At 37.3% G+C, this 239,105-nt stretch overlaps 1 protein-coding gene and 1 pseudogene across 2 annotated transcripts; one reads left to right on the top strand and one right to left on the bottom strand.

The window, feature by feature from the left end:
- Positions 1-22,264: 22,264 nt before the first annotated feature.
- On the top strand, positions 22,265-22,362 carry LOC118893690 (annotated as a pseudogene).
- A 9,357-nt stretch (positions 22,363-31,719) lies between these two features.
- Positions 31,720-141,396, bottom strand: SLC12A2 (solute carrier family 12 member 2). 2 transcript variants are annotated; one of them, XM_036847195.1, is made up of 27 exons: positions 140,168-141,396; positions 112,944-113,063; positions 111,625-111,700; positions 111,220-111,315; positions 96,966-97,105; positions 95,123-95,233; positions 94,441-94,549; positions 83,560-83,687; positions 83,379-83,463; positions 80,734-80,885; positions 75,488-75,595; positions 74,279-74,402; positions 73,137-73,238; positions 71,157-71,312; positions 70,462-70,561; positions 66,018-66,129; positions 64,385-64,525; positions 53,873-53,979; positions 50,580-50,659; positions 48,148-48,273; positions 45,292-45,339; positions 43,709-43,831; positions 42,106-42,217; positions 40,231-40,317; positions 38,819-38,954; positions 35,888-35,955; positions 31,720-34,624 (listed from the first exon to the last, which is right to left on the bottom strand). In XM_036847195.1, the coding sequence occupies exons 1-27, from the start codon at positions 140,903-140,905 to the stop codon at positions 34,489-34,491; spliced, it is 3,621 nt and encodes a 1,206-aa protein (XP_036703090.1). In that variant the 5' UTR covers positions 140,906-141,396; the 3' UTR covers positions 31,720-34,488. The 2 variants fall into 2 exon arrangements, with proteins under 2 accessions (XP_036703090.1, XP_036703091.1); XM_036847196.1 differs by lacking the exon at positions 45,292-45,339.
- Between the last annotated feature and the right edge of the window lie 97,709 nt (positions 141,397-239,105).

Raw genomic sequence — 239,105 nt, 5'->3', positions numbered from 1 at the left:
TTTTTTTCTACACCTCCATCATCAGATAGCTGCCAAACAGCACTTAATCCCTGTCAACCCAGAAATGTCAGCTCTTTTTTACTAGTCACACCAGCCCCTCCCTCCCTAAACCTTCTAGAAAAAGTAAAGTTCTCAGGAACACACCCAGAATATACCTTCATCAAAGGAAAGCAAAATGTAAGTCTTGGGAACCTGTGGGCTTTACCCTGATTCAGGATTGGTGTGGGCTTTCTTCTCCAAAAGTTCATTTTGGGTAACTTTTCAGAATTGTGAGTTATTTTTCTCCCTGTCACTCTTAATACAGTGGGGGGGAAAAGTCACATGCAATAAAAAGCCCAAGTACAATACCTGAGCAACATAATCAGCTTAGAAAGTGAGGTGTCACTGAATGAAGCCAGTCATATTAACATATGAGCTGGAGTCAGAAAACACTCTTGGTTAAAAAAAAAAAGAAAAAAAAAAGAGTGGGGGAGACCTTGGCTAAGGGAGGTTAACTTTTAAAAGCACATTTTATAAAGACATCATGGTTGACTCATTAATACTGAGAACCATGATGATGTTTCTTGTGGGGCATAGAAGTGCTTGCTATGGGACTCCAGCAATTAACGGTGCGACAATGTGAGGTTCAAATAGTTACAATTTCCTAGCGTTTCCTGCATTATCTAACAGTGCCCACAAGTTGGCCCTTGCCATGACATGCTTGCATCCCCATCTGTATATCACATTCTTTGTGGTACGAGGGATGCCGCCCTCAGTGCAAACCAGGGAGGCCACCATACAAGATTCAGAACACCCATTTTTGGTAGCATTAGTCACCCTTCAGCTTTTACCAGGATGTGTTTCCAAGTAAGCGTGCCCAGAGGAAGCCAAGGATGTTCAGGAAATTTTAAGGACTACTCTTTGCTCCTGGGAAAGTTTAATTTGTTGAGTAGTGGGATTGGAACAACGCCACCTACAACAGATGCTTTAGCAAAGAGGGAGAGTAAAACAAATGAGTGCTCTAATGTGTAGCATCTGCAGAGAATCTAGGTGAGAATTACTGGTGTTTAATGACCTAATCCCAGCAAGGTCGGCCAATAGTAGAGTTTAGAAAGAATCAAATCTCAATTCCTTGGCACAAAAGAAGCACAATTAAGATGCAGTGTGGTAACCGGTTTGCAGGGCAGAAATAGAGACGCAGATGTAGAGAACAAACGTATGGACACCAAGCGGGGAAAGTGGTGGGGGGGGGGGGGGGATGAATTGGGAGATTGGGATTGACATGTATACACTGATGTATATAAAATGGATAACTAATAAGAACCTGCTGTATAAAAAAGTAAATAAAATAAAATTCAAAAAAATAGATGCAGTGTGGTGAGGTCCTGCACGTGTTAATTGTACCTGGTTTGGCATTAATATCTCCAATAAATGTTCATAGGAGATTTTTTTTAATTATCTTTTTAAATAGTATAGGTGATTGGTGTTTAATAAGCTAATTTCACATCTTTCTTTATGGTGTCTATGGAGGACAAGGAGACCCTAAAAATGGTGCCAAATGAGATCCGTTGCTGCAATGAATTTGGTAGGGCCAGAGCAGGTCAGATGGTCAACAGGGCTTCAGAAAGGTACAGTCCTACTCAGAGCAGGAATTTGCATTGCTGCCCACCCTCAAGACCATGTAACACATAGCCCCAGAATGGGGACAAGCCTGGGTCTCTCCTAACAGTCAAGGGGCCATAAATGTATGAAGAGTCAGTGACTTCTTCCTGGGGAAGTAAACCATTCCCTAAGCTAGCCAGCAGCTTGTGAACTCAGTGAGTCAGCCTCACCAAAGGAGCCAAAAGAGCAGGTGCAGCTATATTTGTCCATCACCAGAGCCAGGATAGGGGTATGTGTATGTTATGAGATCAGAGAACCCACCAATGGCCAAGTGTGTCATTGCTAAGGATTAATATAGTTCAGCATAGAAGTATGTGTGTGGGTATGCTGTGGGCCCATGGGTACTGATCTCTACCTCTCTCCCCCTTTCTCTCATACACATACACACACACACACATACACAGAGGTTAGTATGGACCCTTTGCTAAAACAGCCTGGTGAAGAAGAAACTATGCTGAATTGTCAATCACTAAGCATGGATTCTTGTTCTGATTTTCCTACTACTTTGGCTGCTGTGTGACCCAGGCTAGAAACTTTTCGTTGTTGTTTTCCTTACTCATACAGTGATAGTGTTGTATGCAGATCATTCTTGTGGTCCCTCCCAACTTGACCTGAGTTTATGAGTCTATTTCTTGTCCCAGCTCATTTTTTGCCTTCTATTCCTTAACTCAAAAGCTTACAACTTCTTGGAGCTTCCTTCACCAAACCAGGTCTTACTATGATATTCAGAGTGAATAAGGGAGAAAGTTTAAAGAAATACATACAATACATATGGTGCTGTGACTCTTCAAGGGGCCACAGTTCTTTCTCAAGGAACCCCTGCTGGTCAGAGATGGAAATTGTAGAGAAGGCACAAGTATGATCCAGGCCAGAGTTCTCTTCCTATCACAGCTCCCTAGAATGAATACTTCACTCCCTCTTCTCCATGGCAATGGGCCACATGCCCCTAGGCCACTGGGCATACATTTAGGCCCATCTGTCCCTTTTAGCACAATTCCTCTCCCAGAAAAGCAGTGTCCTCCCTACTTCCAGGAACCCGGGCTCTGAATGGCTAAGGCATCGGAAACTCCACCCTTTGAAAACCTTCTCCCTTCCCCACCGCAACCCCCATTCTCCAAATCTACCTCTTTCTTCCCAACTGCCACTACCACCAGGTCAAAGTAGGATGCTAGAAAGTCTCTATGTTTCCTTCACTTTCTTCTAAGGGCACTTAATAATTAAGAGTTGCACCATATCCAGCTGGCTACAGGAGAGAGGGAAGCAGTCTTTTTTTTTTCCATTGCTGAGCACTCATCTATTTCTCTGTGACCCTCCTACCACTTCCCCTGATTCCACCCATTTGTATATAGCACTGTCTTCTTTCAGCTAAAAATTCAGCAAGTTTATCTACTTTTTGGGGGGTGGGAGGGTGGGTAGACCAAATCACATTATTTGAAGGAAGGGTACAAAAGAAAGCATCTAAGTAGATGTTTTGATACATCTTATACACAAGATAAAGTTAACCCCGACATGCATGCTCTGGTGACCAGGGAAATCACCCCCATAGCTATGGAAGCCAGCCTAAGACTTAGCTCTGGTTATCGCCATCTCCCTGGTGTGTTTGTCAAAGAGATACTCTGCCATGCCAGAATCGGGGGCCACCACCTTGCACGAGATGGTTATGAGGTCACCCAATTCTTTGATGGGTTGCACCTGCTCATTCAGGTAATGAGTCTTGATGAAGTCAAACAAATGGGGGGATGTTGAATTTTCAGAGCCATTCCATCAACAGAATTTATACTCTTATGCACTGAGCCCTTTAAGGCTGCTGGGAATCTCAGTAATTTGGGAGATCTGACAAAGCTGTGTGTCATAGAGCAATTATGGGTCTGGGCCCACAGGAAAAGACATGCTGACAATGGATGGCAAGTAACTCGCAGACCTATTGCTGCTTCTGCTAATGGCTTTCTTTACTCACCTTGCCAGGAAACCCCAGGGCTTCCAAAAGCCTCAAATGTGCCCATGACACATTATCTGGAAAGGCCATGGAGATGCCAAATTGAATAAAAACGTACGGGTTTTTACAATAAGTGGAACTGAAATATTGTAAGGATGCCAGTCAGCCTCTCAAGGGAGCCCACAGGCATTCTGTGGTTGGACCTTGGTCCCACCATGAGGGCTGGTGACTGATGCTGTCACTTGACTACATGACATTGCCCTCCCTCTGAGACTCATCTGGCCCCTTCTGGTGGCACAAACTTGATTCCCAGTCCAGCCTTCCCACGCAGGCTGAATCTGTTGTACAAATCAACAGGATGCAAGTGACTTGGCAGTTTCCCCCTCCTCTCAGTTTCCTTCTTGGAAGAACAGGAGAGGTCTCTATCTGCTGCAAAACTAAGCATTTTTAATGGAAGTGCAGCTAAAAGATGCATTAAGGGGAAACACAGTATTGGAACTTTATAACACTAACATTCTTTTTGTTCTCCCCTTCATAAAATTACTTCAAAGCCACATTATGTCATAGTGTGGATGAAAAGGGGCTGGGTTAAGAAAAGGGAATTTCATTATTAACATCACCATGGTTAACCCCACTGCCAAGATTAACAAACCAGCCTAACCCTCTGGCAATTCATTGTCATTTAATATATACTTAGAGCCCACCCTGTGTGAAGAAATGGGGAGAACACACACATGGCCCTTCCCAATCAGACTTTACAGCCCAAAAAGGCAAGGCTCACATCTGGCATATCCTTTCCATAAAAATATTAAAATGCCACACAGGCATGAACCAATCATTTTTAAATGGGCCTATAAACCTTAATGTTTGATAGGTGTTAAGTTCTCTGTGTCTTTCTATTCCACACTGAAACATTTTATGGTGACTTGGAAAGAAATACCAGTATTCTTCTTTCCCTTTCTCTGACTTCAGTGTTCTGCTACTCCCCCAAAGCCTGTTACACAACAGGCACTCTGCAAGGCTCAGGAGCTCAGAGCTGAGAAATGTATGGAACATGCTCTCAGAATTCTCAGACTGGAAGGGAGAGAGGGTGATAAGAGCAGGTGAGGTCAGATAAGGATATAATGGGGGTGCTCATGACCCAGATCATGAAAGGAGCAGCTCAGGAGTTTGGATATAGTAGATAAAGAGGGTACTATTTATGGAGGGTGGGAGGGGAGAGGGAAGATTTGGGCAGTGAACTTTGTGAGCCAAGGAGAAAATGGTCAAGTTTGTCCTTCAGAAAGATAAGCCTGATGGCTGGGTGGGGAACAGATCAGAAGGGAGACGGGGGATTAAAGCTGCTGAAATGGCCAAGGCGGAGGGAAGGCTGAACTCAAAGGCAGCAGGTATCCAAGTGTAAGTGCTACCTAGGCAGAGCTTTCATCTTCATATGCTTTCTTTCTTCAAACTGGTCGTCCTGAGAACATGCCTGCAGTGGCTGGACCGGTTCTCCTTCCACAACTCATCCTTTTCCCACATAATGAAAGAAAGGCACCTCTCACCACCAAGAATCTTACTATGGTGTAATGTACCAGAGTAAAAAGACTTGGGGTGGGGACAGAGAAGTTGAAAACAAGGGGACAATTTAAAATATAAACATCCGTCTTATTAACAGATACATTTTCCCCCAAATTTTACTTTTTACATAAATGTCTTTTTATATAAATTTATATTCATTAATTACCAAAATTTAAAATATATTTCTGCTGTTTTGGTCCATTTTGAACTACTATAAATGATGGAAATAACTCTACCCAGCATTTTTAAATTGCATATAGACTTATGATCAAAAGGAATTTTTTTAATTTTGAATTTATATATACTTTGTGAAAGAGAAGTATATTGGGGTTATCAATAATAGACTTTCAAGTATAAAAATATATTACATTAGGAGAAAATTCTTGGAGGGGTAAAACGGAAATGCAAATTTAAAAAGAAAAAGGAATGGTGTAAAAATCTACAATTATTAAGGAAGATGTAGTTCATATATATGTATATATAAATTTTAAAAATTTACATACAGTAGAAGTCCCTCTTTGGAGTTACTGTTGTATGGATTTTTGGCAAATGTATTCACCATCACAATCAAGATGCAGAACAGGGACTTCCCTGGCAGTCCAGTGGTTGGGACTTCACCTTCCAATGTAGGGGGTGCAGGTTCAATCCCTGGTCGAGGAGCTGGGATCCCACATGCCTCGTGGCCAAGGGACCAGGACATAGAACAGAAGCAATGTTGTGACAAATTCAATAAAGACTTCGGGAATGGTCCGCATCAAAAACAATTAAAAAAAAAAAAAGATTCAGAACAGCTGCCTCACCCCCCAAAATTCTCGCATGCTGCCCCTTTGGAGTCTATCCTTCCCTCAGTTTCAACCATCGGTACCCACTGTATCAATATTTGATACAGTATTGTAGTGTCATCTTTTCCAAAATTTCTTATAAATGGAATCATGCAACCTTTGGGGGTCTGACTTCAACCATTTTACTGTGCTTACCAATAGTTCATTCCTTTTCGTTGCTCAGTAGTATTCCATTGTGTGGCTAGATCACAGTTTATCCATTACCAGTTGAAGGACATTTGAGTTTTTTTCCAGTTTCTGGCCATTAGAATAAAGGTTCTATAAACATTTGCATACAGGTCTTTGTGTGAGCATAGGTTTTCATCTCATGTGGGTAAATACCTATAAGTGGGTTATTGAGTCATGCAGCAAGTGCATGTTTAACTTCAAAGAAACTGCCAAACTGTTGGCTGTACCATTTTCCATTCCCACCAACAATGCATAAGAATTCCACTTGCTTCACATCCTCACCAGCACTTGGTATTGTTTTCTGTGTTTTGTTTTTTAGTTTCAGCCATCCTAATAGGTATTTAGTGGCATCACATTATAGTTTTAATTTGCATTTTCTTAAAGACATAGAGCATCTTTTCATGTGCTTATTTGCCATCCCTATATCTTTTTTAATGGTGTCCAAATAGTTTTGTCACATTTATTGGGTTGGTTTATTATTATTATTATTAGGTTTTGAGAGATACAAGTCCTTTGCCAGACATATGATTTGCAAATATTTTTTCCCAGTCAGTGGCTTGTCTTTTCATCCTCTTTGGAGTGCCTTTCACATAGCAAAATGTTTTAATTTGGTAAGTTCTACTTTATCAATTTTTTTCTTTTATGGATTACGTTTTTGGTGTTACATCTGAAATCACTTTAGTAACCCAGGTTTACAATGTTAGAATGTTCCTATGTTTTCTGCTAGAAGTTCTGTGGTTTTAGGTTTTAAATTCAGGTCTATGATAATTTTGAGTTAATTCTTGTGTAAAATATGAGGGGGTATGGGTTGAGCTTCAGATTTTTTACCATGGACATTCAACTGTACCAGCACCATTTGTTGAAACACGTATTATTTAACATGAATGATGGTGAGTATCAATCATTAGTATTTAGACTTTACTGGATACCTTTAAAGAGTAATAATGAGGAATGAAATGTTTTTCTTTTCATGTGTCAGTATTCATAATATGCTGGGTTAGATTCTTTGCAAATATTTGAAATTATAGAAAACATTTTATTTTTTAAGTTATTTTTTATTGAAGTATAGTTGAATTACAGTGTTGTGTTAATTACTGCTCTGCAGTAAAGTGATTCAGTTATTTATATATATATAAATACATATATTTATATATATATATACACACATTCTTTTCCATTATGGTTTATCGCAGGATATTGAATATAGTTCCCTCTGTTGTACAGTAGGACCTTGTTGTTTACCCATTCCATATATACCAATTTGCATCTGCTAATCCCAAACTCCCACTCCTACCCTCTACCACCTTCCTCCCCCTTGGCAACCAACAGTCTATTCTCTATATCCTGATTTTGTTTCTGTTTCATAGATAGGTTCACTTGTGTCATATTTTAGATTCCACAAAAAAGCAATATCATAAGGTATTTGTCGTTGTCTTTCTGACTTTCTTCACTTAGTATGATAATCTCTAGTTGCATCCATGTTGCTGTAAATGGCATTATTTTGTTCTTTTTTATGGATGAGTAGTATTCCATTGTATATATGTACCACATCTTTATCCATTCATCTGTCGATGGACATTTAGGTTGTTTCCATGCCTTGGCTATTGTGAATAGTGCTGCTATGAATATAGGAGGGCATGTATCTTTCTGAATTATAGTTTTGTCTGGGTATATTCCCAGGAGTGGGATTGCTGGATCATATGGTAATTCTATGTTTAGTTTTCTGAGGAACCTCCATACTGTTTTCCACAGTGGCTACACCAACTTACATTCCCACCAACAGTGTAGGAGCGGGTTCCCTTTTCTCCACATCCGTTCCAGCATTTGTTATTTGTAGACTTTTTAACGATGGCCATTCTGACTGGTGTGAGGTGATACCGCATTGTAGTTTTGATTTGCATTTCTCTAATAATTAGTGATGTTGAGCATCTCTTCACGTGCCTATTGGCCTGTATCTCTTCTTTGGAGAAATGTCTCTTTCGGTCTTCTGCCCATTTTTTGATTGGGTTGTTTGTTTTTTTTGTTGTTGAGTTGTACGAACTATTTGTATATTTTGGAAATTAAGCCCTTGTCGGTCGCATAATTTGCAAATATTTTCTCCCATTCCGTAAGTTGTCTTTCGTTTTGTTTATGGTCTCGTTTGCTGTGCAGAAGCTTGTAAGTTTGATTAGGTCCCATTTGTTTATTTTCATTGCCTTGGGAGACTGACCTAAGAAAACATTGGTACAATTTATGACAGAGAATGTTTTGCCTGTGTTCTCTTCTAGGAGTTTTATGGTGTCGTGTCTTATGTATAACAAACATTTTAGAGGGAAGCTTGATAATATATGGGGGCTACATAGTTTTCCAAAATTATTTTGGGGAATAGTCAAGCAAAAAAAGAATAGTTCTGAAGACCTCTCTTAAGTATCGGCAGAAGAAATAGAGAAAAAGGGTTTTACTGAAGAGTATTCCAACTCTGAAGGCTAGTAATTTGACACTAGCAGAGAGGAAAGTTAGAAAGAAAGAAGTAAAAAAAAGAAAAAATGACAACCTGGTTCTAACCTGAGGGGGATGTTGTGTGGTTGATGGTATTGCCACCAACCAAGCTCAGAAATACAGGAGATAGAGCAGACAGGGGTGGGAGAGAGGACAAGAGCTCAATGTGGATTATGCCTTTGGATAAAAGCATGGAAAGAAGCAGTTATTATTTTATGGGGTTAGAGTTTGTTTTGTTTTGGTTTGGATTGGGTGGAGATTTTTCTTTCTATTCACTCTTTTCATTTTATGTGTGTGTGTGTGTGTGCACACAGGTACACTGAAAGGTTACTTTATGTTGGATTGTTTCTTCATATACAAATTGATGTTTGACTCAGGCTAGTAGTAGAGAAGTTTGTGTGGTGTGATGGAAAAGCAAAGACGGGAAACATGCAGGTATGAAGTATGAATCCCACCTTTGCTACCACTAGCTGAGTGGCCTTGGGCAAGGTACCTTACTTCTCTGAACCTCACTTTCTTTGTGTGTAATATGGTAGTAATAACACCTACTTGAAACAGGATATTAAATGGGATATTTTTCTCATGGAACTGCAACCAAGGACAAAGGGCAACAAGTACCCCCCCGCACACACATTCTAATAAGAGAGGCTAGATAGATCCAGATAAGTTTGCTTATTTGTTTATGCCAAGTGAGTTATTAAGTCTAGGAGAAGGACTCTAGGATACTAAAGTATAATTTTCAAAACAAAGTACAAGATTACACACATATAAATAGAAGATTACCCATACAAACTCATTGCTAAAACCCTGGCACTGAGAGAGGGAAGAGCTGGGGAGTGTACCTAAGGCCATGGCAGGCAGAGAGGAAAACAGTCCACCTGACTGACTGTCCCACTGATACCTACATTCCTCCTGTCATTGCCCTTGACGGCCGCCAGCCCTCCACACAGCCCCGTGGGAATCTCCAGGGACCTCTGGCCTCCATCTGTCAGATCTATGCAGGTTACTCTGTGCCTGCCTTACGTGTCAGCCATGGCCCCCAAGGGCTGCAGGCTCTCTTTCTGCTCTCTTCCATCACCCAGTCAGAAAGCCACTGAAACTTTTGGGTGCTGTCTCACAGTACTTTGAGGGATGACACTGGGCCTGCTGGAGGCTCCATGAACTTCCCCTGGCCTACTGGCCTCAAAGAGCACAGACTGGACATGGAGTTTCTTCCCAAGGCCGAACTCTGGGAATCAACTCACAGGGTCACTTTGCTCTGGGACCACCAAACCTACTGGGGATATTGGTGTCTCCTCTCCAGGTCTGGCCCAGGAAATACAAGGATAGGCTTGGGTTCAGAGTCCTCCCTCGCCTCAACAACCATCACGTGCACAGTCAATTCAAACTCATTTCCTTTCTCTCATTAACAACTCCTTCCCCCAGCCTAGGGCACCTCTGTCTAGTGGGGGTGGGAGATGAGGTGGTATTAGTTGTGGCTGATTTTCTCAAGCTCCTAAAATACCTGAACCCAAGGCTTTTGAAATTAAGAGCTGAGACCTTGCTGCCTTTGTTCTCCAGCTCGTTCCTGACACTCCTCCCCAGTCTGGGGGACAATGCCAGGCTCTGGTCTCAGGCCAACTGGCAAGAGCATTGTGGTGGAAAGAGGTGGACAACCCCAGTTAATACTTCACGTCCTCTTACCACATTCATTTTATATGACATACACCTTAGGTGTGATCTGCGATATTCCAGTTTTCATTAAGACCTGGCTGGCCCAGAGTCTGATTGCATCTGGCCCTGAGTCATCTTCTAGCCGTGGGTCTGCGGTGAAGCTCATCTGAACACATTAAGGCTAGCTCGGGAGGCCATGGGCACAGACCACAAACCCCTGGCCTGAGACAAGCTGCTTGGCTCCCACTGGGAGTCTCAGAAACCCAAGCCTACTGCACAGCAGGGGAGCAGGAAGGGAGAGTGAGAGCGAGGGGAGGCTGGTCTCCTGTGCTCTGTCCACATCAGGGCAGAAACCCTGCCAGGATCAACAGCCTGGCTCCTGGCAAAGCCTCTGCCAGGCTCCCTCAACACTGTGGTCACCAAAGGCCTGTGTTTTTTCTGAGATGTGGATTTTGAAAATGACCTCCTGAGGTCTGGCAAACAACTGAGTTCTTAGAGGAAAGAGGACAGGGAGGTGATGCCTCGCTCCAAGGGGTTATGAAAGCAGAGCAGGCTGTTACTGCGTGGGAATGGTGCTACAACAGCATCAGTGAACGCTCAGTGTTCACCTCCATAAGACAAAACTGCAGCCCAGGACGTGGAATCAAGTCACGGAAATGTACACCCCCAAAAGAGACCACTGGAGATGAGTTCTAAAATGCTGTTTCCGCAGTTCAGGGGTCAATACTGTTCCTCAAACCACTTCACCTGGCTCATCTCTGAACTCCTCTGCTTGAGCATGCAAAGTCATTAGCTTACCCTGCCTCCTGCCTCTGCTGAGAGATGTTCTCTTGACTCTTCTTCCTGCCATTTTTCCTACTCTTGGTCTTCTGTCTCCTCTTGCGATCTCCTTTCCTACAGAGAAAGCTGACCTTCACATATACTTTTGACCAATTATGGAGTATCTTACACTCGGTGCATTTAGATCCATGCAAGAGAGCCCCAGCCAGGCCCTGTGCTTTGTGTGCGCTGCCCTGACCGTCCTCTGCTGTGCTCCTCTCCATGCGGTGGAAAGTCTGCAGGGTCAAGGGAGCATGATGACCCAGAGCCCTCAAGCCACCCACAACTCAAACATGGTCCCCAAATTTCCCACCCCATTGGCCCCTGCCAGCTTCTAGAACCCACATCAGCTTCTTCCCTGGGTCCTTCCTCCAATGTTCATAAGGCCCTAGGGGTGGAGGGCAAGGGGAAGGTGTTTGTGAGAAGAACGGATAGAGTATGGACACGTGGAATGAGGTGTGCACACCCATGCACATAAGGTCTCTTAAGCAGCCCAGGAGTTGGCTCTCCCTGTGTGTTCTAGGGCAGGACCTTGAGGGCAATGAGAATCCAGACTCCTTCCATGACATTAGGAAGGTATACTTGTCAACTTTGGATGATAGAACATATTTTATTCAACAGCTTTTAGCTTGATTTATAACGTTAAAATGAGATAATACGGTACAGGGCTTCAATTTGTACTCTTGCCCCCAACCTTGTAAACATGAGGGGTGGGCCGGTATTCTTGTATCAGGTGTGGGGTTTGTATCCATCCAGATTTGTCTCCTTTCCTATAAAGACTCATAAACTGTCTTGAAGTAAATTAAAGAATATGTGGAGTGGTTTGGTTGGCCTTGACTGCATGAGCAAACCCCAACTAGGGAATTAGATTGACACATTTTTTCTGCCTCTCCAATCTTTCCAAAGTCAAGATATTCCAAAGGCAACTTTTAAAGGGCTTTTTTTTATACTTTGTTCATTGTGCTTATCTGAATGGTAACTAACTTCACAAGTATGTACTCAAGGAATTTTGTACTATCATGTTGACATTTAAGAAGGATTTGATTAGTTCTAATCCTTCTGATTAGTTCTAACTTCACAAAGGAGGTACATGTATTCTGTACTGTGGAGACTCTGAATGAGCTTCCCTGTACTGGTTGTGAGCTTATCCATTGTTACCTTTAACCCCACAGTGGAAGGTTATTGCTTAGTGTCACTGTGGGAAAAGTGTTTCCTTGACGTGAATTTACACTTGAGTAGAATGATTAAGAAACATTTTTACTGATTTATGAGATGGGCGGTTTGTGAAAACTTATTTTTGCACCACATAGCTCTTTTGAATTGGCAACAATATCATTAAAAAATAAGCAGGCAGACTCTTCAGTCCACAGTGCTATATATGTATGTACTCACTCACACCTACACCCACACACAAACTTGATCTGATTGTTTTGGGTAGGATACACGAAGTTCTAACAATTAAGAAAAAAGTATTTCCTCTAACCCCACAAGCTTCTTTATTCCCCATTCTTGAGATTTACATATTTATATATCTCATATATAAATTTTGAAGGTTCATTCTGAAAGCAGCAAACTTGTCTTTATCTTGACTGGCTTTAGAAAAAGTGAGATAAATTCTTTTCATAGTCCAGGGAAGTTAGTAAAAAGTCAGACAAGCTTATAATTGAATCCTGACCAATCCAGTGACTAACTGCAAAACCTCGGGAAAAAATCCTTAAACTTTCTGAAAGCCTCCTCTGTAAAATGGGAGTAATGATACCTACCTTATAGAGTTTTCTGAGAATTACATAATGGCAGATGTAAAATACTTGACACTCTGCCTGGCTCATAGCAAAAACTCAATAAATGGTGGATCTATTTGTAATTACCATTTCTTTTTTTATTTGTTCCTGAAATTTACTATCATAGAAGTGTATCAACTCTACAATTTGTCTACCATTTCTTCCAAACAAATATCTGGAGTACTTTTTTCAAAACTGGTAATTTGATAGATTTTCATCATCTCCTGACTTCTTCCTTTGATGAGCATCTTGGAGGTCAGAGCAAATGGCCCGGGGTTAGGGTAAATTCCTTCCTTACACCTACTACTCTGGCCACAGCTTGGGATATAAAAGCACAACCTCAAAACAACAGAAAGATATAAAAAGCTAATAAAAGTTGAGGGAAACTCTCTAGCTTCTAGTGGGTACAATGTGTGCATTTCTAACACAACTGAAACGACACTTTAAACCTAGATTTTAAATGTGTTTGCCTCAGTTCACCAGCTTCTAACAAGCAGCTATTTCCCCCCAAATTAAGGGCAACGTCGCCATCTACTGTTTCCATTTCATAATCACTGAAAAGAAACTGCTTGGTCTTAATGTAAAGCTCGGAAAAGTTTTTTTCCTTATATAACTAATAATGCAGTCTCTATTTCAGCTTCCAGAATAAACTCCGTTTTACAGAGTTTCACTGTTGAAAATCTCTTGTTGGGGCCTGAAGGTGGCTCGATGTTGAGAATGGGTCTTGGATAAATTTAGTTAAATTTCTTTTCCCAAATTTTGTACCATGTGTATCTGTCCTCAAGCCTACACCCTCAATTTAGTTATACTTAAAACTGACGAATGGGTGGCAAATTGTGTGTGGTTTGGTATCTCTGCCTTGAAAATTGTACAGGCAGGGAGCACTGGGAGGTGGGAGAAACCTGAGAAATACTGAGAAGCCAATCGGTGGTTACTGCTCAAAAAGTAGTTACCCTTGCTTGACAGATCCGCGTAAGACCCGGGAAGAGTGGAGTCAGATATCTAGATCAGCTCTGTGGTGCCCTAGCACCAGATCTTCAACCTGCCCCGCCCCACAGACAGTTGACAGCCATGTCATCTCCTGGGTGTAACTTTTTCCTCTGCCTCTACCATGATTTATTACTGCATACCAACAAACGGCTAATACAGAGCTTTTTGTTAACTGTAAAGTGGTTTTGGAGACAGTTTGTATGAAAGGCACTTTGCAAAATCAAGTCCTAAGTACTTCATGAAGCTGGAGAAAAGGTACCCTTTCCACATTTATGTACATACTTGTCTGGCGTTTTGTTTTTCCATCACCTCACTTGGCCCCGGGAAACACCTTTCATCTTCAAATGGCTCTCTTCCACGCTTCGGTGTTAATTCAGTCTCTGGTGAACTGTTTCTGCCCCTGGGTGTGTTCCTCAGACACCAAGACTGTAAGATTCCTGTGTAATACTCTGGAAGGTAACAGTTCATTTTCCACAAACAATAAAATAATATAAAGTGTCTTTACCTCCTACCGGGATAAACTGCACACCCCTCACAGAGAACAAGGACCCCTGTTCACATCCTGGACGGGAAGCAAAATGATTTAGAACAAGTGGAGTTTTGCACGTTTTTGGAAGTGTGTTCGTCTCCACCACCAGACTGGATTCTAGCCCTTAGATTCCAGCTCTTTTTGGGGTCATTTCCCTCCTGAAATTGGGATCAAAGTGGACAAAGCCCATGGCCTGGCCAGGGTATACACCCCGGAAGAGGAGGCTTGGTTTACTTTAGTGCAGACAAGGGGCTTTCCAAAACTAAAGTTATTGGGAAAAGCAGAGGGAGAAGGGTTGGAAACCCACCCACACACACCCCCGGCCCCACCCCTGCTGTTCATAATCACTCACAGACTGGAGATGTTTAGGAACAGATTAGGTAACCTCAGCTTCTATAGTCCCTCAAGACACGAAGCCACAGAAACCTCACCTCAGATCCTCTGATTCTGGTTTAACTGTAATTATATATACTAATTAGTTTTGGGTTTTTTCCTTACCTTTTGACTCCCTTCACCCATTTCTCCCACCCCTCACCCCACCCCACACTAATAAACGATCTATTCTCTGTTTCTATGAGCCTGTTGTTTTGTTTTGTTTTGGTTTGGTTTGATTTTTTTAGACTCTACATATTGCTATCCCGAGACAATTATAAATTAGGCTCGTAGAGTTTTTTAGAACACATTGCAATTTGCGTTGCAAATCCTGGTTATAGGTTGTTTTCTGCTTGTTTGTTTTCCTTTACTCTACTGAAGCGATTGTCATTATACCCCCCAGAGAAGGGGTCCCCAACCCCCGGGCTGCTGACCAGTACCGGTCCATGGCCTGTTAGGAACCGGGCCGCACAGCAGGAAGTGAGAGGTGGGCGAGCGAGCGAAGCTTCATCTGCCACTCCCCATCGCTCACATTACCCCCTGAACCCGCACCCACCACCCACCGGTCCGTGGAAAAATTGTCTTCCACGAAACCGGTCCCTGGTGCCAAAAAGGTTGGGGACCGCTGCCCTAAAGTCAGGAGTTTGGACACATCAATTTCCAGATGAAATTTACTTGATAGTGTGAAGCTCTCTGAGGTTCTCAGCATTTTCTGAGATCTTCTGCTAGACTCCCACCCTGAGTGGGCCATGACCTTTGTCTGCTGTCCCATGTGCCTCTTGAGGTCCTAGAACTGAAACTCATGTTGAGCAGATAGGGAAAATGCCTTCTGGGCACTGTGGTTTCAACTTTTTTGGTTCCCACCTTCACTTAGATATTGGCCCAATAATTCCTTACTATTCAGCATTCTGCTGCTTTTAAAAAATACTTTTTAATATTTTATCATGGAATTTTGCTTTTTTTTTCACTGGGAAGGCAGATCCAAATACCTAGTCCACCTTATTAGTTGAAATAGGGACCATTTCAGTTTGAATCAATAGTTGTCATAGTAAACATGAATTTTATAGTGTAACTTTCTTTGCCTAGAAGATAGATATAAACGTTTGACTTGTTTTCACTAGCAGGAAAATAAATTATTAATGCAGTGTATTCAAAGCCACTCCCTTTCCTCCACTGGTTAAGAATTCCTTCTTTGCCAATTCAGTTCCAGGACCTTTAATTTGCAGAATTGAGACAATGAATGAGAAGGAAGAATGAAAAGGCTTTGGAACATGCTTGAGTGGTTTATATTGGAAAGGGCTTAGAGTTACTGGCAATAGAAAAAGAAAATTAAGAATGTGAGAAAGAAGGGATGAAAAGATAGTCTGTGGGACTGGTCTTGGGGTCAAGTTAAACATGTGGAGGAAGGGGGAATAGAGGCTTCCCAGGTAGCTAACCATCCTCTGCGACAGTAAGAATAAGATATAAAGAAAGATAATCTTAAGAGCTTTTACTGTGCTTTAAGAATGAAGGAGTTCTTGGGACTTCCCTGGTGGTCCAGTGGTTAAAAATCCACCTTCCAGTGCAGGGGACTCAGGCTCAATCCCTGGTCAGGGAACTAAGATTTCACATGCGACAGTGCAACTAAGCCCGCGTGCCGCAACTACAGAGCCCACACGTTCTGTAGCCTGTGCACCACAACTGTAGAGCCCTCATGCCACAACTAGAGAGAAGCCTGCGTGCCGCAACTAAGACCCGATGCAGCCAAATATAAATAAAGATATTAGAAAACTTTTTAAAAAAAAAAAGAATGAAGGACCTCTTAATAACGTTTTGAGAGCTCTCAGAAGAAAATTAGATTGATTCTCTAATAATTTGTTAGATTTCAGAGTGATATTTCTTTGAATGACTCTCTCCATGGAATCTATGTTTACAGAACTGCCTAGCTTTATTCTGATTACATCATGTGCCTTACAAATGTTCATTTTTAACAACCAAATAATGTGGTATAAAATTTAAATGGCATGATTTATCTAATAATTCCAAAATTTATTGAACATTTAGAATGTTTCTAATTGTTGTTAAAATATTGGAATGAATATCTTTTTTATTAAAAAATACTTCTAGCATGAATGTTCTTTTGTCAAATCTTAACATTATTTTGACATATTGTTTTAGATCTTTTGTTTTTAAGAAAAAGAAAATTTAATGATATGGTAGAAGGCCCATTCTTGATAAAATACTCCCAGTTCCCTCCAAGAGGTAATCAGTCATGTGAATTTGGTATTATTCCTGGGTTGAATTTATACTTTTAAAAACAGATGTGTGTGTGAAAAAACAATATGCAATATTAGTTAGCATTTAAAATTTTTCATAAATGTCATCCTATTGTATGTAAAACTTTGTTAATATTACATTTTTGAAATTTAGTCATGTTGACACATGTAACTCTAATCCATTTAGATTTTCAGGTAACCAATGTAAATGGCACCTCAAATTTGCTTTAATTTGTATTTCTTTGAATTTGCACTGGAGAGACCATTTTTCCTGGATAAATATTTGCATTTCCTTTCTTGTTATAAACGGGCATTTAAAAATTTTTGAGAGATCTTTATATTGGCTTAGACTTTTGTGATCTTTCAGGAAAATGGCCACTGCTACTTGAACTGAACATTTTTCAATGGCCAAACAGACACTTAATCCACACTCAAGGCCTCAGCTAGAGCAGGCAAGAAACAACTTCTTCTGGATCTTCAAAAGCAGAAACAGAGAGGTGGACACTCCAGTAGAAAAAACTACCACAAAACCACCCTGCACTGTCACTACCGTTGAGGTAAACAGAGCCACAATTTCAGTAAAATGGAATGCAGATTCAATTCATTTTAACAAAATCCACTGAGAATCCATTTTGGGCAGGAACTGTCTGTCCTAAGGCAAGGGGGAAGTAGGAGCTTACACTCTTTGGTGTATGGCAGGAGAAAGAGGAGGATGACCTAGGGAAAATAGAGACAGATGCTTTTTTCTGGTTCCTTTCCCAGCCCCATAAGATAGAAGCGTGATGGAAAGGGAAAGGGAGGAGACCAACTAGGGGCTGGCTACCTCCCCTAGCACTAGTGAAGAAGGGAGTTCCCCAGTGGTGGTAACTGGGGTCTGAGCTGTTCTGACCCACACCCAGCAGTAGCGCTGTCCTCCACAGAACTCTCAGATGACAGCAAGCTGGGAAAGCATTCCAGTTTGGGGGCCTTCCTGGAAGCTTTTTACCCACTTCGTTGAGTGTCACTGTGACATGGGATAGTGATGGTAAGGAGTATACACTGTATCTGCCATCCTGTGGACTGAGCATGGGCTATTTTTCCTACTTCACCTTTCTCCTTTGAATGCTGGACCTCTTCACTTAGTAGATCGTCCCTCTGAATGCCAGCTTGGCCTTCAACTTGGGTTTAACATTTTTATCTCTGCCTTCTCTGCCATCATCCTAAATGGTTCATAGATGAACATGTATCTACACATATTTCTAAATAATACAAAAAGCTTTCTTCTTTGTAATCTTCATATGCAATAATCCGTACTCATAAACAGGATTTTTAGTTCTCAAATAGAGATGGAGTCATTAGAAAATATTTTTAGTTGTAATAGGGGAGGACTTTAATGAATGAGGAATTTCCTACCCCTCCCTACTACAAATTATTATAAAACAGATTACAGCCCTCCACCTCCATCACTACCACTCCTTTGGGTGAGCCACAAGTAGACCGCATGCCAGTTGTGAACCATGCCCTTAACAGGAGATTTGACGACCAAAACAGTACTGTTGGCACTGCCTACTCACTTTCCATCACTATCCAACATGCACACCTGAATGCACAGATGAATAAGGATGAAAAGAAAATGCATTTATCTTTTAAGTGGAGCTATTTGATTTTGACTCAGTTTAGAGTAAGATGGAGAATTTTGAAATAATTCTTCCCTTTTAAGTTGACACTATTAATGCATATAAGTATGTTTGTCGGCACCCTACTGACGTGTGAAAACGTGGTTGAAACAGTTTTTAAGTAAAAAAATAATGACCTACAGCGGAGAGCAATTACAAAGAAATTTTTCAACACTCAAGCCAAGTAATGGACCTTCCTCACTGGCCCTAACTTGGTGTTTAGATACATGCCAAGTACAGCACACACTCTACTTAATTTCCTTTGCTTCAACTTTCATTATAATTGTGTTTCTTTTACAAATGCAATGCCAAATTGGCCTCCTTAGATGTTGGCCTTGCAGTTTAAAGAGTTTGTATAGTTCCTAAGATAGTAAATTATCTACCACAAATATTCCAAACCATTTGGGGGGGGTGAGATTTTATTTTCCATACTTTTTAGAATTATGACTTTAAAAAAAAGTTTCTGTGGTTGACAAGTAATCATTTTTCCTTAGGGTGGGCACTAGAATTTAATCGTCTCCTGGTTCCAGATATGCCCCTTTACTAAGGTGAAGTCTGGATTAGTCATTTAGCCTTTCAAGCCTCAGTTTCCTTACCTTTAAAATGCAGATGAAAATATCCACTTTGCACACCTCCCAAGGTGAGCAGGGATCAAATAAGGTCATGTAAAAGCTTAAATATATTTCTACATCCCAACCTTTGGGGAAGCCAGTTATGGCGTAATCTAGAGAAAAATATTGGTTAGCGTTCTTTCAGTTCCAAGTACTAAAAGTACAATTTAAGCAGGATTAAGGTTAACAAAAATATATTGGTTCAATATGCAAAAATGAACTGAATTTCAAATACTGGCATACCTTGTCTTATCATGCTTCACCTTATTGCACTTTGCAGATACTGCACTTTTTACAAATTGAAGGTTTGTGGCAACACTGAGTTAAACAAGGCTATTGGTGCTATTTTTCCAACAGCATTTGCTCACTTTGTGTCTCTGTGTCGTATTTCAGTAACTTGCAATATTTCAAACTTTTTCAGTATTATTATATCTGATAAGGGATTTGTATCTAAGATACATAAACACTCTTACAACTCAATAATAAAAAGGCAAATACTTCAATTTAAAAATGGGCAAAGGATCCAAGTAGATATTTCTCCTAGAAAGATATATAGTGGCCAATAAACACAAGGAAAGATGCCTGACATCATTATTCACCAGAGAAATGCAAATCAAAACCACAATGAGATATTACTTCACACACCCACTCGTATGGCTAGAATTTAAAAGTCAGATGATAATAAGTGTTGGCAAAGAAATGAGAACACTCACTGCTGATGAGAATGTAAAACAGTGTAGCCACTCTGGAAAACAGTTTGGCAGTTCCTCAAACAATTAAACAGTGTTATCATATAACCCAGCTGTTCCACTCCTAGGTATATATATTCAAAATAAATGAAAACATAAGTCTACCCCAAAACTTGCACATGAATGTTTACAGAAGCATAATTTATAATAAGCAAAATCTGATAACTCAAATATCCATCAACTGATGAGTGGGTTAACAAAATGTGGTATATGTGTACAACGGAATATTATTTCACCATGGAAAGAAATTATACATGCCATAACATGAATTAACCTTGGAAACATTATGCTAAGTGAGAAGACACAAAATACCATATATTATATGATTCCATTTATATGAAATAATCATAATGGGCAATTCTATAGAGACAGAAAGGATTCATGGTTTCTTAGGACTGGGGAGAAGGGGCATGATAACTAAAGGGGATGGGGTTTCTTTTTGAAGTGATGAAAATATTCTAAAATTGACTCTGGTGATGGTTGCACATATCTCTCAGTGTACTAAAATCCACTGAATTACACGCTCTAAATGGGTGAATTGTATGGTATCTGAATTATGCCTCAATACAGCTGTTTAAACAAAGATAGTGGCTCACATACTGAACAGTCTAGGGTCCAGACCCACTCTCTCTCCCGTTCACAGCTCTTCCTTCCTCTGTTGGCCTTCACTTGGCGGCAGAGATGATGACCAGTGGCTCCCAGCTGGTCTTTCACCACTATGTTACCCAGTTCAGGCTGCCATAACAAAACACCATAGGCCGGCTGGCTTAAACAACAGAGATTTATTTCTCATGGTTCTGGAGGTTGGGAAGTCAAAGAGAAACGCTTCAGTTCAGGTAAGGACTCTCTCCCTGGCTTACAGATGGTCACTTCCTCTCTGTGTCCTCCCATGGCCTTTCCTCAGTATGTGCATGTGTTGGGGGCTGGGGGGAATGACACATTTTGGTGTCTCTTCTTCTCACAAGGACCCTAATCCTATAGGATTTGATGTCCACCTTTATGACCTCGTTTAAACTTAGTTACTTCCCTAAAGGCCCACTCTCCAAATACACTGGAAGCTAGGGCTCCATCATATGAATTTTGGGGGAGGCACAGGCATTCAGTCCACAAAAACCCCTTTTGCAAGCCCAGGTGAAAGACACACTTTTCACCCAAAGGTGCTAGTGAAACCTACAGCTGCCTGCTATTCGCCCAATTTGGACCATAAGCTTGTTTTTCTAACAATCACTTTGACTAGCCAGGCCAGAGTCAGGTGTCTACCCCAAAAGCCAGGATGGGGTCAGCCCCTCTAAAACAAGACAAGAAAAGAAGGAAATTAGAAGCGCTCATCAAAGAAAAGGGGCAAACTGAGGCCAAATAAATGCTAATGCCTACCCCACAGTGCAAGGCTACAAGTCAGAGAGTCTGCATGCCAGGCTTGGGTGGGGCAGAGGCCGTCTGTGTGACCAAGGGCAAGTCATTAAACCTCTCTATGGCCTTAGCATCCCCAGACCAGAGCACTGAAGATAAGGGGAGACAAGACGTGAAAGTCCTCAAGAATCAGAAAATCAGAACTCCCAGAACTGGAGGGTTAGGAGGAAACGTAGTGATGCTCTCACTTGACAAATTTTTAAAAATCTACTCTATAAAAGCAGATGTAAGACAGCCTGATATGAGAATCAAAATGTCTTTCACATAACTAGACTTAAGAAATCCATTTTCTAGTTGTAATTTTAAGCATGTCACTTCATCTCCCTTGGCCTCACTTTATGAATTAACTCATAATAATAATAATAATAATGGATGTATTAATTAACTACTTGGGGAGAATCCCTTCACAATGTTTATCAAATCATCACTGCGTACGTTTGAGATATCTTGCAATTTCAGTTGTCAATAATACATCAGTAAAACTGAAATAAAAAAAAATTCATAAAAACTATTCTTGAGATGAAATCTGCAAACGCAACACACTTTACAAATGCAGAGGCAGAAGTGACACACTCACACATAACTCACAGATGAGCCATACAGATATAAGGATATTGGAGTTGCAACATAAGGAAATTTCTCTGGAATGTGACATCTCTAAGGAGAAGAAATTGAGCAGGAAATGCTGCCTTGTTGTAAGTGGTGTCGTTAGTGCAAAGCTCTGGACTTAGGTCACAGTTTGGACCCTCGCTACATCATTTTGAGACCTTGTGCCTCTGAGAATCTTTTTCCTTGTCTATAAAATGGGGATGGCAGTGTTCACCTTGGCAGCACATATACTGAAATTGCACGAATACAGAGAAGATTAGCATGGCCCCTGTGCAAGGATGTCAGGAAAACGCCACATTTTTTTATGTATAAACAACAAGCATATATTATACAGCACAGGGAATTATAGACATTATCTTGTAATAACTTTTAATGGTGTATAATCTGTAAAAATACCAAATCACAATGCTGTACACCTGAAACTAAAATTGTAAATCAACTAAACTTCAATTTAAAAAATGGGGATGACAATTCCTACTTAAGATATTCTAAGATTAAATAATGACGTAAAATGCCTGGCATCTAGTGGGTATTCAGTTAATCGAGGTCTTAACCTCCCCTTTCCCTCATCCGCGTGACAACAGCAGCCTTGGGGTTTCCTGCGGTAATTCTACCCCAAATGCTTTCCCAGGCAGGAGTTCAGTTACTCAAAACTGGATGTTACTGAATTCCTCTGCCAGAGTCTACATTAGTCTGAGAAAACCTGGAAACTTTTTCTACTTTGAGAGAGACAGAAATGTGCTAAGAAGAAAACAAGAGTATCTCCTCTGCTCCGGAGGGCAAGACTCTGAACATCCTCCATCCTCAAAAGAGAATGCAAGTATAAACATTGAGGTCACAGACTTTACCGTCCACAGGAGCCACACGGGGGAGCCCCTGTCAGGGCAAACACGGATTCCGCGGCCCCAAGCCCTCCTCTGCGGTCGAGGCGCGCGCTGCTCAGTGAGGTGCGGGCTCCACGCGAGGACGAGGCGAGCGCTGCCGTGTGGGGCGGGGCCTCAACATGAGGGTAAGGCGCACGCTGCCACGTGGGGCGGGGTCTCCCCGTGAGCGCGAGGCGCGCGCTGCTCAGTGAGGTGCGGTCTCCACGTGAGGGCGAGGCGCGCGCTGCCTTGTGGGGCGGGGCCTCCACGTGACGGTAAGGCGCACGCTGCCCCGTGGGCGGGGTCTCCCCGTGAGCGCGAGGCGTGCGCTGCTCAGTGAGGTGGGGTCTCCACGTGAGGGCGAGGCGAGCGCTGCCTTGTGGGGCGGGGTTTCCACGTGAGGGCGAGGCCCGCGCTGCCTCGTGGGGCGGGGTCTTCACGTGCGGTCGAGGTCTGTCTTGCCTCGCCTCTAAGCCGCAGAGACCTGACGAGGGTGCTCCCAGCCTGTCTTCACTCCGCTGTGAGTGGCATTTGATAAAACTGAAGTCAAAATAAGGAAGTAAGATGTTTTTAAAACTATAAAAGGTGTTAAAGTTGCGTTATTTTCAAGACCCTCCCCCTCCAAATAAGTAAATGGTGAAATTTGAGAACTGTCAAAAAGAAGACCGAAGGGTACGACCTAAGTCATAATTACACTTGTACTAACTGTGAGAAGAGGGCGCAGACAAGGAGAGAGAGAGAAAGGAACGAGGAGAGGAGGGTGGGCGGGCGGAATTATCAGGGTTTCTTCAGTTGGTCTGCACCAGAGTTGGGCGTGACCCGGGTTAAGCAGGAAAATCCCCCGCTCCATTTAGGACCTCTAAATGGAGGATTATGTCAACCCTCAGTCTTCTGTCTCAGAAAAAGGACCTCTCAAAAGACTGAAGGTTTAACAACAAATGAGGATTTGCTTCAATTTGTGTATTTTTCGATACAAAGTTTTCTCAAAACAGCGGGCACCTGTGGGACCGAATTGTTCAATAATCCTCAAAGAACAAAAGCTACCGACAAAAGCGTTTAAAGGGCAGTTGAGATAACAGCCGGTGCCAGGACTTGGCCAAGCGGGTGACTAATTTCTTAAACCAAGTACTTTGACACCTAACTAAACACTGGCTCCTTTTCCTCCTCGACTTGAGCATTTCACCCCCAGCTCTATCGCCCTCTGTCAGGGTGGGCTGGAGCCCCAGGGCCGCTCCTGACACGCTTTCCCCCAACTTGCTCTTCGTGCCGAGTTTGGGGGGGGGTCAAATCGCCTGGAATCGACCTTTTAAAAATGCCTTAAAGGAGGGCGCCTTCGCCCAGCTGCCCAGCCCCCGGTGTCCTCGGGTGTCCTCCCGCGTTCTTCTCCACTCCCTCCCCTTACACGATTCTACTCCTTCATATTTACTGAGGACCTATTATGTGCCAGGCACTGTGCTAAGTATTAGGGATACAGCCACCAATAACCACTTATTAAATGACCCCTTCTGCAAATAATGATAGCCTAGTAATTAGCATGAAGGAAACGAAATAAATTCTTGAATTGAAATAGTAGTTGTTGCAGGTTAGGTCTCAAGAATTCAAGCATGCATCATGCATATCATTACTGTGTAGTTGTTACCACTAGAGCACTAAATCAAATCACCCATTTCAGAAAGCTCCAGTCCTAATAAGGCTCCCGTGCCTGTAATTTCATTCATCCATTATCCTGTTGTCATCAGCTTTCCTCTCTATATAATTAATTTTTTCACTAATTAATTAATTCCAAAATCCTATATTGAAACCTCCTAGCTGTTCACAACTGAGATAAGCCACTGGAGATACGAAAATGAGTATGTCAGTTAAACTAATAGGGAAATCAAATATATAACAATGCCAGTAGCCCAAGAAAAAAGATGAGAGGGCTGCAGAAGGAGTTTGGCAACGGGTGTCAGAGAAGTTTCACAGAGAAGTTGACTTTTGAGCTGTGTCATAGAGAAAGCAGGATTTTGCCAGTTGGGAAAAGTCATGAGTAATATTTACATAACATTTTCTCATTCATAAAGTATGTATAAGAGCATGGGTTTGGGAGGCAGTTGGTCCTCAGACACTTGACAAGACAAGGCATTGATGGCAGATGCTTTTTCACAATGATAAAACAAATTCATTCAGTTTTTAAATATTTCACCACTCTCACTTAGTTCCAAAAATGTACTGATACTACAGTATCAGTAAAGAAGTTGGAATGGAGTGGAAAAGAGAAAGGATGTGAAAATCCAGGGGTAGCCCTAATAATTTAAATATGCGCCATATACTCCTAATAGTATTAATACTTCACCTATCAGTCAAGGTTAGATGGAAAACAAAATAAATTACATAGTCCATAGGGTTCATAAGATAAAAAAACCAGTTCTTTTTTTCATCACGCATTTCATTTATTCAGACATTCAGCAACATTAAGTGCCCACTATGTTGTAAGCCCTGCTTAAAGTCACTGCTCCCAAAATGGTGTAAAACACAGAACAAAGCAAGTAACTCCAGTGTAGGTGGTGAGGCTATGGCAGGGGCAAGTGGGTGAGCACAGAGGGGCACAGCAGAGAGGAGGGACCCTTAATGCAGCCTGGTGGCACCAGAGAAAACTTCCCAGAGCAGTTGATTCTGAGCTTCCTCTTGAAGAGGAAGGTCAAGGACAGACCAGCCCGTGAAACTGAGATGTTCAACTGCTTGGAAGCAAAAGCTTTGTGCAGATGGTTAATCTGGCTGGAGTAGAGAGTTAAAGACACAGGACAGTGGGAGCTGAAAATGAACCTAAAGAGGTTCATTTTCAGAATGATGTAATTAATATGAGAGGCAAAGAGACAAATGAGAAACCTGTTGTAGTAACGTGAACTATATGATCATTTTGGCCAATCCACAAAGTCCGGGTCTGAGTTAGAGGACTAGAAGAGAATAAAGATTTGGACTTAGTTTTAAGTGGCCTTCGTTTGGGTGTGCTGAAGAACTAGCAAAGAAACAGTGCAAAGGATACAAGTCAGTGGATGTAGCTCTGAGGTGGCCCTCTAGTTCCTCAGGAATGCACCCACCACGTTCAGGGGATATGGAGGGAGAGAGCCTTCGGGAGACAGGAGCCCAAAAGCGTGGCCCACATCAGTACCCAAGGAAGGGTCCACCTCCTCCAGGTGCGGGAATCATTCCTCTGCCCTGACTTTATAATCCAGAACTCTTTCTTACCATCACATTAGGATTAGAGCAGGCCTGACGTGAACAGTCTCACAGTGTTGGAAATAGGAACTGATGTCATAGCTAATCTGTTGGTTGGAGAGAGGTAGAAATTTGAGTTGCTTAGGAGGAAAACATGAATAAGATTGGGTGATGGATTATCCTGAGGGGTGAGCAAGAAGATGGAGTCACTCACGGTGCCCTGAGTGGTTGAGTATTGTCTTCTTATTTCTAATTCGGAAGAGATGGGGGAGAAGGAGCTCACATCAACTGAACACTGTCCATATGTCACCTGTTTACATATTTTAACTTATTTAAATCTCACAACCCCTCTCTGAAGTGAATAGTATTATCCTCATAGTAGAGTCGAGGAGCAAGGCTTAGAGGGGCTGTGATCACAGTAAATAGCAGAGTCAGGACGGGAACCCGGGTCAGTCTCTCTGGAAAGCCATGTCTACACTTCTATTTCCTCTCACAAGAGGACCTTCCAGTATATTTATACTCAACTTCCCTGAAAAAATATGGTCTCCTGCAGTGAGCAGAAAATAATATTCCTTTCACTGTACTATACTGGTGACTTTCTTCTTCATCATTTTTTTAAGTTCAGGAGATAGCTCTTGTTTATCAGCTATTCCAGTACAACAAGTTCATCCAACAGAACATGTCAGCTCTCTGTGCAACCTGAGCTCATGTGCAGCTTTCTGCCAAGGAGCTAATGTTGTGCCATGGTTTTAGAAATAGAAGAGTATCTTTGATGTTTTGGAATACTTAAGCCTGTTGGAGATAGGAGCATGACTTTTCCTTTATCTACATCCTCCTATTTGCAAGATAGTGATACCTTTTGGAAACTAACGATTATTTCCATAGATTTGTATCTTAGTGTGTGCTTTTCTGGGATTAAGAGGAAAAAAACTCATATTCCTTGTGGTTTAGGAAGGGGAGAATTAAATGTAGAGCATTGCTTCTCTATTTTTGTTTCTTTAGCCATGACACCTGAGAAAATTAATGGAAGTGATAAATCCAAAAGTGTGTCTCTTCTAAGGATCAGAAACAAATCCAATTGAGAAAGGAGAAAAAAAATGTAAAAAAGAAAATGAATATATCAAGTGTATAAAGTTTGAGATTATCAAATCATGCTCGAATTGCTAGAAATTTCAATACATAGGAATAAACAGTTAATGAAGGATTATTAAAACTGACACAGCAAGAAATAGAAAACCTAAGTAAACAGTAACTGTGGAATGAAATCAGCATAATTTAAGTATTGCTTCTAAAGAAGGCTCTAGTCCCAATTGTATTGGTAAATTATTTCAGTGTTCAATAGCTAATTGTCGTGTTGGGTTCCAGACCCTGAATCTTATCTTAAACTCATGTTCTAAACAGCTCCTTTATCTTCCTCCCACATGCACACCTTTCCCCAGACTTGCTCGGCTTCCTGTTTCAATTTCACCATCCGCCCGTGGCCCAAGCCAGAAACCTCGATGTCATCCTCACCTCATCCCCTAGTCTCTCCTCCTAACCACACTACATCCTATTGCCTTTAAAAACTCTTTCTCAATATGTTTTCTGAATCTAAACTCTTTCAATTCTTCCTGCTACTCACTTGGTTCAATACCCTCCACTCCCCTGACGTCTCTCTCTCGAACTATTGTAATGACCTTCCATCTGATACCGATGCCACCGGTGCCCACTGGCTCCCTCTACTGTAGGCTGGGGGTAATGTATGTCTTCTGCAGAGAAGTTAATCCTGCACTACACTTGTTAAATCTTTTTGGGGCTTACCATTGCCTGGGCATGGTTCAAGGGTAACAGGGTGAGCTGCTGAGAATTTAGTGCAACATAGTAGGAAAAATCAAACTGCTTTCAATTTCTTTAGAAAAAGTACAGTACTCTGCCTATTTTGGTGAGGGAAGACTCTATTACCATTCTAAATGCATTTCTAAATGGCTATTGCATTTCTAGATACTGTAGGAAAAGCAGAATCTTCTGTGAACTGGAGCTTACTAACTGAGCTTTTCTAAATTTTCCCATGAGGACCATTGTCAGGGAAAGGGGAAGGGAAAGGCTGGTTCTTGTTCTGGGGTTGGGGGAGGCTGACCCCCCCAGTGTGGGCAGGGACTGGGGTGGGAGGGGGTTCTGGAGAGATACTTCCCTAAGGAGAAAGGACAAGATGGGTGTGCAAATGGGGTTGCTGCAGACTAGGGAATCAGGAATCCACTGCCAAATACCCTGTGAACAGAAACTTTGAGTCAGGGATGGCTGGGTTGGAAGACAGGGAGGGGAGTGGATATGAAGCATTTGGCTGCAGAGCTTGGAAACCTAGTAAAGCTGTCAGTGGCTTGGGTTTGGCCTGAGAGCTGTTCACCTTTGAATCAACCTCTGGAACCTGGGCAAGCCAGCACCTGGAGAAGGAACCAGCCACTGGTGTAGACCAAAGAGCTGAGGCCCTTCCCTGATTTCCTTGGCTACATAAACCCCAGACTCCAGGGCAAACCCAAAGAAGAGGGCATGGCTCCTGAAAACTAATGAGGTTATTGTAGCCATCAACATACCACCTTTTTACTACAGTTGTTGAACTACTGGGATTGAGTTGTTTTTTTCAGAAGCCATAGAGCACACTATGCAGTGACAGTCTTACCTGAAGAATCAAGTCAAGCCAAGAGAGGCAAAGGAGAGAGAAGGAAAGGTAGAGACAGAACCTTAGAGTCTCTGCTTTTACACAAACTTGAGTCCCTGAACTGAGCTGTCTTCCTGGACTTCTTTTTCTGTTAGTGTGCTTTAGGTTCTATTCCTACCACTGAAGAAGATCTAACATAAAAGGAAAACACTGAGGAATGTGGAAGGGAGGTCATTATCTGAATTCACAGCTGAGGACATGGAAATAAGTGTATCCTGTGGAAGAAACTTAATAGATAAGGCATGAGTAAAGGACAAAGGCCACCATAAAGAAAGGAGGGTTATACTGAGAAGCTGCATTTGTGAAGGGGAGGAATTTCACTCAGAACAGAGATTGGCAGGAGCAATTAGGTTTTAACAAACTCTCCAGGTGATTCTGATGCACACTAAAGTTTGAGAACCACTCTTCTAGTGAGTGTTTCAATACATAATACATCTGTGCTTCCCTATCTTCAATTTTCTGAAAAACACCAACTGTGAAATTTATGTCAAGAATGCTAAACTCACAGGTGCATTGATAGTAAACAAAGGATTATCTTTACTGATGGAACAGCCATAGAGAAAGACTACCTGAAAGAGTTAGGTCATACCTCTGAGATTAGTACCACGTAGCTAATAGGAGATGCTGATTAAAATCAACAGATTTTAAAATTCAGGAAAAAAAAACAAAAAAAAAGAAACAACAAAAACACTTAACTTCCATTCTTCACAATTCACTGTTTCCCAGAAGGAAGAATGAATGCAAGACTTTTAGCCATAAAAGCGATCTTTCACAATCCATGAACCTTTCTTGGAGTGTAACTTTCCATCCTACTACCCCCACCCCAATTCCCAAATAGTCCTTGTCATCTTTTAAATGTCTTGACTAGTAACACTTCTAGGAAACTCGAAGGAGTTTTCATGGCTTAAGCAAAAATGTTGTGTGCTTGAAATAAAAATAACCTGTGTTATATTGTTCATACAGATAAACTCTTAAAGCTCATTCCTTTTCAAATTGTGATGACCTTTTAAAAATGGGTTACTTGGGACTTGATTTTAAAAGAGCAAATGCAATCATATCTTACAGTAGTAGTTGTTATATGCCTTATGTGTACTATATGTAAATCAAAAACACACTGCCTCCTTACTTTTAAAAGTTTTTGCTCTCTTATTAGAGATATGAGCTGGATATGAATTTATCCTGTAAACTACTTCCCTTTTTCAGACTAAGTTAATACTTCCAGAATAAAATCTCCACAATTCTCTACCCCCAAAGCTTAATTAGCAGTATTCTAATGAAATTCTGACAAGTACTGAGTCTGGGACGTCTGTTTTTGCATTCAGTATCCATGGATCACTGATCCTATTCTGTGGATCAAACAAGTAAATTTCATTTGTAGCTGTGGGCAGAGTATCTTGCTAATTGGCATTCATATCCCAGAAAAGTGGAACAAAGGATATGTGTTAAAAAGACACCATCATTTTTGGGAATGAGTTCCTGATCTGTAAAGACAGCAGCCACAAGTAAGGCTGCAGGAGGAGACATATTCAGAAGTCTTCACATTTTCCTCTAAAACAGTAGTTTCTAACTCTTAACCTTGTCTAACACAAAATTCAGTTGTAGATTCAAGGGGAAAATGGGCTGAAGTTCTTAATGCTACCATTTAATAGCCTACCTGAAACTCCTATGCCACACGTAAAACAGGTCTATAACCATTGCCTCCAGACTCTATAAGGAGACTGAGTTCTTCAGGTATTTTAGTAGTCTACAAAAAAATGTATGTCTAACTGATTAACCCACCAATACCTTTTATGTATCTACTGTCTGAACTAGCTAAAAAGTACTTTCTGATGAGTGCATCCTAGGACTTGTGCTGTCTTTACTCAAATAGTTAAACTACCATCTATTTCCTCTGATCCTACAGACATCCTGTTGATACATAAACAAAGACAGAAGTGTATCAAAGCATTTTATTCCCAGTGAAAGAACAAAAAAACCCTGCTGGCTCAAATATGTAATTACACTCCTGTTTTGAAAACCACTGGATGCTCTGATGGTAAATGCCACGTTCATAGCTGCCTTTGAATTCTCTCTTAAACACCCCACACACATACACAAAGAAGTGAGCAAACTGGCCTGAACAGCAGCTTATTAGAGAATAAGCAAAAAGCAAAGATCATACAATGGACACTTATATTTGTTTCAGATCTATTAGATAGCCTGTGGCCAATCTATACTTGTAACTGTAATTTGTATTACCTGAGCACACACTTGCTGGGCAGATAAGTATGAGTAGTTTGGAGATGACCAATCTATCCCAGCCATTAAGTTATGGATCAGGCAGCAGTGAATGTATAACGGTGACATCCCTGAAGATGAAAGATCTGTGCTCTAGGCCAACATCCTTCGTTGACATGACCTTGGGAAACTCGCTACAATGCTCCAAGCTAAATAGTAGAAGAGAGAGAAATAGCCATCCTGAACATATAACACACCTACTGTAATGTTCAAATGATAAAGTGAAAATGCTTTGTAAAACTGTAAATTAGCTTTGCCAAAAATCTTAGGAAGAATCAGATTATACTCAGGGGCTATGAATCCATTTTAATCTTCTAGTTTCCTCATTCATAACCATGTGATTTAACCAAAAGACAAATAAAGCAGAATTAGAAAAGTTAAATCACTTCCAAAATATCAAAATGAGCTGCATCTGATATGGCTCAATCTCACTGTCAATATAACTAGTGATTATTCCAAAGGCTTAAGGATAGTGAAAAATTTCAAACAACTTTTCCAAGGCATGAATATTAAAGTAAAAGCCATTTAAAAAGCTCAGACATCCATGAAGTAAATTGTATAAATGTGGTTAAATCACAAAGTTGACATAGATTTATAAAACAGATAAAATATAAGAGTAGACATTAAATTGTTTTAATGAATCCACTTCCTTTATTGCAGTAACCTCTGTACAAAGCAGCAACTGCAATACTCAACAGTAAAACATTAGAAAACCATTTGTGTGACAGTTATAGTACAGTATTATCAAAATATTACATTTTCAAACTTAGTAGATAAACATCCACCAGAGCTCAAATCTTTAAATTATTTTTCCATAGTCTTTAAAAATATGTAATGTCAGAAAGCATAAAAAAAGAATGTAAAAGGAAACCTAAAATACAAATGAAATAATGTAACAAATAAATATTTGATTTAATTAACTGTTAATAATCACCTTAACACCACCATTCTCTAAACCCACTGAATTTTTACCTATAGAAATAATGACCTGTCATATGCCATTACATAATTATGTATTTCCAAGTTATCACCAGTGATTAGAACTTAAAAAATTTTGGCATTAAAATAATCAAATTCAGCATAAATAAAATAGAGTAGAATAGCTTCAACACTAGCTAGCATCTCTAAGAATTAATTGCTGAAATTTATTAGAGCACTACAACAACCTTGAAAATTTTGACCTGGTATCTAGTGTTAAGTGAAAGTAATGCATTTTTTTTTAAAGTGAAAAGCTTCTTAACATTATTTCACAGACAATATTACCCTCCCCCATTATGCATATTTAGATATATTTTATGTACTTTATACACATATGTATGATGCATGACATTTGGTTCCTGCAGTATAGATCACAACGATGTTTTCCTGAATGAGAAAAAAAAGAAAAAAAAGTATGTGTACCTGTGCACATTTCAAGATAGCAGCACTCAGTTATGCCCTATTAACCATTTTAAAAGTTCAAACATGATATTGTTTACTGAATAATATGACATTTCTACTGTCTTTCCCTCCAAACACTACAAAACCTCCAATAAATGGTACAATGCTATGAGTTATAACATTGGAAAAAACTGTTAGAAAAACAATTACCTCATTCTCTTAACATTCTGAATTTAAAATTATTATCAGATCTCCTTTATGGTGTTAACTTAGTTCATACTCATGCAGCAAAAATATTGCACTACTGAACAACAGTAGTAATTTTATAGATTTCTATCAAGATTCATGAAAACCTACATAAACTCTTCACCAGTGAAACTTATACCAATGAACACACTGAACAGTACTTTAGATGAAATGTTCTCCATTTTCTAACTGAATGATAACTGTGTGAAGTTATATGCCCTTCAAATGATCACCTTTGTTCTCCATGAAACCTGTCTTTCAATCTGTGAACTCATGTTTACTGAAACAAAAAAATGTAATCTGATGAATCTTGATCACTTTAAAATGCAAAAAACCAGCAACGTCATTATAAATACACATATGCATCTGTGTATGCATATACATATACACACACACATACAGATATGTAGATATATTATCCCTTGAAATGTTTCTAGGAAATCCTTCCTTGAATAAAAAATGAAAAACTTCACATTAATAATTGCATATAAAGCTTTTAGTAACAGTACATAATGCACTGTCAAAACGGTACTAGTAGACTATGATGTCAAAACAGACATTTCAAAAGCACAAACTGGCAGTTTTTCTTAACACAAAAGTTTTAAAGTATTAAGAATGGATTAAATTTAAATGTTCAGAATAATCTGTTCCAACCTGAGTATATTAATTAAGACTATGAACTTGACAATTGAATGAATTAAGCCTAAAAACATTTCACTAAGAAACCAGTGGTCCATTTAACCATTCAATGAAACACTAAATATTTTAATTATTTATAAAAAGGATGATACAGTGATATTCCATGTGTTTACTGAAATATTCTATTAAACAACAATGCTTTGTCTAATTTTCCTCCAGGAAAGTCTTCTAGCATTTCATAAAAGTCCCTCAGATTTGAGGAAAACTCTAAATTAGGACAGATCTTTCTTCTAATAAATACAAATGATCTTAAAGATTTCTGTCTAAAGAATGACAATATGTGATTTTTCAGCATGATATATAGAAGTACTGGATAAATCTTCAACCTTCCCTAAGGTTTCAAGAAATAATAATCAAATAAGATATAAATAACAGCCAATTAGAGGTTTAAAAAAAAAAAGTCTATTTGGCCTTTTTTCTCCTAGATCTACATTTATACATATTCATGCAAACCTAAACTTGGGGTCACTTTTTGGTTCCCATTTTTTTTCTTGCATTTTCATTAACTCACCCTAATTCTCCCCTTTAATATCTGACAGACACCTTTACAAAAGTAATAGAAAACATACAGTACTCAACACTAATTGGTCAACGGAAAAAGAAAAGCAGTGTCCATTTTATTTTAAGGTGAAAGAGACTAGAAATAAAAATAGCTGAAGGCAAAGTTTGACATTCTACAAATTTATAAAAGAGGATATAGTGATGAAATTTGGTTAATTTCAGAAGGCACCTCAAGGCTAAAGGCTTTTTGTACTCCTTTCATCAATCAAAAAATAACACACTTTTATTGCTATTCAAGTAGCAAAGGAAAACTTAACTCTCACAAGCTTCAGTCCAACAACAAGGAGTCATCATTCACTAAGATAGAGATACGGAATTGACTAAAACTGAAGTCTCCATACACATAGCAATGGAGCAACTTCTCTGTGTGCTTTCAAATTAATGAAATAGTGAAAATAAGTCAGTTTGCCATTGTGATGTTAACGTGTCATTGAAGATTTCAGTGATAGCAGTTACTTCACTAGGCACTGAAGTACCGTCTGGAGGGCTGTCCACTGTGCAGACAGAACATTTAAGAATAGAAGGTAAGGACACTCTGATGATTCCCACGGACTAGGAGAATTGGTGGTAGGTCCTTGGATAGAGCTTCTAACCATGCCATGTAGAGAGCACTAGACACAGCACCTTTTCGTGCAACTGGGAGACTCCTGGTATCAAAAAAAGAAAGGAAATTAGACAATGCATTTAAGTTGAGAAGAATAAAATGTAGTAAGAATTATAAATTAAGTCACAGTAATAGTAACTAAAAATTACTATAGTTACAGAATATTTTTGAGTGCAGGGAAATTCTGCATATAGTATAGTAACTACTATACTCATATATAATTATTCCCATTTTTTTCAAGTTTGAACAAAATATTTCTCAGAAATTTCTTAAGAATAGCAAATAAATATTTCTATAAACCCTAACGCATTTGGTATCTAACATTAAACCTCAAATTTCCCCTTAGAATTCTTTTAGGAGAAAGGGACGTTTCTATCTTAATTTTGATAGTGGTAACTATACATGGACAAATGAAATTCAAACATAATTAATTCTACATATTAATATTCAATTTCTTTTATTTCTCTCTGGACTCTCATTTCCATTTGTAGATAGTGATAGTATGTCCAGTTGCTCCACAGAGTGTCTCTCTAGATTTCTATGTTTTAGTGACTTCCATTACAGATACTTAATTATCATCAGCAAAATCTGAAATTTTCTGGTGTATTAAATATTTGTTGTTAATCAAAATAACAATATTTTGGCATTACTTTATTTCATCATTTGGCATGTTTCAGAGATCTGAGCCTTCTTTACCTATATAAGGGCCCAGGCTCCAGGACTGAGAAAATTTGGGTTCAAGAAAGATCTAGCTAACCTGGTTTAGTGGAGGAAAAGCCAGAGTAAGCATAAGCATCGATATTCAATGTGAAGACAATGCGTCTAGATGTAAATTTTGTGTGTGGGAACTTGGTGGGAATTGAGATAGGAACTACTTTTTTAAATTTAATCCTCCACGTAACTTGATGGAGTTATTCCTATGAAGAAGCAGCCTGGGATCGACGTTTTAACTTGCAGCCCTCATACCCCACAAATGTTGATGGCTATGCTGCGGTGTTTCCAAAGCTAAGGGATTTTTTAAAAGTGGGAAAAAGGATAAAGGAAAAAAATCACAGAATAAACTATTATGATAAAGAAGTACTTAGATTCATGCAAGCTTAAGGTTAATATTTTTGTTTTTCTTTCCTCCTATCTTAAATGATTTCTTCATATGCTTAAAGCAAAGTGTATTTAATAAGTTTTTTTCCTCATAACCACAAAGTCATTATGGATGATATATAGATATATACTTGGTAATAGAAATGAATCCTAATTGAATTATCATAAAATGAATACCCAAGAAAATCTTAGTATAGGCATTACTTACATGACAATGATATTAGCTGTGTTTGAATGTTCCTTTAATAATTCATTTAACCTGATCTGCCGGTATGTCTGAAATGAAACAGAACAAAGTCATTACTAGACCTTTTGAAAACTGGAATTTACCCTGGTTCATAAAGCTATTAAGTAGACAAAAAGAAACCAAAATCAATTTTGGTATAATAAAAATATCTTTTCCCAAATTTTAAAAAAAATTAATGCTTTGCACTATCCAAATATAATTACAACTTAAAGTAGATTTAGTTTACACCACTGGTTCCTCCTCTCATAACCAAACGCAGTTCTTTTTTATTTTTAACATCTTTATTGGAGTATAATTGCTTTACAATGGTGTGTTAGTTTCTGCTTTATAACAAAGTGAATCAGTTATACATATACATATGTTCCCATATCTCTTCCCTCTTGCGTCTCCCTCCCTCCCACCCTCCCTATCCCACCCTGCTAGGTGGTCACAAAGCACCGAGCTGATCTCCCTGTGCTATGCGGCTGCTTCCCACTAGCTATCTATTTTACGTTTGGTAGTGTATATATGTCCATGCCACTCTCTCACTTTGTCACAGCTTACCCTTACCCCCTCCCCATATCCTCAAGTCTATTCTCTAGTAGGTCTGTGTCTTTATTCCCGTCTTGCCCCTAGGTTCTTCATGAACTTTTTTTTTTCTTAGATTCCATATATATGTGTTAGCATACGGTATTTGTTTTTCTCTTTCTGAGTTACTTCACTCTGTATGACAGACTCTAGGTCCATCCACCTCACTACAAATAACTCAATTTCGTTTCTTTTTATGGCTGAGTAATATTCCATTGTATATATGTGCCACATCTTCTTTATCCATTCATCTGTCGATGGACACTTAGGTTGCTTCCACGTCCTGGCTATTGTAAATAGAGCTGCAATGAACACTGTGGTACTTGACTCTTTCTGAACTTTGGTTTTCTCAGGGTATATGCCCAGTAGTGGGATTGCTGGGACATGTGGTAGTTCTATTTTTAGTTTTTTAAGGAACCTCCATACTGTTCTGCATAGTGGCTGTATCAATTTACATTCCCACCAACAGTGCAGGAGGATTCCCTTTTCTCCACACCCTCTCCAGTATTTATTGTTTGTAGATTTTTTTGATGATGGCCATTCTGACCGGTGTGAGATGATATCTCATTGTAGTTTTGATGTGCATTTCTCTAATGATTAATGATGTTGAGCATCCTTTCACGTGTTTGTTGGCAATCTGTATATCTTCTTTGGAGGAATGTCTATTTAGGTCTTCTGCCCATTTTTGGATTGGGTTGTTCGTTTTTTTGATATGGAGCTGCATGAGCTGCTTGTAAATTTTGGAGATTAATCCTTTGTCAGTTGCTTCATTTGCAAATATTTTCTCCCATTCTGAGGGTTGTCTTTTCGTCTTCTTTATGGTTTCCTTTGCTGTGCAAAAGCTTTTAAGTTTCATTAGGTCCCATTTGTTTATTTTTGTTTTTATTTCTATTTCTCTAGGAGGTGGGTCAAAAGGATCTTGCTGTGATTTATGTCAAAGAGTGTTCTGCCTGTGTTTTCCTCTAAGAGTTTGATAGTGTCTGGCCTTACATTTAGGTCTTTAGTCCATTTTGAGTTTATTTTTGTGTATGGTGTTAGGGAGTGTTCTAATTTCATACTTTTACATGTAGCTGTCCAGTTTTCCCAGCACCACTTATTGAAGAGGCTGTCTTTTCTCCATTGTATATTCTTGCCTCCTTTATCAAAGGTAAGGTGACCATATGTGTGTGGGTTTATCTCGGGGCTTTCTATCCTGTTCCATTGATCTATATTTCTGTTTTCGTGCCAGTACCATACTGCCTTGATTACTGTAGCTTTGTAGTATAGTCTGAAGTCAGGGAGCCTGATTCCTCCAGCTCCGTTTTTCTTTCTCAAGATTGCTTTGGCTATTCGGGGTCTTTTGTGTTTCCATACAAATTGTGAAATTTTTTGTTCTAGTTCTGTGAAAAATGCCAGTGGTAGTTTGATAGGGATTGCCTTGAATCTGTAGATTGCTTTGGGTAGTAGAGTCATTTTCACAATGTTGATTCTTCCAATCCAAGAACATGGTATATCTCTCCATCTATTTGTATCATCTTTAATTTCTTTCATCAGGGTCTTATAATTTTCTGCATACAAGTCTTTTGTCTCCTTAGGTAGGTTTATTCCTAGGTATTTTACTCTTTTTGTTGCAATGGTAAATGGGAGTGTTTCCTTAATTTTACTTTCAGATTTTTCATCATTAGTGTATAGGAATGCTAGAGATTTCTGTGCATTAATTTTGTATTCTGCTACTTTACCAAATTCATTGATTAGCTCTTGTAGTTTTCTGGTAGCATCTTTAGGATTCTCTATGTATAGTATCATGTCATCTGCAAACAGTGACAGCTTTACTTCTTCTTTTCCAATTTGGATTCCTATTATTCCTTTTTCTTCTCTGATTGCTATGGCTAAAACTTCCAAAACTATGTTGAATAATAGTGGTCAGAGTGGGCAACCTTGTCTTTTTCCTGATCTTAGTGGAAATGGTTTCAATTTTTCACCATTGAGGACGATGTTGGCTGTGGGTTTGTCATATATGGCCTTTATTATGTTGAGGAAAGTTCCCTCTATGCCTACTTTCTGGAGGGTTTTTATCATAAATGGTGTTGAATTTTGTCAAAAACTTTTTCTGCATCTGTTGAGATGATCATATGGTTTTTCTCCTTCAATTTGTTAATATGGTGTATCACATTGATTGATTTGTGTATACTGAAGAATCCTTGCATTCCTGGCATAAACCCCACTTGATCATGGTGTATGATCCTTTTAATGTCCAACTGCAGTTCTTGATACATATGTCTTAAGTATTTTTTAAAAAAAATCACATGGAAGATTAATGAAAAGGAAGCAGGAGAGAAAGAATACCTTGGTCTTATAAAGTTCAAGCTCATTATCTGTTATTCGCCATGGTTCATCTTCTTTCATTTTATCTGCAATATCTTGTTCTTTATCATCTTCATGAAGTCTGTATGGCTCAATCATTTCATCAAAAGCTACAATACTTAGAAAAACAGAATACAGATAATTAACCTTATGCTGAATTACTTAACAGTAAGATCTTAAACACTAAATTATAACTTGAAAAGTTAGTATAATTATAACTTCAGAAGTTAGTGTTTTCCAACTATTGTGCTCCCTTCCATACTCTGACTATAACAATCACTCTGGCAATTTTTTTTGAAAATAGCAATAATAGTTTCTCTAACTGATTAGAAATTTAGAACCATATTCATAATAAAAGAACTGCAATTTTAACTGCTAATGCAGGTTTCCTTGTATCTGCCCCTGCTCCTATACCCCAGCCCGCCAACCGAAATAAATTTCATCACTTAAGCCAAAATGATCCTGTTAAATAATAAGTCTAATTGTGTTACTCCTTTACTCAAAACACTCAATTGCTTTCCCAGTTCAAGTACCACTGAAGAGAAGTAGTGTAAGAAAAGGTACTAGAACATTTTGAAGGGAGGAAAGGGCAGATATTAAACATTTAAGATGCAGAATTAAGCTGTAGGTCCAAAGATACTAAATAGGACAAAAGATAGTAGAAGAACATGAACAGCATTCTAATCCTCTATGAATGTGAAAAACTTATTTTTCAGAATCAGTCTCATACAAATCTCCTAGTACATATTGTTCTATAAGAGAAAAAAAATGTCTCCCTGACCACAACCTTACAGGGTATACCTTACTGTTTTCTACTTAAAATGAATTCTTTATACCAGCTTCATCATATATTCAACATATATCTGAGAGTAATTAAAATTATGTACAGTAATATAAATATGTATAATTATAACAACTTCCATATACCATTTCCAGGTAGAATAGTCCACGAGTCTACTTTTCTTTGACTCTTGAGAATTCTGAATGCAATTACTATAGGCAAATTCTTAGATTTTTTTTATCCCCTATTTTAGTAAAAAAACAAAATAGTGGAAAGTATTACCCATGTGGAGTAAGGACTGAGTGGTCATAATGAACAATGGAAATTTAAAGAACCATGTGGAATTTCTGTGGCACTAATGATTTTCAAAAACTACTTGTAAATCAGTAATTGAATTCTTCTCTAAATATTAAAAACCCTTTAGACTTACTTCAATATCTGCAATAGGCATGCCAACTATCTGCTAGATTAAAAACAAGTTGACTTCACATGTAACTAACAGCAGGCAAAATCCCCAGGTAATTAGTTTAAGTTAAATGATCTGTTAGGGTGTCTGAGTATGTCATCCATAAGAATCAGAAATTTATACAAAGCAATTAATCCAATAACTTACTTTTCTTTCTTTGGTTTAGTATTAATATCTCCTAAGACCATGATATCAGAGAAGTCTATCCGGAACTTGCTAAGCAAAGTAGCCATCCTAGAACAAAAGCAAGCATTGAGACACGTGAAGGATGTATATAGAAGTATTCTTATTCTATTTAGGGCTGAATCTATATGATTTATAGGAAAAGTCTACCAGGTACTAAACAGAGTCCATCTGAATTAACTTACAAAGTAGACATCTAAATGAGTTACTGTTCATTCACAAAGTAGACATCTAAATTCTGAGTAGAAACTTGTGTTGTATTCTTTTACTTTCTCTGAATCTCTCCTTAGTATCCAATAATGAATGGACAGAGCAAGACATTAATAACGAAATTTGAATGGCAACTAGTTTTTTTAAAGTTAATTTTAGTCAAATTATATTGGTAAGTATATGTATTTCAGTAAAAACTAGTACACAGTTATTTAAAAATTATTTTTGGATTATTCTTCTATCCACGAAGAATGCATATTTCAAGGTCCAACTCTGACTTTTCGGGCAAAACTGAAGCTATAACTGATGGCAGATTAAGTTCACAGCTTTTTTTTTTTTCTTAAAACTGGGACAAACATGAAAAGGAGCTCCAGTAAGCCTCTAATTTTTCAGTAAATAAATACCTTTTTGGAGGCAGAGTTGGCAATTAAACTTTGGTGGTAACAACAAAAAAGTTGAAACACACATACAGGAAAAGCAATTAACAAAACAGGATTTTATTTTTAATAAAATGAGTTTTCTAAATTGAGATAACAGAAAACAAACAAGCTATAGGTTTAACTTTTAAATTACTAGTATTTCTTGCATAATTCATGATTTGAAATGTATAAACACTTAGCTCAACTCCAGTGTAAATCTACTAAGTGCCTAATATGTGTTGTAGGACCCACAAAACTCAAATCTAAGATAAGAAAATAAATATAATTCAAGCCTCAGAATGTAATGATTGGTATCAAGTATATCATGTTTCAGGAAGGGAATGTAACAACTAGAAAGAAACAGGGAAGGCGTTATGAGGAAGGTGACAATAAGTACTGGGGTTTTAAAGAATGGAGTTATTTTAACAGAGAAGGGAGGCAAGTGAAGAACTATTTGTAGTAGACAGATGAGAGCAGGCAAAGAAGTAAAAGTCTGAAATCATATGTTTGTTTAGAGCAGATGCAGAAATGTAAACTGAAGTATAAGGCGTATTTGGGGGAACAGGAGATATAGACAGAAAGGAAACAGGAGGACAGATTATAAAGGGCCCTGTCGCCTAGACTCTCTATGGTGTGTAACAGAGAAGAAGTTAAAAATATTTGGGGCAGAGGCATCACATGATCAAAGCTTTGCTTTCTAAACGTGAAATTGGGAGCAATATGCACGATATATTACAAAATGTTCAGAGATGAGACACGGTGTACTTAGAGAAGCAATGAAACCAGAACTAGAATTGTGACAGGACAGACAGAAATAAGAAAATGGACAATGCCATCCTGCATTTCTGTTGTCTAGAAGTCTACAAAATATAACACATATACGAATATCACTTATGTATATTTTTTACCCTGATTTTTTTTTTTAAAAGGCTGCTTAACACTTTGATGCTGGAAGTATTTAATAAAGATTTTCTAAAATGTCAATATATTAAAAAATATTACATATAAGTAAAACCAAAAATCTAAACTTAAACGTTAAGACAAAATTAAAGAGAATGAGGTTTTACTTGTTTAACTAGACTTTTCAGCTTCACTACAGAACAGAGCAACATGACATTTTCTGTGTTGTCTAATTGTTATCCCTATCAAATCTATATTGAAATAATGAAATACTACTAGATAAATGCCCATCAATTTAAAACAGACTTACGCTCTCCGGTCATGGTCTATTCTGTTTATTTTTCCACCAATGAATACTCTGATCTTACAATCTTTCCACTTTTTCTTGGTAGTCAGAAGATACGGTATCAATAAGGTCAAACCTGAATCATAAAAATATAACAAATCCCTTATTAAAACACTAATTTCTCAATTAAGAACTTTTAATTCAAGTTAGTTGCTAAAAACACCTTTATTATAACTCAATATGAAACAAAATTGTTCTTTCAGTCCTTCCTTAATAATTCAGTCAAAAAGCCACTTGGCAGGCCTGAATAAGGAGGGAGGCCCAGTGGAGTCAGGGCCCATGTGAGGAAGGCAAAGAAATGGGATAGTGGCCTGGCAGGGTAGGGAGACTGGTTATATCAGGACTGAGGAAAAGAGAGTATTCACTGAAGCTAATGGGAGCCATGTTTCTCAATGGAATGAGAAACATAAAAAGGGAGAAGCTGGAGTGAACCCTGCAGTGTTGCAATGGAAATGGTTTCAATCTATACCTGTATATACAAATAAGTGTGTGTGTGTGTGTGTGTGTGTGTGTGTGTTTCCTACATCTGTCCACTAACAGGGCCTGGGAGCAGTGACACCCTAGTAGAAATGGGCATATCTAATGCCCTGACCTTTGTTTCTAAATACCATTCTCCACTAAAAGGAATCAAGCCTCTTTGGATAAAGGGTGATTCAAGTGTTGGTGTAGGTAAAGTACAAAACTGAGCCTGGAACGTCTTATTTTATCAGAAAATAAAGAATGATTGGACCATGACAAATGGACACAGAAGTTATCCTAAAGAGGATACTGCTGGCCAAATCTGGGACAACATCAAAACAAACTATGAGAATGAAAAAATCATAATCCACTGAATAAAATAGGAATCCATAAGTCCACGTAGAAGTAAAGAGAAAGCTCCTCTTTATATTTAAACACCAACTAATAAATGAAGAAATGACGGGATTGGAAAAATCATCATTTGGAAACCACAAACACACCACAACAATAGTAACAGCAAGAATAAATTCAGGCAGAAATATCAATGGATGCTAAAGATGGTGCCAAAAATAGCAGTAACGATGGTATATGTGCAGAGTCTCAAAGTAACTCCCCATGCCCCAAATATAATCATAAAAGGGGGTAACGATAACTTTTCGGTATATAAACCTGGGGAAAACCACCTTACTCAATGGTCAAAGCTACATTCACCAGTGATGAGACAAATCAACACTATGTGCCACGTGATAAGACACAGACAGAAGGGCACAGCATCACTTCTGTGATATTTCTACCCACAGAAACTAATTATGATGAATCATTAGACAGCGCTCCAAATCAAGTGACATTCTACAAAATGGTCTGTAATATCTAAAAAATAATGTTAAAGTCATGAAGCTCAAGGAAGGACTGAGCAACTTTCAAATTGAAGGATATTGAAGGGACAGGACAATGAAGTGTGATGCCTGATTCTGGAACTAATCCTGTTGCTTTGGGGGACCTGGCTTAACGGGAATGGGGTCAATGAAGAGTATACACCATTTCCTAGTACTACCCCCACAACTTCAGAAAATTTAAACTTCTTAAAAACATGTGTTAGCAACCTTACCTCCATCATCAAAAAGCCACCAGACATCAATAGTGTTCTTTCCCTGTTTTTTCTGAAACTGTGTACTGGCTTCAAGAAGCTTTTGGTCAGCTACATTTAAAGGGACAGCAGGGCCTTTGGATTCTGAAGGATCAAGCAGAAAAATAAGATATTAGGGAGGAGGTAAATATTAAAGCATATTTTGCTAAATTCCCATAGTTCCCTAACTTTTGTATATTCAAATGTTTATAATGTAGATAGTTGTATATATGACATCAATCATAAGGTTATAGTTGTTTACAATTTAAATATACTTTTAAAATGGTTACAGATAAATAATATCTGTACAATACCTAAACTCATCCAAATTATCTTGCCTAATTTCTAATATTTTGAAGCATTCTGAATGAAAGAGAATCATAAAAACTACTAAAGAAAATTATGATCGCTAGATTTTGATTTTTGAAAAGCTGTTTCAGGCTAACTGGGCAAATTAAGCTTATGCCCGTTCCATGAACATAATTTCTTTTGTAATCTGGTTTCTCAATAATTTAAAGCTCAAAAAAAATTTTAAATGTAACGTTGTTATCTGTAATATAAAAGACAGAAAGAAATGGGAGACATAACAATACAATCATGCAGTTATCACAATGAAACCTCTCAGTCTAAGGAAAAACTCCCTCATCTTTACCTAACTTTTGTCCCCTCAATATGTGAGGCCCAATTCTAAAGCCATATAACCACCACATCTTTCTTTGAACCACAGAAAGACTGTGGGAACTCCTAGGAAGGGCACCCATCTACTGTAGGTCTAAAGAACAATTTATCAAGGGAGTTCCCATTATGTATCCCCAGGAATTACAAAGGAAGAAAAAAAAATCAGCACTGACTCTGTGAGCAAGCAAATGACTACAATGAAATCCCTACACCAAATTTTAAAAGCATAAATCCACAGAAGGAAGTCTGATCACTTTTGTAGAATGTTTATCATTCACTTTTCATGCTGCCATGATGTACGCAAAACATGACGAATGATTTTGCATGATGAAATAATATGGCTACCAAACCACACTGCTCCATAACTCTCACCTCTATCTCCTTCTCATAAAATTCATGTACGTTGACATGACTGTATCTCCCAAACGCAGCAGGACTGTGAGAAATATTGTAGTTTTTGAAATGAGAAATATATTAGTATCAAAATTAAGGACTTGGCTGGGTACAACTGATGGTAAAGAATGCAAGTGACACTGTAAATAAACCTATCTCAGTGTCTCTACTTATCATCTAAACCATGCAGTTTAAATTTAAAAATTAAAATACTGACTTTCAGGATTTGAATATTTCTGAAATACTACCATGATTTAAAAGAATTTGTCTTTGATTTAAAAGAATTTGTCTTTGATATATCACCTTTTCCTGGGATAATTTAATGCTTTAGTTGGCCTAATGATAATTTTTCTAATCTGCATTTAATAAAAAACTGTAACATCACCTCACCATGGAAATAAAAACCAAGGTAAAGAAAGAAAATAATAAGACTGGAGTTAAAGAATTAACAGTATGAGAAAAAGGATTAAAATAAAATGATGAAAAATGCCTGCCTTTTTTCAACAGTGGTTGAGTTGGAGTCTTGCCATCCTCTTCCTCATCTAGATTATGTTTAAAAAACACAAAATATAAGTTAATTGCCTTCTTAATAATAAAATAATGAAAATGTAACTAGAACACATTTATAAATAAAACACAGTATGAAAAAACAGTGTGAAAAATAATTAAGACTGAAGATATTTTCTACACTGAGTGTTCAGGATTTGAAAAAGCAAACATATTTTAGACTCCTCCAGCAGGGCTACTGAGTAACAGCCACCCCTAAATTTCATTCCTGTAAAACTGACAAAAACTTTAGAATTTTTAAACTTTTAAACTTTCATACTTGAAATCAGTTTCTCTGGCTTATAGAGTAGAAATATGATATTATAAAACTGATGTTGCAAGTAATACATAAATTTCAAACATGCCATTGCATCACTGTGTAAATGACTGACAAGTAGTTTTAGAAACACTTAATAGATATTTGGTATTTGTAAAAATTAATCACCACTTGAAATATTTAGGAGTTTGATCAGAGACAAGAGTCTTTTGGTTTATATAAAATGCCAGGTTATACAGGAGTGATTTTTCAAATACATAAATTTATATATATACATATATGTATATGTATATATATACACATATATACACATGTGTGTGTATATGCATGTATATAGCATATGTCGGTCCATTTATATTTACATATCTATAAATATTTCCTAGGGTTAATAGTTTTCCTAATCTGAAATTTTTTTCGTATTCTAAGCTGTACTATTTGTTTAAGGCACATAAAACTCCCAACTTGGACAGGAAAGAGTACACTGCAGTGGGCTCTGAGTCAGACTTCCAGCATTCCAAGATTACTTCTAACCCTTCTTCTAGCTGTGTGACCTTAAGCTAGTTACTTAACTCCTCACTTTCCTCTTTTGTTAAAAGGGTGAACAATACCTACCTCTTAAGGTTGTTATATTGCAAGCATTAATGCACACAGCTCAGTGCCTAGCACAAAACACATATTCAAAGGGTACTCTTTCTGTCCCTCTGCATACTGCATGCCTCAATAAGACAGACGTACCGAATATAATGATACCAGAATGTTTATAATTCTGAAGACGTTTAAAATTATATAAACTTTCCTATATTTTCTATACTAATTTTGAAAATAATTGGCTAAATAGAAAATAAACACAAAATAAAATAAATGCTATTTTTGAATGCTACTTTTTATGCCTGTTATGGAACAAGAAACATTTCAATTATTACATTTAATTTAATAGTATTAAATATTATTGTTCATATAAAGTAGATATTTGATATTATCTATCTTTAATGATAATAAAAAACATTTATAAATATAACTATGGACATTCTGTATTCATTTCAAAGAGCTTAGAAATGTCAAGGAAATCTTGACACTGAAAAATGATTTAAACTAAGTTAAAGGCATTTACACTTTTATAATAAAAAGATGAGTAGAAATGTACTGACCCAGTTCCCTACTCTATAAAAATAGACTTCATAAGATTGTGACATACATTAATGAGCTAATGAATGGATAACATCTACTACAATGTAAGAGGAACAGTAGATGCCTGATAAATATATTACTTCTTCTCCTCCTATCACAGTTTTACCTATTAATTCCTAACAGATTCCGTAAAGAAAGGATCTGTTTTAGGCAAGAGAAAAGGACAACAACAACAAATAAGAGGAAATGAAAGAATGTATACCACAAACTAAAAATAAATGCAGGAACATAAGAAGAGTTATCAGAACCAGTTTATAGAATTTTGAGGTGAAATAGAAAAAAAAAGATTACAATCAAGCCAGCAAAGAACTGATATGGAAAGTGGGTCTCAACTAAACTCTCAACTACCACTACTCTAAGCAAACAAGGTAAATAAGGAGGAAAGAAAAAGCAACATTAATGCTTCTAAATAATCTAGAAGAGATTTCAGAGATAGGAGTTATCCAAGGTTATCAATTTCAGAAAAAGAATGGTAATTATTTTACAGGAAGCAAAAGTATGATACAGTTTGATGATTTACAGTGCAGATTTTTCTTGTTGCATGTCAGCTGGGAGTAGGACAGATGGAGATACTAGACTGAACAGAGGTAGGAGAGTGAGGGTAGGAGAGTGAGATTTGGAAGTCATTCCTCTTTCCTTCTCATAAACATGACATAGAGATTTGTGGATGAAATTATCCCAAAGTCTCAGGAGATTTGGAAATCTTTTTGTGGTTTAAACCACATTAGCCACCAGGAGTATTTATGTCTGTAATTATGGCCCAACAGTTCAGCAGCCAAACGTAAATTGCTCATTTCTTGGGAGGAGACTAAATTGAGGAATAAAGTTGCACTTGATTTTTTACTACATTGTTTTACCTGAACAATACCAGGTACAGTAGATGTAAAAATATTCTGAGTATCTCAGCACATAAACAAAACCCCTGGTATTGAAGTATCTTGATTTACCAAAAAAAATATGTAAACTAATTTTATAAACCTCATTCCTTTCAGTGTTATCATATGCTATACACACATTACTCCAAAACTACCATGTTTCTTTCCAAGTTCAGATTAATCAATGCTTCAAATTAAAATTAAGTATAAATAAAAACATACAAGAGCATATTAGTATTTAATTAACTGGCATGGTTTCTGTTCTGTGATCTACTTAATACCTTAAAAATAATTAATCATTTGTAGCCATTTTTGAAAGGCATAAATTTTACCTGAGCAACTAGAAATGAACAATACACGTTTGAGAACTGGTTACTTTGTAAGACATGCCATATAATAAAAACTATTTCTTCCAAAATTAAAACATTACCATTAATAAAATTTCTTGTTTGAATAAAAATTACCTTTATGTGTAATGGATTTTTCACTAGATGGTTTAGAAGTATCTAAATCTGGTTTTTTACTATACTCCACACTTAGTACCACATCCTTGACACCAGGAGATTTCTCTTGTGATGACAGTAATTCTTCTGTAGACATAAAATATTCAAAATGTTATCTGAATCTTTTAACCAAAGAGGGCATCATGGTATAATATCAATTAAATGACAATTTTAAGCAAAGTTTATAATGATAATGGTAAGTTTATAACAAATAATTTCTTATTATAAACAAATGTGACAATCAATTTTGAAATGACTATTCAGCTAAATATCTTTAGCCACAACTAACTGTCAGACATTTGAATTAGGTGATGGGGAATCAGTAATGAGTAAGATGTACAGAACATAAGAATCTGGTAGACAAAAGAATGATGTATAAAATGTGAATCAACTCTACTCTAAAAGTCATTTACACATGTAAAAAATGTAGAATGTGACAAATGTTCATTACATATAAGATGACAGACAACAGTGAAAAATTATACCCATGACTATAGAGCCAAAACTAGGGGATAGAGTTCTTTCCTAAGCTCATGGTGAAAGTGCCATCTCCATTTTTAAATCACTTTCTTCATTTTCTGTTTTTTGGGAAGGAGTTAGTAAACATTTAGCTTCCACAATAAAAAAGATTTATCATAAAGACAAACATAATATGAAATTGATCTTCTATCCATAATCCTCATCACTAATATGTGTATATTAAGAGAAATAACAATAGAAAGTATGTAAGCCTCGGTGCCAGCACTATGCTAAGAGCTTCACAGGCAGTATCTTCACAATAGCCCTATGAATAAAGATGAGGAAACTGAGGCTTGGAAGTCAACAAATTTGCCCCAGCTACAAAACTACTAAGAGAAAAAGCTGGAATTTTTAAAGCATATCTGACTCTGCAGCCTATGCTCTTAAGCCCTGTGCTAAAGCAAATTCCTGTCTCCAAATCTTAATGATGAATAAGGAGGCTTTCAAAACAATTCTTATGATTATAAACACTTGAAAATATTTTCTTGAACTTCCAATCACATTTAAATCTCAGCAAATTACAGAGTATATCATTTATTAGCCAAACTGTGATGTTTTTGAGAGTGAAAGGGAACACTACCAATAATTATGCAGAGTTAACAGGTATCCTAAACCAAAATTACTGTTAGAGCATAACAAGCATAATAAATAGTATTTTGCAAGGCCTACTCCAGAGTAAGAAAATGCATTTTCAGCAGGCCATACTTTCGTGTTACATGGATAAAGACCTCAAAGCATTCCTTTCAGAAATGTACAATACCCTTAAAGTGGTGGAGGGAGTGGGAGGATTAGAACAGTTTAAACACATGACCAGATGACGAAAGTTCATTATATGCCTCTCAGCTATTTAGCCTTAGCTAATTTTGATGACCTGGTTAATTAACTGATAAGGATAAAATATTAGGTATGCAAATTTTCTTAAACTTACAGTATTTTTTAAGCTACCAGGAAATCATTAGAGGGTATGGAATTTTCCATAGTTTTTATAAAGTTGGCAAAAGCGCTAAGTATACTTTAATAGGTTTTAAGCTTAATGAAAAAAAATTTTTTAAAAGCTTAAAAAATTATATAGTTTGAGAGATTAGTGGGTGTCAGGGGTTAGAGAACAGGGAAAGAGTATGAATGGAAGCTATAATGCAGTAGCACAAGGGAGATCTTTGTGGTGATGGAACAGCTCTGTATCTTACATGAAACAACATATGTGACAAGTGAAACAGAACCACACACGTGCTTGTGTGCACATTTGTACACACAAGTGTATGTAAAACTGGTGAAATCTGAATAAGGTATGTAAATTGTCCCAATGTCAATTTCCTGGTTTTGATACAGAACTATAGATATGATGTTACCAGTGGGGGAAACTGGAGGAAGGGTACACAAATTTTTGTGAATCTATAATTATTTCAAAATGATAAAGTTAAAAAATATACTTATAGAGTCTTTTCTGAAGAAAGAGTAAATGATATAACAAAGTTTAGTTTTTCATTATTAATATGCCTCTATGTACAAAGTATATCTTCCATAAACATGAAAATGTCTAAAATGTTTTCCTCTGATTATTGTATTTATCATGTATTTTTATAACTTTGGCCAAACTACAATCATAACTAATGTTTGTTTCACTTAAACTTAGGATTTGAATTGAATTTTATTCTATTAATAATTACTAGCCACCGTTCAGGTTGGTACAAAGAGAAAATACAAACTTTGGTAGAGCCAACCAGATCTGATCTTTAAATGCCATACAATAAGTATATGACACATATTAGATGGTAAATATTAAAATTATTAAAGAATTTGTAGAATTATATATAATTTTCTAACAAAGTAATTTATATTTTTAAGATAAAAAATGTATTTCAAACAAGATTTACCTTGTCCTTGAAGATGAGATATATCCAGACCCTCTTTTAGGCGGATAACTACTACTCCGTATTGTATATCAAAGGCGTCACTGTAACAAGAAAAAAATAATAAAAAAATTTTTAAATCACAAAAATTTGTCTCCTTCTCTATAAAATGAAGGCAATAGTAGATGATCTCTAAATTAACTTTCAGCTTTAAGTATCTGATTCTTATAATATGCTTTAAAAATTACAGTGACATCCATATGTTAGTTTCAAATCCTACACCATTCCTTTTCCTTTTCTGTAATACTGCTAAAATCTACTTAAGTGTAGATCTTTATAGTAGTGATATTCTACCTACAGCAGCTGTTTAAAGCAGTAACTGTAGTTTTATCTATCAGAAACAGACCAAAATTGTGGAAAAACAACTTTCAATAATCCCATCATAGTTAATTTAGGCTTATACCTTTAAAGCCAAGAGAAATACATGAAGACAAAGAAGACAGGTTCTGAGAATGAGAGCAGGTTGTAGAATATGAAGGGATCACTTATTATTTATGAAAGAAGGGTGCTTTTCAAGTAATTCAAAAATTTTTACAAAACAGGTTTAAAAAGTAGTCCTAAGGTTATATATGCATTTGCAGACATGTATTCACATGCCCTTTTAATTTTTTAAAACACAAACAGGAACATCTTATACACAGGTAAAATACATTAAAACCTTGAAGACAACTCTCAAACCAGACTTAAATTCCAGAAACTTTAGTTAAGATCATAAATCATGTAGACCTAAGTTTTTAAATCTACTGAAAGAATTTCCAATTGTAAAACTTCAGGTTGGGGGCTTCCCTGGTGGCGCAGTGGTTGAGAATCTGCCTGCCAATGCAGGGGACACGGGTTCGAGCCCTGGTCTGGGAAGATTCCCACATGCCGCGGAGCGACAAGGCCCGTGAGCCACAATTGCTGAGCCTGCGCGTCTGAAGCCCGTGCTCCGCAACAAGAGAGGCCGCGATAGTGAGAGGCCCGCGCACCGCGATGAAGAGTGGCCCCCACTTGCCGCAACTAGAGAAAGCCCTCGCACAGAAACGAAGACCCAACACAACCATAAAATAAATAAATAAATAAATAAATTTTTTAAAAAAACAAAAAAAACAAAAAACTTCAGGTTGTTCCCTGGAGTGGCAACAGGCTTAGATTTTATCCTTTATTATTATTTTTAATTATACAAGTAATCAATATTCATTATATGCATATAAAAATGATACATTAACCTATAGCTAGGCATATAAAAAGAAAAAGCTAAAAACTAATAAAATGATCAAGTTTTTGCTCCTATTGATAAGTAGAAGAATGTGTTCATGGTATAATATGTCATTGTAAAAGGTCTTTTGTCATTGTTGTTTTAAATCACAGGGAGACAATTTTGGCCTGATTCTTCTGTTGAATTTTAACCAAGGTCAAGAGAGATTCACTGGAGAAAAAATTAATAGACATGTTAACCTTCCTCTGCTGTACTGTGAAAGATCTAATTAACTATTAGAGAAGAAATAACTACAAGTATTTTAAAAAATAGTTAATAAAGTAATTGAATCAAAATCAATTTCCTTAAAGAAAATCCAGTGAATATAGCTCTTAGTCTACTTCAGACTAAAAGAGCGAAATGTTTTTGCTATAAGGTATGGAAATTTCTATAATCTATATAATTTCTTTAAGCTATAGAAGTTGATTTACAGTTTCAGACCCTCCATACTGTTAATACATACATAGTAAATAAAGTATACCTCAGCTGTTCAAGGTATTTAAAATCACAACCAGAACATAAGTGTCACAAGATAAAACAGTAAGCAGTATCACTGCTTTAAAATAGCCATCAACGTCTATGGTTCCAGAAACCAGAGAGCAATATTTTACCTATCTTTAAACTGCTGCTTGACATATAATACTTGGATTAATACTGGACTCTCAGAGCAAACATTTACTTCAGTTCCTAAAAGATCAGTGTCAGAAAAGACTCCTTTCTTTCAGTGCTCCCATTATGACAAACTACAACTAATAATGAATGAATTATTTGCAAAAATGTCACTTTTTCTATTTTCTAGGATAATTACTCCATCTCACTGGCCTTAATCTTCAAAGAGAAAAAGCATACTCTTTGGCTCAAGGCCCACATGATGTAGTCTTTCTTTCACAGTCTCCTTCTTTCCCTAATCCCCATGCATACAAAGTACAGACTACAGAATTAGAAAGGGAGAATGAAGTGCTGTTTACGAAAAAGTTAACAAACCCAAAGCCAAAGACCAGTCACAACCTCTGACAAACCAGCAGAGCTTGAATTTTACTAAAAACCATTTAACAATTACTTGGGAAATCTTAACTATCGTATATTTTACTAATGAATACAAAGAGATTTATGAAAGTAAAGTATGAGCTCTGGTTACTTCCACAAAGATGTATCAAGGTAGCTACGAAAACAAAAGCATTATATGTGATACAGGTAAATAATTATATGGTTCTACCAACAGATACAATAGGAGCTCCAGGAAGGGAAATAACTCCAGTGAGTTAAGGATAAACAGATAAAAATTCACAGAGAAATAGGATTTGAATCTGGTACTAGAGTTATTTTGACAAATATAAATTTTTTTTAAAAAATGACAGTTTTTATAAAGAAATACTTTATAAGGAGTGAACAGTTCTATTTCATCAGCATGTATGACAAGAAAAAGACTACTCTTCAATCAAGTATGATGTACTAAGAGGGAATCCTTATCCTCTATAAAACAGTGTGAATGAGATAAAGAGATCTGCTAAATAAATACTAGGAATACTAGAAAAAGTACTTTTCAAGATTAAAAACAAAATATGACAAAAATAGAAAGAAATTTTATTCTTTTTATTAAATAACTCAGTTCCAAAACACCTTTGTAATAGATTAAACAGATACGTATCCAAAACTTAATAACATGGATAGATTAAAATCAGAAAGACAAAGTTAACAAAAGGGTAAGAACTCATTAGACAACCTGTAAGAAGGAAATTAAAGTGATGTAAATCAAAACTAAGCTGTCTTATAAACATCATTGGAAATACCACTGAAAAGTGAATAGTAAACTCAGAACTTAGTACTTCAAGGGGGTGGAAAAGCAAACATATAAGTGCATTTTAAAAAAAGAAATGTAAATAAATTCCAAATGATTATTTTCATTCTTATGCTTCTACTAGAAGAGACTATATGAGAAACAGACTTCAAAAACCAGTGCAAGCTTTCAAAATTAATATTTTCTGAATCAACTAAGTTACTGAATTAAAAGGATACTTACTGAAATAAGTTTATATACATATCCACATCCCTCATATCTGCTTGCAACCAATCTTTCTTAAATCCAAGGACAAGTGTGTTTGGTTTCATACGCCCAAGACCAGCAGCCTAAAACACAGAAAAAATACAACTTTAAAGATATGCCATTCACAAAATGCTTTTTAAATGACAATATCCTAATGGACAGCCTCTAAACATTTTTATTTTTAATGTGTTTTTATAAATTTATTTATTTTATTTATTTATTTTTGGCTGTGTTGAGTCTTCGTTCCTACGCACGGGCTTCCTCTAGTTGCAGCGAGCGGGGGCTACTCTTCGTTGGGGTGCGGGGGCTTCTCACTGCGGTGGATTCTCTTGTTGTGGAGCACGGGCTCTAGGCGCGTGGGTTTTAGTAGTTGTGGCTCACGGGCTCTAGAGCACAGGCTCAGTAGTTGTGGCGCATGGTCTTAGTTGCTCCACAGCATGTGGGATCTCCCCAGACCAGGGATCAAACCCGTGTCCCCTGCATTAGCAGGTGTATTCTTAACCACTGTGCCACCAGGGAAGTCCCTAAACATTATAAAATTGTGTACCCTTATCAGCAAAAATAGTTGAGCATCCAATGCATGCATATTTATAAATTATATATACATTAATCATATTACTTATGGTTAAACATACACAAAAACAGAAGATAAAATTAAACACTTGAAAAGTTCTAAATGTATATTTTGTACTTTTATGATTTATCAGAATTTTCATTTTTAGTAAGGGAAAGATGATGGAATATACTTAACCTTTCATAAAAATCATAACAATACAGTGGTATTCCCAGTTACATATTTTGCCATTAAAACCTAGAAGCAGAAGTCCAAATTGAATACATGCGTTGTTGGCTACAGTTCAGAATTCCATCAATTTTTTCTTGCAACTTCATGTAGAGTTGCAATTCAATATGCTTATACAAATATGCTCCCAGATCCAATTAATTTCTTCTTTTGTAATTTTTTAAAAATTAATTAATTTTTGGCTGCATTGGATCTTTGTTGCTGTGCACGGGCTTTCTTTAGTTGCAGCGAGTGGGGACTACTCTTCATTGTGGTGCGCAGGCTTCTCACTGCAGTGGCTTCTCTTGTTGCAGGGTGTGGGCTCTAGGCGCACGGGCTTCAGTAGTTGTGGCACACGGGCTCAGTAGTTGTGGCTCGCGGGCTCTAGAGCGCAGGCTCAGTAGTTGTGGCACATGGGCTTAGTTGCTCTGCAGCATGTGTGATCTTCCCGGACCAGGGCCTGAACCTACGTCCCCTGCACTGGCAGGCAGATTCTTAACCACTGCGCCACCAGGGAAGTCCTCTTTCGTAATATTTTAAAACACACTAAAAATTCTATTCCCAAGGTTGGGTACAGACATAAGATTTTTTTTATTATGGTAAAAGATAAATAAAACAGTTTGCCATTTTAGCCATTTTAAGATGTACAATTCAATGGCATTAATTACATTCACAGTGTTGTACAACCAACCCCACTATCTATTTCCAAAAGTTTCTCATCACCCTAAACAGATATTCTGTAAACACTAAGTAATAACTACCCATTCTTTCCTCCCTCCAGGCCCTGATAACACCTAATCTACTTTTGTCTCTATGAGTTTGCTTATCCTACATATTTCCTATAAATGGAATCACACAATATTTGTCCCTTGTGTCTGGCTTATTTCATTTAGCATAATGTCTTCCACGTTCATCCATGTTACAGCATCTATTAGAACTGCTTTCCTTTCTATGGCTGAATAATATTCCATTCTATGTGTATACCACATTTTGTCTATCCATTCATCTGTTGATACATGCTTAGGTTGTTTCTATCTTTTGGCTACTGTGAATAATGCTGCAACAAACACTGGCCTACAAATATCTGTGTGACTCCCAGCTTTTAATTTCGTTGGGTATATGCCTAGGAGTAGACTTGCTGGATATACAGTAATTCCTTGTTTAGACTTTTGAGGAACCACTAAGCTGTCTCCCACAGCAGCTGCATCATTTCACACTCCCACCAGCAAGGCAAAGGTTCCAATTTCTCCACATCCTCAGCAACACTTGTTAGTTCCTGTTTGTTTGTTTACTTAATTACACACATGCTAGTAGTGTAAAATGGTATCTCACTGTAGCTTTGATTTGCATTGCTCTAATGACTAACGATACTGAGCATTTTTTCATGTGCTTATTAGTTATCTTTATTTCTTCTTTGGAGAAATGTTTATTCAAGTTATTAGCCCATTTTTTAATTGGGTTGTCTGTCTTTTTGTTGCTGCTTTAGGAATTCTACGTATGTTTTGAATATTAAACCTTATCAGATATATGATGTAAAAAGATTTTCTTCCATTCTGTAGATTGTCTTTTCACTTTCTTGATAATGTCCTTAGATGCACAAAAGTTTTTAAATGTGATGAAGTCGAATTTGTTTACTTTTTTGTTTTGTTGTTGTGCTTTTGGTGCCATATCTAAGAATCCATTGCCAAATTCAAGGTCATGAAGATTTACCTCTATGTTTTCTTTGAAGAGCTTTATGGTTTTAGCCCTTATATTTAGATCTTAGATCCATTTTGAATTAATATTTTATGTCATGAGGTCATACTTAAGTTTTTATAGGTGATATACTTAAATCATTTTTTGTGAAAGATTAAATTAATTCAAATACTTACCAAGTGCTGACCATGTGCCAGACACTGTCATAAAGACTCTGGACAATTAGGGAACACAAGAAATAAGCCTAACCATGTAAAGTTTACATTCATTTTCAAAATGTTCTATCCATGCACAAGTTTCTTTCAAAAAATAAGATTATTTTTTCCACTCTACTATAAATAACGCTTTGCCCTCAGAAGACAGATAAAGAATATTTATTTTTATTTTAAAAACCGTTACATAGCAAGGTAGCCACTAACCACACAACATAATTTTGATTTTTTTGTGTTTTTTGGTAAAAGAAAACCAAGAAATATCTTCAAGTTTTATTGTTTTTTAATGAAGTAAGCTACAAGATGACCAGCAACTTCTTGATGGTACAAAACACTGTCAGAGTTACACCCTTTCTCATCACAAACTTTGGTCACAATCTTATTATAATTAAAAGGTTTTATTTTTGTAAAATTAACAGTAACATTCTGAGGTACTCTGTGCACTTCTGTTTTCAACTTCATTATTGTAATAACTTTCCCTTGAATGACTGAGTAAAGAAATTTCACATCTATCAGTCATCCTAAATCCTTTGTAAATTCTAATCAAAGTACCTATTCAGTTAGAAGTAATGTTTTCAGTTTCCATAAAACATCATGTGTTTTAAAGAAATAACATTACTGAAAATATGTCTTCTCTGGAACATATTCCTTTTGGCTCATAGAAAATCAGTTCTTCGTGGACTTCCATAATTGAAACTGATATAGCAAAATGCAGTCATCTGAAGCTTATTACAAATAGCTTCAGTTTCAATCAAAACATTCTCACCGTGTTGTTTTTTTGAATCGTGAGCAATGTTTTCTGTGAATCTTCCACCAGAACTTGCTGACAAGAAAGGCATTTAGTTTGTTATAATATTTTTCTGTGTATCATCATAACCATTTTTACTGTAGCAGAAAGAACAACTCTTTCCCCAATAGTATGTGGCTTTTTATTTCTGTCATGACTATTACATAAAAACATTTCCAAACATCATGGTTACCTAATTTAGTTAAGTACTGCCATGAGATTCATATTTAAGAAACACTAACAAGAAATGAAGGAAACAACAGCAAAGATCAATAAAACTAAAAGCTGGTTCTTTGAGAAGATAAACAAAATTGATAAACCATTAGCCAGACTCATCAAGAAAAACAGGGAGAAGACTCAAATCAATAGAACTAGAAATGAAAAAGGAAAATTAGCAACTGACACTGCAAAAATACAAAGGATCATGAGAGATTACTACAAGCAACTATATGCCAATAAAATGGACAACCTCGAAGAAATGGACAAATTCTTAGAAAAGCAGAACCTTCTAAGACTGAACCAGGAAGAAATAGAAAATATAAACAGACCACTAACAAGCACTGAAATTGAGACTGTGATTAAAAATCTTCCAACAAGCAAAAGCCCAGGACCAGATAGCTTCACAGGCGAATTCTATCAAATATTTAGAGAAAGCTAAAACCTCTCCTTCTCAAACTCTTCCAAAATGTAAGCAGAGGGAGGAACACTCCCAAACTCATTCTACGAGGCCACCATCACCCTGATACCAAAACCAGACAAAGATGTCACAAAGAAAGAAAACTACAGGCCAATATCACTGATGAAAAAGGTTGCAAAAATCCTCAACAAAATACTAGCAAACAGAATCCAACAGCACAATAAAGGATCATGCACCATGATCAAGTGGGATTTATCCCAGGAATGCAAGGATTCTTCAATATACGCAAATCAATCAATGTGATAAACCATATTAACGAACTGAAGGATAAAAACCCTATGATCATCTCAATAGATGCAAAAAGAGCTTTCAACAAAATTCAACACCTATTTATGATAAAAACCCTCCAGAAAGTAGGCATAGAGGGAACTTTCCTCAACATAATAAAAGCCATATATGACAAACCCCCAGCCAACATCGTTCTCAATGGCGAAAAACTGAAAGCATTTCCTCTAAGATCAGGAACAAGACAAGGTTGTCCACTCTTACCATTATTATTCAACACAGCTTTGGAAGTTTTAGCCACAGCAATCAGAGAAGAAAAAGAAATAAAAGGAATCCAAGTCAAAAAAGAAGAAGCAAAACTGTCACTGTTTGCAGAGGACATGATACTATATATAGAGAATCCTAAAGATGCTACCAGAAAACTACTAGAACTAATCAATGAATTTGGTAAAGTAGCAGAATACAAAATTAATGCACAGAAATCTCTAGCATTCCTATACACTAATGATGAAAAATCTGAAAGAGAAATTCAGGAAACACTCCCATTTACCACTGCAACAAAAAGAATAAAATACCTAGGAATAAACTTACCTAAGAAGACAAAAGACCTGTATGCAGAAAACTATAAGACACTGATGAAAGAAATTAAAGACAAGACAAACAGATGGAGAGATATACCATGTTCTTGGATTGGAAGAATCAACATTGTGAAAATGACTCTACTGCCCAAAGCAATCTACAGATTCAATGCAATCCCTATCAAACTACCAATGGCATTTTTCACAGAACTAGAACAAGAAATTCCACAATTTGTATGGAAACGTAAAACATCCCGAATAGCCAAAGCAATCTTGAGAAAGAAAAACGGAGCTGGAGGAATCAGGCTCCCTGACTTCAGACTATACTACAAAGCTACAGTAATCAGGACAGTATGGTACTGGCACAAAAACAGAAATATAGATCAATGGAACAGGATAGAAAGCCCCGAGATAAACCCACGCACATATGGTCACCTTATCTTTGATAAAAGAGGCAAGAATATACAATAGAGAAAAGACAGCCTCTTCAATAAATGGTGCTGGGAAAACTGGACAGCTACATGTAAAAGAATGAATACAGAACACTCCCTAACACCATACACAAAAATAAGCTCAAAATGGACTAAAGATCTAAATGTAAGGCCAGACACTATAAAACTCTTAGAGGGAAACACAGACAGAACACTCTGACATAAATCACAACAAGATCCTTTTTGACCCACCTCCTAGAGGAATGGAAATAAAAACAAAAATAAACAAATGGGATCTAATGAAACTTAAAAGCTTTTGCACAGCAAAGAAAACCATAAACAAGACGAAAAGACCACCCTCAGAATGGGAGAAAATATTTGCAAACGAAACAACTGACAAAGGATTAATTTCCAAAATTTATAAGCAGCTCATGCAGCTCCATATCAAAAAAACAAACAACCCAATCCAAAAATGGGCAGAAGACCTAAATAGACATTTCTCCAAAGAAGATATACAGATTGCCAACAAACACATGAAAGAATGCTCAACATCACTAATAATTAGAGAAATGCAAATCAAAACTACAATCAGGTATCACCTCACACCGATCAGAATGGCCATCATTAAAAAATCTACAAACATTAAATGCTGGAGAGGGTGTGGAGAAAAGGGAACCCTCTTGCACTGTTGGTGGGAATGTAAATTGATACAGCCACTATGCAGAACAGTATGGAGGTTCCTTAAAAAACTAAAAATAGAACTACCATACGTCCCAGCAATCCCACTACTGGGCATATACCCTAAGAAAACCATAATTCAGACAGAGTCAAGTACCACAATGTTCACTGCAGCTCTATTTACAATAGCCAGGACGTGGAAGCAACCTAAGTGTCCATCGACAGATGAATGGATAAAGAAGATGTGGCATATATATATATACAATGGAATATTACTCAGCCATAAAAAGAAACGAAATTGAGTTATTTGTAGTGAGGTGGATGGACCTAGAGTCTGTCATACAGAGTGAAGTAAGTCAGAAAGAGAAAAACAAATACCGTATGCTAACACATATATATGGAATCAAAAAAAAAAATGGTTCTGAAGAACCTAGGGGCAGGACAGGAATAAAGACACAGATGTAGAGAATGGACCTGATGACACAGGGAGGGGGAAGGGTAAGCTGGGACGAAGTGAGAGAGTGGCATGGACATATATACACTACCAAAGGTAAAACAGATAGCTAGTGGGAAGCAGCCGCATAGCACAGGGAGATCAGCTCGGTGCTTTGTGACCACCTACAGGGGTGTGATAGGGAGGGTGGGAGGGAGACGCAAGAGGGAGGAGATATGGGGATATATGTGTACGTATAGCTGATTCACTTTGTTATAAAGCAGAAACTAACACACCATTGTAAAGCAATTATACTCCAATAAAGATGTTAAAAAAAATTGCTTTAGCATATTATGCTAAATCCATTAAAAATAGTCATTAAACGTTACATTAATTAAAGAATGTTGATGACAATGGAAATGTTTATAATAAAATATTGGTTGAAAAAAAAAAGAATCACTGACGAAAGTGCCGAGTTTTGGCTTCATGTTCTAGATGGTTAGTTTTTAAAGTTGAGCTAATATTGATGGCTTTAAATTATCATTAGTTAATTTAATATCATGGCATTATACATATGTGTGTATATATATTTGGAAAGGGGCTACAGGACTTGGGTATAATTTATATTTTAAATATTCTTATTGGCAATGTTATTTCGGTCTACTTTTTGTTTAGAAAATTTTAAAAAAAATTGCTGTTTACCTCAAAATGTGGCTAATGAAGAAGAGGAAAGGCTTCAGAAATACTCAGCATATATTACAGGATAATTCTAGACTAGCTTTGCTCAGGAAAAAAGGTAGTTATAGCTACACTAAGACTAAATGAGATCTACTTGATTTAAAGGGCATCATGATGTAATCTGAATTTTTTGTAAAAACAATAGTTTTTTGCTAATTTAAAATGAATGTTTAAAATTGGATTGACAATCAAGTGGCTCCTGCCTTTAAAAGAAAAGAAAAGAAAAGAAAAATCCATTTAAACAAAGAAGTTAGCAGTGTTAATGTATTACTGCCAAAGGGCTCCATAAGCAAGTTATTGACAAGACTACCTCTCCTTAAAACAGTGAATCTCTAAATAAATGCTTATGATTATAACTAATAACTAGACAAATGAAGGGACAAAGAAATGAAAAGTCAGAATGTAAAGTATAGTAAAACAAACCCATCTAAAACAGCACCTCTAGAACTATAAAATAAGTCACTGTATAAAGAAATCAATGTCCAAAAAACTATTTTGACAAAGATTATAAACCTCTAACAGATATAAAGGCATTTGCCACTTTATGTAACAGGTTTCGAGAAGGTTTGAAGGAAAGAGAAGTACACTCAGTGGCAACTTACACTAAAATTTCAGTGATTAGTTCTAAAGAGGCAATTCACCTATCTGTAAGGATATTTTAAACAGTTCCTCAGACAGCTCTGCCACTGGAATAAACCATCTCCTGGGCATCTTTGTAAAGGGAATAGCACTTGCCAGGTTTACAGGGCAGTCTCAAAATGACACTGTTCTATGCATGCACCCTTTGCCCCACACTGGTGAAACTGTCATGACCCTCGGGGCTGAGTATGTTAGGCAGAGGAGAATGAATAAGGAGGATGGTTCCTAACGCTCGGCCAATTTACGATATCATCATTTATACCGCAGAAAACCTCGAGGGCAGTGGTTCTCAAAGTGTAGTGCCTGGACTGGACCAGCAGCAGCAGCGTGATCACCGGGAAACCTGTTAGAAATGTGAATTCTTGGGCCTCACCCTAGACCTACTGAATCACTGTAAAGATGGGGCCCAGCAGTCTGTGTTTTAGCAAGTCCACCACGTGATTCTGATGCAGGCTGAAGTTAAGAACCATTGCTGTAAGTAAATATTTTCATTTCCTTCATAACATTTATTAAATACATAGAGTAGTTATCAAAGTATTCCTATAAACTGCACAAAAGCAAGCAAGATTTACCCACTAGAAACAACCTTATGACCAGGGGTAGCATTCCGTTTGAAATATTTATATATTTCACATACAAAAGCGAATAAAGTAATAAATAATCATGTATCCACCACTCAGCTTAAGAAAATAAACTTCACAAATACACATCAAGCACCCAATGTGTCCTTTTCAAGATCTCCTTGTATTTTTACTATATATTCCATTATCTAGGCATATATATGTATGAATTTTTAAGTTACATATTTTAAAAAATTTACAATATCTTCATATTACTCATGTTCTTATTTTAACTTGCTATTTTCCTTAACATTTCTGTCTGAGGTTTATCCTCATTGATATGTATAGTACCTTTTCACCACTATATGGAATTCCACTGCATGATTATGCCACAATTTTCAATAATGTGATTAATGGCTGTTGAAGTTACTTTAATTTCCTTTTCACTGTAAGAAATGATAGTGCTATGAAACTTCACATAGCCTTCCTCACATGTGTAAAATTTCTCTGTGGTATACACTTAAGAATGGAATGTCTCAGGATATCCACACTTTTCAAAGATGCAGAATACTGCCAGGTTGCTGTCCCAAGCGATTGTCCAGTCTACATTTACTACAGCAGTGCAAAGATTTCCAAGTGCTCTACACCATTTCTAACACTTGGTATTGGCAGACCTGATTCTGATCAATCTGACGGGTATGGAATAAAGCTGTACTGTGGTTTTAATTTTTACTTCTGTCATTTAGATTTCCTCTTCTTTGCATGTCTTTTGCTCTTCTTTTTTCCTCTTATAGATTTAGTATTTCTTTATATATTGTGGACCATATTCTTTTGCTGGTAACATTACCTTCTTTAGGTCTGTGGCTTCATTTTTTGTTTTCATGCTTTCTTTAGAAGCCCAGCTTTATAAATGTTAACTAAAAAATAATTGGTTTCTTCTTCATAATTCAACTTTTTGTGTCTCATTTAAAAACTTCTTCCCTAGTCCAAGATCATAAAATTATTCTCTATTTTCTTCTAAAAGCTTACAAATTTTGCCTTTCATGTTTAGGTCTTTAATCTATCTGGAAATGTTTTTTTGTTTGGTCTTTATAAGGATGTGTTATATATTTTTTTCACATAAATAATCAATTATCCCAGCTCATCTTTTCAATGTCACCTCTGTCATGTATTAAATTTCCTATATGAGTGGCTCTATTTCTACTTAGTTGAATTGTCTGTCTCTACTTCAATACCACAATGTCTTAATCACTATAGTTTTATGCTAATAAGGCTTTATATCTGGCAAAGCAATCTCACTCCCACCCCTTATTATTCCTGAGGAATAGCCTAGGCTATTCTTAACCACGTGCTTGTCAAGTTTTAAAAAACACAAAACAGAAAGGGCCCAGTGACAGCACTGAGTCCCCCACCTCTATTTTAACAAAGCAGCTCAACAATCGACACAGTCAATGGGCTTTTGCTTAAGCTTTCTTTTGAAGAAAGAGGTTCCTATAAAAATAAGTTGGCAAACACTGTCTCCCTACAACCTTTAACGGTTGAAGAAACTGAGTTTCTGAGAAGTTAAATAACTTGATTGGTCCGAAATCCATAATAAGGAAGTAGCAGTGCTAGCATTTAAACCTAGGACTGATTCCAAATCCCACATTCTGGTTACTAGGACACACACAAAACCAAAAGAGAAGTCTAAGTTTAGCACCAGTAAAATAATAGAAATATAGTAGGGAATTAGAATTTTTAAAAAATTAAATAAGGACTGCCATTACTTAACACAACAGGGAGTGAATGGGAACTATCTTAGGAAAAGGACAGAAATAGGCTAAGATAATTCACAAAGAGGTTCTTCACTGTCAGCCAACACAACAGTATTTCTGTAACTCTCAAATTATACAAATTGTAGTATTTTACTTCAGTAAAGATAGTTTAAAGATTTATGATTTTTATTAATGTGAATAATGAAACCTGGAATAAAAAAGTTTTTGAAAGCTTACACAAAACTAAAATACTGTCATTTGAAAGATGTAACAAATTTACCTGCATCAAATATTGTGCACCCTCTCTCAAATCATCTGCATGTACTGGAGCATAAAAAGCCTTCATTTTGTTTTTAATAAGCCATCGCTGATATTTAGCTTGATCAATGGACATCTCTTTCATAGCTTGTCTTCGAGGGCCCTTTAAGGTAAAAAATATTAATAATGTCTTTAACTGAAAGGTAATCTATTCCCCTTTTATAAAAATCCTCCTGTTATCTTGGTTTAAACAAGGTGTCTAAACATGGCAGTGGGGTGAGAAGGGAAGTATAATGATAGCGTTTCATTTTCATGTCAGTGAATTCTTTCCAATAAAGATTATGAAAAGACAGTGTTGATGGAACAAAGACACAGAGGGTGCCAGTAGAAGGAAGAAGAGGAGAGGAAGAAACACAGACTTTGAAAAATAAATGTTTTGATACTAGTAAATGAGAGAAATTATAAATTATTGAAAATGGAGAAGAGATTACACAGAGAAAAATAAGAGCCTTCTGTTTTTCTATGGAAAGTTTCCCATCTTGTTTTTTGTTTGTCTCAAATGTCTGAGTTGTTAATTCTCAGAAACCTAGAAGTATCATTACAAGTCAAAGTGAGCTATATAAATACACTTTTTCTTTGTACTTCTGTTAAATGATGAAATGACACAAGAAAGGAAATGAGCTTTTTCAACTTGCCATTCTATTTTGAGCCTTGTAAGCAACACATAAAATGTGTTACATGTTTTACTTAAAATGTATTAAAAAAAATGTAATAATAAGATTAAAAGTACACCCTAATTATACATGAATAAGACAAGAAAAAGTACAATTTATCTTTCCTAGTAGAAAAATTTCCCCTTTGTAATTTCTTATGCTCAAGACCCCAACCTGAATTGATCTACGTGGAGATAAACTGTGAAACTCCACAGGTCCTGAGTGGAGTCAGTGTCTCACTGTGTTCTTCCACTACCCTACATACACACACACACGCGCGCACACATGCACACTCACACGCACGTGCACGAACACTACTCACTTTGCTACTATACAAGTAGAAGATCAACTCTAGCAGGGGCTGAGATGTAGGGCATATAACACGCATTTCTAGCACCAAAATAAAATGAACAGTAGAGCCTGAGAGATAAGTTAATCTGGCAAATACTCCAATTTCTTATGCAGAAAAGGTGATCCATCATCTAGTAATTGTTTTCAATAGCCAAGATGCCAAAAACAAAAAACTACTTTTGGATGACTGTTTATCCCTATTTTTAATAATTTCCTTACTCATGAATAAAACTAAAATGAATGAGCAATTAAAGGGTTTGAATTTGGAAACTCAGCATTCACTCTACTCTTCTTACATATCAGATACTAGATATCTACCATGATTTGTCCACCTCCTCCAGCCTCTTTTTTTTTCTGATAAGTATATGTTCCCAGTATTCTCAGGACTTTATGAGATTTATCAGCAAGAAAAAACACATACTGAATTCCATTTAGGTTCCTTAGTTATCGGGAAGTAATTTTTCTTAGCCAAAGCAATATAGTTTGCTAAAACCTACTCAAATTATTTCAAATCCAGAAAGCTCCACAAATTACAAATGATATACACAGAGTGAAAAATGTTTTAATATAGAAAACAAAACTAGTACTTACCACATGTATGTGACCACAGATCATCAAACCAACATTTTTTGTGAAATCATGAACAAGATGAAGTAAAGCTGGGCGTGAGTTTGGAGCACCTGTCATAACAAGACACTGTGGCCTAATTTAAGATTAAAAAGAAAGAGAAGTTTAGGGTTTTGATAACATGGACATGATTTTAAGTCGCTTCTCTAAGAATATATTATTACACTAGACACTCCTTTATGCAACTGTCCTCAAGACAGGCCACAAGATTCTCACAGAAGATGACATAACTAGGGTTCCTTGGTACGTGAGAAATGCAGAAAAACAAAACCTTCTTTGAACAACCGTCATACCAAATGTCCTAAATTAATAGGTAATATTATACATCAAGATTCTGGGAGGCACTACAGAAAGAAATGACCATGCTGGTTAAAAACATGTAACAACTTTTCATCTTATAAAGGAAATAAATATTCCAGTTCTTCCACAGAGTCCACAAAACTTCCTTAGAGCATGGCCTTGCCTTCATGTAAAAAAACAGGTCACTTTCCTTCTTAGCTTGATCACATCATACTTACTTCTACTTTGTAATATCAGCCCTCCCTAAGCTAGCTTAATTTTAATGACGTCATATGAGTAAAACCACCTGTGGTGAAGAAAAGGTTTCTATTTGAACTAAAAGTTTTAATTCTAATTAATTATGATGAAAGCCAAAATTGAATTCAATTGCCTTTGCAAACACAAGACAGTGGCAAGACTTTCATGTATTTTTAACTCTTGATTTTTGTTGACGAGAAATAAAAATCAACCTTGTTTGAGGAAAAAAAATTCAGGTATCCATTTTATAAATTCAAACAGATTCAGAAAAAAATTTTTTTTTTTTAAATTTTGATTATTTTTTAAAATTAAGTTTTATTGGAGTATAGTTGCTTTACAATGCTATGTTAGCTTCTACTGCACAGCAAAATGAATCACAACAATGTGTATAATTAAAACAAACTTTAACAAAGAGCAAATAGACTAAAAATTCTGACTCACCTACTAAATTGTTAGGGTAGTTCCTAACTATACTTATAAAATAAGCAGGAAAACCTGAATAAAGACCTAAAAATGGTACTAACTCATTCAGAATTTTCGCAAGCTATCTGAAAAGCCAGTTCTGCTTGGGGGAATTGCTTTGGGGCAATCGAATACGAAGTCCTCCTCTAAGGCCCAGACTGCTGGTAGTGCAGTCTCTCCACCTGAGCTTTAGCAGGAGACATGGCTCCCCAGCTAAACACTGCATTTCCTAGCCTTCCTAGCAGCTACAAGTGGCCCTGTGACTGATTTCCAGCCCGTACGATGTCCCTAATTCCTTGTCCTGTCCTTGAAAAAGGAAGCTGGCCACCCTCCATACTTTTTTCCCCTTTCCTGTAAGCTAGGCCGTGGCGGTGGGGGGGGGGGTCATGTCTTTGACCACATGGACAGAAAAACACATCCTAGGGAATGGCAGACTGACAGATAAAGGAACGTGTAACTTGAATGACCAAGTGAAGCCAATCTACTTATCAGCCATGAATATCCATCTACCTCTGGACTCTCACATAACACTGATATCTATCTTGTTTAGCCACTTAATTTTTTCAGCTTTTTGTTATGGTAGTTTAACCTATTACTAAAATAACCTATTACTGAGGGAAATGAACTTGTAATCCCTATCTTTACTATCAATAAATAGTAAACACACCACAAAGGCATAATTTGGGTGTAATGTTATCATTCCAAAGAAAGGTATAGAACAAAATATATTAGGGATTACTTCTAGTAACAATGACAGAGTATGAACATCTGCCTTCATCTTTACTCCCTCCTTAAAAATCTCCATAGTATGATGGGATTTTTGAAGTCACCAAAAATATGGAGAACAGGATAGGACTGTAATTTAATAGCACTGAAATTTTGAAAGCCAGAAAGCAGATGGAAGAAAAATAAAGGATTTGACAAATCAGGAAAAGGCTAAATTACAAATGAGCATAAGAGAAAACTGTGAAGCCACCTGTTTTTATACCTAAGAATCAAAATGCCTAGGACTTAGAGACAATAGATGTCTCTGGAAATGGCAGGGGTAATATGTTAAAGAAACTAAAATAAGAAGGACTGATTTAAAGTTCGCATAAGAAGCACCTAGATGAACCCAAATCATTTCCATCACTATGATGGGCAGCTGTCCCTGTCCCTCTCCAATCCTGTTAGGCTAGGGCTTATTTGCTAGAGAGACCTCTGGTCTAAGGGCATAAGCAGCTACTTTAAGTAGGGGAGTTAGGGGAACATTTACTATACGCTGAACCCTGAGATCTCTGAGCTGCCTTCCCACTTGGCTCTCAGAACTCTGGTAGCCAGAACTTTATCAACAAGCAGAAGATTAAAAGATTCTTATCTGAGAAATCTAATCAGATCAAAATAGAAAACCTTTAAGATGACTTAAATTTCTTAAAGAACCAGCAAAGCCACATTAATCTACATTAAGGGCTTCACTGACAAGCCCCACCCACCAATGCAGAACTTCCCTGGCCCAGGATCACAGATACTTCAGACAACGCTAAATCTAAGAACCCAAATTAAAGAGGCAGGAAATAGTGAGAAAGACACTTCAAGGAAATAGAAACTATGAAGTGAAGAAAACAAAATCTTTTGGCAAATTTGGTGAACGCTGAGATAGTGATAAATAGAAATTTAAACAGGAAAAAAAATTTATTGCCTACATAGAAAACAAAAAGCCTGTACAGGAAAAAAAAGCAATCATAATTTACTACATGGCTGAGCTCTTGAATCATGCTTAAAATGTCATAATATAAATATCAAGTCTAATATAATCAAAATAATGACACAAAAAATACCCAGGGACGGTGGAGTAAAGGGAAGGGTGCACATGTGTGGTGGGCATACATGAATGAAAGAAATCAGCAGATAACGCCTGAAGTTAAAACTCAAACAATACAACAAGACAAACACTCTTTTTGGGAATATGAAGTAAACATTACACGATTCAGTTAAAAGTGGTTGCCTATGGCATGAGAGAAACAGGGATTTGAGAAGTGGGGCAATTGCTAATTTTCATGACAAACCTAAGTTTTTCCTCTTTAAACTATGCTCATGTATAATTCTGATAAAAATTTTAAAACACTTATTAGAATAACATTTTAAAAAAATTTCCCCATTACTATAATAAGCCAAAGCAATAGTTTTTTATTAATGACAAATTAACTCTGACTCTTGGTCATACTCTCAGCTCTGGAATACAACTTTTTACATAAAGGAATGATTTCTATTTTCTGCCATAGTTGGCATCAACTAGTCAAAATGTTCAAAACGTGCTGCATTTAAAGTTTTCCTCCCAGGGCTCTCATTTCTTTTTCTTCTTCCAGTTTCTCTCTACTCCAAAGCTGAAGATCTGTGGTCTCTGGAAAACTTTCATTCTAGAAGAAAGTTGGCGGCAGAGCGGGGAGGGGAGAACCCAAAGAGTTAACAAAAAGATATACAAAGATGTTTCTTCCAGGGAGAAATTTGGTAGAGCACTTCTTTTCTGGCACGTATCCACTCTGGAAGTTTTCTTTAAAAAAGATTTTGCCTTTTGGTTTACTGAAACAAGAAATTTATTTCTGTGATTACTGTGCAGAAGCCAGTGAGAAGTGATTACTCATGACCGCGGAAAGTCACCTGTTCAGAACCAGGCTTACGTGAACAGTATGAGAATGGCTGTCTAATTATCTACTGTCTAAAAATGACAAGCCTACTTTTAGCTTGGTATAAGTAATAATATACAATTTCTAAGAATCTATATAAATAAACAATACTCCTGGATTTACAACAGTGCTTTAGTAACTGAATCTCATCAATTATTAGAAGCATGTTAAATTAAGGAATAGTTTTTAAAATGATAACTGATAAACTATTACAAGATAAAATATAAAGTAATTTATTGAAGAAAGTAAGAAATACTCTTCACTCTAAGGCATTGGTTCTTTATCACTAAAACTGGTTTCCAGTACCACAATGAGAATGAAGCCACTAACATGAAAATATTTACTGCCTTAGTAAAATTGCAAAAAGGGGATTTTTATGAATTTCATCCTCAGTAGTTATATAACTACTGAGGCCACAGAGGGGAAAAAAAATGGCCACAGAGGGGGAAAAAAACTTTACTTTATGATACCTACTATTTAAAAGTTTTCAAATGAGAGACCGCCAAAACTTTCACAACATTTTTGCAGGGTAGATGATAATTTATCTCTTTGTAAAATGTTGATAACAAGAAACCTCAACCTTGTTTTTGAATAAACTGCTCAAATCAAACCAAAACAAGAAACAATACCCTATTCTTTTAGAGAAATTTTCATGAAATATCAGCATATGAAAATGTTACTGAACAATAAAGGAAGAACTGATTGCCACCTAAGACAAAATGTTTCTATGTTACCTTATGACTTACCTGAAGTTTTTCACATGGTCTTCCACTCCAGAAAGACGAATCGAATGCTGCAGTGCATTCAGGTAAGTCAGGGCTTGTGTGGAGGATCCCCAGTTCACATCTGTGGGAAGACAGTATTCAGGCAGCAGCTTAATACCGGTTGTAACAAGTCATCAATAACAAGTACTTTCGCATTTAAAAAGTCAATTGCTAAAATAAACTACTGTACTCAGGACTTTCAATAGTTCAAGTTCATGGCATGAAATTAAGACAATGCTAATCTGAACTACAATTACATTTAAAAAAAAAAGTACAACTTAGAAAAGACTGGGATGATAGGGCTGCAGACACGCTGTGCGTGCAACTCAAAATGAGCCTTTTACAAATAAAGAAAACATTTAAAAATTACTGCTTATATAGCCAAAGGTCTAAAAGGAAAGAGGCAGATCTATGATTGTTATAAAGTACTATTTATAGTACTGAACAGTTTAAGTTATTTGAACAGGCAAATTTTACCTCTTACTGAATAAAAAAACAGTCTGGACACAAATGATGATTTTAGACATTTGTTACTTTAGAGACTTAATAAGCATATTAGAGAAATAATTGTTTCTGAGATGGTTAAAACAGTATCTTCTTTGTCCATTTCATTTCTAAAGCCACCATTCTAATCCAAAACTTCATTCTCTCATACTTGGATTACAAAACGTAATTACCTGGTTTTTTGTAGGTAACGTAAATGTAAAGTCCAAGAACTATCACATACGTTAGCAATGCAGCCCACCAGTTAATGACAAACATCACTATGCAACAAAGAATTGCTCCAAGTAGTGATATCCACATGTTGTAGTATTTGAAGGCAGGGCGCCATCCTAACAATAACAAACAAAATAGATAAATAAAAGTCACTTGGATACCTCATCTGCTTTAGACAGTGGTACATACGTATGCACAAAATAAATTTCTCTGCGGCTGCTACACTAAAAGGTCTTTAAATGTGAACTATAAGGCTAATTATAACAGTGAAGTCATAGACCATTACTGATCACAACATCATGATTCTTGACCGCCATGAAGTGGGCACATCTATTTATGTCCACATTACCCTATCTTACTAGTTCTGTATTCAAAAAATTCCTTACCAAAAAAGTATAAATCAACTTACCCCAGTGAATGCTAAAAACTAGAGAAGATTAAAAAATTAGGTTTCAAATTGAGTACTTAATAGTGTGGTTTTATTTTCTGTGTTTTAGCAGGAGACACATCTATATCCTAATGAATGTATAAAACAATTCAAACAAACTGTTCTTCAGAATCATTAAAAAATTCATCTACTTGCTAGAAAAACTGTGAGTTGACTATAGAAACATACCTTCCCATTTGGGGAAGTATTTATGAATTAATAAGCTCACTCGAAAAACTGTTGAAGACCGTGTTTTAAATTTTCATTCATAGGTAATTCCAGAGCCCAAAATACTATTTTTAAATCATTTCAATAAAACTTATATTCTTTTCTAAAATTAAACTTTTAATTTTGAGATAACTGCAGATTCACACAAAGTTGTAAGAAATAATACACAGAGATTCCGGGGACCCTTTACCTAGTTTCTCCCAATGATAACATCTTGCAAAATGCTATCACGATATCACAACTAAAATATTAATACAGTCAAGATAAGGAAAAGTCCAACACAAGGATCCCTTGTGCTGCCCTTTTATAGCCACACCCATACCCACCTCTAAAATTTATATTCTTAAAGTAAAAACTGAAGCTAAGATGTTTGTGTCCTAAGTTCCCATACTTTATCTTTCCTTTTCTGAGAAACTTTTAGACCCTTAGAAGGAACAGTGCTTTTGTTCCTTATTTCCTTCTCTGATGTCCAATTGCTATCATGGTTTATAACAAAACCCATAAAAAATGTATATGGAGTAATTTTTCAGTTGATAAAGACCCCTTATATTAGAACTCCACAGAACTCATTGTGTTAAAAATATTCCTGGATAGGTTTATATCATAATAATGTTCTTAGAACTGAAATAGCAATCAGCTAAATAAATAATAAAAACAGAAAAAAGCAAAGTAATTCTTTCACAGTGTCAGAATTTAAAATTAATGCTATTTTAAATTCTTTGAAGACAAGAAACAGGCATGATTTAGCAATAAACTTCATGATAAAGAGATCTTTGAAGACTCAATTTGACTCAACTATAAAGGCAGAGTGAAGCACTAGTGAGCTAATTCTCCACATGCCATCTTTGAAAATGTGTTAAAGTTTTGTTTTCTTGGGATTCCCTAGTGGCGCAGTGGTTAAGAATCCGCCTGCCAATGCAGGGGACACAAGTTCGAGCCCTGGTCCAGGAAGATCTCACATGCCGCGGAGCAACTAAGCCTGTGCGCCACCACTACTGAGCCTGCGCTCTAGAGCAAGCGAGCTACAACTACTGAGCCCACGTGCTACAACTACTGAAGCCCACGTGCCTAGAGCCCGTGCTCCGGAACAAGAGAAGCCACTGCAATGAGAAGCTCATGCACTGCAACGAAGAGTAGGCCCTGCTCGCTGCAACTAGAGAAAGCAACAAAGACCCAACACAGCCAAAAATAAATAAATAAAATAAATAAATTTATATATAAAGTTTCATTTTATCTAAAAGCAGACATTACCACATTTACAGAACTTTTAAAAAAAGTAAGTCACCTGGAGATTTTGCAAGTGATGCATGAAATACTGAAAAATTGATCAACGCATACGATGCAAGGAAGAAGTTAGAGATAATTGGAGCAATGACATTCAGTTCAGCTGCAAAAGAAACATGAAGCATATTTAACTGACATATTAGACCTTTTTTTAACTCTTCAAAACTACGAATTATTTCAAACCTTTAGATAACAGCATAGTGAATACTCCTACATCCACAAACCAGATTTAATGAATTTTGCCATATATACTTTATATAGTTTAATTTTCAGAAATCATACCTAATGTACACAGTAGAAGCCCCCTTTATACCTCAACTCATCAAAGTTGGAATATTCTTTCCAGTGACATTATTTCGTTTTACTACACACATATATGGTCCATAAGCATTGTGTAGCACTGTTCTGGGTGTTTTAAAAGTTACGTAAATTATATCATACTATATTATCATTCTGCAATTTGTTATTTTCACACATATTATATTTGAGATTCAGCCATATTAATATATGAAAACCAAGTTTATTCACTTTTTTACTACGGAATATTATTCTGCAGCTTCACTCTTCTGTTGATAGGTACTCAGGTTGCTTCCATTTATCACTATTATAATTAATGACACTAAGAATATTCTTATATATGTGAGTTTCTATAGGGTAAAAACCCCTAAAAAGAACTGTTGGATCATAGGAAACTTAACCAAATACATTCTTAAATATCACATGAGAGTTAGTTTCCGGTAGTATAATCAGACTTTTAATAAAAGTCCAAGGTCTTCTTTAGCAGTGAAAGACCCATTAGCTTCCTTACAATCAGAGGCAACAGTACCAAAAAGTAGATCGGCGGAGGTTCTACCTTCATGAAAGACACTGGAATCCTTTTCCTTATGCTATTATCATATTTGTTTTAGGGACAAGAACCTAAGAGTTCCCTCTAGCCCTAATGGAGAATTAGTGATGGTAAGAATTTTAGCAAATATTTAACAAGTGCTATTATTTGCATTATTTTCTAAACACTCTTTCCTTTGATCAAAAAGAAACTAACTTAGTATTGCAGGCAAAGTAACATTTTGTTTATAATTCAGTGTTGACAGCTGATACTATAAATGCACCAAAATCTACATTAGCGTACGTTTATAGACTAACCAATTAAGATGAATCCAAGTGCAATTAAGAATGTTAAGATGTAGCCACGAAGAGGTTCATTATTTTTCCCATAACCTTTAGCAAACATCTGGAAAGCTGGGTAGATGTTGTCCTTACATAAGGCCTAATGAAGAAATGTAAACATTAAAATGAAATATATCGAAATAAGACATACAGATCTCCTTACAGTTACAATAGGTTAATCAGGAATGGAACCCAAGTTTCTAATTCTTGGTCCTCTTTCTTTCCCCTCACGCTGCTTCACCTACAAACTGTAAAGAGATTCAATCATTTCTAGCATCAGAAAGACAGGAGGTTTAGAATACACTGAAGTTTTTATACATTTTATTCCACCCCAGGCTGAAATTCTTATATGAATAAAGAGTCAAAGGAGCAGGCATACACATAGAAGAAATGTGGAACCTTGAGAAGTATGACAGACGTGTGACCTATTTGAAGAAAACCAAGTCCAAATCCTAGACTCAAAACAAATGAAAATCCTAATTATAAAACATAATCACCTTTCTTAAAACAATACTGAAAATAATTTTAGTAAATATTCTACACCTCTACTGTACGAACTAGCTACAACAAAAAATTAAGAACAAACAAAAAGAACAAAGGAAATTAAGAACAAAGCTGCAGAATCAATATCTCATTTGTTTTAGTAATAAAAAGTATTTTCTATCCAGTATCAGCCGTTTATTTAATGCTCATTAAAGGGAGACAATGTCTATCATTTATTATTATATCCTGAGTACCTAACATAATGTATAGCACGTATTAGACATTCAAATATTCATAAAATAAAACATTAATGTTGGCATTATGCTAATAGGAATAAGATACTTTAATTCTTTTGATTTATGGTCTTGGACTATACTTTTTATCCTTGTTAAGACATTATGAAAATTTATGCTAACAGTATGTCCATAAAGCAAAAATTCATCACCACTTCCAGAAAGACAACTCAAAAATTACACCCTGAGAGTAGATATAGGCCAAGTGTTTATATATACACATCCACATTCATATGCATAAAATTAAATATGCCACTCTTGATATATGTGTTTGTATATATGTCATATAAATATCAATACATGGGCTTGATAGAAGTAAACAAATAAGTTAAAAATATTAAAAATCCCATATTGAAATGTATTACCTTAACTGCCCCTTTAATAAAATTTGTAACGTGAAAATACTTACCTGAAATATTTTGGGCGCACTCACAAGGGATGCTAATGCAGAAGAAAGAGTGGCTGAAAAGATACCTGCAGAAATTAGTGGTGCAAAGCCTGACACCATGCTCATTACCTTAAAAAAGTGACAAAAATGGTAAAATAAGTCTTACATAAAATTCAAAAAAGAACACAACACTTCATCTTTCTTATTCCTATGAAGAACACTAATAGTAATTCTCGGAGAAATCTGATAAAAATAACAGTAGTAAACAGTAATAATGGTTACGTGCGTTACAAACTTCTGAAACTGATTTACCACCAGCCCTAAATGTAAAAAAAACTTTTTATTTTGTAAAATGTCAAAGGCACACACAATGGCAGAGAGAAGAGCACACTGAACTACAAAGTATCCATCGCTCAGTTTCAACAGGGCCAATATTTTCATTATTGCGAATTAAACCCCAGATCTCATTTCATGCATAAATGTTTGTGTGTACCTCTAATGCGTAAAAACCTTTAAAAACTGTAACTACAAAGTCACTGTCACAGCTTAAAAACTGGGTAATTCCTTAACAGCATCAAATACCCAATCACATTCAAAATCCCCAAATTATTCCTCCTTTCTTGCTTTTTAAAAGTTTGTTCAAATCAGGATCCACAAAAGGATTACATTTACATTTGGTTGATACGTCTCTTAAGTCTTTTTCAACCTACAGGCTCACCCTTTCCTTTACATTTTATGATTTTTATGTCATTTCTCCTAGAGAAACCCCACGCTCTGGATTTTGCCGATAATCTCCACTGCCTTGTTTAACTTGTTCCTCTCACCTCTATTTCTAGTCAACTGGTAGGTAGGTAGATCTAGACAAGTTGATCAGACTGAGGTACAAGTTTTCTGGCAAGAGTATTCCAAGGTGGTTTGATATACTTCTGTCAGGAAGGTTGTTTCCTTTTTTTAATGTTAAGATAGTAGATTGGTATTGTGGTTATGTTTTTTGTTTGTCTTTAAAGAGTACTTATTTATTAAAGCTAAAAGTAGAAATATCCAGCTGAAAGGATCTAACTCCAGGATTTGCCTCTAAATAATCTAGGAAGTGGGGAATCATAAATAAAACAAAATTAGCCATGCGCTGATAACTGATGAACTTGGAAAATGTGTATGTTAGGTACATTATATTGCTTTCTCTATCTTTGTACATGTTCAAACATTTCCCTATGATGAAGTTTAAAAAAAAATGGATCACTAACTTAGACGATGAGAAGGCAATCAAATAAATCCAAACAGAGGAGCACTATACAAAATAAATTGCCTGGACTCTTCAAAATGTCAACATCCTGAAAGGTTAAAACAGGCAGGCTGGGAACTCCTCTAGATTAAAGAATTTAAAAATAACTAAAGGCCATGTGTGACACCAGATTGAATCCTGGATCTGAGAAAAATTGATCTGGGACATTACTGGAAGAAGTGAGGAAGTATGAATATGGAATATATATTTAGAGAACAGTATTTCATCAACACTGAATTACTTGGGTGGGAAAATTTACCGTGCTTGTACAGAATGTTTTAAATACTTCAATCTGATTGTCATGTTGTGATGTCTATAATTTATTCTCATATGTTTGAGGAGAAAAATACTACACATATATATATAAAGATAAGGAAAATGGGGCAAAATATAAACTACTAGTAAATACGAATGAAGGGCAGGTACACAGGTTTTCACTGCACTGTTCCTTGTGAACCTTTGAAATCTGTCAAAATATTAAATTGATTTGGAAGAGTTGTTTAATGGATTCAGGTACTGTCAACTTGATCTATGCATTATAAATTTTACCAGTACTGAATGATGATCACCACCTAGATTCATTACTTCATTAGTGGAGATTTACCTTTCATTTATATTGACCAAGAACATGCCAACTGAGACCAAGGAGATAAGGAAATCAGGTTTTAGGCTGTTTATTATACACTTGCCTATAATTTAATATTAAGCCTGACGTAAAACTAGCTCTGGGCACAATCCCTGGCCATAATACCTAAGTCTGGTTTCATGTATACATAAACCACCTTGTTTCACTTAAATGTCTCTCCCTGCATCTTTCAGAAGATTTAGGTTTAAACCTGAAGAACATATTTAAGAGTTTTAAGAAACATTAGCATTGACTTCTCTGAGAATCTCCGGGAGAAAAAACTCATTGAAAAGATGATTTTCTATTCAGCCTTTTAATTTAGTAGTTACATACACATGATACATTTTTCATAATCACTATTTTTACACAGTTATTATTTAATGCTAGATTATCTAGCATTGCCAAATCTGTCCTTAGGGAAGGATATTATAAAGGATAGATAAAGTGGACCAAGATAAAAATAAGCAGACTTGACTTCTGTTATATATACTTATCAGATAATACAAAATTCCATGTCTGTCTGTAATGCCTTCAAAGTTAAGTAAGTACAAAGGCAGGAGGTAAATGAAGAAAAAAGGGGAGAAAAAAGAATATGATACATTGATAGATTAAGCCAAAACTGACACCAGCAACATTACATATAACCGCAACATTTCACCTTTCATGTTTTGAGGAAAAGATTCATTTTCTTTTCTTCCATCACCTCTGAATTAAGATAAATAATGCTCCATGCTTAGCATCTAGAAACTATGCTTCTATGATTTGCCAAGTTTCCTGTTTTCTAGTTATACATTTATCTAATAACCTTTGTGTTTCCCACCATTTTATGGTAAAATATGAGTAGCAAGTAAATGAAAATGCATTCAAATAATAGTAACATCAGTGTTGTCCAAAATATATAGTGGAAACAAAGATGAAAAACAAAAGATGGTCTGGTCTTTAATAAGGGGGGGATAAAAGACAAAAGTCTAATAAAAGGTAAAAAAAAAAGTGGCAAGTAAAACAAATGGTGAGATTTTGTGTGGGGAATGTGTGTGTGTTGACGATTTAGGGTTCAAAAAAATCTTCATGGAATTGGGTTTGAAGAGCAGACAGATTTGGACATATAAAAAGAAAAAGCCAGTGCATTCCAAGCAGAGTGAAGCACCAAATAAAGCAAAAGAGTAGGGTAAGCGTGTGCATGTATACATATACAAACACGTAATGACTGGAGTTCAGTCTGGATAGAAGCAGTGGGACTTAAGTTTGGGTATGAAAGGCTTTGACAGAGTAAAGAAGCTCACATTTTGTTTATTAAGCAGTGGGGAGTCAAAGGTTTCAGAGGACATTAAAATGTAGAAATAAGAAACATAAAACTAAAGAAAATTAAACATTTAAGAAAAATAAAGTGACCCTATTATATATGCATATATTTATCAACTATATGCAAAACAGCATTATATAGCGTGCCTTTGTATAGATTTCGTGATGGAGTCTCCACTTACATGCTCCTCAGTTATGTTCTATTCACCATTCTTCATTCTCCAAGTGACAAGCAATTGATAATTTTACAGGATTTTCTTTCCATTCTGTATCGCTTTACAAAGTATTTTTTTTTAATTTACTTAAATTGGAAAAGCAGCTTTACGTACACCAAACTCTCACACTTTGCTTGGATGAGTCCATACTTAGACTTGATAAAGACAACACACTTTTGTATTTCAAGGCAACAACACAAAAATCTGATTGGCATTTTCAGTCACTGGGCAGAGACCAACATCTGTGCCTTTCATACACAGTATCAATGTCCGAATTGGCCTGAATAATTAGCTGGACATGAATACTTTCTTTCATTCCTATGATTTTGCCTAGTCTTATGACTAGAAAAAACAAACTCCTATTACATAATTTAGTTCAATATTTTTAACCACTGAAAGTGCAGTAAATTGCTTGAAACTATACAAAAGAAAATACAAATTATGGCATTAAAAATTTAAGTTATAAAATTTTAATGTAAAATACATAGATTCTACATAAAATGTCTATATAATGTTCTGCAATACATTAAATCCTCAACTATTCTGTTTATTATGTTTACACATTATTGGGGAAACACTAGGAAGCAAAATTTTTATTTTCCACTTTGAATTAGCAGTACCATCTATTCTATGAATTTACCACAGAATATCTTGTTTTAATCTCCTGAATTTATACCTTTGTGTTCTTTTATTTCTAGCATCCTGAGGCTTATCAAGCAACTCTCAAAATATCCTCCAAATTTTAGTGATTCCTTTTCCTCTTCTATCTAAAACCCATAAATTTTATAAAAATTTCATTTCGCTTTCAGTACCTTATAGAGGTAATATAAAACTGATATTCTCCAAATACTTGAGCAGTAATACTAATCTTTACACAGTTCATACGTTTAATAGTTCACAAACTTTCAAGCATCCATTAATAATTTTATTCTGTTGTTCAAGAGTGGTTTAACACAGCATCACTATAAGATAGCCAGATCTAATTAAATAAGACTACTGATACTAATCAATACTTTTTTAAAAGGGCATTCATATATAAAGCAATTATGGAGAAACCTCAAATTAGAAAACTGAACTCATTTCAATTAGTATGGATTTAAACTGCTCAAAATAAAAATGAAATACTTAGATGTAAGTCTAACAAAATATGTACAGGATTGATATTCTGAAAACTACATAATACTTATGAAAGAAGTTAAAGAAGATCTAAATAAATGGAGAAACGTAAGTGTTCATGGGTTGGAACACTCAACATAGTAAATTTATCAATCCTCCCCAAATTCATGTACAAGTTTAATACAGTTCCTATCAAAATTCCAACAAGACTTTTTTGTAGATAAACATAGATTATTCTAAAATTTATTTGGAAAAGCAAAGGAACTAAAATAGCTAAAACAATTTTGAAAAAGAATAAAATAGGAGGAATCAAGCTACCTGATTTCAAGACTTACAACCAACTATAGTAATCAAGAAAGTATGGCATTGGTGGAGGGATAGACACAAAGATCAATGGAACACAACAGAGAATCCAAAAATAGACCCAGCACATATGACCATGTGTGAGATGCTTTCTTGCTTTCTGAAACAGTATACTGTATATTATACCCTATGATAAAAGTGTTGCCCTCTGGGGCCCTTTTGCCCCTGAACAGGCTCAGATTTCATTCTTTCATATTCTTCTGTTTGCCCAATTAGTTGCGTACAGTCTTTATTGATATCTGGGTATAAAGTAACAACAATCCTCCCTTCTAAGTTTTTGCTATACTCTGAATGGTCAGAGTTGATAGCAGTCTGACCTCTAGATGAACACAGAATGTCTGTATAATATAAATTTGACGCTCACCTGGAAGTTGTTCATTAGGCCATAGGAACAAGGATTGCTTTCGCAAGATGAAAAGTCAAAGTTTAATTTGCAGGCTGCAGAAGTACAGTTTGTTAGCTCTGTTACAATAGTGTCATTAACGTTCCCCGTAGCATCCCGAACAACACAAGAACCTGAAGCACAAGTGACAATGAGGACAAAAAATTCAAACTAATGCTTACATGCATTTCAAAATTATATACACCCATAAAGAAATTACAGTGCTGACTGTATATACTTGCTTATTATAGCATACATTGTATTTATAATTAAGAAAGGTTTACCTGGAACAGAATTTGGAAAGCATCATGGTCCCCAGTATTAAGAATTATTTGGAATAACATATGATGTACAACTAACAGTAATGACCATTCCTTAGAGTTCATATATTCTTACTTTTGAAGCACTTTAACATTGCTTTCTCATCATATATGGGGTAAAAATCACAGGCATTACAACAAAAACTAAACAATAAAACAAAAATTAAGTTTTGAAAGGAAGAGTTTTTTTAATGACTAGACAGTCTGTATACAGTTCTTCATTCTTAAATTTCTTCTTCGAAGTTTCAGAGCAGTGTTTGCAAAACCATCTCCTTAAAGGTACTCCTGAAACCACTGGACGTTGAGGGCAGAACAGAGAGAGCCCTATCTAACCCTAAAGCAGCTATGCCTTTATATTTCATATTTTGATGTTCTCCATCAGAACTGTCTGGGGAAAAAAGGTTCCACTGCTTGAGCTAGTTACACAATTACTAGTGTAGAGGTGATCTTTACTGACTCCGCTACTGAATAACAGGGAGAAAGGGCTACTCCTGTTGCCCTAGTGTAGACAGAATGAAATGAGTACTAGGGCAAGCATTATTGGAGCGTCAGATAAAAACAGAAATGTTTTCCTGCAATAACAAATTATTTCCCATGAAACATAATCAGTTATATCATTTTTTAAACTAAAAGTAAATTTTCCATAGCTAGCTTATGTATAATGTATATAAACAGCGGTCCCCAATTTTTTTGGCACCAGGGACTGGGTTTGTGTAAGATAATTTTTCCATGGACGGGGTGGGGATGGTTAGGGGTGGGGTGGGGTGGTGGTGGATGGTTCAGGCAGTAACGCGGGCAATGGGGAGCGGCAGATGAAGCTTCGCTCATTCACATGCCGCTCCCCTCCTGCTGTGCGGCCTGGTTCCTAACGGGCCGCGGACCAGTACCGGTCTGCAACCCGGGGGTTGGGGACCCCTGTATACAAGCATGCTAGAAACTTTTAGGGGAATACAAAAATATTTTGCTAATAAGCTTATAAACCTAATTCATTTTCTTTTTTCAAAATGAATTTCAGGGATTTATGTATGCATTGCAATGATAAATGTAATCGAGTTACTTTTTCAAATGTTAACATAGCCCACCATGATAATATTATTAGCATTTCTAACTCTTGTTTAGTAAAATTTCAAAATTACATTTATGCAAATTAGCACCTCAGTTTGTAAAAACAGTTCCATCATTACTTCCCAACACATGATTGAATATATGGCAAAAATAAAAATTTTCTTACTCAAATATATGGAAAATTTATATTCTGTAGTTGATGAATTTGGAGTTTGTGACTCTTCTGATTAGTACTAGACTAAGATTTATTCCTGTAGTATGCTTAAAAATTTTAACTGTAAAACCTGAATTTTAGAATTTAGATATTAAAGACAATGCTTACATTTTAAGAACTTATGTTTTCTGGGTAAACGATGTACTTTCATGAATGTGTACTAAATTCAAGACAAGACAGTATCTACAGTCAATGTATGCAAATTATATGTAAACTCAGTAGTTATTAAATTTTTTTCTGTACTATGTTTCAGTTAAGAACCTCCTATTATAAATAGCCTTTTAAAATTATTTATTTATTTGCTTATAAATAAATAAACACGAAAACCCTCTTTGCCATGAAAACAATTTTTCTAAGGAAGTGCCATTATCATATGGTTGGTAACAAAATCTCTGACCTTTTACTTCCTCATCTATAAAAGATTTAGAGACTGGCTGACCACTTAAGTCCTTTCTTCAAGTTCTAAAATGTTATGATTCCATGAATGTATTAAAGTGGCTTAAAACCATTTTCATTAATTTAATAACACTTTTCATTCAATGTAGTATCTCCTGTGCATTGAAATTAGGTTTTATGGTAAAAAATGCCAGGTATTTCTTAATAGCCTTGAAACAATCTTCATACAACAAGATTATGTAAAAATATAAAATAACAGTCATAAACAAAAATATTCCAAAATTTGTAAAGCTCAGAAAGTAAAATGCATTTACTTCTACATACGAATTACATTTTCTGTAAATATATCTCAGTGAAATTTAAGAATCTGCAGATAAGATTTTACATAACTTTCTAACTTACTAATTAGTAGAAATCCTAGAGGAAAAACCTTAGAGCATTTGGTGACTTAGATAATGTCTACAGAATCACCACTAGTTTACTTAAGTATTTTTGAAAATACAAAACTTCGCATCTTTTTATTGAAATATTTCTTAATTTAAAAGTTAGAAATATAATGTCATGAAAATGAATGTTTATAGTATGTACATCATTAAATTTCTGAAACACATAACAAATGTAAGGTTATTTACCTACAGATACTGCAATTCCTATGTAAACCACCGTAGTAATTAAAATGGCTAAGAGTGTTCCTTTGGGTATGGCTGACTGAGGATCCTAGAAGACAAGAACATTTTTTAAGTCTACCTTTAAAAATAAATATATGTATATCACTTTTTGTATAAAATCGATACAGCACTTTATAATACTTACCGCAAGATCACCTGAGATATTTGCTCCAGCCAGAATACCAGTTGCGGCAGGAAAAAAGATGGCAAACACAGAAAAAAAGGTCTCTTCCTCTCGAAAATCTGGCCCAAAGTTCTCATTAAATATTTCAGCTGTAGAAAACAAAATATTTTTGGCAATTAATGGATAGCAGATTAGACCATGATAATTTAGGTTAAGAATAAGTGTTTATCTAAGACCCCTGACTTTTCTTCAGTTCAAGTAACTGGTAAATTCTTGAATATTTCCTAATTCAAGTATGTATTGGTGTTTCTCTTTTCTTATATGAGGGAAACGGTTTACATTCAAAATGATTTGACCTGGTTCATGCCCCACTATTTTTTATACCTTACTAATTATGTTTCAAGCACCTCTAACTTGATTGTTATTATCTCTCCAAGAGGTCAAAGAAGCAAGAAAGCAGGCAGAAGAACAAAAGGGACATAAAACTAACCTGGAACCACTTTTTTCCTTACATCCAGCTTATATTCTATCTATCTGTACAGCTTTCTCTATTTCCTAGTGGTGACTTGTTTGACTTTTGAGGCTATTCATCAGGCATCCAGATAATTTGCAGCTAAGACAAACCAGGTAAAGGTCCTTTCCATTTCAACAATAATGAAAGCTTCAACTAGTCCTGCTGTTTCCATCTATTCTGATAGGCCCTGACACTGAAACAACCAATTAACGGTCATCCATCCATCCATCCATCCATCCATCCAATATTTGCGTATACACCATGTGCCAGGTCCTGTACTGGAGCCATCCAGTATCTCAAAATACTGAGAGATCCAACAGCAACAAGCTACCTTCATGGAACTTAAGAGTATCAATGAGGAGCTACAAAATAAGTTAAGAAAAAGGTCACTGCAAATAGCAGTAAATGTACTGATGGAAACAGGGTGTTGTGATAAATAATGAAAGAGAGACAATCTAATTCAATGTGGTTACAGAAGGCTAAAGAGATACAACTAAGGAGCTAACACTTAAGCTGAGACTTTATTGAGCAGGAATCAGCCATGTGATGTTCCAGGAGAAAGAGTACACCAGGAATAACCAACAACATGTAGAAAGGCCCTGAGGCAGGAAAAAAGTTTAGCTCTTTTGAAGAACTAAAAGAATGCAGAGCTCTCACAGAACTAAAAGAATGCAAAGCCCTCACAATAAGGGGGAGATGAAATGAGATGGAAGGGATCAGCAGGGGTGAGATTATGCAAAATTTTAATTTTATAGGAGTTTAGATTTTGTCCTACGCCAAGGTGGGCGTAGAACCACACAACTGACATGATGCTTATGTGGATGCTGCATGGACAATGGACTGAAAGCATCAGCATCTGAAGCAGGGAGACCAATTAGGAGGTACTGCAGTGGTTCAATCTAGTGATGGGAGAATAATGTACTGATTAGAGAAGGATTAGTAAGTAAGAGGGCAAGTGGAAAACACTGAGATCCTGGTTTCTTTCACTTACTAGGATGAAGAGGTCTGAGAACGGTTAGGTAGGAGGGACATCAAATAAACAATTGAATGTATACCTATATCTGGAGTTTAAAGGAGAGATGCAGGAATAGAAACATGTGAATCTCTTGAGAGCATTTTGAGCCATGAGAAAAGATATTGCCAAAGGAAAGAATACAGTTAGAAGACACAGGACAACACTCTGTGCAACTCTGACATTTAGAGGATGGAAAGAAGAGAAGGGGTAACAGGAGTAATAGATATAGTGACCAGTGAATTAGGTAGAAAAGAACTCACTAGAACACAGTGTCTGACATCAAATAAAACAAGAAAAGTATTTCAAGGAGAATGGGACAACTAAATATAATGTTGCTGAGAGTCAGAAGACTAAAAAACTGCACGCTGTATCTAGCAACATGTTATCATGACCATGACAGACAGAAGCCAGTTAATAGGGGTTGAGAATGAATGAAATAAGACCATATGGTGAAAGTAACATGGGGAATAAGTTACACACAGTCTCAAAGTATCTCTCCACAAACTACTTATTAATTACAAAGAAGAAAGTGGCAACCTAACAATAGATAAAACTCTCAGGTAGCACTTTCACCAAGTCATGAAATTTAACACCATCAGTGATGGGGAAAACTGACATCATGTGAGTCTCCTGATGTGAGGCTCTGAAGACACACTCTTCATGTAGTGTTCTTGGCAAAAGTGAACAAGTGAATCTATGGAAATCAAACAAAACCAACTGGAGGGACTTTCTAAAAAAACAAATGGCCTGTACTCTTGAAGAGTGTCAATGTAGGGAAAGAAAAATAAAAGGCTGTGGGGTGGAGTCAAGATGGCAGACCAAGAGGATGCGTAAATCATGTATCCGCACAACTAGGGAACCTACCAGGCACCAGTGGGGGACCATGGACACCTAAGGGGACGGGAGGAAGCCCCAGTGACCGGCTTGCGGGATCTTGGTTCCCAGGTCGGAGGTCAGGCCTGAGCTCCTGTGGTGGGAGCTCTGAGTCCAAACCACTGGACTAACAGAGAACCTATGATCCCAGGCAATATTAATTAGAGCGAGGCCTCCCAGAGGTCCTAATCTCAGCACCAAGACCCAGCTCTATCCAACTGCCTGCAAACTCCAGTGCTGGATGCCTCAGGCCAAACAACCAGTAAGGCAGGAATACAGCTCCAACCATCAAAAAAAAAAAAAAAAAAAAAAAAAACGACAAAAAAATATGTTACAGATGAAGGAGCAAGGTAAAAACCTACAAGACCAAATAAATGAAGATGAAATAGGCAACCTACCTGAAAAAAGAATTCAGAGTAATGATAGTAAAGATGACCCAAAATCTCAGAAACAGAATGGAGAAAATACAAGAAACATTTAACAAGGATCTAGAAGAACTAAAGAGCAAACAAACAGTGATGAACAACACAATAACTGAAATTAAAAATACTCTAGAAGGAATCAATAGAATAACTGAGGCAGAAGAACAGATAAGTGAGCTAGAAGATAAAATGGTGGAAATAACTGCCAGGGAGCAGAAAAAAGAAAAAAGAAAGAAAAGAATTGAGGACAGTCTCAGAGGCCGCTGGGAAAACATTAAACACAGCAACATTCAAATTATAGGGGTCCCAGAAAAAGAAGAGAAAAAGAAAGGGTCTGAGAAAATATTTGAAGAGATTATAGTCGAAAACTTCCCTAACATGGGAAAGGAAATAGTCAATCAAGTCCAGGAAGCACAGAGAGCCCCATACAGGATAAACCCAAAGAGAAACATGCCAAGACACATATTAATCAAACTATCAAAAATTAACTACAAAGAAAATATATTAAAAGCAGCAAGGGAAAAGCAACAAATAACATACAAGGGAATCCACATAAGGTTAACTGCTGATCTTTCAGCAGAAACTCTGCAAGCCAGAAAGGAGTGGCAGGACATATTTAAAGTGATGAAAGGCAAAAACCTACAAACAAGAATACTCTACCCAGTAAGGATCTCATTCAGATGTGATGGAGAAATTAAAACCTTTACAGACAAGCAAAAGTTAACAGAATTCAGCACCACCAAACCAGATTTACAACAAATGCTAAAGGAACTTTTCTAGGCAGGAAACACAAGAGAAGGAAAAGACCTACAAAAACAAAACCAAAACAATTAAGAAATGGTAATAGGAACCTACATATCAATAATTACCTTAAATGTAAAAGGATTCAACGTTCCAACCAAAAGACACAGACTAGCTGAATGGATACAAAAACAAGACCTGTATATATGCTGTCTACAAGAGACCCACTTCAGACCTGGGGACACATACAGACTGAAAGTGAGGGGATAGAAAAATATATTCCATGCAAATGGAAATCAAAAGAAAGCTGGAGTAGCAATTCTCATATCAGACAAAATAGACTTTAAAATAAAGCCTATTACAAGAGACAAAGAAGGACACTACATAATGATCAAGGGATCAATTCAAGAAGATATAAAAATTGTAAATATTTATGCACCCAACATAGGAGCACCTCAGTACATAAGGCAAATACCAACAGCCATAAAAGGGGAAATAGACAGTAACACAATCCTAGTAGGGGACTTTAACACCCCACTTTCACCAGTGGACTGCTCATCCAAAATGAAAATAAATAAGCAAACACAAGTTTTAAATGACACATTAAAAAAGATGGACTTAATTGATATTTATAGGACATTCCATCCAAAAACAACGGAATACACTTTCTTGTCAAGAGCTCATGAAACATTCTCCAGGATAGACCATATCTTGGTTCACAAATCAAGCCTTGGTAAATTTAAGAAAACTGAAATCATATCAAGTATCTTTTCTGACCACAATGCTATAAGACTAGATATCAACTGCAGGAAAAAAACTGTTAAAAATACAAACACATGGAGGCTAAACAATACAATACCAAGAGATTACTGAAGAAATCAAAGAGGAAATCAAAAAACTACCTAGAAACAAATGACAATGAAAACACGACAATGCAAAACGTATGGGATGCAGCAAAAGCAGTTCTAAGAGGGAAGTTTATAGCAATACAATCTTACCTCAAGAAATAAGAAACATCTCAAATAAACAACCTAACCTCACACTTAAAGCAGTTAGAGAAAGAAGAACAAAAAAACCCCAAAGGTAGCAGAAGGAAAGAGATCATAAAGATCAGATCAGAAATAAATGAAAGATAAATGAAGGAAACAATAGCAAAGATCAATAAAACTAAAAGCCGGTTCTTTGAGAAGATAAACAAAATTGATAAACCATTAGCCAGACTCATCAGGAAAAAAAGGGAGAAGACTCAAATCAACAGAATTAGAAATGATAAAGGAAAAGTAACAAATGACACTGCAGAAATACAAAGGATCATGAGAGATTACTACAAGCAACTATATGCCAATAAAATGGACAACCTGAAAGAAATGGATAAATTCTTAAAAATGCACAACCTTCTGAGACTGAACCTAGAAGAAATAGAAAATATGAACAGACGAATCACAAGCACTGAAATTGAGACTCTGATTAAAAATCTTCCAACAAACAAAAGCCCAGGACCAGATGGCTTCACAGGCGAATTCTATCAAACGTTTAGAGAAGAGTTAACACCTATCCTTCTCAAACTCTTCCAAAATACAGCAGAGGGAGGAACACTCCCAAACTCATTCTACAAGGCCACCATCACCCTGATACCAAAACCAGACAAAGATGTCACAAAGAAAAAGATCTACAGGCCAATATCACTGATGAACATAGATGTAAAAATCCTCAACAAAATACTAGCAAACAGAATCCAACAGCACATTAAAAGGATCATACACCATGATCAAGTGGGGTTTCTCCCAGGAATGCAAGGATTCTTCAATATATGCAAATCAATCAATGTGTTATACCATATTAACAAATTGAAGGATAAGAACCATATGATCATCTAAATAGATGCAGAAAAAGCTTTTGACAAATTCAACACCTATTTATGATAAAAACTCTCCAAAAAGTAAGCACAGAGGGAACTTATCTCAACATAATAAAGGCTACACATGACAAACCCACAGCCAACATCGTTCTCAATGGTGAAAAACTGAAACCATTTCCTCTAAGATCAGGAACAAGACAAGGTTGCCCACTCTCACCACTATTATTCAACATAGATTTGGAAATTTTAGCCACAGCAATCAGAGACAAAAAAGAAATAAATGGAATCCAAATTGGAAAAGAAGAAGTAAAACTGTCACTGTTTACAGATGACATGATAATATACCTAGAGAATCGTAAAGATGCTACCAGAAAACCACTAGAGCTAATCAATGAATGTGGTACAGTAGCAGGATACAAAATTAATGTACAGAAATCTCTTGCATTCCTATACACTAATGATGAAGAATCTGAAAGAGAAATTAAGGAAACACTCCCAGCTACCATTGCAACCAAAAGAATAAAATACCTAGGAATAAATCTACCTAGGGAGAAAAAAAACCTGTATGCAGAAAACTGTAAGGCACTGATGAAAGAAATTAAAGATGATACAAACAGATGGAGAGATATACCATGTTCTTGGATTGGAAGAATCAACATTGTGAAAATGACTATACTACCCAAAGCAATCTACAGATTCAATGCAATCCCTATCAAACTAACAATGGCATTTTTCACAGTACTAGAACAAAAATTTTCACAATTTGTACAGAAACACAGAAGACCCTGAACAGCCAAAGCAGTCTTGAGAAAGAAAAACGGAGCTGGAGGAATCAGACTCCCTGACTTCAGAATATACTACTAAACTACAGTAATCAAGACAGTATGGTACTGGCATAAAAAGAGAAATATAGATCAATGGAACAGGATAGAAAGCCCAGAGATAAACCCACACACATATGTTCACCTTATTTTTGAAAAAGGAGGCAAGAATATTCAATGGAGAAAAGACAGCCTCTTCAATAAGTGGTGCTGGGAAAACTGGACAGCTATATGTAAAAAAATGAAATTAGAACACTCCCTAACACCATACATAAAAATAAACTCAAAATGGATTAAAGACCTAAATGTAATAAGGCCAGACACTATAAAACTCCTGGAGGAAAACATAGGCAGAACACTCTATGACATAAATCACAAGATCCGTTTTGACCTATCTCCTAGAGAAATGGAAATAAAAACAAAAATAAACAAATGGGACCTAATGAAACTTAAAAGCTTTTGCACAGCAAAGCAAACCATAAACAAACCGGAAAGACAACCCTCAGAATGGGAGAAAATATTTGCAAACGAAGCAACTGACAAAGGATTAATCTCCAAAATTTACAAGCAGCTCATGTGGCTCCATATCAAAAAAACAAACAACCCAATCCAAAAATGGGCAGAAAACCTAAATAGACATTTCTCCAAAGAAGATATACAGATTACCAACAAACACATGAAAGGATACTCAACATCACTAATCATTAGAGAAATGCAGATCAAAACTACCATGAGGTATCACTTCACACCAGTCAGAACGGCCATCATGAAAAAATCTACAAACATTAAATGCTGGAGAGGGTGTGGAGAAAAGGGAACCCTCTTGCACTGTTGGTGGGAATATAAATTGATACAGCCACTATGCAGAACAGTATGGAGGTTCCTTAAAAAACTAAAAATAGAACTACCATATGACCCAGCAATCCCACTACTGGGCATATACCCTGAGAAAACCATAATTCAAAAAGAGTCATGTACCACAATGTTCATTGCAGCACTATTTACAATAGCCAGGACATGGAAGCAACCTAAGTGTCCATTGATAGATGAATGGATAAAGAAGATGTGGCACATATATACAATGGAATATTATTCAGCCATAAAAAGAAATGAAATTGAGTTATTTGTAGTGAGGTGGATGGACCTAGAGTCTGTCATACAGAGTGAAGTAAGTCAGAAAGAGAAAAACAAATACCGTATGCTAACACATATATATGGAATCTAAAAAAAAAAAAAGGTTCTGATTAACCTAGGGGCAGGGCAGGAATAAAGATGCAGACGTAGAGAATGGACTTGAGGACACGGGGAGGGGGATGGGTAAGCTGGGACGAAGTGAGAGAGTAGCATGGACATATACACACTACCAAATGTAAAATAGATAGCTAGTGTGAAGCAGCTGTATAGCACAGAGAGATCAGCTTGGTGCTTTGTGACCACCTAGAAGGGTGGAATTAGGAGGTGGGGAGGGAGGCGCAAGAGGGAGGGGATATCGGGATATATGTATGCATATAGCTGATTCACTTTGTTATACAGCAGAAACTAACACAACATTGTAAAGCAATTATACTCCAATAAAGCTGTTAAAAAAATAAATAAAAAATAAAAGGCTAAGGCACTGTTTCAGATTAAAGGCGATTGAAGATTATGTGAAGAACTAGTTTTAAAAAAAGGAGATTGAAGAGACATGACAAGTGAATGCAATACAGGATCATGGACTGGATCCTGGAACAGGAAAAAAAAAGTCTCCACATAACCTTTATAGAAACAGTTGACTTCCCTGGTGGTGCAGTGGTTAAGACTCTGTGCTTCCAATGCAGGGGGCCCGGTTTCGATCCCTGGTCAGGGAGGTAGATCCCACATGCATGCCGCAACTAAGAGTTCACATGCCACAACTAAGGAGCCTGCCTGCTGCAACTAAGACCCGGCACAACCAAATTAAAAAAAGGAAAGAAAGAAAGAAAGAAAGAGCTGGAAAAATTTGTACATGAAAAATATGTTACATATAACATTATGCCAAAGTTAAACTTCCTGAACTGTCCTTTTCCTTAGTAGATACACACTTTAAGTATTTATAGGTAAGAAGTCATGATTTCTGCAACTTCTCTCAAAAGGTTTAGCAATCATAGTGATAATAATTAGATATATGAGTGATAAAAAAATGTTTCCAAAGGAACATAAAGTGTGATTTTTTTTTTGTGAATGTAGGTAAAGGGTTGCAAGGAATTCATTTATTTTTTATAAATTTATTTATTTTTATTTATTTGTTTTTTGGCTGCGTTGGGTCTTCGTTGCTGCACGTGGGCTCTCTCTAGTTGTGGCAAGAGGGACTACTCTTTATTGCAGTGCGCGGGCTTCTCATTGTGGTGGCTTCTCTTTGTTGTGGAGCACAGGCTCTAGGCACACGGGCTTCAGTAGTTGTGGTTCGCAGGCTCTAGAGCGCAGGCTCAGTAGTTGTGGCGCACGGGTTTAGTTGCTTCTCGGCATGTGGGATCTTCCTGGACCAGGGATCGAACCCTTGTGCCCCGCGTTGGCAGGCAGACTCTTAACCACTGCACCACCAGGGAAGCCTCCAAGGAATTTATTGTATTAATTTTTCAAGTTGTCTGTAAGTTTGAATTTTTTTTGAAATAACAAGCAATAAATGGGAGGTAAGGATTTGAGAAATTTGTCTGTGAAACGGGCCTGGAAAGTAAGGTGGTAACTGGAGGAGAATAAAAGACCAGAGATAGTATTTTCAAGGATGGGAATTACTAGAGCAAGTATGTAAGCTTATACAGAGCTGACAGTTTTGATGCAGGGAAGCAAGTAAATTACCAAAGGATAAATGCTTTTGAGAAAGTAAAGGAAATGGGATATAGATCACAGCAGAGGCACCGGTCTTTGGCAAAAGGGAGATATTTCTCATATCAAAAAGGAAAAAGGAGAAGATGAATATCCCTATTAGGTAGTCATTTGAACTGACAAGTTTATTAACATAACCTGTTCACTGCAGACACTACCTTAATAATAGGAGGCCAAGCAGTGTCAACTGCTAAAAGGAAAAGTCATATTCCAAAGTATATTTAAACTTATTTACCTCAGATTGAGATAAGCCCAGATGTGCTATTTGAATACAATATAAATTATTACTATACTAGATAAGGATGGATCTGAAAAAAAGGAAATGAAAAATATGGCCTAGCAGATATTTACAGATATTTTTAAATCAATTAAAGCCATAAACAGAAAATACATATTAGGAATATTTTTAGAAGTAACCATCTACTATAATTTTAGAAAATAAAGGTTGCAAAAAGAAATGTTCAAAAATCTATAATGTAAAAAAATTTAAGTAAAAAAAAATTCATAATTAGAAGAAATGTCACAAATACAATTTATGAGGAGAAAGAAATACAGAAAATTATCTAACTAATAATTACTAACCTTCACTTCTGGCATGCCTAAAAGACACCTCTTCCCCTAATTCAGGAAATCATGATTAGACCATTTAGTGCCTGGTTTCAGAAGTAGGCATAAGCGCTAGTAACCAGAACAGACATCACACTATCAACCCAGGGTGAGTAAGTAAAATTATTGCAGGCAGGTGTTCTTGCTTAAGGTAAGAACCTGGAAGGAAACAACTCTATATGAAAACTGCCCAGCCAAGTCAGTGTCAGACATAGGCCAAACCAGTGCTACTCATATATGTTCCAAGGACAGTGTGGTGTTACTAGTCGGCAATTAGATTAAGGAGCTTACACCACAAGGTAAATCAACTAGGTCTCTAGGATCCAAAATTTAGTCAACTAATTTTTTTCCAGTAAGACTTTCTGAAGGAAGAAGTGCATTGATTTATTGTACATTCTGCATCTTTTCACAAATCTGTATGCGTAGCTCTGGGCTAAACAACTCAGGAGGACTGAAGCTAGTCTTTTCCTTCTAGGGCTTCAAAACAAGGAGTTTTTGTCAATTTAAGACAGACACACCTATTACCCTAAGTGATAAGCACCTCTGATGCTACTGCAACTATTCTTTCTGGCTTCCATTCTACCTTGCAGAGATAGGTTCAGAACGGCTGCTCAACGGAGGGAGTGGGGAGAAGAGGAGATGCAGAAAGACACTTTAGGAAACAATAACTGACAAGTAAATTTCACCTGTAGTGAAAATTAGATGCAGAATGAAAGAGGTTATGGAAGCTAAAAACTGGAAAATTCTCACACAATTAAGAATGTAAACTGTAGAAAAACTTATGTTGCAATTGTACCAAGAAACTAATATTTCTAGTTGCTTTCACAGTCTTAGGCACTTTTAGATTGTTGTGTTTAAATACAACTAAAAGAATGAAAAAGTGATGTTAGAACAAAACTTACAATTTCAGTAACAAATTCTCCAAATGAGAAGAGAACAAAAGCACTTTTCCTCAGTAGCACTGATTTCTCTACATTCTATCACCTTTTGTTGCTAGTAATCAGAAATGAAAGATGTAAATAAAAGTGATTTTTTTTACTCCAATTACACAACAAACATAGAGGAACCAAACTAAACTGGACTGTCAATTACTGTTAGTCACTACACCAAACTCAATTACATTACAAACTATGTAAAATGTACTAAATTTATTTAACACTGGAATGCTATAATATGCACCTTTAAAAAAACATTCTATCTTTCTTACTTACACTTATAACCAAAGAAACCTTTGGGTTTCTTGCTCTCCAATGGGATAAATGTTCCTATGACGAAATCAGCAATAGCAAGTAGTAGAATCACCAAAAGAACAATCTGAGCCTGAAATTTTAAACGTTAAAAATCAAAATCAAATATATCATGTCTATACATTAATTCAGTTCCACTAGAATATAACTTCCATGAGGGAAAGCTTCTGTCTTGTTTCCCTGGTGCCTCACACAATGCCAAGCACAAAGCAGGCGCTTAATAAATTTTTGTTAAATGAACAATCTTTAAAGAACTATCCAAAATGAATAGCAAAAGTAGGATCAGGCCATATATTTCTGAAATGAATTAAAGATGTGCATGTTCTGCTAACAAATAACACAAACTTTAAAAATATAGAAAAAAAATCACAGTACTTATATTACCTTTACTAAATCCCTCTGACATACCCTATAATTCTTTTTTTCCCCACATACTCTGATTACCTCTTAAAATGACTGTTATCTCCAAATCCTCCCTATGTCGCCAAATAGAAAATGACCTTATACGTGAACTTCTTTGAAAATGGCCACTCAGGAACCTTCAAAATCTGAAAATATTACTACACCTTAGAATATTCCTAAAACACAAGGTCTAAAAGTTTGTACATTCAACATTTACAGCTGTTCCAATGATATCACTACTTACTTTTGCCTCCCACTCCATTCCAGCTACTGAGATACCTAAAAGGATCACCACTGTAATGGCTCCAATAATTCGGATATCATTGATTTCATCTATCATAAGTATGGAATGTTCCTACAAAAAGAAAATAATAGGATGAGCAGTATTAGTTACTTCAGATAAATTCTTCAATTATTTTTTGAAAGTTTTAGAACTATCACAGTGCCTCATATGTAGAAGTTGAATAAATGCCTACTTAAGGAATGAATAGAGAGACCTAGGGAAAAGGAATGAATTACTGTTTACTATTAAGGTATCATTCAAGCAACTGAAGACATCAAAAATATGATCAAATTATTAACACTGCTGTATTTTATACAGACTCAAATATAAGAAAGAATTGCTAACAAGCAAGGAAAAAAATCATAATATGTCTAAGTAGTACTAATAGGATTTTTTAAAGTTACAAAGCTGAAATATATTTTGCATTCATTGTGGTTAGTGAGCTCATTCTTTTTTTTTTTTTTGAGCTCATTCTTTTAATGGTCTCTTATGTTGCATAAGGAAAAGAGATGAACACACTATCATGCAGCTGTCCAAATCACACCACTCCATTCTAAGAGCAAAATTATTTGTGGCTAAATATCAATGACATCAAAAACATATACTAAATTAAACAATGAATGAATATGAATTCTTAATGATTACATTGCTTTCTTACTTCCTTTGCTCTGTCTCTTTGGCCTACACAGCTAAGGTCAATGCCAATGCAAGAGTCAGTCCTTTCAGATGTCACACTCCTAACATACCACGTACTACATTAGATGAACAGTTACAACCTAACATGAACAACTACAGGTGTCACTCAAGGTTCCTCTCATTTAATAATATTGAATCCTATTTCACTTGTACTGCTTTAACTACACACATACTAATTACTCTTTTCAAACAAGTTCTCTTCTCAACTCCAGAGCAATATTATCAACCACTTTCTGGCCAGCTCTACTTAGATATACTACTTAGATATACCAAATTAGACATCCAAAACGAAAATGTTCTGCATTCTCTCTCACAGTAAATGGCATTACCATCCATCTAAATCTTCCTTTCTCTTTCTCTAATTTCTCACATCTCATTCATCAAGTCCACTTACTCAACTTTTTAAAAATCTCTCAAATACACCCACATCTCTCCAGCCTCACTGGTCACTGGTTTACACCATCTCCTCTCTCAGGACAGCTACAACAACCTTTTAAATGGTCTCCATCTCCCCAGTTGTGATCCCTCAAATACATTCTCTATACTGTGGTCAGATATTTCTTTAGGCCCCAAGTCTGATTATCATGGATCCCCAACTCCAGTCAAGATAAGATCCAAATTTAACAGCAAATAAAACCCTTCCTGGCATGATCCTTTTTTCTCCCTCTCATCTTACATCTCTTGCCACTTAGTGCTCCAGCCATACTGAAATATTCCGTTTTTCTTTTTTTCTTTTTTAACATACCATACTCTACTCCTTCTAGGTCTGTTTCCTTTTCTTCCCTATTCCCCTCATACCATACTTTACCCCCTCCTATCTGCCTGCTAATGGCTAGACTCCCTTCCTTGGAAAACCCTGCCTTGACACTCCTCTGACACCCCACTCCTGGATGGTATACTAAGTCATCCCCCTCGTGTTCCCACGGCCCCCTACAGTTAGCCATTTCTGACACTCTATAATAAATTTTTTTGTCTATCTCCCATAACTAAATGTCTTGAAAGGCGAGTTTCATGTTCCTTGCTGCTTTCCTAGCATCTTATATGGTAAGTGGCACATAAACCCTCAATAAAGATTTGGGAAACAAATGACTGGAAAAAGGTGAATTACCTTAAGCAACTCCACCACAGTTTCGGCAAATCCAACCACATACATAGCAACTGCAACAGCATTGGCAAAAGCGAAGATCAGGCCAATCGCACCGCCAAATTCTGGCCCTAGACTTCTAGATATTAAATAATATGCTCCTCCTAAAGAAAAGGAAAAAAAACACACCAAAAGTACTAATGTGAGAATTTAAAATGTCAATCCTTTTAATTACACAAGAGTTCACAAAGCACATGCCACCAGTGAACACAGCAGTTAAACTCACAGGCAAGTGGGTGAGCATATTTTTAGGAAGAAACACCCAGAAAGAATTCTTTACAACCCACTTCATTCATAACAGTTCTGAACATCCAGAGAATTCTCCTCATGTTAAATATAAAATCATCCTGCTATTTAAATCTCTTTCTCTTCTAAAACTTAGATTAAAATGTGTAACAGCCTCTTCCTCATATTCAGAGACACCAAGATCATTTCCCAATGATTTTCTAAGTAATATTTTTAATCTTAATGTAACATTTAAATTCACAATCGACATGATTCCAGTTACTTAAATTAGTGTGGTAATTTGCTGGTAACGTGAATACTAAGGCAAAAAAGAAAGTATCACAAGGAACTTAAAGAATAGCACATACTGGCACCCTTAACAGATATATTAATAGTTTGTATTCTAATAAATCCTGCCTAAATGGCAGAGTAGACAAAGACATTAAATAAGCTATATGAAGCAAGTAATTTTCTAACTTAAAAAACAAATCAGTATGATGATTTTGAGTCAGTCTAATGCTTAGTTGAAGTCACTAAGAGCTCTCCTAAAATTCTAATTTACTTCTGGCCTCTAGGTCATAATCAAAACTTAGTTTTAATAATAATGAAGTTACAATAAGTTATATACATTTTCTAGACACTGATGAAGTATTTATTCTTAAGACCATATAATGAAATGCCATTAAACAGCTTAATATTTATTTCTACTGCTTTCCCAGTATAATGAAGACAAACGCAACAACAGATTCTACAATTTAATGAAGTACTAAATGTGCAAACTTTATTTTGGAAATATCTGTAATAGGTTTTGTAGTTAATTTTTATCAAGTTTCTCAAAATATTATGTACTTTAAACCTATCCACCAAAACTTCCGTAGTAATTCACTTTACTAATTAATAATTTTTATCATCTTGAAAATTCTGAAGAAAAAGAATTGCAACCTGACCATTTAGTATTAGTCTCATTTTTTTTATGAGATGAAATGACTTAAAAATTTCCCCCAAATCTCTCTGAACACTAAAAATTCTAATGGACTTATATAATGACAATTTTAATTAATCACAAGGAAAATCCCTGGAATATAATTAATCACAGCCTACATTTAACAAACATGTTTTCAAAATTCATGTAAATTATTTCATTTAATCCCAATACCAATAATGAATTAAGAAAAGTATTATCTATCCCGATTTTATGAATAAGAAAATTAAGTCACAATAAAAGGTTAATTGACATCAGTCAACCATTCACATGTTTCAATAGCTGACAATACAAACTTTAGAATGAGAAATATCACCAAGAGAGCCTATAAAAGCACGGAATTCATTTGTTATGTGTTTAAAGTTTTGATTTTATGAAATTTCAAATCTTTCTATTACTAAAAAAATATATCTTCTTTTTTAAATTTATTTATTTAATTTTATTTTATTTTGGCTGCATTGGGCCTTTGTTGCCGTGCACAGGCTTTTGTCTAGTTGCCGCGAGCGGGGGCTACTCTTCGTTGTGGTACGGGGGCTTCTCATCGCGGTGACTTCTCTTGTTGCGGAGCACAGGCTCTAGGCGCGTGGGCTTCAGTAGTTGTGGCACGTGGGCTCAGTAGTTGTGGCTCGTGGACTCTAGAGTGCGGGCTCAGTAGTTGTGGTGCACGGGCTTAGCTGCTCTGCGGCATGTGGGATCTTCCCGGACCAGGGCTCAAACCCGTGTCCCCTGCATTGGCAGGCGGATTCTTAACCACTGCACCACCAGGGAATCCCCCCAAAAATATCTATCTTAAGGGGCATTTAACATGGGTAAAGATAAATGGGAAGGGAAATATGAATATTCTTTATATGAATAAAGATAATGGGAAGGGAAATGAATAAAAGTAACAAATTCTGACATTTCAGAACTATTTAAAAATCTTCTACCAATTGGGATACCTAAACTTAAAATCTAGGACCCAGTTTCATTACTTTTTAAAAGATTTTTATTTTTTTTAAGAATAAAAAGTTACACATGAAGAATATAAAAGCATCTGCTTATCGTCCTATACTTTAAATTCCTGATGAAAAGCAAAGTACTCTGCCCTATTTATTCTCACTTCCATTCCTGCATCCTAGAGGTAACCAGTTTTAAGAGCAGCTTTCTCCCCCTTTTTTTCCTTAGTAACAAAATAGATAGTATAAAAGATCTACTACTCTGAAAGACTGGTCTATTTACTAGCATAGAGTGGTATCTTAAATTAAAATTTTTATTAAATTTAAATTTTATTAAATTTTTAACTTAATTCTAGCAAGTACAATTGACTCTTGAACGACACAGGTTTGTACTGTGCAGGTCCACTTATACGTGGATGTTTTTCAACAAATATATTGAAAAACTTTTTGGAGATTTGCGACAATTTGAAAAAACTCACAGACGAATCACACAGCATAGAAATATTGAAAAGATTAAGACAAGGTTACATATGTCATGAAGGCATAAAATATATGTGGATACCAGTCTATCCTTACATAGGTATGAGTTGAGTGATATTTAATATAAAATTAATGTGTTAATTTTCTTAGTGTTTTATGTAACTTTGCTCTCAGAGAATTAATTACCGTTCAGTATGTGCCACATTTCCCCCCACCCCTCCTAATTAGAGAAACTGACTATCATCGCAGATAAGTGTTTTTTTTAAAATGTTACAATATTTACAATACTGTATTATGAATATGACTGTACTGTTATATGGCATAAAAATTGTACAATGATTCACTCAGTGTATAGGCTAGGCTATCCTGACACAATCGTATCATTATACTGGGTTACAATAAAGCAATCATATTGCTGCCTCTTTGTTATCAATGTATGAATTGTTATACCTGTAAATAAATACAAATTTCTTTCTTCACATTAGCCTCTCTTTTTTTAATGTTTTTTTAATTTCTCATATTTAAAAAAAATTTTTTGTTGGAGGATAGTTGATTTACAATCTTGTGTTAGTTTCAGGTGTACAGCAAAGTGAATCTTTTCATATTTATCTCTAGTGTTAGTAATATGTGTAACATACACTACACACTGTTTTGTATTGTATAAGACAATATTGATGTAGGTAGTGACAGATGATACATCTTGCAAACAGATGATGTAAAACTTATGGGATCAGTACAGTACTGTAAATGTACCTTTTCCTCCCTAGGATTTTCTTAATAACATTTTATTTTCTCTAGCTTACTTTATTGTAAGAATACAGTATATAATACATATATACAAAATATGTGTTAATTGACGGTTTATGTTATCTGCAAGACTTCTGGTCAACAGTCTATTAGTTAAGTTTTGAGGGACTTCAAAGTTATACATGGATTTTCGACTGCACAGGGGTCATCAGCACCTCTAACCTATGTGTTCTTCAAGGGACAACTGTACTATTATCATTCCCATTTACATATATGAAAATTAAAGCTTAGAGAAGTTAAATAACTTGACCAAGGTCATGCAAATAGTAAGGGAAGAAGTAGGCTTAAACTCAGGTCTCTCTGACTTGTGTGCTTACTCGGTACAGTAGGTATAATTAAATTAGCCTTTTTATTATCATTGAATAAGCTGAAGAGTATGAAAAAAATTATGATGAATTAAGAGGCAACAACAGAAAAAATACCTATTGTATTTACAAAAAAATCTACTGCTCAAGCAAACACGGGAAGTCAATATGGAAAAAATATCCTCATGGACTCTCATAATTTGGCCATAAAATGCCCTGTCTCCCGAGTGTAGAAGACATCAATGAGTCAGGTACGAGAGATACTTAAGTAGTGACAATACTATATACACTGGGTTCCATTATTACTACACATTGATTTGGGGACACATGCCCCTGAAGCTCTCACTAGATTTCAAATCAACAACCAAAACACTGACTAGGTTAATCAAGAGCCATATGATTACTGGCCATAAAATAAGTACTATAAATTTCAAAGAATTGAAATGAGACAGTATTACTGACCACAACAGTGTTAAGTTAAATGTATGGACTTCCCCTAAATATTTCTAAATTATGCAACACACTTTTAAGTAACCCACTAGTAAAAGAATAAACCACAGGGAAATTAAAAAGCGTTTTGAATTGAATGATAATGAAAAGAAAACATATCAAAATTAGTGGGATATATCTAAAGCAGGAGAATTACAGGAAATTTATAGTTTTAAATTCTTATATTAAAAAAATGATACTTCAATTAAAAAAAATAAATAAATAAGGTGAAATCATGATCTAAGCTTCTACGTTAAGAAAAGCAGAAAAAAGTAAGTAAATCTAAAGTATAAAAAAATAATAAAGAGTTAAAACCACTGATGCAGAAAACAATAAAGAAAAATCAATAAGGCCAAAACACACAAACTCCCTGAAAAATCTGTCAAAACTATAACAAGAACAGTAAACTGAAATAATCCTATAGCTATCAAAGAAATTAAATTTGTAATACACACACACACACACACACACACACACACACAACCATAGGCACAGGTAGCTCCACTGTTGAGGAAGAAATAAGATCAATTTTACAAAAACTGTTTCAGAAAACTGAGGATGAAGGAATACTAGCCAACACCCCTTAGGAGTTGAGCATAATCCTAACACCAAAACCTGACAAAGTTTATTACAAAAAAAAGAAAATTTTAGACAAATATTCCTCATGATCATAGATTCAAAAATCTTTAACAAAATGTTAGCAAGTAAAAAGTAGCAGAAAGCATAATATCTTTGACCAAATATATCTTCAATCTTTGTGGGGTTTATGCCACAAATGCTAGGTTATTAAGATTCAAAATATCATATCATTTGTGATAATAACAGAATAAGAGAAGAAACCCATATAACCATTTCAACAGATGTAGAAAAATCATGACAAAATTCAACATCCATTCATAATAAACACTGTCAGCAATTTAGAAATAGAACTGTCTCAATCTGACAAATGACATCTTCCAAAACTCCATAGTTAACATCTTAATAGTGATATATTGAACTCAATCCCTCTAAAACTGGGAACAGGCAAGGATGTTTATTCTCACCACTTCTATTCACCATGGTATTGGAGGTCCTACCTAATTGAACAGTGTGAAAAAAGAGAGGGAGAGAAAGAGGGAGAGAGGAAAATACTAAAGATTGGAAAGAAAGAGTATAAACCATCTCTGTTCACAGATGACATGACTGTTTATGTTTAGCAAAGTCACAGAATAGAGAACCAAGATATGCAAGTCTATTGCATTTCTATACACAATCATAAAAAAAAATGGAAAATGAAATTTACAAATACCATTTACCAGATGAAAAACATGACTGATGGGTAAATTTAACAAAACATGCAAGACCTGTATACTGAAAATATACATTACTGAGAGAACCAAAGACCTAAATAAATGGAGAGATATAGCATGTTTAGAGATTGGAAGATTCAATATTGTTAACATGACCATTCTTCCCAAAAAGATTTTTAAGAGTGAATTCCAAAGCCCAAGCCAGGCTTTTTGTTTTTGTAGAAATTGATATTGCTAATTCAAAAATTTATATGGAAATACGAAGAACCTAGAAGAGCCCAAAACAATTTTGAAAAGAACAGAGTTGAAAGACTTAGGACTTATAAAGCTAAGCAATCAAAACAGGGTAGTCTTAGAATAACTGGCATAAGAGAATAAACAAACAAATCAGTGGAACAGGATACAATACAGACAATACACAGAAAGCTGATTTTTCAACAACAGTACCAAAACTAATTCAACATGGAATAGATAGTTGGTTGACAAATGGTGCTGGAAGAAGTGGCTATCTATATGGGGGGGATAAGAGTAGGGGAGAGAAGCACAATCTCTGTCTCACATAATGTGAGGCTATTCATAGTTAAAAATCTAAAAACAAACTATAAAGATTCTAAGGGAAAACATAGGGAAATATCATCACGACCTTGGGATAAGCAAAGATTTCAAGACAGAACAATAAAAGCACTGGTCAATAAATAATATAAATAGATAGATAAATAAATCTGAGAATCTGGGCTTCCTCAAAATGGTAAACGTTTCCTCTTCAAAAGACATGATTTAGAAAACGATAAAAAAAGATGATGCAAGTCACACACTAGGAAAAATATACACAATACATGTTAGACATAAGACTTGTATCCAGAATATATTTTTTAAAACTCCTCCAAATCAGAAACAAAAAGATAACCCACTTTAAAAACTGGCCAAAGATATGAATATATTATAAGATAAGATATACAAGTGGTCACAAGCACATGAAAAGATGCTTATCATCATCATCATTAATCATCAGGGAAATGCAGTGGCGGTAAGACACTATTAAACCTCCGTAAACACAGCTATAATTAGAAAGCTGTAACAAGTGTTGGCAAGAATGTGGAAAAACTGGTAGTCTCATATATTGCTGATGGGAGTATAAAATGGTATGGCCACTGTGGAAAATCACTTGGCAGTTTCTTATAAATGAAAAGTATACCATGAATCAAGAAGTCATTCCTAGGTAGTGTCCCAAAATGAACAAAAACATACAAAATCACAAAGACTTGTACAAGAATGTTCATGTCAGCTTATTCATAATAACCTCATACTAAAAAATAGCCCAAATGTCCATCAATAGGCACTAAATAAACACATTTTTTACTATTACAAATATTATAGTGTTAAAATGGAATACTACACAGTAACAAAAATGAACAAACTACTAAAATGGATGTATTCCAAAAACATTATGTTAGCTGAAAGAGATGAGACATAAAAAGAGTACCTTCTATATAATCCAGCCTGGGCTACCAGTGAGGAACTGATTCCCAAGAAACTTTCCAGTGTGATGGAAATATTCCGTATTTTGATTGAGCTAGATGTTACGCAGGTTTACATGCTTATGAAAACTCACAGAACTGTAAACTTAAAATCTGTGCATTTCACTACATGGGAATTTTACTTCAGTAATGCTTATTTAATAAGCTATAAATCAACTGTCAACAACTAACATTTTTTAAATTGTACCATAGTCAAAATGAGATAGCAAGAAGTAATCATATGTTAGACTTCAAAAGAAGATTTGTGGAAAGGGGCATTATCAGATACAGCTTTCATGAATACTCACAACAACTGACTTCAACTTAAACTACATAGAACCTTTAAAGTAACATGCACAAAGATAAAAAACCCAAACAACTATACACAGGAAGGTAGGAGCAGTATTTACTAAATTTTGACCAGGGACTCTGGATGTTTGTCTAATAACTATGCCACAAAACAGACATTTCTTAAACCACATGTGGCTCTTAAAAGTTCTCATCACGAAGAAAAAAAATTTTTCCCTTTGGTATCTATAACAGATGATGGATGTTCACTAAACAATGTGGTAATTATTAAAATATATATAAGTCAAGTAATTTTATGCCCTATAAACTTGTACAGTGCTGTATGTCAATTATATCTCAATAAAAATAAAAATAAATCACACATGGCTCAATTTAGCACCACATGGCTCTATGTGCTAAGATAGACTAAATGTTTCATATTAATATGAAAAATATTTGAATTTTTAGAAACACTAACAAACCTGTTTAACTCCAAGTTAATTTCTTTTGGACTATTTCATCTTCATTTATTGTAACTAATGCTCACTCTTAGGCAAAAGTTGGACAACAAATCTTACTGTCCATTGTGATGCTGAAAAATCACAGCAAGCACGTGGTCTAGGACATCCTCAGTGACTCAAGGTTGTGGGTAACAATCTCTGAACAAAACCAAACTTTGACACACATTTTCTATCAAAATGAATTTCTTTCAAAGAGTAGCTTGAAGGCAATTCAATTTAAAATACAAACTACAACTACGAGGTAGAAAAATGAACACATTTAAAATTTAATAAAGTCTGAAAGGTAATAAACTCCAGTTTTAAACAGTTTTGCGAAGTGGCAATGTGATGGTTAATTTTATGTGTCAATCTGGCTGGGCCCTGGAGCCCAGATATGTGGTCAAACATTATTCTAGATGTTTCTGTGAGGGTGTTGGGCTGAGATTTACATATAAATAATTCTTTCTACCTATGTACACTTCCTATTGGTTCTGTTTCTCTGGAGAACCCAGACTAATACATACACGATACAAGGTAAAATGCAAATCATATACCAACAAAGGTCTTGTATACAAAATATATAAAGAACTCAAAACTCAATAGTAAGAAACCACAATAAAATAAACTCAATAAATATCCTCCAAAACACTGGGCAAAAGATTTGAGTATAGAAAGAAAACTATTCAGCAATTACTGTTCAGAGTTCATCTGGTAAGATTAGCAAACACTCCAGAATCCTTTATTTGTCAGAGCGGTAAGCTACCTACTTCTGTACACTCACTTAACAGTTTATTCAAAGACACCTTGTATAAAATTCTGAGGAACAACTTTAGGAATGCTATGGGGTGACAATGGATCCAAATGGATTCAACATCCATTTTAGTCATTGTTCTAGGAAATATATCCTAATACCCTGGTTAACAAATACACAATAAGGAATCTGCCTGTTAACATTCAGTAAATTTCCTCTATTCTGTTGCCATTATGAAGCCAAACAGGAAAAGGCGAAGTGACAAACATGTAATCTTCAGACCATAATTTGGTACTATGTTATCATTGTGACTGATCACTTGAATACGTTAAACTTTTAAATCAAAGACATGTAGCTCTAATTCTGCAGCAGACAATTCGGGAACCAAGTTAAAGTATTTTTAATCATTAAAGACTGGCAAAATTGAAAGGTCACCAAATGAGTCAAAGAGAAAACCCAAGCCAAATTATTTACAATTACTTGCCAGATTCACGTTTGAGTTACTTGTGGTGCATAAGTAGTGCTTTACTGAACTGAAAACACAATGTTATGTTTAAGTCTAATAACTCATAATACAACAGTTATAGAACTGCTTTTATTCTTTTTTTTTTTTTTTTTTGGCCACACGGCATGTGGGATCTTAGTTCCCCAACCAGGAATTGAACCAGTGGAAGTAAGGAGTCCTAACCAGTGGACCGCCAGGGAAGACCCAACTGTTATAGAACTGCTTTTTACAGCTTCTTCAAACATTTCACTGATCTGAAAAACTACAATTTGAAATAAATTAGCAATAAAAGGAAAGAACTACAGAGCTGAAATCTAATTTACAACTCCTTGGTTGGTAATGATAGGAACTGATAAAGTTATACAATGGGCTAAACAAAAAAATCTGACAATCAATGATAATCTGATTTTTTACCAATACAGAGAGTACTTTCTGTCACTTACAAGATGTAAAAAATGTTAGTTTTTCCTCACTTCCAATGGTTTGGCTTTACCTATATACAAAAGTGAGGAGGTCAATTATTTCAGAGAAAAGAAAAAGATACCAGTATGTGAAGGTAATTCTGACATATTGCAGACATTTTTAAAAGATTTACCAGTAGAATTTGCATAAAATTTAATTTTGTTTAAAAAAAAGTATGTTTCATTTTTGCATAATGCAACATCAATGTTGTATGACATCAGACAATGTATGTCAAAGACCATGGTACCATGCCTAGCAGTTAGATCTAAAAAAATAACTGTCCCTATTATCTGAACATAAGCCCCAAGAAAATAGGGTCTTGTCTGGCTTGCATTGTTACAAAACCAGTGCCTGACACAAAGTGCTCAACAATTATCTGTTGATTGACTGAAATACAAGGAATATAAAAATTTGATCTTAGTCACTTATGCAGATTTCTATTGACTTTAGATTCTCAGAACTGCCCATCACAAATTTGATGTAGCCTGGGCTTTTATGTGAAAGTGTACTGACCTCTGTTTTTAATACTCCAAACCAGAAAGTGGTTGAAGAACTGTTCCCTTCTATTGCTCAGTTCATATAATACACTATAATCCAAAAGCAGAATTTACATTTCCATCTTATGAAAGGTTGTCTGTGGTTGTCCTCTATTTCATAGATGAGTTGATATTCAGAGGTTAATTATCTGAGAACAGAAGAGACTCTGGTCTGTGAAATCTAGGAAATGCAGACCTGAGTGACAGTGGCTGCTGGCCAGCGTCATCTAAGTTGCAGAACCTGTTGCACACGGTCCAAGGAAATTCTGTAAAATCCAAGATCTCAAGGACACTGGGAGGATTTGCAGAACAGGAAAGAGCTCTGGGCTCCAAGGTGCAATAATCTGTAGAGCCTGAATGTGTCTGCTAGGGCAGGGAGTATGCCAGTGACTCCATCAGCTGGTTGCTGGTGCTCGTTTTATTCTGTAGAGGCAGAGGACCGAGGGGATGGTTCTCTAACCTGCCACCAGTAGCTTTAAATAGTAACCCCCCGTATTACTATAGTCTAATCAAGATTGAGACTCACAATCTTGTATTTTCTAAGTTTAGACTTTTTTTTCCAGAAACCCTGAATGTTTCCATATTATTTTTATCCTAGACTTCATAATTGGACACTATGACATTTGTTCACAAGTTGACAGTTAATTTATATTTTTTAAAAAACTACACTTTTCTAGATTGGTACCTGTTTAATCTCTAAAATGTACTGTTAAAGCCAACGTTAAGGCTATTTAGTAACATTAAATAGCTGTGGCATAAATCACCCAACACTAGGAAAAGTACACATTTCACACACTTACATGGGGTTGGAAGTACATACCTCACAAAACAAGAATAAATTATTATTCAGTGTTAATAAAAATACATGTCATAATTCAGTTAAGAGTCAAGATAAATAAAACAAATTAAAATGTCAAGCAGTACCTCAAAATAGTTCTCTATATTAATAACTACGCACTCAAGTTTAAAAAAGGGCTCTTCAGACAGAAATTAGTAAAGAGAGCAGCCACAACCTCTCAGCAACATTTTGGGTAAAATACTTCTTTGTTAATGCCCTTAAGAGTCAACTTTCAGTCCACAGAAAATTAAGATGGGTCTTCAGACATCTCTGTTCCCGTAGTATTCCTCCATTTCTCCTATCTCTAAGTCTTTGCACCCTGACCCTCCAGATAGCTCTAGCTCTACTGCTCTCCTCTTACGCAGCCCTTTCAAGGAAGGAAGTCAAATTAAGTCCTCAGTGGTTGGGCTAGAGGGCATCCAATGCAGGCACCCTTGGTCCCATACTACTAAAAGATAAAAAGCTTATTGTGAAGAACAGCAAATAAACTGCATCTATACATTAAGTCTCTTAAAGTTTGTTTTAAACTGTAATTCCCTCTCTTTATTTTTTGCTCCTTGGAAAATTTTACTGAACAAGGATTCCTTGTTCCAGAGAGATTCCTAGTCTGGCATTTGCTGTCGTCATCCTATAGTGTCATTTAGTAAGTTCCTCTCTCCCCTGAATACTCTATGCTTCCTGAAGCTATAGGCATGATGTGATTCATATTCGATATTTCACAGGTAGTCTTATTAAGTAAAGCATTTACAAAGTTGGAATAGTCCCTTTTCTTCTTCACTTATTTTGTAGAATAATTACACAAAGGATAAATCTCTCATCAATTTTTTGCTTACAATGAGTTCAGGTAAGGAGTTTTCACTCAGAAAACTTGATTTACACTAGATTCTTTATCAATGTTCAAAATAAGTTAGTTCTCTAGCATTCTTCAAAGGTGAAAATGAGATTTTTGTGTGTGTGTGATGTCTGTGAACCTAGGGATTTTATGTTTTCATTTAAATCAGTTATTATTAGTAGTAGTATTGCTGTTCTATCCAAATTTAAGTCTGTGCTAGTTTCTTCAAGTTGGCTCCATGGTCCTTTTGACATGAAACAAGTAGGCTTTGTTACCTTCTTTACTTTTTGATGTGAAAAGATGTCTAGACTTCTCTAGTACATTTCCTATCCAGATCTGGAATCAATGCTTTCTCCAAGGTTCCCTGGTTCCTTTGAATGGAAATACACAATGTGGGCACTAAGGGTGTTCACTGATACTGGGTTGGTCATTTGTTACACGTGATTTTTGTGGACAGAGCTAAGAAATATATACTTTTGGGATAAAATGTGTGAGTCATACTGATACTTTCAATTTAGAACCATGCATACAGAAAACAATGTAATCTCACCAGTTTTATACCTATATCTACTTTCTCCTTTGTGGAAATACTGTTTTTCCAAGAAACCAAAATAAATCCTGTTAGGGGTCTCCAAGTCTATGAAGCAGATGGAGAGGAGACACAGGGGTTTACATTTATTGCAAGAATCTCCAGGAACTTTCACTGCAGATGATGCAGCTCATTTATTATTCTATAAAGGATCAGCCAGCTTTCTAACATCACTAACTGATCTAAGTGAAAAATGAATGCCTTCTAGCAAAGCTTCAAAGCATTTGGTCATTTCTTTAAATTAATAGCTTTCTCTTTTTCTATAGGTTTCATTATTTCAGCAAGTGTATTTACTTTGTCATTTATGAACAAATGATAACAGAAGAATTCCAAATTGTATAATCCAATTTTTTTTTCTCTATAGTTAGTTACTTTGCGAACTATCATTTTGAGGGAACTCAGGCAAAACTGCAACATGTGGTACTTTGCTGGGACACATCTTCATGTACTCCATATTCTCATACTTCCTTGGTGTCCAGGACAGAAGACTAGATACAAGTCTCTGAGGTATTCATAAAAATATATGAAAACTACTGGTAGTATTGAAACATGAAATGGCTTTTTAGTCACAATGCAGGAAAATCTATACTTTCCTTAAGTTTGCACTCACACAGAGAACAGAATGGGGTTTGTGCTGACAGTGGGTCCATGCCCCACTCCCCTTGAGGCTTACAACCTAGATTTGAAGGGCTGAAGACAAGGAGAAATTTTATGATGATTTGCTGATCCTCTCAAATGCCTAACACACCATCCCATTTCTCCTCCGATGTCCATTCCCCCATAGCAGCAGAATGAAATGAAGCACGGGGCATCCAGTTACACAAGAAACCAAGAATCTCTCAGCACTGTCTGATTAATTGTTGGACATAACCACATCTTGGACCCCAATTTGCTCAACCTGGATTCAGGTACATATAAAACTTCAGCCAGCAGTGATGCATGCTCAGCACAGTCGTAACTATAGATGTGAGCTGCCAGCTTCCCTGAGGGCCGTAGTGATCTGAATCCTCTGGTATATAAAAAAATATGAAGACGACTGGGGAAAAATGAAAACCTCAATCTGGTTCTCTCTTTCTCCAAGTACTAATGCAGAAAAAGCAGAAATTGCATGTATATAATGTCAAGTACAGATCTGCAAGATAGTTGAGGCAGATGGAACAGGTAGATTCTTTTCTCAGTTGATCTGCTATGATAAATTTACAGGAGCTGGTATACATTTTCTCTTCTTTCTCTTAGGATCTTCTCCTCACTCCAGCTGAATGATGAGCTTTTGTTTGGAAAATGGATTTCTTTTCTTCTTGTTCTCCGGGGTCCCAAGGCCATTATCCTGGTGTCCTGGGTGTTCTCCCTGGGAAGAGTAAAACCTCACAAGGCAGGTCTTGTGGGCTCCAATAAAATAGGCCTCAGGGTACCCAGAGAAGAGAGCTAGAGTTGAGGGCATGGATTCAGAGTCCCAGGTGTAACTCACACAAGCTATTAGACCATGAGGAAAGAAATCTGCCCAAGTTTCCTTCAATGGGGAGGAATGAGGTTACACCTGTACAGTACTGACCAAATGCAGGATGCACACCACTGATCCAAGGGCTGAAGCCTGGGAGAAGGCAACAAGGGGTGCCTTGGTGGAGAAGAAACCTAGTTAGAAGCTCCATTCTTGCTACCAAACACACTGAACACCCTGAACAATCTGAAGCATACATGTTTGTGTATGGATCAATTTAAAATTTTATATTCAAAATATTAGTTAAAAGTACTTGATAGAAACTTTCTTGCCTATATAGAACCTGATATGTTGCTTCTTTAAGGTAAAAAATAATTAGAGATATTTTTAAATCTCAATTTATTTAGTGTCAGTAATCCAATGCTGATGATGTAAAAAGACTGAATTTACCTCCTCGTACAAATCCATTAGTAGCTATTGCCGAAGTAGACAATCCTGTGATAGTTGTCACAACAGTGGCCATTATTATTACAAGGACTGACAGACCTTTAGCGAAAAAGAAAAGAGACTTGAGAATACTTACACTCTCATTTAAACCTGCCACATCTAGAACTGGTTAGTCTAAGTATACTGAATTTACATTATAACCTATAAATTATCTTACTTTTATCTCATATTAGATCAAATCAGAATTACGAAAAAAGTGACATTAAGACAACAGTCTGATACAAAGGAGAACATAATGTAGAATGATTCCAACTGCTTGAATTTTATGAGGTTCAGAGACTACACATGCACACAGCCACTTTCCCTATTCATTCTCAAATGAATCAAGCAGTATGTCACTTCACTTACCTATTCCAGCTTGACCCACAATCCATGACAATCTAATAAAGAGCATTACTCCCCAAATGTTTAACATACATCGTACCTAGAAAAAGAGGCCAAGTCACAGATGAAAAGTAATTAAATACACAGTAAATGCTAAACTAGCCAATAGTAGGATAACATACATTTTAAACTATAGAAGGTCCTTGCAAATCTCTTATCCCACCCTTTAACAGTTGTTTTTAAAGAGCTTTATTGAGAGCTTAAATGTGAGCTAATTAAAGTATAAGTATAAGGTAATATATGAGTATATGTGTGTGTATGTACTTTATACACACACATTTATCTGAAGCAGCAGAAGCAAAAGAACAAGAAAGGCACAAGGAATATTTTAAGACTTCAGCCCTAAAAAAAGGAGTTTATGTTCCCCCTTATCAATGCAAGTCAGTTTTTTACTTATTCTTTTATAACGTCTTCACTTCATGATTTCTACAGTGGATTTAAGTATTATGTAATATCTTGTCAACACAAAATGCCAACTGTTCACACATCTTTCGAAAACCTACTCTTTGTAAGACAGCATCCTCAATTTATTTTTACTTTTATTTACTATGCTCGTACATAGAATATAGTCTTCCAAAATAGTAAAATCTAAGAATAGGCAAACAATACAACTCAGAGCTTAAAATACACTCTACTGATTAGACAATAAAATCACTACTAGAACTGGGATGTTTCCCTCTACTTCTCCCCTAAATGTCAATACAACTCTAAATTAGTGCTTCCAAAGTCCCAGTGAGACTCTCTACTCCGGTCAGATCCTTAGTGCCTATTCAAACACAGAAAAAGACACAGTAAACACAGTAAATCTGAACCTTAATCACCTAAACCTGTCTACTGAAGTGATCTCAACACTTATTTCTCCTTTATTCTGTTGCTTGTTAACATCTATACATTTCTCTTCAAAAGACAATACGGTAGCAGGAAAGGAAGCAGGCATATTTCAGCTGTATTACCTGCCCAGCTTTCTTGATTGTGTTGCTCTCATCAATTTAATAGCTTCATACTTAATTTTTGAAAAGTGACAATATGTGAGATTCAGAAGAGGTTATAAAATATAACTTAGAAGTAATCAAATATAATTTGATTAAATTAATAAATATATTCACTTTACTGAATTTAATACCCACAAGGAAAGGAGGTACAAGTTATTAATTTGGTCCTCCATAACAATCAGATAAAACAGTTTAAAAAAGAGAAAGCATTATCTCGAGAATGATGATATTAGGAAGATTGTATAATAAACAGAAATGTATAACTCTAAAATTAAGTCTATAGGTACATACTAGCACACCCTTGATCCAGCCAAACTTCACAACTCCTTTACTTTCCGCGGTATACGTGACCACAGCCTCTCGGGTTGGTGTACTTTCTTCCCCGTTTGCAAAGCCATCCTCAAAAGGTTCCTGGTTATAAGAGGAAATGTGAATTATGCTTAAGAATTATTTAAAATTTAAAAATCACCTGATAAAAACAAACGCCACTAAATACACTTAGTGTATTTACAAGACTCAAGGGTTTCTGAATATTTTACCTGAGGATTGAGAGTTTTAAAAATTTAATTATCATGAAACCCATTTTAATAATTTAAAATTTTAATTACATTTTGGTGGTATCTGGAGAACACAAAGAATACTATTTGCTAAGTATAGGCTAACCAGGTCAGTCAATTCAGACCTTGTCTCTCCAGCCACAACTTTATATTGCCTGGATGCCACCCTTGCCCTATCTGGACTTGCAATGTTCACAATATAAAACTCCTCTTCGTCACCAGTGAACAGTTTTCCCTTTATAGTCCCTGACAGCAGGACTCCGTGGATCCCAAGATTCACCCCTAACTCCTGCCTTTACTCACTCCTGAGTTCAGTCACTCAGCACTCTTCATTCTTTCCTTTCTAATTCTTCTCAGATTCAGACGTGAACTGGTTGACACAATGCATTTTCACAACTAGTGTTTCCTTCTAAGGCTTTTATGTTTCATGTCTGATTCTCTAATTCTTAGTTTTTTCTTCTTTACATTCTCTCTCTCCTTCTCTCCATGGCTCTCAACTTTTGTTCAGTCCCAACACACCCAAGGCACATGACAAACTTCCAAACCAGTGGCAGTGCCTTAAACAGATCATGAAGGGTGGAAGGGTGTTGGGAAATAGAAAATGTTCTAGATCTAGAATCCTGTCCCTAACACTAGCCCCATAGTTCTTCCTCTACCCATATCTCAACAGCAGGGAACAAAGTACAGCTATATTTCAAACATTCATTCTTTAAATGAAAAAGAGCCAACTAAATTAATTATCATTTAATCCTGAACACTGTGATCTAGACATCCTACAATACTTTTTTAAGAAATCATTTTCAGTGGTTATACCCTCTACTGAATTCTGAATATATTTTATTTCATAGAAATGAGCTGCAGCAAGTTCTGTGTTACAACAGAGAAAAAACTATGTAATAATCCAAACTTCCTTTTTTTCTTTGACTTCTGTTAGCCAAGTAGACTCATTTAATTCTCTTAATGCATTATTGCTATATGGCTTTTCAAAGTGCTATCAACCTAGATCAGCTCTTATATTCCATATTTTTATAATGTACCTACTGCAAATTCTTAGATTTTTAAGCAATAGAAGAAACAGTATAATAAGTTAGATGCAGTAAATTCTTTAAGTATATTTTTTGAAATTATTTTGCCTAGGCTCTTTTAAATAATCAAATTTTAAACTAATCTCCACATTTACACTAAAAGACATAGCTATAACATCAACTACATGAAATACATGGAAAATAACTCATTTTAAGATTACCAAGAACTTAAAAATGAACTTTAATGTTGACTAATTCTGATAGTTCACAAACTTTAAAAAACAGATCCTAAGAGAAATAAATCATAATAATTTCCCTTACAGCACAGTTTCATAACTACTGTCTACTGTATCAAATGATTACTGTACTTTAAAAAGGATGCCCTAGGCTTATGGCATATAAAACACTTCATAAAAATTCTGTAATCACCCCAATCTTCTATACTTTTTAAAACAGCCTTATTGAGCTCTTATTCACATACTCACCCATTTAAAGTGCGTATTTCAATGATTTTTAGTATATTCACAAAGTTGTACAATTATCACCACAGTCAATTTTAGAACATTTCCATCATCCCAAAAGAAGCTCCACGCCCATGAGCAGTCACTCCCCATTTCCGCTTTTCTGAAGCTCCTGGCAATTACTTACTTTCTATCTCTATGGATTTGCTCTTCTGATATTTCATATAAATGGAATAATGCAATCATACAACATGTGGCCTTTGTGTGTGGCTTCTTTTCCTTAGCATAACATTTTCAAGGTTCATCCATGTTATAGTACATATCACTCTTTTTTATTGCCAAATAATATTCTGTTGTATGGATATACCCCATTTTAAAATCTGTTCATCAGCTGATGAACATTTGGGCCTATTCTACATTTTAGCTATTATGAATAATGCTGCTGTGAATATCTGTGCACAAGTTTTTGTGTAGACATGTGTTTTTCATTTATCTTGGGTATATACCTAGAAGAATTGCTGGGCCATGAAATACTTTTTGCAATGACTATTTCTGGTCGTCTTTCCCACCTCTTCTTTTGTATCCGTCTGCAGACTGTCACTCCTCATTTTAGTCCATGTGTCTATTTTTATCCCTCTTTCGTGCTTAGAATTTGGTATAAACATGGAAACCAGTAATAGTTAAATGTGTTAGAAATACGTACAAATAGGAAAAAATGTAACCAGGGGCCTGTGTAGCTCAGCAACCCGCTTTGGCTTTACGTCCACTGTTGTTTATGTTCTATACAGTAGGACATCACTGATGAATTCCCCCAACGCTGCCCCAAAAAAAGAAAAAAAAGAGAATTGATGGCTCAACTGTTCAATTATTCAAATAAAGCCAGAACAAAAATGTTTGCCTATTAACTCAATCAACTTTAAAGTAGACAGAAGTTCCTTAGATTTCACTCTAGGATATTTGGTGCTCTTCAGTTATAAAATAACATAAAATATTATATAACCTGCAAGTATTACAAGAAAATATAATGCCTATAATAATACACAAAAAAATACAATGCCTATAATTATACACAGAGAGATATTTCTATTCCCATCTCTATTAAAAGAAAACTGAAGATGTGTGTACTTAATAGGCTACTTTCTCCAAGGCTAAATTCTGATGTGCGTGTCTTTTTAATAATTCAGAAGCAGGCAGGCGTCTTAAAATTTTTGCTGTATTTATTAGAATTCCACCTGAAAGTTGAAGATCTAGCAATAATTATACCAGTTTCCACTATACTATGAACAACTATATTCAAAAAACACAGTAAGATTTTTCTGCGTGTATAACATATTTTAAAACAAAGATGAATCCAAATAAAATTTAAGTTTAACTTCCTTACCATGTTCCAACAGCCCTATTTTAAAAAGTGTTATTTATCTTTAAAATACAATTCAAAAATTAAAATCAATTGAATATGTTATTTTTTATATTTCAATCAATAGATTTAAGTAAAATAAAATTGGGTTTATAATTATATTTATTTCCTGAAATAACAGGAAACCAAGGTAGAATACATTTTGTTTCTATAAATACATTAGTTTCAGAGAAATAAGGAAATTGTTGAGTATGGCATTTTGTCTACACACACAAACACACACACACAAAATATTATATACAAATCTTATTACCAGGAAAATTTCACATATACAATTATGAACTATAAATTATACTGATAGAAAAGTACAAAAATAAAATCTTCAATCTACCTACCATTTTCAGAGAAATAATGGGTTTGTGTTTTTTACTGTTTTTCACATAATGAATACAATGTCAAAAATAACAACATGAGTTTTTGGATAACACCATATTAAATGAGGTGGAACAAACTAATTTAAATTTATTTGGGGAAATAATCTTTCAAAAAGTAGCACTGTGAATCTGAGTGTACAAAGCAAGGATTAAGACTGGGCATGAGGGACTTCGCTGGTGGCGCAGTAGTTAAGAATCCGCCTGCCAATGCAGGGCACACGGGTTCGAGCCCTGGTACGGGAAGATCCCACATGCCGCGGAACAACTAAGCCCGTGTGCCACAACTACTTAGCCTGCGCTCTAGAGGCTCGCGAGCCACAACTACTAAAGCCCACGCGCGTAGAGCCCATGCTCCACAACAAGAGAAGCTACCGCAATGAGAAGCCCGTGCACCGCAACGAAGAGTAGCCCCTGCTTGCCACCACTAGAGAAAGCCCGCGCGCAGCAAGAAAGACCCAATGCAGCCAAAAATAAACTAAAAAAAAAAAAGACTGGGCATGAGAACAAGAGTGGGGAAGAGAGGAAGAGACAGAGGAATCAATGGAAAACACAGAGAGGTAGACCCTCAGTAACTGGAAGGATTTCTTAATGAAACAAATAGAGATACTAATAAATTATATCAGTCTAAAAAGAAAATGATTAATTCAGTTGGACATACTGAATTTGAAGAGCCATGAAACAATTAGAGTTCCACCAGGCTGTTAAAAAATTCATGACTGGAAATTAGGAGAGGGGCCAGGGATAAAGAGCTAGTGGGTGAAGCTATGGAAAAAGAATGAAAAGAGAAACTTAGGGAAAGAAAACCTGAGTAGCTGAGCATTTTTCTGAGAATACAGAAAATAAAAGAATGAAAGGGAACTCTGGTTTCCATGGTCATTTATTTCTTTGCAGGGAGTAGAGAAAAGGAGAATTTCTGCACTGTGGATACTCTCCCTTGTATATTCAAATTTCTACCTCAACTTGATCATTCTTTGTCCTCTAACCATAGTTATCTTTTTGCTGCACACCACACACCCCACCTCCAAATGTCCAGCCAAACGTGCTGAAATACTACCCCACGTTCAACAAGGCACACCAACCTGGCTTCACCATGCCGCAACACTGGAATAGTTTTAAGACATCCAAGGACTTCTCTGCTACCAAATCTAATAAATCTAATGTACAGTTTTTAGTCCCTGTCTCAAAGGACTTTTGAAACAGCTCATGATACTGTTGACAACTCCCTCTTTCTTCAAACTTTTTTTGAAATACCACTCTTTTAGCCTCTTCCAGCCAGCAGTTAAATGGTAAGAGTCCATTCAATACTTGGTCTTAGACCCATCTCTTTTTTTCACTCTCTCTGTTTCTCCTATGGTCATCTCACCAAACCTGTAGCTTTAAACACCATCTGTATGTGATAAGTAATAAGTGACAGCTCCCATACTTTTCCAGATCAGACCTCCCCTCTCAATATCAGCCCTGTGTGTAAAATACTGATGTTGCCACTTTTATAGTTCATTACTTTTACTACTCCAATTCTTACCAAATAAGAAAAAAGAAATTGTCAGTGTACTACAAACAACTTTCCTCTAAATGAAAAGGAGAGGGAAACAGTTTCTCTTTTTTGGATTAGTTTTTAATTCTTAAAGGTTTCAGTGGACACTTAAATATCAAAAAAGGTATCTGATCAGAAAGATGGTACATTCTAGACTCACAGACTTAGAGAACGAACTTATGGTTACCGGTGGGGGCGGGGGGAAGGGGAGAGGGGAGGGATGGATTGGAAGTGTGGGAGTGACTTGTACACCCTGCTATATTTAAAACAGATAACCAACAAGGACCTACTGTATAGCACAAGGAACACTGATCAATATTCTGTAGTAACATAAATGGGAAATGAATTTGAAAAGAACAGATACATGTGTAACTGGATCACTGTGCTATATGCCTGAAACTAACACAACATTGTTAATCAACTATGCTCCAATATAAAAATTTCTTAAATAAAATTAAAAAAAAAACTTTCCATCAAAAAAATAAAGTTCTTAATAATTAAAATCCTTTATAATGTAAATTGATTTTAGATTTATTCTGTAATACACGTCTTAAAATTTTAGTTTTTCAGTTTCCAATATCCAAAAATTAACTTGTTTTGAATTCACTGATTTAAATTACCCTTTACATATCAAAGGTCATAACTCATACTCTGCTTGACCTAAAAAAAAAATACAACTGAAACACAAAGGCTAGGCTTATTGATGATTTCTCAGTAAAAAAATTCTTAAAAAATCAAGCTATTGTTTCTTCCCTAACACCAGAATTTTCTTCAGTATTTTAGAGACAACCTAGGATGAAGACATTTCTTTTTAAAGTGATGAACAACAATAAAGCTTTAGGAAAAAATACTTACCCAAGCTTTTAAAAAATTACAATTAGAAACCTTAACACTGCTTTCACTGGCTCTGTAACCTAGAGTACAGTATTGTCTTCTGTGTACATCCTCATCATGGGCACACCAACACACTTTTCATTGATAAATGCTTTAGGTACACATTACACTAAAATGGCAGTTATTTTCTTTCTTCAGACATCCCAGTTACTAAGTCCACAAGACTATCATCTCAAGTATACAAAGTAGTGTAGATGGCCTTTGCGACATCACTGGACAAGGATGTTAATACCCATGAAAGATGATTGTGCAGTGCTCAGAATGATTTATGATCATGTTTTTTCCAAAGTTGAATAAAGGTGGTTATCATTGTACAAAGAAAAATCAAGACTGTCTAGACAGTGCAACTTTTGAATACAGTTAGAATATAATAAAACACATTTCTGGCAAAGCCTATTACCAAATATATTCATTTTTATACAAATTTATTCTTTTTACAGTTAAACTAGTAAAGACTTGGCAAAAGTATCTTAGCTCAGCAATTTCAGGCCATAGTAGGCAAAAGACAGTAACCTACATAATTTTTTAAAATTTGGGAGGAGGGGAAAATGTTTGGGCTTTTATTTTGGTTTACTGGTGCTTTAAAGAACAACTGAGCAAAGCTGTACCAAACTATCTCTTTAGGTCTATGGCTGCTATAATATTGTTTCCAGGTAGACTTAAGGATGCTCAAATATGGACACTTTTTTAAGAGGGAAATGTTCCAGTCCCTTAAAATAACTTCTGATATTTTTCTGTTACTTGAAGATTCTACAGTTGCAAAAAGCAGTTTCTGAGCATAAACCACAACCACATCCTTCCACTCATTCATTAAACAAATATTTATTAATCAGTTTTATCAAGAACCATGCTAGGGACTTTTCAGCCCTCCCAGAGTTGGTATTTTTATAGTAGAGGCTAGAGATGACAGGTAGGTTTTCTATCTTCTATCTAGGGCATTTTCTACTATACCAAGAAGCCTCTATTAGTTGTTTAATCCAGTCAAAAAAAAAAACGGTTGATACCTCTTTTCAAGTCACAGCCTCTCTGTGACAGTTTCCTAATCTGTAAAATGGAGATAATAATCCCTGCCCACCTGTACCATTTCCTTGGAGTCTCAAGACTGTAAATAAAGATCAATGTGTTACAGCCACACAGAGCAGCTGAGGTTTCTCGGGCTTGACTATCAAGCCAACTGATACAGCTTGATTATAATACAACAATTTAAGTTTCAGTGCCATGTTAGAAATGTAAGAGGGTGACTCACAGTTACACATTTCAAAAGGATTAGTAGGAAAATTATTCCTAGATGGCCTGGCTTTTCAATGCCCAGCCACTTCTCAACAAGAACAAGATTACATACTCAGTTGACCCTATCAGAGCAAAGGCAGCATTTTCCCTGAGGCTGTACCTGCTCTCAGTACCCAGTCAATGCTGCTCCTGTGGCACCTTCTGGGAAGCTCAAACCCAAATATATTCATTTTTTATGAATGTTATAAAAAGGTCCTCCATGTTATACGGAGGACCAAAACCCATGCCAGTGAGCATCCCTTATCTCCTCTTGCAACTAAGGGTACTCCTCCTTTTGTCCCCACACTGCATCTCTGAAACATATCTTGCATTAAATCTTGGTCATGTTTTATGGATCCATTATGAATCGATGCTTCTGTGTTAAGGTTCATTTATTTAGAGAAACAAAATTTTTTTTTTCTTTTTTTTCTTTTTGGCTGTGTTGAGTCTTTGTTGCTGCATGCAAGCTTTCTCTAGTTGTGGCGAGCAGGGGCTACTCTTCGTTGTGGTGCACTGGCTTCTCATTGTGGTGACTTCTCTTGTTGCAGAGCACAGGCTCTAGGCACGCGGGCTCAGCAGTTGTGGCTCGCGGGCTCTAGAGTGCAGGCTCAGTAGTTGTGGCACAAGGGCTCAGCTGCTCCATGGCATGTGGGATCTTCCTGGACCAGGGCTTGAACCTGTGTCCCCTGCATTGGCAAGCAGATTCTTAACCACTGCACCACCAGGGAAGTCCATAGGGAAACAAAATCTTCTATTAGCATTATCTCTGCAAGTAGAAAGTGGTTATTAAACTAATACATTAACTTACATAGTTAATGTGAGGATTGTATAAGATAAGGTATTCGTTTACATAAAAAAACAAAGCTAAAATTATTGAAGATGAAGAAAGCTGCAAAGGAATAAAGATAGGATATAATATGAGATGGCTTTATTTTTTCAATATGACAAAATTATATGCACTGGCTAATTATTTTCTGGCTGCCACAAAATATGCGTCAAACAATCATTTACCCTGCCAAATGAAGACTAGGGAACTACACTGCATCCTAGCATTTTGATCTATGAAATAAAATTTGGATCCCAATCACAACTGATGTTACTTTTTACACAGTAAATCAACCTTACCAAATAATTTTAAGCAATAGAAAAAAAAAAAAACTACCTGAACTGGAAAACAATGTCGGGGGGGTAGATAATAGCTTATAAAATTTTGCATGCATTTAACAACTACTTATTTAGAAGATGCTATGTACAGGGTAGTAGCTATGGTAGAAAACAGAGAAATTTTTAAATATACAGAACTGTCTACCCTCATTCAAGTTATCTGATTTCAAATTATTCTGGCAGACCATGTCATCTAAATGCTAAAAATTTCTGTTAATTACAACTACCAAAAAGGTCACAAGTTCAACATGAAGGGTGATCACACATAAATAGAACTGAAACAATAATTCATTCCAGAAGTTTTCAATTCTCCCCAATTAATATTTGTACTAAATGAAAAACAAGATGGAAAAGCCTATTTAGCAGTGCAACAATCTGCCTTAGTAGTTAAATACACTTTACTTCCATCTTTTTCTGAGCAATTCTCTTACTATTTCCTATAACTACAAACACACTTGGAAAATATAACAGGGAAAAGGATGATTTTTTTCTCCATGACTTTTAAAGAGTTTGACTCTGGATAAGAATTGATTTATAGGTTAGGCAATAATTTGGTTTTGCATGTTTGGGGTAAGGTGAACCCTGGCATAGAATCCAACCCAATTCAAGTTTATTGTGATATACACAAGATTTTTTGTGCTAAGTAATATTGCAAGATACATCAAAATAGTAGTTTTTCTACTGTCAAGAAACAAAAGTTTCATACAAAATACAGTTGTACATAATCTAGGTTTGGCTATCCATTACTCATGGGGTAAAATAAGAATTCGTAGTATAGGAGACCCTCATAATCTCTCTGGCTTCCTTTAATTACAGCCAACATTTACTGAAAGCCTACTGTGTTCCAGACACTTCCCTAAATGCTTTCACACCCTGTTTCCCTGAACTGGCACATCTTTGAGAGGTAGATCTAATCTCCACTTAACAAATGTGCGAACAGTCTTTTGACAGGTTAACTTACCCCTAACCATGTAGCTATTAATGCGGCAATGCAGAGAATCTTCTAAATGGTAGAATTCCACATATTACAGTGAGCCAAGGTGAATTATTTTAAGTTACCTATTTTGGGCAAGGAGACATTAGACAAATCACCCAACTTAAGAAACTGTCCTGCTCAAACTTCCCAATTCCTCAGCTGTTTTCACTCTTTACCTTGCTTCATTCTTCCCTCCTTCCTCTGCTTCCAAATCTACAGAAGCTAAGGGTTTCTGACACAGTCCTCATAAAAATGACAGCAGAAGTTCTGCGCGGTGTATGACACCAGAGGGTATTTTTTAAAATCTCTTTGCTCTTTGTAGAAATTCCCCCAGGGTCTACAGTGTGTGTGAAACTCTTTGCCCTACAGGACTGTTACAGACAGCTGGATCAGACCTCCTACGGAGGAGAAACAATTGCTAGTGTACAGATATAACCCACCTGGAATATAAACATATTAAAATGTTTAATATGAAATTGTGTCCTAAATAGAGTTATACGAGTTATTTAACTTTAGGAGCTTATTTGGAGGCTATGGTGGTAGACAGGGTAGTTAAAACAGACCAATAAATCGTTCAGTTTCTATGTTACCTAGAATTTTCTTTTTCCAATTAAAAACGGACATTAGCAGTGCAAGCTAGCCACTCCTTTTGATCAAATGCTCTGGGTCATACTAGATTCCTTCTTCCCGTACATGCTTTACCATTGCAACCTCTTCACCCCTTGGTCCACTTACACATCCATGCCCTTTCAGGAAGGCTTGAAAAAGAAAATTATCCACACAGAATTCTTGAGATTTGTCATCAATGTTTTATTACCACACATAGTAAGATTTGACATGATTAAAGAAAAAGTAAATATTAGTCTGTTTTAGAAGTCTCTGTATTTTTCCAATCATACACCACTTTATTATTTCTAATTTTCCTTGAAGTTTTTATACACCTTCAAAATCCTATCCTTTAAGTTAGAAAATTACTGAAAGAGTTCTATCAAATATTTAATTTGATATAATACTGCTTTATTGCTGAAATGTTGATTTTAAAGTATTTTCTCCTGGGGGACTTTTTGCTTGCCATTCCCTGTCTTTAACACACTTTGAAGATGGCTGGCTCCTCAAACTGTAGGTCTTAGCTCAAGTGTAGCCTCCTTCGCAGACCACCCAACATATAGTTTCTTCTCAGCAGTGCCCCTTTTTTCTTCTTCATAGCATATATCACACCCAGTATTTTTTTTTTTATTCAGCACTTGTAATCTATGTACCTACCTCCACTCCTTCAATATGTATTAAAATGGAAGGTTCACAAGGGTACAGACCTCTCCCTGTCATTTTTAATCAAAGACATAGCGAATGAATATTGAGTCTTTATGGGCAATCCCTGTTTTCCAAATAATGTCCTGAAATAGTAACAAGTAAAATGTTAAGTGTCTGCTCCTGAGTCAGATCCAAGTTCAAAATCTAGCTCTGCTATCACTAGCTATGTGAACTCTGGCAAGTTAACACCTCTGGCCCTCAGTTTCCACATCTGTAAAATGGAGATAATATTACCTATCCCATAGTGTTTGAGAAGATAAAGTGAGAAAATATCATGATTGTATAGAACACAAAAACTCTCATACACTGCTGGTTGGAATATAAATTGGTACACAACTTTGGGAAAGAAGTTTGGGCATTATCTTCTTAAGCTGAAAAAAATGCATACCTTTTAACCCAGCAATTCTAGTCCTAGATATATCCCTATAGATAAACAACACTTAAATGAAGTAGGACACTTATATTAAAATGTTCATATCAGCGTTGCTAAAAATTGCCAAGGACCAGAAACAGTCTCAAACATCCACAACTACAGAATTGCAGCATTTCATATAATGGAAGATAATTCGCAATACAAATGAATGAATTATAAATATACACAAACATAACAGTGAGCAAAAGATGACAGATAAAAAAAGCACTGTATGATTCCATATAAAGTTTTAAAGCAGGCAAAACTAGACTAATGGTCTTCCAGAATACATAAAGGTGACAAAAACAAACAAACAAACAAAATACCAAGACCCAGACCCAAATAAATGATCACCATTAAGTCAGGACAGTGGCTACTTTTGGCACAGGGAGATCAGAATGGGGTGCACAGAGGGTTTCTGGAGTGCCAGCAATGTTCTATTCCTTGATCTGGGTGGTGATCACTTGATTAAGTTATGCATTTAGGCTTTACATTTTTTTTCTCTGCTATATACCACAATTCTAAAAAGACCTTTAGGGCTTCCCTGGTGGCGCAGTGGTTACGCATATGCCTGCCACTGCAGGGGACACGGGTTCGAGCCCTGGTCCGGGAAGATCCCACATGCCGTGGAGCAACTAAGCCCCATGTGCCACAACTACTGAGCCTGTGCTCTGGAGTCCACGAGCCACAACTACTGAAGCCTGTGTGCCTAGAGCCCGAGCTCCGCAACAAGAGAGGCCACTGCAATGAGAAGCCTGCGCACCGCAACAAAGAGTAGCCCCCGCTTGCTGCAACTAGAGAAAGCCTACGCAGTAACAAAGACCCAACACAGCCAAAAATAAAATAAAAATTTAAAAATAAATAAATAAATAAATAAAACCATAGGGAAAATGTCTAAAAAAACAAAATAAAAAGACTTTAAAAGATTAAAAAAGAAAATGTATTAACTGCTTGGTACATTGTCTGACATTAACAGGGTAAGTGGTTGATAAATTTTGGCTATTATTATAAACAACAAAAAAGTGATTATTTCAACTGCCCATGGGGTGAGTTTAAATAACTGGATGTTGAACAAATACACAAAAATAAGTACTGCAAAACATTATTAATCTAGACTCTACTACACTGCTTCCTATAATACCGGCAGTTTAAGATTACCTCTGGAAGAATAAACAAAAACACTGACCTATACATAGAAATATGGCATCTCCATTCTGAATGGTGGTAAAAGATTTATTACCTACACCATCAACAAGTCAATAGGATATAGTGTGAAGAACCTGGCTTTGAGGACCAATGATCACACTACTAGAAATCTTTTGTAGCTTCACTAGTGCTAAAAATGTGTTTAATAAATGAGAGCTTCCTCCCTGTGCTGTTTGCTTTGGTGGCAACTGATAAGCACATCATAGCAACACAAGCTAGGGTTAATATTAGATTGCACAGTAGGAGAACAGAAGCAAAACTTCTGGGCCTAGCTTTATTTAAGCAAATTAAATCACTGTTACTGACAGCCAGAGGAGTGGGGAATCTTCATTTCAGGGCACAGTTAGTATAAAAGAATTCACTGCTTTCTTTACAAGCAGCTTATTATTGATTTAAAAAAAACCCAAAATTACACTTCAAAAAAGTGAAAGTTCACCAAAAAATGGTATTTAAATCCTAAAAACAAACTTCTGAACTAAAGTATCCATCAGGATACTTTAGATAAAAATTTCTCATACAGTTTAATAGCATCTTCTTAATACCAAAGTAAGCTAAAGTGTTAAATTAATATTATGAAACAAAGCCAAATCAGTAACTAAAAATGGATGCATACATATGCAAATTTAGATGCCAAAGTGGCTGGGCTAATTCTAACCATTTTTTCATTAAGTACTAGCCAATTATATCACCCCAAAGCTACCAACATTTCCTATCCGTGCTGTCGGTGATTGGTGTATTCAGTGTAATGCTCCCCATACAGACTATGCTCTCAAAACAAAGTATTGTTTTACAGGAATCCAATCTGCTCTGGTTAACAATGGTCTATTAATATCCAGTGGCATTAATGCAAAGCTCAAAACTCAAGTGCCACAGATAAAAGTGGATGCTGTGACCATGTGACTTTACAATGAACCAAGTCAGAACTGCTGATTGCAGTCAAAGAATTCAGTCCTCTACCTAGCCTATCATGTTCAAGACTGAGTTACAACAAAATGCATTATGCATAGCATAATTTATACATTATTTCAAATCCCACACAACTTGCTAATGTCAACAAATAGCTTAAAAACATTTTAATTCAAGTTACCAGAAAACTTATATTATTAAGTGATACTGGAAGGTATAACTGTGTCATTTACATTTCAAATTGTTTTATTTTTAAAATAAGGAGAACCAAAAGTTGTCAAAGATATAAATATATGACTTACAATATCCTAAATGGGTAAAGTATTAGAAAAGCAATATACATGGAGAAACACACGATAACAAAAACTACATTTAGCACATGGTATGCACTTGGTAGTTCATGTATTTCTCACATGAATATGTGCTATTTCTCACTATGAATTATCATCTTTCCCATTTTCTGTAGAAGGAAACTGAGAATCTGAAGTGGCAAGTTCTTTTTCTGAAGGTCACACAAGCATTAAGCGGAAAGGCCAAGATTTAAACCCCTGACTGACAGCTAAACTATCTATGTATGGAATAAAAACTAGGACAGATTGAAAAAAAGCAAAGACCAGAAAGGAAATACTCTTAGATAGATACAGCTGCACTGAGTTTGCTTTCTTTTTCAACTGAGAGCACTTCCCCAAGTGTGTGTAACTTGGATGGCTTAAAGTGAAGCCTTCCTAGCTTGAAATATTAGAAAAGAGAGCCCAAGAGCCAAAAGAGGAACTAGAAATTAAGTGGGAATCTCTAGATAAAAAAACAGAATGATAGCGAGGGTAAGCCCCAAATCTCAGGTGACCACTAAATCACACAGGTACAGGGGAGGATCTGCACCACACACATACACACACACACACCCCCCCAAAGAGACAGGCTAAAAAAGCAGCAGCTGAAAACACAGGACACAACAGAGATATCAGGTACTGCATAGTGGGGAAAGAGAACTCAGTGTGCAGTTTGAATCTAGGCAACTTAAGTACCTGTTAGAACAAAAAACAATAATCCTTATGAGAATACTGAAAAAAACAACTACCCAAAGTTGCTACAATGTGTTATCTATGTACAAGTCTAGTCTTTAACCCAAAATATTACTGAACAGGAAAATATAACCCATAATCAAGAAAAAAAGTCATTAGACATTAACTCCAAGTGGGCCCAGATGTTAGATATGGGAGACAAAGACTTCAAAATATATATAATGAATATATTAAAAGACTAAAGGTAAGTACGGTATCAGTGAGTAACAGAGGGAATCTCAACAGAGCAATGGAAGCTATATTTTAAAAATTAGAGATTCTTAATCTGAAAATCAAAATTAAAAATTCATTAGATGGATTCAACAGCAGAGTGGAAATGGCTGGAGGAAGCAGTGAAACCCATTAACTTACAGATACAAGAAATTTAAACCCAAAAAGGATCCACACAAAGAGAAAAGCCCCTATGTACAAATTCCTGAAAGCCAAAGGTAAAGAATATATCTTGAAAGCAACCACAGAAAACCAATGTATCATATACAGATGAGCAATGGTATGATTAATGGCTGTCTTATCAGAAACAATGGTGGGCAGAAGACACTGGAAGTGCATACTCAAACCACTGAAAGAAGAAAACCCTGGCAACCAGGAAACTGACATCCAGCAAAACTATCCTTCAAAAGTGAAGTAAAGACATCTTCAGATAATAAAAACAAAGAATTTTGTTGCCAGTTGACCTCCCTTACAACAACTACTCAAGGAAGGGAAATAGTATCAGATGGCAACACAGATCTACAAGAAGAAATGGAAGAAAAAAAAAAAAAGGAAATAAAACACCATATAAGCATTCTTTCCTCTTTTTTTAAAAGTCGTAGGACTTTTGTTGAAAACAAAAAGTACAACACTGTATTGCTGGGTTTGTAATTTACATGATTACCAAAGTACTAAGAAAAGTATTCTGTTTTAAGGTTCCTATATTTTAGCTGGAAAAATTCAATATTCTCTGTAAGTGGAACAACCACTGAAATAATAATGCAAAGAGATATATAACAAGAAAGTAAATAGAATTAAAATGGATATTAAAAAAGATCTGATTAGCATAGAAGATGGCAGGAAAAGAGGATGAGAGGAACAAAAACGGGTACGAAAACCAACAAATAGCAAAATACCATGCCTAATAACAGCCAAATCACAATAAATGTAAATGAACTAAAGAGTCTGCAGAGAAAATGCAAGTTATGGTACACATATCATATGGTACATGTATGAGAGTATCATAAAAACATTCACTTAAATAGAAGATTACTATGGGTGACATAGGAAACTAATTACTTATGATTAGTTATTTAATGCTAGGTGGGAAGAGTAGGATATAAAATCATAATTTTTACATGTATATAAAAATGCAAAAGTGTTAAGGATTTGAGGTCTTTAACTTTCTCTGTTTTTCAAACATCCTATATTATCTTCTCTTCATAATGATATGGTAATAAACATTTTAAATAAACAAAGTACAATGAAACCTTTGGAGTAAATTTTTAAAGTGTTGGTTCTGAAAAGGACTAATACTTAGCCTCTTAAAATGCGATACTCTAGGATGACATGAGACTGAAATTTTCCAAAAATGTGTAGTTGGCTGACTCTTTTTGTATTGAGATTTAAAACACCATGGTTACTTTGTGCCAGCACTATGCTAGATGGAGATACTGTGACAACCAAAACTCAGGTCCTGTCTCTGCGTCTACTCAAGAGCTATTCTAGACTGCTATTTTCTGCTTTTTATGATTTTCTTATTTTCTATCTGTATAACATGCTGGTCATCTTTGAATCCACCTCTGCCAGTGTTCATTTTCCCTTCTAATCTGCCCTCGTTCTGAAAAACCAGAAGGCCATATTTGTTATAACTGTGTATAAAGTTTAACTATGTAGTCCCCAAGTGCAGGTGTGCTGAACCCTTTTAAATGAGGCCTTTTTGTTGTTATTGTTGCTGCTTTGCGTAATTACTGAATCAGCTTTGTTTCTAATCAGCAAATCTGCCAAATAATTGGGACTGAAATAGGTGAAACGATAATTTTTCAAGTCCTACAAGCCAAATCTATTATTTCTGGAAATTTACAGGTAAGCCAGTACTAAGAATAATTTATCATAAAGCTTAACTTCTAAAATAGTATAGCCTGATTATTTATGTCTGAAACCATTAGGTTCTATAAAAGAGAGGTAATATCTCACTCCAGCTATTCCATGTGAACTCATCAGGATTCAGACTTACCAGTTAGTACTTGTGTGTCTGACTTCCCTACAGGATTTGTCCTAGCACCTCACATGTGAGCTTTCATTAACATGTCTATGTTTAAATCCAGCATCTACCACTCACTGGCTGTGAGACTTAGGCAAGTTGCTATTAGCCTCTGAGTTTGTCTATCTGTAAACTAACTGGTTTGGAAGATTACTGTGCACAGACTACAGACTGCTCCTGAAACATGACAGATGTTGAATAACTGGTAACATTATACAATTCATTATACAGTTATCTAAGGGTTAAATCCAGATCTTTGATAGGTTCCTATAGTAGGATGTTTCAAAACTGACAATCAGCATATCAAAACAAACAAACAAAGCAACAAAAAACCCCACACTACTGTCATTAATGATAACCAAAGTCTGTCTAGGACATTGGTTCTGAAACCTGGCTCTCTGGGAATCACCAGGAAAGCTTTTTTAAAATGGCATGTATATTCTTTGGGAGTGAGGAATCTGTAATTTTTCTCCAGGTAATTCTTTTAGAAATTTGGGAATCACTGGTCCAAAAGAAAATGGAGACAAAGAGCTAGTCTCAAAGAGATGCAGCCTTACCAAGTATTAGTTAAGTGCTTAGGCAAACCACAACCTTGCAAAATATGACTGCTACTCTAAGACCTTCTGAAAACCCATCTTCTCCAAAGATAGATTTGAAGACCAAATACAGATACATGAGTTAAGAGTGCTTTGGAAACTTAACACTTTATACAATATTAAGAAATTCTTCACAGCCTTTCCAATATTAAAGACCCTTTCCAATATTAAAGATCTCCATTCTCAGAAAGAGATAAATTCCAGTGATTCAAAACAAATGTTTCATTGAGGGCCTAATATGTTTAGACAACTTTATTTAAGGAAGGATCTCATGCAAAATTAGAGAAAATTTGACTGTTCAATAATTTTAAACTAGTGGTGACTATTTAACATGGAAGAAAAGGAAGGGAGAAATCCAAGAAAGGAGGAATGAGGGAAGGGAAAAGTTCCTTTAAATATCACTTCCCCTGACAGCACTGGCTAACTGATTTCTCTGTGATGAGGGAAATGTTCTGTATCTTCACTGTCCAGTATGGTAGCCACTAGCCAACATGTGGGTATTGAGCACTTAAAATTTGGCTCAAGTAAATGCATTTTTAACTTTAATTTATACTTAGTTTAGGGACTTCCCTGGCGGCCCAGTGGTTAAGAATCTGCCTTCCAATGCAGGGGACATGGGTTCAATCCCTGGTCAGGGAACTAAGATCCCACATGCCGCAGGGCAACTAAGCCCACACACCACAACTAAAGAGCCCACATGCCTCAACTACAGAGCCCACGCGCTCTGGAACCCACGCGCCACAACTACAGAGCCCACATGCTCTGGAGCCCATGCGCCACAACTACAGAGCCCACACACTCCGGAGCCCATGCACCGCAACTACTGAGCCGGTGCTCTGGAGCCCACGCACCACAACTAAAGAGAAGTCTGCACGCTGCAATGAAAGATCCCATGTGCTGCAACTAAGACCCAATGCAGCCAAAAATAATAAATAAATAAATAAATAAATATTAAAAAAATAAGAAATAAAAAAATTTAGTTTAACAGCCAAATGTGACTAGTGGTTATAGTACTGAAAAGTGCAACCCTAGAACATTTAAACATTTACATTACACTTTTGGGAGATACAGACAAGAAAAGCAGAAGAAATTAAAAAAAAAAAACGTACTTTGATTCCATTTATAAGAAACCTTGTTATACTTAAATTTTTTAAAAAATATTTTTCTGTTGGGAAAAGATCTATCCATACAGTGAAACTGAGGGGTCCAAATATTTTCTACTTTATCTTCAATGAACTAAAACACAACTGCCATGGGAATTAAAACCAAAATAGCAAGAACTTACATAGTATTAAACTGTAGGACATTGGAATTAACATCAACTGGGAGTCAAAATGGTTGCTGCAAGTTCCAACCGTGGCTCTGCCAGTTACGGGTCTTATGATTTTGGACAGGTTACTTAGTTCTTTTGTGTCTTAAATTCCAAATGTGCAAACTGGGGCCATCTGCCTGTCAAATGTCCTTTAGAGATTCTAGATGACAATATAAGGTACATAAAAGAGTTTAAGATTATTCTGTACTACAATAATTTATAAAGAATAGTTCTATTATTCAACGTGTATTGATTGAGGGTCTACTATGTAGTAGGGACATAATGATAAACAGTCACAGACATAGTCTGCTTCTCATGGAGCTTGAAGTCGACTGAAGTTTACTCAAACAACCACCTTAACAAACATACTCCCACTAACTGAAATAAGGGCTAGAAGAGAAAAGAGGTTTGTCCTAGACTGGAGGATAAAGGTTTCCTCTCTCAGGAAATAAAGATTGAAGTGAAATATTAAGACTGAAAAGTTATCAGTGTGGTATGGGGGAGAAGGGAGGAAGAATTCATGGATAGTATTACATACAAAGGCACTATGGCCAGAGGAAGTACTGTGCCATTGAGAAACCGAAACACTAAAGAAGAGGCAGGCCAGAGCTAGACAATGCAGGGCTAATTTTAAGCCAAGGAATAACATGATCAATTTTGTTTTAAAAAGATCACTCCAGGCACAATAGTAATAGGAGGGCATAGTGAATAGGGGAAAGCAGAGAAGGCTACTGGAGAGATATGCTACAGACTGCTCTAGGATGGTAGCAGTGAGGATGAAAATAATATTTAGGAAATAAAAGTGATACAAAGAACTTGGTGATGAACTGGATGTAGAGAGGTGAGAAAAAGTGTCAAGGATGACTCAGTTTTCTCACTTGTGCAATATGATGAATGGTGGTACCATTCACAGAGACACAGGGCACACTGGAAGAGGACCTGGTGGTTTTGTTTTCAGAGGCAGAGGAAGAAAAATCTTAAGTTTGTGAGTGTGGGGTGTCTTTTGGAAAGGAAGCAAAAACGTCCAGCAGGCTCTGGATGCCCAGAACTCACAAACGGGGTATTAGTGGGAGACAAAATTTGGGGAGCAATTAGCCTACAGGTGATATAGACAGGGGATATACAGAGAGAGAAGACAGCAGAGGAAGAAGGAAAGCCAGAATCAAGCCTAGAGGATGGCCAGTTTAGAGACGAAGGAAAATGCAGAAGACACTGGGCTGAAAGAGCCAGAGAGAAAGAAGGAAAACTAAAGGAGAGAGTGGTGTTACAGAAGCCAAGGAAGTATCAGGAAGACTTCAAAAGAATATCAAATGCTGCTGGAAGGTTGAATGCTGCTGAGAAAAAAGGTTTGCTGGAATTGGTGATAAGGATGGAGGAGGTCACTGGTGACTTTAATAAGAACTATTTAGGTGAGGGGCTTCCCTGGTGGTGCAGTGGTTAAGAATCTGCCTGCCAATGCAGGGAACACGGGTTCAAGCCCTGGTCTGGGAAGATCCCACATGCCACGGAGCAACTAAGCCCGTGTGCCACAACTACTGAGCCTGCGCTCTGGAGCCCGTGAGCCACAACTACTGAGCCCATGTGCCACAACTACTGAGCCTGCGTTCTAGAGCCCGTGCTCCGCAACAAGAGAAGCCACCGCAATGAGAAGCCCGCACACCACAAAGAAGAGTAGTCCCCGGTCTCCGCAACTAGAGAAAGCCCGCGCACAGCAACGAAGACCCAATGCAGTCAAAAATAAATAAATAAATAAAATAAATAAATAAAAAACTATTTAGGTGAAACGATGGGGTAAAAGTCATGCTACAGCAGATGATCAGGGTCCTCATAGGTCCTTTAAGTCTTCCTCCACTGGAGTACAATAAAGCCTGCTCTACCAAGCTACCTACCCGCAAAAAAGCTCCAAAGTGACTCGCACACTAAACTCTGTTAGAAGCTACATCATTGAAGGAACCAATTCATACCAGCCCAACAAAGAACCATCCAGAGGTTTCTAGTATTCTTACCCTAGATGAATAGCTAATTTGTCAGTGTTCAGGAACAGCATAGTGAAAACTTAAGGCAGAGAAATTTCTGAGCCCAAGGGTACTATGACTACACCAGCCACAATCAGCTTCTGCAGAGAGACAAGATTCCACTAAGCTATGTTTGCCTTTCAGACTTCCCCCTTCTTCTAATCAGAAATCCCCAAGTCCTCCATGGGCTCCAAGTTTTTCATAATAGCTTTAAGAAAGCACTATTACAGGTTCTAGTGAAAAATGGAAGAATCATAAATCCAATGGCAGATGATAAATTTCATATTTAATGAGAAACCATTGATATAGTTTTAACTTCAGTATTTAAGTAGTTTTCCTTGTCCATTCCTCACTCTCTCACTTTGTGGAGTCAACCCACTAGTTCCCCACCCCTTTATACTCTATTTGAAAAACTACCGGTTCTCATGGTTTTACCTGAAATTTGTAGCATAAAAGCACATTTTTATACTACAAATTAAAACCCATTTTCTTAGGTTCTATTATTTCACAAACCAGTAGCTGCAATTTTATAAGTGTTTGCCCCATTGTAGAACTAATTTGTAGAATGAAACCCAACTCGAGTCCACCTCCCAAACCTGCTCTTCCCAGTCTCCCACCTCTTCATAAATATCGACTCCATTCTCAACAGGGGAAAACCCCCCACCCAAACAGTCACCAAATCCCAACAATTCCACCTTTTAAACATATCCAGCATCTAAACACCTGTCATTGTATCAAACACTATCACCTTCATAAAAGTCATCATCATCTTAACTAAAACACTGCAATAGGCTTCTAACTTGTTTCCCAGCTTCCACTCTTACCCCCTTACAGGATACTCTCCACATAGCATGAGAGTGATGTTTTAAAAATGTAAGTCAGGTCATGTCAAGTCTGTGCTCAAAGCTCTCCATGATTCCCTACATCACTCAGGGTAAAACCCCAAGTCTTCATCACGATCTACCAAGTTCTGCACTGTTTGTTTTTCACTATTGCTCTAACCTCCTCGCCTATCACTCTCCTGCTAGCCACTCCAGTCTTGCTGGCCCTCTTGTTTCTCAGTCATGCCAAGCATACCGCAGGCACACTGCCATCTCAAGGTCTTGGTGTTTGCAGTCCTCTGCCTAGTGTTCTTCCCCTCAGGTGTTTTCATGGGCTGATCTTTCAGTCCCGTCTAGTGTCTGCTCATGTACCAGAGTGGGCTTCTCCCACTCCCCCAGAATAACACCACCCCAGCTATCAGCATCTATCCACCTTTCGGTTTCCTCACGGCAGTTACATCTGACCTATCTGTTTACTCTCTCTTACTGCTAGAATGAAAGCTCCACAATTCTGTTGTGCTCACTGCTGTAACCCCAGCACTCAGAACAGGGCTATTATTGATGCTCAATCAAGATTTGTTGAATAACTAAATTCATATTCATTTCACTTCAGCATGGAGCCAATTCGATTAGTGCTACAGACGTTACAAACACGTATGAAACATGTAATCAAAAATTAGTGAAAACAAACACACTCAGTACATAAGAACCTAGAAACGCTCTTTTGGTCCTTCAAATTCTGGCCTAACAAGATTGGGAATGTGACTATGAACACAAACACACATAGAGAAGACACTGATTACGATAGCAGCGTACAGATTTTTTGCCAGATTTTAAATCCCCAAATTTATCTTTCCTTCTCCCCAGGCAGTTAGTTGGTATATACTTGGAGAATGTGTACAGTCTTACAGGTAAATCAGACTTCAGCTCTGGTGTCATGGGTTTAGAGGGTGGGGCCCCTGGCAAAATTGTGAAACAGTGCAAGTTTGTGCCCTGAACAAATATTTCTGATCAAGGTCCCACCTTTACTCATTCCTGGACCTACTCTATTCCTTATCCCCAGGGATGTGACCCATTCTGGTTCCCCCAGGGCGACCTTCAAAGACTCAACCTCTGTACTGACATGATTAGTAGTGTGTGGAATTTCTTGTCCAAGACTCAGCACAGCCCATTTAGAGCAGCAGCTACACTTGTTTAGTGTTTTAAAGTCCCTGTTAAGTGGGAGGAACTGCCCACCCTGATACACTCGATAAACGAATCTTTATTAACTACCTATTCTCTGTCTGGAGATGAATGAGACACCAGCTCAGATCCTAGTGAAAGAGACAGTCATATTAGTCAGTAATTACATTATCACAAGAATTCCTCCTCTTTTCTCTCAGTTATGTAACCATTCTACTCTCAGGAGGTCAAGATAGAAGAGTGATGTCGGCAACCCCCAACATGTCCCCCTCAACATCCCTGCCATCTCAGAGCAGGTCCAGGGGATAGGGAGAAAGAAGAAATAACAAGAAAGAGGAGCTACTATGTCCTGGCATTAATAAGTAAAACCTGGGTGTGAATGCCAGCTGTACCACTTCCTGTTGAGAGTGGCATTAAGCAATTTCTTCACTTTTTATGACCCCATTTTATCATGAGTAAAATGTGTATAAGACTTATTTCTTAGGAATTAAATGAAAAAACCAACAAGTTCAGTGAAACATAAGACACTTGATATAGCTGTTCCCTTGACCTTTCCCTTTTTATTACTGAGAGAGGCTAAAAGAGAGAGGCCACATACAAAGATTTGACATACCACCAGCAAAAGGCTCCAAACCTTGGCCTACGGACAGCTCTGCAGTGGTAATGCAATCTTTTCAAACTACTTTAAAACTGCTTCTAATCCAGTAGGAGCTATTATGGATTCTCCACCACATACTTTTCCACATTTGATAATCATGCTTTCCATCATACATGTTGAAGTTGTCTATCAAACACTTATTTGTTTACCCCCCACTTTTTACTTTCTTCTTGTAGGGGCAGGAATCACTACTTCGGTTATATTCTTTGAAATACTTTAAAAAAAAAAAATCAATTACTGGCATATCTCTGAAGACTTTGTGCCTTCTTTAAAACACTTTTCTCTCAGCTTCCCTGACACTGCTCTCCTGGCTATTTCTCACCAGCCTAACAGCTCCTTCTTAACTTCCTTTGCTAGTGTTGCCACAATCTCTCGTAGACCTTTAGACATTCCCCAGGCCCAATCCCAGACCCTGTTTCTGTTCTCTTATTTACCCACTCTCCCCAAGTAATTTCATGCATGACTTTAGATGATAAACACATAAATATATATACACGTACATATGTATGTAAATATATATGTATATACACATACACACATATATTTCATATACATATAAAATATATTCTGCCCCTTCTCCCTCAAAATGACACTTGGACTAAGATATCTTGCAGGCTACTCAAAAGCATTCTTTCTTTCCTCCCCGATCTATAGTCCTTCTCCAGCTTTTCCCGTCTTAGGCAAAGTACCAACCATCTATTCAGCTGCTCAAGTCCAAAAGCTGGGAATCAGCTTCTCGTTCACTCCCACATCCAATCCACCTACATCCCACTCATTCTGCCCCCAATCCTTATTATCTGTAAGGAGACCACAGTAAAAGCTGCTTCCATTCTCACCCTTCTCCATCCAGCAATCAAAAGGTGTCAAAACAAAACAGACCATGTTGCTACCTCACACAAAACTCAATAACTTCCCACTACCTTTATAATAAAATCTCATACTGGCCTCCTTATAGTTCTTTGGACATACCACTCTCTCACCTCACTATCTTCACAGATTTTGGTCCTTTGGCCTGGAATACTGTTCTGCCCTATCATCAACTTAGCCTTCAGGTTTCAGCTTCAATGTCATACTTTGTATACCCATCACACAGACGACTGTTTAAAAATGGATAAGTTTATGCTGTATTTTCTTGCTTTTGCACCTTTAAAATAATAAGGTGCTTTCATTTTGCACTCTAAGTTAAGAGTTGTTTATTACTTTATTTGGTAATATCTAATTACAGTTAAAAAAAAAAAAAAAAAGGCCTCCCCAACCCACCCCACTTAAAATTAGGTCCTATTATATCCTCACCAGCATTCTAACCCTTCTCTTTCATAGCACTGGAAAAAAAAAAAGTTTGTAACTAGGTTATTTGTGCAACCATTTGGTTAATGTATGCCTAGAGTATGACAGAGTCAGTATCTGTTTTGCTAATCACCGCATCATCCCGCAGTGCCACAGCCAGGTGGCCCACACCTAACAAACTCTTCTCCCCAATAAATATTCGATAAATGGAGAACTCATGGGTCCTAGCCCTAGAATGGCTGCATAATATAGCAAGACGCACCATGGTTGTTTAACTATTCCCCTTCAGTTGGATTCTAGGCAAAATACTTTAAAAAGTCACAGTGCTGGGCAAAGAAAGGAATTCACGTAGAAGACACTATAGTCCTTTCCCCCAACAAGTTTCTGGAGTGCTTTTCTTCTACTTCTTTTGTTCTTCCATAGTTCCTAGCACAAAGTTAGATCCATGGTAGATATTCAAGCATTCAGTGGCCCAAGCAGACTACATGACAGTCAATCAAGAGCTAAGATTAAATGTTATAGAATTCTAAATATTATGATTTCACCTAGAGCTACAAGCATTAGAAAAGGTTTTAAGGAGTAAGAGTCAATCTAAAAAGTGAAGAACAACTTTTGGGAATCTAGCCAACCTATACTATCAGCCCTCCCCTGCCCTCCTTCAACATTGGTTTATCTATAGCCAGATTTGTGCTCCTTAACATGACACATCTCTTTAATCCATTCGCTCAATTCTAAACAAAATTATCTTCAAGAGGAGGTTCTATGCTTATTTAACCTAATAAACCTTTTACGCTGCCCATAAAGGGCCCAAATGGTAAAAGGTAAAAAACTACAAAGAATTCATTACACTACATGCTGCACAAATGAAAATCTGAACATAACATTTTAGATACTACATTCACTGAAAAAATGCAGAAATTAAGAGAATCTAAAACTGAAGTCCTAAAGTTTAACGATGTTATTTTCTTAAGGGCCAATATATGATTGAAATGGTAACTATACTAGCTATTATTTTGCAAGCGCTGAACGTGGGCCTTTGCATACATTTTTTCCCCCTAATCTTCAAAATAACTCTGAAAGGTGAGGAAGCTGAGGCTGAGAAGCTAGGTGACTTCTTCAACTACTATACATCTAAACAATACAGGTGTTCTTTTTTATATACTGCGAACTGACCAAAAACACCAAACAAAAACCTGAAAATTTGGAGAACTGGAAGGGCTTTGTTATTGAGAGAATTTAATTTAAAATAACAAAAACTTTCCTAGGAAGCATACAAGATCAAGGTATATAATATCCTTCAATAAAAAAAGCTTTTAAGACTTACGGGTAAATACAGACTGTTTTACTACTAAACTACAGGGCTTTGGTGAAATAAATCTGAAAATATCTATATAATATTTTCAATAATAAAAATGCTCTAAAAAGGAAATTACCAGCTATATAATCTGCTTTATGAGAATTTTGAGTTTTGAAAGGAAAATATAATAGATTTGAAAGAAACTACAGGAATATGAATAAAATAAGTGTTTTAAAAATCGTTTTTCTTCTGATATGACAAAATACCATAACAGAATGAAAGGAGTAGTACTACCCAAAGCTAAATGATGTCAGGCTTTTAAACAATCAATAAGCTGTAAGGGTTGGGACCTCGGCAATTATTTCAATGAATGTTATGAATGTTACATTTTCAAACACTGGGACAAGTACAGTCTTGTATGAAATGACTGTATGAAGTCAAATAATCATATCCAAAAGAAATTACATACTTTCTGTATTTAAACTTTCCAACACTTCGATCGTGTCAACCTATATGGTGCTAACTCTGCATTCACAAAATTCCATCAATGTATTCATTATACACTTGTAAAGGCAGACTTCAAGTAATCCCAAATCATAAAAAATTATTAATCAAATCTCAAAAGCATCAATGTCATCTCAAAAGAATGATTTTGTACCCTGAAAAAATACAAGTTGTATGCGGCCATAAAAGACAGAATTACAGAAATCAATAGAGTTTATAGGGATGGTTTTCTGTTCACCAAGTATAACTACTTACACAAAACCCCAGAAGGTCTTTCTGGACATCCTCCACAGAAAAAACAATTCTATTTCTCTCTCCCTCTCTCTTAGACTCTGCCCCCCGCCTTTTTGATGTAACCCTCTTCCAAAAGGTTTACATTATAAAAAGTGGATTTATGCCATTATCAGGAAGAGCTTGTCCCAAGACTTAAGATTTCTATATCTTTGCACATTCAAGATTGCAGGAATTGAGCTTTAATAATTCATACACCACAAACACACCCTGCTAAGATTTTCCCTTCAAATACTAATGTTCCCACTCTTGGGACCCCTAACGGGTGTACATAACCCACACAACAACAACCTCTAAAAAAAGACACGGATGGTAGGTGCTCTCCACTCCCTCCTGAGAAACGTCCTCACCACCTAAACCTCCTGCACATTCCCTTCTCGGGGCCTAAAAGTACAACTGTCATTCAGAGGGATGGTAATTGTTAAGCGTGGGTGAGGGAAAAAAAAGCATACACAAGATATATAACTGGATGGGGGAGATTGTTAAATGCAGCCTCTCCGGTATCACGTAACTAGCCTAACCCGCTGCCAACTTTTAAGAGATTAAGTTACATTCCTCTGCAATTCCACCCTTGACAGCTGAATCCAGAGATGCCAGCGAGTCGTGCACGTCCATTCACGCCGCCTCACCAGAGGAGAGCCGGCAGCTACATCCCGCGGTCAGCGCGGACCAGCGGCTGGGAAGGAGTGGGGGCTGGCGAGAGGGCTGCAGAGAGGGCCGGGAGAGCTCACCTTTTCTAGCTCATCGTGGAGCTCCGCCAGGCTGGGCCGGAGGAGCTTCTCGCCCAGCTGCGCTGCCGTGTGCCGGTAGTAGTCGATCCTGGGCACGGCGTCCATAGTGTTGTGGCCAAAGGTGCGCAAGTAGTAGGTGTTGGTGTGGGTGTCATAGTAGTAGTGCTGGTGGTGCCCACTGCCGCCGCCGCCGCCCGAGTGCAGGCTGCTCCCCTCGCTCAGCACTGTGTCCCCGCCGTTCTGGAAGTTCACGTTGGGCCCGTCGCCTCCGATCCCCACTGCATCCGACATGCTCTCGTCTGCCGAAGAAGAGGCAGCCGGGTCCACGAAGTTCACGCGGAAGCGGCCCTTGGCTTCCTCGCTGCCCTTGGCTAGCCCGCTTTCGCCGGTGGCTTTCCCGTCCGCGGGGGTCTCCTTGGCCCCCGCCCCAGCGTTAACCGCCGCCGCCGCCGCCGCAGCCGCCCGCCCGGCATTCTCGGAAACCAGATCCACCTGGAAGCGGCTCTGGCTCGGGGTGGGCCCCAGGGGTCTGCCCAGCCCGTCACCGGCCGCCGCGGCGCCCTCCCCGCGGACCCCGCCGCCGCCCCGGCTCGCAGTCGCAGCATCCTCCGGCACCAAGGGCACGGCCGTGCCGGGCAGGTCCATCCCAGCGGCGGCCAGCGCGGCGGCTGGAGGCATCTCCCCGACCCCCGCCAGCCTCGCGGCGCCGGAGGAGGGCGCCGTGGGCCCCGGCTCCATCGCCGCCCGACGCTCGGCGGACCCGGAGAGCCTGGCGGACCTGGCGGGCTGCACACCCTCCGCGCCCCCGGCCGGCGGTGGTTGCTGCCGCAACGCCAGGTGAGGGAGTCGCTCTCCAAGCCGCGCACGCGCCGCCGCTAGCCCGGGCCGGCACGAACGCCTCCGGCAGCCGAGTCTGCGCGCGAGTGCGGCGGGCGCGGGGCGGGCCCCGCTGTTTAAAGCCTCGGCGGGGCCGCGGCGGTGGTGGCTCCCGCTGCAGCACGCGGGAGGCGGGGCCCGCGGCTCCTCCGCCCCTCAGCCCGCCCACCCGCGGTCCCGCAGTGGCGCGCGGCGGAGGCTCCCTCGGCTCTCGGCCAATCCCGGCTCCTGCGCTACCCCACTCAGGGATCGCGTCCGGCCAGTCCACGCCGGGCCTCGGGCAGCATGAGCAACGCGATCCGGGAGCGGCCAAGCGCCGCCTCGCCGCCGTCGCCGGGAAGATCTCTGCGCCGCTACCTCCTCTTCCGTCGCCCTCCTCCCACCCCCTCACCTCCTTCCCCCGCCCGGCTCTGCGGCGAAGAGGAGCGGGGGCCCCCCGGCCTCCTCCCTCTCTCCCCGCCCCTGGGGCAGCGCGTCAGTGGGCCGACAGCACAGGCCACTGCAGACCAGGCTGCGGACGGTGCCCGGCCCACCCGGCCAGAGAAGGGGCGTGCGGGCCCCGCCTCGGCTCACGCCGATTGCTGATGCTCCGGCGGCGGCTCCGGAGGCAGTCGCCCGCTCGCTTTTTTTTTCCTTTTTTTTTTTTTTTTTTTAAGTTCTAAGCTCTCTATACGGGGCCGAGCCGGCGAGATCTCGCGAGATGCTGCAGGGCTACCGGGCCGCTTCCCCTGCGGCACGTGGTACCCGAGGCGATGCAGGAGCGGCGGGCCGCACTGAGCTCCTGCGGGTGATGCCGGGGGTTTCCCGTCCGGACCGCAGGTGCTTCCGGAGTTGCGGGCAAGGTGCGCCCCCCGGGGAGGCGCGGCCCCGGCGAGGCCTGCTCGGAGCTCCGGGCCGCCGCGACTCCCCTCACTCACTCCAGGCCTGAGCCTAGAGGGAGGCAAGATTTCTTCTGTGCTGCCTTTGAGGTGTTTACCTGCCTGGCAGCGTTAGATTTGCATAACCAGATATTAATTCCAGTCGTGATGCATTGGGTGTGTCCACATTTCCTATGACACCTTCATTTTAAAAGCTGTGATGTTTGAAGGTGAGAAGGGAGCCTAGTTGTGATACCATATTGTTTCAAGACAATTTTTAACTGGAGGCATTTGCAAAAAACATAGAAATGAATACACTGAGAGCAATAACTAACTGTGGAGCACTAACCGGGAAGTTTCGACATGGTTTAAGTTGTGAAGACTTCCGCTATTTCAAGTAAAACAGAAAGGTACTTCTCCTGTGCAGGCCTATTTTCTCTTCTGTAAAAAATAGGGGAATATAATTACTTTGCAATTTTCTTAGCGGTAGAATCCCATTTTTAACCTAAATTCTACCCACAGCCCTACATAAACAGATAACCATGAATGGCTTCTTCCATCAGTTGTCTTTTAGTTTTGTATTGATGTTTACGTAATTTTTAATTTTATTTATGGGGATAAACACATCCTTTGCTGAATCCTGAAAGCATGATCAAAGAGAGGCAGAGTTTGCGGAACTGTTTGGAAATACCGTCAAGAAAGCTGCAGCCAGGCAATTTTCAAAAAATTGTACTATCCGTGATTTTATTTGACATTCACAACTTTTCGTCTCAGTTTATTATCTCTGTTGTAAAGATAGAGGAAGGAACCGCTCTTGGATCATGGAACCACAGTTTTTAAAGTCCCTCATGAGCTGTAGTAATATTAGCAGAAAACTAGAAGCCAGAACAAGCAGGTGGTCCTTTAGGCAGTACAGTTTCTACTACAAGATTGCTGCCTTAGTAGCTGATGCGTGTGGTACCTTTTAGCTCCAGAGCTAATTTGGTGGCTGTGGGTATTCAACATTCATTGATCTAAACAAATAGTAAGCACCTACTATGAGGTGCTCTGTGTTACGGGGATATAGCAATGAGCAAAACAGACAATCCCTTCTCTCATGGAGCTCATAGTCTAGCGAGAGAGGCAATAAACAAGATAAATAGGTAAAATATGTAGCATGCTAGTAGTGAGTGCTAAGGAAAGGGGAATGGGATATGTGTGTAAGATGGAGGTGGTAAAATTTTTCATAGGATGACCCCCGTGAGAAGGTGACATTTGAGTGCGGAAATGAGTGATGCAAATACTTGGGAAAAGAGTGTTCCAAGCAGAGGAAAAGCAAAGGCCTGAAGGTGAGAGCATGCCCGAAATGTTGATGGAATTGCATGTAGGCCAATGTGGCTGAAGCTGCTTAAGGGAAGGGGAGAATCAAAGGTCAGAGAGTTTAGGGGTTGGGGACATGACAGTCCAGAATGTATAGCACCTCTTTGGCTTTTACTCTGAGTGGGATGGTATATTAGCTTGGGCTGCCTTCTCACTGTGTCCTCACATGGTAGAAAGGGAACTGTGATGTCTCTTCTTCTATAGGGCATCATTTCTATCTGATCAGGGCTCCACCCTTATGACTTCATTTAACGTTAATCACCTCATTAAAGGCAATATCTTCAATACAGTCACATGGGTTAGCGCTTCAACATAAGGATTTTGGGGAGACACAGTACAGTCCCTAGCAATGGCAAGTTATTGGAGGGTCTGAGTAGAGGAATGACATGATTTGATGATATATAAAGGATCAGTCTAGCTGCCTTGTTGTAAATACACAAGTGGGTAAGCAGTGGTGACAGAAAAAAGCAAGGGGATGTGTTAAGAGGTATTGCTGCAATCCGGGAAGTAAAGGTGTGGCTTTGACCACTGTGTGTAGCAGTGGAAATGGGAGGAAAGTGGTCAAGCTCTGGAGTGGCGGCAATAGAATTTGCTGATGGATGTGGAGTATTGAAGAGAATCCAAGAGTTTGGGCCTGAGCAACTGGAAGAATGGTATTGCTATTTTCTGAGATGGAGAAGATGGTGAATGGAGCAGGCTTGTGTTGGAGGAATATCATGAGCTCAAGCGGATATGTCTGTTGGAGGAAACAAAGAAATGTATAGTAATAACAAATAGTAGTCACTCATAAACATGTGATTGCAAACCGAGAAGTTCTGGGACAGAGAGGAATATGGTACAATGAGAATGCAAAAGAGAGGGACCAAACTTAGTCAGGGAGGAAGTGACTTTTCAGTGAGGTCTGAAGGATGACTAGGATTAAACTATAACTTTCATAGGGGTTTGAGAAAAGGGAAATATGGCGAGCAACAGGCCTCTTGGAATGAACATGGCCAGTTTGGTTAAAGAATAGGGATTAAGGGACAAGAGTAATAAAAGATGAGTCTATTCTAAAAGCCCTATAAAACCTATAAAATGGGTTTCCGGGAAGATTTGGGGTGGGGAGCACAAATGATCGGATTTACATTTACTAAAAGTCTCTCTAGTTATTATATTGCGGGCAGAAGATTGGAGAGGAACAAGAATAAGTATGGAAAGACGGGATACAATTTCAGTAATCTAGGCATGAGATGATAGTAATAATCGTAGCTAACATTTATAGGGAATTTATGTCCTGTATACTGTGCTAAACTCTACGTTCATAGTCTTATTTAATTCTTACAGCAACACTATGAAGAACATCATAGTATTATTCCTATTTTTACAGATGAAAATCTTGGTTAAGGAAAAGAGTTTAAGAAACTTGTCTGAGGTCACTCAGCCAAAACCAAAATTTAAATCCAGGGAGATTTCTCCACTAATCAAGCTATAGGAGTTTGGATTATGGGGGATGCAGGGAAATGAGGAAGGGGAAAAATTTGAGCGATATGGTACTTAAGACGTAACTCAGAGAACTTGGAAACGGATTGAAGGAATGAGGGAAAATGAAGGATAACTTGAGTTTTCAAACGTGTTCACCTGGAGTTAGATGGCAGTGACATTAGTGAGGAAGAACATTCTAAAGCTAGGTTTGAAGATGAATATGAGAAATCTGGTCTGGGGCATTTTGGGCTTTGAGACATCCAAGTGGAAAATTAAGAAAACATTTGGCTACATGGGTCTTGTGCTCAAAAAAGAAGTTTGTATGAGAGTTCAAATGTGAGGGTTTTCTGCAAATAGATGATAGTACCTGACACCGTGGGCACGAATACGGTCACTCAGTAAGATGGAATAGAGCAACACTGTGCAATAGAATGTTGGAAGTATTCTGTATCAGTGTGGCCCAATACAATAGCCATGAACCACTTGTGGGTTTTGAGCCCTTGAAATGCCTAGGGCAATTGAACTGAATTTTTAAATTCTATTAAGTTTATTAAACAGCCCCATGGGCTAGTGGCTTCCATATAAAATAGCATAGATATAGAGTTCAAAAGAAGGCCTAGGGCCCAGACTTGTGTGATTCCAAACTTTGATGACTAGATTAAAGAAGTGGCCTGAGATATGAGAAGAAAACCAGATGAAGGCATTTGCGAAGTAGGATCAGCTGTGTTAAATTGGGCCAAGAGGTGGAAAAAGATGAGAGGTGAATATATATTGAATTTAGTAACATGTATTAGCCAACATAATGAGAGGGTAATGAGAGAGGGACCAAGGGCTCCAGGAGATAGAATCAAAGTACGCATGTGAAACTTGTAGAAACACTGTCAGGAGAAGTCTCGTGTAGTTCACTGCTAGCAAACATTTATCAGATTTACCGGTTGTCAAGTTACAGACTCACTTTGAGGAGAACAGACTTGTTGTAAGGGCCGTGATGGAGGAGTAACCCAGGCATTTTGCTCATCTTCCCCTTTTGCCAGGAAGTCGGTCTGGCCATGTATGTACCAATGTCCTTACTATGTATTGAATGTACTCAGAATTTTAGGACTAGAAGGGACTTAGGATGTTGTTCCAAGCTTCTCATTTCACAAATGCTAAAATGTCCTAAAAGGAGATAAAAATTAGGTTAGACCTGCAACTCTTCACATCTTGCATCATTAGAGCATGTGAGGTACAAAACCTTGTGGAGCTTTTTTTTTTTATTCATTTATTTATTTATTTTTTGGCTGTGTTGGGTCTTCGTTTCTGTGCGAGGGCTTTCTCTAGTTGCGGCAAGCGGGGGCCCCTCTTCATCGCGGTCCGCAGGCCTCTCACTATCGTGGCCTCTCTTGTTGCGGAGCACAGGCTCCAGATGCGCAGGCTCAGTGGTTGTGGCTCACGGGCTCAGTTGCTCCGCGGCACGTGGGATCTTCCCAGACCAGGGCTCGAACCTGTGTCCCCTGCATTGGTAGGCAGATTCTCAACCACTGCGCCACCAGGGAAGCCCCCTTGTGGAGCTTTAAAGTCACAGTTTTTATTTATCTTTTTTTTACACTGAGTTTTAGTTAGACGTGCTTACTCTGCTCACATTCTACCTGGTTATGGTTTCCCATTTTTACTAGCTAGCAATCAGCATACAGGTTAGGTCAATGGTATTTCCCTTGAGAAATAAAGTGATTATCATGGAAAAAAAAAGTTACCCTAGAGAAGCTTGTGTATGCTGTAAATGTTACAATTTTGTTATCTAAGTCTGATCATATTCTTCTTAAATTAAAAATATAAAGATTTTAAAGTCAGTCAGAGAATTAAACATTAATCAAAATCTGACTTGCTTTTTATCTAAATAACATTTAAATTAGTACTTGTAAATTATGTCTTTCAGAAAACATAGCCCAAGATTTTACTGATTCGAAATCTTTTATGTTTTGTTTATCCAAGCAGTAAATTCATGACAAATGCGTTTAAAGTAAACACAATCTCTTTTCTCATTCCCTACCTCCACCTACACATGTGTTTGTCATAAAGCTAATCAAGGAAATCACTAAAATTTTGTATTGGAAAAGTTATTTGTGTCTGCACTGATTTACTTCTAATTCTGCAGGCTGTGAACATTTGCAATAAAGTTCAAAATTGTTATCAAATATTAATATGTCAAATAAATACTTTTACAAAAATAGCTAAATGATTACAATCATGGTCTCCATAGCCAAACTACCTGGATTTGAATCTCAGCTTCACTAGTTACTTACTAGTCATGTGACATGGGCTAGTGTGACCTCTGTGCCTCAGTTTCCTCATATGTGAAATAGGGATAATGATGGTAGCTAACTCATAGAGTTATGAGGATTACGTTAATTACTATCTATAAGGTGCTTAGGACAGTGCCTGATACATGGTAAGCCCTAATATATATAAACATTAAAAAATTATTGGAAGCATTTAATGTTTTATTGAAATTTTTTTAAAATGGCTCTAAGGCTAAACTTTTAAATTGTATCTTTTTTGGGGAGTGTGTCCTGTTTAGTTTTAAAATTTGCTTTTCATTTTGATTTTGAGAAGCTTTTAAATGATTTTTGAGTAGCATGTAAGCTGTCTTTTTCTGTTACAGATTTGGGGTTTTTTAAGCAGTTGTTAGTATCACTATTTTGCTGCCACTTAATTTGTATTTTTTTAATCTTTTCTTTTTAATATTTATTTATTTGGTTGCGTGGGGTCTTAGTAGCAGCAGGTGGGCTCCTTAGTTGTGGCTCACAGGGTCCTCAGTTGCAGCATGTGGGCTTCTCAGTTGCAGCACATGGGCTCCTTAGTTGCGGCACATGGGCTCCTTAGTTGCAGCACATGGGCTCCTTAGTTGCACCGCCACTTAATTTGGAAGATGGAACAGCAGCCCAGACTGAGGATTTCTTTTCTATTCACCTTAAATCCATTTTTCCCTCCTACTGTGCCCTTTAAAACTAATGGTTTGTTACTAAAACTATTATGCAGTAAATGTATGTTACATACTAAAGTATGCTATAGGAATGTTTTGTCTGTATTTCACTATACTTTCCCAAAAATAAAGATTAAAAATACACACACCAACACTTAACAAAACACACAGGCCTTAAGAATTAAATTGCACCCTCTTTATGGAGTCAAATATTGTAATGTACCCCATAACTAAATTACATACCTTCATTTTCTTCACTTTTTTTTTTTTTTTGTCTTTTTTGGTCGCACCATGCAGCGTGTGGGATCTTAGTTCCCTGACCAGGGATTGAACCCGCGCCCTTGGCAGTGAAAGCACAGAGTCCTAACCACTGGACCACCAGGGAGTTCCCTACATTTTCTTCACTCTGAATGAAAAATCTCTAACTTTTTATCCTCTATTATATTCCTTAATGATTACTCCAGTTTTTCGCTTTCAAAAAGCCACAAGTATAATTGAGATATGTTTTTGTAATTGTGTAAGATTCCTGAAATTCAAAGTCATAAATATAGAAGGGATCTTAAAGGATTATATAGTAAACCCCTATACTGAGGAACAGAGTACTTGTTCTGCCTTTGACATTTAAAAAAACAAACTTTTTTTCCTTTAGTAACACATGCTCATGGTTACAAGTCCTTACAGCCATAGTATTAAACATGTAATAAATGCTCAAATACTTATTTAAGAACAGTATATTCTTCGTAGTGGCTAAACTAAATTATTCTTCTAACAATTCAGATTTTTTGCTTCATGTCCTATTCTTCACAGGTTATGGAAACCCATAAATTGTAAGGTTATTTTTGGTTTTATTTTCTAAATTATTTCCTCTTGCACGTCATTATAGAGCCCAATTTCTAGGTACGTAATTTTTATTACTTTTCTCTGGGATCTTTCCAATTAATTTAATCTTCCTTATATGTGGGCCAAAACTATTAAATTCAATATTCCACTTAAAAAAACAACAGGGAATTCCTTGGTGGTCCAGTGAGTAAGACTCCGCGCTTCCAACGCAGGGGGCCTGGGTTCGATCCTCTGTTGGGGAGCTAGATCCCACGTGCATGCCGCAACTAAGAGTTCGCATGGCGCAACTAAGAAGTCTGCATGCTGCAACTAAGAAGTCCGCCTGCTGCAAATAAAAGATCCTGCATGCCGCAACTAAAAGATCCCGCATGCCTCAACTAAAACATGGCGCAAGGAAAATCCCGCATGCCACAGCTCAGACCCAGCGCAGCCAAAATTAAAAAAACAAAACAAAACAGAAAAAACAACAGATGATTATAAAGTTAAGGACAGACTTTTACTGTTCAAGTAATTATTTTTTCTTGAAACTGGGCTACCACATCTGACTTCGAAGATGGCCCTGAGTAACAACTCTACTGATAAGTCAAAAAATGTTTTTTGTTTTTTAAGAGTTTTGAACTGAAAGTCCACCACTATTTCAACCAATTTCTAAAGACATAAAGTTCCAGAATATAAATTTAAAAATCCACATTTATGAGGTCAATTAATTAGATTTTTATATTTTTCTAATTATAAAGGTAACACATGTTTAATAAAGAAGTCATAGGGGGCTTCCCTGGTGGCGCAGTGGTTGAGAATCTGCCTGCTAATGCAGGGGACACGGGTTTGAGCCCGGGTCTGGGAAGATCCCACATGCCACGGAGCAACTGAGCCCGTGAGCCACAACTACTGAGCCTGCGCGTCTGGAGCCTGTGCTCCGCAACAAGAGAGGCCGCGACAGTGAGAGGCCCGCGCACCGCGATGAAGAGTGGCCCCCGCTTGCCGCAACTAGAGAAAGCCCTAGCACAGAAACGAAGACCCAACATAGCAATCAATCAATCAATAAATAAATCTTTAAAAAAAAAAGAAAAGTCATAGGAAAAATCAAAGGGAAATAGTACTTATAATGCCATCACCCTAAAATAGCATTTACCTTTTGCTTTTTGATATTACAAAAAGATTTATTATATATTCTGTTTTGTAATTTTTAAAACTTACCAGTAACATGAACATCTTTCTGTATATATAATTATCTTGCAAACGCATGATTCCTAATGGCTTCATAATATTGCATTATTTGGATTTTCCATAATTTACTGAATCTATCACCTATTTTTTTAATGTTTAGTTTATTTCCTTCCTTTATAAATATAGCAAGCAATGTTGCATTGAATATCTTTGTGCATATAAATTTTTTTATAATTGATTATTTCCTTAGGCTAAGTTCCTAGAAGTGAAATTTCAGGGTATGTGTATTTTTAAAACTTTCGGCATACATTGCAAAATTGATTTTCAGAAATGTTATATCGGTTTATTCTTCTATTAGCTTTGTATTTGAGTGCCTGTCTCCCACCATCCTTAGAAATTCTGAGAAAGATCCTTCTTAATCTTTGTCAGTCTCATTAGCAAGGTTTAATTTTCAGATCATCAGTTGCTAGTGAGGGTGAACTTTTAAAAGTTTATTCATCATTTACATATCATTATTTATGAATTGCCTGTTGATATCTATAATAGACATATTCTGTATCCTGGAAGTCTGGCTTCCATTCTGCCTTGTTTTGGTAATAGCGTACAAATGTTTTTTTGGTGGGGTGTGGGTATGGCCTCTCTGCAGTGTTGGAAGGACAGAACATTGGAGGACCTTGACTGCCCCAGCCAAATTGTGAGCACATGACCAAATGTGCCAGTCTGGTTCTCCTAAGAGTTTTGAATTTTGCGGGGTGTGGTGCAAAGTCAGAAAGTAAGTCCGGTTGCCGGGTCTGTTAGCTGCTCGTACTTCACTGCCTCCCTAACTAGAGAACTGCGTTGCCTATGGGCAGCTGAAGGGTGGAGTGGAGAAAGGGACAAAACAAAGGCCTTTGCCTCTCCTTGTGACTGCTCTGACGAGCGCCCTGTGGGGTTGGCTAAGGCTTCAGCTGCATCCGCAGCGTTAGTTGGCTTCTTCCTCTGCCCAGTCTCGCCTCCTCATTTCCTTCACGGGAGTATCTTCGGAAAGCAGTCACCAGCAAAACTTCATCTTCCACCTCAAACTGTTTCCATGGAACTGTCCTTTTATTTCAGTGATAGCACTCAGAAAAGGCTGTATAGTAGTTCCTCTGGAACTACTTCTCTTGTCCTTTTTGCATCCAGTTCTCTTTGCTTTTAGCTTTCCTATATTCTCCCAGTAATTCACTCTTAAGTTAACCAGAGTTGGTTCCCATGGCTTGCAAACAAGAATCAGTATTAATGCAATGTTCCTTGCCATTTTCCCAATGTCTTTTACTTACCAATTTTAGGAGTTTTTAAGTATCACAGACATAAACCTTAAACTAAATTGGTTCTCTTCAGTTTATCAGTTGCATTGTAGTTTTGTTCATCCTAGTGTTGACATGCAGTTATTTTAAAAACGGATTGCGATCAAGTATCTCAATCTTTTCCTCTGTGATTTTTACCTTTTATATAATGCCTAGAACCTTGCCATTACAAGACCATGTGCAAAAATTAGTATGTATATATATTTCAGTTTAAGGTTTTATGTTTAATCTCCTAATTCTTATAATATTTACTTTTGCTTTGGTATAAGGCAATGATTTAATAATTGTCTTCAAATAATTTGAGTATTTTGGCTTTTATATTAAAGTCTACTTTAACAGTATCCTCAAATTTCAGTGCAGAAATAAGATAAACATTTATCTTTTACTCAGACAGTAGTGCAGAAATGTGTCTCAAGCTAGCCAGGTAGCTCTGCCATTCTCATCAGGAGCTCTCATCTCTGGGTCAGAGGCAGTTGCTTCCTATCTTGCTTTTTTCTAGTCAGTGGGAAGGGGGAACTAGAGAGTAGACAACAAGCAACTTCCTTAACAACACACACGAGCGTGCACACACACACACAGACAGACATACTAACACACACGCATACTCACATTCTTGCATCTTACTGGCCAAAATTTAGGCCCTTGGCTATGCATAGCAGGTTAGGAAATGTCATCTTTTACTGGGCAGTCATGTGGCCAGCCAAAACCCATGGAATTGGAATTCCCTTTGATGATGAGTCCTGCCAGTGGGTAGAAATCTGCATTTTGAAGGGTTATAAAACATCCTATTAAAATGGCAATTATGTTGAACATGGAACTGAAAATGTACCTACAAATATTAAGTGAAAATTATGCATAGCTAACATTTTGTGGGGGCTTCCCCATACAAAATGGGGTGTGTGTGTGTGTGTGTGTGTGTGTGTGTGTATACCATAGCAATTCAAAGCTTCTCTTCCTCTTCCTTCACCATCACCACCAATATGTATTTGGATGTGGAGCTTAAGTTGAGAAGAGATTTTCTTTTAATTAGATGATTTTAAGCCTCTTGACATACCTCACGTATTTCTTTTGTTCAGCTCTCAGATTCTTTTTTTGAAGGGTGGGTAAATATGAGCAATAATGATAGGAAGAATACATTAGTATGATTATTTAAGAGGATTTGCAATTTATGTAGTAAATTCATCAAGAAATACTATATTCTTGAAAAGGAATGGCCTATATCTGATTTAGGAAGAACCATTAAAGATCTAATAATGAAGAATAATCTGAAGTTCTATCTTCTCATCTATTCTAAATATACTCAGTAATGGGACTGATTTTTATTGTGATGGTTTGGGCACAGTTTTATATTCAGTTTCTCTGTACTTTATTTTGGGGTTATAAATGTCCAAACCTTAGAATTCATCCTGCAAGCCCAAAAGATGACTCCTTGGAAACTAACATAAAATATCCTTTGGTATCATAGACAGAATACTGGTTTTGTGTAAACTGTGGTTTTGATGCAGAATGGTATTGGGTGCTTTGTTTTATTTTTATAGTTTTTATCATGATATATAACATAGATACAGGGAAGTGTTTAAACATATATGTACATTTTGATGAAAATTACAAAGCAAATATCTGTATAAATCACGACTTGGTCACCAAACATAACATTGCCAGGTCTCCAGAAGCCCCCAAGTGTGCCTTTTCCACCTTACAGCCCTTTTGACCCACTCCCAGATAGTTTGTGATAGTCATTTCCTTGGTTTTCCTATCTGTATATACACCCCTAGACATAATATAAATGGATTCATACTGCATGTTTCGTGTCTTGCTTCTTTTCAGCATATGTTTGTACAGTTGATCCACGCTGATGTGTCGTAGTGCATTTATTTTCACAACATTATAGCTTTGCCTTGTATGGCTATATCACAATTTATGTAGCCATTCTACTGTTAATGAATATTTTGGTGGTTTCCATGTTAGCTTTTGTTTTTGCTATGGGGAACATTTTTGTCGTGAACATTTTAGTACATGTGATGGTGAATATATGCGTGTTTCTGTAGGGTCTATATTTAGGAGGTTATTGCTGGTTCATAGGATATGTTCTTCACCTTCTATAGATGGTGACAAACCATCTATAGAAGGTGACAAACCATAGATGGCAAACTTTTCCAAGTGGTTATACCAAGAATGGTATTATTTTTAAGATTCTTTACCATATCTTCAAATATTTGCTAAAAGTTTCTTGAGAGAGGAAAACAAACTGGTTATACTATGGTATTGCATTTTATTATAAAATAAATTTTGTTTTATTTATTTTAAAATTTTATAGAAACAACAGTACATTTTATTCACCACACATTTTCATCTCTTTTGCCTATCTGCTAAGAAAGATGGATGATTGTAGAATGAATAAACCATAAGCACCCAGAAGGAAATAATAATTAAAATAGTCAGGAAAACGATATTATGTTAAAGCTATTTTGGATGATGTTCTTTTTTTAAATTAATTTTTATTGGAGTATAGTTGCTTTACAATGTTATGTTAGTTTCTATAAAATAAATTTTAAAACACCATCTAGAAAGGATGGAAACCCATTCTTTCCCAGTCATGATTTAAAAAGGTATCTCAATATGGATGATATATATTAATATATATTATATAAAATATTTATTATATTATAAATTATCCAGTATTAATATATAAAATATAGTATAATATATAATTTATCAATGATATATTCATATAATAATATAATGTATAAATATATATCAAATATACTATGTAATACAGCATAAATATATAATATAGATAAATATATATGGTAAAATAAAATTTTAAATCAAGCAAAAGTCATAAGATGCAAAGTAAAGTCTCTACTAATTCCTCTCCCTAAAGTTCTGCCTTAACTGACTGCCTAATTAACAGTTTCTTTTGTATGTTTCCTGGAAAAATGTTTATATATATTTCTCCATGTACATAAACAGATGAGAATATATGTGTTATTGTTACTGAGTCCAAGCTCGCTCTGCTCGCTGCACGACAGGCCAAAAAATCAGGAGACGAGGTGTTGCGGCAAGGAATACGGCTTTATTCGGAAAGCCAGGAGTCCGAGAAGATGGCAGACTAATGTCCTAGAGTACCATCTTAGCGGGGTCTCGATGCTAGTTTTATTTTTATAGAACAGAGAGGGGGAGGAGGTGTGAAAGTAAAGTAAAAAGGCCATAAGTCTTAACAAAACATCTGCTGGTTTAGCCAGCCTCAGGTAGGGGATGTGTTAATTTCTTCTTTCTTGCAGCCATTCACAGGTGGGCAGGGTCAGAATGTTTCCCTGTGAGCTCAGCAAAGGCACTTGTAGTTTAACATTTAGGCAGAGAGGCAGGGTTCCCCCAGGGAGGCCATTATGTATGCCAATAGCTATAGACAACATACAAAAAGCAACTGAGAGCAGAGGTTAAAGTAAAAGAAACAGATCCAACATGGAGTCAGATTTTGTTCTTTCCTGTTACAGTATTTTTTGTTTATATTCACTCTATGTAACAGCATGTATGATTCCATTCTTTTAACAGCATGTATAATTCTTAATTTGCAATACTAAATAATGTTGAATTGTTTGGGTATATAATAATTTATTCAACCAAGCACACTAACTGATGGATATTTAGGTCATGTCCAGGTTTTTGTTATTAACGATGATGATCAGTAAATACATTGGAACATATGCCTTGTAATTGTTGAGAGTTTATTCACTGTATGAAATCCTAGCTGTAGACTTAACAGTTCACAGTGTACAAGCATTTTAAATTCCGATAAATATTGCAAAATTGCCCTCCAAAAAGTTGTATCAATTTACATTTCCATCACCTGCTTTTGCCAACATTGTGCATTAGCAGAATACTTTATGCTTGCTTTTCTGATCATTGAAAAATATTGGTGTGCATTTACTTAATTATGAGTGAAGTTAAGGATGATTCTATTTGTTGTTCTTTTTCTTTCAACTGCCTGTTAATATCCTTTGCCTGTTTTTGTATTGGGTAGTTGCATTTTTTTCTCTTAGTGTCGCTGAATGCAAGTTTATGTGCCTGATGCACAGTGAGGCCAAACAAATGGAAACGTTGGAGTTTGGAGCAGAGAAAGGTTTATTACAGGGCCAAGCAAGGAGAACATGTGGCTTGTGCTCAAAACTCCAAACTCCCAGATGGTTTTCTGGGAGAAGTTTTTATAGGCAAAATTAGGGGTGAGGGCTACAGGGTGTGACTTTCTTCTGATTGGTTGGTGGTGAGGTAACAGGACAATGTTCTAGGACTTCGGTGCTCAGCCTGGAGTTACCATCCTCCACCTGGGTGGAGGCCTTATTTCCTACCGAAGAGCTCAAAGATATATTGTTATGTGTATTCCTTGAGGAGGAGCTGGAACTCTGTTTTACTGCTGCACTATTGTTTGTTGATTGCTCCTCCTTTGTTTCTGCATTCCCTCACTTTTCTGATTAGCATCTATTTGAATCTGCCCTTTGGTACCTTTGGAAGGTCTAGGAGGCTGAAGCCTTTTTCCTACAAACAAGAAACAGGGGACAAGGAAAGGCTTTTGTGTCCAGGAGGGCCCCACAGGTTCATGCTCAATTTCATTAGTGATTTGTAAAACTCATTATAAATTAAAGAAATAAACTTTTTGCCTATTATGTGTTACAAATATTTTCCTATTTTGTAGTTAATTTTTGTAACTTTTTTGGACTAAGTTTTAATCTTTTTTATGGTTTTGGGGTTGTACATAACTTTAAAATTGCTTAGAAGCCTATTTCACATGTTGCCATTTGTTTTGTAAATTTATAAAGACAGCTAAATTTCGGTTGCAGACCACCCCAATAAAGTGAATAGCACAATAAAGCAAGTCACACAATTTTTTCGATTTCCCAGAGCATATAAAAGTTATATTTACACTATACTGTAACCTATTAAGTGTGCACTAGCATTATGTCTAAAAAATGTACATGCCTTAATTAAAAGATTTTATTGCTAAAAAATGGTAACCATCATGAGAACCTTCAGTGAGTTGCAATCTTTTTGCTGGTGGAGGGTCTTGTCTCAGTGTTGATGGCTGCTGACTGATCAGGATGGTGATTGCTGAAAGTTGGGGTGCTGTGACAATTTCATAAAAATAAAAATGTAGTTTGCCACATTCATGGAATCTTCCTTTTATGAATGAGTTCTCTGTAGCATGCAATGCTCTTTGACAGGATTTTATCCACAGTAAAACTTCTTTCAAAATTGGAGTCAATTCCCTCAAACCCTGCCACTGTTTTATCTACTAAGTTTATGTAATATTCTAAATTCTGTGTTGTCATTTCAACAGTCTTCACAGTATCCTTACCAGGAGTAGATTCCATCTCAAGAAACCATTTTCTTTGCTCATCCATAAGAAGCAATTCCTCATACATGCAAGTTTTATCATGAGATTGCAGCAATTCAGTCACATCTTCAGGCTCCACTTCTAATTCTAATTCTCTTACTATTTCTACCACATCTACAGTGACTTCCTCCACTGAAGTCTTTAACCCCTCAATGTCATCCATGAGGGTTGGAGTCAACTTCCTCCAAACTCCTGTTAACATTGATATTTTGATCTCTCCCATGAATCATGAATGTTCTAAATGACGTCTAGAAAGGTGACTCCTTTCCAGAAGGTTTTTTAATTGACCCAGATCCATCAGATGAATCACTATCTATGGCAGCTATAGCCTTATGAAATGTATTTCTTAAAGAATAAGTCTTGAAAGTTGAAATAACTCCTTGATTCATGGACTGCAGCATGGATGTTGTGTTAGTAGACATGAAAACAACATGAATCTCATTGTACATCTTCATCAAAGATCTTGGGTGACCAGGTGCATGGTCTATGAGCAGTGATATTGTAACCAAGCAGGATCCTATGAGGGCTTCCCCAGACAGACCTCTCCCCCATATCCTCTACTTTAGCTCCTTTCTGAAGTACCTAGATAGTAGTATCTAATGCACATTTCCTGGGTTGTTTTACAGTTTCTAAAATCCCCACCAAATGGAAGGTGTTAACTACTTGATGACCCCCCAGGCCCTCAGGCCTACTGGAGCCTAAGGATTGATGATGTTAACCCTTGTGACACCACCCTGTTACCTCACCGTCAACCAATCAGAGAATTGTACATGAGCTGATCACTTATCCTGAGACTTCCCTCCCTCAACTTGCCTTTAAAAATGCTTTGTTGAAATCCATGGGGAGTTCAGGCTTTTTGAGCATTAGCTGTCCTGGACTCCTTGTACGGTGCCTTACAATAAATGCTGCACTTTCCTTCACCCCAATCTGGTGTCAGTAGATTGGCTTTGCTGCATGCAGGTGAGCAGACACAAGTTTAGTTAGGTAACAATATTTTGAAAGAAATCTTTTTTTCTGAGTAGTAGTTCTCAAAAGTGGGCTTAAAATATTCAGTAAACCATATTGTAAACAGATGTGGTGTCATCTAGGCTTTGTTGCTCCATTTATAGAGCACAGGCACAGTAGATTTAGCATAATTCTTAAGGGCCCTAGGATTTTCAGAATGGTCAATGAGCACTGGCTTCCACTTAAAGTCACAACTGCATTAGCCCCTGACAGCAGTCAGCCTGTCCTTTGAAGCTTTGAAGCCAGGCATTGACTTCCCCTCTCTAGCTATAAAAGTCCTGGATGGCATCTTCTTCCACTATAAGGCTATTTCATCTACAGTGAAAATCACTTGTGTAGTGTAGCCAAGTGTAGTTATCTTAACTAGGTCTTCTGGTTAACTTGCTGCAGCTTCTACATCAGCACTTGCTGCTTCACCTTGCACTTTGATGTTATAGAGACAGCTTCTAAATTTAAACCTCATGAACCAACCTCTGCTAGCTTCAAACTTTTCTTCTGCAGCTTCCTCACCTCTCTCAGCCTTTACGGAATTGAAGAGAGTTAGGGACTTGCTCTGGATTAGGCTTTGGTTTAAGGGAATGTTATTATGGCTCATCTGATCTTCTATCCAGACCACTAAAACTTTCTCCAATTGGCAATAAGGCTGTTCTATTTCACACACAAAAAGATTTTAAAACCATGATTGGAAGACAGGAGAGGGGAGTAAGCTATTCCATGACTTCAAAAAATGTTTCTGATGTTACAAAAATGTTAAACGCGTATTATATTTTTTGGGATACTTTTGGTTGCAAGCGATAGAAACCCAACTCAAACTGGCATGAAATAGCTTAAGCTAGTTCTGTAGAACATCTAATAGAAACTCTAATGATGGATCCAGGGGCTCATTATCAGTCATCTACCACTGTAACCGAAAGTGGGGTCCAGAAGGTTGGTGGAAAGGGAAGTTTGCAAGGTTGGTGGAAAGGAAAGTTTGCTTTATTTTGGATGCCGGCAAATGGGGTGGGGGGGGGGACGCCTGAGGCCGACTCCCCCCACCCTCACCACTGACTACTGACTATCAGTGGGCAAGAGTTTTATAGACAGAGGGAGGGGGCTACATGCAGAAACAGCACAGTCAGCTCTGACAGTCATCTTGAAACTGGTCATCGGTAGTCTGACCAGCGACATCTTGATTGTTTTAAGTACAATTCATCTTTAGTTCCAGGGTCAGTTTGTTCCCATTTCCTTGAGGCCAATTCTTGGAATTATGGCAGCTTATGTCATGGCTATACTCTGGTTATCATGTAGTTAACTTCTTCCATCTGGTGAGGGTTTCAGTATCTACAAGGCAGCTCACAGGGTATGGCTCAGAATATTACCTATATCTGAAGTTCCTTAACTATGCTTAATGACTAAATTATTATTTTTTAGTCTTGTTAGACTGTTTTCCTTTGTCTCTGCATTTTCTCACATCTCTGATTAAACTTATTCTTTGGCTGAAGTTTTTCCACAGACAAAAGGCAGGTGGAGGACATAAGGGGCAAGGACCATAGGGTCCTGCTCTGTTTCACCACCAGCCAACACACATAGTAAATAAATATTTATTGAATGAAAATCAGGGATCTTTCTCCAACTCTAGATTTTTTTTTTCTCTTCGTATGTTAGCATCACTTCTCTTCCACTGGTGAAGGATTCCTCCATGCAGTAATAAAGATGCCATAAGCCATTCCTGACATTGTCCTTACAGCTTACAGTCACAGAAGAGGACTTCTGAAAGGGTTCAGAGTGTACCACCCTAAAGTATGCCACTCTGGCCTATGGATTATTTTGAGCTGAAGGCAATTGAGAAAAAACAGAGACAAGAAAAACTCTCTGGCCTCCCCATCTATACCACAAAGGACAGAACAACCCTTAGTCATTGGAGATAACTCTAGACTCTTACCAGCCCTGGGATGGCACCAGAGGAATCTACATAATATACCTCACCAACTAGCCCTTATCTTCCATTAGTTTTCCCCATATATTTACCTTCCCACAGTTTGCTACCCTTAGAAGCCTAAAACCCTTTCCTTTGTCTTGTCACCTCTCTACAAATTTTTTTCTTTTGTTAAGAGCATATATAAGCCCCACTTCTAAATACCCCTCTGAGTTACATATTCATCACTGAACTCTCCTGTGTGTATGTGCAATGCAAGTGTTAATAAACTTCTGTATGTTTTTCTCTTATTAATCTCTCTTTTGTCAGTTTAAACCCCTGCCATTGAACCTAAGATGGGTAGAGGATAAACATCTTTTGTCAATCACACTTGGCATTAACTGACAGAAACTTCTTGGGAAGGTCTCCACCAAGCTCTGGATTACCTTGAATTGGGTTGTGTGCGTATGACTAGAACTGGCTGTGGATGGCTAGGGGTAAAGTCAGCCTTGCCAAGACCTCATAGCAGAGGAGACAGTGATTCCGCAAAGGAATGGATGCTGGCAAACAAACTAAACAACTGCGTCATGAAATCCTTTGCATTACAACTATCTTGGTCTTAACTGACCTAAAACAAATAAACTGCTAGCTATTTCTCCAGCAAGAATGGTTTTATTTGGGATCAACAAAAGAATTGCAATTTGGAGTCTACCACCTTGGTGTGCCCTGAGCAAGTCCCCAACCACAAGGAGAGGAGAATTCTTTTAAGAGGGGAAAGGAAGTTGGGAGAGTTATAGTGAACAAAGAGTCCTTTGGAGGAATTGAGAGTTGGAAGTATAGTGACTTTTCATTGGCTGAGTTGTGACAGTCTCTCACTGGCTGAGCTCTTGCCAAGCAGGAAGGAGTCTTGTTGGTCTCTGCTATCCTCTTAGGGCATGAGAGCTCCCCCTTCTGGCCTCCTGACTCTATTTTAATTAAGGTTCCTGTTTATTAATTTTCACAGTCTATAGCAGTGCTTTTCAACTCAGGCTGCAGGTTAGAATCACTTGCTGAGCTTTTTAAAAATAGAGATGCAGAGACTCTACCCTAGACCCATTAAATCAGAATTTCTTGGGTGAGAGGTGGTGGCGGAGAGGGGTGAAGCAGTGACTTATTTTTTAAACTCTTCAGGTGATTTTAATGTGCCTTTTCAGTGTAGAACCACTAGATGATTGTGTAAATCACTGAGATAATATTCAAGACAGAAAAATAGCAAAAATATTTATAGATTTTTAAAGAAAGAGAAGAATTCAGTGTTGGTTTGCACTCCTTAAGCCAGAGGTAAATATAACACATTTATAAGCTCTTAATCAACTTGATGAAGTTAGGTTAGCTACATTAGCACATAAAAAACAGTCAACTTTTTCACGTTGTTCTTTAAACCTATAGGAAATGGATTCATTAGCATCTCCTAGAGGAGAAATTGGCACATGCCATTTCCTCAGCAGTATAGGTGATAAATTGTGCTCTGCAAGGAATTCTTGAAAGATAGAAAAAGGTTCTATACTATCCTGTTTTCTCACTAGTTATAACTGCATTTTAGATGCTATCTCTTTCAAAAGCCAAAGCTACCCTTCCAGAAATACGAAGGATCAGACTTGTAATAATTCATTCAGGACTGTTATATGATAGCTTTATAAGTTCAATTTGAAAAGGACAGCAATCATTTCTGAGTTCTAATATCATATTGGTGGATAGAGTCTAATGTACTAATAGATGCTAATATTGTGCTAATCCAAAATGTCTTATGCTTGCCCTTTGTAAATGGTATAACTGACCATTCTCTCTTTTAATGATGGAATAACTATACTTGCTGCTATAAGCAGCAGCATGGCAAAATGATAAGTAGTTTTTAGGATCAGATATATCTGGAATTAAATTCTGTCTGCTATTTATCAACTGTGTGATCTTGGGCAGGTTAACTTCCTAGTGCCTTAGTATTCTCAAGAGTAAATAACAATAGGACCCATCTTGCAGTGTTGTAAAAATTAGAAATGGCAACTACTGTCCTTCTGCCATTTTGCTTCAGAATTTTTAAAAATTGCACAGTTAAAAAATGAGTAAATGTATTCTCCTTATAAGAAAGTAAAACATTACAGGTAAAGAATTTAGTCTTTGATGACCATACCCCTTCCCACCTTGCTAATGGTAACTAGTAATATCAGTTTAGTGCATAACAAGGGACTGAATATACAAATGAACAAGAGCCAGACCATGTATATCAATAGAACTCTGACACACACTCTCTCTAGCACCCAGACTGCTAAGTCAAACCACAAGTTCAGCAGCAATTGGTCCAGAAGTGTCTGAGCTTGGTCGATGACTGTCAGCTTCCAACTCAAGAACAACTAGAGAGAGCAGAGTATGTTCCCTAAACCAATCACTTAAGATACCCCTGCTTCTAGTTAGCCAGCCTCTAGCTTTCCATGCCAACAATTTCCGATCACAGAATACCTGAAGCCTTCCCTTTTCCCACTATAATACTTCTTTTTACCACTCCCCTGCCTGTCTTTCAGCCTCTGCCAAATATCAGTGATCGTGGCTGACTCCCTTGCTATAGCAAGCCCTGTATAAATATCCTTCTATCATTCTCATTTGTTTATTTCCACAATAGCTTTCCAGTCTTTTTATTATGCATTTACAGGTGGATATTCATATGTACCCTTGGGAAATATACACTGCTTTATAGATTTTTTTTTTATTGAAGTATAGCTGATTTACAATGCTGTGCCAATCTCTGCTGTACAGCAAAGTGACTCAGTTATATATATATATATATATACACACATTGTTTTTTTTATATTCTTTTCCATTATGGTTTATCCCAGGAGACTGGATATAGTTCCCTGTGCTATACAGTAGGACCTTATTGTTTATCCATTCTAAGTGTAATAGTTTGCATCTACCAACCCAAACTCCCAGTCAGTCCATCCCTCTCCCTTTCCCCCTCCCCCTTAGGAACCACAGGTCTGATCTCTATGTCTGTGAGTCTGTTTCTGACTTGTAGATAGGTTCATTTGTGCCATATTTTAGATTCCACATGTCAGTATATCATGTGACACTTGTCTTTCTCTTTCTGACTTACTTCACCTAGTATGATAATCTCTAGTTGCATCCATGTTGCTGCAAATGACATTATTTCATTCTTTTTTATGGCTGAGTAGTATTCCATTGTATATCTGTACCACATCTTCTTTATCCATTCATCTGTCGATGGACATTTAGGTTGTGTCCATGTTTTGGCTTTTGTGAATAGTGCTGCTATGAACATAGGGGTGCATGTATCATTTCAAGTTAGAGGTTTCTCTGCATATATGCCCAGGAGTGGGATTGCTGGAGCATATGACTATTCTATTTTTAGTTTTCTGAGGAACCTCCATACTGTTTTCCATAGTGGCTGCACCAACTTACATTCCCACCAACAGTGTAGGAGGGTTTCCTTTTCTCCACATCCTCTCCAGCATTTGTTATTTGTAGACTGTTTAATGATGGCCATTCTGACTAGTGTGAGGTGGTACCTCATTGTAGTTTTAATTTGCCTTTATCTAATAATTAGTGATTTTGAGCATCTTTTCATGTGCCTACTGGCCATCTGTATGTCTTCTTTGGATGCTTTATGGATTTTTAAAACAAAAATAGTGTCATATTGTACATATTGTTTTGTTACTCGATTTTTTTCTTAAAAATATCCTGGAAATCTCTCCATGTTCATCCCAATTGTTTTCACTTGAGGAAGGTAGTAATATTTATTCTAGCTTCTTGTAACACAGTTAGCTCTGTGGTGCTACCTACTCCAGTGCTTTGCAGGCTACTTGTTTTTCTGTGTCCATCACAGGAAGTTTCTTTCTGCCTTTGCACCTCTATCCTACTTCCCTTTGACCCCCCATCTCCAGATTACTCCTCCTTTAATCTTCATCCTCTGAGCTGCAGTTGATTCTCCGTGGCCTGGCTAGCTGCCTTCCTTTATGGCTGTTAGTAATGGATGTTCTAGGGCAGTTTCTTCACCTTTGCAAAGTTGGGGCATGTCTAGCTAGGGCTTCAGAAACATTGGTCTCTGACTGCTCTAGGTCCTGTGTATTGTCTGCTCAATTTCCTCATTGTAGCATATGACCAGTGCAGTCTTACTCATGCTAGATTCTTTCACCTTGAGTCAGTTTTCCAATTGTATGTAAAGAATTTCTTCCAATGAATTAAACATACCAACCTTAGAAACCAGTTTGTGAAGGAAGTAAAATAAAGTTAAATGCTTTATTTACTTTGTTTTTACCCCAAAATTTGGGTAAACCTTGCAGTCATCCAAATAATGTCCCTCCTGGTAAATACCAATACATTCAGAATTAAGACATCAGTGGTAGGGTCTTGGAAGAATTGTTTTTAAGCACTTGGGCTGGTAGAACCTTTAGACCCAATATGAATAATTAAATGAATTGATAAGTAGCATATATATTCTGGAGCAATATAGCCTTGTATTTAAATCTTGATTCCTCTGGTTCAGTGAACTTGGGCAAGTTTCCTAATTTCTATGAGTCTTAAGTTTTCTCGTGTCTACAATGAAGATGAAATTACTTACATTGCAGGATTTGTCAGAGGAAAACCTTTCCTCTACCCTCTTGGGTTCAATAAATGAGGATGTGTGAATTAAGCTGACAAAAAGAAAAGACAAGAGAAAAGACAGCTTTTAATCAACTATCTACGTGGGAGCACAAGGAAAAATGAGACTCTCCAAACAGTTAATACGAATGGGCAAGGGGAGAAAAGGCTTCTATGGGAGGAACAAATGGGTTTTTAGGGGAACAAATGGGAAGTAAGAAAGATTGTGATAATGTTTGTTGATGCAGGTGCCAGTGGTCTTCTCCATCTTCTTTCTGGCCAGTAAAGCTCCCCTGGAGAGGGAATTTATGACATCCTCACTCCCAGAAATTTCTGCCTTTATTTCAATAAGAGAAGCTCTGAAAAGGCTTCTTTCTGCATCTGTTAAATATCAACTGTCTTATACACTAATATGTATAAAATGGATAACTAATAAGAACCTGCTGTATACAAAAATAAATAAAATTAAATTAAAAAATTTAAAAAAAGAATCTCAACTGTCTTTAGTTTAAAATTATCTTCTTGCCAACTCTGGGGGTCTGAGTAGGTCTCAACAGGACGCTGTGAGAATAACTGATGTTAATCTGGTGAAGCTCTTAGCACAGCACTCCAAATATATTTGCTGTTACTATCGATATTTGAAAATTAGTCTTTCTGCCTTGACACCAGTAGCAGATGAGAAATTATGGGAAGAGTGAACCGTTTAATAGATCTCAGCCAGTTTGCTTAATTCCTGGATCAGCATTTCTGATATAGTTATTCAATTACTGATTCATCCCTTTTTGCTCATATTCAATTAAACTCTCAACCTAACTTTTCCAAATCAATTTCTTCTTGATTGTTAAACTTGCCTTAGAATTAATTGCAGTTGTCCTAAATAATTTGGGTGACTCAAGAAAATTAACATCTGCTAAGATCTGTTCCTACCTTTTCTACCTTCTACCTGGCTTCCCATGGATGTTCTGGGATGTCACTCAAGGTGAGGTTTTTTGAGCGTTTTTTTGTTTGTTTTTTACCTATATCTTCTTCATTTTATTTGGCTTTTTGGCCCTAAGAGGAGAAACAGAAAAATGTTATCTTTGTTTTTGTAATCCTCTCATGTCATCGGTTGTTTTATAAATGCTTAGCATTTATAGCACCCTATGAGTTACTGGGAAAAATACATCTTATTAATAGACGTCATCTTTTTTGCCATTTGATAATGTTATAGAGTTTCATAGAAGATCTCAGGAGCTGGAGTGAGCAAAATCCTAGTAAGTTTAGGATAGGTCAGAAGATTTGGATATTAGGTTATATTACTTGCAGGAGGTATGTAACTTCTCCTCAATTTGGCTTGAACACGTAAATTGGCAATGTTCTCCTCTACTGCCTAAACTCACCAGATAAATATTTGGGAAATATTATTCAATATAAAAATGTGTCAGGTGTTCTCTACACAAATGCAATGGAGTATAAACAAGCTTATTAACTGACTAAATTGGTAATTACTATTTTATTTGTCAATAAAACTTTTATTTATTATTATGATATTAAACAATTGGTATAAATATATTAACATAATTATTTACTAGTTTCTAAAAATATATACTGTATTTTGTTTATGAAAATGCATTTAAAAAAACTATAGTTGGTCATTTGACATGAAAGCATTATATCATTTATATCATTTTGTATTCAGAGTTGCCAAGAGGAAAATATTTAATGCCATTCCCTGAAGGCTAGTAAGTTTACAATTTGTTGGACCACCAGGGGGAGTGAATTCTAGAGCTAAGAACCCCTCAGTGATTCTACAGTAGACTTGAATAAAATAAAGTCAAGATCCATTTACAACAGCCTGACAAAATGCATAAGAGAGAGCTAGTTTGGCAGCCTTGGGAAATTTGATTAGAAACAAACAATTTTAATATTTTCAATTAAATAAATCATTAACTTCTTTTAAAACCAGTTATGTTTGCATTTGATTATGTCTTTTTACACTAGAAAATTAGAATTTTGTTTATGAAATATCAGCATAGACTCAACTTCAGACTCAGTCTCTGTGGTTGTGGAATTTATTCCTGGTTTACTAGCAACTATTACAAAGCAAGCTCTTCTAAAAGACCTCTTTATTAAGTTTTCTGTCTCCTAAGAAAGAAGCTGACCCCTAAAACTTCACTTAAAAGATTGCCAACTCAAATCAGAACATTATTTACAATAAAAAGGCAATAGTTCAGGTCTATAACCATAATTACTTGGGTAAATCAGGATAGGACACACTGATTTTTCTAAATTGCCAAGATAATTCAGGGCTTTTTCAGTCAATTAGCCTGAATTTTCCCCATGATTTACTATAAAATTCAGATGACTTGATAACTCAAACTCCATACTTCATAATTTTAAGCCTTATTTTGAAAAAGTGGCATTTGTCACATTTTGAGATACATAACTTAAAACAGAGGTGCCTTATTGAAAACTGCTACAAATTAGTGATTGAAGCTATTTTGCATATATTTTTCCTTCTTGATGAGATCTTAAAGACATTTATTCTTAGTTTCTCATATTATGCTATTGACCATTCATCCCATAGCATATTATTTTCTCTAGCTAACAGATGGATAGTCTGAAAACCTGTCCTCTTAACTGAACAACTTGACCCTCTCAGGACTGACTGGGATAAAGCTGATTGTTCACAAGGCAGAGAAGTGAGGAAGAGGCCTGGCTTCTCAATGACTGATGATCTGCCATCTTGGTACAGACGGTTTGATGAAAAAACTGTTCAACATGGATTCTAGGTAAAGCAGTTAGCTGGCCTTGGAAGACAAACCAGAAGTAACACCTGCATGGCCTGTCCCTAAATAATGGTCCTCCTTACTGACCTGCCATTCAAGGGGAGAGGTGATACCAAGCCCCAGTAAAGGAGCCTCGCACAAGCTGGACAGGATTCTTATTACTCTTGTGGTATTGGAGCAGAACGAGAACCAGGACCAAGGAAGAAATTCAGCTAAACAAACCAGTGCTAGGGACTTAGGACCAAGGTTGAATTCTGTTATCACAGGCATCAACTAGTCATACATAACTGATTCTAATGGTACCATCATCCATCCCCCCCAGGCCTCCTGTGTCAGACGTATTACTTTTTTTTAATCCCTCAACTCAGAGGATCTACGCTCTCCTTTCATAAAAAGCTTGACTGCATAGTAAAACTATAGCAAAAGATATTGTCAAAAAACAAAAGCTGGTTTCATTTCCTTAAGGGAAAAAAAGAACTTGGTTTTACAAACATGGGACTCATCTCCACTCTTTGAAGAAGCTTGGAAATATTTGTTTTATGTCCTGAGGGTACAAAGATGGGTTCTCTTCTCCAAAGATGTATCAGAATCTTCCTTTGAATACTAGTGTAGAAGGGAAAATCTTCCATATTAAAAAAGACTAATTGTTCATATCCATAATATGAATAACTGCTGGAAAACAAATTTTTCTGAAGGAAAATACTATGTAATTCCCAAACAAGAGGAAAATAATGGGCTTTGTTTTCAATCTTCTGGCACAAATATTAAAATGATAATTTTACTAATATAATCACCTTTTTTTTAAAACATCTTAATTGGAGTATAATTGCTTTACAATGGTGTGTTAGTTCCTGCTGTATAACAAAGTGAATCAGCTATATGCATACATATATCCCCATGTCCATTCCCTCTTGCGTCTCCCTCCCACCCTCCCTATCCCACCCCTCTAGGTGGTCACAAAGCACCGAGCTGATCTCCCTGTGTTATGCAGCTGCTTCTCACTAGCTATCTGTTTTACATTTGGTAGTGTATATATGTCAATGCTATTCTGTCACTTCGTCCCAGCTTACCCTTCCCCCTCCCCGTGTCCATAAGTCCATTCTCTATGTCTGAGTCTTTATACCTATCCTGCTCCCAGGTTCATCAGAGCCACTTCTTTTTTTTTTTTTTTCTTACATTCCATATATGTGTTAGCATATGGTATTTGTTTTTCTCTTTCTGACTTACTTCACTCTGTATGACAGACTCTAGGTCCATCACCCTCACCACAAATAACTCAATTTCATTTCTTTTTATGGCTGAGTAATATTCCATTGTATGTATGTGCCACATCTTCTTTATCCATTCATCTGTCGATGGACACTTAGGTCGCTTCCATGTCCTGGCTATTGTAAATAATACTGCAATGAACATTGTGGTACATGACTCTTTTTGAATTATGGTTTTCTCAGGGTATATGCCCAGTAGTGGGATTGCTGGGTCGTATGGTAGTTCTATTTTCAGTTTTTTAAGGAACCTCCATACTGTTCACCATAGTGGCTGTACCAATTTACATTCCCACCAACAGTACAAGAGGGTTCCCTTTTCTCCACACCCTCTCCAGCCTTTACTGTTTGTAGATTTTTTGATGATGGCCATTCTGACAGGTGTGAGGTGATACCTCATTGTAGTTTTGATTTGTATTTCTCTAGTGATTAGTGATGTTGAGCATCCTTTCATGTGTTTGTTGGCAATCTGTATATCTCCTTTGGAGAAATGTCTATTTAGGTCTTCTGCCCATTTTTGGATTGGGTTGTTTGTTTTTTTTGATATGGAGCTGCATGAGCTGTTTGTATACTTTGGAGATTAATCCATTGTCAGTTGCTTCGTTTGCAAATATTTTCTCCCATTCTGAGGGTTGTCTTTTCGTCTTGTTTATGGTTTCCTTTGCTGTGCAAAAGCTTTTAAGTTTCATTAGGTTTCATTCATTAAATTTCATTGTTTCATCTCATTTGTTTATTTTTGTTTTTATTTCCATTTCTCTAGGAGGTGGGTCAAAAAGGATCTTGCTGTGATTTATGTCATAGAGTGTTCTGCCTATGTTTTCCTCTAAGAGTTTTATAGTGTCTGGCCTTACATTTAGGTCTTTAATCCATTTTGAGTTATTTTTGTGTATGGTGTTAGGAAGTGTTCTAATTTCATTCTTTTACATGTGGCTGTCCAGTATTCCCAGCACCACTTATTGAAGAGGCTGTCTTTTCTCCATTGTATACCCTTGCCTCCTTTATCAAAGATAAGGTGACTATATTTACGTGGGTTTATCTCTGGGCTTTCTATCCTGTTCCATTGATCTGTATTTCTGTTTTTGTGCCAGTACCATACTGTTTTGATTACTGTAGCTTTGTAGTATAGTCTGAAGTCAGTGAGTCTGATTCCTCCAGCTCCATTTTTTTCCCTCAAGACTGCTTTGGCTATTCGGGGTCTTTTGTGTTTCCATACAAATTTGAAGAATTTTTGTTCTAGTTCTGTAAAAAATGCCATTGGTAGTTTAATAGGGATTGCATTGAATCTGTAGATTGTTTTGGGTAGTAGAGTCTTTTTCACAATGTTGATTCTTCCAATCCAAGAACATGGTATATCTCTCCATCTGTTTGTATCATCTTTAATTTCTTTCATCAGTGTCTTATAGTTTTCTGCATACAGGTCTTTTGTCTCCTTAGGCAGGTTTATTCCTAGGTATTTTATTCTTTTTGTTGCAGTGGTAAGTGGGAGTGTTTCCTTAATTTCTCTTTCAGATTTTTCATCATTAGTGTATATAGCAAAGCAAGAGATTTCTGTGCATTAATTTTGTATCCTGATACTTTACCAAATTCATTGATTAGCTCTAGTAGTTTTCTGGTAGCATCTTTAGGATTCTCTATGTATAGTATCATGTCATCTGCAAACAGTGACAGTTTTACTTCTTCTTTCCAATTTGGATTCCTATTATTCCTTTTTCTTCTCTGATTGCTGTGGCTAAAACTTCCAAAACTATGTTGAATAACAGTGGTGAGAGTCAGCAACCTTGCCTTGTTCCTGATCTTAGAGGAAATGGTTTCAGTCTTTCACCATTGAGAACTGTGTTGGCTGTGGGTTTGTCATATATGACCTTTATTATGTTGAGGTAGGTTCCCTCTATGCCTACTTTCTGGAGAGTTTTTATCATAAATAGGTGTTGAATTTTGTCGAAAGCTTTTTCTGCATCTATTGAGATGATCACATGGTTTTTCTCCTTCAATTTGTTAATATGGTGTATCACACTGATTGATTTGCGTATATTGAAGAATCCTTGCATTCCTGGGATAAACCCCTCTTGATCATGTTGTATGATCCTTTCACTGTGCTGTTGGATTCTGTTTGCTAGTATTTTGTTGAGGATTTTTGCATATATGTTCATCAGAGATACTGGCCTGTAGTTTTCTTTTTTTGTGACATCTTTGTCTGGTTTTGGTATCAGGGTGATGGTGGCCTCGTAGAATGAGTTTGGGAGTGTTCCTTCCTCTGCTATATTTTGGAAGAATTTGAGAAGGATAGGCGTTAACTCTTCTCTAAATATTTGACAGAATTCGACTGTGAAGCCATCTGGTCCTGGGCTTTTGTTTATTGGAAAATTTTTAATCACAGTTTCAATTTCAGTGCTTGTGAGTGGTCTGTTTATATTTTCTATTTCTTCTGGGTTCAGTCTCAGAAAGTTGTACTTTTCTAAGAATTTGTCCGTTTCTTCCAAGTTATCCATTTTATTGGCATACAGTTGCTTGTAGTAATCTCTCATGATCCTTTGTATTTCTGCAGTGTCAATTGTTACTTCTCCTTTTTCATTTCTAATTTTATTGATTTGAGCCTTCTCCCTTTTTTTCCTGATGAGTCTGGCTAATGGTTTATCAATTTTGTTTATCTTCTCAAAGAACCAGCTTTTAGTTTTATTCATCTTTGCTATTGTTTCCTTAATTTCTTTTTTATTTACTTCTGATCTTATCTTTATGATTTCTTTCCTTCTGCTAACTTTGGGGTTTTTTTATTCTTCTTTCTCTAATTGCTTTAGGTGTAAGGTTAGGTTGTTTATTTGAGATGTTTCTTGTTTCTTGAGGTAGGATTTTATTGGTATAAACTTCCCTCTTAGGACTGCTTTTGCTGCATCCCATAAGTTTTGCATCGTGTTTTCATTGTCATTTGTTTCTAGGAATTTTAAAATTTTCTCTCTGATTCCTTCAGTGATCTCTTGGTTTATTTAGTAGCATATTGTTTACCCTCCATGTGTTCGTATTTTTTACATTTTTTTCTTGTAACTGATATCTAGTCACATAGCGTTGTGCTTGGAAAAGATACTTGATACAATTTCAATTTTCTTAAATTTACTGAGGCTTGATTTGTGCCTCAAGATATGATCTATCCTTGAGAATGTTCCATGAGCACTTGAGAAGAAAGTGTATTCTGTTGTTTTTGGATGGAATGATCTATAAATATCAATTAAGCCCATCTGGTCTAAGTTGTCATTTAAAGCCTTTGTTTCCTTATTTATTTTCATTTTAGATGATCTGTCCATTGGTGAAAGTGAGTTGTTAAAGTACCCTACTATTATTGTGTTACCGTCAATTTCCTCTTTTATGGCTGTTAGTATTTGCCTTATGTATTGAGGTGCTCCTATGTTGGGTGCATAAATATTTACAATTGTTATATCTCCTTCTTGGATTGATCCCTTGGTCATTATGTAGTGTCCTTCCTTGTCTCTTGTAATAGTCTTTATTTTAAAGTCTGTTTTGTCTGTCTTATCTGTTCTTCTGCCTCAGTTATTCTGCTATTAATTCCTTCTAGAGAATTTTTAATTTCATTTATTGTGTTGTTCATCATTGTTTGTTTGCTCTTTAGTTCTTCTAGGTCCTTGTTAAACGTTTCTTGTATTTTCTCCATTCTATTTCCAAGATTTTGGATCATGTTTACTATCATTACTCTGAATTCTTTTTCAGGTAGATTGCCTATTTCCTCTTCATTTGTTTGGTGTGGTGGGTTTTTACCTTGCTCCTTTATCTGCTGTGTATTTTTCTGTCTTCTCATTTTATTTAACCTACTGTGTTTGGGGTCTCCTTTTCACAGGCTGCAGGTTTGTAGTTCCCATTGTTTTTGGTGTCTGCCCCCAGTGGGTGAAGTAAGTTCAGTAGGTTGTGTAGGCTTCCTGGTGGAGGGTACTGGTGCCTGTGTTCTGGTGTGTGGAGCTGGATCTTGTCTTTGTGGTGGGCAGGGCCACGTCTGTTGGTGTGTTTTGGGGTATCTGTGAACTTAGTATGATTTTAGGCAGCCTCTGTGCTAATGGGTGGGGTTGTGCTCCTGTCTTGCTAGTTGTTTGGTATGGGGCATCCAGCACTGGAGCTTGTTGGCCGTTGGGTTGAGCTGGGTCGTAGCATTGAGATGGAGATCTCTGGGAGAGCTCTCGCTGATTGATATTACGTGGGGCTGGGAGGACTTTGGTGGTCCAATGTCCTGAACTTGGCTCTCCCACCTCAGAGGCTCAGGCCTGACACCAGGCTGGAGCATCAAGACCCTGTCAGCCACAAGGTTCAGAAAAAAGGGAGAAAAAAAGAAAGAAAAAAATAATGTATAACTAAATAATTATTATTAAAAAAAAGAAGAGAGCAACCCGACCAATAAACAAATCCACCAATGATAACAAGCATTAAAAACAAAACTAAGATAAACATAAAAATCAGAAAGAAATCAGTCGCAGACAGCAAACCCGAAGTCTACAGTTGCTCCCAAAGTCCACTGCCTCAATTTGGGGGTGATTCATTGTCTATTCAGGTATTCCACAGATGCAGGATACATCAGTTTGATTGTGGGGATTTAATCCGCTTCCCCTAGGATGCACGGAGAAAGTTCCCTTTCTTTGTTCACACAGCTCCTGGGCTTCAGCTTTGGTTTTGGCCCTGCCTCTGCATTTAGGTCACCCTCAGGCATCTTTTAGGAAGTCTGAGGTCTGCCAACGTTCAGTAGGTGTTCTGTAGGAGTTATTCTACATGTAGATGTATTTTTGATGTATTTGTAGGGAGGAAGGTGATCTCCACATCTTACTCCTCTGCCATCTTGAAGATCCCCCCAATATAGTCACCTTTTATCATATGTGAAAATGAGTCACTGATACGATAAATCAATCTTTGTCTTACTCCTCTGGTTGAAGTGATATGAAGGAGTGTTGAGAATTTGACACCATCACCACATGTGCTTCAAATGATACCACACTCCTGATTTTCAACAACCAGGTAAGTATAGATTTTTCTTGCCTGTGCCACCAAATTCCATTCCTAATGAACACCAAAACTTATCACCTTGTGGTGAACATATGGAAACTCTATTTACAGTTGGTGAATGTTGCTTTATGATCAGAAGGAGTTAATGTGGCTAAACCTTCTAAATGTCTCACTTAACGGCAGACACTCTGGGGAATTGAGCTTATTAATGTATTTTGTTTTGGTTTAGTTTTTAATGAGACTCAGGAACTGCCCCCCCAAACATTTTTATTAGCCCGTAATATGTGTCAGCCCTTGGGGTAGATACCATGGAGAGTAAAACATAATCCTGATGACTGGAAAACATGGAGTCTACTGGAATAGAGATTCTTGAATTTTTTTAACCTTTGATTTGTTCCCATGAAAGCATTTTCAAGAGGACTCCACCACAGAAGCACTAGACATCCATAAGAGATTAATAGTGTTTCTCTTTGAGTGGTGTGATTACAGGTGCTTTTATGTTTCTAAGTTTTTTGTTTGTTTATTTATTTTGCAGAGAGTATAGTTAATTTTTTATAAGTAGAACAATAAACACTAGGTTTTGAAGTGATTAAAACTAGGTTTTGAAGTGAAGTAGTCCCCCTTATCCATGGCAGGTATGGCCCATACGTCCCCAGTGGATGCCTGAAACCACAGGTAGTGCTGCACCCCACCTATACTACTAGGTTTTTTCCTATACATCCATACCTATAATAAAGTTTAATTTCTAGATTAGGCACAGTAAGAGAATATCTGAAGTGTCAGCATCGTCTTGCTCTTTGGGGTCATTATTAAGTAAAATAAGGGTTACTAGGACACAATACTGCTACCCAGAGGGCTACTAAATGACTAATGGGTGGGATGTACAGAAAAAGGGTGGATCACATCCCAGGCACAACGGAGAAGGATGGCACGAGATTTCATCATGCTACTCTGAACGGCGCGCAATTTAAAATGTATACATTATTTATTTCTGGAATTTTCCATTTAATATTTTTGGACCGTGGTTGCCTGCAGGTAACTGAATCTGTAAGAAGCAAAAGTGGATAAGGGGGAACTACTGTAGTGCTTTTTCACAATAGCATCCTCGATGAATATTTGTTAAGTGAATGAATACATTTTTCAAATTCTTGAATTTTTCTCCCTTAAAAACGTTAAGGACATTTATTTCAGGTCAAAAGAACTCCCCAGACTTCCTCTAGGAGAGGTATTCTGCTAACTTGTCTTCAACATTTGAAAACCACTGACAAGTAAGTAAAGGGCTTGATAAATTCTATGGATGTTACATTGTACCCAGAGGATAAAAAGGTAAATTTGTTTTCTCACTTTTTCATTTTTAGAACATTTTCCCTTTGTTTATTTCTTTAGCCAGTGGCTATGTTGCTAAATTAGCCAGACTTTCTCCATAGATGTTCTATGGTCTTAAGGAAACCAGATAATAGGAGCACAGTAATATCATGAAAAAACCAATTCGAAATACAAACTTTAAAAACTGTGTGTGTGTGTGTGTGTGTGGCAGGGGGTGCTTTGGCATCAATGCTGGTGGCAGAGCCTGGAAGTAGCAGTAGCATTTGTTGGTAAAATTCTCTACTGATTGGATATATGCCACTGAGACATTTAGAGTCCTGTTGAAGAGACAAGAGACACACACGGCAAATTAAATAATAAGATATATCATAATGCCTTTTATAAGCCACTCATTTCCCTTTGTGCCACATCTTATAGGCGCAACTGGACAAAACTCATGTAAGCTCCTGCCACTTACCTACTACTTCCTGCCCAGAGCTTCTTGAAGGCCAGTAGAAATGCATAGTCTCATGCATGTACAATCAGGAAGTACAGGGGAGTTATTGCCAGCAGAGTCATCTTTAATCAATGGGGGACAGGATCTTATAAATAAATATTTCCTCCTTTCATCTCCCAGGTGGATTTCCAGAGATGCATTTCATAAGACTCACTAGAAGATCCTGGTGAGACCTGGCATCGGTTACTCACAGTGGTGGCCAATTAATTCAATAAGGCATCTTTGGACTGGCTCTCCCTCTTTCTCTGTCCCACTCCCTCAGCCTCTTAATCATGCTTCTTGGGATCACTGCCCACATAAACTGCCAATATGCAAGCCTATCTTAGCTTTTCTTTTGAGAGACCCAATGTCAGACACCAGGTAGGGAGAAATCAATGTGATGATAAGGCCATGGCCTAAGAAAGGTAATTGTAAACTGAAATCGAGAGATGGATTTCAGAGACTCTATGAAAGTATTGTTAGAACTCAGTAATAAATAATGAAGAATGAGAATAGTGACCTTAGAGAGCGAGATGATGAGTTCTATTCTAGATGAGGTCATAATTTAATGGTAATACCCGGCTGGCAGTTGGGACTAGGATTTAGGAACCAAATTGAGAGTTGAAAACTTGAGAGTGAATAAGTTCTCTAAAAGAAGACTTTTGAAGAGATAACCAATGGCTATAGACTGAATTTCAGATAATGATCAGATTTCAGGAGTCAAGAGGAAAAAGAAAAAACTAATAAAAAATAGAAACATAGGAAAATAGGAGTTTAGGGCTATGTATAATGGTGGGAGGGGACATATAGTTCAATTCTACCGTCAGATCAGGTATCAGACTGAAGGGGCTCAAGATGAAAATAGGTAATACACAGTGAAGCAGTGAAGAGATGGAGACAGTGATGGAGAGGGCTTACTGCACACATGATGTAGGTGGAGATAGTTCACTCCTGACACACAACAAGCTTGCTATTGTGAACTGAAGGAGAGAGGTTAGAAGCTTGTAAATCTGAGCAATATTTTTCAGAATTTAATAAATGGATAAAAGGTAGTGGAGAGAACTTACATATAAAATATATACTGAGCTTATTTTATTTCTAAATAAACTTTATTGAAATTAGTCATTAGTTACCTAAAAATTGAGATTTATCTTGCTCTCACACTTTCTTGCCTTTTTATTCTTAAGAACACTCATTTAAAAAAAAAAGCATACTCATAAGCACTTTCTCTAAGATGTTGGTCTACAGAATGGCATTATTGAAAAGTACCTCTCTTCCAGAAAATATTGGAAGAATTCCACTTGCATAAATATTGCATAACTCAGTGCCTACTTTAACATACCCATATTTGTGGTAAGCTAATCCTAGTTTCCAAAAAAAGGATTTTGCACTGTTGAACAGCATTTCTGAAATACTGCCAACTGCATCTTGTGATTAAAGTTCTCTGGTATAAAACAGGTTAGAAAGGGTGAGATGCCATGCAGGTATTTAGAGAGAGAGTTTGACTTTGATGTTTTATATTTGAATGAATCATGGTTTAGTTAATCTGTTTCCGCAAAAATATTTTCAATATGCAATCTGATCATTTTCTACTTTTCCATTGAATGTTTTCTTTTCGGTGATTTTCAACCATTTGCTTTAAATATAAATGACAGTATATCACTGTGTGCTTAGATTTTAGCATACTTCATCCCTCCAGGGTATGTTTATTATCTGTTGGATTTATACTTTGAATTAAATAGTTATTGGATGAGTGAGATTACAGACAGTGGCTAGTTGCCCACAGAGAATAAGTGAGCCTTACAAACCACGTATTGTTTATCCAATTAGTTGTTATAAACCTCTTGCTTATCTGGACAATATAACTATGACAATCAAACTGTAATGCCCTTGCAGGAGGTTTTTGTTTTTGTTTTTCTTGTTTCACATTCTCATGACCATGGTATTATTTCAATTGATATTAGACTACTGCTGAGCTCTCACTCTTTTTAAACTTTTACAGCTTTTAGTTTTGCTTAACTTGTGGACTGACAAACATTCCACATGTTATTTTAATTCTTCTTTTGGTGTAAAACTTTCTTTGTTCTCAATGCATAAGAAATGCAAGTTCCTTATTGATAATGAGATTTTTAAAAAGGAGGGGAAATAAAAATTTTGCAATTCTACCAGAGAGAACCACTACTGACATTATACTTTATACAATGTCATAATTTCTTGTATGTCTATATAAACAAAAATGTGATTAAATATGACATAACCTTCCCAAACTTACTTTTTTCATTAGCATGTATCATAAACACATAATCTTATCCTAATATTACCCTACAACATGATTTATATTGGGTACATTATAGAGGTACTAATCTGTTTCTGTTAAATGTTTAGTGTTTTTTTTAAAAAATTTTCTTCCAGTTTTATTGGGACATAATTGACATGTAGCACTGTATAAGTTTAAGGTGCACAGCATAATGATCTGACTTACACACACCATGAAATGATTATCACAGAAAGTTCAGTGAACATCCATCATCTCATATAGATACAACATTAATGAAATAGGAAAAATTTTTTTCCTTGTGATGAGAAGTCTTCAGATTTACTCTTTTAACAACTTTCATATGTAACATACAGCAGCATTAATTATATTTACCACGTTGTACATTACATCCCTAGTACTTATTTATTTTATAACTGGAATTTGACTACCTTCATCCAATTATCCCCCCACACCCTGCCTCTGGTAACCACAAATCTGGTCTCTTTTTCTTTTTTAAAAATTTTTACTGGAGTATAGTTGATTACAATGTTGTGTTAGTTTCTGCTGTGTTTAGTGTTTTCAATGCTGTGATCAACAGCTGTGTAGTTAAATCTTTCCTGATTTCCTTAATTAATCCTTAGAATATATCACATTATTTCTGTATTAGAACTTTTATTTTCAAGTAACAGAAACCCACCTGAGTTTAACAAAAAAGAGGAATATATTAGACGAACACCAGGGGTATTTTGAGGAACCTAGGGACGAGGATGGAGCTAGAAATATTCTCTCGACTCCTATGTATACTCGTCTCTGTACTTCTGATTCATTACCTCTCTCTCAGCCAACAGTCGTCCGCTGCTTCATGTTACATGGATAAAAACATGGCCACAGACAACAGCCAAGTTTATATGTCACAGATTCAGCCATCCTGAGAAAAACTAAATCGATCCCAATCCTTTCTCATCTCCCCACCCCATTCACAGTTCCAGATTTCCAGGATTAGCAGATGTTCACGTTGGCACAATCAACTTGGGCCAAAGGGTGTTGTTTGGTGAACTTGGTTGCCAAGAGTCACCCAATAGCCATATAAATGGTGGGGAGGAAAAGAGGGACTGGGGAGATAATCTATAAATACCATCACTCATCACACACATTTTTATTTTGAGATATTCATTGTAATAAATTGGCATTGTTAAACCAGCAAAAGAAAGTAAATTCTTTTTTTCTTTCTTTAATAAGAATAGCTTTTTCCAAGACTGAGTTCATTTTATCTGACAGTGGACAGCAACACCTTTACATATTTTTCAGCTTATACTTCTACAAAGGAGATACCATCCTCTACACTCCAGTTTGACTCAAATGAAAAATTATCTATTGTCAAAATCATAATAAGAATAAGAAAATTCTAGTTTGGGATTAACAAATACACACTACTATATATAAAATAGATACACATCAAGGACCTACTATATAGCACAGGGAACTATATTCAGTATCTTCTAATAACCTACATATATATATGTGTAACTACATATATGTACATGTATAACTGAATCACTTTGCCATATACCTGAAATGAACACAACGTTGTAAATCAACTATACTTCAATTAAAAAAAAATTAGAAAAAAAAAAAGAAAATTCTATGATGGAAAAAATATCTTAACATTTGTCAACTCTTCTCTTTTAGACCTAAATGTAAAATAATGTTTCTTACATAATGAATTTTATGGTTATTATAAGAAAAGTACATCTAGTATTTAAGAATAGAACATTAATATTTATAAAGAAAAACCACGACCAACTTAAAGTAAATCTAAATTTTCTGCAGACTTTAATTATGCAATTAGAAAAACATTTCCACAGGAGAGTGAAATCTTCCAGTCAAGCATGTTGAAATCTTTTGGAGAAGAAGGAAATAATAGGATAGAAGGCACGAGGTGAACAGAGTTTCACCAGTTCTATGTTATCTAGAAAAGGCTATAATGTTATGTAAGTCTGGGATTTCTACATGTTTCTCAGTTCTCTTATTCTCTACTTTATTTACCTATTGCTGAGTAATAAATTACCCCCAAATTTAGTTTATTTAAAACAACAAGCACTTATTATCCAACACAGTTTCTGACACTCAGGAATCCAGGAGGAGCTTAGCCAGGCGGTTCTGGCTCAGGGTCCCTCGTGAAGTTGCAGTTAAGCTGTCAGCTGGGGCTGCAGTCATCTGAAGACTTGCCTTAACTGGGGGATCTGCTTCTAAGCTCACTCGTGTGGCCATTAGCAGGAGGCCTCATTTCCTCACTACAAGGTCCTCTCCGTAGGGCTGCTCATGACACAGCAGCTCATTTCCTCCAGGGCAAATTACCTGAGAGAGTTGGTAGGGAGGGGGACATAGAAGCTACACTGTCTTTTATGACTTAGCCTTGGAAGTGACAAACCATCACTTCTGCCATATGCTACTGGTCATGTAGAACAACTCTAACATTAAGGGGGTGGGAGGCAGGGGATTATGTGAATACCAGGAAGTAGGAATCACTGGGGATCATCTTGTAGGCTGGCTGCCACATACACCATTCTCAGATCTTAAAAATTGCCTTCACAACTTGATTTATATTTACATCTCTAGATCTGATTCCCTTCTACTTTTTTCTTGGTACTCACTATAATGCTACAAATTAATTGTACTTTAATGGTTTGTATGTGGAGACTTTCTTCCAATAGTCCAAAGTTTAGGGCTTGGGTTTCTTACATTTTTACCAATGATCTAAATTCTGAATTATACATATTATACTTATTTTAAAAAATAGGTTGATTAAATGTTTCTCGCTATTTAGGCTATTATTCATTTATTAATTTATTCAGCAAATAATTATTGAGTTCAGGGCATTGTGTTTTTTTAAAGTTTTCCGGTACATCACCCTGTGTTCTAGCCTCCTCTTTTATTTATTTATTTTTATAAATTTATTTATTTTATTTATTCATTTTTGGCTGCGTTGGGTCTTCGTTACTGCGCGCGGCCCTCTCTAGCTGTGGTGAGCGAGGGCTACTCTTCGTTGTGGGCTTCTCATTGCAGTGGCTTCTCTGGTTGCAGGGCACGGGCTCTAGGGTGTGTGGGCTTCAGTAGTTGTGGCACATGGGCCCAGTAGTTGTGGCTCACAGGCTCTAGAGTGCAGGCTCAGTAGTTGTGGTGCACAGGCTTAGTTGCTCCGCAGCATGTGGGATCTTCCCAGACCAGGGATCGAACCCATGTCCCCTGCATTGGCAGGTGGATTCTTAACCACTGCGCCACCAGGGAAGCCCTAGCCTCCTCTTGTAAAACAGCTTATAGAGATATATTTCACATATCATCCAATTCACGCATTTAAAGTATAAAGTCGCCTATTTTTTTTGGCCGCATGGCTTGCAGGATCTTACTTCCCCAACCAGGGATTGGACCCGTGCCCCCTGCAGTGGAAGCTCAGAGTCCTAACCACTGGACTGCCAGGGAATTCCCCAAAGACCCCTACTTTTTTTTTTTTAAACATCTTTATTGAAGTATAATTGCTTTACAATGGTGTGTTAGTTTCTGCTTTATAACAAAGTGAATCAGTTATACATATACATACGTTCCCATATCTCTTCCTTCTTGCAACTCCCTCCCTCCCACCCTCCCTATCCCACCCCTCTAGGTGGTCACAAAACACCGAGCTGATCTCTCTGTGCTATGCGGCTGCTTCCCACTAGCTATCTATATTACATTTGGTAGTGTATATATGTCCATGCCACTCTCTCACCCTGTCACATCTCACCCCTCCCCCTCCCCATATCCTCAAGTCCATTCTCTAGTAGGTCTGTGTCTTTATTCCTGTCTTGCCACTAGGTTCTTCATGACCTTTTTTTTCCTTAGATTCCATATATATGTGTTAGCATACTGTATTTGTTTTTCTCTTTCTGACTTACTTCACTCTGTATGACAGACTCTAACTCCATCCACCTCACTACAAATACCTCCATTTCATTTCTTTTTATGGCTGAGTAATATTCCATTGTATATATGTGCCACATCTTCTTTATCCATTTATCCGATGATGGACACTTAGGTTGCTTCCATGTCCTGGCTATTGTAAATAGAGCTGCAATGAATATTTTGGTACATGACTCTTTTTGAATTATGGTTTTCTCAGGGTATATGCCCAGTAGTGGGATTGCTGGGTCGTATGGTAGTTCTATTTTTAGTTTTTTAAGGAACCTCCATACTGTTCTCCATAGTGGCTGTATCAATTTACATTCCCACCAACAGTGCAAGAGTGTTCCCTTTTCTCCACACCCTCTCCAGCATTTATTGTTTCTAGATTTTTTGATGATGGCCATTCTGACTGGTGTGAGGTGATACCTGATTGTAGTTTTGATTTGCATTTCTCTAATGATTAATGATGTTGCGCATTCTTTCATGTGTCTGTTGGCAATCTGTATATCTTCTTTGGAGAAATGCAAAGACCCCTACTTTTAAACTGTATTTTTCAAGACAAATGGCCTGACAATATCTAAAATTGAGCAATCAAAGATATTTGGCCACTCTATATGTACTTAAATAAGAAGGTCCATCTTTAAGACTCCATGATCTTCTACCAGAGCAAACTGGAAGAACAGATGTCTTATTTATTCTTCCTGTGACTGCTCTGCAGAATTCTGGAGACTTAGAGGGGTGTTAAATGTATAGCAAACAGGACCAAACAAGTAACCTCAGTGACCTGAAGACCTGTTTACCAGGATAAGTCCTCCAATCACAGCTCTATTATTTCCCCTGAAGAACAGATAAACAGACCAAGTCCCAAGTGACTGTAAAAGGCTCTGTTTACCAAATTATCAGCACACACCCAAATGCTGCTGCTCCAGATAATCTGGTCTTAATCTGGTCTTAATGAATGGAAATTATGTCTTACCTAATGATATTTCAAAAAGTAGAAGATGTTTTCACATGCTCTTCAAAAGCTGTCACACAATCATAAAACAAAGTAGGTGTTGATCTTAACTGAAATGTAGCATGTAGTCTTTTGTTTCCCTCCTCTGGAATAATTTTTAGTTATTTAGAAAAAATTATGCCACTCATACATGTACTCTGCTGAAAATAGAAAATACTCAAAAGCAAAAGTACAAAAAAGAATTCGTAAGCACCCTTAATCCTATTATCCAGAGATAGTCCATGATGTTTTGCTGTATATTCTTTCAAAAAACAAATTTTGGGGAGCATATATTTATATAAATTTTAACTGGTATATTGCAAGCTTTGACAGTCTGCAATTGAAAACTGGGCTGGCATTAATATCTAATACTCACATTATTTCTAATTGTTGTGCAGTCAGTCTGCTGTGATCTCCAGGAGGTATCCACCACCATCTTTCCTCCCTGCTCTGGCTCCCCTGAGTCCATATCCACTGACTATAACAACCCTGAAGGAGCCTCACCATCACCCTGCCCGTTTGAAGGGACCTTCCATCTCACAGTGCTTAGAAGGCTGCCAACTATCTCATGGACCTCAAAGCAGCATTGACATGTCCATGACTCTGGAGAAAACAGCTCTTTCAGCTTCTCAGAGCTCAGCTCTAAATTTCCTGTCAGCAAGACTACAAACAGATACACATATTTATCCTTACCTGTAAGAACAAGTGACTTTTTTTAGGACAGTGAGATCTCAAACCAAATATATAAAACAAAACAGTTCTCTCAAACAGAATAATACCTGTCATACAGTTAGCACTGTTTGCATGTAAGCTAAGAACACTTAGCTTCCCCATGTAGGCAGCCTCCTGTGTGAACCTCTATGTACTAAAACATTCAAGGTTGGGGGGCTCACCAACTCAAACACCTTCCATTCGAATGAGGGATCAGCTTAATACTTACATAACTAAATGGCCTATTCAGGATTATCAGATCAAAGAAGCAATCTGCCCTAAAAGTAGATTCAATACTGCAAAACAAACAAACCATAAAAAGCAGCTCACTGTGTTGACAGTTTTGTAAGGTTTTCATCTCCATCCAGGTTTCAGTTGGCCAGGTTTCAGTAAAGATATGAGTTCAAGGTCCTTGTTCCTTGATTAGTAATCTCAGCTCCTACGCCAGTTCCTCTGAGGAGGGTCTTAACTGTGGGTGTGAGTGGCAAAGGGGGTTTCATATTCCCGCTTTAGGCATATGTATACTTTCAAATGGTTGCAATGAGAATATATTCATATATTAGTTATATAATTTAGAAAAAATACTGCCAATATCACAACCAACAAAACAAAAGTAGAAAGCTGGCCACAGATACATTGAAGCATTCACATTGGATCTCATGGTACATCTATTTCTAGCTCACTGTTGTGTAATGGTGGCAGCAGCATGATCTAGTGGAAAGATTAGTTCAGGAGTCAGTGCGCCTTGCCCTGTAACAACTGTGCGATCCTTGAGCATGTCATTCAGTCCCGCAGTTTCCTTATCCATCCTGTGTTAGGGAATGCTGATGTCTGTTGGAACTCCACCATTCTAGAGTGTGTATGACCCTGGTTTGAATGCTCTGGTTGTAAGAAATGTCACATTCTTTTCTTCCCCAAATAAAATTTAATCTTGATTTCTCTTTTACTGTGTTGAGGGAAAATTCAATGTCAATCTTTTTTTCAGACTTCTTTTCCCCTGCTATAGGATTCTGCCAGAGTTCCAGGGACATTGTGCAGTCCACCCATCTAGGAGTAAACCCCTGGTCTTCGACACTAAGCAGTGTGAACATGTTGCTTGTCCAGTTCCGCAAGGCCTTGAGTGGCGGTACCTCAGCTTCTTTTACCCTTAGTTTGACCATGAGGATCCTTGAACAACCCTCCAAGATAATTGTCTTAAAATGTATTGCTACCTCTCCTATACCAGTCATTTGTCTGTTTGCTTTCCGCTCTGTTCCTGCTGTTATTCTTTGCTCTTTTAATATCCTAGAGAGCTGAAAGTCTGCAAGTTACATTTCCCAGGGTCCCTTGCCAGCAGGCTTCTGATTGGGGTTGCTAATGGGAGACACTAACAGGGTACTGGAAGTCAGGAAGTGAGGAAAAGGGAATCATTCTGTGGCTTCCAGTTTCTGACAGTGTCTCAGGCAGCAATGATGGTAATTCCTACAGTGACAGGGTTGCCAAAGTTCCATCCCCAGTTGGGGTGGCACCTCACCAACACATCCAGAACTAGCTATCAGCAGAGTGGCAGGTACAGGCTTGTGAACCGCAGCCCAGGAGCACCGGCAGTTTCTAGTCTGTGGGTATCATCCTTCTTGCTTGTCATCCTCCACCTCCCTCCTTCCCTATTTTCTCTCTTTTATTACTTTTATAAGCAATTGGATTAAATTTCCTCTAACTGGAATATCTAACTTGGGTTTTGTTTTCTTGACTAGATACTGATTAACAAACCCTGTATCTCCCCTACCTAGTATCCTTGAGGCATCCTATTACAAGATCTGGTTACCTCTTGTGGGACCCTGGGTAAGAGTAAGACGTTGTCCCTGCTAGTCTCAGATCCCATCAAACCCTAGTTAGTTAAAATTCTTTGGGTTGTAAATGACAGAAACTCAACTGAGGAAACAAGATAAATTGGAAAATTTATTATAAGTGTGAGCCATGGAACCTCAGTGCTGGGAAGTGTCTAAGCCTCCAAAACCATGGGTGGAAGCACTGTAGGTAACTATCAGTTAGCTAATGCTGTACAGCAAACAAAAGCTTAGTGGTGTATAATAACAATCAAAAACTTAGTGGTTTATAATAATCATCATTGATTATTTTTCATGAGTCTATGGGTTGGTTGGGTAGACTGGGCTTGCATGATCTCAGCTGGGTTTCTTCATGTCTCTTTGGTCAGCTTGTGTATCCTTCAGGGACTGGCTTCTGAAAATGACTTTGGTTAGGGCACTAAAGTTGTGCTCCGTATCCTTCCAGCAAGTGAGCCAAACATGTTCTCAGGGAGTGGATGGATCAAAGAGAAAAAGGGTAAACATGCAAGGCTTTTTGTAATCTAGGCTTGAAACTGGCACTCTCTTACTTTCACCAAGTCACAAGGCCAGCCCAGATTCAAGAGATGAGATATTAAGCTCTGCCTCTTGATGGGAAGAACTGTAAAGTCATATTGTGAAGGGAGGGACATACAGGAAAGGGAGTGAAGAATTGGAATCGGGTTTACAATCTACCCACTACAGTAAACCCAGGAAGTCAGCTCTGCTTTTCTGTGAAGGTTTCCTTTATTTTTCATTCGCACACCAGTTTTTTTTCCCTTACCTTGTCCATGTGGTAGAAAATGACCGTTGCTACCAGCTTCCTCATTTATGTGTTCACTATTCAAGAAGACAACCAGGCTACAACTGGAACCTAACCAATGCTATATATCCTGGAAAAGATCTCAGGGGCTCATCTTGAGTCAGGTGTTCACCCATGGATCAGTAAATTTTGGTCTAGAAGATAGAGTCAATTGGTGTTCCCATTATAGCCATATGGATGGAAAGAGAATAGACAGTAGTTATCAGATCAGGAAGCAGCAACCCAAATGTTATCTAAATGAGCCACAAAACATAAACGGTTCCAAGACATCTTCAATTTTGTTTTTAAGAGAAATGTCTTTTTGCAAGTATGACTTATGTCATGAACAAAGGAGGAAGATGGGTTAGTGTGGAGATCAAGAGGATGGGTTCTAGAGTTAGACTGCCTGGGTAGGTATCTCCCATCTGCCACATCATAACTGTGTGAGCTTGGGCAAATTCTTGACCTCTTTGTGGTCCAGTTACCTTAAAAGTTAGACTGGAAAGAAAATGATTCCTACCTTATAAATTATTAGAAGAATTTAATTTGAGAATGCATACCGTATATACAACAGCGTCCATACCTAGTATATGCTTGATAAACACTAGCTATTGATACTGTTATTACCACTAAAGAAAAAGTGTTGAATGCTGAGGATAAAAATTCATTAGTATAGCACTTGTGATTTCTATAACCCTCATTGTCAGGTATATCTGCTAGGTGCTGCTAGAGTTCCCTAGTTTGAAATTAAATTAAACTCATCACAGGGCATCCTCACTGGAAATTCCAGATTTGTGTTTACCATTCTGACGATCAGTCATCTTTTCAAGGCCTTCCTTCGGGTTTCTGTGTATGTTTATTAAAGACACAAAGAGTTAATCCAAAAGTATACGAAGTTCAGGAAGGTCAAAATGGCAGTGATGAAACTGTGAACCCATCAGAAGGATGGGGTTCAGAGAGTGACTCTGCTTGAGGCTATAGTAAGTCAGAAAAACATATAGTTTTGAAGAAAAAAAAATTCTTTCTTATCCAGTTTTCCCCCAACTCCTACATAAAGCCCAGAAACCTAGAAGTGTTAGTGATTGTATATCCAATAGTCCTGGCCAAAAAGGAAAAAGAAAAACATTTAAATATTGAAAGATTTAATACAGATAATGTTAATAATACTATGTAGAATGCAGGTAGATAGGAATTTGGAGGACACCAAATCCAAACCTTATTTTAGCAAAGACAGGAAGAGCTATCTGCTTTTTTCTTTTAATTTTTATTTATTTATTTTTCTTTTAATTTTTAATGTAATATAATTTTTTGAAGATTAGATAGCATTCAATGAACTCAGTTTAAAAGTATGTGCAAGATGTTATGAAAATGTATGAAAATAGCTTCTTCTGTTTTATATGCCACACCTACATTCTTCGTGCATATTCACATAGGAAGCAGCTAAGACTGAAAGCAGGCAATTCTTTTATAATCTTATCAAAAATAGAAGCCAATAGTTGTAATGACTCATTTGTTTCCTTCTGTTTTCAATCCTTATCTTGGGACCACAGATTGCATTATGGTTCATAAGTAATTGTACATCTTTTGTGAAGCACCTTGAAATGTTCTGGCATGACAATAACCTGGCTGTGTTTTAGAATTCCCAAACAAAGCTAAGTTTTGTGGCTAAGTCCTGTCCCTTTAATGTAACACTTAATATTATTTTGAGAACTGCAGCAAGTCACTAGAAAAAAAGATCAGAGCCAAGCCCTTAATAAATAAAATAAATCAATTTATATAAGAGATATCCCTAGAGTGAAATCTATGTAATTATTTTCTTCACTTCTAAAATATACAATAAGCTTATCTCATTGTAAATTCTAGGTAACATGATGATTAGAGATTTTTTTCTTCTGTATTGTCCTCGATTCCAATTTATATTTTCTCTGCAGAAGTACATTTGAGTATCTTGAAAACTATGAATAATGTTAGTTTGGTTGAGGGTCCAACCGATATTAAAGAAATTCCTATGGCAGAAACTAGGCACAACTCATGTGATTATTAATACAAAGTTAAAATGTGTGGTGCGGAGTGTGGAAGAGACTGTTAGTTGTTCCCTCAAATCCATTTTCCACTTATTCTCTATTAATAAAGCCCCTGGTATTTATCTGGGCACATGGCTGCCCCAGATCAAGGCTGCATTTCTTACCCTCCCTTGCAGCTGGTTATGGCCAGGTAATTCAGTTCTGCACAATGGGATCTAAGAGGCAGTTATGTGTGACTGTCTATAGACTTTCATATGAGAGAGAAATACACCACTATTACCCCCATCCCACCACCCACCTGCTCTCATTGGGTAAAGGGATAGTGGGAGGTGACAATAAAGAGAGTTCTTTGTCATTAGGTACAAATGACCCTGAGAAGGAACTATACCTCAGGCTGTAATCAGAATAACAGACCGGAGCCTTTGCCAGCATACAGTTTCAATAGAAACAACATATTTATAAGCCATCCTTAACAGTACAAAACATTTGTTTGTAAGCTGGTAATTACTTTTCTATTGGAGGTTATCACATATTATAGTCCCCACCAATAGTTCTACCTCTGTTGAAGGTGGAAAATGAGAATTGGGCTCAAATCATGGGAAGAGAGATTTGCACCATAAAAAAAAAATTAGGGAAGAATTTAAAGACACTAAAGATAATGAAAAGTGAAAAAAACCTAAGTAGAAGATCTTAATTCTGTTTATATTTGAAATAGGATAAACAGCTGCATTTTGTTTTCTAGTTTTCCCAAGTCTCTTTTTGGTATAGACTTATATGATTCCCCTAAATATTGCAATTTTTTTTTTTTTTTTTTGCCATGCAGTGTGGCATGTGGATTCTTATTTCCCTGACCAGGGATCGAACCCATGCCCCCTACAGTGGCAGCGTGGAGTCTTAACCACTGAAACGCCAGGTAAGTCCTATTGCATCTATTTAAAATTATAGAAGCCCTTTTCAGAAAAAGGTATAGTTTATCCTTTATTCTGTTTTTCTAATAGGCATTACTTGGAAAAAACTACATTTGACTGCAGATGTGAATAATTCTTAGGGAAACTAAAACAAACAAACAAAACCCCACTAGCTTACATTTTTATTTTTGTCATGGATACCTTAGATAGTCAGGTAAATATATATTTAATCATATCAAAGCATCCAGTTAAACTATAATTTCTAAGCCATTTTACAGGTCATAAATAGGACAAAGATATCCTCATTGCATATTGTAAGTATTTTGTTTAGAGCATCAGGTAAGATTGGCTGTAATTATAGTTTTCTTTATCAAATTTAGAAGGCTATCAACCATAACACACATTTATTCTACCAGTCATTTTAATCAAGTCTGAAAACCACAGGGCAAACATCACTGTATTAGTGGTCATATATGCCCTGGGGACAAAAATGCCTAAACAATTCTTCATTCTCTGGGACATGAGAAAAGAAACAAATGTGAGAAAATCTGTGCTTCCTTTTGGTGGTCTATGCAAATTCTTGGCCCTTGGTCATCTCTTTTCCCTAAAAGAAAAAAAGAGTAATTGATGAATTTATGCTACTTCTACTACTCCTACAATAACAGCAAAACTGATCCTAAGTTTTCTCTTGTTGCCCGAGAAAGTCTCCCAGAATAACCATATTTCTTTAAATACAACTTAGATCTAGGCAGCTAAATCTAGAGTTTTCCCCTAAGTTTTACAAATACATTGTCAAGATATGGTAACTATACCAGTATATGTTTCCTCTTTTCTATCTTCTCTTTAATTTTGATTATAGTCTGCTTATAGTGAACATTGACCAGGATGAAACATAACATTATCAATGGAGCATTCTGCCAATATCTTAGCATTATGGTATTTATTTATTTTTTAAAATTATTTTTTCTGGTAAAGTGTGATACAATGGAAAGGAAGGTAGACCAGGAATTAAGAGAACTAGATTCACTTTTTGCGTTGGATCTTGATGTGCAGTGTGAACTTGGGTACCCAGGGTGTTAGTGGGCATCATTACTTCACCTCTACCATGAAGGGAATTAGACTAAAAGGTTCCTAAATTTTTTCTCTGAATTACAATATGCTAAAGTCATGATTTGAACAAAAGTTTAAAAATACCTATTTATTTACTTGGTATACTCAACTTAAGTAAACTTTCCTCGTTTTTGCTTTAAAAACTATAAACCTTAGCCATAATAGCACTTATGGGGCAATTTTAGTGGGAATTTGAAGTAGATCATTTATTGATTTTTTTTTTTTAAATTTATTTATTTTTTATTTATTTATTTTTGGCTGCATTGGGTCTTCGTTGCTGCGTGCGGGCTTTCTCTAGTTGCAGTGAGCGGGGGCTATTCTTCATTGCGGTGTGCGGGCTTCTCATTGCTGTGGCTTCTCTTGTTGTGAAGCACGGGCTCTAGGTGCGTGGGCTTCAGTAGTTGTGGCACACGTACTCAGTAGTTGTGGCTCATGGGCTCTAGAGTGCAGGCTCAGTAGTTGTGGCTCATGGGCTTAGTTGCTCTGCGGCATGTGGGATCTTCCCAGACCAGGGCTCGAACCCGTGTCCCCTGCATTGGCAGGCGGATTCTTAACCACTGTGCCACCAGGGAAGCCCTGATGTTTTAAAAACTACTAACTATCCATGTTTTCTCTCTGAAATGAGTGGATTATATATGATTATTTTATACTTCATGAGCATTTAAATATAGAACCTCCAACTGCAAGTTATACTTGGAGTAAATTAAATAATGAGCAAGTCTGCAAATTTATTATTAAAATCATAGTTTTTGTTTTGTTTTTTGTTTTTTCAAACTCCAAGTGTATATTTTCTAAGTTAACTGATGCTTAAACTTTTGGAGAAGAAATTTGGAATTGTAGGAATCTTTATTCAGACTATCAGAAACTATAGAAATAAAAGCATTCCAAGGATGAACCAGATTTCATCATAATTCAGTTTGTGCATTAGCCATTCCCATAGCCCAGAGTGTTACTTTTCTCATCTCGAACCCATTAATTTATATTCTTAGAAGCCCCTCCTCTTCTTGTTCCCACTATTAAATCTCTTCTTCCCCCTCCCCTCCTCAGCCACCTACTCTGCCTCCATACTATTGATTACTGGTGCAGTTCACTTTGACCTTTCCTCCACCAGCTGTGGACCAGGCACTGAGACATCTCAAGGGAATGCAAAATCCCGGGGCTCATGGGATCAGTGCAGTCTGTCTATCTTCCACACCTTTTCTTTCTTGGTTGCTTTTAGCCACAGAGCATTCATCCTTTGTCTTTGGAAGGTGTTGATGCTTGTTTATGTTGTATAATAAATTTAGTTAGCATCTGCAGTTTCAAATGATTACAGATTTCACCTGAATGAAAGCATCGGTTCACATGGATTCCCCCTTGACCTTCAAATAAGAGCTAACCTAAATCAGAATTATGCATGGGAAAGCTTATAATTCACAGAATTTACCTCAGGACTTTTATTGCCAGTTTTAAAAATTCTCAGCTGGTTTATATTGACTTTACAATGCTGCGGAGAAGTGCCAAATAATTCGGAAGATATAGTAGTTTCATCAGCTGCTGAATGAATACAGATAAGGAAAAAAAGAACTGAAATTTAAGAAGCACCTGGTTTATATTCAAAATACAAGTGCTTCAGACTGACTACCTTACAGTTGTCTTCATTTTTCTGAGGAAAATCATTAAAATGTAGGATCAGTTTCCTGACGTTACCTGACTGAGAAGGACATCGGAAAGAGGTAACCTTTAGGTAACCAAAGGCTGTGGAAAGTTAAAAATCAAGGGCATTCTGAGTCATGCTTAGCTTGAAATTATAATTCGGACAATGATGAGTACTCTAGAATAAACTAAAAATCTTTGTAATGTTGAGAAAGGAAGACAAGAAAGGAAAGTTAGGTAAGCAGAAAAGCCAAGAAAAGCCAGAAGTGCAGACAACACATTATTCAAAAGCATGCCCTCTGAACCAACACTGACTAGCTGTTTTTTGTTTATATAATTCCCAGATGTATTTGAAAAGTATATACTTTCCATTGGTAAATATCATATTTTGTGTGTGGCATTCATTCATAGTTAGAAACATTGTCATGTTATATTCATCTGTTCTTGGCGAGGAAGCTGGAGAGAAGTCACATATTGAGGGCTTTTCTTAAAAACGATGCTGAATCCATCCATAAAGAAGATAATGTAAATGTTGAAAAGATATGGTGTTAACCTGCTAATTTCTAGACTTGCTTGTAAATTACATTCTCTTTGTTAGCAAATACATCAATTTTAAGTCAGATAGATTTTTGCCATAGTGCAGCTGTGTTCTGCTAGTGAATGAAAATTATTTAATAACCTGCCACCAAATTCTTTAACCAATTCATCATCTGGGATTAAAGTGCTCAACGTTCATTCTATTGCTGAGTGGGTTTTCTCCAATTTAACTGAGAAATTTTACAGACAACAGGCAAGGTTTTCCTAGCTTTATAAGTGCATCAATGCATCCGTACTAAAATTCCTTGCTTCTATTGAATTATTCATACTACTGTCATCCAATTAAGAATTCTGTCTTCATTTTGTTAAGGCAATTCATTTTTATGTCACATGAAAATGGGTAGAAAGGCATTTGCTTAATAAATGAATGATGTTGGATTATTTTGTCTTTAAGGTCCTTTGTAACATAAATTCTATGATAAAACATTAATATTTTCTAAAAAATTAGAAATTTAAGACTTTTATTATTCACATATTAAATGACATTATTCACACCCACATAGAAATCTTTTCTTTAAAACATCCTTTAAAGTTGTGAGTTTCTGGTATATGTTTAACAGAATGCAAGTTTTCCTAGGAAATAAAATTTTGAACTATTTTCTGCTTTCAGAACTTAAATACTAGTTGGAATACCCCACTTTTTAAAATTTTATTTTGTGACTTAAAAATAATATGTGTCACCATAGCCACATGGGTAGATTCCAAAGCAAAAATGTGGGGTATTTTGACAACCCCTGGGAACTCTGTAAATTAGTGGAGAAGGTGTGATCATCAGTGGGAGACAGCATGCAAATCCACATCCAGATATCAAGAGAAAATTTTTTAATTTTTTCACAGAGTTCCATACACTGAGACCATCCCTGTGAAACTGCCTAATCTCGAATTCTATAAGTGTTTTAAGTGGAAAGAGTCAAGCCTTATGTGTTAGCTTTGTATTATAGCTGCCTTAACAAATTACCACAAATGTAGTAGTTTAAAACAACATAATTTTATGTTTATTTATTAAGCCAGATACCGGTCTCACTGAGCTAAAATAAAGGTGTTGGCAGTGCTGAGTTTCTCTCTGGCAACACTAAGGAAGAATCCATTTCCTTGCTATTTCTAGCTTCTCGGGACTATATGCATTCCTTGGCTCATGGCCCCTTCCACCATCTTCAAAGCCAGCAACTCTGTTGAGTCCTTCTCATGCTGCCATCTCTCTGGTTCTGTGCAGCAAGCAAAGGTTCTCTAGTTTTAAAGACTCATGTGATTAGTTTGTGTCAACCTAATAATCCAGGAAAATTTCCCCATTTCAAGATCCTTAAATTTAATCCCATCTGCAATGTCCCTTTTGCCAAGTAAGGAAATATATTCACAGATTCTGGGGACTAGGGCATGGACATATTTGGGGGAGGAAGTTCATTATTCTGCCTACCATACCTTGGTAGACATTCATTTGCTAATGCTTTTTTTCTTCTCCTCTCCCTGTCTGTACTGATAATCATGAACATTCTGTCTTTTCTTCATGCCCTTCTTTCAGGAATTCCATTTACTCTCAAGCATTTGACACCTTACATTTAATGGGGATGATTTTTTATTACTGACACATAATGAATTCAGTATTTTGTGTTTTAATTTCAATTAATCTGAAGTCAATAATCTACTGTTACTTATTTTCGTTTATATGACATGTAAATCAGTTATTAAACAGGAAAAATTTGGGAATTCCCTGGTGGTGCAGTGGTTAGGACTCTGTGCTTTCACTGCTGAGGGCCAGGGTTCAATCCCTGGTCTGGGAAACTCAGATCCCATAAGCTGCACGGCATGGCCAAACCAAACAAAACTAAGCAAAAAAAAAAAAAAAAAAAGGAAAGAAAAACAGGCAAAGTTTTAGCTGATTTAGTAGGTTGTAACAACTATGTATAAACTATTGTTATTTTATTAGCTAAATATTGACGTAAATAAATGAGGAATTTTCATCTAGAATTCCTCCTCTGACTGATTAAAGGATTGATTTTCTGTTAGAAACAAGCTGCTTTTCAGAGTTACTTCTCACTTGAGTCTCTGATTGGCTGTATAAAAATATGGATTAAATTTAAACTATATTACAGGGATGGGACTTCCCTGGTGGTCCAGTGGTTAAGAATCTGCCTTCCAATGCAGGGGACGTGGGTTCCATCCCTGGTTGGGGAACTAAGATCCCGCATGCCACAACTACTGAGCCTGCACGCCATAACTAGAGAGAAGCCCGCGGGCCAAAACAAAAATCCTGAGTGCCACAACTAAGACCGGATGCAGCCAAATAAATAAATAATAAATAAATAAATAAATATTTTAAAAACCCTTATTACAGGGATAGGAGTGAAGGGTAGAGAAGGGAAGGAGATTAGTAGTTTGGATTAGGTTATTAACTTTATTAGTGGTATTTATCAAATACTCCTGCTTCATGGCCCATTGATTTCAAGTCACTAAACCACTCACTTTAGAACTAGTGTTGCCAGGTAAAATTCAGCACACCCAATTAAATTTGAATTTTAAATAAACAATGGATGACTTTTTAGTATAACTATGTCCCATGGAATGTTTGTGACATGAGACCAAAAGAACAGTTGTTTATCTGTATTTCAAATTTAACTAAGTATTTCATAGTTGTATTTGCTAAATCTGGCAACTCTATTTGGAACTAAAATTTGCACCAAAAATGTAGTTGATTTTTCTGACAAAGATCAGGTTAAATTTGTCTTTGCTTGTTCCTGATAAATTTCTAACAAATACACTCGAATTAAGGATGGGGTGATAATGCCATATAGCGATTAGAGAAACAAGTTGAGTGTCAATAGTTTTTCCTCTTCTTTTCTGCTAGGAATTCTATGGGAAATGAGAAGTTTCCTAACCTCTACATTTTAGTTTTTCATTTTGAAACACAGGCCACCTAATTCAGAAACATTTGCAAGTTTATAAAAGACAGGGCAGACCAATTTGGGAATATAAATTTCAATATGGATGAGATTAGTAAATGCAGCAAAAGAACAGGGATATCATTTTATCACTTTTCCATAACTTTATTTTCAACAAAACCAGTTTTAAAGTTGCCATAGATCAAATACCCACATCACCACCAGCTCTAAAGTAGCTGTACTTTCTCAGTTTTTGTTATAGTTGGGATTTTTGATGTTTCAGATATCACTTGAAACGAAGGGGTACTGACTGGTTGCTTAGATCCTTGGATTGTACAGAACATTAGTTGACTTGGGACTTTTTGCCATGGGGTTCTCGCTGCTACATTGCTGGACCTCTGGGATCAAGTTTCTTTGTTCACTTTACCTTTGCCGTCAACCCTAATGCTTTTTACATCTTCATCAGTAAACCTTAGGCTCATTCTAAATCTCTCAGTCTCTGTAACCTTGTACATCTTCATCTTCACTGCATAGTTTCCACAAGTGGGCATGGTGTTACCCTAGATTTTCTGTCATGAATTTTCCAGAGATTTTGAATAGAGCCATTTCTCCTTTAGGACCACATTCTCGTAGCTCTGCATCCTCTGTAGGCAGCTATTATCGTTTCTCTCAGTGAAGTCTTCCTTGGTCCCCTTGACCTTGCTCTCTGCCTGACTTCTATTCTGACTGTTCCAACACTGTAGATTACCTTCCACCTTGAGCTTTCCATGACCTGGACCTCAATTTCATGACCTTACAGACCTTCTTCTTTTTTTTTTTTAATTGAAGTATAGTTGATTTACAATGTTTCAGGTGTACAGCAAAGTGATTCAGTTATATATATATATATATATATATATATATATATATATATATTCTTTTTCAGATTCTTTTATATTATAGGTTATTACAAGATATTGAATATAGTTCCCTGTGCTATACAGTAAGTCCTTGTTATTTATCTCTTTTATACATAGTAGTGTGTATCTGTTAACTCCAAATTCCTAATTTATCCCTCCCCCACTTTCCCCTTTGGTAACTATATGTTTGTTTTCTGTGTCTGTGAGTCTATTTCTGTTTTGTAAATAAGTTCATTTGTATCATATTTAATTTTATTAATTAATTAATTTATTTTTAATATTTTTGGCCACACCCATGAGGGATCTTAGCTCCCTGATCAGGGATTGAACCCGTGCACCCTGCAGTGGAAGCGTGGAGTCTTAACCATGGGACCTCCAGGGAAGTCCCTGTATTATATTTTAGATTCTACATATAAGTGATATCATATGATATTTGTCTTTCTCTGTCTGACTTACTTCACTTAGTATGATAATCTCTAGGTCCATCCATGTTGTTGCAAATGGCATTATTTCATTCATTTTTATGGCTGAGTAATATTCCATTGTATATGTGTCTGTATATATATATATATATATATATATATATATATATATACACACACCACATCTTCTTTATCCATTCATTCATTCTTTATCCATTCGTTGTATATATATATGTGTATATATATGTACCACATCTTCTTTATCCATTCACCTGTCAGTGGACACTTAGGTTGTTTCCATGTCTTGGCTATTGTAAATACTGCTGCTATGAACATTGGGGTGCATGTATCTTTTTGAATTAGAGTTTTCATCTTTTCAGGATATATACCCAGGAGTGGGATTGCTGGATCATACAGTAGCTCTAATTTTAGTTTTTTAAGGAACTTCCATATTGTTTTCCATAGTGGCTACACCAATTTACATTCCCACCAACGGTGTAGGAGGGTTCCCTTTTCCCTACAACCTCTCCAGCATTTATTATTTGTAAACTTTTTGTTGATGGCCATTCTGACCAGTGTGAGGTGATACCTCATTGTAGTTTTGACTTGCATTTCTCTAATAATTAGCAATGTTGAGCATCTTTTCATGTGCCTGTTAGCCATCTATATCAGAACTTCTTTAGCACCTCTTCCTTGGTAAGAGATCTCTGGTAAAAGACATAGGACACTGTGGGCCAGATCCTCTGCAAAGCCAGTTGTGTCATTAAAAAGATTATAGGTCATGTCTAGAGCCAGAACAAATTATGAGAGGCAGGCAAGATCCAATCAGGACTAAATGAATAGAAAAGTTTGCAGCGTCTCATGATGCAGTAAAGAGATTAATAGAATCAAGTCAAAGCATGAAGGAACTTAATTGCAACCAGGATGAGGGTACAGAATTCTAGCTATCCCAGTTCGGGGATTAAAATTGACTTCATGAGTGGCATGGGCTCGTTAACACAGTTTATATAAAAAAGGTAAGTCCATTTGTGGTTTCAGCAAAATCATGGATATGTAGATCTCAAGTCCCACTTTCTAGGCTTAAATTTCTGAACTATAAGTAACTGTATCAAAGTCCTAGAACTTTGACTTAATCACTTCATTCTACCTGAGGTGATAAATCGCCATTAATTAAATGTCTTGATATTCAGGAAGGTTTTAAAGTTAAATATGAATACAATGAAATAAATCAAGCCCATGGTAATTTGCCTTTATATAAGAACATTTTACACAATCATTAGGAAAATGTGTGTATTTGTTACCTAATCTGAGAGATTACACATGTGACTTCCATTTGAAATATGTATTTGGTTTAGACATGTGACTTAAGTGGAAAAATATAATAAAATTGGAATAATTTAAAACATCAGTTTTGCACTATTTAAGGACACTAGGACAATTGTGATTCATATTTTTTGTAGATATAATTTATTAGATTTATAAGAGTTACGTAGGAGCTGAGGGAGATCTTTCTTGTTAGGGCTGTAAATGTGTCCGGTCAAGCATTTGAAATGCTTACCAAAACTCAAATTTATTAAATGTATAATTTAAAATGTGAGACAAAATGTAATTAACTAAGTATTTAAACAGAACTTCTTATATGATTTTAGTCTGTTCAACATAAGTTAGTTGAACATTAATAAAAGAATATATGAAAATGCTTTTTCTTGTTTTATATAACAATTATTAGATTTTTAAATGGAAGATTTGGATGTTGATCTCAAAGGCTTAAGAAAACATTGTTAAAAATTTTTTAAATATTACTTTGAAACCTAAATAACTGTAAATAGCCCGTTTTGAACACAAACTAAAACACCCAATGTAACATTTAACATTGTAGGTTTTCCCTTTCCTAATTTGTTTTTCCGCTGCCAGAGTATGGTAAACAGCTTCCTGTTCTGCCCCAGATACTTCTTTTTCTTCCAAGCCCGGCTGAAGTTCTGCAACTTCAGAATATCTTCCTTAAAATCCAGCTATCAATGATTATTTCTTGCTTTGAACTTTTAGTACTCTTTTATCTGCTTCACTCACTTTGGGCTGAACTGTTATAATTTTTCAGCCACAACAATGTCTCTTAACCCACTGGAAGGCAACATCTTTGCACCTTTATGCCTTCTGCACTACTAGGTAATTTATGTACTACTAGGTAAACAGTTGTCTGCATCAAATCCTTGACTGAGTGATTTTATGTATTTCAATAACAATAAAATTTTTGATTTATTTCAATAATGCAACACATTTTTACTTTTAACAGCTTTGTTGGGGTATAATTTACACACCATAAATTTCTCCCATTGAAAGTATACAATTCAATGATTTTTAGTAAATTTATAGAGCTGTGTGACCCTTGCCACAATCCAGTTCTAAAACATTTCAATCACCTACCCCTCCAAAAAAAATTCCTTTGTGCTTATTTGCAGTCAACCCCTATTCCTACTTCCAGCCCCAGGTAATCACTGATCAATTTTGACTTTATAAATTTGCCTATTCTGGACATTTTATGCAAATGGAATCACACAATATAGAGTCTGATTTCTTTCGCTAAGAAAATGTTTTTGAGGTTCATCTATACTGTAACATTTATCAGTATTTTGTTCCTTTTTATTGCTGAATACTCTTCCATATATGGATATACCGTTTTGTTTTATCATTCGCTAGCTGAAGAACATTTGTGTTGTTTCCAGTTTGGGGCTATTGTGAATAACACTGCTATGACCATTTGTGTACAAATCTTTGTGTGAATGTATGTTTTCACTTTCTTGGGTAGATTCTTAGGAGTGAAAATCCTGGGTCACATGGTAAGCTTATACTTAACTTTATAAGAAACTACCAGAACTATTTTCCAAAGTGGCTGTGCCATTTGTAATTCCATGACAACAAACATTCTGAGACCTATTTTTTTTTCTAGACTCTGCTGATTTCTGTGGTTTCAAAGACAAGCCATTGTCCCTGCTTTCCAGGGGTTCACAGTCAAGTACAAATAAATCAATTACCTAGACTTGTTTTTTATTGGCCCTGTAGAAGACAGGACTGCATTTGATTGCAAGTCGCACAATAGTTGTTTATCAGATTATCAATATTTCAATATTAAAGACATTTAATGATGTCAGATAATAAGAAGTCTAAAGATAAGTACCCCTACTTGGGTGCAGCAGTTCAACAATGCTATTGGTAGCCACCATTCTTTGCATCTTTCCTTTCAACCTCAATGGGTTGACTTTTCATTCTAATGCTTGTCATAGAAGGTTTCAGTATGGCTATTGTAGCTCCAGGAATTGCATCTTGAAACTATTGCATTCACAGCCAGAAGAAGATGTAGTCCTCATCATTGTTTTTCTTCTTATTACAGATAAATCTCTTCCAGAAACCATCCCCCATAGAAAATTTCCCTTATATTTGTTTGACTGATTCTGGGTTACATACCTACTTGTAACCCAGTCTCCATCAAATGAGGATGGATTACCATGCTCACTTACCCTGGGGCTGGGTGAGAAATACAAGTCACATTATGGTTTTTTTATATTGAAGTATAGTTAATTTACAATGTTGTGTTAGATTCGAGTGTACAGCACAGTAATTTGGTTCCATATATATATATATATATATATATATATATATATATATATTCTTTTTCAGATTATTTTCCATTATAGATTATTACGTGATATTGAGTATATTTCCCTGTTTTATAGAGTAGGTCCTTGCTGTTTACCTATTTTATATGTGTTGAATCTCATTTTTACCATGATTCTTTGGACAGTCTTTAGAATCCACGTTGGGACCGTCACATTAACATTCTGAGCCCCAGTTTCCTGTTCTGTAAAACAAGGGTATTGAAGTTAGACTAGATCTCTGAAGATTCTTTTCAGCCTAAAAGACACCTTGGCATATTAGAGTTATTAAAAATTTCCCTTCTCCATTCTAATATGAATTTTATGGGGCCCAAGTTCATTCTTACTTGATTCTAGGTACTACAACCAAGGTATAGAAGTGGAGAGGTGGGGAAGAAATTTTTATTTTCATTTGATTTCAGGCAAATCCACCTTTTTCTCCATCTGACTTTGCTTGGATCATATCTTAGAGCTTAAAATACTTTTATTAAGATAGCATTGAAAGAATTCAAATCATGATCTTCACTACTAAAACTCCCTTGTTTAAAATATGTCTTTGTGGTTGGCTTGTCTGCTATTTTAAAAGCACTATGATGCTTAATGATTCCAGCTGCTAAATAGGACAGGTGTCTAATGATCCTCAGAGCAGTTGTCTAAAAATAGAACTTGAGCCTGGACTATATTATCCGGCACAGCCGTAAGCAATCACCACTATAATTAATGTAAATGAACACCATTTTACTGATGAATTTTAATGCAGTACAAAAAGATTTTTATTGTTTACAAAAATTGGGTTAACTCTTCCAGATTAGAACCTAGAGTTTTATGATTTAGGGGAAATTTTTTAGCCTACTGCAAAAAGGGTATGGCACAAAATATTGTATGCCAGAGGATGTCCATTTGGTATTTTTCCTATGAACTTCTTAATGTAAGTGGCATGATGAGATTAATTTTCTTGGACTTCATGAGGATATTCTACACATTGCTTTTTTCACTAATACTGTACTCTGGAGATCATTTTATAACAGTATATGTAAACACACTTCACTGTTATAACAGTTGGAAAGTATCAATTTATTTAACCAGTCCCTTCTTGATGGACACTTAGGTTGCATCCAGTCCTTAGTTTATTATCAACCACTGTGCGTTTTAACAAACACTAAATACTTATTCTGTATAAAGCCCTATCTTAAACATTATTAGATAAATTAGAAGTGTTCTTTTGCCATCAAGGAACTCACAACCTAGTAAGTGTAGTTGGCTGACAGTTCATGGCCTGTACATAAGAATCCAACCAACATCACCCAGAAATACTTTTTCCTGTCTTGATATCGCCACTTTGTTTAAAAATTCCCAGTCTGTCTTTCTCTTTACACAGATACAGGAACCATCCCCCACCTTTTTTTTCCCTTTCTGTCTCTTGACTCTTCATCTTTGGTACTTTAGGAGAGGCAAAACTTTACCTCTACCCGTCTTAGATTTTCAGCTGGGATTCTTTAACAAAAAGATGGATTATCAAGAGAAAAACAGTTTATTGATATGTACAGCCCACATCGTGGGAGAGAAACCTAAACCAAAAGTAACTCAAGATGGTGGCCTAGAATTCCAGCTTATATAGCATCTTCAACCAGGAACAAGAGATTTGTAGAGTAACGACAGGATAGAGGAAAGTAGTTGCAGGCTGCCAAGGACACGGGCTGTGGGAAGGAAAATATGTGGATACAGTAAGGTTTGTTTGCAGATTCCTCTGGTGCCATCTCTGGGCTGATAAAAATGTCTTCTTTCCTCCTGGTACAGGGAGGGCACCTTTATCTCCTGTTTTCAGGAAGGAAAAGGAGAGCCAGAGTATCTTTCTTACACCTGCTATTTCTTAAGTGCCTTTAATTCACAATAGTCAATATGCCAAAGTGGCATACTTCGGGGTGACATATTCTGGTTTCCTTCAGGACCAAAGAGTTTACACACTAGTGAAAGGATTGTGGAGCATCTGTGAGCTTCACCATCCTTGGCATTATAGATCAATTAGAGAAAAAAATTGGAGGTACAAATACCATTGCAATATTCAATTAGCATATGAATTGCAGATATAGCTATGATTAAAAACGCTGTGGATATAGACCAAATGCAGGTAAATATTATAAAATATTTAATAATAAAATAAATAATATTTAATAAAAATAAAATACTTAATTCTTGATAGGCTATTAATAATATTTCAAATTTGCACAATAATTTATTTTTAAAAGTATTTTAATACATATAATCCCATTCACCCAGATAATTGGACAGATAGACTCTTGGAAATGCTTTGGAGGCAAAACTTTATCACTGTAATTTTGTTTGTTTTTGCTGCACTGTGGGGCATGCGGGGCCTTAGTTCCCCCAACCAGGGATCAAACCCGCACCCCCTGCAGTGGAGCTGCAGAGTCCTAACCACTGGACCACCAGGGAATTCCCTATTGCTGTAAGTTTGATGAACTAAAGTTAAAATGAACTTTAAGGTTTTAGAATTACAGAATTTTAGTGCTAGAAGGAGACTGACAGTTTGATCAACTGGTTCAAATAGTTCTGTGAGTCTAGGATCACTTAATAGTCTGATAAAAGCTACATTTCTTCTCCTTAGAAAGATAAAATTCGTGATATAATTTTGGTGTCCTGAAGCAAATCCATGTACCTCTAGAGCAGTATTCTGTTTTATTTTTGAATAACTTTATTGAGATATAATTTAAATACCATAACATTCACCCATTTTCAGCATGTAATTTAATTTAATGTATTTACAGAGTTGTACAACCACCACCACAACTTAACTTTAGAACATTTCCATCGCCCTAAAAAGAAGTCTTCAGTCCCTTTACATCACCCCCCATTCCTACCCCTAGCCCTAGGCAACCACTAATCTAATTTCTGTCTGTATCTGTAGGGCAGAGATTAAAAAAATTTTTTTCACTCTTATCCACGAGAAGAAATATGTTCGACATCCAACTCATAGATGCACACGAAGACACAACAAAAGCTGCATAAACAATACTCTTATTCTGTTCAATGTACTCTGATATATTCCATTCTATCACAAAAATGAATTTTATGACCCACTAGTAAATTCTGACCCCCAGCTTGAAAGACTCTGTCCTAGAGGGTCTACCCTAAGTAAAAATAAAACCAAACTGAACCTTGAAGCATATGGCCTCCTGATTTAACAGCTGAAGAAACAGGTCCAGAACTGTGACTTGCTCAAGGCAAAATTAGGATTAGAATTCAGTTCTCTTTTGTCCTAGGGCATTTCATTACTCGTTCTATTTCCAATTTCCATGACCTAAGAGCAAAAAGTTGCTAAATGGTCAGGAGAAAAAGTGTTATAATGTGTTATAGTTTGGTGCAGGAGAAAAGAAACTAGATTCTTCCTGGAGGATGGAGGAGCATGGAAGGTGGAACGAGTGTGAGGTTGTTCTGGACCACTAGAGGAAAGCACGCCTGTTGCAAAGTGACCAAAAGCTTGCCCTGGACGCCACAGCCTGGGGCTAATGGCCCTGTATCTTGTTCAGGTTATTAGAGTTGAAGCCAAGCAGCCTTTCCCACTGAGATGTCTCCTGTGGCTCTGTTGCCCAGGAAGTTCTAGTATGAGCAAGGGAGTTTATAATCTTTAGCAGTGACTCTGTAGCCCAAACAGAAGGTCCTTCATTTGCTTTTTGCAGCGCCTGTGGCCTGTCACCCATCTGCGTTCAGAGCGCATGCCTACAAGTGCATCGTCCTTCTTGTTTGCTTTGCTGCAAGTTGAAATGTTAGCTCTCCATAAACTTTTGAATACTCAGTGTGATGATTGTGAAACCTATTGCCTGTGATTCATATTTTGGGTAACAAGTAGCAAATTGGACGGTAATAGTAGGTGTCAATGTTAAGAATTCAGATGTTAAGCAATTAATCACTGAACTAACTGATGATAACTGTGAAGAAAGGTACAGAGCCCCCCTGAGATCTTATAACAAGGGTTACCTCGCTAGGCCTGCTGAATGATGGACTCCAAGCTTTTATCATTCTATTTTTAAGATGGGAGTGCTTTACATTTCCAAAGGGGCCCAAGACACCCTCTCCTGAGCTTTAAATGTGACTGAGTAGTTGAATGAAGTACATGGGTAATTTGCAGAGCAATTATCAGCTTCTTTGGTAGGGAGATACATGATTAAACATTTTGTCAACCAAGTCAGTTATGGAGAGGAGTCACAAAGAATCAGGATTCCATTTCAGATTCCAACCCTGGAACTTCTTAGAGCTCCTTAGCTCCTAGGAATGGAGCTCAGGGTAAACTAGAGAATGTGTTTATATTCTTGTCAGAGGGAAGAACTAGATATATAGGAACTAAATGCAATCTGGCTTGAGCAGAGTGTGAAGGAACTTTGGGAATGAAAAAAATATTGGATGCAAAGTTTTTGGAGAGAATTGAGAAAACAAGACAACATATGATTCTAGTAAGATGGAAGAGAATTGAAACCTGAGTAAGGAGAATAAAAAGTAGAGAAATATAAGAAGAGGAAGAGGATATAAAAATCTACCTGAAGGAGAGTTAAGGATGATATATGTGAGCCTCTTCATATCAAAAAGTGTATAACAATCTGGACCATCTAGAAAAGAAGGAGTATGCATACTCCTGAGAATAATGGTGAACCAATACCTGGCTCTTGAGAAAGGAGAGCAGAAGAATGTGACTTGGACGAGAGGAAACAAAAGAAAAGAATATGGGACAAAGAATGGCATACTAACCTGGGAAGAATTGTGATTCATCCAGGAGGGCCTTAACTATTAGGTGAAAATCAACCTTTTGAGTGAAAAATGGACGTTGTGATTTCTTGTATGTATCAAATTTTGTATTGTATCGAATCTGCAGATTTGATGTGGCTTGTCTTTCCCCAGTACACCAGTTGGTATGGAAAGTCTAAAAAGAGTTAGTGAGCCCATTTATTGGAAAAGGAATGGGTTTGGAAGCATATTTGGTCAAGAAGTTTCTAGAAAAAAAATTGATGAACTTTAGACATAGGAAAATTGTCATTCACTTTTTCCAATTAAGTTCTGTGACTTTAGATGACTGATGAGAATTTAAAAGGTAAGGACTAGTTACCAAGATGGGATCTGAGGATGGGATTTAAGTCTCTAAATCATAGCTGCAAATAATAGGAAGATAGACTTTTGGCTATGGCTGGGGCACATCTTATTAGAATAGAGAAGCAGGCATTTGCCTGGTCTAGAGTTCTTAGAACTAAATATGAAGGAGATGGAGAGAAGATGAAGAGAAACACCCAGCCCTCTAGGGAAACGCTGGTTGACATGGAAAGAAGATTGTGGGAGCTTCTCAGGTTTTGACAAGTGACAATTGGCAGGGCACCAAAAATAACCCTTGGAGCCTTAGACATCCATCCCTTGTGTGATATGGGTATAGATAGCAAACAAGGTGAACAAAGTGAGCCTAAGACCATAATCAACAAGTTTGAATTTAGATGCCTCACTCAGTGTACTATGCCATAGCCCCCAGTGGAAAAGGGCAGTGGCAGCAGGGAAGGGGGTAGAGATGATGTGTTAAGAAGCTACATATCTGGGAGGGAATCCTTTTACCTGCTCCTGGAAGCAAACTGCAGAATAAGAGAGAGGATGAAGGAAGAGAAAAGCGTTTCCTTGCTCTACAAGTAGAGTTAAGTCCATCTGGTGAGATAGGTATAATGAACAATGCACTCCTGCTGCAGATCCTAAAATTGTCACAGAGAAAACATATGGTGGTGATGGAGGGTTTCAGCTAGCCAGTCATCTGCCTGGATGTTTCACTAGGCTAAAGGTTTACCAAGTTTTGTCTGGCTTTATTGACTATTACATTCACCAGAAAGTCATTTCTGTAAGTCAGCTGTACTATTTCTCATCCAACGTGGATAAAAATCTAATAGCTTCAGCCCATTCAAACAGTATTTTCAATCCCAGAGAACCACAAGATTAACACCAGGCTGCAGCTTTTCCAGAATCTAAATAAAATTTATGTCTGTTAGTCAATTGACTAAAACAATAAAAATAATCTAAAATGTTATTTTCTCAATTTAGTACATTTTCTCCTGTTTGTCATTCAGATACCTTTTGGAGTCTGTGTCCACCTCCCCGCTACTTTTCCCTTTCAATGGAGGAGGAATTTTGATTTTCCATTCAACATTACATGAAATGCAGAGAAAAGAGTAAGGGCACTGCAAGAAGGGAAAATGTGTGTACCAGGCAGGTTGTTTCAAAATAGTGTGTTAATAAGAACATGAAGTAAAGAGGCCAGTTTGGCTGGAGTTGGCTGGAGTATTGATTCAATGAGGGAAGTAGTGGGAAATAACCTTGGGTAGATAGTTGGCAGTCAGATTGTGAAAGCCTTGAGTGTCAACTTAAGTTGTTTGAATTTTTTTTGGCTGCATTGGGTCTTCGTTGCTGCACGAGGGCTTTCTCTAGTTGCGGCGAGCAGGAGCTACTCTTTGTTGCGGTGCGCAGCCTTCTCATTGCATTGGCTTCTCTTGTTGCGGAGCACGGGCTCTAGGCACGTGGGCTTCAGTAGTTGTGGTGCACAGGCTTAGTTGCTCCGTGGCATGTGGGATCTTCCTGGACCAGGGCTCGAACCCACGTCCCCTGCATTGGCAGGCGGATTCTTAACCACTGTGCCACCAGGGAAGTCCCTGAATTTTATATTAAAAGTATTGGAAGTCTGGAAATGTTTGAACAGGAAGTATCAAGATGAGAATGATTTTTAGTAGTATTAATTGGGTTGCCATGGCTAGGGTAAATTTGAGGGCTAAGGGGGTTGGGGAGATACTGACAGTAGGGAAACCAGATAGAATAATATAATAGGGCAAGCCTGAGCTGAGGAAGCCCTGAACTAGACTGATGATAGTGAAAGAGGTAGAAAAGAGAGATTATGCGGAAGAATTTTCAGGGTTTGGTAAGGGAGAAAGGGGGAAGTCAGATTATGCTGGAATTTGGAGTTCAGGTGGCCGGGATAATGAAAGAGAAGATGAAAAATGAAATTATTGACATAGGACTTCCTGGTGCTGACAGGAAATCCAAGTGTGGAAGTCCAGGAAGCAATCTGAGATAAGAGAATGCAGACAGGGTCAGAGGCTGGAGTTAGAAATACAGATTTTGAATTCATTTTCACAGAGCTATTAGCTGATGCTATAGAAATATGAACTTTAACTAAAACATTCATGCTGTTAGAATTATTTTTGCTAAATATATTTCCTCCAGAAAATATGGTTTAAGGTAGGTTTTTTTGTGCCTTTATCAGTCAAAGTTCAGTTGTAGGCAACAGAATCTAGCCTGTTTAAGCAGAAAGATATTTGGCTATTAAGAAGTTTGTGAAATCACTGTGGAGGAGGGAGGTGAAGAGACAGCTTCTAGGTTGAACTTCCAGTAATGACTCCTCAAATCTCATTCCAGACCTGGGCATTGGTGTGAGATGCTTCAGTCTCCCTCCACCAGGGAGGGAGAAGTCTCTGGGTCAGGAGGCCCATGACTGCTGCTAACCACAGGACAATGCTGCATCTGTCACAGACCTGCCTTTCTCTTTATGAGTGTTTCTGAATCAAAATCGGAAACCCTAAATTTAAAGGGACCAGATGTCATTTCTTAGCTTTGCAGCTTCTAGATGCTAGAAGGGAGTTGGCCTTAATGCTGAGTAAGTCAATCCACAATTATCCAACACAGTGTTTCAGCCCCATTTACAGTAAATATCTAGAGCTGAACTTTGGGTTTGCATGACTCTCTTAATCAGATGAATGAGACTGCAACCCTGATCTTTCTGTAGGCACTGTGTCATGTTTTTCACGGTCTTTTGTTTTTAGCATGTTCTCCACAGAGCTGCTAGTTCAGGCATGACAATAAGAGCCTAGATTCTGAGGTTGTGTCTAGGCTCAATGAGAAAGCATGCCAAGATTGATTAATAATGTCTGCCCAGGGCCAGGGAGGGGACAATAGTACCTTCTATTTGCTGTCTCCATACTAGGTCATTGCTTCATTAGTGATAAATTACTAGTTTGTGACTGTACATTACTGTTCTTACGTGTTAGAAGAAATAGCCACTCCAATATTTTGGGACTGGAAATGTTTTCTAGTAATAGAATGCTTACTAAGTCCTACATACCGTGAGTGTACTATGTACTTGAATTATTTTTTTTAACTCTAGGTTTATCCAGTAGTTCCTCCCTGCTTCCTCTATGATCCATCTATTGATTGGATCCACCTACCCTATCCTTTTCCCAAACTGCTGCCTTGGGAGAGTCAGGCCCTCAGTTTGTGCTTGTGGGAGTGAGAAGAAATGGCATCAGGGCCATGCAGTGTGGTGTGAAGTTGGAAAAGGCCAACATCTTAGCAACTTCCAGCTTCTAAGAACAGGATCATCGCAAGCCTTAGGGGTAAACTCTTCTGCTGCTACCTGGAGGGGTTTCTCACTTTCCAGGGACCTGGTGAATTCAATCTTAACTTTTCTGAATGTCTCTCCCTCCTGTGCTGTACTCACACTTCAAGGTCACCTACTCTTTGACACCTCATTGATGACATCCCCCGTCCCCACTCTAGACAGAATTAGCCACTCCTTTCTCTGTATTCTCAAATTACTTGGTACATACACCTTCTGTTGTAGCAAATATCAAATTACATTTTAGTTGTTTATGTACATGTCATACTTTCAGACTGAGCTACTCAAAGGCAGAGGCTGTATTTTTAAAACCGCTATTTATTAAGCTTTACATATATTATCTCTTTCAGTTCTTACAATAAACCTATGAGGAAACAGAGGCTCAGAGGGGTTAAATATCATGACCCACTGTAAATACCTGGCAGAAACAGGGCTTGAAACTAAGTCATGTTTTATATGTACACCTAGCACAGTGCTTGGCATATGTGTGTGGGATGTCAATGAATGCCCATCAAATGAGTAAGTAGTTAAATAAATAAACTGTATGCCACAAACCACAAGGAAGCCTTTTTGGGCCACCAGTTAAAAATAAGTCCTTTCAGTTACTCTTACAGCTCTGAGCAGTTCTGAGGTTGCTGAGTGTATAGTTAATTCAAACCAGACCTTAATACCTAGGAGAAGGATATATCACGAAACCAGATTACCGGAAACAAAGCAGCTGATCATCTTACTTAAGGTCATCTACTGAGCCTGGCCTTCCCAATAAGGGAAGCTTCTCATCATAATGCTTATTTATAGATTCAATTTAAAATGTTAATACCACAGTGTCAGAAACATACAAACACGAAGAAAAGATGGAAAAATAGAAGCCTTCGTTCCATTCTACAAATTGAGCTTTGTCATGCCCTGTGTTCAGCTGAGAGGTTTTCTAAATAAGACCTACCTAAGGAACATGGACAGAACAACTTACTCCACTATGTTTGTAGAGCCTTCATTGATTACTAGTTTTTGATACCACTATCTTCCAATGTCCCCAAGGAGATCCTTGCTCTGATTTTAATAAACAGAGATATTGTCCAACTAGATTAGTTTTAGATCTAACGATTTTGTCTGCTGGCATAATTAGTAAACAGCGACCAGGTGTCTGAATTATCTTTTGGCTTTCCTCTTCTGCTGTGAAGTGAGTTTTTCCATCGCTAGGTCTTCCACTACCATCTATAGGGGTGGAGGTTGGGAGTGACCATGTGCTTCCAGGGTGCTGCTCTGGGAATGCTGGACTCTCTGTTCCCCTGGGTTCATGAGCTCACCCTGTTTCCATGTGTCACTGCACATGTGTTGGATCCTGATGGAAAAATAGTTGGGATTGAGTGGAAATAGCAGGGAGTGGGACAGCTGCATTTCAAAGCTTTTCATTTCCTTTTCCTCTGTATCCAGCATATGGCTTTAATGGGATTGCTGAGTGTATAGTTCTGTGTAGTTTCCCCCTTCACATAATTTTCTCTTTCACCTCTGTGCTAACACCAGCCCTAGTCTTAAAAGCAAAATAGCATTCTCACCTGTCTCTTGGGAAGATGAGTTTTACTTTGATTAAAAACAATTTAAGAAATTAAGCTCTCTTAGAAATTCTGCTCACGTAACCTAGGACTATTATTTTTTTAATGTGATCATCCACTGTAAAAAATTTTTTTTCTATATCTTTTTTTGGAGGGGAGTAGGGTAGAGGTTTGGGATATATCATGGTCCTGTGGTAGTAGGAATGGAGACTTGTCTTCTGGTCCTAACTTTGCCTCTAACTAAATGACTATTTCAGACATGTCATTTAAACTTTTGGGTCTGTAGAACATGAACATTGAAGGCTAACTGGATGATCTATAAAATCCCTGATTAAAAAAAAAAAATTCTAGGATTACATCCATCTAGTTTTCAATTTTTTTTGTTTGCTTCTCTTTTGGTTTCCCAGAATTTGAGTGAAATAGAATTTGGAGGAAGTACAAAGTGTGAACAGGACTATTTTCATCCAATAAGGATTTTCTACCATAAACACATTCTTCATTGATTTGTTGTTCTGTGGATTTTCTGTGAATCAAATTTTTCAAAATTACCTGTGGTTCACATGTTTAGAAAGATTGGAATATAATTAGATCGTTTGAATGACTCTCAGAGTGACCATTAAATCCTCTCTGGAACTTTATTAGTTTATTGAAAACAGGGCCTTAGTGTCTTCTTAAGAAGGAACAGAATATGTATTTTAGGAAGAAACTTCCTGGAATGGATTAGTCCAGGAATTTGTGCTCAGGATTTTAGCTCCCAGTCCCCTCCTCCCCATCTTTATTTTTGCACTTGATTTACTACTTAACCTTCAACAATCGCTTCATCTCTCTAGGCCACAGATTGCCCAGCTAATGAACAGCTAATGTATTATTTCAGAATTATCTAGAACTTAAGGGTTACCAAGTTAATTTCTGTAATGTGTTTTGAGATATTCCGATAATTAGTGATAAGGACAATATCTTATTTTAGTCTCATTTTCCCCTTCATGCTATTAAAAACATTTAATATGAGAAATCCTATTTTTGCTTTCCAAGCAGAACTTTTGAAAATGTTGATGGTAATAACAATGCTGTAAAAAGAAAATCAGATATTTATTAACCTTAAGCATTCACATTATTTATTAAGCTTCAAATCATCAGCATTAAGTTCTCCCTTTTTTTTTTTCCTGGGTGCTATCCAATTTCTTTGCGTATCTTGGTGATTAAAAGTATCCTATATCCACTAACAAGGGTGGCTTCGCTTTGTGCCAGATAGAAACTCTAATTCTCCCTAGAGAGTTTAAATTGTGTAGAGTGGATTAGAAGGACGTCTTTCTTAGTTCTGTGAAGGCCACTTTTATCCAAGGACCTTTATTTCCTGGCCTAATTTAGCCACAGGCGTCCTTTAAAGTTGAATAGTACCGATGATTGATAAATATAATCTGCATGGAGATATAACAAGTAACAATTTAGAGACTGTTCTTTATCTTTGGCAGTGGAATTTCAAATCCACATGTCTTTACAGATTAAATACTTATCTCCTGGGTTGAATAATTTAAAACATCAAAAACTTACTTGCTTTGAAATGGCTGGCATGTAGACTAACCACATTATTGTCGCCTAGATCCTTTATTATTTTATTTTTTCATGTTTTTCAAATGTTACAACAGTTGATGGTCTTCTGGGTCAGTAATATGGGCATTTTGCCTGCTAATGTATGCCAGTGTGAGGGTGGATCCAGGTTTTGGGGGGCTTGTCTGAGTTTGTTTGGGCTGCTACAACAGAATACCATAGACTAGGTGGCTTATAAACAACAGAAATTTATTTCTCCCAGTTCTGGAGGCTGGGAAATCCAAGATCAAGGTGTCAGCAGAGGGCTGGCTTCCTGGTTCATAGATGACTGTCTTGTCATTGTGTCCTCACATGGTGGGAGGGGCAAGGGAGCTCTCTGAGGTCTCTTTATGAGGGGCTAATTCCATTCATGAGGGCTCCACTCTCATGACCTAATCACCTCCCAAAGACCCAACTGCCTAATACCATCAAATTGGGGATTAGGTTTCAACATACGAATTGGGTGGGGAAGGGGTAAGACACATTCAGTCTATAGAAGGGCCTAAAGCTTACATAATTGGAGAAGTCTCTAAGAAAAAGAACACAAAGTAGGTATGATGGTGAATTTATACATAGAAAAAAAAATTACACACAAAAATAAATTTAAAAGAGCTGATAAATATCACAAATTAAATATCTGAAACTAAACTGCCCTTTCCCCAATATTTTTGGGTATATGCACTTTGATTACCTCTTCATATACCAACAATTTGAAATTGTATATCGTTTTCTGTAGATGAAATAGAATAAATTAATCTTTTCACTAGCATGGTTGGTTGAAAAAATTTTTATTATTATTGATAGTTTATAAATGTTTCTTTTATTTCCACAACCCATTATTGGTCATGAAAATTATTGATTGTTGTCAAATTTGGGAAACCTCAGGGCTTCCCTGGTGGCGCAGTGGTTGAGAATCTGCCTGCCAATGCAGGGGACACGGGTTCGAGCCCTGGTCTGGGAGGATCCCACATGCCGCGGAGCGGCTGGGCCCGTGAGCCACAACTACTGAGCCTGCGCGTCGTTGCGTTGCCTGTGCTCCGCAACGAGAGGCCGCGACAGTGAGAGGCCCGTGCACTGCGATGAAGAGTGGCCCCCGCTTGCCACAACTAGAGAAAGCCCTCGCACAGACACGAAGACCCAACACAGCCAAAAATAAAAATAAGTAAATAAATTTATAAAATAAATTTAAAAAATTTGGGAAACCTCTAAAAGTTTCACTCACATATGCACTCTCTCTAGTATTCCTCCAAACACAGGAATGTAATAAATATATTTTATTTCATGCAATTGCCATCAAAAGAAAAAATATGGTGTGTTTATAATTGTATATGCTGCATTATTGAGTATATTCATGACAGAAAGAGAACTTTTACTTTGACTAGATATTTATGGGAACTGCATCCTCTATTCACAATTTTACAAGTCTGATGATTGGAGGAATTTTCCAAAGATTCACGTTTCCTTTTTCACCCATATACTTCTGTTCCTGGGGGCCATAGAGGACGTTCAAGTCACAATACTGCCTCTAGCTCTGCACGTTTGTGTTGTGATGTCTGGTGAGTCAGCATAGTAGGCATTAGGGATATTCCTGGAAGCCATTCCTTACACCAGGATGGTTGGCAATAACTTATTTATAATGGAGTGATTGTGAATCATAGGAATATATCTCATTCAAGCCAAAGTAAATGTATACCCTGTTCAATTTCTATTTAACTGGATCTTAAACATGCCTACAGGCAGGTTACCACTAACATGAGAAGTTAAGTGACAGTCAGGACATAGGCGTAGAAAGAGACCGTGGTCTTAACTAATTGTTGTTACAAGACCTTTTCCATATTTTATAAAAATGTAATATTCTCTGAGTACATTGCTGGGGTCCCTCCCAGGGCCTTGGAAGGTGCCTATGAAAGTGAGGATTCTGAACCATAAATGCTATTAACTTCACAGAAAACCTGACTGACCAAGTGCTGGGATTTTTGCCTTTGGAAATAATGTTCTTTATATCTCTGGTCCAGGGGTGAACACACCACTGCGGCGCCAGGCATGGTGCTGATGGCAGTTCTGCTGTCAGGGGATAGCAGTGGACCTCTTTCTTTCCCTTCCCCACCTTTCCTTTTGTTTCTGGTATTCCCAGAGCCTAGCATTATACTTGGCACATACCATGTGGAGAAGCAAGAAGATGAACCTATTCTAAAGTTCAAATCCCACTTCTACCATTTGGCTTTTGAAAGATTTGTTTATGTTTATGAGTCTCAATTGTAAAATGGAGTTAATAATACATATCTTCAAATGTTTTTACTAGCATCTGAGATAATACATGAAAATTAATTTTTGTGAGCCTTGGTTTACTCATCTATAAAGTAAAATTAATAGCACATATCCTAAAAGGTTGTTTTGAGCATCTGAGATAATGCATGTAAGTTAACCAGCACAGTACTTGGAATACAGATGGCATTGATCAATAAATTATCACTACTTGTAGGAAAGACTCACCAAATATTCTTGTGCTCTTCTTCCCAGCCTCCCTTGCAGTTAGGTTGGAGTCATGTGACTAGCTCTGGCCAATAACATGTGAGAGGAAAGTGGCATTTATGGGCCAAGACAGTTAAAGGCCAGTGTATTTCCTGCATCTCCTTCTACCTCTGCAGCAGCAACCTTGGTGATGGTGTAGCTACACTATGCATGGATCCTGGATCCCTGAGTCACTATCAAAGGAGAATTCACAGGAGAGCCTCTGGACTGTATTTGGACTTTGTGTGAACATGAAATAAGAGTTGGTTGGGTTAATCCACTGTGATTTGGGTTTTTTTGTTACTATGGTTTAGCCTAGCATTATATTGTCATTATTATTATTGTTATTATTATTATTATTACTGAACTGAACTACTCACGAACTTTGGCATTTTAGTGATACATAAAGCTACCTAGAGCATTGGCTTCTGTGCTCAGTAATGGGGACATAAAAATATTGCTGTTGCACATAAAACCACTAGTTCTTCCACAAACACTGGATCTAAGGAGGTCAAACTAAAATAAAATAGGAAAGAGAAAGAAGTGCATTAAAATTTCCATTTGGCTCACCACCTAATCCTTTCTATTTAGGCTACCTTATTTTCATGAAACGCCGACTCTAAGAGTCATGCATATTTTTATGACATTAAAAAATAATGTCCTTTTCTATCAAAGTTTTAGAAATTATGTTTCCTCCCTTTTAAGTTTCATTGGCTCAGCAATCCTTCATTCCTTAATAAAAGTGCTAATTAGAGTGCTGTGCACTGCCTTCAGCATTAGGAATAAATTCCATAATCACAGATTCACAGATGGGCAGCTGGTAGGTTACATTCAGAGTTTAGCCAGCAACAGGCACCAGCATAGAATGAATATCTGTGTTTTTATTTTTGGAGGAATTATCACTTAAACTACATGGAAGGGACTTCCCTGGTGGTCCAGTGGTTAAGACTCTGCGCTCCCAGTGCAGGGGGCCCAGGTTCGATCCCTGGTCAGGGAACTAGATCCCGCATGCCACAACTGAAAGATCCCATGTGCCGCAACTAAGACCTGGGACAGCCAAAAAAAAAAAAAAAAAACTACGTGGAAAATTTCCATTTACCACCTTTTTTTTTTTTTAAATAGTGAAACTCTAAAAATGGTTCCAGGTGTCCAGCTCTCTTTGGGAAGACTGGTAGAAATGGGCTGTTTCCTAGATCCTGTGCGATTGTTATCCAAGACCTCCAGAAGTAGACCAGGGCCAGTGCAAACCATGGCAAGAGGTTAGTACCTGAAGGGCTTCAGGACATGCCACACCAAAATATGCTGTTTTGGCATATTGACTATTTTGAGCTGAAGGCACTTGAGAAGCAGCAGTTGGAGGAGGGGCTCTCTGACCTACTTTTTTCTACCTAAAAACAGGCCATAAAATGAGAAAGATGCCTTCCTGTACAAGCAAGAGAAGTCTCTGGTCCTTAATACCAGAGACTGGAAATCAGTGCTGAAATGGGTCTGTACAAACTTACTAAAATAACCTTACCTTCCTAGTTTTGCCCCTCCAGGTATCTCCTCCTCACTTCCCACCATTTGCTGCCTCTATTTCAAACCTCTTTGTCTTATTTCTTATAATTTATCATTTCTTTGTCTAAAAGTTATAAAAGCTTTCTGCTCTGGTCACTTCTCAGGTCTTCATTCTCTTGTGAAGGTCCCCATTTACCTGCAAAATTCTAATAAAACCTGCATGTTTTTCTCCTGTTAATTTATCTTTTGTCAGTTTAATTCTTAGGCCTAGCCAGAGACCCTAAGAGAGTAGAAGAGACTTTTTCCTCCCCTACATACCAAAGAAGTAATACCAATACCATCACACTAATCATTATTGTGATGCTCTAGAGAAGTGACCAGACCACAGGTCAGAAGGTTGGAAAGTCAGGTGGGACACAGATGGTTTGGGAAGCTGGCCTTGAACCAAGACAGAGTACTGGATCTGTTTTTTTCTGAGTGCTGCCTAGACACCTGGGATGGGGGCAGGCAGGCAGCAAGGGTGATGAACAGGTCACAGCCTTAAGGATGTGGAATTAAGTTGGACCCTCAGGACACTTTGAGAAAAATGAGAATGCTTTTGACACAAAGGAAACATGCTAATATTTATTAAACTTGAAGATGATATAAAAGAAATATACATAGGTTAAGGGGGTTTCATAACCTTAGTCTAATATGGAAAGAGGGGTTTACTCTAGCTTTATATGGTCCTTGTGTCCAGATATTCCATGACAGAAAAAAGAGCAAAGATTAAAAAAAAAAACAACCCACATCTAATGAGCCTCCTTAAATCACCAAATGAACTACTATGTTGCAGAAATACTTGGATAGGGACTTCCCTGGTGGTCCAGTGGGTAAGACTCTGTGCTCCCAATGCAGGGAACCTGGGTTCAATCCCCGATCAGGGAACTAGATCCCGCATGCATGCCGTAACTAAAAGATCCCTGCATGCTGCAATGAAGATACCGTGTGCTATATTAAGACCAGGCGCAGCATAGCACAGGGAGATCATCTCGGTGCTTCGTGACCTAGAGGGGTGGGATGGGGGGGTGGGAGGGAGATGCAAGAGGGAGAAGATATGGGAATATATGTATATGTATAGCTGATTCACTTTGTTATAGAGCAGAAACTAACACACCATTGTAAAGCAGTTATACTCCAATAAAGATGTTAAAAAAAAATAAAACCACTGTACACTTTAAGATTTATTGATTGATTGATTGATTGCTATGTTGGGTCTTCGTTTCTGTGCTAGGGCTTTCTCTAGTTGCGGCAAGTGGGGACCACTCTTCATCGCGGTGCGCGGGCCTCTCACTATCGCGGCCTCTCTTGTTGCGGAGCACGGGCTCCAGACGCGCAGGCTCAGTAGTTGTGGCGCACGGGCTTAGTTGCTCCGCGGCATGTGGAATCTTCCCAGACCAGGGCTCGAACCCGTGTCCCCTGCATTAGCAGGCACACTGTCAACCACTGCGCCACCAGGGAAGGCCCAAACCACTGTCCACTTTAAATGGGTGAATTGTATGGTACGCGAATTAAGTCTCAATAAAGCTGTTTTGTTAAAGTGAAAAAAAAAAAAAAAAAAAAAGCCCAGGCACAGCCTAAATAAATAAATAAATCTTAAAAAAAAAGAAAAAAGAAAATACTTGGATAGTCATAACAGATGGGCCTAACTTAAAAAGCTTCTTGGCAATGTTGGGATATGACTACACATTCTGAAATATTTGAAGAAATCTACATAATAAATTGCAGCTACATCCCCACTAAGGAGACATGCAGAGGAAAAGGAGAGGGACCCTGCAGGTATTCTGGAAACAGGAAGAGTCCCTGTGCTGTCTCACTAGCAGAAGCAGAATCATTGCTCAGATTTCTCTACAGCTGTGATTTACTACCACTAGCAACAGACAAGCTGTTCTGAGCTCACGCCGAATAATCCTCCCATGGGGGCTTCAGTGCTTTCCCCATTTTCCAGAGCAGCGGCCTCCAACAAGAGGCTTGCCGGCGGCTCTCCCTCGGGCCAATTCAGCCTCATTAACTACCTGCAGGTGGTTAATTCCCCTTCCTCCATGAGGTGCTGGGTCTCACACTTGGGCATCAGCATCACCTGGAGGGCGTGTTAAAACACAGATTGTTGGCCGAGCTCCCCCTGTTTCTGATGCAGTCGGTCTGCTCGGGAGCCCAGAAACTGGCCTTCCCAACAACTCCCCTGGAGATGCTGTTACTGCTGGTCCGGCGGCCACCCTTGAAGAACTGCTGTTTAATATACACCCCAGAGGTACTTTTATAGTAAATGATTTATTAACAAAAGTGAATCCTTTTCTGTAATCCTGGGGCATGCTTACCAATCATTTTTTACTACTCGATGCTGAATGTTTATAATGTTTCTAAAGATCTTCTCTGAATCACCAAATCACTGGATCTCGGGTGTTCGACAAACCTTACGGGGCCGGATTTTCTAATTTCTTATTTTTCCCCCTTTCTTTATTGGGCTTAAGTATAATTTTACCCTTTGTGCTCCAACCCAGTATCCCTGGATTTTCTGATAAAGCCTCTGTCTTCCTCTCTAGCCAGTTGTTTATCAGTGGCAGGCTCTTTCTTCCTCCTCTTCCTTGTCACAAGTAAGGATGGTAGTCTAAGGAACGCATTGACTTTAATAAAAGTGCTGTAAATGGACAAGATATCGGTATAATCAGTACTACTTTGGGTCACCTCCCCTCTCAGAAATGGTGCTACTCAGTCTTACCCGATTTTCTGTCCTATTATTTGATCGCCTATTGCTTTTTCCTCTCTGAAAAACATGATATAATTCTTGCAGATGAGAATCCAGTTTAATTCCTTCTTTTTTTCTAGTTCTGAAAGTTCTTTTTTCTTTTCTCCAGGCTCATGATATTTTCGTATAAGTTACTTTCTGTCATCGTGTCTCCCTGCTTGCTTTTTTTGGTTGCTTGTTTGTTTTCATCATATATATATTTTTTACTGTGCTAAAATGGACACAACAAAGTCAACCCTTTTAACGAATTTAAGGTGTACAATTAAGTGGCCTTAAGTACATTTATAATATTGTGCTACCATGACCACTGTCCATTCTCAGAACTTTTTCATCATCCCAAACAAACTCTGTGCCCATTAAACAATAACTTTTCATTCTCCTCTCCTCCCAGGCCCTGGTAACATGTATCTACTTTCTGTCTTTATGAATATGCCAGTTTTAGGTCCCTCGTACTGAAATCCTACAATATTTGTGTCTGGCTTATTTCACTTACTATAATGTTTTCAAGATTCATCCCTGCTGGCTTTTATAATTTGTATTTCTTCTTAGTTCTCTGCAACAAAGCTTGCACTTTCCTAGTACTCTTTTCCAAAATAAAGCTCTTCTTTTTATTTTTATGACCACCCCTGCTCCTCCCCCCTCCACTTTTCTTTTGAAAACTGACTCTCCCTATCATGAAAGTAAGGATTCTAGAATCATTTCTTTTGTTTGGCTTTTACTAGCAGGTGAATAGAGTTTTGTGTGCTGATTATTCGTCCTGTGACTCATGTGTAGTGCATCACTGAAATCTCTGCTATCATCTTGTTCCATAACCAGCCACAGCAAGTAGAATTTTCCCAAAACCTTTTAGGTGTCTCTCAGAATTTTGCCAAGATCTCTTTCTAGATCCTTCTAGAAGTAATCTTTAAACTGAGGGAAACAGGGAAGAATGAAAGTACCTGTTGGAAGTTGTATTGCTTGGAGTTTATCTGCCAGGCAACTTTAGCATCCTGTCATTCACATGACTATTGTTTTTTTCTCAAATAATGAGTGAAGAAAGTAGACAGTAGGGGTTGTGAAAAAGTTTAAAGGACAGGAGAGTCTTTTAATCACATTTACCTGTATTTTGTTGCATAGGCTGGTGCTTTACATCTGACAGAGCGGCAGCACGTGAGTCACTGCCAAAGGGGGGAAAACCCCAATTATCTGATAGATATGGTTGGAACAGGGCGATATCTTGGCTTTTGATTACATATTAGTTCAGGTTGTGTACCACTTTGTTAAAGTTGTGGAGAAGGTAAGGGTGCCTTCAAGGAAAGTAAATAGTACAGCCAAAGTACTAGATCAAAAGAAATTGTTTCCACCAATAACAGTGGATTCCTTTTCCATCGTTTGAAAGTCACATTAACTTATAAACTGCTTGAACATTAGGCTTGTGCTCAACTACTGCCCAGCTATCAGTTGGATATCAAGCATTAAATCAATCCAAAAATGATTTTGTTCATTTTTGTTCATAGTGATCTCATTAATATATATACATTATATATACACACATATACATATACATACATTTATATATATTACATACAACTGTACACATGATTTGGAAAAGCTTGGGTAACTACTAGTTCCTCCTTTTAAATAACTGCTTATTGGTACTAATTAGTGAATGATGTTTTAATAAATAGTACTCTTTCTTTACTTTTGTATATGACAAACTCCATGTGCTCAGAAAGAATAGAGATTATGTGTTTTTACTGGACTTGCAATTCAATAAGCTAAGCTTGGTTTCATTTCCAAGTTCAAAGTTACTTAAGGAAAATGGGAAACATAAATAACATTGTATGTACCTTTTGTAGGCAGATAAAATAGAAAGTACGTGTACAGAAACATTAGCCTTGCACATTCATTTTGCCTCAACCCTGATATTATATTCCCCCACCCATCATGATGCATTTAGAAAATTATGTTTTAAAAAATGGCTCACACTACAGAAGCAAGGAAAGAAGAGATGATTGTAAGGATGGAACTTTAACCCCTCTATCCTGAAACTCTGTTTCTAATTAAGAACTTGAAACATTCAATCCATGTTGTGGCTATATTTTCCAGCATGGAACTTCTTAATAGATATTGAAAAGAAAGTTTTCCCTGTATTTCTAGTTCTTTATTCAATCTCTTAGACTTTGAGTACTAAGATAATTTGATTTAATGTAGTCAAACCAATATTTGAAAGAAAATTTTTTAAGCCCTGCTTCCTATTTGATGATTAGTAAACAAAGTTCCTTCTTGCAAAAAGTTCATAATTTGGCAAGGGTGAATGCGGCACAGGGGTGTGAAATAAGGTGAATAGACATGTATGGTTTAAGACAATGCAAAGAAAATGAAGGCTAAGGAATGGTACCAAGGCCTCTGGCTCTGAGGGTTTGAATCGGGAAAGAGATCAGTTACCCTAGAAGAGATAAGGAAAAAACAGGTGGTAGCATTTGAGATGGATCTTGATTCTCAGAGTTGAATGTGCATCAGGATTACCTGGAAGACTTGTTAAAACACAAATTGCTGGGCCCACACTCAACATTTTTGATTCAGTAGGTCTGGGGTGGGGCGTGAAAATTTGTATTTCTAAGTTCTCCGGTGATTCCCATACTGCTTATTCAGATATAGCACTTGAAGAACCATTGCTCTAGAGAGACTGAAAAAGAACAGAGGGTGTTTAACCCAGAGAAAGAGAATGGGCAAACTTGAGAGGCAAGAAACTGAAGGGAACTTTGAATAATAATAATGATTGATACCTAGCTTTTTAAAGTTATCTCATTTTTGCCAATGAGGACATGAAGTTTCACAGAGGTTAAAGAGCTTGCTTAAAGTCACAGACCTAATAAGCAGCAGAGTCAGGATTTGAACCCATGGAGTCAGCAACCCAGAACGTTATGTCTAACTGCTGTGATTAACAGTTAAAAGCAGTACATCTTGACTGACAAAGGCTTTTTTTTTTTTTTTTTAGGCAGTAATGAGAGTAAGGCTTAGCATGCAGGTTGCAGTTATATTTCAGAGGGGTTAAGTACAAAATTCCTTACCCTGGCACTTAGGATGTTAATAGAGATGTATTAAAAATTTTTGATCAAGATTAATTGAGTAGTAATGTATATAATCAAGAGAGGCAAAAGGATGGAAGCCTAGTTAGAAGCTTTTATAATAGCCCAAGGAGGGAATTCCCTGGTGGTCCAGTGGTCAGGACTCCGCGCTTTCACTGCCAAGGGCATGGGTTCAATCCCTAGTCCGGGAACTAAGATCCCACAAGCTGCGTGGTATGGCAAAAAAAAAAAAAAAAGCCCAAGTAAACTAGGGCAATTGCAGTTGGAATGGGGTGGGGGGATGGGGATAAGAGCTCCTTTGCAGATTGGCTATACTGGTGATCCCTAGTCCTTCTACCAACTGTGATTCCATGATTTGAAAGATTTGGTTTATGACGCAAACTTAACAAAGAGAAATGTGTTCTATCTGAGATCATTATTTTTCCCACCGTAACACATCCAGATTGTAACTGAAAGTCCATAATCATCAAGGGCTCAAAATCTCAGCACTGTCCCCGTTGTGAATAAGCACCAAGCTTGAACAAGTGAGCAGACATTTAAAAATATTTTACTGCTTTCAGTTGCGGGTCTTTGTCACGGTACCCATATCCAAGGTCAATCACATAACGAACATTTAAAATTTAAGTCTGATCTACATTCATGTTTCAGAAATTCTTCTGATGCCATCAAAAGCCAGTGGAATGTTTTCATAATCCTGAGATAATAACTAACCATACTGATGTAAAATAATTCCAGCCAAAACAAAGAAATCCATGTGGTTTTATGACTAACTATGTAATGTACACTAGCTATTTGAAAAATTGAATATATCTTTCCTCTCTTTATGCTTCTAATAATACAGGATTTTGCTGCCTGATAATGTATGTGGGTGCCTATGAGTAAGAGTCAAGAAATATTCTCTAGTTTGAGGTCTGGCGTTTTGGAGGCAGCTGGAGAGTACCGACCAAGACAGAAAGTTTGGAGAAGGGCCCCATTTGGAGGAGCTGGTGCTAAGTTGATGTGGATTAGGACAGGCATGTTGGGATGTCTTTTTAACTCATGACCCTAAGGCAGGATATCATTACCAATCAGTGCTTATAAAAACAAATACTGAAACTTTGGGGAGTCCAGAAAAACCGAATTTGTCTCTCTCCAAGGTGAAATATTTTAACCTGATAAACTTTTCGAATGCCATTTTCAGATAAAATAAAACTTTTCTAATGTTGATCTAAAAGTTCCGCTTAAAGTTTGTCACTGCTCATACCCCCAAACCCCATGGAAAAAAATTTTTAAAGTTTCTTTTAGGCATAATAGTGATAGCCCACATGTATGTGGTCAGGAAATAGTTATGCACCAGGCCTCCAGTAGCTGTAGCTGGAGAAAGCACTCAATAAGGGGATCCATTTCTGCACAATAGAGTCTAGTTTCTCCCTCACAGTAGCATCCAGCTGAAAGTCAGTCCTTCTCACACTGTCAAAAGCCAGAGCACCTGAGAGGGGAGTCATTCATGGAAGCAGGTACTCTTTTAGAGGGCCTGGGAAAGGAGTTCTAGTATCTATTCCATAGAAATTAGGAAGAGCAATAGCTAGAGCTATAAATACAATTCATTACATGTATTTGGAAATTGAATTTTGAGCAATTACCGTCAAAGATACTGAATATACACCGCAAATTAGCAAGTCAACCTTGCTAAAGGAAACAGCAACTCTGACACTAAGGTAGGAAGTGAAACAGCACAAAAACAGGGAAATATCAGCAGATAACGTCACCAAGACGATGAAACAAAAGGGGACACAAGTAAGACCATAACTGCTGTATTATCCTTAGCTACACATAGCTAAATGCAGCAGGTATATTATTTTTAGCCACACATAAATAAATGAGTCACCATTCTCTGATGAGGAAAAATTAGAAAAAATGCTAAAAGGGAGTAATTCCAAGCTATATATCACTTATGGTGAATATATGTATGTATGCATCTATTTGCTTAAGTTAGCTGTTAAGGAAGTTCTATGTAGTTTATTCCTCAGTGGGGGGGTCAGTCATCAACAATTATATTTTTCCTTTCCTTATAGAGATTCATAGGAATTTCCGGGTGTCGCTAACCAAAACCCGGTGGATCCAAGGAGCAGCCAAGCCCTTGGTACTAGCGCAGAGAGATGAGGGGACATCCCTGTTCACCCTAAGCTGCAGGACCACCCAACCAGGGTCAGTGCAGCCCTGGCAGCTGGCGGAGCACAACCGGGGACAAAAGGTAGATTTAGGAATGAACTTTTAGTTCAGGGTTAACCAGAGAGACTGCAGCTGGGCAGTGCAAGCTGTTGTATCTTGTAATTAAAAGGGTTTCCTGTGTGGTTACCCGACAGAGTTACTAAATGGCTTGCATGAAACAACATGCAGCATTCCGCAGATACTTCACAATTACCTTATATCATCACCATGCAGTCAAAAGACAAAGAGAAAATGCAGGGAGAAGCTTTTAACAGCAATTTGTAGCAAAGATGTTTAGAATAAGAACCCATTGCTTGTTACCACTGGTTCTTATGTTAATCACCTAATTGCAAATTGGCTTTCATTAATGCCTGGATACAACTGAAATAACCTAATGCTTTCTCTGCTCTGATATCCTGCTACTTACGTACATAGAGCATGCCTGTACATAAAGATTTTTTTTCTTTCCACAAGCATTTCATGGCTCCATTTCTTCCTTTCTGTTTGGTGGCAGAGAAACAAGACTAGTGAACCATGTGGCTGTATTCTGAACCCATATCTCATAGATGGACTATAATATAAAAATGGAAGTGTTCTGAAAAGCAATATATGGATCTGTATTTACAAAACAGCCCGCCATCAAGTCCAAAGTTCTGGAGAAGCTATTTGCTGCCTTTGAATATTGCTCTCCTCTTACCATGGCCCGTCCTGGCATGGTGGCCCTCTCTCCTTAAAGAGAGGCAGGCTTAAAGCCACACTTACTCACTGCATTCTAAAGGTGACCATCACCTTCCGTTAATGAAAAAGGACACAAACCGACCATTGCTTGTGGCACTTGTTAGTTTACAAAACCAAGAGAACCGCCTGCATGGTCATTCCTGGCCTCTAGGTGTGTACCATTCCAGATGCTCCCATGGCACATAGAGTATCAACACCTGAATACGTAGTGTTTAAGTGAACCAGTTTGGAGTAAGCCAGTTACTGCAGCATTCTACCAAAGGGAAGGTAGAATTGCCAAGTGGCAAACATAGCATTTTCCTCCTCCTCTTTTTTAAACTTCCCTCTAATGCAAACTCTGTTCATTATAGAAGATCATGTAGTAATAAAAATGTACAGAAGAAAACAAAAATTACCCTTTCCCCATGCAGAAATAATCGATGTACTTTGCAATTTTTTTATCCATTCTTTTTCGAGATTTATTATTTCTATTTTTTGATACTTCTGGATATATTTATTTCATTATCTATAACGAATGTGTATGTTCATCACTCAGAAAATGTTCCAAGTCTATAAGGACTAGTTTGTTTGTTTGTTTGTTTGTTTTCCTCCAAAAGGAGGACTAGTTTTCAAGAAGCCAAATTTTAAGTCAGTATAGCATTCAGGTTACAGATGGTCCTTTGATGAGCTACTGGAAAGGAAAATGCAGAACTGTCTATTCCATTTGTGGTATGTCATAGTACCACTCTATATCTCTGATTTTTCTGTTTGTTTTTTATTAGGCTAGTTGAAATATATGTTCATCTTCATTTTGAATTTATTCCCAGAATTTTCTTTTTCATAGCTCTGGGTTATACACTTTAGCTAATTGTCTTAATGAACTCATCTTATCTTCAAGAATATCTAATTCAAAAGTTACTGTTTATGAATAAGAAATTTTTCTTATAAAATATAACCTTAAGGAAATAAATAGAACACACCAAAGTAGTGAATAAGCAGGATAAAAGAAAAAACTATGAATGCAGCTTAAGGTCTAAATCTTAACTCCTTGGGTAAAAAGCCTCTTTACTCTCTGAATCATAGAAAAGGACCTGTTTTTTGTTGTTTTAAAATCAAGCTAAACATAACACCAACTAGTTTCATGCCTAGAAACTAAAAAAGTCTAGTTTCTCTAAACCAAAGTTTTCCTCTTTCCTCTTTATAATGGGCTGAACTTGTCATCATGTATATCAAAAGCTTAATAAAAATTAAACTACTGAAAAAAGCGATAAACCTCTTTGGTTCTGATTGGAAATTTACTGACTGAAATGAAAGCACTGAAGGCAGGAAATAATTTTTTGTGGATAAATTCAAATGGGATGAATGAATGAATTCAATTTTTGGTCTGTATAATTTTTCCAACTTGGCTTCCCAGGCTTTCTGGTGACTTTCACAAATAAGTGCTGTTTTGGAAGTACACAGATTAATTTGGCTCCCAAACGAGTTTTCCTAGGATACTCTTAAATCAGGGCCCTTAAGCCAAGTTCACCCAGCATTCAGGCACGTGTGAACGTGTCTGAAAAATTTGCAGAGGAGGTAGAGATGTGCCGTGTTCACTAGTCTCCTGAGCAAAGTTTCATTGCCAGAAAGAAAGGGTGACCTATTTAGTAGAGAAAAGGGGTGACACTGTGGCGGCCCTCTCAAATTAATCCCTGATACCCAGATTAATCCCTGGTTCCTATGTAACAGTTTTAGCAGCTTTGCCAGAAGGGGCCCTAGCGACTTCAGGACACGGTGGCCTTGTCTCAGAGTTTGCACTCTCAGTAGGGAGCATTGTACCCTTAGTGGGCATTGGTGATGGCCGCTGCTTTTGGGGGTGAATGTCACCCTATATCTAGGACAGGAGAAGAGGAGCACCAGCCGGAGGCCACCATGAAGACTGGCTTGTGGAACCCAGAGGAAGCATTTCTTGAGAATTTTCATACTTTGTGGGAGGAACTGAGGCTGACGGGGGCAGAGTCAGAAAATACTGTTTTGTGTTAATTGTTTTGACAACATATTTATTTTTCTGGCTGCAGTGACCTAGGAGATATGAATTTTCCTCCAACTCTGAGTCTGTGCTAGAATAAAGATGAGCCAAAGTGGGTGGAAAAAGCATCTGAGGCTTGGAAATATGATTAAGTATGCATTTTAGATACTATTTACTATCCAATTGTTATTTATGTGAACTGGTTGTATCCTACTAATGTGCATGGCCCAGTCCCAGTTGGACGTTAAGCAGGAAATGTCATATCAGAATGTCTAGCAGTTGATAAAATATGATTTATTAAAACTCTGTGGTATGAAGAACACTGTTTAATGCCATGGAACACACACATTCGATGGAAGCAGGGTATGTGTGGCAGATTCCTATCTCCACTGCGTGTGTCCATAACTGTGCTTTATGCTGTTGTCTTAATTATGGGCTAAATGACTACCAGTAATTGTTAAGAGCTGTTAAAGGTGTTGCCTCTTAGAGAAGAAGTATGTCTTTTCGGCTTCCATTGTAAAAGCTGTCTAGTGCTGGGTCCTTATAAGCAAGAGCTTAGTGTGGGGATTCACAACCCAGGAAGCTAGCAGAAGAGGTCAAGACACTTCTGTGGTTCGGCAAATAGAGCTTGTCAGGAGCATATGCTGATGTAAACTTCTAAGGCCAGGACCTTATTTGTTTTGTTCCCTGCTGTAGCTCCAGCACCTAGCACGGTGATGCCCATTAGTATGTGTTGAATGAATGAATAAATGGGCATGCAGTGAGGACATCTCATGCAACTTGGGCAGGAGGAGAACCAGTTTAAAGCAAACTAGATGAGCACGGCTCAGCTTCAACTGAAATTAGAAGTTGTCAGCCTAGAAAAGAGCCATGTAGTCTTCCCCAGGAGGCAAGGAAGATGATTTTGATCCATGGGTAGCAGAAGAGAAATGTTTAAATCAGGGCCACTGGGAAAAATTTGTAACTTAATCGGACTCTTCACCAGCTATTTATGTCCCCTGTTGTCTCCCCCATGCCTGTAGTGAGAGAGTTTTGTAGAACATCTACTATGAGAAGGGGTACAGGCTCTGTGGTTGTAGTAGTTATCTGTTGCTGAGTTACAAAGTTACCATGAAATGTAGCAAATTATTTTGGAATCCAGACACAGCTTAAGAGGGTGGTTCTGACTCAGAGGCTTTCATAAACGTGCTGCCAAGCAATTGGCTGATGCTGCAGTCATGTCAAGGCCCGACTGGGGTTAGTGAGTCTGCTTCTAAGCTCACTCACGTGGTGGCTGGTGGACCTCAGTTCCTCACTGGCTGTTGGTAGATCGACAACAAGGTCATGCGAACCTCTCTTTAAGGCTGCTCAAACACAGGATACCGCTTTCCCCCAGGGTGAGTGATGAGACAGAGAGAGAGAGGGGGGAAAAGCAATGAGACAATCTTTTATAACCTAATCTCGGAAGTGACATCCTATTACTCCTGCCATATTCTGTTGTTCACACAAACCAACTTGAGAAGTGTGCGAGAGAACAGTTCCAGTATGTGAATACCAGCAGGCGGGGATCCCTGGGGGCCACCTGAGAGGCTGGCTACAGTACCAGCTATGGGCACGGTTCCATAAAGTGTGTCACTCCATAGGGGAAAGAGTGGCCTCACCCCCAAGGAATTTATAGTCTATTCTGGGCTGTAGAAATATTTGAATAATTAAAAAAAAAAACGAAAGCTATCTACAAGTTCAAAGTAAAATCCAAAGATCCTCCATAGGTTTCTGCTATAGTATTTGAAATGGAATGCTTCTAAAGCCAACTAGTTTGGGGCTCAAGAACAGAAATTGATGCCAGTCTAGCATCTCTGGATCAGTCCTATCTGTGCAAACTGTCAGAAGGGGTGGAAAGGAGTCACCTTTTCAATTCAGCTTCTATTAGTTGGTTCTCCGGGCAGGAATGAGGGGAAATCCTCTTAGTCACTCCACACCCCCACTTTCTGGCTTGCACAACCTCTTTTTTTTTTTTTTTTTAAAGTTTGCTGTTCTTTCTTTATTTATTTATCTATATTTATGGCTGTGTTGGGTCTTCGTTTCTGTGCGAGGGCTTTCTCTAATTGTGGCAAGTGGGGGCCGCTCTTCATCGCGGTGCGCGGGCCTCTCTCTGTCGCGGCCTCTCTTGTTGCGGAGCACAGGCTCCAGACGTGCAGGCTCAGTAATTGTGGCTCACGGGCCTAGTTGCTCCGCGGCATGTGGGATCTTCCCAGACCAGGGCTCGAACCCGTGTCCCCTGCATTGGCAGGCAGATTCTCAACCACTGCGCCACCAGGGAAGCCCCACAACCTCTTTTTGACATGAGGATTATCTTCACAGTAAGGGGCTTTCGCAAACCTCCAGTCCAGCCTCTAAAAAAAGCTGTACTTCCGTCTAGAGAGTGTTACATCCATAACAGTCTCACAACTTATGCAATAATTAAAAAGTTGTCTGACAAGTGAGGACATGCACCTGTGTCCTGGTGCGATGGGAGAGGGAGACATCTGGGCTCACAGAGACAGGGCTTTTCTGTGGGCTGAGCTCTGCAAACTGTCCTCTGTGTGGAGTGTTCCTGTCTTCTCAGCGCTTAGTGAGGTTACTCCTGTGGCTACGTTTCCACACGGGGGAAAGATCAGCAAAATAAGAGTCCCAGAATGTCTTGTTTGAGATCCACAGCCAACTTGGCTACACCACAAGGAGTTAAAGCTGTCCCTCTGCACCAGCAAAGCAACACAGAGCAAGGGAGACTCAAATTGCTATTTTAGAACCGGCAGGGGGATCGGTAGATGCAGTGATCTAATAGTTTTTTCCATAGCTATTGTTCTGAGACATGAGAGCTATCGGTAGTCCTTATAATCCAAATTTTCCAAACCTGAGCAGTTGTCATGATTTGAGTTTGAATTAACCTTTAAGCCATTTTATTCCTTAGATCCCTGAAGCCATTAGACAATAAAAGCGCAAGCCGCTAAACTGTGGCTGTTTTGTAAAACCACATAGTAGATAATAATTACAATGGTCTTTTCCATTTCTTAGATAAGCTCTGCTGGCAGGATTAATAAACTTGATTTCAACATCTCAATGAGGGAGTGGTTATATTAAACTACTGAGGTTGATTCTAGCAACATAATCTTTACAGTAAATATTAATAGAGGAAAATCTGATTCTTGGCGAAAGGGATAGTGAGGTTATTCATCAAAATTTTACTTTGATCTAAATTCCAATTTACTTAATACACATTCTTTAATAAATCTTATTATAAGCACATTGTTCAAATTATAGACTCTGGTTACAGAAGTCATTCCATCCAACTCTCTGGGTGCTAAGAAAGCCATGATTTAAAGGTCTGTTTTTAGGTAGGTATCTGATGAGAGAGGAAATAGTGCCTTCGTTTAACAAATGGGAAAGAAAACAAATGAAAATTTCGGGTGACCATCTTCTTCTCTGCTATTCTTTGTCTGCAGCAGTTTATTTCCTATGACTTTTACCCGTTGGCATGAGGAATAGGACTACTTGTCAAAAGCCGGTCTGCTGAGTAGAATTCAGTTTCTAAGGCAATTACGCAAAGATGGTCCTACTTTTAACAAAATTTACTTGGCCCTTGCACATAATGCTCCAGGAATTCTACGCAAAGCATGATGGAAAGGAGTGTGCTTTTAGGAGTATGGCTGCAAAATATCCCCAAGAAAGGTTGTCTTGTCCCCTGGATAGGTACCTCCAAGACCGCCTCCATGACTTTGAAAAAATGCATCACTTGGTTGTTATCAAGGCCTTCACAAAGGTCGCTTTATCCATCTGCTAACATTTAATAAGCACTTACTGAATTCTACTTTGTGCCAGGTAGAGAAGTAGGTGCACTTAACAACAGATGTGTAGCATAGTTGTTAAGAGCTTAGATTTTGAACACTAATTGCATGAGTTAGGTTCCTATTTCAGACATGCTAATTGTGTAGCTTTGGCCAAATTACTTGACTTCTTTGTGCCTTGGTTTTTTCAGCTGTAAAATGCGGATAAGAAGAGCATCTATCTCATAGAGTTGATGTGAGGATTAAATGAGTTAACGTGCGTAATGCCTTTAGAACAGTGCTTTTCATATAGTAATGCTGCATGTTTTAGTTATCGTTATCATAAATATTATTACTGAAAACAAACATAGTCTCAATCAATTATTTGCATCTAAATTTCTCACCATCCACTCTTCACATGTCATTTCTCATAGTTACTTTTTTTTTTGTTAAGTGTAAAGTAATGGACCTTCAATAATTACAGCACTTTGCAATGTGAGACCCTTATTTTGTAAATGAAAACCAGCCCTGGAAAGGCTGTTTGAATGGCCCGAAGTAAAAAACTTAGTTGGTTGCAGTGCCAGGATTAATATCCTGTTTATGCCTCTAATACCTTAACTGTGGCTTAAAGGTCAGGGTGGCATAGCTTTGGGGGCCTGAGCTCAGACCTAGGGCAGAGGACCCCTGGCTTGTTCCCCTCTTGCCACCACTACCCAGTGAACAAATAAGCATTCATCCCTTCTCCACCAAAGCCAGAGACTGTGGCTTTGAATCTCCTTTAGGAAAGTGTTCTGGCCACTTTCCCAGCCCCAAGCATTTGTATAGCTAGCATTGATACAGGAATGAAGAAAATGTGAGTGAGTGTCTCTGCCATTGCATTGTTGACAGAAACCAATCCAAATTAGCTTACACAAAAATGGAATGTATTCATACTGAAGGAAGACATGAGAAACAAGCCTTGAGAAGTCTTCAGAACTAGTTCACATTCCATCAGAATTCTCTGTCTCTCATCTCTGCTAGAGAAGCAGAGTGTTGGCTTCATTCTCCCAGATCAGCTTTCCCCACATATAGGGACCTGGCTACCACAGCTCCAGACTCAGAATCTTATGTGATACAACAGGCCTGGCTTGCACTGCGAGCCCATCACTGTCAGGGACAGGGGAGGTATTACGAGTGCCCCTGTTGTGGGCAGCAGAGCAGAGGGGAGGATGGATTTACCAACCATCTCTTTCTATAACAAAACTTTCTCTGACATCTGTTATTCTGGGATTTAAGAGCCCCAAACTCTTCTCTGGATGAAGGAAACAGCAACTTGCCTAATATTTAGCATTTTATAATTTTATAAGCGCATATGTTTGGCCAGACATGAAACAGTTGTTTAAAAGCCATTTTTTACAAATGAGAAAATCAAGAATCTAGCTTGTTGTAGTCATGTATTTAGTAAGTAATCAAACATAAGTTAGAACTGGGTCATTTTGTCTCATTAAGCATTCTTTCTACCCATTTTGCTAAATCAAGGTATTTATTGTTCTTCAGTTTATAGGCAAAAAAGGCATTGAATACAGTGTGCTAGGGACCTGGTACAGTGTGTGCATCAATACGTATATGGTGAATGAATGTCTTGCCCATGTCACAAAGCAAAGCCTTAAAAAGGTGAGAGATAGAAATGAAGATTTGTGTACCAGTGAGGCCCCCCCAGCTTTCCTTGGCATGCATCCATCAGGGCTGGAGCTCTTCTTGAGTACTGGCTGACAGAAGTTTTTCTTGTTTTCTTTCCTGATTCAGATTGCCAGATCCTTGTGTTTGATTTTAAATATATTATGTCAGTACGTCCTGTTTACTTGGATTAGTTCACAATTACTCTTTTTGTCTTCTGTTCTATGAAACAAGGGTTACTTTTTTGTACCTGACCGGATGCTTAGCATGTCTTATGGGCTTAATTTTGTTTAGTTCTGGCAAATACATTTCGCAACTGTATTTAACAACCCAATCAGTTCATAGGATTGGGGGGTGGTGATGAGGAAAGTGAAATTCTACAAGCTCTTTTGCCTGGCTATTAATGAAATGATTCATTCTATATTAAATGTTACTCAAAACAATTCTTAAAGGGATCCATTTCACTCACTAGATCAATCATGATGTCCTCACTGAGTTTTTGATTTCCAAAATCAGAACTTGATAGAGTGAATAAGGACTTGAGAATATGGGTTTGCAAAGAACCTACTTCTGTTTCAAACCTGGGAAACTGCTGACCAAATCTCAGAGAAGTTAGAACATAAACCTTAGTCTCCATAATTATCAGTGAAACCAGTTTTTAAAAATGACACCTAACCACCAAATAGCCAACAATAGAAGTATTTCATAATTGGCAGCAACTAACCCTTTTCAACTTTCATTGAGATGAGAGATGAGATTCAGTCTGTAGTTTTCCCTTTGAAGCCCCAAGCTCTTTGCAAAGAAATGAATTTACTTCTCATGGAAATGAAGTGCTGGCCCCGTCTATAAGCAGTGGAAAATTCCCACGTGCCATCTTGTGGAGCTGTTGAATTAGTGATCAGAGAATTCAATATATATACTGACCAGATCTATGACTGCTTATATGGGTGATCAGATGTGCCACCTCACACTTCATACATCTATAAATGTAAACATTGGGCTATATAAACACTGGCTTTGTACTTAAAAGGAAAAAGGAAAATTAGCTCTACATTTAGGGTCTTATTCTTAGAGTCTCACTCGTTATTTTCTTCCAGTGTAAACACATTTCCATTTCTTGGCCATCCTTTTGAGTAGTATTCCCCTTAAATCATAGTTTAATATCAGTAGTCTTTTCAAAGCATGTGCCATGTTTGGGGTACCTTTTAGGTTCTTCACATGTTCCTTGTCCTTCTATGTAATTTTATCTTGCATTTCTTTCTTGGTTCGTATCAATCTTCTTTACAGGTATCTTTTCCATAGATTCTCCAGTGCTCTTGGTTTTTATCCATTCTCAATACTCTGCTTCATTGACTTTAATGGTGTCTCTAAAGAGGTCTCTTTGGAATGAAAAGTGGTGAAAAAGAGAGGTACTTTTTCTCAATGGCACTGTTAGTTTTGGCTTTCAGCTTCCAGAGTCTTAGTTTTTCTGGCAGCCATTCTGATAATACCTCTGTGTAGAAAATGCTTCTCAGTTTCAGACAGTGCTGAAAACAATTCTAAGCTCTATTAACCATGTCCTGAAAATTCAAAGCTTCAATATTTTTTCATCAGCTTAGGTTTCTTTCTGGACAAAGAGAAGAATACCCTGTGGTCTTGTTATCAAGCCCAGAGTTGACATATAGTGAGCTGTTTAGAACTGGAAGATCCTGGTCTTCGCCCGACTTTGGGACCCAAGTAGATCATGAGCCCATTTGACTGCAAGCCACTCTGGGTCTTGAACAACTCCAGGTATAAACATTCTGTGTGCCTTGAAGGCATTCTTCTCAATGTTAGCTAAAATTGCTTGCTGTCCTTTTGGTCTTATTCCTTTTGTCTGTCTTGGGTGAGTTCCCCTGCAAACTTGGTGTTAAATTAAAGCCACCTATCTTTCTTTCTTTTTGAACAATCTCTTGTCCTCCCATCTGCTTTATATGCCTCTTTTGGGTCTCCAGGAACACTGGGGATCAGGGAGAGGTAAGAGCCTGGCTTTCCTATCCAAGCAAGGAGAGAAAATGAGTCTGATGGGCTCCCATTTCCTCTGGCTCTCACATGATGTCACTATTGGAGTTGGCTCCCAAGAGAGGTGGTGTTTGTCACACCTGTGATGACTCTGTGGTTCTAGGTCACAGGTCTCCTTAGAGGGAGTCCAGTACCACCCCTTTAACACTAAACTTGGCTCACACACAGGCACCTCTCAGGACATCAGTAGGCCTCAGGTTTGCCGAGTTGGTTTGGTCTGGTCCATTTACAGACCCAAAACTATCTCTCCCCTCTCTCAGTTGGGCTCAAAGAATTTGATTTCCCTCATTCTAAGAAAATTTGCTCAACCTCTATTCTGACAGAGGATACCTTGGAAACTCAAAGGTGTTTTATCCTAAAGGTTTCAGAGTGATCTCAAGGCATTCACAGCTACTCCTCTTTTAGTTGGGGAGAGGATCATTGTCTGCAAGGCACAATCTCCAGTGATATAAAGGCGATTTTATGGCACTTTTCTAGATTACTATATAGTTTAACTCGTTTCCTAAACTGGGACATTTTTGAAAGGTCACTATTAATTATGCCAGGACTCTGGTCATAAACAAGGGAAACTAGGATGTTTGACCACTATAAACTTCTTTCACTAGAGAAGAAAAGGAAACATAAATTTAGTCTATGGTGGGCATTCTAACACAATGGACAACAGTGTTCGAACTTTTAAACCTTGAGAGAAAAATCAAAATTTGTCTTCAAACAAAAGTGGATATTATACTAATTTCACAAAGTCCCATAGCTAAGTCTTTTATATTTATATAATCAACTTTTATTGAAGATCAACTATATGCCAGGTCATACTAGCCATGGGGATACGCATATGAATAGATGTAGTTCCTGTCTGCTTTTTTGAAGAAAAAGGCCAGCTTTCTAAATCTGCTGTTCCTTCTGTGAAATTACACTTGGTCCTTATATTAGATGATAACATTAAAATTGAAATTGTGTTTGATGCCGTGGTGAATTCCTTTTCATTATTATTTAAAATCTCCTTTTATACAAATAGCAGTTGGAAGAATGGTTTGGATTGGGGATATGCCAATATTTCATTCTGTTTAAATTTGGATAATGTGATAACTCAGAAAAATGTGCATCCTGGCTTAGCCTAAGCACCAGTCATTTGTTATCGTGGCTGAATTCTGAGTAAATCTTGCCTAACCTTGTAGCTCAGAAGACAAAGTGCTCCCTGTTATATTTGATAGGCCCTGGAAGTTAGTGCTGTACCTCAGGTTACTTCTGAGTAACTTGTGGGCAGATACCCTGTTCAAGTGGCATAAGTAGATTCAACAGAGTATAAAAATGTCTGGATTTATAATAATAACTCTTGTGAACATTAATAAATGGTGGAGGCCATTTTGTTTGCATTCCACAAAGGATGATCTTTTTGTAAGCTTGCTGTGTGGGGGAGATTTTGGGGCTCTTTTCCAAGATAACTTGGCTCTCGTTTGGCTGTTCTGTGAATTGATTACCTGGAAAATAATGTAAATTACAATTACAGTGGTAAGTCACAAGTAGGGACAACTAGGAGGCAGGTTGTCTAGTATGCAGAAAAGCCCTACCTATTAAGGTAGACATTTAGGTCGATTGGTGGATTTATGGTATCATTTTAGGGTATTGTGCTCATTGGTGCTGGATACACATCATGATGCCTTGATTTTATGATGAAACCCTAGCTCAGCCGGCTCTGGAGAGGGTGAAATGAGAGGGGTATAAATTTATCATCACTCCTGGAAAAATAACTCAAAGCTCCCCAAATTCTAGAATATACCATGCAGTTGAATAGCTAATACCATGCTGCCTCGTGTTTTCCTGAAATTGTTTCACATATGAGGGGTAGTCTTAGCTCTCCAAATAGATTGTTAGAAGGCACAACCCTGGGCAAAACTTGGAAGTATGAGGGGCTGTTGTTGGAAGAAGTCCTCCCACCTCCTCTCTCCTGGTATCCTCTCCACCCCTGAGGTCCCCAGCATCACTATCATTCGTTGGGTCCTCTTTCCCCTAGTAGGACATTATGCCCTCAGCCTACCCAGTGTGACCTTTCCAAGTAGGCACATCTGGTTAGAATTCCAGCTCAGTACTTACTCTGTGACCTGTGGTAAGTTCCTTTTCTTCTGCTTTCCCCATCTGTATAAGGCTAAGATGCAGGGTGCGAGGAGTAAACAAAATGAGGTACTGAAACACCTTACACAATGCCTAGCATGTGTTAACAGCGCAATAAACAGTACTCCCTTTGGCTTCTCCTTCCTCATATCCCTCAGTCAAATTCTACCTACACATCACACTACACTCACTGGGGCTTTCATTTGGTTGGCTCACATCAATTATGTTTAGTAAATAAAAATGATGTACTTGTAGAGATTAAAAAGGCTTTAAAAGTGATCTAGACTAGAGGTTTTCAAGGAATGTTCTGTAGGGCCTCAGGTGCCCCTTGGGAAGGTGGCCGTCCTGACCAAGGAGTGGAGGGGGTGGGGCTCTGGCCTTTGACATCCTTTGATGAGAGAAATGCTGCTTTTATCAATTTTATATAGTGAGATTTTTATGAGATTTCATTTTAAGGATACAAAAGTGTTGTGTTCAAGAAAAAAGGTTTTCAAAGCTGCTTCATTTTATAGAGATTACAGATCACTACCTTGCTCCTTCCATTCCACCAAGTTATTGGGCTCCTCTTGGAGCACTTCTTTTGGACTTCTTTAATGCCATTTGACCAGGCTCCATGTTGGACTGTACTGATGTGAGCCTTGTTCAGTAAAGATTTATTAAATTTAAATTCCTCCCAAAGTGTCACAACTGTTTAGCATTAAAGCCCCTTCTATGAGTGTTGACATAATCCTTTCCAAGACATTGATGATCGCCAAGATTGTTTCACTACCCAATATATTTAGATTTCAAAAAGTGAACAAATCTTTAAAAATATTTGAAGAGAATTACTCAAGTAACACATAAATATAGGCTACTAAACATTCAAAGAATGTAAACATGTAGGGAGTAAAAAGCAAAAGTGCTCCTTCACCCATCAGCTTTCCCCTAATCAAGACTAATTAATTCCCTACCCTGCTGTTGAACCACTGTTAAACATTAACTTGTAGCTTACCAGAGAGTATTCTATGTATTTACATAAATTCACATGTAGTTTTAGTTTTCTTCATATAAATAAAACCAGACTCATATTGTTCCATGACTTCATTTTTTTCCTCCTAACACAGCATAGAGATGTTTCCAAGTAAGTACACATGTGTTGATGTCACTCTTGTAAATACCTTCAGAGTACTTCCATTATATTTCATGATGTGAGTGTCACTAAAAATGAGCAAAGAGATGGTTTCCTCTTTTTTCTGTTACAAGTATTCTCGCAATGAAGTTTTTTTTTATGTGCCTTCATGTACATACTTGAAAGTGTACCTCTAGAAGAAATACCTGGAAAATTCCATAGTCAGTTGAAAAACTTGATCAATGGAGAACATACGACCCTCTAAATTTCTATATTCATTCGTATTCCCACTAATAGAGTATGAGAGTATTTATTTCCTCATCATCTCAACCAAAACATAACATTTGAACTGGTATATTTTTCTCTTTTATTATATTTCCTATTTTATATATTAATTTTTCCAATCAGACTAAAGCGATATTTTATGTGTCTTTGTTTTTTGGTGGGGTTGAATATTTTTGCAGATGTTATTTCCCTTTGTAATTTTTCTATAAGTTATCTTTTATAACATTGCACATGTTTCCACTGGGTTGCTTGTCTTTTTCTTACTGATTTTTAGCTTTCTTTGTATATTTTGACTATTAATCCTTTTTTATATATGCCTTTATATTTTAAGATAAATATATTTTATCTTAATCCCTTATGTATGTTACACATATTTTCTCTTTTTTAAAAACGATTTTTATTTTATACTGGAGTATAGTTGATTTATTTACAATGTTGTGTTAGTTTCAGGTGTACAGCAAAGTGATTCACTTATACATATATCCATTCTTTTTCAGATTCTTTTCCATATGGGTTATTACAAAATATTGAATAGAGTTCCTTGTGCTATACAGTAGGTCCCTGTTGATCTATTTTACATATAGTAGTGTGTATATGTTAATCCCAAGCTCCTAATTTAACCCTCCCCACTACTTTTCCCCTTTGGTAACCATAAGTTTGTTTTTGATATCTGTAAGTCTGTTTCTGTTTTGTAAATAAGTTCATTTCTACCATTTTTTTTTTAGATTCCACAGGTAAGTGATACCATATGATATTTGTCTTTCTCTGTCTTACTTCACTTAATATGACAATCTCTAGGTCCATCCATGTTGCTGCAAATGGCATTATTTCATTCGTTTTTAGGCTGAGTTATATTCCATTGTATATATGTACCACATCTACTTTATCCATTCCTCTGTCGATGGACATTTATGTTGCTTCCATGTCCTGGCTATTGTAAATAGTGCTGCAAGGAACATTGGGATGCATGCATCTTTTTGAATTATGGTTTTCTCCAGATATATGCCCAGGAGTGGGATTGCTGGGTCATATGGTAATTCTATATTTAGTTTTTTAAGGAACCTCTATACTGTTCTCCATAGCGCCTGTACAAATTTACATTCCCACCAACAGTATAGGAGGGTTCCCTTTTCTCCACACCCTCTCCAGCATTTACTGTTTGTAGATTTTTTGATGATGGCCATTCTGACCAGTGTGAGGTGATACCTCACTGTAGTTTTGATTTGCATTTCTCTAACAATTAGCGATGTTGAGCATCTTTTCATGTGCTTTTAGGCCATCTGTATGTCTTCTTTGGAGAAATGTCTGTTTAGATTTTCTGCCCATTTTTTGATTGGGTTGTTTGTTTTTTTTGATATTGAGCCGCATGAGCTGTTTGTATATTTTGGAGACTATTCCCTTATCAGTTGCTTCGTTTGCAAATATTTTCTCCCATTCTGTGGGTTGTCTTTTTGTTTATGGTTTCCTTTGCTGTGCAAAAGCTTTTAAGTTTAATTAGGTCCCTTTTGTTCATTTTTGTTTTTATTTTCACTACTCTAGAAGGTGGATTCAAAAAGACATTGATGTGGTTTATGTCAAAGAGTGTTCTGCCTATGTTTTCCTCTAAGAGTTTTATAGTGTCCAGTCTTATATTTAGGTCTTTAATCCATTTTGAGTTTATTTTTGTGTATGGTGTCAGCAAATGTGCTAATTTAATTCTTTTACATGTAGCTGTCCAGCTTTCCCAGCACCACTTATCGAAGAGACTGTCTTTTCTCCATTGTATATTCTTGCCTCTGATCATAGGTGTGCAGGTTTATTTCTGGGCTTTCTATCCTCTTCCATTGATCTATATGTCTGTTTATATGCCAGTACCATACTGTCTTGATTACTGTAGTTTTGTAGTATAGTCTGAAGTCAGGGAGCCTGATTCCTCCAGCTCTGTTTTTCTTTCTTAGGATTGCTTTGTCTACTAGGGGTCTTTTATATTTTTATACAAATTAAAAAAATTTTTGTTCTAGTTCTGTGAAAAATGCCATTGGTAGTTTGATAGGGATTGCATTGAATCTGTAGATTGCCTTTGGTAGTATAGTCATTTTGACAATACTGATTCTTCCAGTCAAAGAACATGGACTATCTTTCCATCTGTTTGTGTCATCTTTGATTTCTTTCATCTGCATTTTATAGTTTTCAGAGTAACAAATTGAATTTTCTCTTAATTTGTTGTTTAATTTTTAATTATGTTTATGGCCCTTTTGATATACAGGATTTATATTTCCATACAGCCATCTCCATTGATCTTTTGCCTGTTCTGTCAACTCTTCCTCCCTAATCCAAACAATTCTTTCCACCTTTCTTTCTAACATTCTTGTCTAAGACACTGCCTCCTCTTGCCAGGACC

This window comes from Balaenoptera musculus, chromosome 3 (genome assembly GCF_009873245.2).
Source record: "Balaenoptera musculus isolate JJ_BM4_2016_0621 chromosome 3, mBalMus1.pri.v3, whole genome shotgun sequence".
Lineage (NCBI taxonomy): Eukaryota > Metazoa > Chordata > Mammalia > Artiodactyla > Balaenopteridae > Balaenoptera > Balaenoptera musculus.
Note: the sequence above shows the minus strand (reverse complement) of the source record. Positions and strands in the feature narration are given on the sequence as shown.

Excerpts from the sequence above, each read along its gene's own strand:
- SLC12A2 (XM_036847195.1), bottom strand. The coding sequence starts at position 140,905 with ATGGAGCCGGGGCCCACGGCGCCCTCCTCCGGCGCCGCGAGGCTGGCG. Across the intron at positions 40,318-42,105 it reads ATAGACCATGACCGGAGAGC|GATGGCTACTTTGCTTAGCA; the intron begins GTAAGTCTGTTT and ends CTTTTGTTCTAG. Across the intron at positions 34,625-35,887 it reads ACAGCTAATATCATTGTCAT|GAGTCTCCCAGTTGCACGAA; the intron begins GTAAGTAATGCC and ends TTTTGATACCAG.